The sequence below is a fragment of the Saccopteryx bilineata genome, chromosome 10 (assembly GCF_036850765.1).
Source record: "Saccopteryx bilineata isolate mSacBil1 chromosome 10, mSacBil1_pri_phased_curated, whole genome shotgun sequence".
Taxonomy (NCBI): Eukaryota; Metazoa; Chordata; class Mammalia; order Chiroptera; family Emballonuridae; genus Saccopteryx; species Saccopteryx bilineata.
In genome coordinates this window covers 63,116,445-63,360,811 of record NC_089499.1, presented here as the reverse complement: position 1 = coordinate 63,360,811, position 244,367 = coordinate 63,116,445, and the positions used below count along the sequence as shown (strand labels likewise).

The window sequence follows — 244,367 nt, the reverse complement described above, 5'->3', positions numbered from 1 at the left end:
TAGCGTAGTGTGTGTGCTCCCTGCGAGGCGCCAGTTGCAGAGGGCAGAACCCAGTCACCTGCTCTGTCCCTAAAGCTCACTTGGGGCGTGGGGGAGGGATTACAACTCGCGACGCCAGAATTCGTGGGGTATTGCTTCGTTTACTGAGCACCTACTGTGTGCTTGGTGTGAGAGAGATAAGAAGCATCAACCCATAGTTGCATCACTTTTAGTTCATTGATTGCTTCTCATTTGTGCCTTGTTGGGGGAGAGGGGAAGTCAGCCAGAGCCAGTGACTCTTGCTCAAGCCAGCAACCTTTGGACTCAAGCCAGTGACCATGGAGTCATGTCTATGATCCCACACTCAAGCTGGGGATCCTGTGCTCAAGCTGATGAGCCTGCGCTCAAGGCCATGACATCAGGGTTTTGAACTTAGGATTTCAGCATCACAGGGTGATGCTCTATCTACTGCACCACTCCTGGTCAGGCTGGTCACTCCTTTTAGGGTCAATTAAACCCCACTAGGCAAAAGAAAAAAGAAAAAAAGTAGGCAGGGGAGCATAAACTTAATCACCTCTTAAATTCAGTGATGTTTTCTGACTAACTTATCTGCTTCAAAGCCAGGTTTTTGTGCACCTGGCTTCTGTTTACCACTTTAGCCTCATTGCCTTGTACTCCAAGGATACCAAGGCTGAACTAGACCATCTAGGCTTTTGCCTAGGCTGTTCCTTTCACCAAGAACTCTATTCCTTTCCTGCCTATGTCTTCTTCTTTTCTATGCCTTACTTTAAATATTACTTCCTCCAGGAAGCCTTCCTTAAATCCCCTGTAGGCCCATACTGCAGTGGGGGCTTCTTCCATAAAAGTATTTATGCATTCACTTAACAAATATTTACTAAGCACTTACTGTGTTCTGAGTACTGTGTGTGTGTGTGTGTGTGTGTGTGGTGGGGTTCTTCCTGCTGTGCTGAGAGCTGAGTCTGTGGCTTGTTGTCTGCCTCTCACTCCAGACCTACATGGGACCGTTGCCCAGCAGGACTCTTTTAGCCATTTAAATCCACTACAAAGGCAGCTTCCCTGCCTGTACTCACTCACAAGCTCCAGGCTTGCAGAGGTTGGCCTGGTTGGGCAGGTCCTAGGTTTTAATAATTGGACATGGATAACCCCCGGTGATATGGCAAAAGGGCATCTCTGAGACCACTGGAAACCACCCTATAAAATGTGCCTCTGTCAGGGCTGTAGAATCCAGCCAGAGTTTGGGATAATCTCTCTGCCTTGGGCTGGAGCATCTTCCTCTAAGATGTTGGTCACCTCATCACTCAGACTTCAAAATCTGCCTTTGACTCACTTCATGGAATTGTTCTCTGAGGTTCAGGGAATTTAAATTTACTCATTAAAAGGCATGTCGCTCAGTTCCACCCCTAAGGCTTTATCTCTCCTCATTGCCAAGCTTGAACCTTGCCAAGCCAGCTGTCTTCCAACACCCCCAGAGGAGACCCAGAGAGGCAGCAAGTAACAAGACTGACTGACCAACCTTTTAATCCCATAAGCCACTTATTAGCAATCTTAGGCTCTGAGAGCATTCACCAAACAGGTGTTGAAGTGGGTGAATAAATATGAATAAAATGCATGAACAACTTTCCAGAAGCTGTCAATAAATTTTACCTGGTGTATTAGAAACTTGAAAACAATTTTTAATTTAAAAAAAATTCCTTTCCAAACTCTTAAAAAAGTGAAATTCATCTTTTTAAAAAACTTATATCCTGTGGCCTCAGGGGCCTCCTAGTGTCTGGAGTTTCTAAATCTAGAGTGTTTCCCTCCTGGTTTTATATTTAGATAGACTGAGTTGAGCCCAGGTGAGAGTCATTCTCTGTGGCTCTTCTCCACCTGGTGACTGACAGGAGAGAAGCCTAATTGGCCCCTATTTCATAGTGAAGCCAAGGAGGCAGTCCTTTCCTATTTCAGCAATGTCACCAAAGAATCCGGGGTGAGTGGAAGGCTAAGGAGTAGTCCCAGGGGCCACCCACAATGGCATCTTCAGTCATCTCAAATATTGGGTGACAGGTCTAACCCCAGCATTAGAAAAGAGTTCTGGAACCTCTCTTCTGCCAGCAGGCACAGCAGAGCACCCAGGCTTCACCCTGCTACATCTGTGAACACCTCTGGACTCAGCAACATACCAATCAGAGCCGAATAGCGCCTAGGGTCACCACTGTTTAAGGCACACTTATTACCTGATGGACACTGTACATCACCCTACTTCGTTTTCACAACTACCTGTGAGATATGCTCACCACTTTACAGATGGGAGCACTAAGGCCCATAGAGGTTAGCCAACTCAAGAATCCACAGCCAGTACATGTTGGGGCAAGCAGTCAAAGGAGTTTATTCATTCATTTAACATTTCTGAGAACCCATTACCTGCCAGGTACTCTTTGGATGAACAAAGACAGACTTGTTGCCATAAAAAGCTTAGTCTTTTAATAAAAAGAAAATATTAGAAACTATTCCATCAGGGATCATACACAAATTATGATGGAATCATGAATAACAACAAATTCATAGGACATGTCAGTACATGGAAATGTATGTAGGAGAAAAAGAAAAAACCCAAGGTACCATATGTACTCAGATGTTAGCTGGCAGCATCCCTGGGCCTATGAGCCATTTGCATGATTCGCTCTCCAAGCATTTACTGCATGGCAACTGTGAACCAACCACTGAACCCCCTGACCAATGTGCAATTCAAATTGCACCTTGCGGCAGCTTTCCCTGATTAGCTATGGAAAATTAATTGTTTCATCCTCCATACCTTGTAGCACATTGTACATGATGATTTATTTATTCATTTTGTTGACTCTTGACCTCACTTAGTTGTGAACTCCTTTTTCACCTCCATATCCCCAGGGACCAGCATGATGAGTGGCACAGAGCAGGCAAATATTAATTAGTTATTCTGTATTGAGATTTTCTTGTGTGCCTCACCTTGTGTCTAGTACTTTACATGCATTATCTTGTTGAATCCTTCCAACAACTCTATGAAGTTGGTATTATTATTAGTCCCATTTTACAGATGAGGAAATTGAGAATCAGAGAGCTTAAATAACCTACCCAAGGTCACATAATTAGTGATACTTTCAGAATCCAAGCCAAGTTGTGTATGTCTGAACACAAAGTCTATATTCTAGCCTGACCTGTGGTGGTGCAATGGATAGAACACCAACCTGTAATGCTGAGGTCGTCAGTCTGAAATCCTGGGCTTGCCTGGTTAAGGCACATATAATAAGTAAGCAATAAACTACTAAAGCGAGACAACTATGAGTTGATACTTCTCCCCATCCCCTGTAAAATCAATAAATAAAATCTTTTTTTAAAAAAGAAAATTCTATGTTCTAACCATGACTAAAATGCCAGCTGCCATAACCAGTAATGGAATTAAATATGAATGATGTGGCAAAGTCTGACATTAAAAAGAGCTTGTATCCAGAAATCTATGAGATATTTACATTTTTAGGCAGAAAAATCATCTTTTTTTCTAAACAACTCAAAACATGGCTTTTTTTTTTACAGGAAGTAGGATTCATTGATGGGTGGAAGGAGACAAATCTTTAATAAAAATAATAATAACGTTAAAAATATAAAACATTCTCATGTATTACAATCCATTTATTTCCTAACACTCATGTTCATGGTTGCGGGTGGCCGGAGCCAATCACAGATGTCCTCCGGGACAACACTAAATTTTTATTGGATAATGCGTAATGTACACGGGTTGTTGTATGGCTCTCATGGAATTACATTTTAAAATATGTGGTATTCATGGATCCCTCAGCCAAAAAGATTTCCGACCCCTGCCCCAGGGGTGACCTCAGCATCCAGGTTTTTGCTTTATCTACTGCATCACCACTGGTCAGGCAAAACATCTAACAATTCTTTTTTTTTTTTTTTTTTGGAGAGAGAGAGAGAAACAGGTGGGTAGAAAGATGAGAAACATCTACTCGTAGTTGTGTCACTTTAGTTGGTCATTAATTGCTTCTCATATATGCTTTGGCCAGGGTCACCAGCCAAGCCAGAGACTTTTAGGCTCAAGCCAGTGACCATGGGATCATATTGATGATCTTATGCTCAAGCCTACAAAACCGCCCTCAAGCCGGCAACCTCAGGGTTTCAAACCTGAAACCTCAATGTCCCAGGTCAACACTCTATCCACTGCACCACCACCAGTCAATTCCCAACAATTTAAATTAGTTCAGTTTATCAGATTAAGAGAAATTACTGCCCAGTTTACCAAAGGATATTTAGAAATGATCTCAGAAACATATTCAGTGTTCTTCAAGAAATCATGCCAGAAGTCTCTAATTAGAGTGAGGGTCCCATTTCAAATAAGAAGAAAGACTGATACATAAATCTAGAGACCAAGTGGTATCATGTTGATTTCTAGCAATGCTCTGCACAAGATTATTAAACTAGAAAAAAATATTACCAACAGCTTGTATGAGTTCACTGTGCATAATCATGCCAACGGAATGAGTTTTCATAGTGTATGGCCAGTAGTCACCGCTGTCATGGCCATTCACATGCAGGTTCACATTAGGTTTGGACAGATGGTAAAGAAACAGAGGAGCCAAAAAATGGTGGGCCATTCCTTTATTCAAGTCTCATACCGGCCGACAAACAACAACACACAAGGAAAACACTTCCATTTTTAACAATAAAAGTGAGCAAACTCAAAAAACACAAATTTTACAAACTCATTTGCCCAACACATAGTTACTAGCATAAGTAGATTTGGAGGCTGTTATACTAATCGCATGCAGAACTTTGACTGTAGTAGGCTTTGGACAAAACATTTTATTATCTGTTTATGGGCAAGAAGAAACAATCTAGACTGAATAACATTAGAGTTTAGTGGATTTATAGAAGGTTAAACAACAGCAGCCCAACTTTCTTTAATCTGACAATATTAGACTGGAAGCAATTTTCTAATGGAATGCTCTAGTTCACTGTCCTTGACATTAAAAATATAATTTAGATAAACCAAAATCCAGACTTCCCATCAAATCTTAAATCAAAGAAAGCTAAGAAGAAAATTTGGATTCAAAATTGTTTCAATAATTTGAGATATGGGAGTGACGTCACGGAAATGGCGCCGTGAGCAGCGCGTCCGACAGCTCTCCCCTAAATCACAACAAATTTATCAACTAGAAACAGAAAAATTTATCCTCGGAGCATTCCGGAGTTCCACACAAACTGATAGCGAAAGGAATGTTATCACTTGAATCTGAGAGATGAGGGTGTGGAGGAATCTACCGCAGCGACGTTCATTCAAGCCACAAGGAAGTGCGCCTGTGGTGAGTCAGCCCACATTTGGGAGCCACGAGCCGCCGCCGCGAGCCGCCGCGCGTGCCCAGTCGGGTTGGGCACCGCTAACGTTCCCAGCGGCCCGCACACAGCGAGTGAGAGTCGCCAGCCACCGGTGCCCGGAGCACCCCATTTGCGCGCGTGCCCTGGGCATTCCACGTGCCCAGGGCGCCCTACTGGCCCGCACACCCAGGTGCTACATTATCCTGTGCCTGGTGCGGTCCAGCCGCCAGCGGCAGGGCGAGTGGGAGAGGCTTGGGAGATTCTCTCCGTGGGCGGGCACCTCACCCAGCCATTCAAGCTAACAATCAATCGTTGGGGGAGGGGCGCGCGCAGGCAGCCTAAAATACCTTCGGAAGCACAGCTGCGACCCAATCACTGAAATTAGCTTAACCCATGAAATCTGCGCACCCTCGGTTATAATTGATAAGATCTCTCTCAGTTCAGCAATCCAAGACAAGAGGCGTGATATTTTTTAGTGCTTCTCGCTAAAGGGGCGGGGGCAACTTCTGATTGATAGAGCCTCCATATTCAGGGATAAACGCTAACAAGAAGGACTTGGCAGATAATAAGATCTATACTACACTAGTCGCAAGCAGAGACTAGTGCCTCTTCTTCCCTGCAAAAACAGGCTACAAAGTGTGGAAAGCCTGGGTTGAGAGGTCCAACTAAATGATAGGCGCTGAACAGTCACCTTGACAACAATTGACTTCCACCCCCGCCTGATTACACTGGAGGCCCTGACTGTCAGAGCCTTTCCCAAAGCCTTGCACTGAGTGGGGATAGAGTGGGGATTTCCCAGCTCTTTGAGCCTCTTACTCCCCAGGCAGAAGCAGTTGCAGCCTTATAGCTGGATCACCAGGCTGCTAATTCAGAAAGGCGGACTAGAAGAGAGAATCCAGGAAAGCAAACTCTCTCATCGTTGGACCCTGCAAACGCCAACAAGCCGTGACTACCAGCAAGACTAAAGCCAATTATATGACATTGCCATAGAATCCCATCAACTGCAATCCTACCTAAGTGTGACACAGGGGCAGAGCCTGGGGTACAGAGTCACCGACCAGGAAGAGGGAGAGAAAAGAAAAAGGAAGAAGTTAACCTCTCAAAATCAAGAAAAATCCACAGACTTCACAACTTGATCCACTAATTTTTTTGTTGTTGTTGTTTGTTTCTTCTGTCTTATTGCCTTTATTTCCTCCACATCGGTCCTTCTATTCTCTGCCCATCTTATGCTTCCCCTTTCTTGAACTACACTACCCATGAGTGTTGCATTTTATTTCTCTTCTTCATCCTCACCCTCCTTTAAGGTTATACTCCAAAACACTTAACTCTCACTCTCTCCTCTTTTGTTTTTTGTTTTTTTCTGTCTTGCTTTATTTTGTTTTTTTCTCTTCCTATTTTATTTCTTCCTTCGTTTTTCTCTTTTTCTTATTTTTTCCTTTCTATTCGTTTTTTCTTTTCTCATTTTACTTTCCTCCCATATAATCCTCAATCACGAACAAATTAGTTAATTTGGGACTCAAGGCTTTTTTTTTGGCTTTATTTCTCTTTTTTGCTTTTGTTTTTTTTTTTTCTTGTTTGTTTATTTTTGTGGTATTTTGGGTCCTCCCAACCAAAGGTCTCCATTGTATTTAATCTTCGCTCCACTTAATACAACAGATTTTTACTTATTATTTTTATTTTTTTCTTCTTTATTATTCTTTTTTGTTCCTTTTTTCTGGTTCCCTCTTAACCCTCTCATTATTTCTCTTAGTTGACCATCACTTACAAGCAAATCATCTTATGCTTGTCTAAGATTTTCTTCCTTTTTTTTTTTTCTTTTTTTTTTTGCATTTAGTAGGTCCCTACTCCCTTTTTTTGCCCCTTGAACACTTCACCCCAAATCAGGCCCTCCATTATAGGCACGATATTTCCCTGAGGAGGGAAGAGGAGGGAAAGAGAAGAAAGAAAAAAGGGGGAAATAATAAATTATTACTGTTTTTTTGGGGGGGTGTTTTACCTTTTTTTTATTTATTTTTATTTATTTTTTACTTTTTACTCATTATTAATTCTAATTAGTGCTATCAACAAGACCACCCTCAGATGCCGATAAGAAAGAGGAAATCGAATATTATGGATACAAAAAAAAGAGAGGTAACACAAATAGATGTAGAAAAATCTATGGAGAAAAGACTTAACATATTGGAAGCCTTGGAGCTAAATGACAGAGAATTTAAAATAGAAATCTTAAAAATACTCAGAGATATACAAGAAAACACAGAAAGGCAATATAGGGAGATCAGAAAACAACTCAATGAACACAAAGAATATATTACCAAGGAAATTGAAACTATAAAAACAAATCAAACAGAAATGAAAAACTCAATTCACGAGCTGAAAAACGAGGTAACAAGCTTAGCTAACAGAACAGCCCAGATTGAAGATAGGATTAGTGAAATAGAAGACAAACAACTTGAGGCACAACAGAGAGAAGAAGAAAGAGACTCAAAAATAATAAAAAACGAGAAAGCCCTACAGGAATTGTCTGACTCCATCAGAAAGAATAACATAAGAATAATAGGTATATCAGAGGGAGAAGAGAAAGAAAATGGAATGGAGAATATACTCAAACAAATAATAGACAAGAACTTCCCAAGCATGTGGAAAGAACTAAAGCCTCAAATTCAAGAAGCAAACAGAACACCGAGTTTTCTTAACCCCAACAAACCCACTCCAAGGCACATCATAATAAAGATGACACAAACCAATGACAAAGAAAAAATTCTCAAGGCAGCCAGGGAAAAGAAGAGTACAACATATAAAGGAAGGCCTATTAGATTATCATCAGATTTCTCAGCAGAAACTCTACAAGCTAGAAGAGAGTGGACCCCAATATTTAAAGCCCTGAAAGAGAGGAACTTTCAGCCAAGAATACTATACCCATCAAAGCTATCCTTCAAGTATGAAGGAGATATAAAAACATTCACAAATACAGAAAAGATGAGAGAATTTATCAACAGAAAGCCCCCACTCCAGGAAATATTAAAGGGGGTTTTCCAACCAGATTCAAAGAACAAAAGAAAACAACACCACAAGTAACAGCTCCACCAAGAACACAATAAAACCAAACTTAAACTGTGACAACAAAGGAAAAAAAGGGGGGAGAGGATGGAGATTAACAGTAGCAAAGGACGATGAAGTGCAGAAATACTTATAAGATAGGGTACTACAATGAATATGGTAGGTACCCTTTTCATTACTTAATGGTAACCACCCTTGAAATAACCACCACAAAAACACTTGACTTAAAAAAGGTAGCAACAGAAAGAAGTATGGAACACAAACAAACAAAAACAAATGATAGAAAAACAAAAGAGAAGAATCAAACTAGATACAAAACTAACAGAAAGCAATTTATAAAATGGCAGTAGGGAACCCACAAGTGTCAATAATTACACTAAGTGTAAATGGATTAAACTTACCAATAAAAAGACACAGAGTAGCAGAATGGATTAAAAAAGAAAATCCAACTATATGCTGCCTACAAGAAACACATCTAAGCAACAAGGATAAAAACAAATTCAAAGTGAAAGGCTGGAAAACAATACTCCAAGCAAACAACACCCAAAAAAAGGCAGGTGTAGCAATTCTCATACTAATAATGCTGACTACAAGACAGAAAAAGTACTCAGAGACAAAAATGGTCATTTCATAATGATTAAGGGGAAGTTGAATCAAGAAGACATAACAATCCTTAATATATATGCACCAAACCAAGGAGCACCAAAATATATAAGACAGCTACTTATTGACCTTAAAACAAAAACTAACAAAAATACAATCATACTTGGAGACCTCAATACACCGCTGACGGCTCTAGATCGGTCATACAAACAGAGAATCAATAAAGATATAGTGGCCTTAAACGAAATACTAGAACACCTGGATATGATAGACATCTACAGGACACTTCATCCCAAAGCGACAGAGTATACATTTTTCTCTAGTGTACATGGAACATTCTCAAGAATTGACCATATGTTGGGCCACAAAGACAATATCAGCAAATTTAGAAAAATTGAAATTGTACCAAGCATATTTTCTGATCATAAAGCCTTGAAACTAGAATTCAACTGCAAAAAAGAGGGGGAAAAACCCACAAAAATGTGGAAACTAAACAACATACTTCTAAAAAATGAATGGGTCAAAGAAGAAATAAGTGCAGAAATCAAAAGATTTATACAGACAAATGAAAATGAAAATACGACATATCAGAATCTCTGGGATGCAGCAAAAGCAGTAATAAGAGGAAAGTTCATATCACTTCAGGCTTATATGAACAAACAAGAGAGAGCCGAAGTAAACCACTTAACTTCACACCTTAAGGAACTAGAAAAAGAAGAACAAAGACAACCCAAAACCAGCCGAAGAAAGGAGATAATAAAAATCAGAGCAGAAATAAATGAAATAGAGAACAGAAAAACTATAGAAAAAATCAATAAAACAAGGAGCTGGTTCTTTGAAAAGATCAACAAAATTGACAAACCCTTGGCAAGACTCACCAAGGAAAAAAGACACAGGACTCAAATAAATAAAATCCAAAATGAAAGAGGAGAGATCACCACAGACATCATAGAAATACAAAGAATTATTGTAGAATACTATAAAAAATTATATGCCACCAAATACAACAACCTAGAAGAAATGGATAAATTCCTAGAACAATACAACCTTCCTAGACTGAGTCATGAAGAAGCAGAAAGCCTAAACAGACCAATCAGCAGGGAGGAAATAGAAAAAACTATTAAAAACCTCCCCAAAAATAAAAGTCCAGGCCCAGACGGTTATACTAGTGAATTCTATCAAACATTCAAAGAAGACTTGGTGCCTATTCTACTCAAAGTCTTCCAAAAAATTGAAGAAGAAGCAATACTTCCAAACACATTTTATGAGGCCAACATAACCCTCATACCAAAACCTGGCAAGGATGGCACAAAGAAAGAAAACTACAGACCAATATCTCTAATGAATACAGATGCTAAAATACTAAACAAAATACTGGCAAACCGAATACAACAACATATTAAAAAAATAATACATCATGATCAAGTGGGATTCATCCCAGAATCTCAAGGATGGTTCAACATACGCAAAACGGTTAACGTAATACACCATATCAACAAAACAAAGAACAAAAACCACATGATCTTATCAATAGATGCAGAAAAGGCTTTTGATAAAATACAACACAATTTTATGTTTAAGACTCTCAACAAAATGGGTATAGAAGGAAAATATCTCAACATGATAAAGGCCATATATGATAAACCATCAGCCAACATCCTATTAAACGGCATAAAACTGAGGACTTTCTACCTTAAATCAGGAACAAGACAGGGTTGTCCACTCTCTCCACTCTTATTCAACGTGGTGCTAGAAGTTCTGGCCAGAGCAATCAGACAAGACAAAGAAATAAAAGGCATCCATATCGGAAAAGAAGAAGTAAAGGTATCACTTTTTGCTGATGATATGATCCTATACATCGAAAACCCGAAGGACTCCACAAAAAGATTATTAGAAACAATAAACCAATACAGTAAGGTCGCAGGATACAAAATTAACATACAAAAGTCCATAGCCTTTCTATATGCCAACAATGAAATATTAGAAAACGAACTCAAAAAAATAATCCCCTTCACAATTGCAACAAAAAAAATAAAATACCTAGGAATAAACATAACAAAGAACGTAAAGGACCTATATAATGAAAATTACAAAGCATTGTTAAGGGAAATCGAAAAAGATACAATGAGATGGAAAAATATTCCTTGTTCTTGGATAGGAAGAATAAATATAATCAAAATGGCCATATTACCCAAAGCAATATACAAATTTAATGCAATTCCCATCAAAATCCCTATGAGATCTTTTAAAGAAATGGAACAAAAAATCATCAGATTTATATGGAACTATAAAAAACCCCGAATAGCCAAAACAATCCTAAGGAAAAAGAATGAAGCTGGGGGCATTACAATACCTGACTTTAAACTATATTATAGGGCCACGATAATCAAAACAGCATGGTATTGGCAGAAAAATAGACACTCAGACCAATGGAACAGAATAGAAAGCCCAGAAATAAAACCACATATATATGGTCAAATAATCTTTGATAAAGGGGCCAACAACACACAATGGAGAAAAGAAAGCCTCTTCAACAAATGGTGTTGGGAAAACTGGAAAGCCACATGCAAAAGAATGAAACTCGACTACAGCCTGTCCCCGTGTACTAAAATTAATTCAAAATGGATCAAAGACCTAAATATAAGACCTGAAACAATAAAGGGCATAGAAGAAGACATAGGTACTAAAATCATGGACCTGGGTTTTAAAGAACATTTTATGAACTTGACTCCAATGGCAAGAGAAGTGAAGGCAAAGATAAATGAATGGGACTACATCAGAATTAAAAGTTTTTGCTCAGCAAGAGAAACTGATATCAAAATAAACAGACAGCCAACTATATGGGAACTGATATTTTCAAACGACAGCTCAGATAAGGGCCTAATATCCAAAATTTACAAAGAACTCATAAAACTCAACAACAAACAAACAAACAATCCAATAAAAAAATGGGAAGTGGACATGAACAGACACTTCTCCCAGGAAGAGATACAAATGGCCAACAGATATATGAAAAGATGCTCAGCTTCATTAGTTATTAGAGAAATGCAAATCAAAACTACAATGAGATACCACCTCACTCCTGTTAGATTAGCTATTATCAACAAGACGGGTAATAGCAAATGTTGGAGAGGCTGTGGAGAAAAAGGAACCCTCATTCACTGTTGGTGGGACTGTAAAGTAGTACAACCATTATGGAGGAAAGTATGGTGGTTCCTCAAAAAACTGCAAATAGAACTACCTTATGACCCAGCAATCCCTCTACTGGGTATATACCCCAAAACCTCAGAAACATTGATATGTGAAGACACATGTAGCCCCATGTTCATTGCAGCACTGTTCACAGTGGCCAAGACATGGAAACAACCAAAAAGCCCTTCAATAGAAGACTGGATAAAGAAGATGTGGCACATATACACTATGGAATACTACTCAGCCATAAGAAATGATGACATCAGATCATTTACAGCAAAATGGTGGGATCTTGATAACATTATAAGGAGTGAAATAAGCAAATCAGAAAAAAACAAGAACTACATGATTCCATACATTGGTGGAACATAAAAATGAGACTAAGAGACATGGACAAGAGTGTGGTGGTTACCAAGGGTGGGGGGGAGGGAGGACATGGGAGGGAGGGAGGGAGAGAGTTAGGGGGAGGGGGAGGGGCACAGAGAACTAGATAGAGGGTGACGGAGGACAATCTGACTTTGGGTGAGGGGTTTGCAACATAATTTGATGACAAAATAACCTAGACATGTTTTCTTTGAATATATGTACCCTGATTTATTAATGTCATCCCATTACCATTAATAAAAATTTATTTAAAAAAAAAAAAAAAAAAACTAACAAAAATACAATCATACTTGGAGACCTCAATACACCGCTGATGGCTCTAGATCGGTCATCCAAACAGAGAATCAACAAAGACATAGTGGCCTTAAACAAAATACTAGAACACCAGGATATGATAGACATCTACAGGACACTTCATCCCAAAGCGACAGAGTATACATTTTTCTCTAGTGTACATGGAACATTCTCAAGAATTGACCATATGTTGGGCCACAAAGACAATATCAGCAAATTTAGAAAAATTGAAATTGTACCAAGCATATTTTCTGATCATAAAGCCTTGAAACTAGAATTCAACTGCAAAAAAGAGGGGAAAAACCCACAAAAATGTGGAAACTAAACAACATACTTCTAAAAAATGAATGGGTCAAAGAAGAAATAAGCGCAGAGATCAAAAGATATATACAGACAAATGAAAATGAAAATACGACATATCAGAATCTCTGGGATGCAGCAAAAGCAGTAATAAGAGGAAAGCTCATATCACTTCAGGCCTATATGAACAAACAAGAGAGAGCCAAAGTAAACCACTTAACTTCACACCTTAAGGAACTAGAAAAAGAAGAACAAAGACAACCCAAAACCAGCCGAAGAAAGGAGATAATAAAAATCAGAGCAGAAATAAATGAAATAGAGAACAGAAAAACTATAGAAAAAATCAATAAAACAAGAAGCTGGTTCTTTGAAAAGATCAACAAAATTGACAAACCCTTGGCAAGACTCACCAAGGAAAAAAGGCACAGGACTCAAATAAATAAAATCCAAAATGAAAGAGGAGAGATCACCACAGACATCATAGATATACAAAGAATTATTGTAGAATACTATGAAAAATTATATGCCACCAAATACAATAATCTAGAAGAAATGGATAAATTCCTAGAACAATACAACCTTCCTAGACTGAGTCATGAAGAGGCAGAAAGCCTAAACAGACCAATCAGCAGGGAGGAAATAGAAAAAACTATTAAAAATCTCCCCAAAAATAAAAGTCCAGGCCCAGACGGTTATACTAATGAATTCTATCAAACATTCAAAGAAGACTTGGTTCCTATTCTACTCAAAGTCTTCCAAAAAATTGAAGAAGAAGCAATACTTCCAAACACATTCTATGAGGCCAACATAACCCTCATATCAAAACCTGGCAAGGATGGCACAAAGAAAGAAAACTACAGACCAATATCTCTAATGAATACAGATGCTAAAATACTAAACAAAATACTGGCAAACCGAATACAACAACATATTAAAAAAATAATACATCATGATCAAGTGGGATTCATCCCAGAATCTCAAGGATGGTTCAACATACGCAAAACGGTTAACGTAATACACCATATCAACAAAACAAAGAACAAAAACCACATGATCTTATCAATAGATGCAGAAAAGGCTTTTGATAAAATACAACACAATTTTATGTTTAAGAGTCTCAACAAAATGGGTATAGAAGGAAAATATCTCAACATGATAAAGGCCATATATGATAAACCATCAGCCAACATCCTATTAAAGGGCATAAAACTGAGGACTTTCTACCTTAAATCAGGAACAAGACAGGGTTGTCCACTCTCTCCACTCTTATTTAACGTGGTGCTAGAAGTTCTGGCCAGAGCAATCAGACAAGACAAAGAAATAAAAGGCATCCATATCGGAAAAGAAGAAGTAAAGGTATCACTTTTTGCTGATGATATGATCCTATACATCGAAAACCCGAAGGACTCCACAAAAAGATTATTAGAAACAATAAACCAATACAGTAAGGTCGCAGGATACAAAATTAACATACAAAAGTCCATAGCCTTTCTATATGCCAACAATGAAATATTAGAAAACGAACTCAAAAAAATAATCCCCTTCACGATTGCAACAAAAAAAATAAAATACCTAGGAATAAACATAACAAAGAACGTATAGGACCTATATAATGAAAATTACAAAGCATTGTTAAGGGAAATCGAAAAAGATACAATGAGATGGAAAAATATTCCTTGTTCTTGGATAGGAAGAATAAATATAATCAAAATGGCCATATTACCCAAAGCACTATACAAATTTAATGCAATTCCCATCAAAATCCCTATGAGATTTTTTAAAGAAATGGAACAAAAAATCATCAGATTTATATGGAACTATAAAAAACCCTGAATAGCCAAAACAATCCTAAGGGAAAAGAATGAAGCTGGGGGCATTACAATACCTGACTTTAAACTATATTATAGGGCCACGATAATCAAAACAGTATGGTATTGGCAGAAAAATAGACACTCAGACCAATGGAACAGAATAGAAAGCCCAGAAATAAAACCACATATATATGGTCAAATAATCTTTGATAAAGGGGCCAACAACACACAATGGAGAAAAGAAAGCCTCTTCAACAAATGGTGTTGGGAAAACTGGAAAGCCACATGCAAAAGAATGAAACTCGACTACAGCCTGTCCCCGTGTACTAAAATTAATTCAAAATGGATCAAAGATCTAAATATAAGACCTGAAACAATAAAGTACATAGAAGAAGACATAGGTACTAAAATCATGGACCTGGGTTTTAAAGAACATTTTATGAACTTGACTCCAATGGCAAGAGAAGTGAAGGCAAAGATAAATGAATGGGACTACATCAGAATAAAAAGTTTTTGCTCAGCAAGAGAAACTGATATAAAAATAAACAGACAGCCAACTAAATGGGAAATGATATTTTCAAACAACAGCTCTGATAAGGGCCTAATATCCAAAATTTACAAAGAACTCATAAAACTCAACAACAAACAAACAAACAATCCAATTAAAAAATGGGAAGAGGACATGAACAGACACTTCTCCCAGGAAGAGATACAAATGGCCAACAGATATATGAAAAGATGCTCAGCTTCATTAGTTATTAGAGAAATGCAAATCAAAACTACAATGAGATACCACCTCACTCCTGTTAGATTAGCTATTATCAACAAGACGGGTAATAGCAAATGTTGGAGAGGCTGTGGAGAAAAGGGAACCCTCATTCACTGTTGGTGGGACTGTAAAGTAGTACAACCATTATGGAGGAAAGTATGGTGGTTCCTCAAAAAACTGCAAATAGAACTACCTTATGACCCAGCAATCCCTCTACTGGGTATATACCCCAAAACCTCAGAAACATTGATATGTGAAGACACATGTAGCCCCATATTCATTGCAGCACTGTTCACAATGGCCAAGACATGGAAACAACCAAAAAGCCCTTCAATAGAAGACTGGATAAAGAAGATGTGGCACATATACACTATGGAATACTACTCAGCCATAAGAAATGATGACATCAGATCATTTACAGCAAAATGGTGGGATCTTGATAATATTATAAGGAGTGAAATAAGTAAATCAGAAAAAAACAAGAACTACATGATTCCATACATTGGTGGAACATAAAAATGAGACTAAGAGACATGGACAAGAGTGTGGTGGTTATCAAGGGTGGGGGGAGGGAAGACATGGGAGGGAGGGAGGGAGAGAGTTAGGGGGAGGGGGAGAGGCACAGAGAACTAGATAGAGGGTGGCGGAGGACAATCTGACTTTGGGCGAGGGGTTTGCAACATAATTTAATGACAAAATAACCTAGACATGTTTTCTTTGAATATATGTACCCTGATTTATTAATGTCATCTCATTACCATTAATAAAAATTTATTAAAAAAAAAATAAAATAAATGAATGTTGGAAAGAAAAAAAAATAAAAAAAATAATTTGAGATATGCCAAAAACACAGTGAAATTTAACAGTCCCACTTATAGGCTTTCAAAACTCAAATTGCATCCCTTCAATCCACGGTAAACATTGATCAACAAGGATGCTTTCTGTTGAAAATGGTCATAATCCATTTAACTGGCATCAATAAAGATTAAAAAACAAAAACCAAAGAGGCCATATTTGAAGTATGTACAATAGTTAATGGCAGAATCCAAACAAACAAACCATGTACTATATCCATGGCCTGACCTGTGGTGGTGCAGTGAATAAAACATCAGTCTGAAATGCTGAGATCACTGGTTCAAAAACCCAGGCTTGCCTAGTCAAGGCACATACAAGAAGCAATTAATACAAATTGATGCTTCCCACCCCTCCCCCATTTCTTTCTCTATCCTCTCTCTAAAATCAATAAATAAAATCTAAAAATAAAAACCCGTGTATCAATGGATATAGGAAGCATAACATAGCTAAGTAAGATAAATAATACCAAGAAACACTGAGTGAGGCTGCAGAAAACTAGAAACAAAGAATTAAAAAAAAATTTTTTTTTTTATTTTAGCTAGAGAGAAAGGGAGGGAGAGAGGGAAACAAACAGGAATATCAATCTGTTCCTGTATGTGCCCTGAACAGTGATCGAATCGGGACAATGCTCTAAGCAACGGAGCTATCCAGCCAGGGCTAAAAACAAAGATCTTAACAGCAGATAGAACTTTTTCTTCTTCTTTTCCTAGTGAGAGGAGGGGAAGAGAGACAGATTCTCGCATGCAGCCCAACCAGGATCCACCCAGAAACCCCCTGCCACACTGCGATGGTCCTTACTGAAAAAGAGCAGATTGTTCCTGAACCAGAAGAGGAAGTTGCACAGAAGAAAAAGATATCCCAGAAGAAACTGAAGAAACCAATACTTATGATCCAAGAGTAAATTCAACATGAAATAACTAGTAATAAAACTAAAAGGTGAGGATTCGCTGCAGTGTTGCCTAGATGGGATAAGGTTGTAGGTTTGATCTCTGCAACCATGTGAGCCAGAGGATCTGCGGTGTCTCTCCACTTTCCTCTATCTGAAAACACAATAAAAAAAAGTAAAAGAAAAAAAAAGAGGTGATTGGGTTTAAAATATTCTAATGCCTTTGCATTTGTGTGGGAAGGGAATTAAGATATTAACTTTAGCCTTTGTTAAATATGTGTGGTAAAATGTCAATGGTATTCACTAATATAATACAAATAAGATATATAACTTTCAAACCAGTAAGGTGGGTATAACAGAAGCCATTAAAAAATAAAATTTTAAAATTAAAAAAAACACCAATCAACCCAAAAGAAGTATAAAAAAGTGAGACTCCTCTCCAGCAAGACAGTAAAAATGAGTCCAGATATAGTAATCCAGTGAATGTAAATTAACTAAACTCATCAGTTAAAAGTCAGAAATGATAAATTGGATGTTTAAAAGAGGCACTATATTAAGAAGTTATCCTAAAACAGGAATTTGAAAAGGTTCAAAGTAAAAGTGTAGAAAATGAAATACTTATCTAAAGGATAGCTAGCTGACTCTGCTGCTATTAGATAACATAATTAATGATGGAGAGTTTTGCTACATAATGGTAAAAAGTTCAATTCACCATCAAAATGTCAGTTCTAAACTGTAGAAACACGAGTCTTATAATTATTAAAGAAATTGATGAAATCTTTAGAAAGTAAAACATTAAGCCCAGATGGTCCTAGAAGCAAGTTTAACTTTCAAGGAATAGCTCATTCTACTCTCTCATAAGCCCTACTGGAAAACAGGAAAAGAGAGTACACCTTGCAACTCACTCTAATATGCCTGACTAAATTCAATATGAAAACAGATTGAGAGACCAAGAAGAGCCAGGGCCAGTGGGGACTGTACAGGGCGCGATGGTCCATGGGAGAGGGCGGTGCGCACACAGCAGGCATGGAGCCACCAAGGAGCCACTGTCCCTTGGGCTCTCACTCCCATCCTTCCTGCTTTGGCTCCTCCATCTTGGGAGGATGTGCCACCTTCTGGCCTGGGGAGAGGGCCTCTCTAAGTGCTCCCTGGTCTGGCTTCCTGGTTGGAGTGTGTGTGTGTGTGTGTGTGTGTGTGTGTGTGTGTCCTATCAATGCCGAACTACCAAGAAAAGTGGTTTCAGATTGCCTATTCCTCCAGAAGAACAAAAATGAAAAAGTGACTACATTATGGATGTACAAAGTATGAGTCAAAAGAGTTAAGTGCACCTGTGATGGAGAAACGCTCTGCAGCTGTTTGCTGTTCCGCGTGGAGCTTCTCCCAGTGGGCAGTGAAAATACTGAAAATATTTCCAGCTCTCTACCTCAGAGGTCATCCCAATCTCAAAATTTGATGAATTTGATCAGGGGTAGTCAAACTTTTTGTACCTACTGCCCACTTTTGTATCTCTGTTAGTAGTAAAATTTTCTAACTGCCCACCAGTTCTACAGTAATGGTGATTTATAAGTAGGGAAGTAACTTTATTTTATAAAATTTATAAAGCAGAGTTACAGCAAATTAAAGCATATAATAATAATTACTTACCAAGTACTTTATGTCGGATTTTTGCTAAGTTTGGCAGAATAAATCTTTATAAAACAACTTACTATAGTTAAATCTATCTTTTTATTTATACTTTGGTTGCTCCGCTACCACCCACCATGAAAGCTGGAATGCCCACTAGTGGACGGTAGGGACCAGGTTGACTACCACTGAATTAGATAAAGCTGGTACTATTCCTATAGCCGAACCACTGAGCAACCTGCAACTGACTGTGACATTGGTGAGGCCCTCGTGCCCATGATCCCATTGACCAGCCTGCTTGTTGGCCAGCATAAAGAAAATGTGTCATCTTCATATGGCAAAGAAAAAAACAAAATCAGAATTTGCATCAAAGTTTCTGGTGGTGATCCAAAATCTGCATTGAATACTTCAGATAATTTTTAAAAATGAGGGTTCTGATTATACAAAAACAGAAGAAATTTACTCTACATCTGTAACAAGTCCCAAAAACCCAGAAGATCCACCACCAGTGGTGGTGCAGTGGATAGAGTGCCCACCTGGAACACTGAGGTCTCCAAATAGAAACCCCAAAGTTCCCAATATGATCCCAAGGTCGCTAGCTTGAACCCAAAGTCACTGGCTTGAGCAAGGGGTCACTGGCTCACCTTGAATCCTCCCCCTGCTCCCCGCCATCAAGGCATGTAAGAGAAGCAATCAGTGAACAACTAAAGTAAAGCAACTACTCTTTCCTCTCCCTCTCTTTCCTGTCCTCTCTCTCTCTCAAATCAATAATAAAAAAAATTTTTTAAAACGAAAGTTGTGGAAGTAGAAAAAGAAAAACATTTGTTTGCAGGTCAGTCAATGCATGCGTGCATCTTCTAATGGAAATTTGCTCAGGGTTTCCTACGTAGCAGAGCAGCTCCCTCGCTGCGATCTATTGAAAGTCAGCCCTCGACACAAGGGTTTGTAAAAAAAAAAAAAAAAAAAAAAAAAAGGAAATTTGCATGCCACAAAAAGGTCCAGAAAAGTTGAAATAAGTACACTTCAGTAGAATGTGGTGCCAAAATTTTGGCAGCTAACCTAGAAGCCAAGAGCACATGTGTTATTTTTATAGAAAATATGGATTGTCATGTGTTGAATTCTTACAGCACTAAGACTTGGTTTATTACTGAACTTTGTGAACCAATTCAAGTAAAGTAGCTTGATAATTGCAAATTATGAATTATTTTCTTCTAGTCCTAAAGACTTTCTGGTTTCTATTAGTGACAGGTTTCCCACAAATAAGATTAAGCTGAGGACTTTCTATGGTAGAGATGAGAAGAACGTTTAGCATTTCCCTTTAGATGAACAGATATTATGCAAAATATAGTAAGTGAAGGTGGAGTTGGTACCCCATTTTGGATCAGAGCACTTTTTTCCATTAAGCCTTATAAGGATATTTGGCACTAGCATGGTAGAATATGAAGAGATTGCTGATTCCCGGTATCAGAATGGCAAGAACTATGTAATGAGAACCATGATTATCCATTGGGATTTATAATACTGGGGAAGATAAATCCTCAAAAAATTTTTCATGATTCTGCTACAAGTTTGTAACCACAGAAGAACATGGACATGACACAGAGCCATCATCACCAGATTCTCCAAAAGAGATCCCTATTGTACAACTAGTTCAAGAGGACGAAGAGGAAGCAAGTCCTTCTACAGTGACCTTTGGGTTCAAGCTGGTGAGCTTTGGAATTGTATGAACGATTTCCCCGCTCAAGACAGTGACCGTGTGCTGACAAACTTGCACTCAGAGCCGGTGACCTCAGGGTTTCGAACCAGAAACCCCAGCATTTGGGTCAATGCTTTATCCACTGTGCCACCACCAGTCAGGTCAGAATAGTTCAACATTAAGAAATGTATTCCTGACTGACCAGGTTGTGGCACGGTGGATAGAGCATTGGCCTGGGATGCTGAGAATCCACGTTCAAAGCCCCAAGGTTGCTGCTTGAGCGCAGACTCATCTGGCTTGAGCATGGGGTCGCTGGCTTGAGCACAGACTCACCAGCTTGAGCGTGGGGTCACCAGCTTGAGCATGGACTCATCAACGTGATCCCAAAGTCTCTGGCTTGAGCAAGGGATCACTTGCTTGGATTGAGCCCTCCAGTCAAGGCACATATGAGAAACAATCAATGAACAACTAAAGTGACACAACTATGAGTTGGTGCTTCTCGTTTCTCTTCCTTTCTTCCTCTCTCTCTCTCTTTCAAAAAAAAAAAAGTATAGTTATTAGGGCAGTATGTATTCATGTATGGATAGATAAAAACATTGATGAAACACAACAGAAACCACAGACACGTGCACACAGGGAAGGTTTGTCTATGTAAAGGTGACATTTCAGATCAGTGAGGAAAGGAGGGACAATTCAGTAAACAATGTTAGAACTTCCTGGCCAGGTAGCACAGTTGATTGGAGCGTCATCTCAATGTGCCAAAGTTGCAGGTTTGATCCCTGGTCAGGGCACATACAAGAGTCAACTAGTGAACACATAAATGGGTTGAGCAACAAATTGATGTTTCTCTCTCTCTTTCCCCTTTTCTTTCTTTCTCTCTCCTAGTAGCAATTTTAAAAAGTGCTGGAACAATAGCTTATTCATGTAGAAAATTAGGGAATTGAGCAATTGTCTCACTGCCCCCTCACATTCATTCAAGATAGATTAAAGACTATAATATAAAAGGCAAAACTTTAACCTTTTAGAAGACAGTATAGGAAAATATCTTCAGGATCTTGCCAATATTTGACACAATCAGACATTTTTTAAGCTAGTGGGTGTGAAATGTTATCTCTTGGTGATCTTAATGTCAATGACTAATGGGCTTGAGCAATTTTTCTAATGTTTATTTGTCATTCATATTTCTGTGTCTGTGAAATACCTGTTCATTTTTCTAATTGTCCATGCCCTAGTGGTTTGTGCTCATATGTTTTTCAAATATCTTTTCCCAGTTTGTGGCTTTTCACTTTCTCTAGTGTTTTTGGATAAACAGGCATTCATTTTAATTTAGTTAAATTATCCTCTATGTTTAGTGCTTTTCATGTCATGTTTACAAAGTCCTTTCCTACCTCACCTGAACCACATGGATTAAGATTTGGGAGACACAGCATGCTGAGGAAGTTGGGGGTGCAGGTACTGGATTGGGATGAATGGTGGCTGGGCTGGCAAACCCCACAGATGGCAGTACAGGCGAGGAAATACAAGCTCCAAGTGCCTGAGTCATTGAACACATCTCAGGCGGAGACAATGAGCTCTGTTTTCATGAAGTCCAGCTCTGCCACATGTTAGCTATTTGTCTATGTAATGCTGATTTTCTTCATGTGTAAATAGGGGACACTGATGAAGAACTGATGGTACCAACCATAAAGAGCTGCGGATGGGAGGGGGAGGGGCACAAAGAAAACTAGATAGAAGGTGACAGAGGATAATCTGACTTTGGGTGATGGGTATGCAACATAATTGAATGACAAGATAACCTGGACTTGTTTTCTTTGAATATATGTGTCCTAATTTATTGATGTCGCCCCATTAAAAAAAATAAAATTATTAAAAAAAAAAAAGAGCTGCAGAGAAGATTAAGCTGTTTCAAGGTTGACACTACACCCGGGACAGAGGACGTGTGAGAATATTAGCTATCAGCATCATCGCTCTTCACACACCAAGTGTTGACTGGGTTTGCGCGGTCCTTAGAGGGACCTGAAAACTCTTTGGATAATCAAAGATCAGCCATGGAAAATAGATTATGAAGACCCTAAATGTAGGGTAGGAATCAGTGGGTAAAGGTTATCAGCAGGGGTGTGTGTGTGTGTGTGTGTGTGTGAATGTAGAGCAGAATTCTTTTTACTCAGAAAACAGATATCTCCAGGGCTTCTTGTTAGTTGTCTCATAGGTGCATATCAGTATCCACATCACCCATGTCAGTGTACCAAGACCTCTTCCTCTTAGCTGTTCCTGGTGTCTCTCCTGGGGCCTTTAAGCACCCCACTATATACAGCTACTTGAACATGAACATTGTAATGAAATTTTTAAAGATATGCATCACATTGTGCTATCTAAATCATGATGCTACCTGATCTAATTTATCAAAAGGTAAAGCATCTTCATTGTTCCCATTTTCTCTCTTCTCTAACCTGCCAAGGTCCTGCAGGGACCCAGGGAACACTTCTCTATGGGTGGATTACAGTCTGTCTGGTCTCCCTCAGGAAGTAGTCCTGGTACCATGTTGGGGTTCTGGAACTGAGAGTACTGGTACCCAATGGGGCCAGGAACAGAAGAACAAAGTTTGGGTAGGAACAGGTGAAGAGTCCAAAGCAGGATGGACACTGGGACAGAGCAGAGAGGGATGGGGTAGGTGAAGCCAGTCATGAGGTACAAATTGTCTTCTGCTCCTTTGTGTTAGTTCCCAAGTGGATTATTCTTATTTCAAGCCATAGGGTAGGCAGTTGGCAATTAGTAGTCAGTGTACTTTTCTTCATTACTTGCTCTGTACTGGGCATTGTGCTCTTTCTACATCATCTTATTTATTTTCGTCTTCACAACAGCCACAGCATATGGCTGTTATTACTTCCACAGTTTAACAGATGAAGTTAGAGGTTAGGTAACTTGCCCAAAGTCACATAACCAGCAACTGTAGCAGTAGAGACCTGTTTCCTGAACCATGCTCTTAACCACTGTACCCCAAGGGGCTCTATCAGCACCGCTAGGGCTTGTGCAAGACTGACATTTTGCAGATTGTTATGGATACTCCAGTGAAGTCACAAATGATAGAATGGCATTGGGGGACATTCATGAAATTGCTACTGAGGGTCTTTTCTGTAAGAAATGTACCTCTTTCCCTTTGTTGTGGCTGCATGTGAACACAGCCTGGTTGGATATGATTGGTCTCCATGGAAACATGACTTCCGCTTCCAAAGGAGTCTGCTTTCAATCTCTGAAATTAATTTCAAGTATAGTTTTTGAGACTTCATCTCAACACATGTACACATGACCTCTGAGGCAGTACAAAATCATGGTTGGGAACCCAGGATTTGCTTTCTGGAAGCTGATGCTGACACTTGCCAAAGGTGCACTCTGACAAGTTGTTTACTCTCCCTGGGTTCCAATTTACACCTCTATAAAACAGGAGTATAGCAGTACTGATGTCGTAAACTTGTTCTAGGTAATACTAAAGTTGTAAACAAAATAAGTGTTGGCTATTAATAGTCCTCTCCCACCTACCTAGTCTCCTCCTGCTGCCCCTGTTTCCAACACTACGGTGACAAAGTCATCCAGATTTTCTCAGGATTAACCCTGTCTTTACATTGAAAGCACCCCCTCAGTCTCAGGCAAATGAGATGGTTGGTCACCCTCCTCAACTCTCCAGACTGAGAAGTCATCATAGTCTAAATAAAATAGTGACCAATGGGGCTCCAGATGTTTGGGTCCAAGATTTACATGGGTAATTCAAAATTATGACAGGTCTGTGGCCTGCAGATGTAGAATGATAGCTCAGGGCCCAGAAAACTCATGAATCCAAAGGTAGGGCCAATTAATTATTGAAATTTGAGTCCCCAAGGCCAGGAGCTGTCTTATCTTTGTACCTCCACACTTAGAGGATGAATTGTTAAATGAGTGAATAGTAAAAGGTGAAAGATTTATGCGATCTGAAGAGAAACCAGAGTTAAATGAGTGAATAGTAAGATTCCCTAAAACACCTACAGTGCAAAATGATCACCAGTCCTTGGCAAAAAGCTGCTTGTATCAACAGGTCTCCAGGGCTGATTTTTTTTTTTTAACAGAGACAGAGAGCAAGTCAGAGAGAGGAACAGATAGGGACAGACAGACAGGAAGGGAAAGAGATAAGAAGCATCAATTCTTTGTTGCAGCTCCTTAGTTGTTCAGTGATTGCTTTCTCATATGTGTCTTGACCGGTGCGTTCCAGCAGAGCAAATGATCCCTTGCTCAAGCCAGCGACCTTGGGCTCAAGCCAGCGACCATGGGGTCATGTCTGTGATCCCACACTCAAGCCAGCAACCCATTGCTCAAGCTGGTGAGCCCGTGCTCAAGCTGACGACCTCGGGGTTTCGAACTTGGGTCCTCTCCAGGGCTGATTTCTCAAGGCTGTGTGGTACAGATGTCACTGGGCTGTGCCTAAATCTGGCTCTGAGATGACTGTGAAGCAGGTTCTGCCTGTGGCCGGGTTTCTGCCTTGAGATTCATTCGTGAGTCACTGGTTAAGAATACATCTTCTGTTCATAGTGCTCTCCTCACCCTGTCCTTGGGATTGATGCAGTTTTCAATGGATTTGTAAATAATTGCCCAATGCATGATGACTCAGTAAGTTACTCCCAGAGATCATAACACAACCTACTGAGTGAGGTCTCCTACTCACAGCATGAGGTGTCTCCAAGCTCTCATGCTCCTCCTGTGTTGGGTTAGCAGGGGTTTTCAGAATATGGGGAGAAAACATTCCTATTTGCTGGGAGTATGGGGGGGTAGGAATGTGGATTATCTCAGAGTTCTGAGCCTTTGTCACTAGTAAGTGCCAGAGAAGACATGATATAGGAGACTGACCAGGTGTTTGGTGTCAAACAGCCCTGGCTCTGCCTCTTTCTAGCTATGAGACCTGAGGCAAAGGACAGACCCTCTCTGAGGCTCAGTTTCCTCATCTATGAGATGAGGATAATGGTAGTTCTCACATGTTAGTGAGATTTAAAGATATGTAATATGGGGCCTACCATAGTTCAACAACTGCAGTCACTATCACTGCTGTCTGATCATTGTAACCCAACGCTAGCATCCCACTCAACATTGTTCCAAGGGGAATACTCTCCAAACCAACAAATGCAGTCTCAAACAGCAAGCACTTAATAACTGTTAGCTATTGTGATTGAGAGCTTTCAAATCATAATCTGCTTCCTGGGTCTCAGAGCCACTCGGCTGCCCTGTGAACAACAGGAGAAGCTCATTTAGAAAATTCCGTGAGACACATAAGGGGTATTCCTGCCCCGAATCCATCTCCAGAATCTCATCATGAAGAGACCTCAGACAAACTCAGACTGATGGGGATGCAACAAAATAACTGGTCTCTACACATAAAAAATGTCAAGGATATGAAAAAGGAAGAAGAGCTTAGGAACTGCTCAGATTAGTGGAGACAAGGAGACAGGACTTCTAAGTGCAAGGCAAAATCTTGGACTGGATCCCGGACCAGAAAGAAAAAATGGCTGTAAAGGACATTATTAGTGTAACTGGTAACATTTGAATAAGTTCTGTAAATTAGGCAATAATATCTTATGATTGCTAAAACTTCTGTTTTTGCTATTGTCCTGTCCTTGAGAAACCATCCTGAAGTGTTTAGAGATAAAGGGTCAGACTGTCTCCAATTAACTCTTTAACAGTTTAGGGAAAAAAATCCTTATGTATAGAAAACTAATGAAAAAATAATGTGGCTACATATTTCTTGATGAACCTGGGTAAAGTATGTATAAGAGTTTGGGGGTTATATTAGCAACCTTTAGGCACATTTGAAATCATTGCAAAAAAATTTTAAACAAATAAAATAAAGTTGAGACACTACCAAACCCTTAAAAGAGAGTAAAGACGTAGGCAAGCAGCCAGCTCCCTGCTGGAAGCCCACCTGTCAGCAGCTGTGAAAAGCCTCCACCTCTTGGTCCCGTTTCCTCACTGCCCCTCTCATGGTCAGCCTGGAAAGGCCTCTATTATATTAACAGGCAGCTTTAGAATCTGCCAAAGAGGCAAGGACAAGTCCTTGGACTTATTTGCACATGTGATGAGGAGAGAAAGACAAAGGACCAAGCGTAGTGCAGTGGCCAGGGGAAGAAGAGGTCCTGCATCATCAATGGTATCATTTGACGTGCCTGCAACCTCCTAACCTAGATGTCTCATGAAGAGGTCAGGGTGAAAAGCATTGTGGTGCCCAAGGGTTTGTTCTAGAACTGAGATGCTTGCTGCCTTTCGGGCAAAGAGGTGAACCTGGCTCCCAGGAGAGGAATTGTGCTCACAATCAGCCAGAAGAGGGCACCACTTCCCCCATGTCATCCTTTGATCAACAGGCTTTTCACTTCCAGAGTGCTCAGATGGTTTCTCAGATCTGCAGATTCCAAGGGCAGGATTAGGGTAAGGTTAATGAGGCAAGGTCCTGAAAGTTCGGGGTTGGGTCCTGTCTTTATTTAAGATTTTGATACTTTGTTTATCATGGATGTTTCTGCATTAATTTTTATTATTCAAAATATCGCATTAAAATATTATTTACTTTGATTATTGAGTTGTTTGGCACCTCCTTAAATTTTGCACTGGAGGCCAGTGTGTCATTCACCTCACCCTAGTTCACCCTGGAAGACCTAAACCATTAATTGCAACAACATCAGTACAGAGGTTTAGATTGGTCAGATAAGGTCTGGAGTTAATGGGTCCTTTTGTACCTATGAAGAGAGAGCTGGCAAAGGAATCAATCCTGAGAACCCAAATTCCTGCCTTTGATACCACTTCACAGTCAGTGGCTGGGGCCTGACTTCTTTAAGTTTCGATTTCCTCCTCTGTAAAATGGGAATAGCAATACATTATGTACACGGTTTATTTCAAAGACAGAGTATCTCCCTGACTGAGTACCACTAAGGACCAGACTCTGTACCAAGCTTGCCCTTTAGTTATAAATTCAATAAATTATCACAACTCTGCCATGTGACAGTTATTATTATCCCCATTCTTAAAGGTGAGGAAATGGACACAGAGAGGTTGAATTACTTGTCCAAGGTTGATCAGCCAGCCAATAAGTGGACATGTATTGCTTTAAACTCCATGCCTAGCCCTGGCCAGTTGGCTCAGTGGTAGAGCGTCGGCCTGGCATGCAGGAGTCCCGGGTTCGATTACCAGCCAGGGCACACAGGAGAAGCGCCCATCTGCTTCTCCATCCCTCCCCCTCTCCTTCCTCTCTGTCTCTTTCTTCCCCTCCTGCAGCCAAGGCTCCACTGGAGCAAAGTTTGCCTGGGCACTGAGGATGGCTCTGTGGCCTCTGCCTCAGGTGCTAGAATGGCTCTGATTGCGGCAGAGCAATGCCTCAGATGGGCAGAGCGTCGCCCCATGGTGGGCGTGCTGGGTGGATCCCAGTCGGGCGCATGCGGGAGTCTGTCTGAATGCCTCCCCGTTTCTAGCTTCGGAAAAATACAAAAAACAAAACAAACAATAAAACAACAACTCCATGCCAGCATTTTCTATAAGGGAAGGGTCGGGAACCTATGGCTCAAGAGCCAGATGTGGCTCTTTTGATGGCTGTATCTGGCTCGCAGACAAATCTTTAATAAAAAAATAATAACGTTAAAAAGATAAAACATTCTCATGTATTACAATCCATTCATTTCCTACTGCTCATGTTCATGGTTGCCGGTGGCTAGAGCCAATCACAGTTGTCCTCTGGGACAATACCAAATTTTTATTGGATAATGCCTAACGTACACGGGTTGTTGTGAGGTCAGGAAGTAAACTTCCCTCCTTTTAATCAAGTAGTCAGCTAGCTAATTGCAGAAACCCTTTTGATGAAGAAAATGGCTAAAAGAAAAAAAGATGAGGAGTATCATACTTTTTAGCAGGAATGGACAGAAGAATTCGCCTTTATGGAGAGAGCAGGTTCTGCAGTGTGTCTAATATGCAATGATAAAATTGCATCAATGAAAAAGTCAAATATAAAGCGGCACTTGGACACATGCCATACTACATTTGCATCAAAATATCCAGCAGGGACAGCAGGAAGAAAGCATGTCAAGAGCTACTGTGCAGAGTGCAACCTAGTCAGCAGCAACTCCATGTTTGGACCCAACAAGGTGACTGAAATTCGGCTAGCTTTGCTGGTGCTTTAGCAATTGTGAGAAACGGAAAGCCATTCACAGATGGGGAGTATGCTAAAACATTCATGCTTGATGTTGCCAAAGAACTTTTTTTTGTGTGTGTATGTGTGTATTTTTCTGAAGCTGGAAACAGGGAGGCAGTCAGCCAGACTCCCGCATGCACCCAACCGGGATCCACCTGGCATGCCCACCAGGGGGCGATGCTCTACCCATCTGGGTTGTTGCTCTGTTGCGACCAGAGCCACTCTAGCGCCTGAGACAGAAGCCATGGAGCCATCCCCAGCGCCCGGGCCATCTTTGCTCCAATGGAGCCTTGGCTGTGGGAGGAGAAGAGAGAGACAGACAGAGAGGAAGGAGAGGAGGAGGGGTGGAGAAGCAGATGGGCGCTTCTCCTGTGTGCCCTGGCCGGGAATCGAACCCGGGACTCCCGCACGCCAGGCCGACGCTCTACCACTGAGCCAACCGGCCAGGGCCGCCTAAGAACTTTTTGACGACTTTTTGGATAAAGACAAGATAATCAAACGAATAAAAGACATGCCTCTGTCAGCAAGAACTGTTCACAATAGTACCATCATGATGACAAATCAAATTGAGGCAACACAAGTGAAGGACATAAATGCAGCACCATTCTTTTCTCTCGCTTTGGATGAGTCAACAGACATAAGCCATTTATCCCAGTTCAGCGTGATTGCAAGGTATGCTGTTGGTGACACAGTACGTGAGGAAAGTCTTGCTGTTTTGCCTATGAAAGAGACAACAAGAGGATTTATTCAAATCTTTCACTAAGTTCGCTAAAGAAAAAAAAATCTACCGATGGATAAACTTATTTCAATGTGTACTGATGGTGCTCCGTGCGTGGTGGGGAAAAACAGGATTCGCAGCGTTTCTTCGTGAACATGAAAAGAGACCCATCCTAAGTTTTCACTGCATCCTACATCAGGAAGCGCTTTGTGCTCAGATGTGTGGCGAGCAGCTTGGTGAGGTGATGTCGCTGGTCATTCAGGTGGTCAACTTTATTGTTGCCCGAGTTTTAAATGATCGCCAGTTTAAAACTGCTGGATGAAGTTGGGAATAATTATTCTGGTCTGCTTCTGCACAGCAATGTGCGTTGGTTGTCATGAGGGAAGGTGCTCAGCTGTTTCGCGGCTTGTCTGAGAGAAATCCGGACTTTTCTTGAAATGAAAAACATCGAGCATCCTGAGTTAGCTAACACTGAGTGGCTCCTGAAGTTCTACTATCTCTTGGACATGACTGAACATCTGAACCAGCTGAAAATGCAAGGCGTTGGAAATACAGTCTTATCCCTTCAACAAGCAGTGTTTGCATTTGAAAACAAGCTGGAACTCTTCATCACCGACATTGAAACAGGTCGTTTACTACACTTTGAAAAACTGGGAGAGTTTAAAGATGCATGCACAGCAAGTGACCCTGCTCAACATCTTGATCTCCAGCAGCTAGCGGGCTTCACATCTAATGTCCTGCAGTCATTCAAAGCACGTTTTGGAGACTTACGTGAGTGCACTCGTCTTTTTAAGTTCATCACCCATCCGCACAGTGTGCAATGGACCGCGCCGACCTGAGTTACATCCCTGGTGTCTCCGTCAGAGATTTTGAGCTACAAGCTGCTAACCTGAAGGCCTCAGACATGTGGTTGAATAAGTTAAAGTCACTGAATGAAGATTTGGAGAGACTTGCACGACATCAAGCAGAGCTGGCGAGCAAACATAAGTGGGGGAAATGAAAAAACTTCAACCCGCGGACCAGCTGATTGTCAAAACTTGGAATGTGCTTCCCGTCACATACCACACACTGCAGCGTGTGAGTGTTGCTATACTGACAATGTTTGGCTTTACGTATGCATGTGAGCAGTCTTTCTCACATCTAAAGAACATTAAGACCAACCTACGATCATGTTTAACGGGTGGAAGTCTCAACACCTGCATGAAGCTTAACCTCACCATGTATCAACCAGACTACAAAGCCATCAGCAAAACCATGCAGCACCAGAAGTTGCATTATTGGTAAGAAGTACTTTATTCAACATTGGTTAGCAACAGCATAACAAGGTTATTAAAAACAATTCAGAGACTTATTGTACTTTAAAAGTGTTGGTCTTAGCCTGACCAGACGGTGGCGCAGTGGATAGAGCATCTGACTGAAATGCGGCGGACCCAGGTTCGAGACCTGAGGTCGCCAGCTTGAGCGTGGGCTCTTCTGGTTTGAGCAAGGCTCACCTCAAGAAAGGGGTTACTCGGTCTGCTGAAGGCCCGTGGTCAAGGCACATATGAGAGAGCAATCAATGAACAACTAAGGTGTCACAACGAAAAACTGATGATTGATGCTTCTTATCTCTTTCCATTCCTGTCTGTCTGTCCCTATCTGTCTCTCTCTCTGTCACTGTAAAAATAAATTAATTAATTTAAAAAAATTCTAAAAAAAAAAAGTGTTAATCTTATATAAAATGCACACATTTACCTGTATTTAGTGTTAAACATATTGTATGGCTCTCACGGAATTACATTTTAAAATATGTGGCGTTTGGCCTGACCTGCGTTGGCGCAGTGGGTAAAAGCATCGACCTGGAACACTGATGTTGCCGGTTCAAAACCCCGGGCTTCCCTGGTCAAGGCACATATGGAAGTTGATGCTTTCTGCTCCTCCCTCCCTTTTCTCTCTGTCTCTCTGTCTCTGTCTCTGTCTCCTCTCTCTAAAATGAATAAATAAAATCTTTAAAAATTAAAAAAAGAAAAAGAATGAAAATATGTGGCGTTCATGGCTCTCTCAGCCAAAAAGGTTCCTGACCCCTGCTCTAGAAGGTTATATCTCTACCCCTGGAGATATTATTTGTCAATGTTTGGACACATTTTTGGGTGCCCCAACTGGAAGGTATTATGGCATCTAGTGGTTCAAAGCCAAGGATTGTGCTAAACACCATTGTAACAATGCACAGGACATCCCCCTACAACAGAATTATCTGGACCAAAATGTCAGTGCCAAGGTTGAGAAGACTGCTCTATGCTGTGCTCCTGTGTCAGAGAGCTCTCTGAGAACTTAGCATTCAGTGTTCCTCGAAAGGCAGATGTTATGCAGTGGTTGTTTTCCTTTTGTCTCAGTGGCCTGGGGTCATCCAGGGACCTGAACTCTGCTGGACCAGCGCTCTCACAGGGTGGTCGAGAAGCTGGGCTCTGGAGTCAGTCAGAGCATCACATCAGGAATTCAACAATGATTTATTGAGCACCTGCTACCTGTCATACCGATCCAAGCAGTGCACACACATGGTGTCCCTGCCCCACAGAGCTGTCTGGGAGGGAGACAGACATTAGACAACATGTAAGTTCATAGATAATAATACATTGCAATACTGCCACAAAACCGAGGAACTAGGCACAATGAAAGACAAGGGGAGGGAGGAGTTCTGAGGGGCTGTGAGGCTTCTGAGAGCAGCCCTTTAGCTGAAACCAGAGGTGGGAAGAAGCAGAGCACGGAAGGGGGAGAAACAGCTGTGCGAAGGGCCTAGGTGGGAACTGGTAGCTAGGCGGTGTGAGGGGCGCTGGGAGGCGAGGAAGAGGAGAGTAGAGCAATGTGACCTTGAAGAAATGACTAGGTGAGGCCACAGTAAGAATTTGGTCTTATTGTCAAATAAAGATCCTTTGAAAGGTTCTGATCAGAACAGTGACATACCAAGGTTTGCCCTTCAGAAAGTGACCCTCTTTGCTGTTTGAGGTCAAAATTCAAACAGCTTTATCAGCTGGAAACCATCATACAAGGGGAGTCTGTCTCAGTTATGTAAAGTTACATAAGGCCTCTCCCCACCCCAAACTCCAAGTGGTTATGAAACGTGATGACTGGAGCAATTTACATACATGACAGGCTTATCACTAGGGCTCACTCCTCGTGAGACAAAGGTAGCTCTGCTCACGGGAAACACCTGTTTGGGTCACGAGCTCACCCCTGCCAGTATTGGGGACTTTCCCACAGGCACATGGTTTCCTTTTTGCTGCTTTTGGGCAACTCAGCTCGTGGCACTTACACTCTTCTGGGAATCTCCATCTTGCCATCCTCAAATTTGAGGCGTCCTGAGTCCCAGTGGATTGGCCCTCACTGACCACAGTCTTACCAGGGCCCATGGTGAATGGCCATAGCCACCAGATATGTTCTGGGCCATGTGTCTGAACTCCTGCTCCACCTTTCCACCCATTCATATGACATGTATGGAACTCTTTGGTAAGGACTTAATGACAAGAGTTTTGAGTTTTTAGCTCTGAAGAGATCTGACTGTTCTTGCTCCATCAGGATGGTAATTTCCAAGGTGGACGTTGTTTAGGATATTACATGGAATTCTGTGAAGAAAAGGGTTCCAAGGACAACAAATTCAGGTCCCCCTGTGTCAACACAGTTGTAGCAGCTTTCTTTTTTGCAGCACTTCTCAGAACATTTAATGTGCTAATATGGGTTATTAGTCTCCAAAAAGGAGTGATAAATAGCTATCCTTTTTTTCTTTTTTTTTTTTTTTTCTTTTTTTTCCCATTTTTCTGAAGCTGGAAACAGGGAGAGACAGTCAGACAGACTCCCGCATGCGCCCGACCGGGATCCACCCGGCACGCCCACCAGGGGCGACTCTCTGCCCACCAGGGGGCGATGCTCTGCCCATCCTGGGCGTTGCCATGTTGCGACCAGAGCCACTCTAGCGCCTGGGGCAGAGGCCACAGAGCCATCCCCAGCGCCCGGGCCATCTTTGCTCCAATGGAGCCTTGGCTGCGGGAGGGGACGAGAGAGACAGAGAGGAAAGCGCGGCGGAGGGGTGGAGAAGCAAATGGGCGCTTCTCCTGTGTGCCCTGGCCGGGAATCGAACCCGGGTCCTCCGCACGCTAGGCCGACGCTCTACCGCTGAGCCAACCGGCCAGTGCTTATCCTTTTTTTCAGAAGCATCCCACAGGCTAGTGTTTGGGAATACATGCCTCAGGAAATGCCATCCAGAGCCACTAAAGGGCAGAAGAAGGGACACCTCAGAGTGTTCAGGGTGGTATCAGGCCAGTGGGGGGGATTGCAGGCTCCAGGCTCCCAGTGGGGACTGTCTCAAACTCTCAGTTCCCAACCCTCCAACCTAAGAGAAGGATGAGGGAGGGTTTCCGCTTTCCTGGGCTGGCCTGGATAGCCTTGTCACTCTGACCCGTCCATTATCAGTGCCCCCTAGAACAAACGGAATGCTGCCTGTGGCTCAGTTGCACACAGACATGTTTGCATGGACATTGTTTATCTTAAAAACTTTTTTTTTTACAAAGACTGAGAGAAAGAGAGACAGAGAGAGAAACAGATAGGGACAGACAGGAAGGGAGATAGATGAGAAGTGTCAATTCATTGTGGCACCTTAGTTGTTCATTGATCGCTTTCTTATATGTGCCTTGATAGGGGGGAGCGGGGGAGGGGCTACAGCAGAGCAAGTGACCCCATGCTCAAGCCAGTGACCTTGGGCTCAAACCAGTGACCATGGCATCATGTTTATGATCCTATGCTCAAGCCAGCGACCCCGCGCTCAAGCTGGTGAGGCTGTGCTCAAGCTGGCGACCTTGGGATTTTGAACTGGGGTCCTCTGAGACCCAGTCCAATGCTCTATCCACTGTGCCACCACCTGCTCAGGCTTACCTGCAAAAATATTTTTTTGAAAAAAGCTTTTAACTTTTTATCTTTCTTTTTAATTACTAAAGAAGTACATCTTTGTTTTTATTTTTAAATCCAATGCCAAAATGTGTACAGTAAAAAGTGGAGGTCCTCCCTTCAACTCCTCCCCGCCCCCTACCCGTAGCGTTCCTTATCAAGGCTTTGCCTGGCTTGGTGGGGAGGGCGCTGGTGTGGAGTCAGTGTGCCTGGGTTCGAACCCCAGCTCTGCCATGTGCGAGCTGTGCATCCTTGGGCACAGCTCTCAGTTTGCTTATCTGTATAATGGAGGCACCACAGTAAGGGTTTGGGAGAGTATCGAGTGAGATGAAATACTGAATCCCTCAGCCAAGCCCCTGCACTTAGTTGGCTTCAGTTAGAGTCGACTCTCAGGATTTTCCTTCCAGAATTCAGCCACTTTTTATTTTTAGTCCAATTCCATGCAATAAATGTGCTAATTACAGAATGAGGCCAATCTCTTCTGTTTGTTCACATGATTTTTTTAAGTACTCAAAGGCAGTTTTACATGTAGGAACCACTCTTCAGAAGTGTACTTTATTTTTCAAATTAATATTTAAATGATCAAAGTTAACAATTCAAAGACAGATTAATTTACTCTCTCATCTTATAGGTTACTTTATTTTCAATGCTGGGAACTAAAATAAAACCACCCCCAGGACCCTAACAAGGTGGCTATTATCTTAGAAAATGTCACATATTTAAGTTTAGCTTATGAAAGTTTTTACTCGTTTTATAAATCCAGCTAGAATTGACAGATAAAATATAGGGTGCCCAATTAAATTCAAATGATCTAAAGTTCAAATGTACCTATGCTCTGTATTTTTATTGGCTAAATCTGGCACTCCTACATCCAGCAAACTTATATAATTACTTTTAAGAGTTTATGGACCCATGATCAAAATTTTTAAATCTTTTTTAAAGTTTAAATTGTACCCTATTTCCTTGTAAAATTCTTTAATTGTCTGAAGTACAAAAAAGCCAACCATTTTAATACTAAATAATTCTAACTCTAATAAATTAAACTTATAAAATACTGTTAACCCAAAATTTTTATTAATGTTCCAAAACTGCACGTAAACTTAGTCAGGTTTCAAGGTAAAGGCACGAATCTAAGTCGATGCTCATCCCCCTGTCCCTCACCCCACTTGCACATTTTATGTTGGTGTCACAAGATTGGCAATTAAAAGGCCAGAATTTCTCGTATGCTACAACACTTATAAAATACCACATATGTATAAGTTCCTTCTTAAAACCCACAAAACATGTGTGCCTTGCTTAATTCTTCCTCTGGTTGGAAGATGCTGTTCGCCAAGGGAGCTGCAGACCAGACAGAGCTGCACAGCAGAGACCCTACCAGGCCCTAGGTCTGGGTGCAGACAGCGGGAGAGTCACCTCACCTTCCATGTACTATTTGGGGTTACTTCTGATGTATTTGGTCAGAGAATTTGGCCAGGTGGCTGGCTGGATGTATGTTGGCAATATACATATACTCGGTGGGGCTAATGCCACATGCCCATCACTTCAAGCAGAGATGGTCCAGAGGCCCTAATGCTAGTGACAAGTTATGCTCATTATCTATACCCGCTTCACAGAAGAATTTTCTTTGCCAAAGTCTGAAGATCTTACCTGGGTCTACAACTTGATTGAACTTTATATTTCTTTTGTGTTTCAGATCTTCATATCTTCCTGCCTAAATCTCTAAAAGTCATTTTACTTGGGTTGAAATCCTACACTTATTGCAAGATCTTTCTTTCCCAGGGCCACATAACTCTCACAAACATTAGCATGATATCAGGTTGAATCGTGAATCCTCCCAGGGCTTTAACTGGCTCTTTGTCCTTAAAGGCCAAGGACATTTTGCTGACCCTTCTAACTGACCAGCAATTGCTTTCTCTGGTATTACATTGCTAGCATTTGGCGTGTTCAGTTATACACAGAAAAACGACCTTAAAAATTATGTCATTCAAATAAGAATTGACCTTAATTAACCGCCCATCAGGGTAGTTAGCATGTCAGCCTGGGTGTGTCAGGGACAGCTGGCTGCCAAATCCTGGCAACAGCAGAACACACAGCAGACTGCCCCACCGCCTCACTGTCCCTACAGAAGGCTCTATCACCCCGGGTGCCCTCTGGGGTGGGCCGCTTCCGCCATCATTCATTTTCAGGAAAAAGGCACATGGCCTTTTGAGACCAGAGGAGAGAGGACCAGATGTCACAGCTGGCTCCAGGATGGGATAAGAGTGACTTTGCAGGGGATGGTGCCTAAATTAGGCAGACCAATTTCCTCACCAGAGTGACAAAAACAGGGGATCCTAAAAAACTAGTTCACTTCCTTCATTTCCTTGGGGGAAAATCATGATCTTCAGTTTCTCAAAGAAGTGAAAGTAGCAACAAGGAATCCAGTAATTCCTGTTGTCTGCAGGCTTTATAAGTCAGCCGAGCCTGAGGAAGTGGCTTGAGGAGCTGACTGGAGCCTGCTCCCCAAACACTGTGGTCCTCTCACAGAGCCCTGAGCCCGGGAGCAGCGCCAGGATGTCTCGGCTGCCGGCTGCCCTACTGCTGCTCCTCCTCTCCGTCAGTGGCACCCTGGCCCTCAGGATCTGCTCGTTCAACGTGAGGTCCTTCGGGGAAACCAAGAGGGAAAACCAGAAGGTCATGGATGTCATTGTGAAGGTGAGCCCCTTTCTTATCTGAAGATTGGCATACTTCTCATGCCCTCTCTACTGCTTTCAGACCTGAAGAGACTTGTGGGGAATTGAGCTAAAGTTAGTTCCTTGGGTGAAGGTAGCTGCTAGCTTGAAATTTTGTAACAATAACAGCAGCAGTAATTATAAAAACCATTTAAGCCATTAAACCTCTTCTCCCATAAATGTAAAGCTCCTAAATCAGTAACTGGTTCACAGTACTCTCAAGTGAGGGCTGGCTACTACTGTAATTCTTATTACCATTTATTGAATGCTATGTCAGGCACTATAAATACAGGATTTCATTTAATAACCCTTAGGAAGGACGATACTTATTTCCCTTGTAGAGGTGATGAATAATGAAAGGTGAAGTAACATCGTACAGCCTGTGGGTAGGTGGGTGGGGAGCTGGGATGCCAGCCCAGCCTTTTAACCATCAATGAGGAACAGACAGATTTTTACTTGTCTTTCTAATCCTTCCTTCTTTTCTACCTGCCTGTCTGCCTGTCTTCCTGCCTTCCCTCCTTTCTTCCTTTCTTCCTTTCTTTCTTTCCTTCTTTCTTTTCTTTTCTTCCTTTCTCTTTCTCTCTTCTTTCTTTCTTTCTTTCTTTCTTTCTTTCTTTCTTTCTCTCTCTCTTTCTCTCTCTCTCCCTCTCTCCCTTCTTTTTTCCTTTTTTTCTTCCTTCCTTCCTTCTTTCATTCCTTCCTTCCTTTCTTTGTTCTTTTTTTTTTTATTTCCCTTCACCTTCTTCCTCTCTTTCTCCTTCCCTCTCCCCACCCCATCAACTTTTCCCCCACTCCCCATTCTAATCATTTTCTCTGCTTAGATAAGACTTTCCTTGGATAAAATCATCAGTGCCTGAAAACTCTGCCCACACTTCTCTGGACTCAGTTGACTCTACCTTACAGCAGTGATTTTCAACCAGTGTGCAGCAAGAATTTTTTTTTTTTTTTTGTATTTTTCTGAAGCTGGAAACGGGGAGAGACAGTCAGACAGACTCCCGCATGTGCCCAGCACGCCCACCAGGGGCGATGCTCTGCCCACCAGGGGGCGATGCTCTGCCCCTCCGGGGCGTCACTCTGTTGCGACCAGAGCCACTCTAGCGCCTGGGGCAGAGGCCAAGGAGCCATCCCCAGTGCCCGGGCCAACTTTGCTCCAATGGAGCCTTGGCTGCGGCTGCGGGAGGGGAAGAGAGAGACAGAGAGGAAGGAGAGGAGGAGGGGTGGAGAAGCAGATGGGCGCTTCTCCTGTGTGCCCTGGCCGGGAATCGAACCCGGGTCCCCCGCACGCCAGGCCAACGCTCTACAGCTGAGCCAACCGGCCAGGGCCAGCAAGAATTTTTAAAGCTTGCAATATTTTGCCTGACCAGGCGGTGGCGCAGTGGATAGAGCGTCGGACTGGGACGCCAAGGACCCAGGTTCAAGACCCCAAGGCCTCCAGCTTGAGCGCAGGCTCATCTAGTTTGAGCAAAAACTCACCAGCTTGGACCCAAGGTCGCTGGTAGCAAGGGGTTACTCGGTCTGCTGAAGGCCTGTGGTCAAGGCACATATGAGGAAGCAATCAATGAACAACTAAGGTGTCGCAATGAAAAACTGATGATTGATGCTTCTCATCTCTCTCCATTCCTATCTGTCTGTCCCTGTCTCTGACTCTCTCTCTGTCCCTGTTAAAAAAAAAAAAAAAGCAATATTTTTGAGAGAGAGAGCCTCCAGTGGTGGTGCTGTGGATAGAGTGTGGACCTGGAACACTGAGACCAGTTTTGAAACCCTGAGGTTGCTGGCTTGAGCACGGGCTTGCCAACTTGAGCATGGGGTCACTGGCCTGAGTGCAGGATCAACATGATCACAAGGTCACTGGCTTGAAGCCCATGATTGCTGGCTTGAGCCCAAGGTTGTTGGCTTGAGCAAGGGGTCACTGACTTGGCTGGAGTCTTCTGGTCAAGGCACATGTGAAAAGTAATCAATGAACAACTAAAGTGAAGCAACTACTAGTTGATGCTTCTCACTCTCTTTCCTCTCTCTCTCTCTCTTTCTCAAAATCAATTAGAAAAGAGAGAGAGAGAAGCATCAACTTGTTCCACTTAGTGGTGCTATTGATTGCTTCTCATACCTGCTCTGAGCAGGGCTCAAACTGGCAACCTTGGGGTTGAGCTAGCGACATTGGAGTCAAGCCAGTGCCCTTGGGCTTGAACTGGCGATCGTGGGATTGAACTGGGTATCTCAGCACTCTTAGACAATGCTCTACCCATTGAGCCACCAGCCAGGGCAACAATGCCTGACTATTTAGTCAGGGGCACTGAGCTCTTTTCCCTTAGATAGTCAAATAAAAAATAACAACAGCCAAGGCAATAGTAGTCATCTGGGGTGAGTGAATCAAAATTATGAGTTTCTTTGTCAGATTGAGACAGGATAGTAAGAATCTAAAAAAATTTCTTGACAAATAGAATGGAGAAAAGGAGGCAAATACCTGAACAAACTGACGGAGCAATTTATGGCCAGATACTAAAGGTTGCTTCCCTAGAGATAACAGCTAGGACTTACTTGTATTTTAGCTCCAGAATCAGAAAAGCAGCTAAACCAGGTGGGTAATGTCAGAACCAGCTGCAACGACTAAGAACCAATCAGCAAGACCATGACCTTGAAACAACACACCTAGAAAAGCTGAGAAAAGTCTATTGAAATTCTTCCCTAAACTCCTAGTCTTAAAAAACCCTCAAAACAAAGGACCCAGCACACACTCTTCCTCCCGGGACGACACCTGCACCTTTCCTGTCCCCCTTCGCCTCTTCTCACCCCACAGGCGTGCCTCTCCTACGCTCAGGGGCCCCAGGAGACTTGCACCTGGGCAGCAGTGGGGAGTGGCAGCTTTTCCAGGGCTCACCCCTTGAACCTGTCTCCAAGGCCCCCTTTTCTCTGACTTCCCATTTCTTTCCATAAGGGTTCTAGAGACCCAAGGTAGCCCTGCCTAGGCTCTCTCATTACTTCTTCTATTCTAGGCCCTTCCTTGTTTCACTGTCCCCAACTTAAATAAACTAAGTTTCAAAATCATCTGAACTTGTGTTGTAAAATTTTTTCTGCACGAAGTCAAGAACCCACATACTACTGGCTGGCCCTAGGCAGACCCAAAAGGCTAGGTCCCTGTCCAGTAACAAGATTGGCAAAAAAATATGGCTTTTGGTGTGCCGCAGAATTTTAGTAATTAGTTTATGTGTGCCATGAAATAAAAAAGGTTGAAAATCGCTGCCCCACAGGTTAATTAATTAATTAACTAATTTTTAAAGACTTTACTTTTTTACCATGGCCAGTGGCACAGTGGATAGAGCATCCCCAGAGCGCTGAGGTTGCTGGTTTTGTCCTGGAGTTGCTGGCTCATTCTTGAGGTGCCAGCTTGTTCCCAAAGGTGCTGGTTTCACCCTGAGATCATTGGTTCAAGCCCCAGTCAGGGCATGTATGAGAAGCAATCAATGGGTGTTCAACTAAGTGGGATGAATTGATGTTCTTCTCTCTCTTTCCCCCTCTCTCTCTCCCTCTTTCTCAAAAAAAAAAGACTTCGTTGTTTTTCTTCCATTGATATTTGAGAGAGAGGAAGGAAGGAGGAGGGAGAGAGGAAAAGAAGCATCAACTCACTGTTCCATTTAGTTGTGCAGCCATTGATTGCTTCTCATATGTACTCTGACTGGGGCTCGAACCAGTGAGCTTGGCACTCCAAGACAATGCTTTATTCACTGTGCCACTGGCCAGGGCCAGGTTAATTTATTTTTACTGCTGGTTGCTGAAACCTTTCCCAGGGTTCTAACAGGGTGTTATTATCTTAGAAAGCCCGTCAGGCACCATTATATAGTGGGAATGCCAGGAGCCTGGGTTCAGATCCCATCTGGCAGCAGGGTGAGGGAGCTTGAGAAATTCCTTTTGTTTCCTGGGCCTCCAGGGACTTTCAGTAACATGGGCCTTACACAACTTGCAGCATAGGTTGGCTGAGCATAGTCAAGGTGAGTAGGATGACAAGAAAGGTTACCACAAACACAAGCTGCTGGTGCTGTTATTAGGCAAACTGGACTAGCGCAAGGACTGGTACACTCTGTTCTTCCTCTGACAGTCCCTTCTGACCTGGCCATCCCTGCCCTTTGCATGGTACCTGAGGCTTTCTGGATGTCCTTTTTAGCCAGGACAGTCATGCCAAGCCTGTGAGAACTGTGATTCTCTGGCTCAGTTGGAAACTCTGACATCTGCAGAAACTATTTTCTACACCTCCTCATACAAGTCTCCATAGAACCTGGGTAGCTACTGAATTCCTATCACCCTCCTCACTTAGTCCACCCAGGAACTGTCGCCACAGCCTTAAGTGGCTGACATTTTGTTCTTTGGTGATTTCATCATGTGGGGACCTATAATTGGCACCTTCCTTAAGCCGCTGTGTCCTAGAGGGCTGACTGATGGACAGCCCATCACAACAAACACCAAGCATGTCTGAAGTCTTTGTTAAGACTCCAGACCATTCCCATTATTGCAAAACCATCCTGTAAACAGAAGCCATTGGAAAACAGAGCTACCCACAGCACTTACAGTGAAACTTAAATCCCAGGCACTCAGGATAGTACTGTTCACAGGGCCCCTTGTCTGAGCACCTCCTATAAGCCAGGAACTATAGGCCAGGAAATATTCTTATTTGACACTATGACGTTGGTGGCATTGCCCTCACTTTATCACTGAGAAGACTGAGATCATAATGGAGAAGTGACTTATAGCTACAATAGTAAGCGGAAGAACCAGGTTCAAATCCAACCATATAACTCAACCGTGTAAGTGGAAATGCCTTTTCTACTGTTTCATCCTGGATTTATCACATCAGAGATGAGGCCAGCATCATGCTGTTGTCATGATCTTCGTTGGGGAGGTGGGAGAGCAAGGAAACCTGCCTTCTGCAGCTTGGGTTTGCTGGCCGGCACCGTGGGCAGTTCTCCAGATGCCAAATCCTGCCTGGGAAAGGCTCCTTCTGCCTGTGACTTCTTCGGTTTGTGTCCTTAACAAGTAAGAGCTTGTTCATCCTACAAATACTCATTGAAGGGAGGCCATGTGCCGGATGCTCCAAGGCATTGGGAGTGAGACGGTGGGTGTGGGGGGCACTGTCCCCCTCTTCACGGAGCTTACAGTGCACAATCATTTAATTTGGGAGTGCTGACCGTGTCCTGGGCCTTTAATTTGCTATATCCAAGTTCAGCCTGACAACCCCTCTGATTGGTATGCCCATTTTACAGATGAGGTGAAGTAAGTTGCCTAAAGTCATGGAGCAAGTACGGGAAAGAGCAAGGGCCAGAACTGAGGCTTGAATGACCCTCTCTGGGCTCTTCCACACCGTGCTGTGCTGCTCCCTGTTTAGAAGCATTAAAGAAGCTTTCATGGGCCACTCTATGAATTCTCCAAAATGCCCCTTCTCTTCTCCCCAGGTCCACTCATAACACCCGCTGTTGGGATTCCCTCACCACTAGTATGCACTACCGCTAATCCACTCCCCTCTGTGAAGTCAGGAAAAATCTCACTGAGTTTTGGGTCTGGGAGGGCCTCTGGGGACCCCCCTCCTTGGTGCCCCCTCCTGAGGAAATGCAGCCGGGGAAATACATTTTTCTGCCCCTCCAGTCTGAGTTGGGGCAGAAAAAAATGTGTCACAAAAACTGAATATTTAATGACTGTGGAGGAAACACTTACAACGTAATATTAGGTTAAGAAAAGACAAAAACTTGATGATAAATATTGCCATTGTTTGCTAAGCACTGTTCTGTGTTGTGAACTGGACTGAGAATTTTATATCCAGTATGTCATTTTATCCCCATGAGGGAAGAATTGTCCCAGTTTGCAGATAAAGAATCTGGCAATTAAGGGAGCTTAAGTGACTTGCTCAAGGTCACACAGTTGGTGAGCGATAGAGTCAAGACATGAACCCAAAGCCATTTGACTCAAAGTCCATACTTTGAACCAATGAACTGGTCATTTGATGCCAATTTTGTTAAGTATATTTACATATGGAAATCATATAGAAAAGGAATGTCTCTATTCTTCACCCACTGAGCTCCTGCTCACCTCTCAGGGCCGTCAAATGCCCTCTCCTTCTTAGAACTTTCCCCAATGTCTAGGAAGAAATAATTAATTATTCCTAAACTGTGACTTGCTTAACACAAATTTCATTTCTCTCTCATTGTAGCTAGTTGTTTCCATTTGTCTCTCTCCTGACTCTACCACCAATACTGGCTATCTGCCTTCTAGCTAGTCATTCAGCCACTCTGAGCTTGCTTTCCTTCTGTGCTTAATGGGCTAATAATCATAGTCATCTCTTAGGGTTAATGAGGCATAGTGCATGGCCCTGGCCAGTTGGCTCAGCGGCGGAGTGGCGGCCTGGTGTGCGGGGGACCCAGGTTCGGTTCCCGGCCAGGGCACATAGAAGAGGCACCCATCTGCTTCTCCACCCCCTCTCCTTCCTCTCTGTCTCTCTCTTCCCCTCCCGCAGCGAGGCTCCATTGGAGCAGGGATGGCCCAGGCTCTGGGGATGGCTCCTTGGCCTCTGCCCCAGGCGCTGGAGTGGCTCTGGTCTCAGCAGAGCAACGCCCAGGAGGGGCAGAGCATTGCCCCCTGGTGGGCAGAGCGTTGCCCCTGGTGGGCGTGCCGGGTGGATCCCGGTCAGGTGCATGCGGGAGTCTGTCTGACTGTCTCTCCCCGTTTCCAGCTTCAGAAAAATGCAAAAAAAAAAAAAAAAAACTTAAAAAAAATGAGGCTTAGTGTGGGTCACAATAAATGTCAGTTCTTATAATTATTATCATTATAATTATACCTCAGTTTCCAGCCTGGTACTTTTCATTTACTAAAGGCTTAATATATATATTAAGCCTTAATATATTATAATAATTATATAATATATTATATATAAATAATATATAATATAGATATAGATATATTATTATTATTATTATTGTAATTTCAAGCAAAGCCAAGAGATAAGAAGTTCCAGGTATGATTATGGGCTCTGGATTGAATTGCCTAGGTTCACATTCTGCCCTGGCCACTTGCTAGTTGAGTGGCTTCAGATACTTTACACACCTCTTTTGGAGCCTCAGGCTCCTTGTCTTTAAAATGAACATAGTAGCCTGACTGGTGGTGGCACAGTGGATAGAGCACCAATCTGAGATGCTGAGGTCCTAGGTTCGAAACCTTGAGGTCACCAGCATGAGCATAGGCTCACCAGCTTGAGTGCTGAGTTGCAGGCTTGAGCATGGGATCATTGACATGACCCCATAGTCACTAGCTTGAAACCAAAGGTCACTGGCTTGAGCCCAAGGTTGTTGGCTTGAGCAAGGGGTCACTAGCTTGGCTTGAGCCTCCCAGTTAAGGCACATATGAGAAGCAATCAATGAACAACTAAAGTGATGCAACTACCAGTTGATGCTTCTCATCTCTCTCTCTATCTCTCTACCTCCCTGTCTCTCTCTCTCTTTCCCTCCCTTTCTTTCTCTCTCTAAAATAAATAAATTAATTAATTAAAATAAATAAAAATAAAGCAAACATATTAGTAACACCTACCTAAAGGAGTCCTTCATTTATTTTAGGCAAGAAGTTAATTAATTTAAAAAAACACCCAATTTAATACTTACTATATAGTAAGTACCCCCAAAAAGGGTTTTATTACTTGTAGTAAATGGTCTCAAACACCTGGCAATTCTCTCTTTTCAGGTTATCAAACGTTGCGACATCATACTTCTAATGGAAATCAAGGACAGCTACAATGTGATCTGTCCCATGCTGATGGAGAGGCTGAATGGGTAAAGATGGGGACCCAGACGCTCTGTGGGTTCAAGGTCAAGTACAAGGGCACCTGAAAAGCCCCAGGGAACTGAACTTAGTGTGAGAGCAAGCGCTCATGCTGACTACCAGTGCATGTGGCCAGCACTGCCTGGGCCCTGAAAACTTTCAACCAGCTAGTTTTACTACGATAAAACAAAATAAGGGAAACAGATGAGGAGCCAGCACAAAGAGAAATTAAAGTAAAAGACAAGAGGGTGAGCTGAGAAGTACTGTTATAAAGAAAGATTGAGTGCCAGTAGGAAATTATGTTATATCCACAGGCTAGAATATTATGTGGCCATTATAAATCATGTTTACTACAAAATAGGTTAGACCTCAATAGTCCAGCATGGAAACATGGCTGCAATCGAAAAAACAAGTTCAGAATTATAGGTATAATAATCCATTTTAGTAATCACATCACACTACACAGGAATGAGAGTATGTTTGAGTTTGCATGGGCATATAAGAAAGACTGGAAAGATATGTTTCACACTGTTAATTGTGGTTACTTTTGGGGGCTGAGGTGCTGTGATTGGAGGACCATTATATAGGGGGTGAGTGAAGGAATGGAAACATTTACTTTTTATTTTATATACTTCTGCATTTTTTGACTATTTATAAAGTGTCTGAATTGATTTTACAAGTTAAAAATTAATGTCCTCGCCTAACCAGGCAGTGGCACAGTGGATAGAGCGTCAGACTGGAATGCGGAAGGACCCGGGTTCGAGACCCTAAGGTCGCCAGCTTGAATGCAGGCTCATCTGGTTCAAGCAAAAAGTTCACCAGCTTAGACCCAAGGTTGCTGGCTTGAGCAAGGGGTCACTCGGTCTGCTGTAGCCCTATGGTCAAGGCACATATGAAAAAGCAATCAATGAACAACTAAGGTGTCACACAAAAAACTGATGATTGATGTTTCTCATCTCTCTCCATTTCTGTCTGTCTGTCCCTACCTATCCCTCTCTCTGACTCTCTCTCTGTCTCTGAAAAAAAAATTAATGTCCTCAAGTAGTTTTATTTTATTTTATTTTATATTAGAGAGAGAGACAGAGATAGGAAGGGAGAGAGATGAGAAGCATCAACTTATAGTTGTGACACACTAGTTGTTCATTGATTGCTTCTCATACATACCTTGACTGGGGGCTCCAGCGGAGCCAGTGGAGCCCCTTGCTCAAGCCACCTTGGGCTCAAGACAGCGACCTTGGGCTTCACGCCAGCAACCCTGGGGCTCAAGCCCATGACAATGGGATCATGTCCATGATCTCATGCTTAAACCTGCAACCCCACGCTCAAGCTGGTGAGCCTTCACTCAAGCCTGGTGAACTCAGGTTTTCGAACCTGGGATCTCAGTGTCCCAGGTCGATGCTCTATCCATTGTGTCACCACTGGTCAGCTGATGCTTCCTGATTTTGTAAAACTTCTAATAAAATATTCCTTTAGTAGATACATGATAAGATTAAATAATAAACTAGAGTATGTAATATGTACCAACTAGTTCAATTATGTAAAAAAAATACTAAAATAAAACAAAAAATATATAAAAGATTCAAAAGCAATGAACTAAAATGTTGACAGTGGCTATCTCAGAGTACAAATTTATAAGGAATTTAAATATGATTTCTTTTATATATTTTCTGCATTTTCCAAAATTTTATACAATGAGAATGTTACACTCCCCTTATTTTTTCTTATGAAATACTTTTTAACAATACTTAAAACTCAGAGAAAATGGTAATAAACAGCCATGTATCCACCATCCAGATTGAGCAACAGTACATCTGGCCATTACTGTGTTTTTATAATTAGAAAAACTCACATTGTTGTTTTAGAAATGAATGATCAATCCTGAAGGAACAGCACTGCCACCCTCCTTCACAGGAACGGCCCCTGGGCTGGCCCACACCTCTCTGGGACTCAGTTTCTCATCTGAAAACACAGAGTTGGAGCTGAGCTTCCCCCCTTTTATACTTGGCGGGTTGTCTGGATCTGGATCTGCTCTTTGACAATGGAAGACAGTGTGCAGCACCGGGTTTAGGCATCTGTGCTCAGCTCAGACACTTGGGTTTGGATCCTGGCTCTGTCGTGACCTCAAGGCAGTTACCAACCTCATTTCCCTGTCTCTAAAATGGGGCTAATACTAAAACTCTTCTTCCTGGGATGTGGCGATAATTAAATCATGCATGTAAGAGGCTGAACTGTGTCTAGAACGTAGCAGTGTCTGTTAGTAAAAGAAAGAATTGTAATAGCAGATGATGGTCCGGGGGCCACATGCAACAGCTATCATTGATACCCTAACTGTGGGCCAAGCATCCTGTTGATTCATTTATAACCCTGTGGGGTAGATACCATGACTGTTTCCCTTATAGCTGAGGGAACTGAGGCACAGAGAAGAGGGACCAACCCAAGGTCATCCAGCCATTAATTGACTGAGCCTACTTTTGAGCCTGGGTCATGCCTGAATCCAAAGCCAGTGCTCTATTCTGAGACCCCTCAGTTGTCCTTGGAGTGGCTCTGTCAGTTTTCAGAAGTATGGGGGGCTGAGAGAACAGGGGTCTTTAGGCATCTCCCCCAGTCAGTTTGGATTGAGTCTTCTCACCTCCAGTGGTCTCAGTTTTCCCCAACCTCCTTAGACTGTCCTATGGACCCCAGAGACAGCCAAGACCATTTGTCCCCTTATCCTCCATAAGCCAGGAAGGAGCTTTGTCATTGCTTAGTTGAGTAATTGCTAACAGTTTGCCAACCCAGGACTTGACGGGCCAAAATCAGAAGAGGGCCAGCCCTCCCAAACTGGAAGCCCCGAGGAGCCCATTGTCCATGTGCCTGGCGCCAGTGGCTGATCTGACTTAGAATGTGCATCGACAGCCCCGGGATATCTGGACAGCCTAAGTTGGCACCTAAAGATCCTTTTTGCTTTGTTCCAACGAACCTGAGACTATGCCTTGGCTTAGACATGCCCTAGATTTCTCTGCAGGCAGATGGAGGGAAACCAGGTCAGGATCTGCCCAGGCTGGAGTTCTCAGCAGGTTTGGCAAACACAATGAGAGTCAAGTTTCTCTGGGACAGGAGAGGGTTAGAGTCAATGGGACTTCATGGCTGTACCTCGAGTCCCCAGAACATAAACTGCAGCTGATTTGAAATTTTAATTCTGAGCTTGTGAGAAAATGCCTGAGGGTTTTCAGAGCAGGAGAGAATGTTAATAGGAACCCTACAAGTGATAAATGCTCGAGGCTGGTGCATGGACAGAGCAACCTGGTAAGGATGCTCCACCAGGAAGTATGAGCTGCAGTCCCAGCCATGGGTCAAAGTGGGGTTTGGGGCTGATTCTGGCCTGAAACTTCTATGGTCTCAATGGTCTCCCACAGAAACAGGCCAAAACATGTGAATTTGGGGTAAGTCTGGGTTCAAATCCAAGTTTCATACTTGCAATCTATAGAAATGAAGTAACAATAGTACGCACATATAAGAACAAGAAATAATGGCTGTAAAGACCTTGGCAGGTATCACATTTCCAGTCAATGGTGACCCTTCTTATTAGATTCAAAGGTGATAAAAAATGGCAGACCTTCTATGTGATGCCATTGGAGATATGGAGGCAGATTGGAGAGATGGAAACCTATGTGATAGGGGAATGTCTTTCTTTTAAGATGCAATGTAAAATCGTTATGTTTTCTAGAAATTCAAGAGTCAAAATATACAACTATGTGATTAGTTCTCGGCTTGGAAGAAAGACCTATAAAGAACAGTATGCCTTTCTCTACAAGTAAGTATATTCTATACTTCCTAGAACATGTGTTTACCTATAAATAATGGCTATGAATTGAATCGAAATGCATATCCTTTCTTCAAAACAGATTTTGATCACTAACCAGTTCTCAACATCGATCAAAATAATTGCCATCAAAATTGAGACTGGTGCAAAGTTCCAACTCTTCAAACTAGAAAACATGAGCAGCTTCCTAAGATCTAATTTGTTGGCTGACCAGTGGCTGCCTGGTCAGGGGGTTCAGGATTTCTTTATCCTTCATAGTAGTCCTGGCCCAGGAATGGAAAACTGAGTTGCCTGGCACAGCTGATCCCAGAACTTCATATTCTCATCTTCTCCTACTAGTAATTTATTTTACATCTGAACACTAACTTTTGGGTGCCCCCATATAACTAATGCCACACAGATCTTCAGCTCCCAAAGGGCCCTGGACATTGAGAAGAATTGACTACACCTTGTTCTCAGGCAAAATGTCACTTCCGGCTCTTGAGTCTGCTTGAGAAGCTAATGAAGCCGTGGGAACCTACGTTATTGCTTCTTGACAGAAGTAAGATGACAGCTGACTCAGCTGGGCGGACTTCCTTTTTTCTCTTCTAGGGAAAAGCTAGTGTCTGTGAAGGAAAGCTACCTTTACCATGACTATCAGGCTGGAGACACAGATGTATTTTCCAGGGAGCCCTTTGTGGTCTGGTTCCAGTCACCCTACACCGGTGAGACTCACACGCCCCTCTTGCCCACAATCTCCCCAGTGGTCCTGTGACTGGGCAGGAGCCCTGAGTGTGAGCTGCAATCCCAGGGTTTATGCAGCATCTTTAGGGAGGGTTTAGGCTTGATATAAAAGACCATTAAGAATTCCTAGCCTGACGAGGCAGTGGCATAGTGGCTAGAGCATTGGGCTGGGACCTGGAAGACCCAGGTTTGAAACCTCGAGGTCACTGGCTTGAGTGTGGGCGCATCTGACTTGAGCACAGGCTCACCAACTTGAGCGCGGGGTCGCTAGCTTGAGTGTGGGATCATAGACATGACCCCATGGTCGCTGACTTGAGCCCAAAGGTCTCTGGCCTGAAACCCAAGGTTTCTGGCTTGAGCCCAAGGTCACTGCTTGAGCAAGGGTCACTTACTCTGCTATAGCCCCCCCCCCAGGTCAAGGCACATATGAGAAAGCAATCAATGGACAACTAAGGTGCCACAATGAAGAATTGTTGCTTCTCATCTCTCTCCTTTCCTGTCTGTCTGACCCTGCCTGTCCCTCTCTCTGTCCCTGTCACAAAAAATAATAATAATAATTAATTCCTGGATCTAGAAGATGCAGTACAGTTTGACAGCACTAGTCTGGCTTTTCAGAATACTATGACTCAACACCTCCCAGCCTGGAAGTGTTGATAACTGGAATCAATGATAACTCCACTGTCTTTGGAGCATTTAGGCTGATAGAAATTATTTACCAAAATTCCTCAGTCGCAGTCAATTACAACCATTTCTTCATTTAAAAATTCCCAGTGATGGCCAATAAAGATGAACCCTCAACCTAGGATCTCTCTCTCCCTCTAGTAACTACACAGAAGTCTCCCTTATAGGCTGGGGGTAGAGAGGAAATCCAGATGATTACACCTTGAACTCTAACAACAATAGTACTTATATTAACCACTAACAATTATTGATCACTGATTAGTGCCAGGCTTCTATACTCCTTGCAAAGACCCTATAATGTAGGAACTAAGATTATCTCCACTGTACATTTGAGGAAACAGGTTCAAAAAGGTGGAGTCCCTGGTCCAAATTTATTCAGCAGCTACTGAAGTGGACTGGGCCGCCAGGGCGACCGAAGCCACCCTCTAAGAGGCTCATGCTCTTAACCGCTATGCGACACTCCACGGGGAGTCAAGAATAAATTTGGTTTGCCATATGGAGCTATATAGAAGCAAATATTTTTTCAGTACTTACTATGTGCTAGGGTCTGTTCCAGGTACCGAGTAAGACAGACAAGGTTCCTTCTCTCATGAAGTTATGTTTTAGTAGGGGAGACAGATAATGACCAAAGAAATATATGCAGAGCTATAAGTGTGTACAGATTTAAGTTCAGCCCTGGGTTAATCACCTCAGAGGCAGAGTGCTGACAAACATAGAATGGGGAGGAAATTCCCGGTAAGGAAAGAGAAGTGGGGGTTTCAGAGAGCACGTGCAATAATCCTTTGTCACGTACACGATTCACATTCGGCTGACCAGGGCAGTGTTCAGAGCACCCCCACACTTCTTCTCTGAGAGAGTCATCAGCCTTTGTGAATTGCTGATGAACCTGTTTGTATTGAGCTTCCACACGTCAGTCACTCATCTCGAGCCCTCTCTGTCTCCCTTGGGACGGCACCTCGGCCATGTCCTGTTTAGTATTCTCTCTATTCGAGGAAAGCTCTGTATGTCCTCTCTATCTGGGATTAAAGATGAGGGAGTTAGCTATTCATATACCCTTATTTATTCATTCATTCAGTCAGTCAGTCAACAAACATTTTTAGCACCTTCATGTGACAGGCATTGTGCCAGATACTGGAATCAAGAGGGTGAATGGGACAGAGGAACCCCCCCTCACAGCACTGGGTTCCAGTGGGCCAAACAGAGCAGTAAAGCAATGACTAGCAGGGTGAGGGGCCACCTTAGATGAGGGGAAGGAGACCAGGGATGGCCCCTGGGAGGTGACATTAGGCTGTGACCTGAAGAAATTAAGTTGAAGAGGACTGGAGGAAGGGCATTCCAGAGGGAGGGCATAATAGCACTCAAGTTAAGAGGTTGGGGTGTGTATAGGACCAAAAGGAGGATGGGCAGCAGGTCTCAGTCCTGGCTCCCCACTGTGTGGCCCTCAACAGCTCCCAGCTGCTGCACAGGGGCGGGGACCCGGGCACAGGATGAGGGAAAGCCAAAGGCCGAGGCTTTCTGAGCACAGGGGCTGCCCTTGGCCCTCTCAATCCCTCCTGGTGGGGGAGGTTTTAAACACTCCACAAAAATCTGCTTTATTTTTTAAATAACTTGTTGGGGGCTTTTTTCCCTGATTACAAAAGCAGTATTAATTGACATGCTTCAATTTTTTCATTAGAAAAATTTTTTTCTAAGTACAAAACTCAAATAGGCTTATTATTATAAAAAAAACATAAAATACAGTTCGCCAAAAAATTAGAAAATAGAAACACCCACAATGCCAGCAAGGAACACTGCCTATCAGTTTTTCCTCAGCTGTGAAGGGCGACTGGGAGAAAAGAGGCTTCCGTGTACTGAAACTAGCTGCCTCATGACCCCTAAGATCATTCAAATTTCAACCACTGGCTGGACCTTCTGGAAATGGGGGGACTCAGAGGATACAGCCCATACTGTCTCGGAGGACAGCTTGTTCCCTTGAGCAGTGTTCCTGGAACCTTGCCAGAGAAAATGTGTGACCTCTGCCTCTTTCCTATTCCTCAGTTGTCAAGGACTTCGTGATTATTCCCCTGCACACCACCCCCGAGACATCCGTTAAAGAGATTGATGAGCTGGTCGATGTCTACACAGATGTGAAAAGCCACTGGAAGGCAGAGGTGATGACCCTCTGTGTCTGTTGAATTCCCACCTAGCAGGGGCAGAATCTAGTCCTTGAGAGGGATGAGTGACTCCCCAGGGGGAAGGAGGACAGAGCATGTGCAGAACACCACCACTTTTGAGCCTCATTTTAGTCTTTTCCTCAACCCTAAATATCCTTTTTGCTAATTCTGCCTGGGTACCATCCATGTGGGTCCTGGGAATTCACATCCTGCTCCACGAATAATGGTTGCCAACACTCACTGAGGCAGTAGCTGGTGCCAGGCACTGTGCTGAGGCTGGACATGGACAAGTTTACCAAATCAATCCTCCCTATCACCCCATGAGGTAGCTACTTTTATCACTATCACTTTGCAGTTGAGAACAGTGACACACAAAGAGGTAAGGGGTCTTTCAGATGCAAGTGACAGAAACTCAAACTGGCTCATGAAAAGGAGAAGCAATTTATTGGTCTTGTAACTGAAAGGTCCAGGTTCAAGCATAGCTGATCCAGGGCTCAAAGTCATCAGGGCTTGGCTTGTTTCTCCCCGCCCTTTGGCCCTTCTTTCCCTTGGGTAGGCTCCATTTTCAGGCTGGCTCTACCCTTGGAATGGCAAGATGGCCACCAGCATCACCAAATGACAAATTTTCTTTCCCACAATGCAACAAAAATACCCTAGGATGAGTCCTATTGGCTCTGATTGAGTCACATGTCTGCTCCTGAGCCAATCACTGTGATCAGGTGGTTAAGGTGCTCTGATTGGCTAAATCTGTGTCAGCTCCACCCCAATATCATGGACTAAGGGGAGGAGGGTAGTGGTTTCAAACAGAAGAGGACTACATTTATCCTCCTTTTGGCCTCAATTATTTCCACATCGGTAAAACAAAGATGTGACACCTGTGGCTGTGAGGGTCTGAGAAAGGGGTTGGCAATATGGAAGTTCACTAGGGTTCTTCCACATTCTTTTCTCTCAGGATGTGACTCCATTGAACCCCTGTCCTCCTTATTTCCAGTGCAGAAAGTACAAAATTAGTCAAATAAAGTGTGGACTCAGAGCTGGGGCATGGGGAACTCAGGGGGTGTATTTTATTGCTTATTTGTAAAGAGCATGTTAAGAGAAAGACTCATTCATTCATTCCTAAAATGATGAATTAATTCATTATTTCAACAAGAATTTATTGAGCATCTGTTAAGTGTTGGGTACTCGGGAGGCATCAATGGCACAAAAATGAACAAGAGGGGAAACTCATGCTGGGAAGCCTTCAGTGAGGCAGATTGGGGTTCAGTTCCTGACTTCACCACTTGAACCTCCCAGTTGAGTGGTGTAGAACAGACCCTCTATCCCATTTCCACAGAGGCTAAATCTACTTCTTAGTGTTTGTGAGACTGAAATGAAACTTTATACAACACTTAGTACTGGACTTGGCACACAGTGAATGCTCAGTAAATTGTGCCGATATTAATCAAAGTTAGCAGTCTCTAAAGTGAAGGATGACATTCTTCTGCTACTATACCCATCAATCTCAAGGAAAACCATGATCACTGAGGTCAAAATAAAATTGTTTTTTGAAGAAAACTCTAAAGTCAGCAATCACCCCAAACAATAGAACAAACATAGAAATCTGGCACTTCCTCTGGATAGAGGAATATTAAAATTCTGTTCTAAAAATGCTGCAGGGAGAAACACTTCCAAGATAGAATGGTTCTGCTGGGGATCCAAGGTTCATCCTACTTCCTCAACACACAGAATTTCCGCAGGAATAAATTCCCAACCTCAGGACAACAGGAGAGAGAAAGCTGTGCCAGAGTTGTCAAACACACCACCCAAGGTCACCTTTCCTGCTTGCAAACAAAAAGTGATGATTCGTTCATATGTTTGAGCCAGAATCAAAAGATGTGAAGGAATAAATTCGCTGGCTTCTTTTATCCCCCTAACTCTGCCTGCTGAATTACAGAGATATGGTGGATAAGAACAGGAGGGAGCGGCTACAGCAAACACCCTCCTTCCCATTAAGAACACCCTCCCTTGTACACACTCGTCTGTCAAATATTTGTCAAAACTGTGACTCAATTTTAAATCATGGACTTTTCTTTTAAAAAAAAAAAAGGAATTAAAAAAGACCCTATGTTAGTTTGCTAGGGTTGCCATAACAAAGTATAAAGATTGGGTTGCTTAAACAGCACTAATTCATTTCCTCACAGTTCTGGAGGCTAGATGTTCAAGATCAAGGTGTCAACAGGGCTGGCTTCTCCTGAGGCCTCTCCCCTTGGTCTTCCCTTTGTATCCTTCTGTGTCCTAATCTCCTCTTTTCATGAGAACACCAGTCATATTGGATTAGGCCCCACTTGCATAATCTGATTTTACTTTAATTATCTTTTTAAAGGCCCTCTTTCCAAATACAGTCACATTCTAAGGTACTGGGGTTAGGACTTCAAAATATGGATTTTTGGGGAACACAATTTAGCTTATCATTTACTGGGCATAGGAGATGGAGTCATTGTTAGCAGTTCTAAGCAAGAGTTTGGCAACAATGTCCATCAGGTGACTGGTGCTCCAAATCATGTTTTTTTTCAGAATTTCATTTTCATGGGCGACTTCAATGCCGACTGCAGCTATGTCCCCAAGAAGGCTTGGAAGAGCATCCGCCTGAGAACTGACCCTAGTTTCACTTGGCTGATCGGGGACCAAGAGGACACCACTGTCAAGATGAGCACCAGCTGTGCATATGACAGGTGGGAATCATCTGCTGGACCCTGCTAGCCCATACAGGGCTTAGTCTTCAATAGAAAAGGTGCCCCCACTGGTCAGATGAGGCAATAGGCTTGGAGAGTGGAGTCAGATTTCAGGCCTCCCCACCTGCTGCTTTGTGCAGTATACAAATTGCATGAACTGGGCACTATAGTTCAGCAGTGGCCAGGATGGACTTTGGTGTCAGACAGGCCTGGGTTCAAATCCTAGCTCTACTATACTTACTATGTCTATGACCGAGAGATATGTGCCTTTGTTTTCTCACCTATAAATGGAGATTATAGTAGTGCCTCACTCGTGGACATGAGATAAAAATGAAAAGAAATAAACATACTTAAATCTTATAACACAATGCCTGCCATATGGTAAGTACTCAGTACAGTCATTGCTGTTAATTGTTTCATCACAAAGATATGCCACAATTTACCTACTCAATCCACTATCACTGAGCATTAGGTTATTAAATTACCAAGGGTTAATTATTTAAGCATTTTTGATTCTATATATGCATTTTGTGCTTCTATTTATTATTTCCTTAAGGTTAAACTCTAAAACAACAACAACAATAAAAAAAACAAGACCAGTTAGAGCAAGTGTGTTTATACTTCTAAAGCTTTTGCTGCACTTTTCTAAATGCAAATACATACATTAAATATTTAATAATAGCGTGCTCTTATATTTGTAAAATCTCTCTAGGGATTGTCTATCAGCTCTCACCTTTGCTCCTTAAATCGAGAGGAAAGTGGGGAGAGTGCCTGAAGCCTGTGAATGCTGTGACCTGGCCAACCACAGCAGAGATTCCAGGCGGGGAATCCCTTAGGAGCCCTGACCCCACAGTTGGCTTCTGTTCCCAGGACTCAGCCTGCCACTGAGAATGCATGAGCTGGCCATCTGCAAGATGACAATTGTGCTTACTTTCTTAGTTTGGAGGTCTGGCTTTCATTGTCACCCCATGACCTCCTTTGTTCCTCTGGGAGCTTCAGGGCTGGTGTGTTCATAGCAGAAGTCATCACTAGCCCTTGCGAGTGGAAATAGCCCTGGCGTCAGCTAAAGCAGAGTCAATGTGGGAAGTTTCAGGAGACTGAGCTCCCTGCCACCTCGCTCCATTGTGAGGGGCTGTCAGAATAGTACGCGTCAATTGCGTGACTTAGAGCAGGTCAAGTCCCTTCTGTGGTCCCATTCTTCTCCCTTGGCAAACAAGAGGGAGATGATCGAAAATACTGAAGCAGAAGAACAGTGAATCACAGGGAAAGATGTTCACAATAGGTTAGGTAAGGTGGGGGAACAGATTTAAGAAGGTGTTTGCTAGAACCCCAGTGTTATATACATCATGCCAAAGGATGGCAGGATGACATGTGATTTTTCAAAGCTTAATTTGTTGTTTCTGCTATGATTTTCCTTTTTTTTCTTTCTCTGTTCTGAACTTTCTATGTTTTCTTTAACAACATGTATCTTTTGTGGTTTTGAAAAAGGCATATACATAATTAATAAAGGGAAAAAGATGAAATGGACTCAATGCCAATCTTTGTTCTGTGTTCAAATATCTCTTAAACACCTGTGCTAGATGGGTCCTGGGAAAGCTTAGCAAGATCAGCGGGCCCACCTGGGCACACACCTAGAAGTCAGAGCCTCAACTAAGTCGTTCTTGACTCTCTGGGCCCAAAAGGATGGCTGTAAGAATCTCCAACCTCACGTGAAGAGCTTACTTGTGGATTGAATTCAAAGTTAACCAGGTGATATTGCTAGCCAACACAGGAAACCAATCAGCCGCTCAGAATCGGGGATGGCTCAGTGGATGGTCACGGGCCAGCAGTTTGACTCATCTTGTAATTCTTCAGGCTGCTCAGTCAGTTCCAGATGTCAAACATGGACCTTGGCTTGATCTCAGAAATCAATAGGGTGGATTAACATGATTGTATTTTCCTCCTTTTCTGTAGGATTGTGCTGAGAGGACAAGAGATTGTCAGCTCTGTTGTTCCCAAATCAAACGGCACCTTTGACTTCCAGAAAGCTTATGGGTTAACTGAAGAGCAGGTATGGCTGCCATCTTGTCTTTCTGTGCCACCATCCTGGGAAGATGGGTTGGCATCACTCTTTGAGATCACCACTAAAGACACAACATTGGGCCACTGGATTTGAATCTCAATGCTTATGGTCTCTGATTTGAGGGCCTGCCTAAATTTCTAAGTGAGCTGTTCACCAGTATGCATTCTTTTGGGTAACTGTGGGCATTTCATCTTCTCCCCTGAAGCCTGAATTTGCTCATCACTAAAATGAGAATGTCTCCTAATTCTCAAATTTATTTCCCTTTTATCCATACAGGCCCTGGATGTCAGTGACCACTTTCCAGTTGAATTTAAACTACAATCTTCAAAGGTTTTCACCAATCGCAAAAAATCTGTCTCTTTGAAGAAGAGAAACAAGGCCAGGCGCTCCTAGATACAAAGGCACCATTTTACTAACCATTCCTTGCCTTTAAATAAAACAGCTCTAACACGTTTGAACTGTTCCCTGCACTCAGGAAACAAAACTGGTCCCACTGCTTTCATTTTCAACTTGAATTAAATCTGACTTGAGTCAAATTGGGAGGAGAGTCTTCTATTACCCCATGTGGGCTCATACTTCCTCTGAATTGCCCAAAAAGAAACTGGGGGTTTTGCAGTCCCAAAAGGAGGGTCTTCACATCCTGAGCTAGAGCCCTAGCTGTCATGGCCACTGTGCACCCATGCTGTGGAATTGATGCTTCTCATCTCTCTCCCTTCCTGTCTGTCTGACCTTATCTGTCCCTCTCTCTGACTCACTCTCTGTCTTTGTCAAAAAAATAAATTTAAAAAAGGGAGCCTGACCGGTGGTGGCACAGTGGATAGAGTGACAACTTGGGATGCTGAAGACCTAAGTTTGAAACCCCAAGGTCGCCAGCTTGAGTGCGGGCTCACCAGCTTGAGTAAAGTGTCGTCAGCTTGAGCGTGGGATCATCGACATCACCCCACCCCATGGTCGCTAGCTTGAGCCCAAAGGTCACAGGCTTGAAGCCCAAGATCTCTGGCTTGAGCAAAGGGTCACTCGCTTTGCTGTAGCTCCTGCTCAAGGCACATATGAGAAAGTAGTGAATAACTAAGGTGCTGCAACAAAGATTTGATGCTTCTCATCTCTCTCTTCTCTCTCTCTCAAAAAAAAAAATAAGTTAGAGAGTGATTTTTACTGGCATAAATTAAGGATTAAAAATTAACAGTGCCCTCTAGTGTATTACAGTTTCTCAAAGAATATTTGAAGGCTATAAAATGGGACGGCAATAGGACACAAGAACTAAAACCTTAAAATCTACCTGAAGGTAAGCTTTACTGTGGTTCCTTAAACTTTCCCTTCACCCACTTGTCTTAGCCTCTGTGCGCGCTGTTCCTTCTGCCTAAAGCACCTCTTCCCTCTTTGCCCCTCCTCCGTGCAAGTACACTGTCTCTCTCTCAGTAGGTCTAAAAAAGCTAAAGCTTTCATGTTCTTCTAAGCTCTGCAAATCTCTCCACCTCTAGGACAAATGCCACACACACACACACCTTCCCCAAAGGTCTGTCCAGCTGACACATGTTCCCCAGGTGGCCCAGGTCCCCGCGGATCAGAGCAAGCCCATTTTCCTACCTCATCCAAGTTTCCTGCGGCCAGGATATAATATGCTAGCCATGTGCAGAAACTCCCACTGACTGTTTCTTCCATAGGAAACTTTTATTTCCCTCATTAAATACCCTGGAAGTTTCATTTAATGTTTCCAACTTCTTTATTTTGAGATTCCTGCTTGTTTGAGATATTTTAATAGTTTCATAGAGGTTAAAGCTGAAAATATCTTTAAATATAATAATAATAATAATAATAATAATAATAATAACTGCCATTTACCAAGGCTTGCTCAGTGCCAGGCGGAGTTCTAAGAAGATATGGCACATGCTATCTTACTAAATTCCAACTGCAGCACTACAAAGTTGGTACCTGTTGTCATCTCTATTTTATAGCTGAGGAAACTGAGGCCCAGAGAAATTAAGCAATTTGCCCATGGTCACACAATTTGCCTTGAGTGGGACCCACAGGGATTCTTCTTTAAGGCATAGTAGGCACAGGGCCAAGGGCCCACGATAATTTTAGGACCACAAAATGTTTTAATTTATCTCAGAATGAGAAGGGGGGAATAAAATTTTAAGTTGAAGAATTTTTTTTTTTTTTTTAGTGAGAGAGACAGGAAGGGAGATGAGAAGCATCGAGTCGTTGTTGCATCACTTTAGTTGTGCATTGATTGCTTTTCATATCTGCCTTGACAGGGATGGGGGGGTCCCTGAGACAGTGACACTTTGTTCAAACCAGTGATGTTGAGCTCAAGCCAGCGACCTTGGGCTTCAATCCAGCAACCCTTGGACTCAAGCCATTGACCACACTCAAGCTGGTGACCTAGGGGTTTCGAACCTGGGACCTCAGCATCGCAGGCCAATGCTCTATCCACTACATCATCACAGGTCAAGCTGAAGAAAAATTTTAATGTATAGTATTAATATATCTTTCTTTATACCAATGTAGTTGTAAAAATATAACTTTTTTTAACATAAGAAGGGGCTCCATGGAAATGAAAGTGCCCAAGGCCGATAAAAATCATAATATGGCCTTGGTGGAGTCCGATATCAAATCAGGAAGTCTGCCTCCAAAATCAGTGTTTTCGCTAGTTTAGGATAACCTCATTTTATTTGGAAATTAAAGTCCAGGGCTGGCCTGACCTGTGGTGGTGCAGTGGATAAAGTGTCAACCTGGAAACGCTGAGGTTGCTGGTTCAAAACCCTGGGCTTGCCTGGTCAAGGCACACATGGGAGTTGATGCTTTCTGCTCCTCCCCCCTTCTCTCTCTCTCTCTCTCTCTCTCTCTCTCTCTCTCTCTCTCTCTCTCTCCCCTCTCTATAATGAATAAATAAAATCTTAAAAAAAAAAGTCCAGGGCTGTACAGCAAATGGATGACAGAGCCCAAAGGAACAGGCGGGTTCCATCAGTCCAACCACCATACCTTACAGTCTGATAGCGCCACCTGGTGGTACTTCAGGAAACTTCCCTTTAGTCAAAGGATGAACCTAGAGAGGTCACAGGTTCAAACACCCCCAGGAAGCATCTATGAGTCACTCTGCCCTTAGGCTCATACTCCGCAGTAGAGAAACCAAGGGTAGGAGCTAACTCTACACTCTCTGGTTAGGTTGTCATCAGAATTCACATATCACCCCTACACACACACACACACACACACACACACACACACTCCTCTCCCAGGGTAACAAAGTTATCCCTCAGAGTTAATATTTGCAATGTGCTTAGATCCAATAGGGGTATCATGTGAGCCAACTTATAATTTGAAGTTTTCTAATAGCCATATTAAATTATAAACAAATAAAATTATTTTAATAAAATGTTTTATTTAACTTAGGGTTTAACAAACTATAGTGTATGAGTCCAATCTAGCCCAAGACCTGTTTTTTTAAATAAAGTTTATTAAAACACAGCCATGCCCATTTATTTATGTTCTGCCCATGGCTGCTTTTACTGCAACAGGAGAGTTGACAGGTTTTGCAGTTGAGACCGGATAGCCCACAAAGCTAAAGATATGTACCATCTAGTCCAGGGGGAGTCAACCATTTTACACCTACCGCCCACTGTTGTATCTCTGTTAGTAGTAACATTTTCTAACCGCCCACCGGTTCCACAGTAATGGTGATTTATGAAGTAGGGAAGTAACTTTATTTTATAAAATTTATAAAGTAGAGTTACAGCAAGTTAAAGCATATAAGAATAATTACTTACCAAGTACTTTGTCAGATTTTCGCTAAGTTTGGCGGAATAAATCTTTATAAAACAACTTACTATAGTTAAATCTATCTTTTTTATTTATACTTTGGTTGCTCTGCTACCACCCACCATGAAAGCTGGAACGCCCACTAGTGGACGGTAGGGACCAGGTTGACTACCACTGGTCTAGTTCTTTTACAGAGAAAGTTTGTCAATCCTTGATTTAACCCAATATACACAAATTTGGTCATGTTAACATGTAATTTAATACAAAAAATATTAATGAGCTATTTTACATTTTTGTCATGTAAATCTGTGAAATCCAGTGAGTCTTTTATTCTTACCCCACATCTCAATTGCGACACTTTTCAAATGCTCAGTGGATACGTGAGGCTCGTGACTACTGAATCGGACAGTATAGGCTTAGAAAAGGGCCTCTCCATAGCATTTATCATAGAGGTGCTCACTAACTACATAAATAAACTCTTCAGAGGAATTAAGCCCTAACATCCTGGGACACCCACTTCTTGTCATGAGTCAGCCTGCCTCCAGGCTGATGCTAGCTATGTAGTACCGTCTTTGGGAGAATTGAGAAAATAGTCACCCAAGTAATTTTCAGTAAGGCTTCACTGATTCACAAAATCCCAGCCGAGAAAGGCTGCCCCGGTGGCAGTCGGTGCTCTCCCAGCAGCCTGCAGGCTTGCTGCCAATAGAGAGCATCACCAACGTCACATAAATCTCAACATAGAGCCAGGTGCTTGCTAGACATTTCCTGAACATTGTTTTACTAAATGACAGAAATAATGGCGACCTCACGCAGAAAGCCTCCCGTGCTGCTTCGGAGCCTCCGCTGTGCTCCAAAGGCGCCGCTTTCCCCATCCCAGCTCTCCTCACTTCAGGCTGAGAGCTCCCCGGTCTCTCCCTGTATGCCCCAGTCTCCCAGCGTAGACCTGGCCCCCTGGAGCTGCCACAGCAATTTTTGTTGCTATCAGTCAAATGACCCCAAAGAAACCCAGGGAGCTGTCTGATGCTTGGTTGAATTGAGCGGGTCTGAGTCAGGCATCTCTGTTTGGCAAGGCTGAGGTGTGAGCTCACATTGGCCTGGTTCGTGCTCTCCACCTCTTGCTCTCTCCCACTTAATTACTTTCCCAAAATTGATTAGGCAGACCCAGGCAAGGTAATTCACTCTGCAGTGTTAAGTGGCCTAGGTCTTCCGTGACATTTCAGTCCCAGAGGCAAACCAGGAGAGACCTAGGAAACTCCTCTGGAGGTGGCTCCCACTGGAGCAGTCAGTGTTCCTGTCTCCCTCTGGTCAGCCCGGGGGGTGGGGCGGAGAGGCAGACCAGGAGAGACCTAGGAAACTCCTCTGGAGGTGGCTCTCACTAGAGCAGTCAGTGTTCCTGTCTCCCTCTGGCCAGCCCGGGGGGTGGGGCGGAGGGGCAGACCAGGAGAGACCTAGGAAACTCCTCTGGAGGTGGCTCCCACTGGAGCAGTCAGTGTTCCTGTCTCCCTCTGGTCAGCCCGGGGGGTGGGGCAGAGAGGCAGACCAGGAGAGACCTAGGAAACTCCTCTGGAGGTGGCTCTCACTAGAGCAGTCAGTGTGCCCATCTCCCTCTGGCCAGCCCGGGGGGTGGGGCGGAGGGGCAGAGCAGGAGAGACCTAGGAAACTCCTCTGGAGGTGGCTCTCACTAGAGCAGTCAGTGTGCCCATCTCCCTCTGGCCAGCCCGGGGGGTGGGGCGGAGGGGCAGAGCAGGAGAGACCTAGAAAACTCCTCTGGAGGTGGCTCCCACTAGAGCAGTCAGTGTGCCCATCTCCCTCTGGTCAGCCCGGAGGGTGGGGCGGAGGGGCACCGTGGTGCCTGACTAAGTAAGATGTGCCCACGAGCATTTCGGCTTCACAGAAACCAGTGTGCAGGGTGACTCTCTGGGCCCCCTCCGTGCACGATGCCTTGGGAGCACCAAGGCGCTCTGTGCACCAGACTGGACTGGGATTCCGGGAAAGACCTCGGCCCAAGGCAGAGAGGAAGGCCTGTCATGACTATGACTATGTCTATGACTAAAGTCACCCGGTTTGTGGTACTTTGTTACTGCAGCCCTAGCAAACTACTACAGGAAGGGACTTTGGAATTTAGGGTGGTGGCTGAGCAAATCGACCCCCAGATCACAAGCCTCACCAGGCACTGTGGCAGAAACAGGCGAGGCGTCAGGAACCCTTTCTCCTCTTCTTCCTGGGCACCTGGCTACCGTGGAGCCTTCTCACACCTCAAGTCACGTAGCCAATAGACTGTGGTAGGCAGTGATGTTTGCCCGCCCCACGCCAGGGAGTTAAGAATGGGCACCCCTCTCTTTGTCTCGCTTCCCCAGCCCCCAGCTGAGGTAGAGGGCTCAGGGCAGGACTCTGAGGCCCTCGAAGACTGCAGAGCCACCAGGTGGGAGAAGTCTGGATCCCCAGGTCCGATGTGGCAGGTGGTCACGGAATATCAGATTGCACTGTGCTTTAAGAAATGTCTTTATTGGTTTAAGCAACTGGGAATCAGGAAACAATTTCTTCCCTAAACTGTGGAATACATTGGGACCAATCAATTTGGCTGTGGGTCCCTGCAACAGAATGTGAGTGAGTGAGGGCAGGGACATATTCTCCATCCTCTTAGCACCTAAAGGCTTGGTGAGGCCTCCCTGACCCAGGCCTGAAGCTGGAGCACGTGGAGGCTCCATTGTTTCCCCAGGAAAGCGGCACAGGCTGAGGTCACTGAGGGCATACAAGAGGCAGCGAGCGGGCCTCCCTGAATGCTGGCGGCACCACTCGTGCCCATCCGTGCTAGGCAGAGGCAGGGCTGCACAGACAGGGAGGACAGGTGGGGTTGGGAGCATCTCACCTCCGCGGAGTCCAGACAGACCAAGGGAAAGGAAGGAGCCATTCCTGAATCCTGCGCAAGTTCACATTAGCTGGTCTGTTCACCGTGGAAAATGGAAGACGTCACTTTTCACGTAAAAGCTTTGTGTGAAAGCCTGACCAGGCGGTGGCTCAGTGGATAGAGTGTCAGACTGGGATGCGGAAGACTCAGGTTCGAGACCCCGAGGTTGCCAGTTTGAGCACGGGCTCATCTGGCTTGAGCAAAAAGCTCGCCAGCTTGGATGCAAGGTCACTGGCTCGAGCAAGGGGTTATTCGGTCTGCTGAAGGCCCGCGGTCAAGGCACATATGAGAAAGCAATCAATGAACAACTAAGGTGTCGCAATGTGCAACGAAAAACTAATGATTGATGCTTCTCATCTCTCTGTTCCTGTCTCTCTGTCCCTGTCTATCCCTCTCTGTCTCTGGGACCTGGCATACACTGAAGGCCTGCTGTCCTTCGTGGCACCCCTGAAACACAGCAAAGTCCTGGTTGAGCTGCGGCCAGCACCCCTCCAGCCAGCTCTCACCCAACCCGAAGAGCTGAGGGTCGCCAGGCGGACGCTGCTATGACTGCTCCGGTTGTTAAATACAACCTCTGTTCAGTTGGGAATGGCCACTGCCTCTTTTCCCCTTGACCCCCCATAGGACCCCCCATAGGACCCCCACTCCTCCCTGGGACCCAGTAACTAATGGGTATGCGTGGCATAGCATGGGGACCTTAAGACCCTGCTTTGGATCAGGAGCCAGGATGTGCCCTGATGGGTGGCGTGCAGGCCATTTCAATTGTTAACTATACTAACTCCATCCATACCCCAAGCTCACTTACCCCTCATCACATTGCTCTTCCTGTCTAGTGATATCCACCCATCCCACTGCTCCAGGGTAAGCACCTCCAGGGTCCTGCCCAAGGCTGAACTAGCCCTCTCCCCCCAAATGCCCATAGGTTGCAAATCCTGTCTGTTGGAAAAATAATAATAGCAATAATAATACCAGTCACCATTTGTTGAGCACTTACTATGTGCCAGGCATTAAACTGGTGCTTTCTATGCATAAGAGGGCATTAGGGGCTAACCCAGCTGGGGCCCAGACAATGCCTTTAACCCTTCTTTCCCATGGCTCTTTGCACCCACTGGGATGACACAACTTCGGTCTGTAACCATGTTGGGGAGGTTGAAGAAGGGGTCAGCAGAAGTCTCTCATCTATTCCCCATCTGGCCCCTGAACTGGTTGGGTTAGGGGCATGAGGCCAGAAGCTTACAGAATGTTCCAGAGCAACTGTGAGTTTAAGAAGACCACTATGAAGGAAAACAGTCCCCTGTCTGTACCCAGCATTGACCCTGTCTGAACCCAGGAGGACATCCAAAATCAGCTTCCAACGTTCAGGTTACTAGATAAAATACAGGATGCCCAGTTCAGCTGAATTTCAGATAAACATAATTTTTCAGTGTAAGAACATTCCACTCTACCTGACCAGGTGGTGGCGCAGTGGATAGAACATCAGCCTGGGATGCTGAGGATCCAGGTTCAAAGCCCCAAGGTTGCCAGCTTGAGCACAGGCTTATCTGGCTTAAGCATGGGCTCATCTGACTTAAGCGTGGGGTCACTGGCTTGAACATGGGATCATAGACATGACCCATGGTCACTGGCTTGAGCCCAAAGGTCGCTGGCTTGAAGTCCAAGGTTGCTGGCTTGGCCCCAAGGTCACTGGTTTGAGCAAGGGGTCACTGGCTTGGCCATAGTCCCGGTCAACGCACATAGGAGAAAGTAATCAATGAACAACTAAGGAGCCGCAACAAAGAAATGATGCTTCTCATCTCCCTCCCTTCCTGTCTGTCTGTCCCTATCTTTCCCTCTCTCTATCTCTCTGTCACAAAAAAAGAAAAAAAAAAAGAAAGAAAAGAAAAGCAGTGCTCTGTAGCATGGGCATGACATCACACATCTGTTGTTGTCCACCCTCTGTGACGGACTGTGTCCATCTTGTTCTCTGTGGTACCAGGGACAAAAAGTGCCTGACATATATCAGGGGCTTAATAAACATTTGTTGAATGAATGAATAAATGAACAAACCAGAATTCAAACCCAGACCTCCTAATTTCAAATTGAGTCATTCTTCTGAGACTGCTCATTCAAAAACTCATTCGGGGCAGAGTTGGGATTCCAAATGGAAGGATCACATGCTGAATGAATGAATGTTTGTCCTACCCACCTCATGGGGCTTTAGTGGGGATAATTCCTGTTCAAGGTGCTTTGTCACCTGATTTCCCCAAAACTCTGTGACATAGGAAGGCAGATACTAATTTACTCCCATTTTTCAGATTTGGAAGCTAATGCACAGGGAAGTTAAGGTTTTTGCTTGAGCTCATACAACTTGGAAGTGGGGTAGCCAGGACTTGAACTTACACTCCCTGGTTTCAAATGGAGGCCTCATTCACTAGTCCATATTCATTCCTTTGCTCATTTATTCCATAGTGATTGAGTGCCAGCCCCAAGCTGGGAGCTGGGAGGACATTAATGAAATTAACTAAGAAGTCCTGAAACCCAAAGAGCTCACCAGGCCAGACTGATACTCAAGGAATGGTGACACAGTGGGCCGGGGGCTTTTGAGACTCAGAAAGCTGCGGAAGCACAAAGCTGAACTCAAATCTACCTGGAGGACACTCAGAAGACTTCCCCAAGGTGGTGACATGTGAAAGTTAGCCAGCAGAACAGGGGACAGGAGTAATATTCCAGGTACAGAAACCAGAATGTGGAAAGGCTTGAAAGTGTGAAGGTGCCTGGGCTGCTCAGAGAGCGGGAGGGGGGGGGGGGCTGCATCTGCTTGCAGAGGCCTGCAATGGCGTGACAGTGGTGGCCCTTACCCACGTGCCAGCCGTACTCCCAGGATGACAAGGTCAGGTACTGAAACTTCTCCTGTGGCTTCTGCCGACGCCTCTCCCGGAGGTACAAGGCCAGGCCTTGGCTGTCGTGGGAGATGCCTTGGAAGAGCAGCTGCAGGGTGCTCGGGGGCACCTGCCTCATTTCTAAGCCCCCTGGTTTGGTCTGGCCTACTGGCCCCTGAGTTGCTCCTTGGGCCTCTGAGACTTTATCTTCCCTGGTCGGGGGGCTCTGGACACCCAATTTCCTTCATAGCTGATCCTGGACCCTTTTGGTGTCTCGCAGTCCAATCCTTCTGTCAGGGAAGCTGGTGGCAGGCAAGGACTCCACTCCCAGGGCTGAGCTGAAGGGGACATTCTGGAAAAACTTCCTGGGCAGAGGCTCCTCCTTCAGGTATTTGTGGCCACAGTTGATCTTCCAGGTGATCGGGCAGCGGCCTCTTTCCAGATCTGCTCCTGCCAGTAGGCTTGGTGCTGGGAAGTGAACAGATCCCTCATGGCAGGGAGGGAAGTGGGGCGGTTAGAAACACTCTGCTCGCAGTTCTCTGGCCTGTGTTTGCACTGCTGGTGGAGGTTAGGAGCACTCTGCTCACAGTTCTCTGCCTGTGTTTGCACTGCTGGTGGAGGTTAGGAGCACTCTGCTCACAGTTCTCTGGCCTGTGTTTGCACTGCTGGTGGAGGTGTGGAGCACTCTGCTCACAGTTCTCTGGCCTGTGTTTGCACTGCTGGTGGAGGTTAGGAGCACTCTGCTCACAGTTCTCTGCCTGTGTTTGCACTGCTGGTGGAGGTTAGGAGCACTCTGCTCACAGTTCTCTGGCCTGTGTTTGCACTGCTGGTGGAGGTTAGGAGCACTCTGCTCACAGTTCTCTGCCTGTGTTTGCACTGCTGGTGGAGGTGTGGAGCACTCTGCTCACAGTTCTCTGGCCTGTGTTTGCACTGCTGGTGGAGGTTAGGAGCACTCTGCTCACAGTTCTCTGGCCTGTGTTTGCACTGCTGGTGGAGGTTAGGAGCACTCTGCTCACAGTTCTCTGCCTGTGTTTGCACTGCTGGCGTCTTGTGTCCAAGGGTACGGGCAGTCAGTGAGGGTTAGGTGGTCAATGCCTTGCTGGAGAGGAGGGGCTGGGGCCTCGGGACCTGGGGCCATTCATAGCCTGTAGGGGAGACCAGGCTAGAAAAGAGAGCAAAGCCACCACAACCCACCCAGGGTGCTTGGCAGGAGGCCATGTTCTGCCCAGAGGGACTCAGGGCCCCAGGCCTCATACCGAGAAGGTCCTGGGGGTGGTGTATGGTGTGCCATAGCCTCCATTCCATTTAGCAAAGCTCAGTGTACAACTACTATGTACCAGGTATCCCTGGGGGGTCCAAAGAGAGACCTAGTCTCCTCCCTCAGGAAGCTCTGGACACATGGCTGGGGGGCGGGGTTTGCCATGGTGACTCTGGATGCCAACTGCAGCCCTGCCACTCCACAGCTGCATGGCCTCATCAGCCCAAGGGCATGATAATGAGAATCACCCTTAGTATTGAGAGAATGACATTAGGCCACTGTATTACATTTTGGGGCAGTGCCTGGCACGGAGGAAGCCTTCCCTGAGTGTCAGCGGCTGTTTAACAAGCAGCTGCTTGTCCCCGCTGTGGAGTGATGCTCCATCTGCCTTTAATTACTCCCTCGATTACTGGGGCTCTTGTGGCCTCCTTTTCAGATGGGGAAATGGAGGGTTAGGGAAATGATGTGCCTGCTCCAAAGCACATGGCTAGTATGTGGTGGTACCACTGTCCCAGGCCCTGAGCTGGGGTTTTACTGAGGGATTTCACTTAATCTTCACAGCAATTTACCAGCAGGCTTCTTACCTCACTTTTCCAGATGAGACACTGAGCTCAGTAACATTAAATGGCCACTCTGGAATTGACTCCAAAACCCATGTCATGTATTACAAACACAAAACTGCCATGTAAGTGTGGCAAGCACTATGAGAGAGACACAGGCAGGGTGAGACAGAGGAGGACCCACTGGTACTCCAGCAGCACCCTCTGCCTCCCAGACCAGGATCCTCTAGGGTTGAGTACCAGTGAGAAGGAGGTTACCCACAATGCCTTGAAGCCACTCAACTTTTCACTTTCTGCTGGGTGTGTTCTCATTTATTCATTCAACAAACATTCATTTGCTTTTGACCCTGTAGAGCCAGGTACAAAAGGTAGATGAGGAGGGACAGAGTCCATGTGCTTCCTGCCCTCAGGGTTTCACAGTCCAGAAGTCAAGACAGACTCATACATAACTGGGTGGGTGGAAGGGAAGGCAGGGAGAGTGGTCAAGGAAGGCTTCCTAGAAGAGGTGCCCTTTGATTGAAACCCAAACTATAAACAGGAGTGAGTCAGGCAGAGTGGGGGAAGATTGTTTCAGGTTGGGACCCCCAGTCTGAAAGACAAGAAAGAACACAGCTGCAGAAACTGTCCTCTGTGCCTCAGTCTTCCCAACTGGAAAATGAGAGCCATAGGGAGTTTGGGAGATTTGGGAAGATTAAGAGCCAGCTGGTTAAGTGGGACAACCTGGGTCTGTACATCTCCTTAGAGAGCTCACAGTAATCACTGATTAATTGTGCAAACACCTTTTTAATCCTGGCTTTTCAAACCTGGCCGTCAGCACCATTCTTTCCATACCAAGGGCCTTCTATGTGCCAGGAGCTGCGAGTGAACAAAACCGACAGAACGCCCGGCCTTTGCGGAGCTTGCGCTTCTGTGCCCCGTCATGCTCAGCACCGCATCTGCATGTTCAGTGCGCCTCTGAGGCTACTGCTGGGCCTACAGGCGGTGCTCAGAAACAAGCTCATGATGAGTAGCAGCATTTCACTTTACCTCGGTTGCAGCTGGGTGGGGAAGGATGGAGGGAAGAAAGTCCATGGTCGCTGGGCGGAGGGGTGGCAGCACTCAGGAGCGGGGTTTGATCCCAGAACTCGTGAAAATCTCCCTGACCCAGACCGCCGCCATTCCAGGCTGGCAATACAGGTGCCGAGAGCTCGCGTGGGCAAAGGTGGGTGTCCCCCTCTTCCGGGCTTCGAAGACCCTGTGCCTTCCACCCTCAGGGGCTGCCCTCTGTGCCCCAGTTTACGTGTCCAAGGCGACCCCTGGCGGCCACCATGGCGATGGCAGCCTGCTGGCTGTCCCTCGAGGCGGACTACCGGACTGAGCAGGCGGCGCCAATCTGGGCTCCGCTGCAGGGTGGACAGGCACCCCCAGGAAGGGAAGTGAATGGGGGATGCAGAGAGGAGCCCCAAAGTGCCGCCTTCGCGGGCCCAAGGACAGCTCACGGCCCACAAGGAAAGCCGCCTTCGGATGCCGAGTGCCCGCCCTGTGCCAGACCCCTGTTCCTAAATTTAGGCTTCCCGGGTTTTATTACCGCCTTGGTGACCGTTAGGCAAGCTCCCTAAAAAAAAAAAAAAAAAAAAAGTAATCATAAGAAGTGACTAGGGCTAACAAGAGTTTTTTTTTGTTTGTTTTTTTGTTTTTTTGCATTTTTCTGAAGTTGGAAACGGGAGGCAGTCAGACTCCCGCATGCACCCAACCAGGATCCACCCAGCACACCCACCAGCGGGCAATGCTCTGCCCATCTGGGAAATCGCTCTGCTGCAATCAGAGCCATTCTAGCGCCTGAGGCAGAGGCCACAGAGCCATCCTCAGCGCCCCGGCAAACTTTTGCTCCAATGGAGCCTTGGCTGCGGGAGGGGAAGAGAGAGACAGAGAGGAAGGAGAGGGGGAGGGGTGGAGAAGCAGATGGGCGCTTCTCCTGTGTGCCCTGATCGGGAATCGAACCCGGGACTCCTGCACGCCAGGCTGACGCTCTGCCACTGAGCGAACCGGCCAGGGCCACTAACAAGTTTTTTAGGATGATAATATTTTTACTCTAGATGTATTAACCCGTTTAAAACCCACCCAATAACTTCTGGGAAGGTACGAGGTCAGCCCCCAGGCCTGTGTAAGGGAAAGGGGACGCCAAAGCTGAGGAGCTAGGGGCGGTCGGGTGTCAGCTGGGCCTTTCCAGAGTGCGCCTGCTCCTACCTTTCGGGCCACTCCCTCCGGCCAACAGCCCCACCTTGTTCTGCTTTCGGTTGTTGGCCCATCCCCGCCCACTGACGAGGCTCCACCCCAATCCAAAGCCTGGGGCTCGGCCCAGAAACTTTTAAAGGTCGTAGTCTTCACTGTCCTTGTAGCCCCTCCTGGCTTTAAACTGTCAGTGCAGAAAATCATCTTAGGCACCTTACACACATAGCAGTAATTTTGTGAACCCTGACCATGCACCAGGCACTGTGATATGCTCTTTACGTACGTTTGTCTGTTAATCTTCAGGATACTCTTATCAAGTAGATCTGTCTTTTTTTTTTTTTTACACAAATAACCTTGTTGTTGTTGTTGTTGTTTTGTATTTTTCTGAAGCTAGAAACCGGGAGAGACAGTCAGACAGACTCCCGCATGCGTCCGACCGGGATCCACCCGGCACGCCCACCAGGGGGCGATGCTCTGCCCCTCCCGGGCGTCGCTCTGCGGGGACCAGAGCCACTGTAGCGCCTGGGGCAGAGGCCAAGGAGCCATCCCCAGCGCCTGGGCCATCTTTGCTCCAATGGAGCCTCGGCTGCGAGAGGGGAAGAGAGAGACAGAGAGGAAGGAGAGGGAGGGGTGGAAAAGCAAATGGGCGCCTCTCCTGTGTGCCCTGTCTGGGAATCGAACCTGGGACTTCTACACGCCAGGCCGACGCTCTACCACTGAGCCAACCGGCCAGGGCAACAACCTTGTTTTATTTATTTTATTTTATTACAGAGACAGAGTCAGAGAGAGGGACAGACAGACAGGAACGAAGAGAGATGAGAAGCATCCATCATCAGTTTCTTGTTGCGGCACCTTAGTTGTTCATTGATTGCTTTCTCATATGTCCCTTGACCGCAGGCCTTCAGCAGACTGAGTAACCCCTTGCTCAAGCCAGCGACCTTGGGTCCAAGCTGGTGAGCTTTGCTCAAACCAGATGAGCCCGCACTCAAGCTGGCAACATCGGGATCTCAAATCTGGGTCCTCCACATCCCAGTCCAATGCTCTATCCATTACACCACCACCTGGTCAGGCTCAAGTAGATCTCATGACCCCAATTCATTGGAGAGAGGGTGGAGGCACTGCATTCCGAGAATAAATACCTGAGGCTGTGGTAGAGTGGGGATTTGAACTCACTGGCCCATGCTTGTGACCACCATATTAAATGGCTTCCCCATAAGCCCCCTCTACTCGTTGAGGTTCCCTTCCACACTGCCTTGGTGCGCCATCTTTCTCCCCAACACTCCGGCAGCCCCTCTCCCAGCAGCTCTGGGTGGAAAATGGTTTGCCCAACCAGTTAAGGAATGGATGTGTTTTGGGGTCTTTCTAGAGGTTAATCTTAGGCTATGAATTTCCCATTGTTTTCCTATTTTACAGATGAGGGGACAGAGCAGGTAATTGTCTGAGGTGTTCCAGCTGCCAACAGGGCTGAACTGGGATGCAGACTTGAACCTGCAACATCCGACCCACTGCTTTCTGAGCCTTTCTCGCACACCCGGTCATTCTGCTGCTACGCATGCACACTGGCTGCTTGTAGCTGAGCCCAAAGCTGCCGTTTCCACCTCAGTCATTTTCCTTCTCTGAGATTACCCACCAGCGTTCAGCATGAGCTTTGCCCTAACAATGTCCACACGGGGCAGGGAGAGGTGTCCCGGTGCCTTGGGAAGGCGGAGGTCACAGTAGAGGGAGTAATGTGGGCAGTAAAAGCCTGCAGATTCTTTCATTATTTGAGCTTTGTCCTGGGAAGATAAGCAAGTCCAAAATTCGAAACACCCTTGGATATGAGTCACAAGTCAGGCTTGTCCTGCCTGCGTGCTAGAACTCTTGAGGGAGACAGAGGAGTGTGGGGTGGGCCACCCTAAATTCCTTGCACATGAGCTGGTCCCCTGTGGGCTCAGGGATCCAGACAACAGCCTTATCACAAAGCAAAAAGGATCCCTTTGTTTAAAAAGATTTCTCCCACCATGTGTTTGGGCAGTATCCTTAGGACAAAGCCAGAAGAAAAAATAAATAAATCAAATTCAAGCTTGCCTTAAGCAATGTGACATTTTAACCTGCTCCTAGAGGCATGATTTGCTATTGTGAGGAGGGGAAAATGAGCTAAACAAGAAGCGTTCTTTCTGGGAGTTTTCATTAGTGGACTCCTCTGCTTACAAAGCCCCTTCCCCTCCAAGTTAATGGAGACTTGGACAGATTCCATTTCTTTTCCAGACCCTGCTTCCATCAGGCCCAGCACAAAGGCCAAAGGTCACTTATATTAACAATCTTGTTCCCTGTTTTAAAATACAAATTTGGGGGATTGACAAAGATGGAGGGCTCATTTTGCCATTAACCTTTATTCTGCTAATTTTTCAGGCTGCTCAATTTTCAAGGGAAATTAAATCCCCATGTGCCTGATTCATTTTACACCAAACTCATCAAAATGTGGCTTTCTAGGCCGCTTTGAAGTCTTAAGACTAGACATGTGGTCAAGGGTCCAAGTATTTATAAGCACATTGGAAACAGAGACATGTTAATTAAATGTTTCCTTTTGGGCAGCACTGCTGATGAGTCTTCCCTGGGTTTCAGAAGGAAATCTGATGAGGAAGAGGCAGCAATCTGGGCTCAAAGGGGGCAGGGCCTCCCCTGGGTGAGAGTCTCTTCAGGGCAGCTGGCACTGGCAGCTGGCGTTGAAATAATTTCCTTCAGCCACTAAAGAGTGATGGTCCAGCCTGCTCCTGGCAGGAAAGGGCAAAGTCAACCAGGGAAAGTTGGAAAGGGTCTGGTACATGACCTGTCCAGGGTTAAGTTTGTTTTTAAGGTGTTTGCACAAACACTAGCTGGTTCCCATAGCAACCAGTCCAGGTGCAGATAAGAGCTGCCCTTTGGCTCTAGCCATTGACCAGCAGTGGTACAGATTTCACCCTGAGATGTCTTTGAAGTAACTGACAGGGGACAGCCAGGCGCAGCTCCAGGTGGTAGCAAGCAGCCCTAGTGGAGGCAGTCACCTCTAGCAGAGAGCAGTGGCTGGGACTCCTAGCTCCCAGCGGGGTTTCATGGGCAACCACCGAAGGGTGGCACACCGAGAGGTGAAGCAATCTCCCCAAGGCCACAAAGCCAGTGAATGGCTGAGCCAATGTTTAAGCCCAAAGGTACCTGATGCCAAAGTCCATTCTGTTACTGACAAGTGCTGCCTCACCAGAAAACAGCCAGGCTTCAACAGGTAGAGAAAACAAAGGCTGTGTCCGTGTGCTCCTCTGGACAAACCCAGCCTACTGTGGCCTGTCCAGACCCCAGGGCTGAGCAAAGCCTGCACTCCTCAAAGGCCACAGCCCTGGTTGGGAGTCCAGGCCACAGATAAGTGTTCCTTCCAGAAGGAGCAGGAGAAAACCTTTCTTCCCCTCTGACCTTCCCCCAACCCTAAAGGTAAACAAATGCCACCCTGATCAACAAAGGGGTAAAGAAGAGACAGTCTTTCCCCTGCCTTTCTCTATACACCTCCACCTCAGTGGTGGTGGGGGGCAGCTAGGACTTCCCATCACTATGGCAACTGCCAGGGGCCTATCAGGGGCTCCTGCAGGATAACCAGGAGGTAGAGCTCCCTCTCTGGAAGACACATAGGTGGGGACCCAGGGTCCGCCCCAAGTGAGCTCTGAGACTACAAACATACCATTGTGCACCTGAGTTAGTGTTGTCACCATAAAATGGTGTCACAGAACTGCTGTAGGGTGAGGAGGCAAGGAACTGGGTGCGTCCTAAGTGTGCAGCAAGCAGCTCTCTGTCACAGGAAGGAGCAGCAGAGGAAGAGGAGAGAGGACGACTGTAACACCTAACACGAGCCCTGCTGTCCAAGGGCAGTGGGATGAGAGGGGACATAGCTTTTTGTTTGAATAAATTCCCTAAAATTAGGGTCTCTCATATAATTAGGAAAAAGGCTTTCTCTTTCTTAAACCCCACCCTTTACCTAGGTAGGTTTCATATGTGGGGCTCCCCCAAGGCAAGCCCAGCAAACCTCTGAGCGGCTGTGTGGGTGCTGGGGCCCAGGCGGCCCCTGGCCAGGGCCACGCGCCCTCAGACGGCCCTGTCTGGGTAAACGCCCAGAGGCTCACGGAGAAGCTGGACCTCTACTGCAAAGAGCCAGGCTGCTAATTTTGTCCTTTCAGCCAGGGCTTGGAAGAGACGGTCAGACTTAAACCATTTATTCAGAAGTGACACTCTCTAAGAACACCAGGGGAGCTTTAAGGAGCAAACATTTTATTTAATAAGTTATAAGATACAATTTACAGTCAGCATTTGATTCCAGTTTTGCTTCCATGCCCCAGTTTATGAGGCCCGTGGTCCTTTCACATGAGGCTTCAGGCTGCACTTTCTGATATTGGGCTTCTGCCAACTAGCCTGACCCCCTGTCCCACCCACAGAGGCACCTTCAACCACAGTGCCTCTGAGCAGCAAATCAGAAGTGTGTGCCTGCCTGGACCACACTCCACACCTGGGCCTTGCAGTCTGCCAGTGTCCCTGAACACAGGTCTGCAGGGAGGTGGGCACAATGCTTTACACTCCATTTTTGGAATCTTGTACCTGCATATTGCTTCCCAAACACTGTCTGGATGACATGTGGCCAGGGCCAAATACACAGCCACCGTCAGCTACATAGCTTTTAATATTTCTGCCAAACAGTCCTTCAAACCCCCTTAGTGATTCCCTGGCTCTCAAAAAATAGCAGTTGTGTTCTTTCCAATCTATAATTATTTTCCAGAAAGAGTGACCCTGGAGACAGACTGGGGTGAGTGTGGAGTGTTAAGTCCCATGCAGACATGTGAACACATGGACCCCCCCCCCCCCCCGGTGACTTTGAACGCACTGGTAAGGTTTATCAGCTTCACAAATGGCTACAGTGTGTGTTAAGCACAAGGGCTAGTGTTGGTTAAAGAAGGAATCTTTGGCAAGTGGCGGAGGGGATGGCACTGCTTTTCACCACAGAATTTCCTCAGACCCGGCGACTGAAATGGATTTTAAAAACAAGAACAAAAACCTGACTGCCAAGGTGGTCACACGCTGTGACTGCAGGGAAATAATCAGCAGAAGGAGGGGAGGGGCAGTGGGAGGCCATTCAGGCCAGCCTGTCATCACGTAAAAAGGCCACAGAGCAGGGTGGGTGGTAATGACTTGTTACAACAACGCTGCCCACCTAATAGCCCTTTCTTACATATATGGGCACTGGGAGAGATGAAGCTGGTTTTAAGCCATCTAACTTTGTAAATGACACCTCATCTAGCTCTCCTCTTTTCCCCTGCCCCTTCTCCCAGTCTGGTTTCAGAAAAAGTGGTACCCAATTTCATTTGTTAGCATCAGCCTTGCCTGTGTTCTTGGTGTGCAGGAGATGATCAGTGCCACCAGAGGTCAGATTTGCTCAGCCCACTGAACAATCTTGCATTTCTTAAGAGTCCCCAGTACGTCCCTAATGAGTCAAGTCTAGGATTTCTTTCCAAAGGCACTTTAGAATGGCAATGTTTTCAGGATGGGGTTTCAGACCCGCAAACAGGTAAGGACTTTGTATAAAATGAGTTACAAACAAGCAACAAAAACCACCAGAAACTCCTCCCAGGATTTGACGAGAGCTGTTTTAAGGCACCGTGACGTGGAACGGGCTGCCAGGGATGTGTTCCTCTCCCCACTTCACGGCCAGAACATAATCCCCCTTCTCCTTGACGACATAGGTGACATTGTATTGTTGGTTGCCCACATGCTTCATGGATACCTCTTCGCAGGGTGTGGTAGGCCCATGGACCCCAATTAGCAGCATGTTGGAACCTGGGAGGCAGAGGAAGGTGGTTACTCTGTGAGGACCCATCCCAGAAGGCAGAGGAAGAGGAGGAATATGGGAACCGAAGGAATGGTACCAGCCCTGCCTGTTCGGCTTCTACGATCATGCGGATCACCTGACAGGTGGGAGAGCGTGGTGATTATGAGCAGTACTCATAGAGCCTGACACTGTGGGTTAAATCCCTGCCCTCCACTTCCTAGCTGGGTGACCTTGGACATAAAACTTCATCTCTCCTTGTCTTAGCTTTCCAGTCTGTAAACAGGGGGTAACACCAGCACCTATCTCTGGGGCTTGTTGTGACGTTTAGGGGAGTATTACATGGGAAGCCCTTGGTATAGTAAGGGCTGTGTATGTAGGTGTTGATTGTTTTGATCTCAGTTATTTTCAAAAGAACTTTATGAAAGGTGCTGTTATCATTCCTATTTTAGAGAAGAGAAAACTAACTTTTAGAAAGAGATTTAATAATTTTCCCAAGGCCCTGGCCGGTTGGCTCAGTGGTAGAGCATTGGCCTGGTGTGCAGGAGTCCTGGGTTTGGTTCCTGGCCAGGGCACACAGGAGAGGTGCCCATCTGCTTCTCCACCCCTTCCCCTCTCCTTCCTCTCTGTCTCTCTCTTCCCCTCCCGCAGCCAAGGCTCCACTGGAGCAAAGTTGGCCCAGGCACTGAGGATGGCTCTGTGGCCTCTGCCTCAGGCGCTAGAATGGTTCTGATTGCGGCAGAGCGATGCCCCAGAGGGCATGCCGGGTGGATCCCGGTCGGGCGCATGCGGGAGTCTGTCTGACTGCCTCCCTGTTTCCAACCTCAGAAAAATACACACACACACAAAGAATAATAATAATAATAATTTTCCCAAGGTCACAGATGTGCTCAATGCCAGACCATTGACATGCAAACAAATACCCAAGTCCAAATTGCAATTAAATTTAAAGTAATTAGTAGCAGAGAAGATGCCAAGTTACTGATTCATTCAGTTGGCTCATCTGTAATGGGGATAATGACACCTTCCTATCTACTGTGAAAGGTCATTTGAAAAAAAAAATCAAGAGGCAAAAGAGAGGAAAATCATTTAAAAATACTAAATGTAAAAGAATAAGGTAATAAACACAGCAACTTGCAACTGATTGGATGACATGGAAGGGTGGCAGACTGGAGCTGGGAAGAGCAAAGCAGCTGGTGGCCCCAGCTCCCCCACTCCCACCCACGAGCAGGACCAGGCTGCTTACCGGCTTTGCTGCAGTCCACCAGGAAGGAGCTCTTCTGGCCCACGAAGGCCTTTGAGAGCCCTGCCCCCTTGGAGGTCACCTTGCTGGCATCTGAGGATGCCTTAGGGATAGCGCTATAGCAGGTCTCTGTTGACGACCTGGTCACCGACTCCACCAGGATAGACGAGGTCTCGTTGGCCAAGCCAGGGCTGACCAGACGCTGGCCTAGGACATGGAAGGGAGAAAGGAGAGTATGAATGGCCAGACCAAGTGGGTCTCTCAGCCAGAGGAAGCAAGTGCCCCTACACCCCAACACTGGGATCCAAAAGCCACCCCTTCCCCATCGCATACCCATAATATCTTCTAAACCCACGGGGTCTCGCCCATACCACTGGATTCTGGCTTTCCAGGCCAATGGACGTGTTTGGCCTTGGCTGATAAGGCCTAGAGATCCCTCCCACATAATCACATGCCACTCTGTAGAATCCACACGTCTCCACTGACTTGACATAAAGTACTCTAAGGGTGGGGCAAAAGTGGGTTTACAGTTGTGAGTACATAAAACACAGCATTTGTGTGTTATTATTCATAAATTATTATTTAAATTTTTTTGTATTTATTAATTTCAGAGAGTAAGAAAAAGTGTGTGGGGGGGAGAGAGAGAGAGAGAGAGAGAGATTGATTTGTTATTCCACTTATTTATGCATTCACTGGCTGATTCTTGCATGTGCCCTGACTGGGGATCAAACCTACAACTTTGGTGTACAGAGATAACACTCTAACCAATTGAGCTACCCAGCCAGGGCTACTAATTATTGTATATTTTCCATACAAACAACTGTAAACCGACTTTTGCCCCACCCTGTATGTATAAGCAGTGTAGAAGTCTGGAAGGACATATAACAAAATATCAAAAATGATTCTCTCTGTATGCAAGACGATGACTTTTCTATCTGAATTTTTAATTTTTCTGCTGTGAACTTACACTGCCTATATAACAGTAAACTAGTAGAGGGAGACGCCTGGAAGGAATTTACCACAATACTTACGGTGGTTACCTTGACTGGGGCTGTGAGGTGGTTTTACTGTTTGATATTTTTTCCAGTGTTCTGAAGGAGGCACATTTTTATAAATTTAATAAAAACTTTTGATTATTTTTAAAGTAAAGGGAAATGTGGGGATATTTTTCAGGTCCTGATCTAATATATAATCTACCACATAGGATTTCAAATATGTAAACATTCCTTTTTTCCTGTTACAAACAGAAAACCACCTAAAATGTTTTCTCAACTTCTACACTCTGGTTCTACCTACTAATTTTATAAGTTTCAAATATGTACTCCCCTTTACCTGTCCTACCATTTCTTTACAATCAGGATTCAAAGTAGATTCAACATATCTAAAATCACCCACAATTTTTACCATCAAACAGTTCTGTTGATATTCTGACAAAGGGGAGGGGGGGAATAATTTCAAAGGCATTTGATTACCTGTCACCTTGGCTTTGAAAGGACTGCCCACTATGTGGTTGGGTCCACCATATTTGACGCCAATCAGGTAGTTGCCAGGGGCCATGGGGGTATACATGACTTTGTACCCTTCTGGGGTTTCCTGGCAATCCATTTTAACCTTGGACGGGCCTTCAATGGTGACGGATAACGTCCCTGGTCCTGCTCGGGTGGTGTTGATGAAAAATTCAGACTGGATACCTGGGGGAAAGGAAGTGGGAGTAAACACACCACATTGATGGTTTGGAGGGATGGCAGGGGCAGAGTTTGAGGACCTCTCCCTGGGTTACTGAGGCAGTGGCAGGGGCACACACAGAATCCCCTAAAGAGGGGTCACTTGGTGGCATGGGAACCCACTGGTACTAGCTTTGAACTCCTGGCACAGAGAACCTCAGGCCCTGGGGATGGTTTGCTCCCTTTCCAAGGCCCAGGCAGGAGTGTGGCTGACATTTCACCCACCAGTATCAACCTCCTGGACACCCTGTTCTCTCCTCTGGGCATGAGCAGGAGCTGAAGGCAAGAAGCCGGAGAGTGACTGTGAGCTTGAAGTGCTGCTTCAGCTGACAGGTCCAGCTCCGCCTCCAGGGAGTGGGGAAGCGTGGGCCCCTCTGCCCTTTCTTTTCTCCTCTGGGTGGACTTGGAGAAGCCAAGCTATCTGAGCACCTCCTCCTTTACAGCCTTAGACCAGAGACTGGAGCGGCCACACTGGGATCTGTCACCACGACCCCTCCTTTCACATGGAGAATACCAGCAACAAGAACAGGACCAACACAGCAGCTGCTGCCAGGAGCACCACGGACAGCATTCAGGCTTCAGATCTTGTGCTAACAAAGGACACTGAGGCCCAGGGTGGCTCAGTCACTGCCTGTCAGAGCTACAAAGTGGTAGGGAGAGCTGGGATTTGAACAAGTCTGCATAGATCTGGAGCCCAGGCCCATCTCTTGGCTACTGGACAGGCCATGAGGCTGCCTCAGATGCCCCAGATGTAGCTCCAGGACACCCTATCTGTGTCCTGGCCCAAGAGGGTCTCTTGTAGATATCTCTGGGGCAAACCAATGTGTTTCGAGTGTGAAACAAGTGTGTTTAGTTTTGCTCGCTTGTTGCATTGGTGCCAAGCAGCACCATGTGCGTGTGGAAGGCTGCGGGTGCTCGCCCTCAGGGCGGCAAGTGGCAAACTGCAGAGTGCCTTCCTGCTTAAGAGAGGCCATTGTTTGCTGGAGAAGGGATTTTCCCCCCAGCCGGTTTTGGCTGGAAAGTCCAGGGAGAGAAAAAGAGAGAGCGTGCTGAGGGGCTTGGGAGCCCTGAAGTTTCAGCCCAGCCTGTTTGGCTGGGGAGTGCTGAGGCTGGTGGGGGGCCCATGAGTCTAGGACGGAGAAAGGGAAGTGGTCTTCCCTGCCTGTTTGCTTGTCGGCTGTTACGAGACTCTAATGAACGGAATGGCCCCCCATTTTCTGGCTCCACAGTTCTTTTACCATCTGCCCAAATCCAACGAGGACCTGCATCTGCATGGCCAGGGCGGTGGCCATAGCAGCCACTGTCCTCACATCTACACAGTGACAGAAGGAAAGCTGGGCCAGAACGCCACGGCAGCACTTCTGCCTGAGCCCAATACCCCGCAAAAGCCCCTCCCTCACGCCTCTCTCCAGTCCAGAGGGGAAGGAGCGGGCTTGTGAGGGCCACTTGGGGGCCCAGACACCACCTATATGCCTGCTATAGGCCCCTCTACGGGGCATCCCCTGGCATTGCAGCCCCATGCAGGGCTGTGCTTTTCCCAGAGACATGGACGCGCCCCAGCTGGGAATTATTTCAGTTTAATTATAGCTCTTAGGCCAGAGAAAAAAATTATTGTCTGGTTATCAATAAAACAAAGGAACTGCTATCATACTACTTCCAAACAACCCAGCTGTTTCTGGAAGCCCCGGAGGCTCTCGTCCCAGTATCCTCTGTCCTCCCCACCCCCATTTCAACCCTGAATGTAAACTGTGCAGCCTAGGAGCCCACTGGGCAGCAGCTGCTGCTGTGTGGGAAGGGTGGGTGGTGAAGAGCACGGGATCGATTCCCAGGAAGGAGCTGCAAGGCAACGTGGAAACCCACCCTTTTAACAAGCGCTCCATTTCTGATAAAACTCAGTTTCTCCAGACTGTGAGGGCCTGGAAGGCAGGGAAGATGTGGTGGGAAAAGGGAAGTAAGGAGCCTGACCAGGCGGTGGCGCAGTGGATAGAGCGTTGGACTGGGATGCAGAGGACCCAGGTTTGAGACCTCAAGGTCGCCAGCTTGAGTGCGGGCTCATCTGGTTTGAGCAAAGCTCACCAGCTTGGACCCAAGGTCACTGGCTAGAGCAAGGGGTCACTCAGTCTGCTGAAGGCCCACAGTCAAGGCACATATGAGAAAGCAATCAATGAACAACTAAGGTGTCACAACAAAAAACCCTGATGATTGATGCTTCTCATCTATCTATACACCCCTCTCTCTGGCTCTTTAAAAACAACAACAACAACAAAAAGAAGTAAGGAATTACAACAGCTACCTAGAACAACCTACCAGGTCAGCTCCCTCGTTATTCCCATTTTACAGGAAGGAAGTGAAGGCTCAGTGAGGTCGTATAACTTGCCGAGTCTCATAAATAGAGAATGGCAGAACGGAGATTTAACATGAAGTCTGTCCAACTCAGAGCTGACGCACTTGTCTGAGAGAAGACAAGAGAAAGTGCACACGCAGGAGTCTCCTCACCACTGCCTCCACTGGAACCACTGACACACCACACTACTCGGGCATCTTGTACGCACAACTGAGTGCCTGTGAGTGTAACTCACATGTAATGCAGCCCTGCTCCACCTTTAAGGTGGGCGAGGAGGGGAGGAGGCTCTTCTGTTCGTGCACATTGGGGTTACTAGAGCATTTCATCAGAACTGCTCTCCCAGCCCAGACAGTCTGGAACTCCCTTGTCTAACTCCAGACATCTCAACCCCTCTGCAGCAGAGTCCCATCCCAAACTCTCCACATGCCTCTGCTCCCAAACCTGCAGAATGGACCGTTTAAAACCTGAGCCAAGAGATACAGCAAGTCCACCCATAAAAACATGGGGAAGTTTGCTTTGTTCCAAAGGTCAGCATGCCAGCCCTCCGGCAGCCAAGCACAGACACCTTTTCATTCCGTGCACACTGCAGCTGTGTAATCTTGGGATGGATATTTGGGAGAAGGCTTGGGAGCAGGAGGGCTAGAAAAACAAGCTGCCTTCCCCTTGACAAGAGTAATATTTACACAGGGTTTGGAACAGACGTGCTCTGTGCCTCTCCCTCTCGGTTGGGAGTCTCCCTGCAAGACCAGCTCCTCTCAGTGGCATCCAGCGCTTGCAAAGCACAGCTTGAAACCCGAGCTCCTAAGAAGCCTGTGAACAGCCAAGAGGAAGCAGAGGCCCCTGACACAGCAGGTGTGACCCAGCAGGAGAGTGAGGTGGCTGCTGGCAGCTGCAGGGGACCTCAGTGGCTACTGTGGGGCCTGGAGCAGGGCCTGCTGTAGCTCCAAGTGCCAGGAGGACCCCACCTGGCCTCCAATGGTGGGTGGCTTGCCAGGGCCTGGGAAACATTCCAGGGCAGCTGGGAGGACAGGGGTCCTAGTTTATGACCCCCCACCACAAAGTAGGCCTGGGGTGCAGTCACTGCCCCTGGGTGAGACAGACATTTGGGGAGGCAGCAATACTCAAGGATTAAGGGCACAAGATCTGAGGCTGTGGACCCGGGCTGATTCTTAGTTCTGTCGTCTCCTAGCTAAGAAGCTTTGGGGAGCAACTCAACCTTTCTGAGTCTCACTTTTCTCATCTGTAAAATGGACATTGCCCAGGGTAAAGCCATACTACTATGCCTTTTACAAATTACAAGCTGCTGGACCAGAGTTCAGTGTGGAGCCAGACAAGCCTGGGGAATCCAGAAGCACTCACGCCACCCTGGTGGATGGTTTGTTGAGGCCACTGTTTGGCCAGAGTCCCAGATGACACATCAGTGGGTCAGTCATTCCTGCACCTGGGCAGGGCACCTCAGCTACTTACGACACTCACTCCCAGGTAAGCACGGCCATTCATCCCCCTGCCATGGAGAGGTGGGTCTGCTCTGTCCCACTGACACCTCGGGGTGGCTAAGAGCAGTGTGCATACACAAGGAACTGGAGAAACTGGGACCAGGTGGCCTTCCAGAGGCCCCAGAGTAACACCCACATGCGAACTGTGTCCCAGAACGCCCATGCCTGTAGACTCTCCCTGCAGAGAAGTGCAGCTGGACAATGCATTTCGCAAGGTGTGTAGCACTGTCCGTAATGGTGACACAATGGACACCACCCAGTGCCCACCTCCAGGTTCATGGTCTGAACACTAATGCAGCCATCACAGGGGGAGATCTGAATGTTCTGATGTGGAAAGTTCTTTAAGATATCAAGTGAAAAAAGCAAGCTGTATAACAATATGTGCATTAAGATTATTTCTGTAAAATATACTGCTCACAAAAATTAGGGGTCAGGGAACGTGCAGACACTTCAGTACTTCCAGCCTTTTGTACAGTGCATTTTCACCAATGAAATCAAAGTTGGTTTTGCATCTCATTTGCATAATTGAACAACTTTTTTTTACTTGTTTGCTTTTCTGATGTTCTTGTTTAATATAAAACAATCAAATACTTCTTTTATCGCTTCACATTCATTTTGAAATACCCCCTAACTTTTGTGAGCAATGTAAAAGCAAAACCACAGTATATGTCTACTATTCTGGTGCACCACTAGCTAAGCAACCAAGTGAACACAAGAATGGAGACTAACAAAGGGACAAGCCCAAGGGCTTCCCTGACCACTAGCTGTGGTTCCTGCTGGACGGGGTGGAAGAAGGATGGAGACACACATGGAATGAGTTTCACTTCATATACTTCCTTGCTACCTAAATTTTTCACAATCAAATGTGCCCCATCTGTAGCAAAGGTTAAAAATAAACTGTATTAAGTCCAAAAACTTCAGAATTCTACAACTGTTTCAGTTTTTTCTCCTCCTCCATTAGAATCAGAGTCTAAAAAGAGGAGCTAGACCGTGACAGGTCTTATTGCCAATTCAATGTGTTTCCAGGAGCCTAGGTACCAGTAAAGGCACTAACGGGTAGGGGGCCTCCCAGGAGGCCTGTTCATGCGTCATGAATTCTGTGCAGGCAAAGAAACCCTCAAAATGAATGATGCTATGACGTATTCCCTCACTATCAGCATCCTGGTCCTAAAATCAAGGAACTTGGCAAAGAAAGACAGCTGAAGTACAACAAACAGTAATGAGGTACAAGAGCTTCCAAAATGTGCCTTATCCCAGTGTCCCTGGGGACAGTGTAGGCAAGACTTGAAGACTGCCATTTGGCCCTGTCCCTGGAGCTGGCTCGATGAAGGATGAGAAGTACAGGTAGGTATGTTACCTGTGGTGCCTCCCTCAAGCCCCGTGCCATAGGCGGACACCAGGGCGGGATTCCCCGCCTGTCCCGGCTCCCCGACGCGGACTTTGAAGGGGCTTCCAACCACGTGGCTCCCGTTGAACTTGACATCGATTGTGTGGACACCATTCTCATGAGGGATGAAGCGAACAGCATACTTATCTAGGAGTGAGCAAAAGCACAGGGTAAAACCAAGCAAATGGACACCATTGAGTTAGGTGAGGACAAAGGACAGGAAATCAACCTGACGTGACCAATTTTAAATCTTTAAAAGATAACTGTTCTACTGGAAGCCTGGAGCCTGACAGTTTGGATTTCAAAATCAGACGGGCCTATTTGTGTGACCTTAGTCAGCTCTTTGGGAAATGCATCCAAATCTCGGGTTCCGTTTGATCCTCTGTGGCACAAAACACTTCCTTTATGAAAAGCTCACTTCTCACAAAGTTCCTCTACTTGGCTACTTGAAAGGGAAGAAAAGTGGTTCTACTGGGGTTAATGCTGCTTAGTTAAGCTCCAAGCTCGCAACTGCCCCCAGGGTGACAACCAGGTTTTTCCATTGTGGGTCTGGGTCACAGCATGTGGCAAGATCATATCTGAACTGAAATGGACACCTAGAATATCCATGTATCTGCACTGACTGACCACCCCTTCCGCCTCGAAGCACTCACCTCAGATGCAGGTAGCTGTTCTCCCTCTCGACTCACCCTTCACCCCTAAAGTTTTTTGTCCCCTAAAGATCCACCCACACCCTCTTCTCTTCTCCTCTGGTACTCTCCCTCTCTCCACAGGAAACTGCCCTCCGCTCACCCTGCAGACAGCACTGCACTCCCCAGTAGTCTCTTGCTGGGCAGCTGCCTCTCCTCCCTTAAAGTCACATCAGGTATGGTCTTTGATTGAATCAAGCTAATGTGTGTGGGGGAGCTCCTTCTTTCCCCAAGCCATCAATTACCAGATTTCCCAATGTATAAGACGTTCCATGTATAAGACGCACCTTATTTTGGGGGCCTGAAATTTGGGGGCAGGGGGAAGTATTACATAGTTATTGAACTCAAGTTTTATTCATCATAAAATTCATACAACTCCTTATCCGCGTGAAAAAGCAGGAAATGCAAGTAAAAAAATCTACAATCACTGTATAACAATCACCCAGTTTTTAGACCCCCAATCTTTTGAAAAATGGTGCATCTTATATTGAGAAAATATCATAACACATGGCATATAGCCACAGGAAGTGACTCAGGCGTGTTCAGTATTGTATGAGGTAGGAGGGATAGTTTGCTGGAGACCTCTGAAAAAGGACAAAGATTTTTGAGGAGAGAATGTTTCTCTTGATTGGTGTGGTATGAAGATGGGAAATCTGGTGTTGCTGCAGCCATCTTTTTTTTTTTTTTTAGAGAGACAAAGAGAGAGTCAGAGAGAGGGATAGATAGGGACAGACAGACAGGAACGAAGAGAAATGAGAAACATCAATCTTTAGTTTTTCGTTGCGACACCTTAGTTGTTCATTGATTGCTTTCTCATATGTGCCTTGACCGTGGGGCTACAGCAGACCGAGTGACCCCTTGCTCGAGCCAGCGACCTTAGGTCCAAGCTGGTGAGCTTTGCTCAAACCAGATGAGCCCGCACTCAAGCTGGCGACCTTGGGGTCTCGAACCTGGGTCCTCCGCATCCCAGTTCAACACTCTATCCACTGCACCACCGCCTGGTCAGGCGCCACAACCATCTTGTCACCAATAGGAAGGCCAGTCTCAGAAAGAGGCCCATACAGCAAAAAAGTGCGTAGAATATTTGGGACCTTGGAGAACATAGCTGAATGGCTGAATTTAAATTGTTGCTGAAGTTCCCCCTTATATCCTGAATTTTCCAGTTATGTGAATTAATAGACCCCTTTATTGTCTGAGTTGGTTTTGGCATCCTAAGTGTGGCATGTGGCAGTCTCAGATACCAAATTCCCTTGTTTGCTAAATCCTAATGGCTCTAGAGCTCTACATCCTTATTTGGATATCTGGGAGACACTTCAGAACTCCCCACAAGGCCTTATGCGGGCCTTGTAAAACCCTGACTAGTCCTCGTGTACCTGTAGCTTGGCTGTCCCTAGTTTGCTAACTGGAACATCATCTTTCTACCCAATTACCAAGCTACATGTAACTTTTCTGAATTTACCTGCATTCCCTATGGTCAATCAGTCACCAAACATTACAGTTCTCTGGCCTCACGTACCCCCTCTCCAGTTCCAAGGCTGCTGATTAATGTTACTTTCTCAAATGGACCTCTCTGGGAGCATCAGCCTGCCACTCCACCTGTCAGACATTTCAACACATTCTCTATGATGTGATCAGACTTAAACCAAGACTTCATCAGGGCACCTGCCTTCCACATTCGTGCATTCTGAGGCTCCTCATTGCTTGTTCCTTTATGCCCAGTGGGAGAAAGAGGTCTAAATGCTAACACAGGTCCTTGACCTCCATCCTCACTGTACAGGTAGCAGCACACACAGCAGATGCCTAAGGACAATGATCACAGAGCTCTTCCCCATGCAGCAGGCCCACTGTCAGCTCCCTTCCTCTGAGAAGCCCTCCTGACCTTGCCACGGCAGAAACTGCCCTTTCCTGCTCTGGCATCTTGACCATTTGGTTCTCCGTCCTCCTGTGGTACTGGTGATCACAGGGGGCCCTCCCCAGTGTACTGCAGGGTTGTGCTCAGGTCCTTACTTGACTCTGAGCTTCTCTTTGAGGGTAGGAATCATGTCTTGCTCAGCCTTACCTTCCTGCCAAATCTCTGACACCTCATAAATGTTCACTGGCAAAACGTCTCATTAAAGTGAATTGGCATCAGAGAATTCCACATCTCAAGGCAGCAGGCAAGAAAATCAATTGCCATGATACATCCTGGAGAACCAGGTTCTCTTTTAAATTTAAAGATGAACATCAGCTGACTTTCCCTTAAAGTGAGTCAGGTCAAAGTGTACTTATTTATGTTCTAAGTTCAAAATATAATAAAAATCTGTAAGATTTTCTTAAAATGACAGAAAATCACAATGACAGTGATGTGAAAGAAATCTGAACAGAAAATAAAGCAGTATTTGTGAAGAAGAAGGGGAGGAGGAGGAGGAGAAGGAGAAGGGAGAGGAGAGGGAGGAGAGGGAGGAGGGAGAGGAGGAGGGGGGAGGAGAAGGAGGAGGAGGAGAAAGAGGAGAAGCAGAAGAAGAAGGAGAAGGAGGAGGAGGAGGATGAGAAGGAGGAGGAGGATGAGAAGGAGGAGGAGGAGAAGAAGAAGAAGAAGGAGGAGGATGAGAAGGAGGAGGAGGAGGAGAAGAAGGAGAAGAAGAAGGAGGAGAAGGAGGAGAAGAAGAAGGAGGAGAAGGAGAAGGAGGAGGAGGAGGAGGAGGAGGAGGAGGAGAAGAAGGAAGAAGAAGAAGGAAGAAGAAGGAGAAGAAGAAGGAAGAAGGAGGAGAAAAAGAAGGAGGAGAAGAAGGAGAAGGAGGAGGAGGAGGAGGAGGAGAAGAAGAAGGAAGAAGGAGAAGAAGAAAGAAGAAGGAAGAAGAAGGAGGAGGAGGAGGAGGAGGAGGAGGAGGAGGAGGAAGAAGGAGGAGGAGGAGGAGGAGGAGGAGAGGAGGAGGAGGAGGAGGAGGAGGAAAAGAGTGGTTATTAAATCCCAAAGTGTCTCCCTATCTATCCCTTGCAGAAGCTAATGAGTCCTCCCCATCAGGGTGCACGGTGGCAGAAACATTTCTGGCAAGGTGCCGGTGCTGGGACCATACACCTTACCTCCTGCTTACCTGGTTCCAGCTCAGATACGTGGCATTCCTCCACGGCTCCAGAGGGGCTGTGCACCTTTGCATCAATCTTTCCTTTTGCCCCATTCAACCTTATAGCAAAGGAGGCTGGCTGGTTAACCTTTAATCCCGATTCCTGAGAATTTAATACATTAGACAAGGTTATGGCTTTCGGCGTTCCTGCCTAGTGGCACACACTGACCCAACCTGGGACTCTGGGGACAGTGCTCATGCAAACAGGCCCAGCATGTTCATCTAAATCTAATAAAAGATGAGCAGGTGAGTAATTCACATTTCTAGCAGGAAATATAAGAAAGCAGAGATATACATCTGCATGTTCTTGTGCCCAAACCATCTTTTTTTTCTTTTTTTAACAGAGACAGAGAGAGTCAGAGAGAGGGTTAGACAGGGACAGACAGACAGGAATGGAGAGATGAGAAGCATCAATCATTAGTTTTTTGTTGTGCATTGCGACACCTTAGTTGTTCATTGATTGCTTTCTCGTATGTGCCTTGACCGCGGGCCTTCAGCGGACCGAGTAACCCCTTGCTCGAGCCAGCAACCTTGGGTCCAAGCTGGTGAGCTTTTGCTCAAACCAGATGAGCTCGATCTCAAGCTGGCGACCTTGGGGTCTTGAACCTGGGTTCTCCATATCCTAGTCCGACGCTCTATCCACTGCGCCACCGCCTGGTCAGGCGTGCCCAAACCATCTTGATTCAAGCTGGAAGAGGTTACTGGGTTTGGAGACTTAAGACATCCTGATCAATAGGATGACTGTTTTAGTATCCCAAACAAGTCATCAACAAAACAAAACAAAACAAAAAAAGTGAAAAATAAGGGCCTCCTTTTTAGGAGGAGCCTGGCAGCTGACAAAACCATGCACTCAGTAATATAAACAAAGTTTAAAATCACTGCTATTTTTTTTTCTGGAGAGTAAGAACTTTTTTTTTTTTTTTTTTTTCATTTTTCTGAAGCTGGAAACAGGGAGAGACAGTCAGACAGACTCCCGCATGCGCCCGACCGGGATCCACCTGGCACGCCCACCAGGGGGCGACGCTCTGCCCATCCTGGGCGTCGCCATGTTGCAACCAGAGCCACTCTAGCGCCTGGGGCAGAGGCCACAGAGCCATCCCCAGAGCCCGGGCCATCTTTGCTCCAATGGAGCCTTGGCTGCGGGAGGGGAAGAGAGAGACAGAGAGGGAAAGCGCGGCGGAGGGGTGGAGAAGCAAATTGGCGCTTCTCCTGTGTGCCCTGGCCGGGAATCGAACCCGGGTCCTCCGCACGCTAGGCCGACGCTCTACCGCTGAGCCAACCGGCCAGGGCAAGAACTTTTAATAAACTTGTAAAGGGCTACATATACACTACCTGGCCTGTGGTGGTGCAGTGGGTAAAGCGCCGACCTGGAAATGCTGAGGTCGCCGGTTCAAAACCTTGGGCTTGCCTCGTCAAGGCACATGTGAGAAGCAACAACTATGAGTTGATGCTTCCCACTCCTCCCCTACCACTTTCTCTCTCTCTCCCTCTCTCTTTTTTTCAATTTTTACTAATTTTAATTTGTTGTGTTCTCTCTCTAAAATCAATAAATCTTTAAAAAATAAAGGGCTACACATGCGAGGGAAGTGGTCAGTTCTGCACAGCGGCTATGAATTAGCAGGACCTGGGTTGCTCCCTCTTCCTACCTATATAAATAAGTTGTTCAACCTCATTAGGCCTCAGTCTCCTCGTATATGAAATGGGCATAACATCTGAATCTATCTCAGAGAGCTGCTGGGAGGATGAAACGAAGTTATGCATTCAAAGCACTCAACACAGTGCTTCACCCATACATGCAAAGGCTCAAAAAGTGAACTTATTGTTAACTATTAAAATACATTTCAAAGTTGTCTATAACCCTAAAAGAGAGAGAAAGGGAATATAACTTTTGCTATTCACTGGATCAGATTCACTCTCTATGCTTTGTCTTAGAAACTATAGCCTCCCTGGGAGGAAGGGATTAGAAGTTCAGGTGCTTAAAATCAACTAATCCTGAAAGCAACATTTTACAATCCAGCAGTTTTGATGCAAACTTAGTTGGACAGCCAGTCCTCAGATAACTCTAAAGCAGCAGGGTTCACACTTACTGTGCAATCGAGGCACCCAGGGGTCTTGTTAAAATGCACATTCTGATTCAGCGGATCTGGGTTGGGGCCTGGGATTCAGGGTTCTAATAAATTCCCAGGCGATGCTAGGCTGCTGGTTCAAGGCCCATGTCAGGAGCAGGGCATTCAAGCTGTGCTGCCTACTTCAGTAGTCACCAAGTGCTCAACAGCCCCATGTGGCTAGTGGCTACCATATTGCACAGAGAAGATGTGGGCATTTCCACTGCTGCAGAACCTTCTATTAGACCGCACAGCCCTAGAGGTCACAGGCTGGGGTTACAGACCAAACTCAAAATTAAGGAGTCTTTGATCACCAGATAAACCCCATCCCACCACCCTCTCCTCCACAAAATGCCAGCCGACTCCAATTTTCTAAATGGCCTCAAAAGTGAGACAAAACAATACATGCCTCTCTCTCCTAACCAGCACCAGATGTTGCTGTGCGGGCCTCCAGTAAAATTCTGATAAATAATTTACATATCTCACGGCATCAAGTGACCGGGAAGAACAGGGAACAAGGCTGACACACCCTTCACTCCTGCTTGATGGATATACAGCCTGCTGCAAACCAATTTAAATATTTACGACCAAACTGTGATGACAGGACTCCACAGAAAAGTTTGCTGGAGAGGATTTCTGCAAACCAGCTCCCCATGGACAGAACCAGTTACGTTACCTGAGTCAGCTTGCTGCTAAACCCTCAAGAGGAAGATAAACACCTCGGAAGATCCAAAAGAATCTTCGAGACGCATGAAGGCAACTCTATGCCCTCAACAAATGCTGGGTTTATCTCCCTCCATAGGTTTTAGTGAAGTTGGCCACAAAAAGAAATTCTGTTAAGAAGCCTTTAAATGAAACACAAGAAAAACATCTGCACACAGTGACCAGTCAGCACCCTTGGTATTCTCCAGATGAGGCCTCTTCAATCTGTGGACTGTGATCCTGGCTTGGGTTCTGCTTGGGCTCTCATGTTTGGAACAACGAGCAGTAGTGATCCCCCTCAGGGAGAGATTAAAATCTCACATGTGAACCAAGTATAGGAACTAGATCCAGTGATATCACCCATCTGAGATACAAGACTGGGTTTCAATGAATCCAGGATTTTCAAGAATGGGGGAGGGGGGTGCAATTAAAGGCTATTTAGAAATCTGTTTAACGAGAAATCATATTTTGAGATTCTAGTATTATTCTACAACTGAATTGCTGCTACTCCTGATTCAGACACTGAATTATTTTTCAGTGTTTTGAGCAAAAACCCAGAGTCATTCTTAGTTTGGCTGAAGGCTCCAATGCAACTTTGAATTTAGTGACCTGTTTAAGACAGGAGGTAAATAAAGCTGCATTTCCTAGCATTGCAATAGGTTGGACTACACACTTACTGCCACAGTGTCAAGGTGGTGGATTAAGGAGGCCACGGTTAAAACCACATGTTCTGGAGCCACAAAGACCTCATTCTCCTCATATTAGCTGGTTTCTAGTATCTATAACCTCTTTGTACCTCAGAGTTTCCATCTTTAAAATGGGAACAATAGAAACCCACTCACCAGGCTGCTGCAAGGATTTAAATGAGGTAACACCGAGGAAGTTCTTAGCAAAGTGCCTTGCACACTCATTATAAATAAGTCAACATAAAACACAACTGACTTCCTTGAGGACAAAGAAGCCAACAACTGCAGGCTAAACATCACTGGACTGTTATGTTGTGTTTGTTCTGTTTTGAAAGCTCTCCTTATCCCTTAACAAATTATTAACAGGCCTCCTTTGTTTCTCTTGAATAAATATTTAAAAACAAACTTGTCCCCAAACATTGAGGTGTTTTATTGACTGTGGCTCTGTTTTGCTCTCCCAACTGTCTCCTGTCCCGAGTGGGGAGCTGACTCTGCCAAGGGAACGCTGCCCTACGATGGGCGACACGTGGTCAAAGCGGGCTAGGATTGGAGCGGCCTCAGGAGTCCGGGTCTCACTGGTCTGGCCTGTGGCTAAGGAGATGGATGCTTCCTTGCGTCTCACCTGAAGGCTCATAACAGTGAGGCGGCGGGCGTCGTCAGAGGGCGCGATGACCGGCACCAGGTAGGGACTTTCGGGGATGTGTTCGTCATTAAACTTGATAGACACCTCGTAGTTACCTGTGGGGACAAGAAAGTCCCATCATTCCAGAGATTCTAGGAAGGTGGCTCTAGTGAGGCCTTCTGCTGCTTTCCCTGGGCAAAATGCCTTCTGAGAGGTCTGCCCTCCTGCGGGGGCCTCAGCTGATTGGTTCAGGGCGTGCTGCCTGGCTCAGGCTGGGCCAATATGATTTGCATAGTTGGGCAAGGGCAGAGATTCTGAACTTGAGTTCACAAGATCTCCTGAAGGACCTTTGTACAGAACTCAGGAAATCCATAAAACTTGCATGGGGAAAAAAATTACATCTCTCCTTTCACCAAACCTCCAGCTGAAAATTTAGCATTTTCTTTCTTTAGGAATGTTGACAAGAAACCACGGCACGTTAAAAGTACTTGTGATTTTGTCACCAACAAAGTGCACAGATATTTTCATATCATTTGACAGTTTTATATATACCTTGACATATTCACTCATTGATATTTTTTTTTATTTTTTTATTTTTATTTTTATTTTTTTCCATTTTTCTGAAGCTGGAAACAGGGAGAGACAGTCAGACTCCCGCATGCGCCCGACCGGGATCCACCCGGCACGCCCACCAGGGGCGACGCTCTGCCCACCAGGGGGCGATGCTCTGCCCCTCCTGGGCGTCGCCATGTCGTGACCAGAGCTGCTCCAGTGCCCGGGGCAGAGGCCACAGAGCCATCCCCAGCGCCCGGGCCATCTTTGCTCCAATGGAGCCTTGGCTGCGGGAGGGGAAGAGAGAGACAGAGAGGGAAAGCGCGGCGGAGGGGTGGAGAAGCAAATGGGCGCCTCTCCTGTGTGCCCTGGCCGGGAATCGAACCCGGGTCCTCCGCACGCTAGGCCGACGCTCTACTGCTAAGCCAACCGGCCAGGGCCCTCATTGATATTTTGAAACTAAGGTAGTTAACAGGCTGACACCAAATTTTAGACTCAATGTATCAATGAAGATATGCATGCCATGGTATGTTATACATTTGTTCCTCAAAGGTTTTGATAACTATGTTTTAATTGATTTCCTTTTCTTTTTCATTTTCTAGAGAGAGATGAGAAGCATCAACTTATAATTACTTCACTTTAATTGTCATATGGGCCTTGAACAGGGAGCTCAAGCCAAGCCAGAGACTCCTTGCTCAAGCCAGCAACCCTGGGCTCAAGCTGGAGACCTCGGGGTTTTGAACATGGGACCGCAGCATCCCAGGTTGAAGTTCTACCCACTATGCCACCACCAGTCAGGCTTAATTGATTTCTTTTATAGTCCAATGTAATTTATATCATGTATTTCAAACCATTATCATGAGAACAGTCCCCACAGGCTTTAGATGCCAAAAGGGTCCACGGCACAAAAGCTTAAGAACCCTTGCTCGAGGGAGTGCAGATGCTAAATAAGTAAGGTCCCTCTGTGGGACAGCAACACCAGCCAGTGGCCAAGGTCGGGAACAGAGGCTGGTCAGTGGAATGAAAAAAGCAGGTGAATGAAGGCACAAAGTAGGCTGGCAGCAAAAGACCAGACACAATGGTAACAAGAGTTCCTGCCCCTTGGAGGCCTAGCTGCTTTCCTGCAATGGGATTTCTAGGAGGTGCTCCCATGTGCCCGTAAAGATACATTTCTCTTTCACTTGAGCTAGCTTGATGGGTTCTGTTCCTTACCACCCAACCATGCCCAAACAAACAAACAAACAAACAAACAAAAAATGTCTTCAGTTGGTTCTTGAATACATACCAGGCTCTTGGGCAATATAAGACACACCACATGACCCATTTTTGTGGTCATCGAATGTAATCTCAGCCTTACTGGGGCCCTCAACGGCGATGGAGAGGCCCCCCGCACCAGCTTCCCGGGTCCAGATGCTGAACTCGGCTGAGACAGAGAAATGCCTGGTTAATGACTGAGCCTGGTGGGGGTCCCTCTTCTTGCCCAAACCTGTAGTGCTTGGTGACTTTCATAGACAGGACTTTTCTCTTTCCCTGAGCCCATCAGAACCCAAGCAAGGGCACTGCTGACATTTCTTAGGTGCCTACCAACCATGACATACCACGTTCATGGGATACTGGATGTCTTGTGAACACACCCAAACCAATCCAGAAAAAGATAAGAATGTTTAGCATTGTCCCCACAGGTGTTCCCACCAGCATAACCATCAATTTAGGGACCTTCACAAGGAGTTTGTGGAAATCTAGCATGTGCCACACAACATGAGCCCTGCAGGACACTCGGATATTGCTTCATTGCTCTGCTCCCCTCTTCTCCAAGACTCATTACACAGAGTAACAAGGAGCTCCTCAGTAAGAAGCTTGTTAGACATTGGGTAAAGGAGCAATCCCAAATGAATTTTAAAGACTGCGCCTTAATACTACCCATCAGAATCCCACAAACAAGGCCTTCTCTTTAGAACAGGGCCAAGAGCCTGACTTCTGGTGGCGCAGTGGATAAAGTGTGGACCTAGAACAGGGCCAAGAGTGCAAGGTGCTCTCACCACCAGGCTCAGCTGTTACTCAAGTCACAGCCCGCCCAAACGCTCACCTGGAACTCCTGCTTCTCCTCTCTCCAGGCCGGGGCCTCCTGCCCGGACCTTGTGGGCACCGCCCTCACCCAGTGGCCCCACAGTGAACTGGAAGGGGCTGCCGGTCACGTGCTGGCCACGGTACTTGACACTGACTGTGTGCACGCCCATCTCCTGGGGCACAAACCGGACGCAGTGTGAGTTCTTCCCCATGGGCACAATCTCTGCCTCGGTCACGCGGCCAGAGGGGCTAGTGACGTGGGCCGACATGTCACTGCTGTTGATTTCTGAAAGGTAGCGAGACGTTGGGGAAAGGGGAGGAGGGTTAAAGTGAGGGCCCAAGGCAGAACAGGACGTGCAGGGCAGACAGCAGAGGGCAAGGTGGGTGCAGCCTAGAGGTGTGGGGGGCTCAGGCTGAACACCTGCCCCCTTGTCTCCCTCAAACCCTGGGCAGCTGTGGCCGGTACGAAGAGAGCCAGGCCCTTCCAGCCACCAATGCAGAGAACATTCTAGGGGGACTGACGCTTCTTGCCCCACTGAATACTCTTACAGCCTTGCTGGCTGGAGCTGAGTTAATTCCACACATCACTTTCAAACTGGAGCCTGAGCTGATAGTTAGAGCATGTAAACATAAAAACTACAATAGCTCAGCCTGACCTGTGGTGGCGCAGTGGATAAAGCGTCAACCTGGAAATGCTGAGGTTGCCAGTTCAAAACCCTGGGCCTGCCTGGTCAAGGCACATATGGGAATTGATGCTTCCTGCTCTTCCCCCCTCCTCTCTCTCTCTCTCCCCCCCTATAATGAATAAATAAAATCTTAAAAAAAAAAAAAAACTACAATAGCTCAGATGTGTCTCAGCCAAAGGTGCCTATAGTCATGTGTATAGGAGCTCTTTTCCATAGGCAGGTAAAGGCAGAAAACATAAGAGCTGTCATCCCTGTCAAGAAGCCTTGACATTTCTTTTAGGTAACAAGGCAAAATGCACTTAGAGGAAAAGGTGAACACATCAGTCCCAACAGCATAAGGGAATCCGTGCGTCAGCAAAGCTTCGAGCAAACTGAACACCAGAGGCCACACTTTCAGGAAGGCGGTGCTTTAGGTCACCCACGCTGGGAAGCAGACTGTGTCTGCTCCATCGAGGTGCTCATGCCATGCCAAGGACTGTGCCTGCAATGTGGTGGAGACAGGCATGCCACATGCTGGGTGACCAAGTAGTGCCATCACCTAGAGCCATATGAAACTGCACCCTCCAGCCCTACAGGATCTGGGCTGAGCAGCAGCTCATGACTTTTAAGTCCTAAGGACAGAGAAAGGAAGGGAGGTTGAAGACAGGGCCACTCCACATGGCCTGAATCCAAGGACATCTGGAAGCTGGTGAACCGTCCTCCATTCTAACCGATAAGAGAGAATCATTTAGGCAACAAGAGGAAAAGTGAGTCTCACCACACCATTTGGTACCAAGTAACTGAAAAGGGTAAAAGGAAGTCAAGACCCAGAAAAGAGGATAGGGAAAGAGTAACGGTCCACATCAGGCAAAAGGAACAGAACAGATTATTTGCAAAATGAGAAGTGCGAAGCAAATAAAAGAAGTTCCCTGTCACTAGTAACGAGAAATGAAGTTGAGGACTGGATACCATCCATACTTTTCCATCAGCTTGATCAAAGCGAGAGTGAAAAACTGCCCAGTGCTGGTGAAGACGCGGTGAAACGGCACCAGCTCACATTCTGAGGGCAGGCTGCCACAGCCCAGGCAGCAGCGTCTGAGACTCGTGGGCTCAGCAGCCCCCCGCAATGTGACATCAGCCGGGGCAAACAGTGGCCAAAGTGAAGGCCCGTGAACAGAGAAAACCCAGCAAAGGGTGGTGCATCTGGACATGAAATGCATCCTTGTGAAGCCCTTAAAAATAACCTTTTTATGGTCACAATCCATGCAGTTTTTTGTTTTTGTTTTTGTTTTTTTTTTGTATTTTTCTGAAGCTGGAAACGGGGAGAGACAGTCAGACAGACTCCCGCATGCGCCCGACCGGGATCCACCCAGCACGCCCACCAGGGGGCGACGCTCTGCCCCGCCGAGGCGTCGCTCTGTTGAGACCAGAGCCACTCTAGCGCCTGGAGCAGAGGCCAAGGAGCCATCCCCAGCGCCCGGGCCATCTTTGCTCCAATGGAGCCTCACTGTGGGAGGGGAAGAGAGAGACAGAGAGGAAGGAGAGGGGGAGGGGTGGAGAAGCAGATGGGTGCTTCTCCTGTGTGCCCTGGCCGGGAATCGAACTCAGGACTTCTTCATGCCAGGCCGATGCTCCACCACTGAGCCAACCGGCCAGGGCCCATGCAGCTCTTTTTTAAGTGATTCTGTCTGGATACCATAGTCATGAAGCTTTCACCACATTCACACATGACCAACACTGTCTTTGCAGGAAGAACCCATGAAATAGTGCTTGGCGGGCAGAGCAAGTATGTGACATGTTAGGAAAGTTAGGAAACACAGTGTGGGAAAAGAACCCCACTGCAGACCAGAATGTGAGCGTCTATGAATAGTAGATTTCCCATCTCCACGGAATCAGGGCAACGAACCTCACAGCATGTGCCAGCCTCTGGGCACGGAGCCTCAAACCTTCACCGTACAGCGGCCTTTCCTTTAGAGGACTTCCTACAGAAAAAACCTGGGCTACATTTCATAAAGACTTGGTGGTATACTGACGAATTTGGCCATATGGGGAACAATTTACAGCCCAAGGGCACAGCCTCATTCTGACTTTAGGAATGAAAAGAAGATGGGTGAAAATTAGAAGCTGCTGCTGGGCTGACATCTCTGACACTCCAGGTACCGGCCTCAGCGGGGTCAGTTTTCTCACTGAGATTATTCTACCCAACAAACAGGAAATAAACATCTAAAAGCTCCTCCATTTTCTCTGAAGCGATACAACAAAGCTATTTTCATTTGTAAGAAGAAAAAAGTATAAGGGAAACAGATTTATTTTTCCTGAATGGGCCTCTGTGAAAATAAGTATTAAAAATATCAATTCATGAATTGAAATTTAAAAAAATAAAATAAAATAAGCTGCCCACAGTGGGCCTGGATGGTATGTTCTGGGCCATGTGTGGACTTGGTTTCCAATGGCACCCACGGCCCTGACCCACGAGCCCCATGCTCACCTGGGATTTTCAGGTTCAGGTCGCAGATGCTCCCGACAGTGGCCACAGATGGGGCCCGACTGGTACGAGTGATGCTCTCCTTGACTCTCCCCTCTCCACTGATCTTCACAGTAAATGGGCTCCCTGCAAGAACCGAGAAGGCCCATATGAGCAGCCCAGAGCCCAAGGCAGACCACTTTCAGAAAAGCCAAGCACCAGACGGAGGGGCAGAGGGGACCATGCATACCGGGCACATGCTCGTCAGCAAATTTGGTGGAGACGATGTACACCCCAGGCACGGTGGGGAAATAGGAGACCTTGCAGGTGCCATCTTCCAGGTCCTCCGTCTGGATGTCTACTTTGCTGGGGCCTTCCACCGCCAGGGATATGCCACCATAACCTGCGACACAGTAACCGGGGGCTGCTTTGACAGCAACTCTCTTGGAAGGGGAAGCTCTATGCATGCAGAAAGGACAGCAGACCTGGGAAATGCACACTGCTTTTCAGAGAGCAAAAAGAAAGTAACTGTGGCCCCCGATGGAGAGAGCCCCAGGCAGAGGAGCAGGTCAGAGGCTCTGAGAAATCCTGTAGAGAAATGACCTGCTGAACAAGGCTTTGGTCACAGAACCCTCTTCTCGACAATATCTACTATTACCCTGCAGAGCGCCTGTCTTGCAGAAACCACTGGGGAAAACACTCTGCCCACATGCCTCCAATAATGGCATGAACTGCCTTGCAGGTTCACTGCCAGCCACAGGCCTGAAAACTTAAATTTTTGAGCTGCCTCACCTCCAATGTCTAGCAGTGAACCACTAAGACAGTAGATCTGAAGGTTTAAAATCAAGAGGGAGCATCAGCCCATCAGGACCAGAAATTCTCCAGCCCTTTCCCCTGGGACTATGTCTTTGTCTAAAAGTCACCAATACGGCCATCACTCAAGAAAGTGAAAGCGGAAAACTCTGGGTGTGGCACAGGCGGGTGAGGCCCAAACTGATTCAAACCATTTCCAAGAGGAAACAGGAAGAGATTCCTCATTTCTGCAAAAGCCCTGTGAGCAGAACATGACCTTGGCCACCTGGCCCAACAGCCTTAGCTTGGGATGAGTCCAAGAGACCCTGGGAAGCTGAGAACAGTGGTGGGAGTACAGATAACAAGAGAGATCTGTTGAGTTGTAGTGGCTCTGGGTTTAGGTGCCAGAAGCAGAGGGCTGTTGACCCTGTAAGTCTCAGGTTCTTCATCAGGAAAATAAGCGGTCATGGGGCTTTTAGGATAATGCAGGGGTATGGACAGGTAGCTGAAAGGATGCTCAGAAGGAAAAGGGGTTGGTAGGATGAAAACATGAAGTGGCTGGAACAAAAAGCAGCCCATTCCCACAAGGCCTCTTCCTGAGACCATCCCACACACCTGCATCCCTTGTGTCCACGATGAACTCAGACATCTCAAAAGTCCGCCCTTCAGACAGGCCTCGGCCATAGACTTTGGCTCTGCGGGCATCACCGATCTCAGACTGGACCACCATGATGGACACAGGACTGTTGGCCACGTGGTTTCCATTCTTCTTGATGCTGACCAGGTGTTCACCCACCTCCCGGGGGATGAAGGAGATGCCTGGACCAGGGCACATATTGGGGCTCGTAAGGGGCAGTGAGAGTGGGGGGAGGCGTGAAGGAGAGCAACTAGTAGACACATTTGTGGGGATAGAAATGAATCCCTGACTTTCCGGCAACCCCAGAGCGTCCCCAAGGGTCAATCTTACAACACAGAAATGTACTTGGACCACTATCATGTGTGTGACCCAGCAGGTTTACCATATCACACTCCAAGGTGTTACCTGTTTCCCAAGAAAGGACTAAAGGAATTCCCACCTCCCAGTTTAAATGTACCAGTTCCATCTAGGAAGGCCACCTGGGCTCACCAATGTGATTGTTAGGCAGCCTCTTCAGGAGACAGGGCTCATCCCGGCCGGATGGGGCCTTAATGCTGGCCGTCAAGGTGCTGAGATCGGTCTCGCTGATGTCAAGCAGGAAGTCGGCGGCAGAGCCCAACTTCACCTGAGAGCACCGTCTGCTGTCATCTGGGAACACCCCAAACACGGCTCCCATCACACACGGTCACCTAGCTCTCCAGAGCCTTCACCCCACATGCCGTTTACAGATGAACAGCCAGAATTAACTGCCCACACTTAAGTGAAAAAAACATGCCTTCTAGACCTAACCAACAATGAATGACTTCTACTTAGTTGTTGGCAGAAACTGAGCCTTGAGTCCTCAAGGACCACCATTAAAGGAAGCTTCACCATTTAAAGTGAAGGCATCTGCTACCTGCCTGCCATCCCCTGGGGCATTTCTTAGGTAAACACTTATCATAGTCTACAAAGGACTGCTGGCTGCTTCACAAACAGTTCTAGACAACTGAGGGGCAAGAACTTCATCTTGTGCATCTTCTTCATGACCCACTGAGAGCAGGATCCAAACACAGTGAGCACACAGAGGGTAGCAGCGGCGCTTTGAATCAGATAACCTCAAGAATCCTAGCATACCCACATGTAGACTTGGCTAAGCCACTCTCTCCAAGCCTCAGTTTCCTATCTGTAAAACAGGAGAGAAAAAGCTATCCAGCAGTGAGGCTGAAGGGCATCTCTGAGCTTACATACTCGTGCAATAAGTATTACTTGAATGCCTCTATCTGGGGGCCTGCTATTGGTGTGGTGGAGTCAGACTGGCACAAAATAACTGCCCTGCAAATGGAGTGAGTGTTTTTCCCTGGATTACCAGCTAAGGGAGGAATCAGCCTGTCCAAAGTTGAGCCTGCACCCCCGATTCCTCCCCCATCATGAGCCCGCTGCCCCCGCTCTAATGTGGAAACAGGCTGTCAGAGCACCTCCCACCTGGAAGCTCCCCGCAAGATAGGCAAACTCTACCTGTGATTTTGGCTGTGAAGGGGCTGCCAGGGATGTGCTTGTCATTGTACTTGACCAGAATGCTGTAGTCGCCTGGCAGGGTGGGCAAGTAGGTCACTGTGCACGTCCCATCCTTGTTGTCAATGCAGCTGATTTCAGCCTTTGAGGGCCCCTCAATAGCCAAGTCCAGACCTCCTGTGAATGGGAGCAGGAAGAGAGGACCATCAGGGAGTGTTTCCTTGTTTCCATGGGGACAACTCATCCAGAGCAGCCCTGAGGCTGGGAATGCCAGACTGACACAGGCCATCTGAGTTGCAGGCAAGGGGCACAGGTCTAAACTAAGCAATGTATGGCACAACACTCCACCATCTGGGTTCTTCACTACAAGTAACCCTGAAAGGCTCACTACTCTTCAGAATGAGTGGGACAAGAAAGACTGGAGCCCTGCATGTCCACCACACATATGAAAGAGTGTCACACGCTATCACTGCTGGTCAGGCACTGGAGGCTGTTGGGGAAATCCCATTAGAAACACAAATTTAAAAGTCTCTACACACACAAAGCTTTATCTAGAATAAGCCACTAATCACTCATGCAGTCCCATGGATACACACACATGTGCAAAAACAACAAAAACAACAATGGCATCAGCCAAAACACTTAAATTTCAGGCAAGTCACAGAAAACATTTTACAGCATGAATCGGATTTCAAAGAGAACCCAAGGAACTTTAAAAAATCCTGTTTTGGTTAGAAGACAGAGGAGCTGTACATAAGAGATTGACATGAAACAAAAAATAAGGCAAATACTACCATCTAATAGTCTTATTTTTAAAATATGCCCAGGAATCGTGTCCACTTAACTCTACAAATGAAAAGCATATACTCTGAACACATATAATCACATAAATGACACAATACCTTCTCCTGCATCCTCGGTGACGATGGTGAAGGTGGCAGTTTTGTTGGCCACTCCATACACCAGGCCTGGACCATAAGCAGAAACACTCCCACTGTTGGGGTAGTTCACGTAGAACTGGAGAGGGCTCTCTGGGTTTGCAAAGAACACAAACAAAATTGAGACTCAGCTGGGGTGGGGGTGCATACTTCAGATAGCCCAGCCAGTGTCTTTTTTCTTTTTAATTGATTGATCTTAGAGAGACAGAGAGAGGAAGGGGGGAGGGAGCGAGAGAAGCATTCATTTGTTCCACTTAGTTGTATACTCATTGGTAACTTCCTGTATGTACCCTGACAAGGATCAAACCTGCAACTTTGGGCCTGACCAGGCGGTGGCGCAGTGGATAGAGCGTCGGACTGGGATGCGGAAGACCCAGGTTCGAGACCCCGAGGTCACTAGCTTGAGTGTGGGCTCATCTGGTTTGAGCAAAAATTCACCAGCTTGGACCCAAGGTCGCTGGCTCCAGCAAGGAGTTACTTGGTCTGCTGAAGGCCCGCGGTCAAGGCACATATGGGAGGGCAATCAATGAACAACTAAGGTGTCGCAATGTGCAACGAAAAGACTAATGATTGATGCTTCTCATCTCTCTGTTCTTGTCTGTCTGTCCCTGTCTATCCCTCACTCTGACTCTCTCTCTGTCTCTGTAAAAAAATAAAATAAAGCCTGACCTGTGGTGGCGCAGTGGATAAAACGTCGACCTCAAAATGCTGAGGTCGCCGGTTCGAAACCCTGGGCTTGCCTGGTCAAGGCACATATGGGAGTTGATGCTTCCAGCTCCTCCCCCCTTCTCTCTCTCTCTCCCTCTCTCTGTCCTCTCTAAAAATGAATAAATAAATAAATTAAAAAATAAAAAATAAAATAAAATAAATTTAAAAAAAAGAAAAATGTTATTTAAAAAAAAAAAAAAACCGAGGAGAGACAAGATGGCGCTGGAGAAGGTGGATGCACCAGCATCTACCTCCCAGAACCAATGTGGATTACAAACTAATTTTATGAACTATCAGCTGGAAAAACCAACTTTGGACTAAACTAAAAGGACTCTTCAACCCAGGAACGCTGAAGAAGCCACCCAGAGACTGGTAGGAAAAGTGGAAACGCGGAAACGCGGAGAGGGCTACCCAGCTCCTCCCAGCGAACGGCAGCAGGGAGAGACTCGCGTGGCGGGAAGTGAGTTTAGCAGAGGGGAAAGGGTCCTCAGCCCCAGGAACAAAGCCCCAGCCTGCAGCCCCAGAGCACAGAAGAAGCGTAAGGACAGTATTTAGCTGGAAACAAGTCAGGATACTGTTTGTGAGAGTCTGATTTCTCAGACCCAGGATCCTTCTTAAAGGGACCACGCAGAACATCTCTCTCACAAACACTCACCCGGGGCTCCTGGGGACGGAGGGAGAGGGGAGAGAACCACAGTAACAGGAAGAGAGTGCAATCTAGGAGGCATAGGGAGAAACATTTTGGGAGATAGCCACCCTAACCCCTGGGACGAGGCACTCCCCAAAGCTGAAGTGAATATTTCCCCCGGAAACAGCAATACCAGCAAAGGGAAGCAGGAGAGCAGCCAAACAAGCTCCCCCGCAGCATTCAGAGCAGAGTCGCATAGAAGGAGGGAGCTTCCGGGTCTACGGTAGTGAGTCTTAGGGTCCGAGCTGCAACGCCCCCACCCACGCGGCTGAGGGCGCACCGGAGAGCGGAGAGCAGGCGGCAGCGGGAGACAAAAGCGCAGTTCTGCTGGCAGGGGCGGAAGCCGACTGGCCACCAGTGGGCTCAGGTGTGAGCTCAATCTTGCCCGGCTAGGGAGAAGGTGGCGTGCAAAAGCGGCCAAGCTCAGCTGCCGGCAGCCTGTAATCCAGCCTCCGGGAAAAGGGCGGGAAACCCAGAAAGAGTAGAAACCAGCCCCGGAGCAAGGGCAGAGGAGCACATCCCTGCCCCACCCGTGCAACCCAGGCTTGTGGTCTGACTTGGTAGCCAGCTCCTCCCGCGAGGGTGGAGCCAAAAGCCCAGAAGAGGCGGAGTTCCACTACGAAGCTAAGCTTGGGCACGCAGCCCTGCCTGGCGGTAGAGCCAAGGCTAGCAGCTGTTCCTTGAGTGGGATCATCCTGCAAAGGCAGGGCGAAAGCTCGGAAACAGGCTGAGACCCGCAGCTGAGCAAAGGTGCTCGCCAGTGCCCTCAGGACCGAGCATAACGTCACACATGGGGGCGGGGCAAAGGCCAAAGCCACCAACCCTTGTGCACCCAAGCACGTGATCACAGCCACTCTCGTGAAGAGAAAATGCGGAGGCAGAGAAATACAACACAAATAAACCAAGAGAAATCCCCAGAAAAGGACCTAAGTGAATCAGATATAACCAAATTACCAGATGCAGAGTTTAAAATAACGATTGTTAGGATGCTCAAAGATATTAGAACCACCATAGATGGCCATTACAAAAACCTAAATAAAGAGATAACAAATATAAAAAAGGACATTGAAATAATAAAAAAGAATCAGACAGAAATGACAAATACAATAACTGAAATAAAGAATACAATGGAAGAAATTAAAAGCAGGATGGATGAAGCAGAGAATCGAATCAGTGAGTTAGAGGACACAATAAATAAAGGCACGGAAGCAGAGCAGAAAAAAGAAAAGAGACTCAAAAAGTCTGAGGAAACTCTAAGAGAGCTCTGTGACAACATGAAGAGAAATAACATCCGCATCATAGGGGTTCCTGAAGAAGAAGAGAAAGAACAAGGGATAGAGACTTTGTTCAAACATATTATAGCGGAAAACTTCCCCCAATTAAGGCAGGAAAACATTTCACATGTTCAGGAAGCACAGAGAACTCCATTAAGGAGAAACCCAAAGAAACCAACACCAAGACACATCATAATTAAATTACCAAAGCTAAATGATAAAGAGAAAATATTAAAAGCTGCTAGAGAAAAAAAGACTATCACCTACAAAGGAGCCCCCATAAGGATGACTTCTGACTTCTCAACAGAAACACTTGAGGCCAGAAGGGAATGGCAAGAAATATTCAAAGTAATGCAGAACAAGAACCTACAACCAAGACTACTTTATCCAGCAAGGCTATCATTTAAAATTGAAGGAGAAATAAAAAGCTTTACAGACAAAAAAAAACTCAAGGATTTCACTGCAACCAAACCAAGGCTGCAAGAAATGCTAAGGGACCTGTTGTAAACAGATCAAAGGAAAAAAAGAATATAGCAAAAAAGAAAAACAGTTTTAAAGAAAAAAAATGGCAATAAACAATTACATATCAGTAATAACCTTAAATGTTAATGGATTAAATGATCCGATCAAGAGACATAGGGTAGCTGCATGGATAAGAAAACAGGACCCATACATATGCTGTCTACAAGAGACACACCTTAAATCAAAAGATGCACACAGACTGAAGATAAAAGGATGGAAAAAAATATTTCACGCAAATGGAAATGAAAAAAAAGCTGGGGTAGCAATACTTATATCAGACAAAATGGACTTTAGAACAAAGACCATAGAGATAAAGAAGGTCACTACATAATGATAAAGGGAGCAATACAAAAGGAAGATATAACCATTATAAATATCTACGCACCTAATATAGGAGCACCTAAATATATAAAGCAGACGTTGATAGACTTAAAGGGCGAGATCAACAGCAATACTATAATAGTAGGAGATTTCAATACCCCATTAACATCATTAGATAGATCCTCAAGAAAGAAAATTAACAAAGAAACAGCAGACTTAAAGGACATATTAGATGAACTTGATTTAATAGATATCTTCAGAACCTTTCACCCTAAAACAGCAGAATATACATTCTTTTCAAGCGCTCATGGTACATTCTCTAGAATAGACCACATGTTAGGGCACAAAAGCGGGCTCAACAAATTTAAGAAGACTGAAATCCTATGGAGCACTTTCTCTGATCACAATGGCATTAAACTAGAAATCAACCACAATAGAAAAATTGAAAAACATTCAAACACTTGGAAACTAAATAGCATGTTATTAAACAATGAATGGGTTAACATTGAGATCAAAGAAGAAATTAAAAAATTCCTAGAAACAAACGATAATGAGCATACATCAACTCAAAATTTATGGGACACAGCAAAAGCAGTCCTGAGAGGGAAGTTTATAGCATTACAAGCATACCTCAAGAAGCTAGAAAAAGCTCAAATAAACAACTTAACACTGCATCTAAAAGAACTAGAAAAAGAACAACAAGTTAAGCCCAGAGCTAGTAGAAGGAAGGAAATAATAAAGATCAGAGCAGAAATAAATGACATAGAGGCTAAAGAAACAATACAGAGGATCAATGAAACCAGGAGCTGGTTCTTTGAAAAGGTAAACAAGATCGATGAACCTTTAACAAGACTCACCAAGAAAAAAAGAGAGAGGACTCAAATAAATAAAATTAGAAACGAGAGTGGAGAAATAACAACTGACACAACAGAAATACAAAATATTGTAAGAAAATACTATGAAGAACTGTACGCCAAAAAACTAGACAACCTAGATGAAATGGACAAATTCCTTGAATCATATAATCTTCCAAAAATCAATCTGGAAGAATCAGAAAACCTAAACAGACCAATTACAACAAATGAGATTGAAACAGCTATCAAAAAACTTCCAAAAAAGAAAAGTCCTGGGCCTGATGGCTTCACAAGTGAATTCTACCAAATATTCAAAGAAGAACTAACTCCTATCCTTCTCAAGCTATTTCAAAAAATTCAAGAGGAAGGAAGACTTCCAAACTCCTTTTATGAGTTAATTCTGATTCCAAAACCAGGCAAAGACAACACAAAAAAAGAAAATTATAGGCCAATATCCCTGATGAACTTAGATGCAAAAATCCTCAATAAAATATTAGCAAACCGGATCCAGCAATATATGGAAAAAATCATACACCATGATCAAGTAGGATTTATTCTTGGGAGGCAAGGCTGGTACAATATTTGCAAATCAATTAATGTGATTCATCACATAAACAAAAGAAAGGAGAAAAACCACATGATAATTTCAATAGATGCAGAAAAAGCATTTGATAAAGTCCAGCACCCATTCATGATCAAAACTCTCAGCAAAGTGGGAATACAGGGAACATACCTAAACATGATAAAGGCCATCTATGACAAACCCACAGCCAACATCATACTCAATGGGCAAAAATTAAAAGCAATCCCCTTAAGATCAGGAACAAGGCAGGGGTGCCCCCTTTCACCACTCTTATTCAACATAGTTCTGGAAGTCCTCGCCACAGCAATCAGACAAGAAAAAGAAATAAAAGGCATCCAAATTGGAAAAGCAGAAGTAAAACTATCATTATTTGCAGATGACATGATATTGTATATAGAAAACCCTAAAGTCTCAGTCAAAAAACTACTAGACTTGATAAAAGAATTTGGTAAGGTGGCAGGATATAAAATCAATACTCAGAAATCAGAGGCATTTTTATACACTAATAATGAACTGTCAGAAAGAGAAATCAGGGAATCAATCCCCTTTACCATTGCAACCAAAAAAATAAAGTACCTAGGAATAAATCTAACCAAGGAGATTAAAGACTTGTACTCGGAAAATTATAAAACATTGATAAAAGAAATCAGGGAAGATACAAATAAGTGGAGGCATATACCGTGCTCATGGTTAGGAAGAATAAACATCATTAAAATGTCTATATTACCCAAAGCAATTTATAAATTCAATGCAATACCAATGAAAGTACCAATGACGTACTTCAAAGATATAGAACACATATTCCAAAAATTTATATGGAACCAAAAAAGAACACGAATAGCCTCAGCAATCCTGAAAAGGAAGAAAAAAGCGGGAGGTATCACACTTCCAGATATCAAGTTATATTATAAGGCCATTGTACTCAAAACAGCATGGTACTGGCATAAGAACAGGCACATAGATCAATGGAACAGAACAGAGAACTCAGAAATAAACCCACAGCTCTATGGACAACTGATATTTGACAAAGGAGGTAAGACAATACAATGGAGTAAAGACAGCCTCTTCAACAAATGGTGTTGGGAAAACTGGACAGCTACCTGCAAAAAAATGAAACTAGACCACCAACTTACACCACTGACAAAAATAAACTCAAAATGGATAAAAGACTTGAATGTAAGCCGTGAAACCATAAGCATCTTAGAAGAAAACATAGGCAGTAAGCTCTCTGACATCTCTCGCACCAACATATTTGCTGATTTGTCTCCACAGGCAAGTGAAATAAAAGACAGGATAAACAAATGGGACTTTATCAAACTAAAAAGCTTCTGCACAGCTAACGACAATAAGAACAGAATAAAAAGACAAACTACACAATGGGAGAATATATTTGACATAGCGTCTGATAAGGGGTTAATAACTAAAATTTATAAAGAACTTGTAAAACTTAATACCAGGAAGACAAACAATCCAATCCAAAAATGGGCAAAAGAAATGAATAGACACTTCTCCAAAGAGGACACACAGATGGCCAATAGGCATATGAAAAAATGTTCAACATCACTAATGATTAGAGAAATGCAAATTAAAACCACAATGAGATATCACCTCACACCAGTCAGAATGGCGCTCATCAATAAAACACAGAATAAGTGCTGGCGAGGATGTGAAGAAAAGGGAACCCTCCTGCACTGCTGGTGGGAATGCAGACTGGTGCAGCGCTCATCAATAAAACACAGAATAAGTGCTGGCGAGGATGTGAAGAAAAGGGAACCCTCCTGCACTGCTGGTGGGAATGCAGACTGGTGCAGCCACTGTGGAAAACAGTATGGAGATTCCTCAAGAAATTAAAAATCGAACTGCCTTTTGACCCAGCTATACCACTGTTAGGAATATACCCCAAGAACACCATAGCACTGTTTGAAAAGAAGAAATGCACCCCCATGTTTATGGCAGCATTGTTCACAATAGCAAAGATTTGGAAACAGCCCAAGTGTCCATCAAAGGACGAGTGGCTTAAAAAGCTTTGGTATATATATACTATGGAATACTACTCAGCCATAAGAAATGATGACATAGGATCTTTTACAACAACATGGATGGGCCTTGATAACATTATACTGAGTGAAAGAAGTAAATCAGAAAAAAACTAAGAACTATATGTTTCCATACATAGGTGGGACATAAAGATGAGACTCAGAGACATGAACAACAGTGTTGGGGTTACAGGGTGAGGGGAGGAGAGGGAGGGTGTTGGGGGAGGGGAGGGGCACAAAGATCATGGCTTTTCAGCATTTGCCATATTCCCCCCTTAATCTACAGACAGCAAATATTTACGTATGGTGTTCCCACTATAAAGACTGCTGTCTTAGGGACAAATGCTGATAAACTATTTCAGCAGTTCCTCCTTCTTCAAAGACTTATAAGTAAACATAGAGCTCCATGTTTCATAGGACATACTCAAGCTCACTCCATGCTCCCTGGAGCTTTAGCACAAGGGAATGCCCCCCCCTTTTTGTGTTTTTTGGGTTTTTTTAAAGTATTTTTTATTTTATTTATTTATTTATTTATTGTATATTTCTGAGGATGGGGATGGGGAGGCAGTCAGACAGACTCCTGCATGCTCCTGACTGGGATCCACCTGGCATGCCTACCGGGGGGAATGCTCTGCCCATCTGGGATGTTGCTCTGTTACAACCGGAGCCATTCTAGCAACTGGGGTGGAGGCCATGGGGCCATCCTTAGTGACCAGGGTGGATTTGCTCTGGTGGAGCCTTGGCTGCGGGCGGGAGGAGAGAGACCAAGAGGAAGGAGAGGGGGAGGAGTGGAGAGGTAGATGGGCACTTCTCCTGTGTGCTCTGGCCGGGAATCAAACCCAGGAATCCTGCACACCAGGCCAATGACTCTGACGGGTCTACCATATCATGCTTTTTACTTAAAAAAAAAAAAAAAATTTACATTTCTTTTGAATGCTGATGAACAGGAGACACCAAATCTTTTTTGCCTGCAAACTACTACCTTCTTTATTAGATCTAGCTAATAACACTGTTCTGTCTTTTTTCCAAATAGCTCCAGATATATGGAAAAGATTTATATAGGTGGATGGGGATCCTCAAACCCCTCAGCGAGATCTTCTGAGAATGGCTTTTAAGATACCTAGAGGCAGAAAAAGCCCAATAGAGATCAGGGGAACTACCAGCTTTTAGGATACACCCTTAAAGGCTCCAACACCCCAAAGGGGTCTCATAGGATGCCATCTGGGTCCTGCTTCAATAGTGGAAAGGAAGGTCATTGAGCTAAAGCCTGCCAGGCTTACACGCCTCTGCTGTGAGGAAAAAGGGACACTGGAAGGTGGGCTTCCCTCTCGCTCCTCTAAGGGAGGGTTCAGTCTCTTCCAGCCCTGCTCCAGCCACCTATGACCTAACCTTGCCCAGAAAGCTGGGGCTTGCCACTGAAGGCTGAAGGTGCCCAGGGCCGTCGGCCCCATCTACGACACTGTGGACGAGCCTAGGGTATTTCTTCCAAGAAGCAGGTAAACTGATCTCATTCGCACAAGGGCCACTTAACTGTTTTGCCTGAATAGTCAGGTTTTCTATTCTTCCCTCAAAGATCTCTGTTGTGGGTGTTGATAGTCCTATTTTCTGCTGCTTTGCTTAATATATAGTGTTTCCTTTATCCCTCCTACCTCAATGCCCCACTCATATTTCAGGCTGGGACCTACTCCTAATTTAGAGCTCTCTTTCCTCCTTTTGCCAACTTGTATTATGAATTTACCTTTGCCACCCAGCTTAGTGTATCCCAAGGTTCTCTTTACCAGGCCACAGTCACAGAGCTCCAGGGAAAAGCAACCTGGTCTCAACTCTCTAGGCAGAGGAGAACAGAAGCTCCATATCCACGCATGCTGCAAATGGCTTTTTCCAGTCTACCTGAATCATTCATTACCAGCTAGAAGCAGCGGTCAGTGGGACTTGGACATGAGCTGCTAAGTACAGAATGGTGAAAACAATTCCAGTGCCATGCGGACTTTTCCTGTGGGGAACTTTCCTGGACTCCTGCTCCCTGTGACAGTTCCTAACAGACTGAACTGTGGTTGGGTTGCATTTTTCAGGGATTTGGCATGGTGATGGGGTCAACTTGGACTTGGGGAACATGTTAAGGACACTACTCATTTATGGATTCTTGCTGTATTCGCCAAGAGTTTGCTTAAAGGCTCTTAATCACAGTAAAAAAAAATAGAGGACTGGATGAAGAAGATGGGGCACATATACACCATGGTATATTATTCAGCTAGGAGAAATGGTGACATCGGATCACTTATAGCGGAATGGTGGAGTCTTGGTAGCATTGTGCGGGGTGAAATAAGCGAATCAGAAAAAAACAGGAACTGCAGGATTCCATACATTGGTGGGACATAAAAGCGAGACTAAGAGGCATGAACAGGAGTGTGGTGGCTATGGGGGGTGGGGGGAGGGAAGGAGGGAGAGGGGGAGGGGGAGGGGTACAGAGAGAACTGGATGGAGGGTGGCAGAGGACGATCTCTCTTCGGGTGATGGGTATGCAACAGAACTAAATGACAAGATAACCTGGAAATGTTTTCTTTGAATGTATGTACCCTGATTTATTGATGTCACCCCATTAAAATAAAAATTTATTTATAAAAACAAAACAAAACAAAACAAAAAAACCTGCAACTTTGGTGTTTCAGGATGATCTCTAAATGACTAAGCCAGGGGTTGAGAACCTTTTTGGCTGAGAGAGCCATGAACACCACATATTTTAAAATGTAATTCTGTGAGAGCCATACCACAACCTGTGTACATTACGCATTATCCAATAAAAATTTGGTATAGTCCTGGAGAACAGCTGTGATTGGCTCCAGCCACCCGCAACCATAAACATGAGCGGTAGGAAATGAATGGATTGTAATACATGAGAATGTTTTATATATTTTTTGTTTGTTTATTTGTTTTTGTTTTTTTGTTTTTGTTTTTTAGAGACAGAGAGACAGAGACAGACAGACAGGAATGGAGAGATGAGAAGTATCAATCATTAGTTTTTTGTTGCGTGTTGCAACACCTTAGTTGTTCACTGATTGCTTTCTCATATGTGCCTTGACCGCAGGCATTCAGCAGACCAAGTAACCCCTTGCTCAAGCCAGCAACCTTGGGCTCAAGCCAGTGAGCTTTTGCTTAAACCAGATGAGCCCGTGCTTAAGCTGGCAACCTTGGGGTCTCGAACCTGGGTCTTCCGCATCCCAGTCCAATGCTCTATCCACTGCGCCACCGCCTGGTCAGGCTATTTTTAACGTTATTATTTTTTTTATTAAAGATTTGTCTGCGAGCCAGATGCAGCCATCAAAAGAGCCACATCTGGCTCGCAAGCCATAGGTTCCCGACCCCTGGACTAAGGTAACCAACTGGTGTCTTAATATTCTTCTAACAGCAGGCAGCTGTGGCTTCTCCTATGCAGGGGCAGCAGAGGCAGAACGCAAAATGAACCTCTGATAACGTCCTATGATACCCAAGGGGGTTTCTCACTCTTGTTCCTCCAATGTTACTCAAGAAAAACAATTCTGAGGCTACTCCAAAGAGCAGGGATCAGGCAGGGGAATCCAGCTCAACTTGACTAATTAGGAGGAAAGAGCCTACCATGTAAAGAAATGACCCCTTAAAAGAGGAAACACAGCTGGCAAGGTCTTTTGGGAAGGCCATTTGCCTGTGACCTTCAAAATGTAAGGCCCTATAAGCCTAGCCCACAGAGCGGGAACTGATGCCACTGTGGTCCTTGGTCCCCACTCCCAGCCCTATACAAGTACTTCCATTTTCACAGTGATCAGATGCAAGTTAGGAAAAGAACCCAGTGCCCAATAATAGGGGGTTGGTTAAATAAACAATGTTCTACTCTCAGGTCATTAAAAAGAATGAGGGAGTCTTCATGCACTAACTTGAGAGATTATCCATAATGTGTTGAATTAAAAAAAGAAAAGGGCAAGTTGCTATATAATATTAATACTACTATTTTATTCCTTTAAAAAACAAAACTAGAACAAGCTTGTATGCATGTTTGTAGGTACAAAGAGAAAAATGTAGAGAGGCCAGCAGGGAAAAGACAGTTTTTTCTTTCTCTACATCTGCATCTTTAGAATATTTAAATAGAATCAGATAATACATTTTTTGCTTTGAACAAATATTATGTACACACATACACATAAACTAAAGCAAACATCAAACTGGGAGAAACAACTCCTATCACAAAAGAATAATCTCTCCAGTATTTAAATTGCTCTCAGAAACTGATAAGACAAAGGCCAATAACCAAACAGAAAAACCAAGCTGTGGATACAAACATTCAGTTCACAGAAAAAGAAATACAAGTGACACTTAAACATATAGAAAGTTGCTCAGTTTCATTCACAAGAGAAACACAAATAAAGCAACACCGAGATACTGTTTCTTCAACGGATCAGTTTGACAAAAACCCAAACTAGCATAATCCTCTGGCCAATCTGCGGAGAGGCAGGTGTTGTACATTGCCGGTGAGTGTGTGAACTGGAAGAGCCCAATGAAAGGCATTTTGGCAAGTTCTAGTAAGATGACAGGTGCCTGTACCTATGCCCAGAAATTCCTCTCCGGGGAACATCTCACAGATACTACGCAGAATGTGAAAACCTATTAACTGAAGCAAAAGGTGGAGAAGAAGCTAAATGTTCTCCAACAGGACAAAATTAATTTGGATTTCCCAAGTATTTATGTGTTAAGTAGCAAGGATGTGATTAATGTGCAAAACAGAACTGAAAAGACCTACTGTCATGAAGTTTAAAGGCTGTATCTCCCTTCTCCAACCCCAAAAAAGTCTCAAACTCAGCATTTTCGTCTGTCTAGGATTTCAGTGTGCATACTTTGAACTAGTTCTTGCAAAATGAAAAAGAATAGTTTTTAAACAGCAAACTGTTTTTTAAACCGTTAAATGTTGACGGTTCACCCTGTGGTAGGAAACTCTGAAGAAGCTCTGTGATTCAGACATACAAAGCTGTCCTGCATATACTGTTAGACAAAAAGGACACAACAGAATCATGTGTAGAGTGTGCTACTAACAAATGAGGAGGGATTAGGAATCTATGTTCCTGCCAGACCAGGCAGTGGCACAGTGGATAGAGCGTAGGACTTGAATGTGGAGGACCCAGGTTCGAGACCCCGAGGTCGCCAGCTTGAGCGCGGGCTCATCTGGTTTGAGCAAGGCTCACCAGCTTGAGCCCAAGGCTGGCTTGAGCAAGGGGTCTCTTGGTCTGCTATAGCCCCCCAGTCAGGGAACATATGAGAGATCAATCAATGAACAACTAAGGAGACGTAATGAAGAATTGATGTTTCTCATCTCTCTCCCTTCCTATCTGTCCCTCTCTCTGACTCTGTCTCTGCAAAAAAAAATAAATAATAAATAAATAAAAAATCTACGTTCCCGTTTGCTTGTAGAGCCTTAAAAATATTCTGAAATCCAACACAAAAAATTAACAGTCAGGTTCAAGGGAGGGCAGATGGAGGTTATAAGTGGGAAGGAAACCTTTCTCCACACCATTTTTAAAACTATGTGTATATTGCCTACTCAAAATATTAAATTAAAAAGTAAAGAATTTAACCAATCTTTTTTTAAAAAGAAAAAAAAGAACAAGAATAACAGTGCTGGTGGTGGACAAGAAGCTTGAGCTGGCTTTCCTTGTCAAGGGCAGCATGACAACAGGGCAGTTTGTCCTCTCCTCACAATCTTTTCCCCACGCCACAGAGGGTCCTGCAGGCCAGGCTGGAAAGTCCCTCAACGCGCCTCACATTCTTCTCCCAGCTCAACCTTTGGCCACACTCAGCACAGTGACAAAGACAAACAACCATGAACCTAAGGGCCTGCATTGAGACCCAGGACACTTAGCTGCATCATCCCTTCTGCAAATCAGCTGGATCTGCTGGGGTCACAGGCTGTTTCATTTCATAGGGACGCCAACACTGCATTCCTCAACCTGCCACTGAGAACTGTTTCCCACACAGCAGTTGGCTGGACATCTGCAAACTTCCCAGAAGCTCAGGAATGAGATTGGAGTCCTGCAGGGCACGCGCTTAGCCCAACTCACCGGGGATGTGGCTGCCCATGTATTTGATGTGCATCTCATGGAGGCCGACCTCAGTGGGGGCGTATCTGACGGTGACTGTGCCATCCTTGTTGTCCACAATCTCAGGTGTGGCCGTCTTCCCAGAAGGCATGTGCACCTCTCCTATTGGGGCACAGGGAGACAGGGCAATGAGCCCACCGGCTACTTACCCTAGAGAATCTCAGCACAGAGGTGCTGGTGGCCTTCAAAATAAAAGTTTTCAGATCCAGGAATACTCACTTCTGCCTAAAATGTCCAAATTCCAGTAAAGGGAAATGCACACATTTGCCTTTATTTTTTCCCTTTTGCTCCCACAGAATGCAGCAGGCAACTCCTATGTAAAGGGCTTTCTACTTTGCAAAGACAAACTAGAACCTCAAGCAGGACTGGGGAAGACCATGAGGAGATGACTAGTAAAAACAGCATCAATTACTCAAGAGAAGAAGGCATTAAAAGCAGGTGGGCAGAGAAAGTAACTCCTGCACGATAGACCTCTGTCAGCGTACTACCTGGAAATGTGGGAGACGAAGAGAAGGTAGGAAAAATGGGGAGCAGGAGCCTGACAGTTGAGAGGTATCTAAACATAGTAGTTCTCATCCTGGAGAGAACCCCCAGGTCTCTCCACGGTGTGATGCAAGTTATAAACAAACCCCCTCCTCAGAGGCAGACACAGATACACAGAACATACTGCAAGCTCAGGGGCTCAGGGACTGACCCCAGCGTAAGAACCAAGATGCTGAGATTAGGAACGCAGGCCTGGGGGACAGGTGGACCACCACCCAAGCACCATTCTGGAAAGCGAGTGTGAGCGAGCATGAGTGAGACAGCCTTCAGGACCGTGCTTACCAGTGATTTCTCCTTTCCTCACCGCAAACGGAATGACTAAGTCGAAAGGTTTAAACCCCAGGCCGTTCATGTCATTCACTGGGACATAGGCCTCTTCAGTGACCTAAAAACAGGAAGCAGTGGTCACTGGGTAAAGTGGACAACAGCATGGGCCAGTGAAGCTAGAGGGAGCAGAGCAAGAGGGAATTCTGCAAGCCAGTGCAGCCAGGATTTGGGGAAGTGGCTGACATGTGGCAGTGGCTTTGTCTAACTGGCCCGGGGCCAGAGCTGAACCTGAGAGTTTGGAGAAGTCATGCTGACCAATTGCTAAAAATCACTAGGCAATTTGCTTGTAAAATTCCCAGCAGTGCCCACGGGAAAGTGGAGGAGAGACAGAAACGTCTGTGAGTCCCCAGAGGCTCCACCTGGAAAGGTTTAGTTGCTTGTGGCCTGGAAAAGAAGGTGTGTTTTAAGTGGCAGAAAGGAGCAGCAGGTGGCTTTCCCTCTGATAGAAACCAAATGTGTAGGTGGCGGCTTTCAGAGTCAGCAGGAAGGCTGAAGACAGCTGTCCATCTTTCTCTTTAAACAGAGACAAACTGCACCGAGCGTGATCACAGACATGATGGCTGGCAATTCATGGAGCAAGGACGATGACATGGCTGGGTCTCATTACAGAGAAAGCAGGATCATTGTGATGGACTGATCAGTGGGGGACACACCAATGACCAGGACACCCAGAGGGCTTAAGCCATCCCCAGAAGCAGGCTGTAGCTTTTCTGAAATGAAGGCTGAGTGAACACAGAAATGCAAAAGAAAACAAAAACAAAGTATACCCAGGGCCTGAATCCAGGGGAACATGCATTTACCGGTGCCTCCTCCACGGCCGTGACTTCCCCATCCGTGGCCTGGTTGGTGGCAAATGGAGATTAGTAGGGAATCACATTGGAGGGACATTGCTACTCAGTAGGTCCTACAACCTGAGGGCCGCTTCCTCCCCACCTGCTCTTGCACTTCAGGGAGCCACTCGCTCTAGCCAGAGCCACCTTCTTCCTACCTCTGTGGGGAGCAAGTTGGAATCCTCTCTTCAAAAATAAAACCCACATACCCTTAGAACGCATGACCCCGCTCCTAGGAAGCAGGTCTATATAAACGCTAGCAGGAAGGTCTAGGTAAGTGAGGTATGCAAGGGGTGTTACTGGAGCTGTCCATGGTCATAAGAATGCTAAGTAACCTAAATGCCCCACTGTGAGGGAGTCAGCTAAGCAAATATGGGGTCTGTACAGGGGAACGCTGCAGCCCTTCTGGAGGAGCAGTTAGTTGTGTCTGGTGAATCAACATGGAGGGGTCTCTACACAGTCAGGGAAGAGAGCAAGTGTAAGGCAATGGATGTGGTGTTATCCCAGGTGCAGAACTGTCGCTACCTCTAGGCACCTCTGCGGCATGAAACCGGGCACGTGGTCTCTTGTTACTTGGTGTCTCCAATAGTTAATGTTTTAAAGGTCTTTATAAATACACTTTGTAAAAATCACAGATTTCATGTTGCTGAGCCAACGGGCCTGAGAAGGGAGGGTCCCTCTCCTCCTGTAACGAACAAGACCTGGAAGGCCTCCCCTATGGAGGAAGGCCTACATGCCCAAGCTCACTCCTTTTCCAGTCTTTTGGCATCTGCAGAAAGGGGGCTTCAATTACAAAGGCAAGTTCTTGAGCTTTCACATCTGGAACAGCCTTATTGCCCCCCACCCCACTTCTAGGGCCCTTTCCATGCATGTCTTCTGTGTGGTATATTTAATTGAACCAGTCTGCCAGGTCTCCTTGAGACATTTGCTGCAAAGGAAGTTCTGGGTGTTCGTGTCCTTTTGGGCCCAAAACTCTAGAGGGAGGCAGAGAATCTACCTATAAGAAGCCAATGAACAGAAAGTCAGCCCATCTAGGTAAGACTGGAGAAAGCTCAGAATGGGAGAATAAAAACCTAAACCTGGTACTGCAGGTGATGCTCCCTTTCTGTAGTCGGTAGTGGTTAGGGGGCAGTGTGTCTCTACAAAGTATCCTTTGTTCATTCCAGGGTTAAGGGGACATTTATTCCTAATGAGTTTGGTGGCCCCCACTTCAGGTCCCTGACTCATCTGCCAAAATGATCCTTGACATTTTCACACCAATTTTCTCACTCAGACCCTCCTAACATGATCCGTTATTCCACGTTCACTGCACCAGCAGGGCTGTGGCCTTGGCCCAGAGCTGCTCTCCATCCTGCCCAATTCTAACCAACCAGATGAAACCCACTACGGGCAAGATCCTTAAATCTACAACTGGGACCCTGCTCTGTGGACAAAAACGTCAACTTTCTAGCTGCATTTCTTTCAGCCCTGAAGGAGAAAAACATTCCCAAATGAGCAGTGTCAAAAGCTGACAAGTGTTTACATCCTTGAGACAGAAGAGAGCCTCCAGGCCCCTGGCACATTTCCATATAAACACATGGCCTCCTCGGAGGCTGCAGAAAGGGAAAAGAGACACAACAGATTACTTGGGCTTCTGTTTGAAATGGAGTACTCGCCTCCTTCTCAGTTGCTGCATAACATGTGGTCCTTAGAAGGGGTTTGAAAGCTTTGCATGGGTCAGATCACCGAGGTCTATGAAGTGTATAGCCAAGTGTGCCTGCTGCCCATGGCATCAAAAGACACTGGGTGAGGGGACCACAGAACACTTGGTACCTGTCTAGATCAGGCACTCTGGGCTCAGTGGACCTGAGTCTGATCCCTCCTCCTATACCTCTTTTGTAAAAGGGCCAGCAATGATTACTTTGAGGATTAAATGAAGAAAAATTGCTAAGGTTTCTAAATCCCTCTCCTAGTTGAAGAACATTAATTAGAGAAAGATCTAAAAGTCACTGGGATTAAAAATTAAAGAGCTAAATCATTCTTTGGCCCAAAAGTATACATAATAGTTTCCCTTTTTCCAGATGTTTCTAGCTTTAAAAGACAAGCTATTTCTCTTCATATGCAAAGTTTATATCTTTTCAAAACACAACTGGAGGTACTCTGAATCATGAAATATTAGAATCCAGTCTCCAGACAAAGAGCATCAGAAATCTTCCTCCTCCATGGAGACCATGGAAACGGGGCAGAAAGGAGGAAGAAGAACAGAACAAAAAATTGTCCTGTTTTATTTACAAACATTTTTGGTCAAAGTGCATCTTTCTGAATTGTGCTTATGCCAGGATACTGCCTAAGACCCTCAACACGATGGATACGTTGGTAGCCAATGAGATTCCCTGAAAACTCTTAGAGCCAACAAGGGTCTCTGGGATTCCAGAGTGTCCTCTAAGACCCTAAAAGGTCATGTCCGCTTAAGAAAAAAATTTTTCAAGAAAAAAAAAAGTGGAAAGGGATGTCTTAGCAAGGATTTAACAAATGACAGCTGTCATTGTTTTACCAATAAAAGCACACCCTAGAGAAGGAACTTTCCTTACCATGACAGTGAAGGGGCTGTTGGGGATATCGATGCCACCAAAGCGCACGTAGATTACATAGGTGCCTGGCTTGGCGGCTGTGTAGAAAATGTCATAGGTGCCATCCTCATTTTCGATGACATCGGCCTCAGCCTCAGTACCATCTGGGGTCAGAACTGTGCAGGTCACTTTCCCCTTCCCAGCAGTCTTGGCATCAACCACAAAGCCCACCTCCTCGCCGGTTTTCACAGTGGAGGCAATTCCAGGACCTGGAGAAAAGTTCATGAGAAGAGAATAGAAGCTTCAGCTGTGGACGGTTACCTCAGACGGTTACAGGAGAACAAAGCACATACAGAGAACAAAGCACATACTTTCAGGTTGTCTGTCTCTATAAATGTTAGATACGCTGCCTTCAGCTACCACCACATACAGGGCTGTCCCAGAGACCACCTGGGGAAGGTACTGCTCAAGGGAGCATTTCATCCATTGTTTATTAAACAAGAAGTATTTTGGGCTCTGAATGTCAACCAAATGTTGATTGAATCTGGCCTGCCAGCATTTAAGGGTATGGGGATGGGAATCAACTCTCATCAGCAAACATTTATTGGGCATGTTCTTAAGTGCCAGGTACACACAAAGGTAAGCAAAATGCAGTCTCTGCTCTCAAGATGCTCAGAATCTCACAGAGCAGTGGATGCAGGTTGGGCCCCAAGAATGACAGCTCCACCTGCTGTGGAAATGCTGTGTGTGTGTGGGGGGGGGGGGGCTACAAAGTTATAGGAAAAGCATCAATTGTCCCGTAAGTGTCCCGTAAAAGTCCTAAGAATACATCCCAGGCTTGCCAAACTGACGGAGGACTTCCTGAGAAAAGAAATGGCTGAATTCTGAAGGACAGGTGCTTCTGGTTAGGGGAGATTTTCAACCTCTGTTCACAAACAATAACTGGCCCCTTCTCTCTTTGAGGATCCCTTTACACAGAATCCATACAGCATCAGAGAGTGCAGAGAAGTGTAAATTAAAAGCACACTGGCAAAAAAAGGGGGGGGGGGCGTGAGAAGCAACAGGGATAAGAGCATATTGTTCAGACATGAGTAGAAGAGAAGACTGGAGCCAGACTGCAGAAGCCCTTGACAGACCAGAGGTGTGGCCTAAAAGAGGCCCTAGGCTGAGCAGAGTATCTCTCAGGATTCTGCCTGGGCCAAAGAAGGAAAAGGGCCTGGAAAGAAGGAGGGAGTCACTTCCCAACATTTACAGTGCCCTCAGGTCAGCAAAGACAGGCTCTCTGTCTCTGGCACAGCACAGACCCAGCAGATGGCAGATGGGCCATTGTTTCAAAATTTCTCAAATTTTGTCACGAATGACACAAAAAGGGCGAAGGTGAGCAATTTATAAGTTTTTCCTGAAAGCCAAAAGATTTTTTTCCATTCAAAACCAGATGAAATATGAGAATATAAATATCCAGGGTGCACCTACATTAACTAATTTAAAAAGAAGCAGGTCTCGTTCATTTTAGAGATGGGGACTCATGTTTTGAAATTGACTTGAAGCACCATCAGAGTTGCAGGAGCCGTTTTTAGAAACTGAAGCCCTAAGGTACTCAGAGTTGTCTCAGAAATGGAAGGAACTGTGATGCTCAAATGTTCCTGGAGAATTCCTAAGAGATTAGATATAAGTCCCAAGTGTTAAGGGTAAAAATCTAGATCCTTGAAGGTGCTTCTCTCACAGTGGCCCGCAGTGATCTTGAATAATTAAACTACCTACAGATAAAAAGCATAAATTTGCCCTTTTCATGGGAGCAGCCATCACAGTTGATATCTCAGTAAATGCACCCACTTCAAAAGTACAATAATAACAGCTTCCATGTGCCTGGCACTGTACTAAGCATTTTTCATGCCTGACCTCATCTAATCCTTGCAATAACCTTGTGAAACAATCTCTGGTCCTTAGAAGAGGTTCTTGAATTTAAATGTTCTCAAAAAGATCTTCAATCTATGTCTGATTGAAGCTCAGAGTGGTTGAGCATCCTGCCCTGATCACACAGCTATTAGGTGGCAGGAAAGGTCTAGACTTTGGCTTTTGGACTCTAAAGCCACACCCCTGACCTTGACCTGGACTTACCTGTGGCCAGGCACTTGCTGGCATCGCCTGTCTGTGTGGCCCGGATGCGGTAAGGAGAGAAGGGGATGTCATCCCCTCCATAGGTGACCCCAATCATATAGCGTCCAGTCTTGTCAGGGATGTAGGTGACAGCATACGTGCCGTCTTTATTGTCCTGGACAATGGCTCTTTTGGGTTTTCCCTCTTGGTCCTGTGGATCACAGAGAAATGCTATTTAGAATGCTGTCATCGAGATATAAAAACAATTCATGGACAACTTTGACATATTTTGCTCATTAATTAGTACTTTAATGGGAGGAGACAGAACTACTGGCATAGGTAGGGAGATGAGAGGGTCACAGATCCTTTTAATAACATGATGAACACAATCAATTTTTAGTAATTTTTCTGTCAGGTGAACAAATAATGCTTTAGCCCTAAATCCATTGATACACAGGGAGGCAAGGGGCCGAGGCTCCTGCCTGCATGTCACCACATTCACTTTCCCGTCTCTCTCCAGGAGCAGGACCCTACTTCTCAGCTAGGTGCACGGCTCCCAGAATACAAGACTCCACTTCCCAGCATCCTTTGCCACTAGGTATGGCCATGTGACTCGTGACAAATTTCTAGCAAATGAGAAGGGAGTGGAAGTCTTGTAAAGAACTTATGACAGGGCCGTTGAAGAGAGCTCACTGAGTTGGAAGGCCCTGTTCTTCCTGTCTGCCTATCTTCCTCCTTCTGGCCCAGGGCACCAGCAGCCTCACGGCCCATGAGGAGACCGTAAGGACAGATGACACATGATAGGACAGAGGAGCAGAAGACGGAGCCTGCTTCACTGACAAGCCACACAGCACCCAGGTGCCTTGCCCCTGGCTTATTTAACAAGAGAAAATAATTCCATGTGTTTAAACCACTTTTATTTTGGGGCTTACTGTAATATGAAAGTAGAATTTAGTCCTTACTCATCCAATGAGTAATTTACAATATTTAAATATAAAAGCATAGAGATATAACAGAGAGCAAATACGTGAGATTCACCAAAACGTGGTCCTGGGGCCATCCCCTCAGACCTCTCAGGCAAGTGTGCATGTTTTCTTGCCTAATTACTGACTCTCTGGTCTGTGAAACATTGGCAACAGGTCAGAAGTTGGTTACTGAAATTCTGGTTCTCATCCCTGGCCAGGAAATTAGGCCTTATTAATGAAGTCTGACTACAGAAAATAACTCCAAGTTACCGTTATCTGGACAGCAAGCAAGCCTTCCCCAGCATCTCTGGCATCAATTGCAAACTCCACAGGCAGACTGGCGGGCACACCATAGGAACTGAGGCCGGGGCCACTGGCGGTCACTTTGCTGGCATCATATGTGGGAAGGACCTTGACCTTAAAGGGACTTGATAGACACACACATACCCCCAATCAGTAGGGATACACGTCAACCCTGCTACATCTGACCTCTCTTACACAAAGACGCTGGGATTACAAAGAGGATTCCAACAGCAGATAAACTGGCGACTTTGTCAATGCCTTAAGTCCAGCAGAAATGAGCAATGATGAGGTAGTAACCAGCTTTCCCTGAACTGCATTCGAGGGTATACAAACTAATTCAAAAATTAGTTTGGAAAATACAGGCTTAAACACGTTTAATCTACTTTTATTATGCTAAGCCAATGGTCACCAAAATAGAAAGAGAATATTGAAATTTCAGTTTTAATATTTTATCTCATCTTCTTATTTTCTGTTTTTGATATGCTTTAGATGGTATATCATTAGTAAAGTAATATGTAATTATTATTGATAAACCATTTTTCTATATACATATTTTTATGTAAAATATGAATACTGGGTAAAATTTCTTAATTTAAGTATGATTTTTAAAAATCTTTGAAGGCTGTTCTGAAAAGTGACAAATGTATGCATTTTTTTTTATTAATAAAATATGAATAAGAAACAAGGTTCTATCCAACCCTTTGTGGGAATGTTATTGTCATCCAAATCCTCAAGTAAAGTAAAAATCTCTCCCCTAATCAGAAAACAACCTGCAGGGTAAGCAGAAAGAAGACTTTGATAAACTAATGCATTTCCTTCCCCCCAAATTCCCAACTCCTTAATTTCAACTCCTCTTTAAGTTAATAATAGCTGAAAGGAACAGGGGGGAGGGGCAAGAGGGCAGGAGCCACAGTCATCAAGGATCGTCTGTTCTGACGTCTGCGCAGGCCGTCCTTGGTGATGCAGTACTCGCAGCTCAGACAGACGGATGGATGGATGAGCGGGCCACCGAAGCAATGCCGTGAGCCCTGCAGAGGGGTGGGAGAGTCTGGTTCGGACCCCTTCCCTCAGTGTCAGGAGCTTACCTGCGAGGGATCTCTTCGTCAGCATATTTAACGGAGACCATGTAAGGCCCTTCCTGCGATGGGGTGTAGGTCACTGTGTGTGTGCCGTCCCCATTGTCCACCACATTCACTGGCTCCACTAGGCCTGAAGGCAGAGATGAGAGGTCTGAGGAACTGCTTAGCCCCCCTACTAAGAATTCCCACCCTAGGCTAAATTCAGAAAGGATCACATTTATCCTGAAGAACTATTGGTTTCCACTGATGAGTAACATAAATGCAAGCAGGCTATAATCAGAGGCCTAAGAAATCACAGGAGACAGGCGCTCCAATTCATGGTTGCAGAAATGACGCCAAGAGACACCTTTAGTTTGTTATTGCCTGAAGAACACACAGTAGCCCTAGAGTGCAATTAAGGAGACTGCCTGCACTTGTTCCTGGAAGGCCTATGGTGAAGACGCATGTTGCAGACATGTTATAATATCCTTTCAAGCTGGTTACGCATGCTTGAGATGTTGCCAAACTTGACTCTATAGCTGAGAAAGGGCCAAAGTGTCCAGAACTAGAAACAGCAAAGAGTAACCAATGGGCTGGTCAGTGAAGATTTGTGGCAACCTTTGAATAAAGACCAAAGGTGCCAGCACACTGCCTGTAGGTGCAGAGCAGGTGAGGGTGCCCCTCGTGGGGTGAGAAAACCATCAATGTTATGCACTCAGGGGATGATTGGAGATTATATTATAACATAATCAAGGCATGCATTGGGCTGGTAGAGTCTAGATCCCAGTTCTAAACATAAGCCTCAAGGATGGGTCAACTGCAGGGTAGGTTAACCAAAGCATAGCACAGTCATTAAGCAAAGCAAAGGAGGCAGGGACAAGGCAGTTTCAGGGGTGCAGCTAGCAATAGGCATAAAGATTACATTAATTAGAGCAGCAGCCAATAGGAAAATGCAAACCTGTCTCCATAAAGTCACCCTTCGGGTCCCCTTTAAAGAACTCTGAAATGGCTTTCAAGGGGCTGCGCCATGACTGGGAATCTGTCTCATCAGCTAAAATTAAAAGTCTGTTACTTAAGGATCTTCCATAATAGAGGTACATATCTAAGCTTCTCTCTCTCTCTCTCTCTCTCTCTCTCTCTCTCTCTCTCACACACACACACACACACACACACACACGTCTTGAGGCTCAGTAACTCTGTACAAACAGACTAGCCACATGACCTCATTCCCCCAAACCACTTCTAACCTAACTGTTAAGGGGCATAACCTCCTACTGAATCAACTCCATCAAGGGAAAGTTCCTCTTCAAAAAAGGAGCCCCCTATGTGCCACTACTATGAAGCCAAGAACACATCCCAGGGGACAAAGCCAGGTAATTTATAAGAAATCAGGCAGAGACTGACACATTTTAAATGCTGAACGAGGAAATGCGGTTGCACCAAAAACAGTGAATTTTAATGCACTTAGGTGCTTTGCCCCCAAATGGCCTGCTTACCTTACCAAACCACAAAAGGGTGGACCAAATTGCCAGCAAAGCCCATCCCCTGAACAGACCCCCTTTCTGTAGGAATTTGGGGCAATGACAAAGCCATGTGCCAGCAGGCCGAGTATGTCAATTCCAGAAATTATGGGTATATGCCCCCAAGGTATCTCAAACAGAAGTATGATCTGCAAACCCACCAGCCACCCAGACAGACTAGCCCAGCCACCTCACCCATGCTGAAACACAAAATGTAGCAGCTGCACAATTATATGTGTGGGAGTCCAAACACTACCTGCTTCGGCTCTCTACTTTAAAAAAAAAAATTGAGAATAGAAAGACATTTAGAGCCCTATTATTAAACTGGGTGGCAATTGTTTCATTAAATAAACAGAAAAGAGACCGCTAGAGGAGCAGTGGGTCTGTCTACTGTTTGAACAGGAACCTCTATTTAGCTAGAACATGGAGCAATAAAGTAATTTTTTAAAATTTAACTTTAATTTCATGACCAAACTCAAAAGCAACGTGCCTGCTCTGAGTCATAGCTGCCTCTGCCCTGGGCAAGTTGAATGTCAGCAGGAAGTAGGATGCATACTCACCTCGTGGGCCCAAGACCCTGACTTCCAGTGGGGCCAGGCCAGCCTTGCTGCTGTCCACAGTAAAGGACTGTAGGATGCGGGCTCGGACACCCGAGCCCACCCCAGGGCCAGCAATCCTGACCTTGCTGGGGTCCACAACATCCTTCACAGGAACCCTGAAGGGGCTGCCTGGAAAAGAGGTCATGGGATTCAGAGCCTCCATTGGAAGCTGTCTGAACTTAGCATCAGAGCAGCCAAGAACCAACAAACTTTAAGTCCAAGACAGCAGATATCAAGCATTCTGTGCCATTCTCCTGTTCCAGACCCCAGGCAGACATCATCAATCAATCACAGCAGACCTTTTTCATGATGCACTCATCCCAGTTGATCCAGTGGTGTAAGCAGTCACCACAAACAGACCACCAGAGGAAACCAGTATGCCCTTGTGGGTAAGACAGGATACCTTGTTAAAAATAACCCCACTATGGGTTTGTACCAGGTCAGGAAACACTGGGCTAATGTTTAACCAACCAAAATTCCCATGAAAGCAAATTAGAAACTAGCAGGTTGCTGAATGTTTCACCGCAACACCTCACAAGTTACCTTAGCTATGAAACCTGACTCTTAAGACAGTCAGCCAACACTTTACTAAATGGCTGTGCCTTGGAACATTCTGGGGTCCAGGACAAGTTGGCATTTGGCTCTGGGAGGCAACAGAGAGCCTGAAACATAAAAAGTCACATTGAATGGGAAAACTGTAAACGGGCCTCTTTCTGTTGTTATGCTCAAAGATGGCCAAATGTCAAGCTCAGATGTTAGCCACAGAGGCCAAAACTCTCACCCTCTTCTGCAAGGGGAATTTCAGTGCTGATGGCACCCTCTAGGTTTCCTGATAAAGTCAAAATAGCTTCATTGCCTCCATAACCAGTAGATGTTCATCCCTACTGCCACCTGTCCGGTTAGAGCCACCAGGTCATCTCTGGCAACATTCTCTGGCTCTATTCTCCATTATCATGAATTGCAGAGCTATAAAACTCATAAAGCTCTGTGTTCTGTCACTAAGCCCTGCTGTTTTTTCAAAGCAGTTAAACCATGAATTTTAGTGCCAAAAATGCCAGACAAGCTTCCAGAGGGCAGGAGCTTTGACTGTTCTGGTTCATGGCTGAATCTCCCTTGAAAAGTGATTACTGGCCCTGGCCATTTTGTTCAGTGAATAAAGCACCATTTTGCTCAGTGAATCGGCCTGGCACATGGACATCCTGGGTCTGATTCCCAGTCAGGGCACACATGAGAAGCAACCATAGGCTTCTCTTCCCCTTTCGCAGCCAGTGGTTCGACTGGTTTGTGCATTGGCCCCAGGCACTGAGGGTAGCTCAGGTGGTCCAAGCGTCAGCCTCAGGCACTAAGGATAGTTCGGCTGATTTGAGGGTTGGCCCCAGATGGGGTCTGTTGGGTGGATCCTGGTCAGGAAGTATGCAAGAGTCTATTTCAACTCCTCTTACTTAAAAAAAAAGTGATCACAGGATTCCATTATAAAAATCTAAAATGAAAGAGCTGCAAGGACAAGTTTGAAGAGAAATAATGTTTTAAATGAGTAGAATTACTTGGAGAGGACTGTCAATGCTTTCTGACCAATGTGAGAAAAAGGAAGAGTTAAGTGTGTAACTGTGAATGCAGTTGCACATGATAAGGGGAGAGAGCAGACACAGTCAGGAAAGTATGTGTGGTCAGGGCACACTCCAGTTTTCTGGGAGCCTATCCAGAAACCTGAAAGTAGGACCATCCGCCTCCTCCCCATCTCACCCTGGCTTATGGCCTTCAGGGCAAGAACAACACTGACCCACCCAAGGCTCCTCCTGCTCTGGGGCTTTCAGGGTGGGACTCTGCCCTCTTTCTCACCTGAGATAAGGCATAAGCTGATTCAGGAGCAGCTCTAGAGTCCTTGGACTTGTGTCCACACCATACCACATGCTCACCTGCATTTCTGGATGTGTGTTGAGTGGCAAATGTTTCATTAAATAAACAGAATTAGAGCATATGGAAATTCCCCTCTGCTGGAATATGAAAGTTGGAAGGGCCTTCATTACTTAAGTCGTATATTTCTTTATTATTTCAATTGCTTATAGCAGTGGTTCTCAACTAGGGGTCATTTTGCTCCCCACTTGACATATGACAATATCTGGAGACATTTTTGGTTGGCACAAAATGGGACGCTAAATACCCTACAATGGACAGGACAGCTTCCACAACAAAGAATTATCAGCAGTTCTAAGGATGACAAGCCCTGTTTTTCAGTAAGTGTATATACTCCATCATTCCATAGAAAAAATATTAATAAAATAAGATTTGAATTTGTGTGTTTCTGTCAGCTATTAGGACTGTCAATTGAAAAATAAATTGATAGTATAAGATACATGTAGAAGATGATTAAGAACCAACTACAAAATAAAGTGGAAATTTTCAATTTTGTAAAGAAACAGCTTTTCTTTTTTCTTTTTTTAAATTCAGCGAGGAGGGGAGTCTCTACAGTCTCCTACTTGCACCCAAACCAGGATCCACCCAGCAAGCCCACTATGGGGCGATGCTTTGCCCATCTGGGGCATTGCTCCATTGCTCAGCAACCAAGCTCTTCTTAGTACCTGAGGCCATGGAGCCATCCTTAGTGCCTGGGGCCAACTCACTCCAATCCAGCCATGGCTGCAGGGGAGAGAGAGAAGTGAGACAGGAAGGGGAGGAGAAGCAGATGGGCACTTCTCCTGTGTGCCCTGACCAAGAAATCAAACCCTGGACATCCACACGCCAGGCTGACACTATCACTGAGCCAACTGGCCAAGGCTACAGTTTTTCTTTAAAACAAGAACTAGGTTCTCCAACACACGAAAAATCATTTTCAGTCAAAATTTCAAGTTAATACTTTTTGCCATATTACTTGTCCTATTGGGAGTTAGTATATTTTTGGAGATGCAGGCCTAAGGAAAATTCTCCCTTTGCAGTGACTGCAAATGTCAGGCAATTTTTCTTATTCAAGGAGATATGCGAATTAAACGTTTTCATGCAAAATCAACTATTCTTTGGGTTCCTTTCTGAGGAAGAGCTTACCAGGGATGTGATCTCCTCCATATGTAATATTAACATCATAATCCCCTGGAGCAAAGGGGATGTACTCAGCACTGCAGCTGCCATCTTTGTTGTCTCTGCAGTTTATCTTCGACTCTGATGGTCCCTCAACAGTTATGCCAAGCCCACCAATTCCTGCCCCTCTGGAAAGTGTGGAGAAGAAAGCAAAGTAGTACTAGTAGTTCATAAAATTAATTTAAAATCACTCTATAAACTTCCCGTTTAACCAACCCAACTCAATTACTGTGACACTTCTCACAGGGAATTTCCTAATGATCTAATATAAATAAAGACAGCTTTAACCTCTCCTTTCCAATGTTTATCCAATGTTTTTCTTATCTAGGAATATAAGTACAATTTAGGTCTATGCTTTGTGACTTATTTTAATAGGAATTCTAGTATTTCACTTAAGTGAGATTGGCTCTCTGTTTATGCATTATCATTCTCATTTGCTCAGCAGTTTACGACTATTATTATCAGTACTTTTTGGTACCTTTTTGGTATACTTAGTCTTTTTCTGTAACTTAAGTCTCTATAAAACAAAATGCCTCCTGTATCATGAAAAATAAAAACCCTCTCAGAAGCTGGGAGACTTTACACATATGTAGGAAACACCCATAAAATTTCTTTAAAGCAGTTAAACTACTTAGGGTTGCTCCTTTTAGAGCAGTGGTCCCCAACCATTTTTGGGCCACGGACTGGTTTAATGTCAGAAAATATTTTCACAGACCGGCCTTTAGGGTGGGACAGATAAATGTATCACGTGACTGAGACAAGCGTCAAGAGTGAGTCTTAGACGGATGTAACAGAGGGAATCTGGTCATTTAAAAAAAAATAAAACATCGTTCAGACTTAAATATAAATAAAACAGAAATAATATAAGTTATTTATTCTTTCTCTGCAGACCAGTACCAAATGGCTCACGGACCGGTACCAGTCCACAGCCCGGGGGTTGGGGACCACTGTTTTAGAGAATCAGCACACAAACCTCCGGGACTTGCTTACCTGGTAACCACAGTGAAGACATTGGGTTTGTTGGTAAAGGCCTCTATCAGTCCGGGTCCTTGGGCTTGAACCCGAGATGGCTGGCAGCCTTCGGTTACAGCCACTTTGAAGGGACTATTTGGGATGGGCACATCGTCATACATTACCTCCACTACATGGAGGCCTGTTAAAAACAACAAACCAGAACATATTGTACAGGAATCACCTATTTGTGAGAAATGACATTTAACTCCAAGGTTTTACCTACCATTCATGGCTATGTGCTTTACCATGTTATTTTAAAAAGGAAGGTTAAAGAAACAGTAATATTGATATAATCTGATTTTTAAAAAATACAAATTGTCTATTTATGCTTTTGGTTAACTTGGCATTCACTTAACCCAAACACCCCCCTACACACACACACAACCTCTCCTCCAAACAAATATCAGTGAGTCTCCATTGAAGTCAGTCATCTTAAACATGCTACCGTGTTTTAGGAAAACTCCATCTAATCATTAAACAAAAGACAAAGAAAAATACATATAATAGAAGATACATGTATCTATAAAAACAGATTCAAATATCTGTACCAGAATATTTACAGGGATCATATATCCAGGTTATAAGGATATATGGTACCTTTTTTCTTTATGCGTTTATCACTTACCAAAATGTTTTTCTAATTCTTAATGTCCAGGAAATAAATCAATGTGCTAAAAAAAACTACATGAATGATCAATATCCATGACATCACTCCATACCTGGCTCTGATGAGGCTTAGGCTAAACCCCGCCCAGCTGTCACCCAACAGGGCCGGGATGCCAGGCCCTGAGTGGGTGGCTCTGTTGGGGAAGAAGGTCTTCATACTGTATTTCCCTGTCACTTTGCAAGTGCCTCTGCTGAGATGATGGGCTGAGCTCACGGGGCAGAAATCAGCATCAGCCACCAGGAGGAAATGACCAAGCATAGTTTTTTAACAAGGTTCATGTCCAAGGAGAAGCTAACTCACCTTTCTCAAAGGGTGTATACTCCACCTGGTAGGTCCCATCAGCATTGTCTGTGACAAAGCACTCAGTGGAGGCCCCTGAGGGGTTGGCAATGTGGGCCTTGATGTGGTTGCCCCCCACCTTCGTCAGGGGCCGTGAGTCTACAGTGAAGTCAGTGGTGGCTTCACGAAACACGTCTGCAGAGCAAACACACAGATAAGAATGTCACCAATACCTGGGACCCAGGAGCACTTAAGACACAATTAAGTGACAGCAGACAACTGGTTTAACTCTCAAAATCGGAAAAGAGAAGCCCCTTTCAGGGCAGCCCCAGCCAGTGACAACATAACCATTGCATACATTTTGGGACAAAGGTAGGGAGTTGTAGCCTCTCTCCTTTTTTAAATGGAACCCACCTTTTCCTTCTATTCCTGGCCCAAAAACTTTGACCCTGCTGGTGTCCACAGCGGGTTCCACCTTGACACAGGCAGGGAAGTGGGGCACGAGCTCACCCCCATACTTCATAGTCAGCGTGTACATGCCGGCGGTCAGGGGCACGTAGGTCACTGCATAGGTGCCATCTTTGTTGTTCTCAATATGGACCTCAGCTTTGGCTCCTGAGTCTGAAACAGCTTCCAGGCCCAGGGCCCCGGGCCCTGCTTCTGAACAGTCCACGCTGAGCAGCCCAGCCTCGCCCACTTTCCCATGCTCCAGACCTGGTCCCGACGCCACGACTTTAGAGGGATCAAATGGCATTTCAATGTTGGCCTTGAAGGGAGAACCGGGTATGTGGACTTCCTCAAAGAGGATGTTGACGAAGTACTCCCCGGGCTTCGTGGGAAGGTAAGAGACAGAGCAGGTCCCATCGCCATTGTCAGAGCATTCGATTTTAGCCTCGCACGGACCTTCTACAGTCAGGCCCAAACCTCCGGTTCCAGCTCCTTTGGTGTCAATGGTGAACTCAGCAGGTTTGCCTACAAGGCCACCCTCCAGGCCAGGACCATGGGCCTTCACCTATTTGAGGAAAGAATAAAAGTCAAACTCTACCTGACAGTAGCATTTTGCTCAGCCAGTTCTCCTTTCCACACCCAAGCCTGTAACCAGCAGAAACTGCATCTCGGTTAAGTGGGCCTTTTCCCTAAGGCCAAACTTGAACATACTCACCCATGCTACTGAGTTACAGACACAATGCAGGCAATGCTGCAAACAGCTAAGGGAGCCATGCTGTGAGCTCAGTAACATTGAAAGCCATAGCAGGGAGGTGTGGCCTCTGATGCACAGAGCACAACATCCCTGCCTCCTGCCGCACCCAGCTCCTTGGACCCTGTGGGGTACAGCTGGAGACTAAACATCCAGTCCCACAAACACAGCAGGTTTCCTGGTTTGAGTGCTCCTGGAACAGCTTGCATGGACCTCACTGTGCCTTTGGCTGCTATAGCTCCCTCAACAAACTCTGCATACTAAAAAGAGGGAGGAGGGAGGAGGGAGGAGGGAGGAGGGAGGAGGGAGGAGGGAGGAGGGGGGAGGGGGAGGGGGAGGGGGAGGGAGGGAGAGGGAAACATTGATTTGTTGTTCCACCCATTTATGCATTCATTGGTTTAATCTTCTATGTGCTCTGCCCGAGGATCAAACCCACAGTTCTGGCATATCAGGATGACACTAACCAACTGAGCTACCTGGCCAGGGCTACAACTAGACTGTTTTTAAAAGAGGGAGAGGAGAGGGTGAAGCTTTCATTTCTGATTCAAAAAACAAGACAGTGTTACAGGATTCATGCTGTTCAGACCACTGGGAATACTCTAACACCCGGGATTCAGGACTACGAGGAGGAAATGGCAATGAGGATACTCTATTTTTATATTTAATTATAGTATTATAGCATGTGTGGGTGAGTTCACTCTGGGCACCAAACACAGGCCTGGGGCCTCCACACTCACACATCTCCCCTACCCTGACAGGCATGCTTTGAAGTGAGTCCCATTATCACACTAACAAAGGAAGGGACAGAATTCAGGGACAGGGAGCCCCTCACACCCAGACAACGAGGGGAGGAGGAGTGGGACCCTGCTGCATGCTGAACTGTAGGAAGAGAACTACTGCCAACCATTGAGAACTGACTTTTAGCACAACACCATTGTCTAAAGGTGTTTTCCAGGATCAAAGGACTGTGTACGGTGTTATATTACACAACAGGGAACACGTTCTGAATAAAAATCAAAGCTGACCTTGGTGGGATCCGGGGGTAGAGAGGCCTCCACGGCGTAGGGGCTCCCAGGCACAGGGTGGCCATCGTAGGTCACATCGACGGCGTAGAGCCCCTCCTCGCGAGGGATGAACTTGGCTGTGCTGCTCTCCCGGCCCACCACAGGCGCCACCAGACACGGCACGACCTTCCTCGAGGGACTGAGGATCGTCACGTCCAGCTTCCCTTGGCCTCCCGCCCCTCTGGTGTCAATGGCGAACTCCTGATCCTTCCCAACTTCCACTCCTGGACAAATAAGCCAATTAATTAATTATTCATTGACAATTGTTAATATTAATTATGATAGCCATCATTTACTGAATGTATTTTGTATGCCAGGACTCAGTAAAGCGTATAATCTACTTTCATTTTTACCTCAACCCTATAGGGCGTTGATTAGTCACCAACAGCTTTAACACAAGGGGAAACTGAGACTCAGAAAGGTTAAGTAACTTGTCCAAGGGTTCTCATCCAGCAGAACAAAAAGCTGGGACTAAAATTTACTTGACTCCACAATCTGCTTTGCTGACCAATAAATTATAATCTGACACTGTCTTCTCTGCTTCCCTTACTCCTGGTGTATCAAAACATTTCTGCCTGTCTGGTGGTGGCATAGTGGACAGAGCATTGACCTGGGATGCTGAGATCCCAGGTTCATGGCCCCAAGGTTGCCAGCTTGAGCATGGGCTCATCCAGCTTGAGCGCAAACTTACCAGATTGAGCGTAAAGTCGCAGCCTGAGCATGGGATCATAAACATGATCCCATGGTCACTGGCTTGAGCAAGGAGTCACTGGCTCGGCTTGAGTCCCCTGGTCAAGGCATGTATGAGAAGTAATCAGTAAACAACTAAAGTGACCACACTACAAGTAGATGTTTCTCATCTCTCTCCCTTCCTGTCTGTCTCTCTCTCTTACAAAAAAAAACATTTCCATAAGCCAGTGTTTTATTTACTAACTTTTGGCAGCAAATGTAACTTTACAACCAAAAACGTAAAAGTCACAGAGCTGATATTTGAAAGGTCTTTGCAAAGCAAGCCACAGAAAACCATGTGTTGTATTTGACATAAACAAGGAAAGGACTTAAGGACTTTGAACCAAAACAAAGGCCCTGGTAACACAGCTCCTCCCCCACCCAGGGAACTGCCTAGATGAACACTGGGGAGCCACAAGCAAGGTGGAGCTCCAAGTCCCAGAGGATTTTCCTGATTGACACTGTGATTTACCTGGTCTGGAGCTCAAACCCTGGCTGTCTTGGAGAAAGGAGTGAAGAGAGGACACTTGTAGGGTTAGACAGTGACCGTGACCTTTCATATGCTCAGAACTGGCTGCTCACCCCACCTCCCGGGGACAAAAGCCAGCATCGAGCTCTTGTTTCAAAGCCCAAGAGCTGGGAGCTAGGAGCTGGCCTCATTCACAACTCCTACATTTGGGTCACAGGTCTATGAAGGCGCTCACTGATGGTCTCCATGGAGACCCAGAGAAACTCTCATGGGTGGGACAAGAGGTTTTCCCTAGAAGTGTGCACTGAGCCCCCCATGTGCCTGAAAGCAGGTGGACATATGCCACCCAGGTGCAGCCAGGCTGTGGTCATGTGACAGCTAATGCCAACAGGGGATTAAGGTGTGAATGTTCTTCAAGAAGGAGGTAAAAGGCAGGGCAATGACAATGGGGATGGCAGGATAACTTTAATGCAAAATAAACACTGCCCAGTGTTTTCTGCTGGCAGATATACACATGCAGATGCAGAGAGAAGGTCTGGAAGGATAGAAAATGAACCAGTAACTTCAGTTAAGCCTGCAGAGGAAAGCGGTGATGTCTAAAGTGGAATCTACTCTTAATTGTGATATTTTTTAGATGAAAAATCAATTTGTGCACTTTTTGGGTAAAAATATAGTTTTATAATCAAATGCTGAACTTCTGAAGCTAAGTGATAAGTACATCAGCATTCATATTGTGCTATTTTCTTTAGTATGTTCGAAATTTTCCCTAATAAAATTTTCCTTAATTTAAAGGAAATGAAATGAGCATGTAGTAATAAGATGCCTAATAAGCTCAAGGAATATTGCGGTGGGAAGGGGTGCATTGTAGTTATGCTTTCTGAGTGCCAGGAAGCTGGCTTTTATGCTTGATTCCCCTCCTCCACGTGGACTCCATGGCCAAGGAGAGCTGGCCCCACAGCAGCTCGCCAGAGAGCAAGGTGCCCAGCTTCCCTGTGATGAAAACATTCCACTGTGATGCCAGCAGCTAGAGGGCTGGTCCTGAGTTACCGGGCCAGCCTCTGAGTTCATTGTTAGCTCATTTAATTTTTTCACTATTCCCATGAGGGTTATTGACCACCTCAACTCCCAACTACACCACACAAAGATGAAGCTTGAGGCTTGGTGACATTAAGTGGCAGGTAGGTTTCCACTGCATGGCCTTAATTCTGTCTTATTACAAGCCTGTCCTATTACACAGTCTCTTAAGTCAGAAATTGCTTCTCTGCTAACTGTCTTTGGAAGGGAATCTAACTGACAGACCCTGGTGGTGGTCTTCAATGACCCGTCTCCCCTCCATTCACACTTACTGTTTGCCAGTCCATTAATTTTTATCTTGCTCAGATCCAGCGGAGCAGCCACACCCACAGTAAAAGGGCTTTTAGGGATGGGATCGCCACCATAGGTCACCAGAACCTGCATGCTGCCCTGGAAGAATAGAAAATCGAGTATACCTTTGGGTACATCAACATAGTAACCTGGTGTGCACACCTGCCTTCTGGATCTCTCACCCTTCCCGGAGACATAGGGCATCTGACTCTAGTGGACAGAGAAAGCACCTCAGGCATTTCTCTATGCATCTGGCCCAATGGTAAGAATGTCAGAGACACCAGATAAAATAAGAGCAGCTAATAACAACAGGGACAACTGAATGAGCACACTGTGGCTGTGCTTTTAAGCATTTCCTGGATTCAGTCTCAAAAATAGTCCCAAGTTGTAGATCCCTCTGTCATTCTAACTTTTTCAGGAAAGAAAACTTGGGCTCAGAGAGGTAAAGTCACTTCCTTCAGGCCCTGGCTGGTTGGTTCAGTGGTAGAGCGTCAGCCTGGCGTGTGGATGTCCCGTGTTTGATTCCCTGTCAGGGCACACAGGAGAAGCACCCATCTGCTTCTCTACCCCTCCCCCACTTCCCTCTCTCTCTCTCTCTCTCTCTCTCTCAATCTCTCCTCCTCCCCTCCTGCAGCCATGGCTCCATTAGAGTGAGTTGGCCCCAGGCACTGAGGATGGCCTTCACCTCAATTGCTAAAAAATGGCCCCCTCTGCAACAGAGCAAGGGCCCAGATCCGGAGAGCATTGCCTTGTAGTGGGCTTGCTGATGGATCTCGGTCGGGGTGTGTGTGGGAATCTATCACCCCTCCTCTCACTAAACAACAAATAAATAAAAGTCACTTCCCCTAAATGTCACCTGCCCGATAAGTTAAGTGTGAGCTGGGCCTCACACCCACAACACCCAAACCTCAATCTCAGCAGCTCTGCCACCCCACCTCCACACCTATTACACACCCAACCTCAGCCATGGAGAAAGCAGCTGGGCCTAGGGGCCTTTACCTGAACAAAATCAGTTTTTTTCTGTGTCCTGGGAATCTATTTCTGGCCAACAAGCTGAGACAGAGATCTCCAGGAGTTCACCTGGAGCTCTTATAAGGCCACTGTGTAGTATATAAACTCCCACATCTACATCAAGGTAACAAAAGTTGCCAGGCTGGGCCTGTGGCTTCCCAGGGTCCCCCGCGAGCAGCCTTGTGGCTACAGCATGGCCTTATGCGCTGCTGCTGTTCCCCCTGGGCCGTCCTGGCCCACTCACTGCAGGCTGCCTCGCTCCACGCCCCCTCCCTCTTAACCAAGCCTCCAGGAAAGCCCACAGCTGTCTCCATCAGTTCAGATCCCCCTCACCTCAAAGGCCTGGGCACAGAAAGACAACAACATGAGAGGGAAAGGGGAAAGGACAGGGGAGGGAGACAAGATCCTCTTCAGGAAGCCAGCCCCTGCTGAAAGCTGTCACTGATCAGTGTTAGAAGGGTGTAGCTTGTGGCCTGTGTATAAGTTGGCCGTATCAATGAAGAAAGAAGGACTGATTTTCCAGGATTTATTTGTACTACACACAAAACCAACTGGCCATCCCGCCCCCAGAGTGTAACATTTCATGGTAAAACGTACACAGCGGGTCAGATCTGACAGAGCAGAGACTGACTTGTTACTTTGGCCCCCTCGGCATTCCAGACCTGTCAGCTTATCCCGAGCTTCATTTTGCCCCCAAGCCCCTAACTCCTGGAGAGCTTGGCCTCACAGCTAACCCAGGGGCCTTGAAAAACCTTCTTCAACACCCACTGTCTGTTTTTTGATCACCTCTTTGGAGTGGCAAAGGAGAGGGAAAACTTCTCTTCCAGTTAAGCTGCCCATCCCATAAAAGAAAATATGTTATTACCAGTCATAAAAAGAAACAATAAAACAAAAACTTAGATAGGAAGTTGACTCTACCTTAAATAACCCGAACAAGAGGGAAGAAGAAGGTTCGAGATTGACACCTGCGATAGTCGCGCATTTTAAGGCTGACTGGGAGGCTCCAGCCAGGGAATGGCCTATGCCTTTTCCCCAGGGGACTGTGAAGGGAGGAATGCTTGAGCAGTGCCCTAACAGAGACTTCTCCAACTGCAGGATTGTTTTACTCTCCCCCTATGCGCTTCTGAGACCTTCATCTTATTCTGCAAACCGCATGTACCCAAGACAGAAACCTGAGAGCTCAGGTGAAGACAGGACAGAGAGCTACCCACCACCACGTCTTCCAGAGGCCTCTGTGACACCCCAGCCACCAGCAATAATAATACTTCAACACTATGTCTTCCAGAGGCCTCTGTGACACCCCGGCCACCAGCAGTAATAATACTTCAAGGGAGGGACTATTATCCTGTGAGGCTCACTGAGCTCATGGGGTTTCCTAAAGATGCCACAGTCACATGTGGCGTTTTCAATGATCAGAGACTCCTGACTCAACATGTCAGGGAGCTGCCGCCACCAGCTTGTCTCACCACTCTGTTCAGGGAAGCTTGGAGTGAGAAATTGAAGTCATTGAAAGTCACAATCAAAAGCACAGAACGCAAAATCATCAGGGGAAACTGGCATGTATAATTTCCCTTCCATAACATTAAGTCTTTGTCTGACCTTTTACAGGTCCTCAAGCCCCAGCCCAACAAGTTTACCCCTTGAGGCAAAAGGAGCTCTGACCACTACCTTCTGGTAAGAGCTACAGGATCAACCAGCAACAACCGTCCCAGCACTGCAGGCAGGTGAGCGCCTGAGGCGGTGGCTCTGGGGCCCTGCAGGAGACAGCAGCAGCCTGCAGGGCTGGGGAGCAAGAAGCCAGCCATCAGGGGAGGCCGTGGCTCCTCCCACTGCAGTCTGCATTCTGAAGGCAAAGCACTCACCCCAGAGCCAGGACCCATCTCCATCTCTCTACTAACACCAAACAGCTGCAATTCTGGAAAGTTCCAGCCTGTTATTCCCTGAAACCACCACAAGGTGTGTCTGTGGGTGTCAGCCCACAAAGTATGCTCCCCGCCCTGGTGTCAGGCACAGCCTTCTGGGCTGACCTAGGCCTCTAATCTTAACTATATCCAAGAGAAGAGCTCAAAAGTACACTTATTTAATCCAGTCCTGAGCTGTTCGATGCTCTTTAGAAAAGATAGTTCAAAGGGGAATGAGGATGTGTAGGCAGCACTCTCCTGGAGATTACAAAGTTCTCAAATTGTCTCTGTGAGTTGAGGCTTTATTTATTTACTGATTTAGCCACAAGTCCACACAGAGCACCCACAGCATCAGGCCCTGTGCACAGGGATGGGGATGGAAAGATAGACTATACATATATATATATAACATTTTGTCCTTGGGGAACTCACAATCCAAAAAGAGATTTAATTTGTTTCTATGCCACACAGAAATATGCAGAATTGGAAGGTGCCCAAATAACAAAACACTAAACCTCACTCTAAACAACAAAGGACCAGAAAAGTACCGTGGGGCCTTTCACACTAGAGGTCATGACCACCATGACCTCACCATGCTCCTTGGATGTATGATGGGACCCATTTGCACAAACAGCCCCAAGTGGCCAGTGAGTGTGCAAATAGCCTTCAAACCTTCTGCTATCAGGGAACTGGATGAACTTGACCTTGAGGTGACTTTGGAGTAAGGACCCTCCCACTTTAGCTTCATATCAAATGTAACAAAACAAGACCTGGGCTCCTGACCTCCTCAACTGGCAGCTGGGGTCATCCAGGGCAATGGGTTCTAATGTCCTTTCTGGGGATGCAGGTCAAAACCTGAGCCTGTTCTGACACCTGCAACTGACTTTTTAGCAGTGTGGCTGACATACAAAGAGGAAAGTAAGTACAGGATAAAGCAAGCGTCTCAAAATGTTTTTAGAAGACTCTGTAATAGGACCTTGTGATCTGACCAGTGTGTATGCCCACACTTCATGGGACCTTCTCTTACAAGATGAGGTGTGTATTGGCAAGAACGACATCAAGCTCGTGCTCCCAGAGGTAAGGCTCCCATAAACCCTCAAAAGCATCAGCAGGAAGATAATTACCTACTTAGCACTGAGCAGTCTGGTGAAAAAAGGGTATTCCATCAAGAAAAGTACATTTGTTTTACCACTACTAATAATAAACACCTCACTGAAGTAAACAAACAAACAAACCACAGGAAGAAGCACACAAAGAGGTGAGAGGCCACACTCGTGATGGGCACACACCTGCCCCAGGGAAACCCGAGTGCCAGGGAGCGCTCACAGTGAATGTTCCGTCTTGAGGATATGGACGGGGCCCCTAGGGCCAGGGGACACCGACACCTTCCCTCATGATCACTGTCCCCTGCTCCTCCCCATACACTCTGGTCAGCTCCACACTGACACTTTTCTGCAGAAAGTATCGCCTTGCTTTCCCTACAGGTGGCATTTCTCACACAAGGGACTCTGTTCTTCAAGAAGGAAGGAGTCGCAAAGGTGTGGAGTGACTTTCTAGAACACTGCAGAAGCAGTAAAACCCAGGCTTTTCTGCAGGGATACCTGCTCCCTAGATCTTAGAGGTGTGGACATTAAGAGGAAAGAAAAAAAAACTTCAAACAAATAGCAGGAATTTGTACAGAGATGCCGTTTTTTTAGGCCCTTATTGCCTAAAATAATCAGGGCAAAAATCCCTGGATGATAAAATCCTGTCTGTATTCCTGCGTTTTCTAAATGGGGACAATCTGGAGGCCTAAACAGTATTTCGGGTCTGAGGGCCTAAAGACTGAAACAGGCTCTTTGAGGAAGACTGAGAAAGACCCCACTATAACAACTTGTAAAGACAGTAAACTAAACTAAAAGGGCCAGGGGAAACAAAAACAAAGGCGTGGCAACTCTTGCTCTCTGATTAAACAAAGATAAAAGACAACTAGTAAGGATGGGAAGAGTGTGTATAAGAGAGAGGTAGATATAAGTAGTGAATCTTAAGAGCATTTCTCTGCTAACACTCAAAATGGAGGTGGAACTTGGGGTGAGGAGAGACGGGCTAGCTTCCTGCTTGTCCCTGAGAATCCTTCAGGTCCTCCTGATAGAACCATCGGGCTTTGTCAGCACTCCAGAGAGCTTCAGAACAGAAGGCATGAAGAGCTGTCTCCCACAGGGGGCACAGATTATACCAGTGACATCCAAAGTGACCCAGGACAGCACTGTGGGGGAAGGGGCCTGACCAGGGCCAGCGGGCAAGGGGATGGGAAGGACCCTACCTGCTGAGTGGGTGTGTATTTAACAGTGTGGGAGTAGTCGTAATTATCGATGATGTCCAAATCCTTCACCGCGTCCCCAGGAAGGGGGCTGCTGAACTGAACGTTCAGTGGGGCTTTTCCAGCGCCTTTGGTGTAAACGGTGAAGTGGGTTGGTTTCCCATTTTCCACACCTGGAAAGACAAACCATGAGGTGAGGAGACAGGTCTGGCTGGAGTGGTTTCACTTTTAGAACCAGTTTGACAGGTTCATCATCACCTGCTCCAGCAAGGCAGCGGAGACGGCTGTGGCTTAGCCACTGCCAACAGCCCAGGCAGGAGCTCTGCCCTGCTAAACTGGAGCCCCGACAGAACACCTGCTCTGGGTGGAGATACGTCCCTCGAGACTCTGGACGAAACACGCCTGTCGCACCGGCCTGCAGAGCCTCCAGGATGGCCTCACACGCCTGCCATCTTACCTGCTTTGCTGAGGCCTGGGCCTTCTGCCTTCACCTTGCTAGCATCGTGGGAAGGGTCGACTTTGACTCTGAAAGGGCTAGCAGGGATTTCCTGTAACAGAAACACTATCTCAGTAGGAAAGCCCCTGAAGCAAGTGCCAGAGCTTAGCCTTCTGCATCCTCAGCACAACACTGACTTTAGCGGGTAGTGAGCAAACTTTTGTTTCCATAAGTCAAGTCTTCATACTTTAGCATCAGCTAAGGGGCACAATTGGTCACTTATGAATGTCTGGGTCCCCTACAATCACAGGCTTTCGTCCATTTTCTTCATGGCCAAAAGAAGGTTTCCCTCAAACAAATCTGGAAACGCTAAGGTTTAACACCAATTGTTGAATACTTAGGATGCAAAAAAAAAAAAAAAACCCACCAAGAATATACAGGATCCTCTAAGAATACCTGAGGGCCATATTTCTGCAAATGAGGTTTGCAGAAAGTGAGGAATTGATCAGAAATAGAATGGTTATAGCCTGACCAGGCGGTGGCGCAGTGGATAGAGCGTCGGACTAGGATGTGGAAGACCCAGGTTCAAGACTCTGAGGTCGCCAGCTTGAGTGCAGGCTCATCTGGTTTGAGCAAAAGCTCACCAGCTTTAGCCTAAGGTCGCTGGCTCGAGCAAGGGGTTGCTCGGTCTGCTGAAGGCCCACGGTCAAGGCACATATGAGAAAAGCAGTCAATGACCGACCAACTAAGGTGTCGCAATGCACAATGAAAAACTAATGATTGATGCTTCTCATCTCTCTCCATTCCTGTCTGTCTGTCCCTGCTTATCCCTCTCTCTGTCTCTGTAAAAAAAAAAAAAAAAAAAAAAGAATAACTTTAGAAACAGAACTTCCTCCTGATGTCCCTATTTTTATGTAAGGTTAACTTGAATCACCAGGACGCCATCATCCCGTTTTAGGTACTGCCTGCCCTATCTTCACGGTCGCTCACAAACAGGAACTCTGCCTGAAACTTCGAAACTCCTCTCTATAAAAGTTTAAAGGCTGAGGCCGAAGTCATTGCTTCCAAGAGGTCCAAATAGAACACATTTAGAAGTTAATTATATTTCAGTCAAAGAGTTGATGAAAGTTTATAACAAATCAATTTCTTTCCAAAGCCCTGGAAAACACACTGAACCATACCGAATACACTGTCTACTTTTTTTTAAAAAAGTGTAAAAAGTTTTTTAAAAAGTAGTAAAATTTTAGTTCTGGGTTTTGTTTTGTTTTTCCTTTTTGGTTTTAATCAACCAGAGAGAAAAACTATGGAGCAAAGTTCTGAAGACACCTTCCCTACTGCTAAAGAAACAAAAGGAAATATGCGGACAGGTGGCCTGCAGAGACTCAGACCCACACACCTGAGATGCAAAGAGAACTTTGATAGTGTATCGCCCGGCAGCAGGAGGCACATATTTGACTGTAAATGTGTCGTTGGCATTGTGAATAATATCAAAATCCACGTCTTCCTCATCCTCACTCAACACTCGGGCATCACATTTAATGCCAACGCTGACATCACCTGGAAGAGACCAGCTTATTAGCACCAGTTTACAAGAAAGAGCATGTCCCAAGCAATCACCTCCAGTTCAGGCGAACACCCCAAAATAATTAACTGGGAAGTTTCAGGTAAGAACACAAGAAAGGGATGGTGGTAAGCCAGGGTTTTAGAGAAAGAATAGAAGATTAGCAAAGATATCGCCAAGGAACCGGCACTGATGCTTATTAGATTACCTATTCAAGTGGACTATTTCCTGATTCACAGTTCACTGCCCTTGAAACGTTATAAAAAGAACTTAAATACTGAAGGAGCAGCAATCGCTGCGTTGGGTGAAGCCCGGCTCACCTTCCCCAGCCTCAGTACAGTCCACTGTGAAGTGAGTGGGCTCATTTGCCTTCAGTCCACTTCTCTCCACGCCTGGCCCAAACACTTTCACCTTCTGGGGATGGCTACCCTGCCCAATGTTGACCTACAGAGGACATGGAGAAAGCTGTAATCAAGTTTTCCTCCACTTGGACTCAGTAAAACACTGTTAGTTCACATTGTTAGAAACAGTACTTTTGGGCAATCTATAGCACTCTGCCCTTCAGGGTACTCCATCTCTCAAGGCTCTGCCCAGGAATCTGCGGTGGTCATCAGGCATGGGTGGAGTCCAGACCTGCCCCAAGAATGGGCTTCTTTATACCATGGCTAAGATCCCACTTTACAACCTACCCGGTAGGGGCTATTTGGGATGTTCACACCTCCCCAGACCACGGCAATCGTGTGCTTGATGGGTTTAACTGGGGTGTATGAGCAGGCGTACGTGCCATCCATCCGACTCTTCATCTGGATGTCAATGGGCTGGCCTTCTCCGTCCTGCAAAAGAACAGGAGCTAAGAACAGAACTGGCCCTCAACTATCTTCATCAAACAGGCCACCGTGGCCTCCCAAGACAGATATGTCCCCATACACTCATCCAACAAAACCACATTGAAAAACTAGGACATACCATATTCTCACAATTCAATGATCATGACCACAGGTAAGAAACTACTATGTGCACGTGCATTTATTTTTAATCATTATGAGCAAATGGCCCAAAAAGAAAACCATGACTACTCAATGCTTAATTTCAATGCCTACATTTAAATTCTTTGGCCAAATCCAATTAAATGAACATATACTGCTCACAAAAATTAGGGGATATTTCAAAATGAAGCTGAAGTGATAAAATATCCCCTAATTTTTGTGAGTAGTATAGTTAATAAATCCTTGTTTACATGAATCCTTGTCATCATGGCTTAAGTAGCTTTAGCCATACCAAGACATTTGAGGAGAAGTCTGAAACAATCAAGCCTTGTTTACACAGAATACAAAGCATAAACATAAGCACCCTGCTTTACATGTAAATGTAAATGAGTAAATGGAATCTCATTCACTCCTCACATAAACCATGAGATAAATATTCTTATTGTTCCCAATGTGTAGATAAGGAAACTGAACATCAGATGAACTGAGCCACTTGCCATTACACTGAAATCTTGTCACCTGACAATTATCTGCACAGGAGGCCCCTGAAACTTACCTGAGCAAATATCTTTAAGGGAGCTTTTCCTGCATCCTTAGGATCCACAGTGAACTCAGCCAAGTTGTTGACAATGCATCCAGATTTCTCCAAACCTGGCCCGTATGCTTGGACCTGGGGCAAAGGGCCAATAATGATTCTCTTTCCATTTAATGCCCCAACTAAATCCCTCTATGAAGACTGGCGACCAGGGCACAGGGAAGGACAAAACAATTGTGTCTAGTTTTACAACACTTATGTAACAGGATGGTTTGTGATGAAAAATGCTAAAGTAGGCTCTAGCTTAAAAAACAAAACAAAACAAACAAACAAAAAAAACCCCCAGTATCATTGATGTCTCACTAAAGAGAAAACTCTCTAAAACCAGGACCCAAACTAGGCTGGGCTCCCTGCCTTATTCTGAACTGACACAGAAAACTTCTAGTAGCCAGGGCAGGGACTTCCAGCCATACCCAATTTCAATGTTACTCTCTGAAGGGACTCAGAACATTGGCCACCAACAACAGTCTAAATATCTGCAGCCCCCAGAGGGCAGAGGGCCGGCAGACAGCCTAGGCACCGCTGCCCACGTGGGCTAACAGCAGCACACATAGGGTCTGGGGGCCTCCTCCTGTCAGCCAGGCTGGCTCAGACTTGATGCTTATCAGCCTGCAAAGGATTTGAGAGAAGCTCTTGGAAACATTGCTCCAATTTAAGAGAAAGGAGCTGAGGAGGAAAGAAAAACACCGTTATCCATGGAGCATCTTGAAATAATAACTACAGAAAGTGGCAAGACTGAAATATGACACTCCAGGTGGCAAGCAAACAGCTTCTCAGGGAGCCTCTTAATGGGCCAGCACTGGGCTGAGGGCTGTCTCTATGCATGTTAGTCACCTCCTTGAATCAGTCCAGAAACTCTAGGAAGCAGACACTGCTGTCATTCCTACTTTATAGTGGAAGAAATGAAAAGTCAGAGGTAAATTACTGCCCAACGTTAGAAAAGTACTCAGTGGTATTCCCAGGATTCCAGTTTAGGCCCATTTCCTTCCTAGGCTCTAAAGGCCCCTCTTTGCCATCTTTCAACATGCTGCTTACGGCAACTCTCCAGGCAACAGGGAGAGTACTAGGAACCAGAAAAGAGAAGCCAGAAACATAACAAGCTGACTCACCAGATCTGGGTTATAGTCTCCTGTGGCTGGGTGGATGAAAGCCATGTACGGACTGTCCTTGATATCCTCGTCATCACACATGATGTGAACGGCATATTCGCCAGGCTCCTTGGGCCAGTACTTGACGTCACATGATCCATCATTCTGGTCGTTATACTCAATCTTCGCCTGAGAAGGGCCTTCGATGGCAAACCCTGGGGGATGGGATGGGAAGGCCTCCTGGTTACATGGTGAAAAGTACCTACTCTATGTTACTACCAACTCACTCCCTCTGCCTGCCAAAAAGCCAAGTATTGACCAGAAGATTGAAATCTGTTTGTGTCCCTTTCCCACAAAACCAAGCCTACTGATTCTTCACTAGAGATGGAAGAACTGAATTTTATATCTTTTTTTAAGTGAGAGGAAGAGAGATAGTGAGACAGACTCCGCATGCACCCCGACTGGGATCCACCCAGCAACCCTCATCTGGGGCTGATGCTCGAATCAACTGAGCTATTTTTAGGCTAACTCGCTTGGACCAACCAAGCTATCCTCAGTGCCCGGGGCCAATGCTCAAACTATTCCAGACACTGGCTATGGGAGGGAAGAGGGAAAGAAGGGGAGAGCAAAGGGGAGGAGAGAAGCAGATGGTTGCTTCTCCTGTTGAGTCCTGACCAGGAATCGAACCTGGGATGTCTATATGCCAGGCTGATACTCTATTCACTGAGCAAACTGGCGAGGGTCTGTATATATCTATATCTATATCTATATATATATCTATATATATCTATATTTTTAAACATCATCTAACAATAAAGGTTAACCAGCAAACCTTTCTCTTTTTCTTTAAGGTTTTATTTATTTATTTATTTGTTTGTTCATTTTTTTATTAGAGACAGAGAGAGAGAGTCCAAGAGAGGGACAGACAGGGACAGACAGACAGGAATGGAGAGAGATGAGAAGCATCAATCATCAGTTTTTCTTTGCGACACCTTAGTTGTTCATTGATTGCTTTCTCATATGTGCCTTGACCGTGGGCCTTCAGCAGACCGAGTAACCCCTTGCTCAAGCCAGCGACCTTGGGTCCAAGCTGGTGAGCCTTACTCAAACCAGGTGAGCCCATACTCAAGCTGGAGAGCTTGGGGTCTCAAACCTGGGTCCTCCGCATCCCAGTCCGATGCTCTATCCACTGCGCCACCGCCTGGTCAGGCACCAACAAACCTTTCTGTTGGCAATATGACAACATGTACCAAAAGCCTTAAACCAGTATCTACCCTTCCCCCCACCAAATCCACTGTGAAGGAAATAACCAAGGATGTATATATAAACAGTTAGACACAAGCATATGTATTCAGCAGTGTTCTTATAGCAAAATCCTGGAAATAACTGGAGAGTTCAATAAAATATATCCATGCAATGGAATTCCATGGAAGCCAAGAAAAATCAAGACATGTTCTTTATTTCTCTTAGGCAGAAAGATATAAAGATTTCCCCCAGATATTTTTTGTGGCAGATAAATATCTATATATGTATGCAAGACAAAATCATGAAAAGATATGCCTAAAGATTTAGTGTTATCTCTAGTCTACAAAGATATACTAAAATATTATTTCTCTAGAAGGAAAAAAATTTTTTTGAGAGAAGGACAAATAGGGACAGACAGGAAGAGAGAGAGAGATGAGAAGCATCAATTCTTCATTGCAGCACCTTAGTTGTTCATTGATTGCTTTCTCATATGTGCCTTGATTGGAGGGCTACAGCAGAGTGAGTGACCCCTAGCTCAAGCCAGCAATCGTGGGTTCGTGTCTATGATCCCACACACAAGCCAGCAACTTCAGGGTTTCGATCCTGGGTCCTCTGTGTCCCAGTCCGACGCTCTATCTACTGCGCTACTGCTTGGTCAGGCTCTAGAAGGAAAAATTTAATGTGATTTTTTTTTTTTTTTTTTCTGAAGCTGGAAACAGGGAGAGACAGAGAGACTCCCGCATGCGCCCCACTGGGATCCACCTGGCACGCCCACCATGGGGCGACGCTCTGCCCACCAGGGGGCGATGCTCTGCCCATCCTGGGCATCGCCATGTTGGCGACCAGAGCCACTCCAGCGCCTGAAGCAGAGGCCACAGAGCCATCCCCAGCGCCCGAGCCATCTTTGCTCCAATGGAGCCTTGGCTGCGGGAGGGGAAGAGAGAGACAGAGAGGAAAGTGCGGCGGAGGGGTGGAGAGGCAAATGGGCGCTTCTCCTGTGTGCCCTGGCCGGGAATCGAACCCGGGTCCTCCGCACGCTAGGCCAACGCTAATGTGATTTCTTATTTTCTCCTTTTTGCTTATTTCTATTACCTAAAATTTTTTTTTTTTTTTAAAGAGACAGAGAGTGAGTCAGAGAGAGGGATAGACAGGGACAGACAGGAATGGAGAGAGATGAGAAGCATCAATCATTAGTTTTTCATTGCGTGTTGCAACACCTTAGTTGTTCATTGATTGCTTTCTCATATGTGCCTTGACCGCGGGCCTTCAGCAGACCGAGTAACCCCTTGCTGGAGCCAGCGACCCTGGGTTCAAGCTGGTGGGCTTTTCCTCAAACCAGATGAGCCCGCACTCAAGCTGGCGACCTCAAGGTCTCGAACCCCGGTCCTCTGCATTGCAGTCTGACGCACTATCCACTGCGCCACCGCCTGGTCAGGCTCTATTACCTAAAATTAAGGTCATTAAATTATGGCCAGTAGGCCATATCCATTCACTTCCTATTTCTGTAAATAAGGTTTCACTGAAAGACAGCCATACTCCTTCACTTACATATTTTCTACAATGGAAGCACTTAATAGTTGTAAGAGAATATGACCCACAATACAAAATATTTTCTCTCTGATTCTTTGAAGAGAGATCAGTGTTGACCACTGATCTAAAATAATTATATATACATCAGATGTATATTTAAAATGTATTCAGTTTTGCTCCAAAGAATATTTATCCCCAAATTTCTGATTTCAAAAAAAATTAATTCATATCTAAACTAAGGATCAGTCAACATCATCTGCTGTGTGCTCACTATGTTGGAGGAACAACACCCATAGAAAGCCTCCACTCTCAAGGTCTAGTGATGGAAAGAACGAAGCAGAGGGCAACCAGAGGACAGGAGGGAGATGGGGACTGTAATTCCACAGCCATGTGCAGAGGTGGGTGGCCTCAAGGTGGTGAGGAGACCAGGCAGTTAAGGGTAGTGAGGCTCAGGAGGCCCCAACTCTCGGCAATGCCAGACCCAAGCCCCCTGTAATCTCAGACCTCCAGAAGCTGCGGGTCAGCTGCTCCCACTTACCCAGAGACCCCACCTCAGAGCCAATGGACTCCACCACGAAGTCTGCCGACCGCCCAGCAATCCCACCATGGAGGCCAGGGCCCCATGCTCGGACTTTCTGCATGCCTGCTTCAGGGCCAACTTGAACTTCAAAGGGGCTTAATAAAAGGAACAGAAGAAGCATTAAAGAGCAAAGCAGGTGTGAAATACAGCCATAAGCTGCTTACACATATTCTTTCCACTTGCTGGATCCTTAAACCTGCAGGCCCATCTCCAGCCAAGCCCTTCCTTCAAGCAGGTCCCCCCACAGCCATTATTAGGTCAACAATATAGAGTAAAGTGCTGTCCAGGGCATGCAGGTGGCCACTGGCTTGGCACTCAAGCCACACTGCCTTGCAATAGCTCTCTGCTCAATTACTTTTGTGTGCAGGGCTCACGAGACTGTGAGCCCTGGAAGGCAAAAAGGTGCATACTTTTCCACACCCTGCTTATGCTGCAACAAGAAAACTAGGTTGAACTGGCATTAGCCCATGCATGAATGAATGTGCTTTAAGTTTCATGCAGGAAATGAAACAACAGTCTGCTTAGATTCTCAGAACCCTATAATATGCCCAGATATTTCTCAAGGTAAACTAAATTTATTCAGAGTTTAAAGTTGCCCCCAAGAGAGCTGGAAAACACAGAAACACAGGGCAGGCAAACTGCACCGCCCCCATGGCCAAGCTGCAGACGGGTCCCTTGGTTCCTGACTACACTCACGGAGAGGACTTTAATGTAAACCAGAGCAGATTTTACCCCCATGGCATTCCTGAACAGAGGCACACATTGAAAGAAAGAGAATCTCAGTTTATATAAGGGTGTACAGACACACAGCCCATTTGCTCTCTATTACTGCTCCTTCTGGCTTCCCCACCTCCCACCAGCCCCAAACCACCAGCATCTGATTTAAAGCAAGGCAGCCGAAACCACAGTGACTTTCTGCTGCTTTTGAGAACAAGCCAAATGTCTGTGAGCTATGCTAAAAAAAAAAAGAAAAGAAAATAAAAATAAAAATAATGTTTTCAACAAAGCGGATCTCTTTCCGTCCTGCAGCCCAGGAAGGAACTGCCATGAGCCGGGCCTGGGCTGAGCACACCTTCAGAGGGACCCAACTCCAGCTGGGGACTCACCTCTTTGGAATGTGGTGTCCCCCCCATGTGATGGTGACGCTGTATTTCCCTGGGTTACTGGGGTAATACTCAAATGCATAGACTCCATCCAGAAAGCCTTTCTGCTTCACCAGCTCCTCCAGACCCTCTGTGGGAAGGAAGCACACCATCTTTCCAATGCAATCCTAGGCTCAGAATGAGAACCCAAAAGACAAGAACAAAAAGACAGCAATATGCACAAAACATAAGCCACAGGGGAAAGCTAAGTAGGCCGCCTCAGAGGGAGGGACCCCTAAAACCCAAGAGATTCATTCAAAGTTAAAAATGGACCCATCTCTGCTTCAAATTATGGGAAAGGAGAAGATTTTCAGCTGACTTACTTTAGGAGGCTCTCTCAAGTAGGAGGGGGCTAGCAGGTCTTGAACCTCCTGGGTTTGTGCAGAGATAAATCTAGTCACATCTCAATTTTTCCTTAATATCCTACCCATCTTAGCTCCTCCCCTCCCCCAATAAAAAGTAGTGTCAAGAATGAATCTTTATGCATATTTGGCATGAGTTTCGGGTTAGTGTCCTGGCATATCTTTTTTAATGAAAGCTGGCAAAAGTGAGAAAGCCCTTGTGTGCTATCTACAAGAAGGCAGGTTTTAGATGCTATACCACAAACTCCAGAGCAAGCTATCAGGCAGGAACTTGTTTTATGTTGAGCCTTGAGGTTTGGCCAGGAAAGTCATTTATTCAAGTTAGAATCCAATGTTAGAGAAAAAAGAAATGCTTCCTTGGCTCCTGTAGCAATAAGCTCGGAGGGAGGATAGCCCCAGAGCACCCTGGGTCCAGGTCTGAGCAGTCTGGAACCTTGGCTGCCCTTGGGCTCAGCCTGCCCCAAAGCTTGGTACTCCGAGATAAAATATTAACTTTCTGGAGCTCAGAATACCCTGGTCCAGCCTGTTGGGAGCACAGAGGGTAAGAGCAGTCCTAGCATAGGAAGCTCAGGATTCTACAAGCCAAGGGCTACTATACCTGCAACTAGATATGCTGAGCTGCTTATCTGGTCCAGGGAAAAACTCGAGGATGTTGTCCTTGTATCTACTGTCTCCTTTCCCAAAAGAGGGAGCAAGAATGAGTTGCAGGGTACAACCCTCCACTCCACAATTGGTCTTTTTATTACAAAAAAACTTAACCTTAGGGAATTTGGTACCCTTTCTATAAGCACTGGTAATAGTAATTAGGTACCTGACATAATTTCATAGTCTATAAAACATAACCTGTCGTGGGAAATCAGTGGCTTTGGAGACTGCCTGGATTCAAGTTCAGATGCTTACAAGCTGTGGGACTTTGGGCAGGATCCTTTTTCTCTAAGCCTAGATTTACCCAAATAAAAAAACGGACCTCTTCAGGTTGTTGTTCCAAGGACAGCATTTCCCAAACCTATTAATTACATCACTGCTTTTTCTACTCCCATAAGCCTTAATATAATGTGAGTCTACCCAAACACCACTGTCCAGACCTGCAACCAGGGCAGACATTACTAATCAATCACTGCTTCCTTCCTTATGGAGCACAGATAGCCTCAAATCTTTGACACATCTCTGGGATACATGGGGTGAAATCCATATGCCACAGCTACAAACTTAGCTGAAATCATACCTGAGATGAGGGAACAAAGGAGCACTTACTAGGACCCTTCACGGTTATGCTGAGCTCCCCGCTTCCAGCAGCTTTGGTGTCAACCTTGAAGTCTGCAGTCTCCCGGATGCGGATGCCTTTGGGCTGCAGGCCTCGACCACTGGCCCGGCAGGCATTTGGATTGCAGGCTGCAAGCAGAGTTTCGACATCAATTCAACCTTTCATTCTTTAGTCAGAGTTGAGTGAGCCAAGGTAACTTGGAGCCACCCGCCAAGAAAATATTTGCTCTGCACAAAGAGTATGAGGCACTTGCTGAGACCAGGGGTCCCATTTAGGGAGCACACTAGGCTAGCTAATAAGGACACAACATAACTTTGTCCAGCAACACCGCAGAGCGAATGAGGAAAAGTTACTTTGGCAAAGAAAACCAGAGAGCGGTGTGGATTCCCTGGGCTCTGGGTACCAGCTGAATCCTGGCATTTATCCTCTCAGTGGTAAAGGGGAATTAAGACCTAGTGCTGGACATTGTTCAAACCTCATTGCTATACTCAAGGGCCCACTAATTGGGAAGACTGGATTTTTTCAAGTCAACCTGAAAAATATAGTGCTTGAAAACAACTGACCAGGTTCCAAACTTTGGGCCAGTCATTTCTAAAAGTCTAAACATTGTCGTCTTCCACATAAAGAGCCAGAGGATAGCTCAAAGGGAAGCCAGCCCCACTCTGGCCAAGGAGACAGACACTCAGTACCTTCTGTCACAAGGTCCTAGGAATGCGGGTGGCTACGAATGAAACTATTAGCAATGAACATCACTCTCAAGTTGATGTCTAGATCTGGTAAAAAAGCTAAAGTTGTAAGTCTAAAAACTAAGGACAAAGATAGCTTCTAACATTCCTTACATAGGTCCACAAAATTAGTGCTCTATTGAGTTCATCACAAAGTTGATAAAAGACATCCTTGTACCCCAGGAATTCATTGTCAACATGGGCATCCTTCTCATTAAGTATAGAAATGAGAGATTAATGGGTAAAATGTCAAGTTGTTTATTAAATGGCTTTTCCTTTCCAAATTTGACACTGTATATTTGATAGCTCTCTATATACTATGGGTCACAAACTCCAGAGAAAAAAACTCTTTAGTTTACTCCACAGAAGGAAGGTCATTCCTGCCCTCCACAATGTCCTCAGCTGGCAATCTGGCAAACAACTAGTTCCCAAAGAGACACACAGCCTTGGAGTTAGAGACGATTTTAGGTGGTTCATGGACGTATTTAAGTTTATGGTGGAACTTTGTGGCAAGTACCATTGGTTTTCATTGTGAAAATGATATACAGCTTCTTTTTTCTAAAAAATCATTTAATTGAAGGAAGGAGTAGTATATCAAAAGAAAAACTCTATTACTTACATGCTATAGAATACAAGTGACAGAGAGATAGGCCAGGAGTGAAAAGGGTAATCCATGACAGAGGACGTGGGAAAACACTACTGAACAAGGAAAGCCATTCAAATTCTTTCTAGTGTTATGTCAAAGAGTTTTGCTTATGAATATGTAGTGTTTTTTTTTTTTTAATTTGTCAAGGGGAGAAATGTTGGTTATATCAAGAATAAGTCACAATGAGATGACAGGACCTCCCTTGGAGGGTTTAAATGTGTCTTTAAAAAAATCAAATACTCATAAAAATTGTGAACATGAGCAATGATTTCCATATCAAAAGGGTAACCGGCCTGACCAGGCGGTGGCGCAGTGGATGGAGTGTTGGACTGGGATGCGGAGGGCCCAGGTTCGGGGCCCCGAGGTCGCCGGCTTGAGCGTGGGCTCATCTGGCTTGAGCAAAAAAAAAAAGCTCACCAGCTTGGAACCGGGGTCGCTGGCTCGAGCAGGGGTTGCTCGGTCTGCTGAGGGCCCGCGGTCGGGGCACGTGTGAGAGGGCGGTCAATGTACAACTAAGGTGTTGCAGTGAAAAACTGGTGATTGATGCTTCTCATCTCTCTCCATTCCTGTCTGTCTATCCCTCTCTCTGACTCTCTCTTTGTCTCTATTAAAAAAAAAAAAAAAAAAGGGTAACCGCTCAGTTCTTATAAACACTAAATAGAGCTAGAGTTTGAAGGAAACTACCAAATTCTCCACCATTTTGAAATGTTTCATCATAATAAGAGGTGGGCTTGTTGTCTGGCTGGACATGTTGTGATAACACCTACAGTGTCGTTTCCTGAGGCCACAAACAGCTTCGGCTCAGCCCACATTTGCAGGCAGCACAACAAACTGGCAAAGAAGCCCCACCCAAACAGCCCTTACCAATCAAGGTGCCTCAGGCCCAGTGCTCTCAACTAGGAAGCCAACAGCTTCAGGGTCCAGGCTAGCCCAGAGGCAGGATTCAGAAGAGGACACCAGGTCTGCAGGTGCAGATGCAGGACAGAACAGGAAAAGGCAAGTATTGATTAGAAAAGGCAGCAGAGTTGGGGGTCGGGGTAGGGAACAGGACGAGCAACACAGAAGAAGGCAAAAGTCTAATAGAAAAATACATGTTTCTGACTACAGAGGGAGTTTAGCAGTGTGGTTAAGGGGTCAAGAGACCTGCATTCTACTCCTACTGATGCCTAGCCTCTAATCAACATTATCTTATGTCATCTAAGCCTCGGTGTCTCCACTGCAAACTGGGAATAATAATAGCAGCTAGAACAGAGGCTGGTGTGATGATTAGATGCAGTGCCTGGGAGCCAGTAGAGGCCAAGCAGGGGGGGGGGGCCGGCGCGGGACAACAGCAGTGCTACTGCGGCTAACCTTGGCCACAGACGCCAACGCCTCAACGGCCTCAGTCCTACATTTCTCAGTGGGGATAACTGACCCTCCTGGACAAGTGTTTCGGGGAGGATTAAATGAGTTAATATTAAAGCTCTGAGGTCATTTCACAACTCACAGAGAGATATTAGAATGAATATCTTGAGGACATATGAAGCCACTTCCCACAGAAACGGGATAGGTGAGAGTTCAGTTCTGGTCCTTGACCATTCTCCTAGCCGTGAGAATGTGCACAGTGAGCCTGGATGCCAGAAGCACATGTGACATGTGGTCGGCCCCCCAGCACTCACCTTCCCCAACCTGTACAATGAAGGGACTCTTAGGAATGGTGTCCCCAGCAAAGGTGACCCTGACCACGTGAGGGCCGGGATGCATTGGTTTGTACACACATCGGTACACCTGGTTTCCTTTGTCTTCCACAAGCAGCTCCACGGTGTTCTTCCCCTGGGGGTCTTCCACCTCAACACCAATGTCACCCACGCCGGCACCTATGACAGAGAGCATTCCATGAGCCCCAGCACCTTCTCAGAAAGCTCCCTGCTGATCAGTATAAGAGCAAGTACAAACTGCAAAGGAAAGAGGCAGAGGCACTCAGAAGGGCCACACGATGATGTGCACAGCTGTTTTCTGCCAGCAGAGAGGGACAGGCACAGCTGAACTTTCCTCCCCTCCCATTCTCTACACCAGAAAGAAAGCGGACATTTCAAGAATTGTATCTTATTCACTCCTCCCCGCCCAACCCACACAGGACCTGGTACAGAATTTGGTCTAGTAGAAGATTCTTAATACTTAAGTTTCTTTGGAACATTTATTTAGTCAAATAAGAAATGTGTACAGAAATTGACTGATTCTTAATAAACAATGTCAAGCTCGTATGTAAGATTTTAGGAGGGGAAGCTAGTTTTGAAAAATCTAAAAATATAATCAACACATTTAAAACAGAGAACAGATTGATGGTTACCAGAGGGGAGGGGACTTGGGGACCTGGCTGAAAAGGTGAAGATATTGAGAAGTACAAATTGGTAGTTACAGAATAATCATAGGGATGCAAATAACAGCATAGGGAGTATAGTCATGTCAGGTAGGTATTTGAAATGTCAGGGTGACCACTTTATAAAAAGTTTATAATTGTCTAATTACTATGTTGTACACCTGAAACTAATACAGAATAATACTGCGTATAAACTGTAATTAAAATTTTTAAAGATAAATTTATCAAGATAGGGGGGAGAAATTGAAAAAACTATTTTTATTGTTGGCTGTTTGATTTAAAAGACAAAGGTCAGGCACCCCAAGCCTTCTCTGGTTTTACAAGAAAGCCCAGTTCGTGGAGGAAAGGCATGGTACCTGCTGTGTAGATGTCAAAGTAGGTCGGCTTATTGGCGATGTTTCCTGCAGCTTCCAAACCCGGGCCTTTTGCAGTGACTTTAGTAGCATCTCCCTGGGCCTTGTCAACATTCACTTCAAATGGGCTCTTGGAGATGTGCTGTCCTGCAAAAAGTACTGTGACCTACAAGTGACAGAGAGACGACATGTAATCACTTCTCCTTGCCCAGCAAGACTACCAGATCAAGCCACATGCTTTGTGATTTTTCTCTTCCAACCTCCTGATTATTCGCACAAAGGGGGCTGAAACCAGGAGCCCTGCTGCTGGCCTGAATGAGACTCACCCGGCTCCATCAGCCATGTGGTGGGGCCTGAGATATCTGGCCTTCAGCAAACTAAAAATGCTTCCATCAGATATATTTAGCCTCTCCAGTAGGATATGATCAAATATTTGTACTTGAATCTTTAGAAAGGCAGCCCTTTAAGGCAACTGCAGAAGGGACCACTCTTCCCCTAGAGTCAAAGTATTTCTCAAGGGATTAAGTTCATCATTCCCAGACACATGGATTCAAGAAAAAATACAGATTTCCACCTAAAACTTTTAAAGATTTTGTTTCTTTGTTTATTTAAAGAGAGAAGGGAGAGGAGCAGGAAGCATCAACTCCCATATGTGCCTTGACCAGGCAAGCCAGGGCTTTCAAATGTTGACCTCAGTGTTCCAGGTCAACATTTTATCCACTGCACCACCATAGGTCCGGTCCATCTAAAACTTAAACTAGAGTCCTCACCTTTTAAATTTTTCAGGGATATTAGGTTAGGCTTCATATGAATTGAATATATTAATTACATTATAAATGCTCTCCTCAAGATTTTTTCCCCTAACCTCATGATGTTCTAAGGGTGTAAATCTATGGCCATGGTTCCAGATGAATTCATTAAAGATTAAGATGGTGAGTATGGTCGATGTCTCAATCTTGTCATGGTTCACAGGGACTGGACTGTGTGTGCTGTTGAAGGTTTCACTCCACTTTTCTGCAAGACTCCCTTAGCCCCCACCCATAGGCCAAGTGAACATCAACTCAAATAGAACTCAGAATGTTGCTGAGACAAATAGCCTGGGGCTGGTTCCTCATCAATTCTCCATGTACATGAGTGGGCCACTGGCCTCCACTATAGTCACTGGGCCTTCTCCATGCTCAGGCTTCAATGCTGATAGATGCTCCAGAACACTTTGAAGGGGCTACTTAAGGCAGCATAAAGACAAAGCCCATGGCTTAGCATCTGTACTCCAGGTATGCAGTTAGATAGGCAGAGTTCAAAAATTACAAAAAAATGCCTGGCCAGGCGGTGGCACAGTGGACAGTATCAGACTGGGACGCAGAGGATGCAGGTTCAAAACCCCAAGGTCGCTCGGCTTGAGCATGGACTTACCAGCTTGAGTGAGTGAGGGGTTGCTGGCGTAAGTGCGGGATCATAGACATAACCCCATGGTCGCTGGCTTGAAGCCCAAGGTCTCTAGCTTGAGCAAGGGGTCATTCACTCTGCTGTAGCCCCCCAGTCAAGGCACATATGAGAAAGCAATCACTGGGCCCTGGCCGGTTGGGTCAGTGGTAGAGCGTCGGCCTGGTGTGCAGAGGTCCTGGGTTCGATTCCCGGCCAGGGCACACAGGAGAAGCGCCCATCTGCTTCTCCACCCCTCCCCCTCTCCTTCCTCTCTGTCTCTCTCTTCCCCTCCCGCTGCTGAGGCTCCATTGGAGCAAGGATGGCCCAGGCGCTGGGGATGGCTCCTTGGCCTCTGCCCCAGGCACTAGAGTGGCTCTGGTCGCGACAGAGCGTCACCCCCTGGTGGGCAGAGCGTCGCCCCCTGGTGGGCGTGCCGGGTGGATCCCGGTCAGGCGCATGCAGGAGTCTGTGTGACTGTCTCTCCCCGTTTCCAGCTTTAGAAAAATAAAAAAAAGAAAAAAGAAAAAAGAAAAGAAAGCAATCACTGAACAACCAAGGTGCTGCAATAAAGAATTGATGCTTCTCATCTCTCCCACTTCCTATCTATCTGTCCCTGTCTCTGTCACTCTCACACAAAAAATAAATAAATAAATAAATAATAAAAAACTTGCCTGACCAGGCGGTGGCGCAATGGATAGAGCATCGGACTAGGATTCAGAGGACCCAGGTTCGAGACCCCAAGGTTGCCAGCTTGAGCGCGGGTTCATCTGGTTTGAGCTAAAGCTCACCAGCTTGGACCCAAGGTCGCTGGCTTGAGCAAGGAGTTATTCGGTCTGCTGAAGGCCCACGGTCAAGGCACATATGAGAAAGCTATCAATGAACAACTAAAGTGCCACAACAAAAAACTGATGATTAATGCTTCTCATCTCTCTCTCCCTTCCTGTCTGTCTGTCCCTATCTATCCCTCTCTCTGACTCTCTCTCTGTCTCTGTAAAAAAAAAAAAAAGAGGCCCTGGCCGGTTGGCTCAGTGGTAGAGCGTCAGCCTGGCGTGTGGGGGAACCAGGTTCGATTCCCGGCCAGGGCACACAGGAGAAGCGCCCATTTGCTTCTCCACCCCCCCCCCCCTCCGTCCTTCCTCTCTGTCTCTCTCTTCCCCTCCCGCAGCCAAGGCTCCATTGGAGCAAAGATGGCCCGGGCGCTGGGGATGGCTCTGTGGCCTCTGCCCCAGGTGCTAGAGTGGCTCTGGTTGTGGCAGAGCGACGCCCTGGAGGGGCAGAGCGTCGCCCCCTGGTGGGCGTGCCGGGTGGATCCCGGTCGGGCGCATGCGGGAGTCTGTCTGTCTGACTGTCTCTCCCCGTTTCCAGCTTCAGAAAAATACAAAAAAATAAATAAAATAAAAAACTTAGTGGAATTCAACAAATCTAGATAGATTTGCTAATGTCTCAAGTCTGATTCATGGGGATCCCGAATTTTCTATAATGAGCATGGGTACTTTTATAATCAGAAAGGAAAATCAGAAGTTATCTTAAGAAAATTGCTCTTTTTCCTAAGATATCCTTCCTTCCACACATATTGAAGCAAGCTCCGAAGAGCATTCCAAGCAACAGCCATGACACTTCATCTTACTTTGTGCAGCCCGGTGACCTTAGGCAGATACTCCACAGAGTAAGTCTTGTTCTTGTCACTAGCAGGGGTCACTTGTGCCTAGGACAGAAGATGAGCAGCAGTTAGAGAAGGCACCAGGTATGAGTAAAAGCATTCTGATAGAGCCAATCTCTTGCAGAGAGCTGGCAGGTCAGGAACCTGTCCTGGCTATTTCCTGCCCCATCACTCCTACAGAACTGCCCAGGAAAAGAGTAGCTTGAAGTCACAGAAACAAATAATGTAACACAAAGGTATAACCAAGTCAGGACTCTCTGCTGTCATAGGGCTGAAACTCTCCAGATGAGAGAGATTATAAAGCAAGTAACTTAAATCTTTACTGGCCATATATGTTAGGTATTCATGAAATGCTGGGCCCAGTGTTAGGTACCCCCAAATAAAGAAAATCAGGTATAGAAAAAAAGAAAAGAAAAGAAGAAAATCAGGTAGAATCCCTGCTAGAGTGGAGGAAATTAACAATATGCCAGTGAACTTAGAATTTCAGATATTATGAAGCACTAGAAATAAAATATAGTCTTAAGAAGATACGTAGACAAAAGGAACAGTACTTGCAAAGTCCTTGAGGGAAAAACTAAAGGATGATCAGAGTAGGAAGAGAGGAACACCTCAGAACTGTATTGTTACCGTTATTCTGGCCATCAGTATCTAAAACCTCAACTAACTAGGCTTTTGCGAAAATCAAAGTATACTTTATTTTATTAAACATTGTGATCTTGGGTATCAATTTATAATTTTCAAGGCACAGCCTTTAGATAAGTAACTTCAACCATGGAAGCCTCAGGATCCTTTTGGTAAAAAACAATTTTTGTTGTGAGTTTTAATGAGAAAAATGGAGGCACAGCCCCAGCCCTGTGACAAATCCCATGGGATTCTTACAGAGGAGGCAGCATTTTCCACCATACCTCTTCTTTGTTCCCTTCTGGGTCCTCGACAAACACCATCAAGTCTCCTTGCCCGGCGCTGATAGTGTCCACAGTAAACTTGGCCGGCTGCTTCACCATGTTTCCAGTGGGCTCGATTCCTGCCACAGGTTTATACAAGCACATTACAAGCTGGGCCAGGCCCTGACACAAGCCATCAGCCCTTGTGTCTCCTTCAGGACACCCAGACATAGGACTCGGCCCTGCAGCCACCACATGGGAGACAGGGACAAACTGCCATGCCAAGAATAACACAACAACGAGTTCCAATCCCTAATTTTTTCCTTGTTATGTAAGCAACAATCAATTCTGAAATAATCAGAGCAATTCAGAAATCTATACAATTATGAAAAAAGAAGGGAGACTGACAGTGGAGCTGGCACTGAGGGAGGCAACTTTGAAAGAGGAGGAATGGCCCTGGCCGGTTGGCTCAGCGGTAGAGTGTCGGCCTGGCGTGCGGGGAACCCGGGTTCAATTCCCGGCCAGGGCACATAGGAGAAGCGCCCATTTGCTTCTCCACCCCTCCCCTCCTTCCTCTCTGTCTCTCTCTTCGCCTCCCGCAGCCAAGGCTCCATTGGAGCAAAGATGGCCCGGGCGCTGGGGATGGCTCCTTGGCCTCTGCCCCAGGTGCTAGAGTGGCTCTGGTCACGGCAGAGCATCACCCCCTGGTGGGCAGAGCTTCGCCCCTGGTGGGCGGCGTGCCGGGTGGATTCTGGTCGGGCACATGCGGGAGTCTGTCTGACTGTCTCTCCCCGTTTCCAGCTTCAGAAAAAGAAAAAAAAAAAGTATTTAAAAAAAAAAAAGAAAGAAAGAGGAGGAATGAAACAAGGGAGAATGGCTCATTTTTCATTAAAGACAATTTTGTAGTAAAATGTTTAAAAATTGCATTCAATTATTTTTTAATTAACCTTTTTATTTTGAGACAACTGCCCAATTTAATCTGAGACAGATTCACATGCAAGTATAAGAATTAATATACTTTTATTCAGTTCCTTGACAGTTACATTGTACAAAACTCCAGTGCAGTATCATAACAAGGTCGCTGATCTTGACACTGCCAAAATAAGAGTATTTCCACCTTCATTGGGATCCCTCATGTTGCTCTTTTCTAGTCACATCCTCTGACCTCCCACCTCATTCTCTTCTCATCTGCTATCCATCTCTAATTTTATCATATCCAGAATGTTACATAAATGGAATCATACATTATAATATTTTTTTAATTAAGTGAAGAGAGGTGGGGAGGCAGAGAGACCGACTCCCACATGCAACCGGCCTGGGATCCACCTGTCAGGCCTCCTACTGGTTTTCCCATCTGGGTCCACTTCTCTATTGTTCAGCAACGGAGCTATTTTGGTGCCTGAGGCAAGGCCATGGAGCCATCCTCAGCACCCAAGGCCAACTTGCTAGAACCATTTGAGCCATGGCTGTGGGGGGAGGGGGAGAGAGGGAGAGAGAAAGAGAAAGGGGGAGGGTGTATCTGGGTTGTTTTCAATTGTCTGTAACTGATAAAACTGCTATAAACATCACATATAGATTTGTGTAAGACCATGTTTTCATTTCCCCAGGATAAATGCCAAGGAGTGCAACTGTTGGGTCAAACAGTAGTTGCATTTTAATTCTTTTTAAAAACTGCCTACAACACTCTGTTCCAGAGTGGCTGGACCATTTTACATTCCTATCAGCAATGTGTGAGGGATCTGGCTGGATCCAGCTTCTCTGCATCCTGGCCAGCACTTACTGTTGTCACTGCTTTCTACTTTAGTCATTCTAATAGGTCTGCAGTGGTTTTAACTTGCATTTCTCTGTGGCTTCAATTTTCAACTGCTGTGCTGCAACAATTTTTAAAACATGCAATACCTGACTATTTAGTCTGGGGCACTGACCTCTTTTCCCTTAGATTGTCAAATAAAAAAATAACAGCAACACATTAAACATCTGGTGTGAATGAATCAAAATTACACCTATTTTTTTTGTCAGATCAGCAAAAAACACTCAATATATTTTAGTAATTTTAAAATTTTAGTAATTAGTTAATGTTGAATTAACTATAATGAAAAGGTTGCAAGTCGCTGCTCTATGCAATGGCACTGAATACCTTTTCCCGTGCTGCTGTGCTATCTGTACAGCCTAGTCGGTGAAATGACAGTTTCTATCTGTACAGCCTAGTCGGTGAAATGACCGTTTCTATCTGTTCAGCCTAGTCGGTGAAATGACCGTTTCTATCTGTACAGCCTAGTCGGTGAAATGACAGTTTCTATCTGTACAGCCTAGTCGGTGAAATGACCGTTTCTATCTGTACAGCCTAGTCGGTGAAATGACCGTTTCTATCTGTACAGTCTAGTCGGTGAAATGACCGTTTCTATCTGTACAGTCTAGTCGGTGAAATGACAGTTTCTATCTGTACAGTCTAGTCGGTGAAATGACAGTTTCTATCTGTACAGCCTAGTCGGTGAAATGACAGTTTCTATCTGTACAGCCTAGTCGGTGAAATGACAGTTTCTATCTGTACAGCCTAGTCGGTGAAATGACAGTTTCTATCTGTACAGCCTAGTCGGTGAAATGACAGTTTCTATCTGTACAGTCTAGTCGGTGAAATGACCGTTTCTATCCTTTGCCTATCTTCTAATTGGGTAGTTTTGATTATTTTGTTTTATTTTATTTTAACTATTGAGTTTATATTCTAGACACTAGTGCTTTGTTGAATATGTGGTTTCCAAATATTTTCTCCCAGTCGTTAGCTTATCTTTTCATCCCCTTAATTTGCAAGGTTTGAAAAAGTCTTCCCAGGCCCTTGGAGCAACATTTGAGTCCTATCTGAGAAGCTGTCCAGGTGGCCTGTAGCATGGTGCAGGCTAAGGGAGCTAGTCCCGCAGAAGAGTGGGGGACCCAGGAATGCACCCTTCAATGAGAAACTCCCTAACAGAACATACAGTCACCTCCTTGTGCACCTGCCTTAAGACAAACCATACTTTCCTACATTTTTTACAGTTTTTAACTTTGATATGAACTCCAACTTACCATTTTCTTTTTCTTTTATGGAACATGCTTTTAGTGTCAAGTCTAGAACTCTACATTGTCTTAGATTCCAAAGATTCCCTTCTGGTTTTAAGTTTTACAGTTACATAGTCTTACATTCAAGTCTATGGTCAATTGACTTAATTTTTATATAAAGTGTCAGAGTTAGACTGAGGTTCCTTTTTTTTCTTTCGGGCATCATGTGTTGAGAAGTGCTTCTGCACTTTTGTAAAGAATAAGTTGTGCATATTGAAATGGGAATCTTTCTGAGTTCTGTACTCCATTCTATTGACCTATATGCATCTATCCCTCCAACAGTATCACAGTCTTGATTATCGTAGCTTATTTTAAGTCTTGAAATCAGGTATAATGACTCTTCCTTTATTGTTCTTTTTTTTTTTCAAAATTAATTTCCCTACTATAGTTCCTTTGCTTTTTCATATACATTTTGAAATAATAATCTTTTTTATGTCCACCAAAAAAATCTTGCCAGGATTTTGATAGCAAATGTGTTAAACCTATATGACAATTTGGGGAGAACTGACATCTTTACTTTGACTTTTTTTAATTTATAAAAACAGTACCTCTGCCCATTTATTTAAAGATTTTTATTTATTCATTTTAGAGAGAAGAGAGAGAGAGAGAAGAGGGAGGAGCAGGAAGCATCAACTTGCATATGTGCCTTGACCAGGCAAGCCCAAGGTTTTGAACCAGTGACATCAGTGTTCCAGGTCGACACTTTATCCACTGTGCCACCACAGGTCAGACCCCCATTTATTTAGATCTTCTTTGATTTATTCATTAGTGGTTTTGTAGTTTTAAGCACGTAAATCCTATACATATTTTGTCACACTTACACTTATTTCTCAAGTTCTTGAGCGACTGTAAATGGTATGGCATTTTTAAGTTTGGTGTTTTTTTGTTATGTCTAGTAGACAAAAATATAATTGGTATTTGTATGTTGGTTTTAATATCCTGAGACTGTGTTTACCTTATTTAAAGAGAGCTTTTTGCTGTTTAAATATTTTCTCATGGACTATTATGTCATCTGCAAATAGGGACAGTTTTATATCTTACTTTCCAATAGGTGGCTTTTATTTCCTTCTCCTTGTACTGTGTCAGCTAAAACCTACATCATGACATTGAATAGCAGGGCTGAGTGGACATCTTGCCTTATTCCAATCTTAGGGAACACACTGTCTTTCACCATTATTTATACTGAGCTGTAACTATTTTGTGGCAGCTACTCTATATTGAATTGAGGAAGTTCTCTATTCCTTTTTTTCTGAGTTATAATCATGAATGGCTGTTGAGCTTTGTCAGATGCTTTTCCTGTATCAGTTGATATGATCACGTGATTTTTCTTCTTTAGCCTGTGAGAATAGCTTTTGCTAACTTTCTAATCACATGTCAGACTTGTACCCCACCCCTTGAATAAACTTCATTTGGCTTTGATGAATAATTATTTTTATGTACTACAAAATTCTATGGGGGGATACTGGTCTGTAGTTTTCTTTTTTGGCATTTCCTGTGTGTGGTTAGAGCAATACTGGGTTCATAAAATGAATCGGGAGGTATTTCCTCCTCATTTTCTGGAAGAAATTGTGTAGAATTGGTATTAATTCTTCCTCCAGTTAAATCATTTGAGCCTGGAGATTTGTTTTCCAAGAGCTTTTCAATTACAAATTTGATTCCTTTAATAGTTATAGGACCACTCAGGTTATTTACTTCATCTTGGTGAGCTTTGGTAGCTTATGGTTTTTTGAAGAAAGTCTCTTATGGCAATCCACATTTTTGCTTACCATGTTCATTCTTCCTGTTGTTCCAAGATTCTTTTTTCATTGCTTCCTTTCTGTCCAGAGAATTTCCTTTAGTCATCCTTTTAGGGTAGATGTGCTCATGACAAATTCTTTTAATTTTTCTTTATCTGAGAATGTCTCTTTTTGTTGTTATGTTTGTTTTATTGTTGTTGTTTTTTGTGTGGCAGAGACAGAGAGAGTCAGAGAGAGAAACAGATAAGGACAGACAGACAGGAAGGGAGAGAGATGAGAAACATCAATTCTTTGTTGCGGTTCCTTAGTTGTTCACTGATTGATTTCTCATATGTGCCTTGACCGGGGGGCTACAGCAGACCAAGTGACCCCTTGCTCGAGGCAGCGCCCTTGGGCTCAAGCTGGTGAACCTTGCTCAAACCAGATGAGCCCGTGCTCAAGTTGGCGACCTCGGGGTCTCGAACCTGGGTCCTCAGCATCCCAGTCCGATGCTCTATCCACTGCACCACCACCTGGTCAGGTGAGAATGTCGTAATTTCCTCTTCATTCTTAGAGGACATTCTCATCCCTGGATATAGGATACTGATAGTTCTTTTCTTCCAGCACATGAAGAATGTTGTGCCACTTTCTTTGATGAGAAATCTGCCATAGTTTCCCCCAACAGGTAAGGTGTCATTTCTCTTGTTGCTTTCAAGCTTTTACTGTCTAGTTTCTTGAAATTTGTCTAACATGTGGCTGGGTGAGAACATTTTTCTTGGTGTTTATCTTGTTTGGGTTTAGCTCAGCTTCCTGAATCTGTACCTTGCCAAATTTGGGGAATTTTCAGCCATTATTTCTTTGGGCATTTTTTAGCCCTGCCCCCTTTCTACTCTCCTTTTGGGTCTCCTATGATATGAATGCTAGATGTTTATTATCTGTTGTTCCACAGGTCCCCAAGGCTGTGTTCATTTTTTTCTACTGTCTCTGTCATTCAGATTGGGTCATGTTTGTTGCTCTATTTTCCAGTCTTCCCACTCTGCTATTAAACTCACCCATTCAGTTATTTTAGTTATTCCATTTTTCAGTTCTAAAACTTCCATTTGGACACTGGCAGGGTAGCTCAGTCGGTTAGAGTGTTGTCCAAATGTACAAAGGTTGTGGGTTGATCTCTGGTCAGGGCACATACAGGAACAGATAGATGTTTCTCTCCCTCTGGAATTTATAAATACATTTTTTTAAATTAAATAAATAGTTTGACCGGTGGTAGTGCAGTGGATAAAGCATGAGTCTGTAATGCTGAGGTCGCAGGTTCAAAACTCTGGGCTTACCTGGTCAAGGGACATATAAGAAGCAACTACTACAAGTTAGTGCTTCCTGCTCCTCTTCCCCCCTTTTTCTCTCCACTCTCTAGTCAATAAATAAAATTTTTTTAATTATTCTTAAAAATTTAAATAGATAGATAGACAGATAGATAGATAAAAACTTCCATTTGGTTCTTCTTTATATCTTCTACTTCTTTGCTGAAATTTTCAAAATTTTTTCATTTGTTTCAAGTGTACCTGTGATTGTTTGTTGGAGCCTTTTATATAATAGCTGCCTTAAAATCTTTCAAATAATTCTGTCCTGGCTGGATAGCTCAGTTGGTTAGAGCATTGTCCCACAGCACAGAGGTCGCTAGTTTGACCCCAGTCAGGACACATACAGGAACAGACCGATATTCCTGTCTCTCTCTCTCTCGCTCTCTCCCTGCCTCTCTCTAAAATCAATAAAATAAACATTTTTAAAAAATAAAATCTTTATCAAATAATTCTAACATCTCTATTTCCTCAGTGTTGGCATCAACTAATTGTCTTTTTTATTCAGTTTGAGATCTTCCTGGTTCTTGGTATAATGAGAGATTTTTGTTATTGAAACCTGGATATTCTGAGTGTTATGAGACTCTGAGGTTGCCTTTGTATAATAGCACTTCAGCAGGGGCTGGAGGGGTGCATACCCTGTTACTGCCAGTGGGGGAAGAAGTCCAGGCTCCCTATTCAACCTGCACTGCTTCTCAAAGTGAGGGGGCTCCTAATTACCGGTGTGTGCGACTGGGAATTCCAGCTTTTATCAGCCCTCCCCCACCAGCGGCTGAAAGGGGTAGGAGTGCCGCGCCACCACTCAGACGGCTCCCATTGCCATCACTGTGGTGAAGTCCAGGCCTGCACTTGGCTGTGCTGGTGTGAGCGGGGCTGGGGCCACAGCCACTGCAGCTGTGTTGGGCTGCGGCAAAGCAGTGAGCGTCTAAGAGAGGGCTGCCTTGCTAGGCTGCCCTTTCCTGGTCTTGTGGTAGAAAGAGCAGGCTACTGTTGGGACTTTTTGTGTCTGTGCTCACTGGCATTTCCAGGCTGTCAGCTTATTCAGTTCCAAGTCTGGGATTTGTGAGGCAGGAGTGAAAGCAAGGGACTCATTACTGTGTCAGTCCTTGGATCCCCAGGTCCCTAGTTAGTCTGCCTTACTTACTGTCTTCAGAGCCTTCTTCTGTTTGTTCTGTATAAAATGCCCAAGGATTTTAGGTGTACTTAGTGGGAGGAGGTAGAAAAAGTACTTCCACTCCATCTTCCCCGCAGCAAAATTTGCTCAAGAATAATTTCGTTTTCAGTTTTTCATTATAAAGAATTAAAACCTATACAGACACAGAAAACTGGAGACGAACCCCGTCACCTGGCCTCAGCAACAACTAACTCACACCTGTACCCCCACCACTTCCCTCTTCCTGATGCAAATCCTAGTCCTCACTCTCCTCTCATCAACATTCACTATATATCTCTAAAAGACATGTTTAGACTAGCTACATCAAAAAACTATCCCATCAAAAAAATTAACAATAATTTCCTAATAGCAAATATTCAGGATTCAAATTTCTAATTATCTTATAAGTATCATGAATTTCTTTTTAACGGTTAGTTGAAATAGGGTCCACGTAAGGTTCATCTATTACAACTGGTTGCCTGGTTACTAAGTCTCTTACGTCATGTTAAATCTCTCGGTTTCTACTACCTCTTCTTTCTCTCATCATCAGTCCATTAAAAACACTGGGTCACTTATTACTACATACCCTGGATTTGTATTCGTTTTTCCATAAATAATTTAGTTTAAGAAAAACTGGTGGTTCATTATTATAGAACAAGATAATATTCACACATTGTTAGGAAAGAAATGCAAATTGAAGGAAATACATAGCCGAACCTCATTGCCAACTATGTATAAATAGAACAAGACAGGAAAGTCTGGAAAGAAATACCTCGGAATGAAGCAAGGGATGGGACCAGCAGTAGGGAAGCATGCTTTCAGTTATTTTATACATTTTTCTTTTGTTTCAAATTCACAGAGTGATCACATCATTTAATAACTAGATTTAAACATGCACTTACTATATTCATAAAAACCCACTCCATCTGACTCCAACAGCCTGAGAGAAACTACTAACCCTGCAGCTCAGCCATGACTCTGGCCAGAAGGGCTGGTTAGGAGGCTGACCCACAGCTTGCACTCTAAACTCCCGGGAGCTTCGCTCACCATGCGGACAACCCTTCCCCACATCTACTCGGAATAAAAAGGGTTCAAGTCTTGCTGTGCAGTGAATGCTTCACACAACCATGGGTTTTGAAAAATGTCTCTGCTTAGCTCATAGATGCACACTTTCAACCTACCTAAACCTACAAGGAAGCCCACTACGAAGATCCATTTGTGGCCACAAGTTTACCTCAACCCAGCCTTCTCGCCTACAACCCACTGGAACTAAGCTCGTCAGGGCTCAGGGAGCAGATAACCAGCAAGGGTAACTGCCTGGTAACTGCAGTCTAATTTACACCCAGAGGGAAATAAAACAAACCTCTCAACCGTTTAGAAACCAGAAAATAAAACATTCTCTAGTCCCTGGTTTAGCAGGCAGGAATGAAGCAATGTGGCCACACAGGAAAGAGCAAACTATCCCTGCCCTTTGTCTCTCCACGGGACAAGTAACATCTTAAGGCCTACCCATGTGGTCTTATGTATGACCCTGTTGCTGAAAATGACTATTTTTGTCTTCCTACTTAAAAAGAAAGAAAATGTTAAACACAGAATTACCATATGATCTCGCAATTTCCACTTCTAAGTAGATACCCCAAAAAATGAAAAGAAGCAACTGAACATACTTGTATAGCCATGCTCACAGCACATTATACACAGCACTGAAAGGTGGAAACAACCCAAATGTCCACTGATAGAAGAGTAGAAAGATACAATGTAGTCTATATAAACAGTATTGTTCAGTTTTAAAAAGGAATGAAATTCTGATACATGCAACAACATAGATGAACCTTGAAAACACACTAATTAAGCCAAACACAAAAGGTCAAATACCATATAGTTCCACTTACATGAGGTACCTACAATAGGCAAATTCACAGAGACAGAAAATAGAATGGTAGTTGCCAGGGCTGAGGGGAGAAGGGAATGAGAATTCCTGTTTAATGGGTACAGAGCTTCAGTTTAGGAAGGAGATGAATAGTGGAGATGGTTGCACATCATCAATGTACTTAATGACACTGAACTGTGCACATGAAAATGGTTAAAGTGCCTGACCAGGCGGTAGCGCAGTGGATAGAGCGTCGGACTGGGATGCGGAGGACCCAGGTTCGAGACCCCAAGGTCGCCAGCTTGAGCGCGGGCTCATCTGGTTTGAGCAAGGCTCACCAGCTTGGACCAAAGGTCACTGGCTCGAGCAAGGGGTTACTCGGTCTGCTGAAGGCCCACGGTCAAGGCACATATGAGGAAGCAATCAATGAACAAGGTGATTGGGACACCTTCGTAAGGCGTCCCAAAGAAAAACTGATGATTGATGCTTCTCATCTCTCTCAATTCCTGTCTGTCTGTCTCTATCTATCCCTCTCTTTGACTCTCTCTCTCTCTGTTGAAAGAAGAAAGAAAGAAAGAAAGAAAGAAAGAAAGAAAGAAAGAAAGAAAGAAAGAAAGAAAGAGAAAATGGTTAAAGTAGTGAATGCTATGCATACTTAGCACAACAAAAAATATAAAGAATACATACATAATACATATATGTATTTGTACACACACATGCTTTTTAAAAAGTATTGATTCTCCGACTATATAACATTTACAAAGAGGCAGATGAAGGAAATGGCAATGACTTAGCACATTCCTGAACTATATAGCCAGTTGTCGTTTTTAAAAAAATAGCAATAAAAGGAAACCATTTCACATTAACAATGGGGAAACTGGACAATCAGAGATAAGGTTATTGCAAACAAGCATTTTATGCCTTGATTAGATTTAATCCATTTGAGAAATTTTATTGACAAGATATTTATTTGACTATTTGAGCTTTTTGCCTTTTAGGAAGCATAACCTTTAAAATCAGAGATTCCTTTAAAAAATGAAATAAATTTTAAGAAACAAAACCAGAGATCCCTTAATCCAGCTCCCATCTTTGGTGTGGCTTACAGAAAGCACTTTCAAAGCAAGCATGGACATGCTGACCCTGGAGTGATGGCAGGTTGGGGAGGCCATCAAACAAAGTCCCCAGTCTATATGTATCATAAAAGGTTACAGACACCCACCTCTTTGCCAAAGGGACCTCAAATGGCATGTGGGTTTGTTCCAGAACAATCAGATTGTCTTCTGGTCTGAATCATACTAGAAAGACAGGTGAGAAGGACCTGGCCATCAAAGTTAAGAACAGCACATGGTCACCACCGGCACCCTGACTGCAGGTCCTCTTAGACTGAGCTCACGCCAAATACAGCAATGCTATCTTCAAAGAGAATGAGTGTATGGGGCATCCCACAAGACAAGCGCTCTGCACTCTTCAGAGAGTTGATTCATTTTTTTAAAAAGTCAAGGAAAATTATTCTAGATTAAAAGAGTCATAGGACAATAAATTTGAAAACAAAACTGGATACTAGTTGATACAAAATTGTTGTTAATTTGCTTATGTGTGACAAGGAATATTGTGGTGATATAAGAGGATGTCCTATTCTTAGGACAAGTTTTGCTGACGTGAAATGTTACCATGTCTGAAATTTATCCGCAAATAATTCCAACAATCACACACATATATGTATGTAAACAAGCATGCAACACACTAAGGGTGAGAAAAAACTACTCATTAGAATGGTAAAAACTATAGATGCTATGAGAGGATATACAAGCTATTTTGTGTGTCTACATGTTTTTCAATTATATTATGAAAATTAAGATACCCAATGCACTCCTATAGAAAAGGGAATAAGCTGTATCTCACTGTGCTGACCCTTATTAACAATCACACTGGCTGAGATACCACTGTTGTCCTTACACACTAGTTAGTATTCTCAAAAACTATATATGGGGCCAGGTAGGTACTTGAAATATTCGGGGAAGCACATGATTGTCTTAACCACTCTGCTATCCACTAGAAAATAACACAGAATAATACTGAATGTAAACTGTGATTAAAAACAAGCAAACCAACACAAAAACTAGCACGCTTAAAGTCAAGTGCCAACCAGAGCACCAAGTACCTCAAAATTCCTTCACCCCAACATAATGTTCAGAGCAGAACATTCCTGGCAGCTGCATAAACAGGATGTCTTAGCAAGGAAGTGTCTGCCAGGGGTTATCAGTAGCTCCCACCCTGTCTGGAAACCTGAGGCAGTTTTAGCACAACCAAAGGAAAACTGAATCATCAAATCAGCCCGAAGACCCAGGCTTCCGTCTCCCACCCTCCCACTCTGTGGACTATGCCTCTGATTTCTCATCTGAAAAATGGGAACAGTCATTTATTCATCCCAAGGTTAGTGCACTAAAATCAGAAAGCAACAAACCCACTCATCTCCATCACATTAAATCAGCAGTGGTTCTTAAACCCTAGATTCATCAGGCAGAAAAAGATGGCCATAAATAAGTGGGCCTTTAGGTAAAACAAACACCGACAAAGGAGGCTTACAATGTCTTCTAGGATTTAGCCTGTACATTCTTGATTTTGAGAACCTTCCTCCTGAAGCCATACCATAATTACTAAAACCAGAAGACAAGCCTCAAACCTAACACAACCAGTGCTTACCTCTGCCATAGGCTCTGGCTTTCTTGGGGTTGAGTTTGGGTTTAAGAGGAGCCCCTGGCTTGAGCTTGGCCTTGGGGAACTGGGACAGGTAAGTCATTACCGAGTGCTCGTCCACATCTGGGTGAATGATTTCTTCAGGAGTGATGACCTAGAATAATGACATGGCAAGTGAATACCAGAACATATCACTTTGCAACTATTGGAGCTTTTGCAAATGTCTCTTAAACACTACAAATAATAAGAAAGTGAGTCAGCTTCTCAAGTAAATGAAATTACATTAAGGCGACACACCAAGATCAGTGTGTTTTTTAACCTTTTAGAAGTATCACCATTGCCTTTGGAAGCTGAGAACCCTCTCCAGACAATTCTGTATATCATTTTCAGAGACACATGCTTTCCCTGCACCCCAAAAAATAACCAGCTCACCCTCCTGGTCAAACTTTCAGTGGGATAAGCTACATCAAGTGAGGAGGATGAAGGAACAACTACATATGAAATTATAGCATATTACAAAAAAGTGCATAAACTGGCCTTTTTCCCTTGTTCATCAATTCATTGTGTACATCTCTGTTAACTCAGTTACTAATTTAAAAAAATTAAAATAAAAAAAGTGACAACACAGTGACATATCTAATATGTGGCCTTATATACTGAGTCTTTGTGCCCTCTCAAAATTCACGTGTTGAAGCTCTAACCTCTAATGCGATGGCATTAGATGGTGGAACCTTTGGGAGGTAAGCAGGTTTAGATGAGGTCATGAGTATGCAGCCCCCATGACAGGATCAGTGCCCTTATAAGAAGAATAAGAAAGACCAGAATGTGTACACACCCACCCACCCTCTTTTCCCCCACCCCTCTCAAGCCAGGAAGTGGGCCCTCACCAAAAATCGAACCTGCTGGCACCTTGATCTTCAACTCCCAGCATCCAGAACTAAGAAATAAATGCCTGTTGTTTAAGCCACCCAATCTATGGCATTTTGTTATAGCAGCCAGAGCTAAGACAGGTCTCTACATTAGGAGCCATTAAAAAAATGGGGAGGTGACAGATTTCTACAGACATTCATTTTAGGAGCAAGAATATTAGTCAAGTTATTTATAACCCATGCTGGACAGACAGCACAAAAAAATCCTCCTGCTGGTAACAAGAGGTAAGCCACACCTCTTAGACAGAAGACCGTGTCTCACGAGCCAGGTTAACCAAATGTAGATGAACAACATATGTACCCAGCTTCCCTGCAGCAACAAAACAGCTCTTTTTATAATATGAAGGATATCCAATGATTTGGCATTTCTCTAGGCAGCTCCTTCAACAACTTTACAGTGCCAACATCACATGAACGTCAAAAGGAGATGGTTTTAAGTTTAAGAGATGAAAAAATACCATACCACTTCCTGAGGATGGAAAAGCCAGGAAATGGGCCATGAAGCAGAGACAAGATGCCAAGACCAAACCAAAGAAATACAGGCAAGTTTTTCTACCTCCCAAGGGATCCTGTTGCAAAATACACTGAACTCAGCTCTGAATACCAACTTAGACCTTAATGGAGCCTGTGGTGAGGTCATCCATCCCATGGCATTGGCTACCCACAACTTTTCTTGACCAGGGCTTTGAACATGGGAGTCACTGTATTCAATTGTCAGGGGGAGGTTTTTTCAGACTCCTTGGAAGGACTTAGAAGACTAGACCTCAGTGTGGCTACTGTCAATGGTATCTAAGACATTATAATTTCTCAGCTCTCTTGCTATATTTCTGTGATTGGATTATGGGCAACACAAATTCTTCCACAATTTTCATTAATTGTAAGTTATCCTGGTTTAAATTGTTCAAGAAGTTCTAAATCCTATGACTTTTCCCCTAAGATATGAGATTTTTAAAAAATTTAAATAGGTAAAAAGTGGTTAAATATTGGCAATTCTTACAGTCCAACCTAATCATTAGGGTCCTCATTTGCCGTCTGGTGTCTGGAGATAGCCCTTTTGACAGTTTTGGAGCAGAAACACTAGAAAATTTGCCATATGTGACAAAGAGTAAAGATTTTTGGGTGATCTTTAAGCACAGTCAATAGACTGGTTATATTACAGGTAAACTGAGGAACATGGGAGTGTGCCACAAGCCAATACTCTTTGAAGGCTAATGCTGAGGAGGTCAGACCATCTGCTAGGCCCATGCACAACCAGGCAAGCTGGAGGGTGGAGACAGCCCTGAAGGACATGCACGCTGGTAGGAATACCTGGGGGACACCCAGCCAGTCGTCTGCCTGCTGCATGGCTTCTCGTGCATTGTCCACTGGCTTTCGTGGGTCCCAGGATTCCCAGTCTGGGCATAGACCTGTTAACACAAAAGATGTTGTTAGTGTTAGCAGACTCAATAGATTTTGGACTTTACAATGGTGCAAAAGCAGTCTATATTCAGTTTAAACCATACTCCTAATTTTGAATTTTGATCGTGTCCCAGGCTAGTGATACATAACATGATATTCTTGTGATGGCTGGGCAGTGACATCGAGATGATTTTGCCCAACCGTAGGCTAAGTGTTCTAAACACGTTTAACATAGGCTAGACTAATCTAGGTTTGGTAAGTTGGGTATGTTAAATATACTTTTAAATTATGGTTATTTTTCAACTTACAATGGGTTTATCGGGACATAACCCTATAATAAGTCATGGAGCATCTGTATATACTTTATGGGCAAAAAGCATAATGGATGTGAGCATGCAAGGGTGGGACTATTCTGTCTTAGCTGAGGCCTCTTCTTCAGGATGTTATCTTCTTGCATTAAGAGGGAGGTTAGCCACTCCTTAATTATGTGATATAAATAAACAAACAAACAAAACCAATTGGGCCTGGTGCCTTTTGCAGGAGAGACTTTCTTCTAACCTCCACACTCACATTTTTGTACCTTGATCACCAAATGTGTGGGGTTGACACCAGCTGAGTGTCCTACAATTGAGCTCAATTCTGACACTATCTACCTGGGAATAGCATCAGATCCCAAACATTATAAGCTCAGTCCCACAAGACTGCAACCCTCCCTCCACTTTAGACACCAATCTCAAGTCCAGGTTGTCATCTGGACTTCTGACTGACCAGCTACAATACACAACTCTTTCTTCAGGTTTAATTATTTACTGGAGCAGCTCACAGAGCTCAGGAAAACACTTTACTTACTAGATTACCAGGTTATTATAAAAGGATACAATTTAGGAACAGTAAAATGGAAGAGAGGCACAGGGCAAGGTACAAGAAGGGGTAAGGAGCTCCCATGTCCCCTCTGAGGGTGCTGTCCTCTCAGGACCTCCATGCATTCACCAACCTGGAAGCTCTTTACATTCCAGAGTTTGGGGATTTTTGTGGAAACTTCGTTACATAAACAGGATTGATTGAATAGCTGGCCATTAGTAGTTAACTCAACTCCCCTCACTCTTTTCTGGAGGTCAGAAGAGAGCTGAATGTTCCAACCCTCTAATTGGTGGGTTTCCTGACACCTAGTCCCCACCCTTATGGGCTTCCAAAAGTCGCCTCATTGACATAAACTCAGGTGTTGACAAAAGATTCCATTATCATGGCTCCTTTCACTTAAGGAATTCCAAAGATTTTACAAGCTATGCCAAGATAAAGGGACCAAAACCAAATATGTATTTCTTTTTTTCTTTTTCTTTCTTTTTTTTTTTTTTAAAGAGAGACAGAGACAGAGAGAGGGACAGATAGGGAAAGACAGGAAGGGAGATGAGAAGCATCAATTCTTCATTGCAGCCCTGGCCGGTTGGCTCAGCGGTAGAGCGTCGGCCAGGCGTGCGGGGGACCCGGGGTCGATTCCCAGCCAGGGCACATAGGAGAAGCGCCCATTTGCTTTTCCACCCTCCCCACTCCTTCCTCTCTGTCTCTCTCTTCCCCTCCCGCAGCCAAGGCTCCACTGGAGCCAAGATGGCCCGGGCGCTGGGGATGGCTCCTTGGCCTCTGCCCCAGGCGCTAGAGTGGCTCTGGTCGCAACAGAGCGACGCCCCAGAGGGGCAGAGCATCGCCCCCTGGTGGGCAGAGCGTCGCCCCTGGTGGGCGTGCCGGGTGAATCCCGGTCGGGCGCATGCGGGAGTCTGTCTGACTGTCTCTCCCCGTTTCCGGCTTCAGTTTAAAAAAAAAAAAAAAAAACTTCATTGCAGCTCCTTAGTTGTTCATGTGCCTTGACCAGGGGTGGGGGGAGATTGGGGGAGGGGGTGGCACAGCAGAGCAAATGACCCCTTGCTCAAGCCAGCGACCTTGGGCTTCTAGTCAGCGACCTTTGGGCTCAAGTCAGTGACCATGAGGTCATGTCTATAATCCCACGGTCAAACCAGTGACCTCGGGGTTTCGAACCTGAGTTCTCTGTGTCCCAGTCCAATGCTCTATCCACTGCGCCACCATCTGGCCAGGCTATATTTCTTTTTTTTTTTTCCTGAAGCTGGAAATGGGGAGGCAGTCAGACAGACTCCCGCATGTGCCCGACCAGAATCCACCCAGCACGCCCACCAGGGGGCGATGCTCTGCCCATCGGGGCATCACTCTGTTGGGACCAGAGCCACTCTAGCACCTGGGGCAGAGGCCATGGAGCCATCCCCAGCGCCCGGGCCAACTTTGCTCCAGTGGAGCCTCGGCTGTGGAAGGGTAAGAGAGAGACCCAGAGGAAGGAGAGGGGGAGGGGTGGAGAAGCAGATGGGCGCCTCTCCTGTGTGCCCTGGCTGGGAATCAAACCCGGGACTTCCGCACGCCAGGCCGACGCTCTACCACTAAGCCAACCGGCCAGGGCCGGCTATATTTCTTATTTTAAGTCACACTATCACAATCCCATTCCTGGATATATCTAAAAAGAATGAACTAGCATCCTATATAATTAAAAAATCCACTTGCAAATGCTGAGGTTGCCGGTTCAAAACCCTGGGCTTGCCCGGTCAAGGCACATATGGGAGTTGATGCTTCCAGCTCCTCCCCCCTTCTCTCTGTCTCTCCTCTCTCTCTCTCTCTCTGTCTCTCCCTCTCCTCTCTAAAATGAATAAATAAATAAAAATTAAAAAAAAAAAAAATCCACTTGCTCAAAGGCCAAACCTAGAATTATCTTAAAAACCATTGTCAGCACGAGAAGTATAGAACTAGAGTAAAAAATTTCCATGTTTAACTGGAAAGAGGTATTCTACAACCTGTCTCTGGATGCAAGCAAGGAGGGCACTGGGAAGTGAACTGCTGCTGAGCTCTGAGTTACTTTTGAATGACTCTGGCTCACAGGCTCTCCAGGAAGAATGAGGCCTAGACTCAGCGCTCCTTCCCTATCTGACACCAGACAGCTCTGCTTTGAGCATGTGGAGACCACCAACTTATTAAATATTCACGTGCCCAGCACATACATAGCCCTCAGTAAATGGAGATATGATTATTAGTTTTTTATTAAAGACAATTTTGAAAGGTACATATAAACACAGGCTCTGGTTTTTCTACTGAGTATGTACCAGCAAACTCTACCCATCGATCTAATCTGCCCACAAGGATAATTACTGCCTCGGGGCATGCTCAACCACTCAGAAGAGGGTGGAAAGACTCCAACTGGATCCTGACCAGCCCTGTTTCACAGCACCAGAGAGAAAAGAGTGGAGAAAGCCATATATATATATATATAATCAAGCCAGTGGTCAATAAAAATGGGTACTTTCCACTCAATGAAAGCTATTAGATTTTCAAGCCAAGCCACCTAACAGGGCCACATGTTTTTGCCAAAGGCTATGGAAAACTAGGCACCAACTTTGGAGTCTAGAAGCTACACCCAAGGCCTGCTCTGAGCATTAAAGCCTTGATTGGGAATCTGGATAAATAACTGAATTCACTGCTCAAACAAGTCAATAGATGTATAAGACCAGCCAATGGAAAAGTAAATGGAGCCACTTTGAATTCCTTTTGCTAACTTACAATGGACTAAAACCAGAAGGAATGCACCAATCACAGAAAGCCTAGCTTTCCCAATTGAAAACCAAGAGATTTAGGGCCCACATAACCCATCCCAAGGAGAAGGCCTATACAGCCATAGGCACTTACCTGGAGCACAGCTGTCTACCAGTGCACCCAGGGCTTTGCCATCTTGCCAGTTCTGGTTAAAGTTGGTGATGGGCAAATAGGGGATCTTGTTCTGAATCCATCCCAGCAGCCTCTGCTTTGGAGTCTGCTTCTTGGCATCATCATCCCCTTCATCCTCCCAGACAGGCATGGAGATGGAGTAGTGGAGGATCAGTGTCCATACCAGGCCCAGGATGAGCTTCAGGTTGCCATCCACAATGGCTTTGCTATCTGGGGAGAGAAGCACAGGCTTGGTCATTGCTCTGGGTTGCACAGGTGTGATTCATGCTCTTGGTAACTAAAGTCCTCATCTGTGAGAACCATACTGAACTATTTAAAAGTGAAAATGTGCAATGCTAAAATTTGCTTCAAAATGCTTGAAGACGGGAATAGATGAAGTAAGATTCCAAAATGCTGTAAACTGGCCACACTAGTACATGGAAATGCATTCTACTATTGTCTCTTCTTCTGTGTATGTCTTAAATTTTCCATAATAAGAAAGTGTTTAAGATTTAAAAGTGTTCTTTATTTCCTTTAAGGACATCCTTCACCCCATCCTCCTGCAGGACAACCCCTGGGTCATCATTCAACGGCCAGAGTTGACAGTGGGTGGCCCTTCACTCCCACCAGCATATGTGACTGTGCCAGAATCCTCTCAAGAGACAAGGACCATTCACTACTCAGCCACTATGTCTCACTACAGACTGTTGTAGGAAAATGACTGGGAATTAGACTGTTGTCCTGAGACAAGTCTTTGGTGTGGACTTTGGAACGTCAAGTCCTGTGGGGGCAGAACACGGCTCCAGCAAGCACTACTATGATTGTTTATAGGAAGCAGCTGATCCCTATAGCCATTATCCTACATGCCTAGGGGCATCAGTTGGTCATCTTTCTCTGCACCTGAATCCATTGTAGACTAATTTGACCTAGGCTCTGCTAATTTGCTTGATGAGCAAAAGACACGAATAAATACGATGAAGCTGCAGAGATCTGGGCTCTCAGTCCTAGAGGCTGGGAGTCCCCTGTACCCATCTTTTCTGTATGTTGTTGTGTCTTGTGTGTGTTTTTTCTTAAGTCCTGCAGCGCCTTCCTTTCGTGCACACCCATTGCTGAGTTGGTGGCGGCAACTGTGAGCACCTGCTAGGGAGAAACTGAGCCTTCCTCATCGTAGAGCTCTCCTCACCACTCCCACCCACTGTAAACCACCTTAATATTGGTTAAACATATGCCAAACTGAACTTAAAATGAAACCCAACTACAACCACATGAAAAATATACTCACTTGCTGTTAAGGAGTAAATAGTATGCCATTCAAAACTGAAAGGGTGGGGGCTTTTTTTTTTTTCAGTTAACTTGTTTATTGTTACATGATCTTACAAGAAAAGACCCTCTTAAAAGGCTACACCCAAAACCATGGAAACCAAAGGTAATTTTATGGTTGCAGATTCAGTCATAATAAAGCTGGATGAGTAAAGATTATCTTGAACTGGCTGGTAAGACCAACTAAATTCAAGCAATCCTCATTCAGAATTATGCTGTCCCATGATTTTCTATGTAATAAACTGTATAATCACTTTTAAGCAAATCTGTCTACATTGATTCACAGGCCCAGTGAAAAGTGAAAATGCGGGATTCCTTGTCCAAAAAGTATTAAAATTTCAAGATGGCAATAGCAGGGCATTAAAGCAAGCCCCGAGCCCTTCTGAGCACAGGTTGTGTGACCATGAAGCCAGCTCTGCTTCTGAGGTCCTGTGGTCCCTAAAGCAGCAATACTCTGAAAGAAACACAGGCTACCGCACAGAACTCAAGTACCCAAGGAATTCATGCCATCAGATGCCAGTAGGCAGTCCTCAACCATGACTGAATTTTTTTGATTAGACGAGGTTGTCTCTGAAGTGCTACCAACTGATTTTAAAGAAATTCCAGGTCACACAATTTTCCATGTTAGCTTTCCTTATTCAAGCTAAAGGGAGAAGAGTGTGTGGGGGGGGGGAGGTTATATGCTTATTTATAGTTAGGGTAACAGGGGTGCCCAGGTGGGGTCTGGTCTTGCACCAAGCAGGATCTAAACAGGCCCAAGTCTCATCTAGCCACAGGCATCAGTCTGCAAAGCTCAAACTTCCCTGAGTTGTGTGTTAAATGTTTTTTCAAATGCAAACTTGCAGATTCCTTTCCTAAATCAAAATACAAAACCAGTTTGCTCTATCTTTACTCAGCTTATACATGCTGATCTAAAAAATGAGACATGAATCTTTTCCAGAAAGATTTTGGGGGAAATATGACCCAGTAACAGTCTGAGTCACATTTATGAAAAATACAATGCCCAGAACTTCTGTTTTCAATAAATTCAAGGTGGGTGTCCAAATGGGAAAGCCCCCATTAAGGTCTCACTGGGATAAATGATACTTTCATTCTGCTATTCTAAGAAGTTGGAGAGATGGCAATCCTCATTCCAAAAGTGGTTTTGACAGGTGAAGGTTCAGATGCTTTACCAAACTCTTGCAACAATAAAAAGATGGCAACTTGCCCAAAAGGCCTTCCCCATCCCCACCCACATGAAATAGGAGACTCCCAATGCCTTGAAAATGAAATGCTACCCAGCATCACAGTACTGATGTCTGACCATCACAGCAGACCACAGAACTTCCAGACCCGAGTGTGCACTGCGTTGTTTATGTGGAGTGTAAACGCAGAGCAGGTCAGCCAAAAGCCTCTGCCAGCAGAAGAAAGTTAATGAGAGCCTCTTTCAGGAATACAATAAGCCAGCCTCACGCCCACCCCACCTCCTAGAATTTGCTTAGATTGACAGTGGGTTGGAATCTAGCCCCAAGTTTCTCCTCCGCAAATCACTACCAATCACAATCCCCACTTAACTGGTCCTAGCTCCGGACAACACTGACCCTCAAACCACATCCACCTTCTGGAAGCACTTAAAATTATCCAGCATTGCTTAGAAGTGAGGGCAGAGGCTTTCTTTTTTTCTGTTATAATAGCTAGAAAGTTAACTTGAGCTACTGCAAATTCTAGGATGGAATGTTTCCATGTCATTTCAACACATCAGTTCTCCAAGCCTTGTTAAGCAAAATTCTGGAATGGGCGTATTTACGGGAGTGGAAACCAGCTATTTTTAGGTCATCTTCAGAAGCATCTTAGACACAGCCTTTGCAGACAAGCTCCCCAGAGGTAAGGGGATGGTGATCTTTCATCTCTCTCTCTCTCTCTCTCTCTCTCTCTCCATATCAGGAGGTGTCGGATCCACACAATCAGCTGTGCACCTACTATATGCACTGTGCCGACCCCCTCTCCTAGCTCTATTTACCAGGGTGGCAGGGTTGGGGGCCTGAGAGGACAAGCCTGAGTAGGCTCCATTCCACAGTTTCACTCTCCTGGCTGAGGATAGCTGGTCATCCACTGGCCACAATGCAGCTGGCTATTGGGTCAGAAACAGCCACATGACTGTAAGAACCACAAGGAGGTAGGGGTTTCAGCAAACCTCCTTGTAGTGTATGTACCTGGGAACAATTCACCCACCATACTCTGCAGTACGGCTTGGCCACCTGGGGAACAGACTGCTCCAGGCTCTCTCCCTGCGCTCTCATCTCTGTTCTTCACTGAGGCAGTGTGGCAGGATGGTTAGCAAGTACAGATTCTGGAACCAGCAGCCCAACTAGATTTGTCATTTTGAACAATCCATCCACCCTCTCTGAGTCTTCTTTTTCCCCACCTACCAAGGGGAATGATCATAGTCAACACTTCACTGGGCTGCTGTAAGAGTTGGTGGGTCAGAGAATGCCATGAGGAGAAGACAATGCCAGACACACCGTAGGTACTTAATGTCACCTTTCCCCTTTCTTCATTTACCTAACTTCCAAGTATCTGCTATGCACCAAACACTCTTCCCTAGACCCAGAAGCTATAATGCCAATGTTGTGTGCAAGCAGAAATAAAAAGGAAAGAAAACACCTTGTGAATTAACAGAAGGCTGCTCTGTTCAGTATGTTACTTCTCTGAGCCAAGCAATTCATAGGTCATGAGACTTTGAGGTCTCTGCTCTCTGGTTTCAAGAGCAGGCTGAACCACAACACTACCGTGAACCCAGGACATCAAGGTAGGTGCACAAGCGACACATCTGGGCTGGACAGTTTAGGAGACCAACATGGCATGGGATCACCAAAGAGGAAACAAGAGTCATCCAGGAACGGAACTACTGATAATTTATCAGACCTTCCTGAAAGAGAATACGGTACAAAGAGCAGCCCACATGGGGCGCGTCTGGCTCCTCCTGGACTTCCTGGCTTCACGCTGCCCCAGGCTCACCCTCCATCCTTGGCTCCAGCCTGCCTTGCTTGAAACCATCTCCCCACCTCCAACTCTGCAAAGCTAGAACAGGTTGGTTCCCTGTTAAGCGCCCCCTCACTGCCATGTGCCCTCCTCTTTCAGTGTACCTACAATGGTGTTTAAATAAAATCTGTGTCATGTCTGCCTCCTCTGCTCAGTGCCAGCACCATGAAGGCTGGAATGAGTCATTTTGCTCCCTGCCAGTGCCACAGCCTGGACACTTGGCTGTCAGAGGAACCGGCCGCCACACAGCTCCTTTCCCGCTCACCTCCAGTGAGGCTGAGAGGCAGCACTGCCTGTTGTGAAGTGGATACAAAAAGTGCACAGAATTCTAAACTGCTCCAGACTTTGGCCACCTCTGAACTGTCAGCAGACAATACAGCATGTGGCACAGAGGGGAAGCCAAGGACAGGCCCGTAAGGATACAGACTCTGCAAGTGTAGGCTCAGTGCCACCATACCAGCTTTGGACCCTGGCCAAGCAACCAATCCCTATCTGCCCAGTTTCTTTATCTGTAAATTGGGTATAATGTTGGAACATGAGAGTAGGGCTACTCAGAAGGCTAAATGTGATAACGCATCTTCAGCACTTACTCTTCCACACAGTCGGGGGCTTTTAGATGCTAGTATTCTTACCACTACCAACTTCAGCATGCTCTTATCAAGCTTGAGACAAAAAGGACAAAGGCTGAAGGAAAGAGTGAAAGCTTAGCTGTTGCAGGTGGTGACCTACAAGTCTGCACTGGGGTTTCCCTATCAGCCTTGATTGCCGGGGTGAGCTGACAGCAGCGTGGCCTGTGAAAGGCTGCCCCAAGGTAACCCCACCTGCAGAGCTCGGTCGCCTGGGCCCGGAGCCCATTGGCAGACCCAGTGCTTACTGACATCCCAGACAGGCTTTGAAGTTTTTCTCCATCCTGCCTCCCATTTCAGCCTGAACAAACCATGGCTGAATTGTAGGCCTTGGCCGTCCCAACAAGAGGGCACCCTCAACTAAATGGAGGCAGTTTACCACTTGCATTAGTTTCATGGTCAAAACCTAGCCCAGATGTCACTCATTCCTGAGGCCATGTTGAGGAGGACCGTCTCAGTCAGCTGCCAAGAATGGGGGTCACATAGCTGGGGTTGCACTGTTCTCCCATCCACACAGCAGAGGATGGCCTGTGTATTTGGGCTCGGGCGCCCAGAGGTCTGGGGCAGGATGAAGGGGCCAGGCTGGCTTTCTGCCCCTGCTCAGGGCTTCTCTCCAGGGCCTTAAACCAACAAAGGATAAGACTTACAACCAGATGACTCACTCCTCTGATGACTAAGGACATCTGTGGCTAAGGCCACTAAAATCCTCCTCTCCTTCTCTCAGGCATGTGGCTTCCTACTAGATTACCCTTTCCAGCCTCCTTTGCGACTGGGTGGTGTGGTTGCCTCACCAATTAACAGTGAGTACAAGGAAGCATGCTGTCACCTTGGGGCCTTGGGCAGTAGGTGTGCCTTGTCCAAACACTCTATATTACTGCCAGCCAGAGCCCCTGACATCACAGTCACTTAGCTTTGATTTGCCCTAGGAGAGGCCAGGCAAGGTGAAGGAAGGAACCTGGGCCCAAAAACAGGATGTCCCACCAAATTCTTAATCTCTTTGTTACAGCAGTTTAACTGCAACAAGAGGATGTTCTGGGCCTTGAAGCCCTAGAGTCATGTGGGCCTGTTTCTATTGGTAAAGTAAAATACGGGCCACAATAAAGTAAGAGTGGATTGGGCACTGGGGTCAGCTGGACTTCCGATTCATTTTCCTGCTCATGAACTACTCAATAATAACAAAGAAAGTGTCTGAGTTAACAATTTTCACACATCACTGTGTCAGGGTTCAGTTAATAAAAAGTTCATTCAGAAGGCCTTTGTATGTGAGTAAAATTTTTCAAGCAAAATGGTGGCAAATGGTGTTGGCAGGTGAGTTGAAAACTCAGAGTTGAGAAAGACTCTGAGGCCCCATATGGATTAAACAAGAAAGACTGCCAGAATGTACACTCTGCCATGAATGCGTCATGGGAAACGGAGGCTGGGCAAGGAAGATGACCGTGCAGGTTAGCAATTTCCACCCCGGGAGTGGCATGGAGTGGTAGCTAGGATTTCCCTACAACTGAACTGAGTAAATATTCCAAACCACTCATTTGAGATTTCTACTATAGACCCTTTATAAATAACCTAAGACTTCAAATTTCCTACTTTGCCAACTCTTTCTTCTGTTCTCTCTCACTTGTTGGACAATGTTTCCCTGGAATAGTTGGAACAAATTATTTCCAAATACCTTTATTATATTTTGGTATAGAGTTTTCGGTGGACTTTCAGCTCATAGATACTATGGTGACACACTGCTTCAATATGCATCCCAAACACCCATTTTTCTGTTCAGAAGCATCCCTTATTTAAAATCTGCATTATCACCCAATGGGCTTTCTTTCTCAATGTCATTTAAAAAGGGGGGGGGGTTAATACTTTTGAGAACTACTTTCTATCCAGCAACAAAACCACACTGGACTAAATGAGATAGCACGTGAAAGGGTCTGGTACTTGTCTCTCTACTTAGTGTTCCTGGGAAAGCCTTGAAAGTTAGAATAAGGAACCTCGCCTAATTAGAAAGGTTGACAAAATAAGGAAAAATATCCCAAAACAATCCAAGCAGTGCATGCTACACTAGGTTTTTGACCTCGAAAACACAGTCCCTACACTCATTCTGTTGCTACCACACCTGTCCTGGGCGACAAGCAAGACAAGGGCCCCAGGGACTGAGCACAGGGCGGAGGAGCCCGGAGTCCGGCCACGGGAATGGAGTGTCTGTCGGAAGGCTCAGAGCTTCAGCCACCACTGCTCTAAGAACACACCCAGCTGAAATAGTAATGGCTGGCTGTGGATGGAGGTCTTCTGTCACCCTAGACTCTGGCTCATCTATCACATGGCAAGGCTAATTCGCCTGAAACACAGCTCACGGTCCATCCTGTGCGTGTGTGTGCAGCCCATGGGAGGCCCTGGAGGAAAGCAGCGAGGGCAGGAGGAACCATGCAGGGAAGACTCCCAAGCGCCTTCTCTCTTTACATCAACAGCAACCAAAACACGACAGCAGCTCTCTGTCGTCCAGACCTCCCCTCTGTGCCTGGCCCTGTGCCACGGGCCTTGCCTGGTTAATCCCATTTTACAGATGAGAAAACAGAGGCCCACAGAAGCACTTGCCAAAAGCGACATAAAGGAGGGCCTACAAGCGTCCCCAAACTACGGCCCCCTGAGGCCATTTATCCGGCCCCACCGCACTTCCAGAAGGGGCACCTCTTTCATTGGTGGTCAGTGAGAGGAGCACTGCATGTGGTGGCCCTCAACGGTCTGAGGGACAGTGAACTGGCCCCCTGTGTAAAAAGTTTGGGGACCCCTGGCTAGATTTTAGCCCGGTTCTCTGTTGCCAGAGCCCAGACTCACCCTCCCTAATTCTTTGAATGTATATTATGTGACACGGCCCTGTGACTCATTTCACAGACGAGAAGACCGAACACTGGGAAGGAACCCACCCCCAGCTCCATGGCCAGGAAGCAGCCAGGCTTGGGAGGGGAAGCCAGGCAGAACCTTTGGACTTCTAACTGCCCGGTCATTCCCACCATCCCTACACTGACAAGGTTTCGGGAGGACAGTGGTAGAGGAACAGCATGGAGAGTGACAGCCCAAACCCTGGGAGGTATACGCAAGGGTCAGAGCTGGGTCATGTGAGTAAACCCCTTATCTCACCATGACTCTTGGCTTCTACCACATCCGACGAACTGGGGGTTCCAACCCTGCCCCTGAATCTGGAAGACCCGCCATACAGTCCTCACTGTGGGCACAGCTCCGCCCACACCTACTAACCTGAGCTTCCCCTGGAAAATAAGAAACTAGGATCATTCCTAATACTAAAAGTTAAATTAAGAAAGCTCAATTTGTCCTATTTGTTCTTCTCACACCCCAAAAATAACTTCTTCACTGCCTACTGAGTGCCAGGCCTTGTGCTGAGTACAAATTATGCTTTAAAGTAAGAAAATAAGTTAAACTGGCTGTAAAACACTCCACAAAGAGAGGACAACATTATTGTACTGAAAATCACCGTCCCTCCACGCAGGGTAAGACACTGGAGATCCTGTAAGGGAAAAAAGAGAAAGAGGGGAAAAAAAATATTTGCCTTTGGTCTTTCTCTCATGTTAGGCCATGTTTCTGGAGAGGATTTTTTCTTTTATAATTAAGACTAAAATTTAAAAATAACAATGATGAATAGGATGGGCATTCACCCTTCCACTGCAACCTTAGAAAAGTTGAGCCTTGTTGCCTGACCTGTGGTGGTACAGTGAATAAAATGTCGACCTGGAACGCTGAGGTCACTGATTCGAAACCCTGGACTTGCCAGGTCAAGGCACATATGAGAAGCAACTACTACAAGTTGATGCTTCCCACCTCTACCCCCTTCTTTCACTCTCTCTCCCTTCTCTCTGAAAATCAATAAATAAAATCTTTTAAAGAACAAAAAACAGGCCCTGGCCAGTAGAGCGTCGGCCTGGCGTGCAGAAGTCCCGGGTTCGATTCCTGACCAGGGCACACAGGAGAAGCGCCCATCTACTTCTCTACCCCTCCCCCTCTCCTTCCTCTCTGTCTCTCTCTTCCCCTCCCGCAGGGAAGCTCCATTGGAGCAAAGATGGACCGGGGGCTGGGGATGGCTCCTTGGCCTCTGCCCCAGGTGCTAGAGAGGCTCTGGTCGCAACAGAGCATCGCCCCCTGGTGGGCAGAGCATCGCCCCCTGGTGGGCGTGCCGGGTGGATCCCGGTCGGGCGCATGCGGGAGTCTATCTGACTGTCTCTCCCTGTTTCCAGCTTCAGAAAAATACAAAAAAAAAAAAAAAAAAGGAGAAACAGTTGAGCCTTGTTACAAAATCAGATCAAGGTGACTTCCTTGGTTTGAAAGGGGAGAACCATTTCCCCCCGTACCTCACCTTATGTTATAGAAATGGCCACCTGCCCAAAGACTGTGAACTCATAAAAGGAGCAAAACTCTCAATTTAAAGTCTGGAAAGAGAACCAAGCTGGAGGAAATTCTAAATAATTTATAACTGCTAGCTCTCACTGTAATCGACAGAAAGTGATGAGAAATTCTCAGAGGAATTTCTCTAAGGACAGATATGGAGGCCTGTTCCCCACTTTACCTGTAGTGACACTTGTTGACAGTTCCTCCTTGCACCAGCTCAGCTGAAGGTTCAAGCTTATACCCCCATATTTGGACCTTCACCCACAATTAAGTGAGGAAACCTTCAGGTACATACGCACCCAAACATAACAGAGTTTTTGCAGCCCAGAATCCACGCTCCTCCCTGCGGGTAGAATTCCACACCAGCATCCACGTGTCGAGAACACAGGCATGGGAGCAACTGAACCCACTCAAACAAAGGGAAGCTCACTTGCTTAAATAATTGGTGGCCAAGTAATCCAGAGATCAGGGATACTGAGTTAGTAGTGATGGGGCAGTGAGAGTCTGGAGGCCCTGCCTAGTGGTCAGAAAAGCCAGCTTCCCTTCCCAGCACTGCCACTGTCTGGCCCCGGCCTGAAATGGGTACTTCTCTGCTCTGCTATCCATCTAATCTGTAAGATGAGAGTCATAACGGCACTCCTCTCACAGAACTGCTGTGAGATAATATAGCAAAGCAGGTAATAATCTGCCTGCTGATATTTCCCCGGTATCAGTGGGGACTACTACAACTGCTATTTTATTACTATAATGTTATATACACACACAAGTTTGGGGGCTAATGGTGCCCCCCTCAGCATTGTGAAAAATTCAATCAAGACTGCTCAGAGCCAGATACCCCAGAATTCAGCCTTCCAACACAGACAAGCATTCCATCTGCTAACAACCACAAGAACCAGCCCAGCCCAGTAGGGATCTGGGATTAAAGCTGATGGAATCAAGATGTTCTCTGCTCAGTGGGCTGCTGAATGAACTGGCAGTTTGCTAAAATCTGCAGGCCACCCCAACTCCTCCAGCAGATTCCTGAGCAGTCTGCAGGGGCCAAGCTGGCCACCACTGACAGAAAAGTAAATGCAAAGTCAATACATTCGGTCTGAAGCACAAAGTATTTAAAAAGTCCCCTGACACGAGATCTCTTTTTCTAATGGGGGAAGGGGAAAGTTTTGGTGATTTTTAACCATGAAAGCAGTTCATTACTAACTTAATGGTGTGGGGTTCATTACTAACTTAATGCTGAAAACAACCTAAATGCCTTCCTGTGAACAAATGGTTAAGTAAACTTTGCAGAATGTTCAGGGAAAAGTGTAACAGGCTGCTCTGAGAGGAATGAAAAAGATTTGTTTGTTCCAATAGGAACAGGCCTCCATGACATATTGAGGGAACAGGACAATGTGTAGGAAACTATAGATCATAAAGGCATAACTGCCTCTGAATGAAAGCTCCAAACTGCTCACTGGTTCTCTCTGGGAAGAAGGCTGGGGTGATGGCAAAGATGAGCTTTCTTTTTGTTATTACATGCTCTTGCATTGTCTAAAACTTTTTTAAAGATTTTATTTACTGCTTTTAGAGAATGGGGGGAGATTGAGGGGGGGGCGGGAAGCAGCAACTGACTGGTGGTTGCTTCTCGCATGTGCCTCGAGGGACAAGCCCAGGTTATAAACAGGCGACCTCAGCATTCCAGGTCAATGCTTTCCCCTGGGCAACCACAGGTCTGATTTTTTTTTTTTTTTAACTTAAGCTACATACATTACTTTTAGAATAAATTTTGACACCTCTCCCCAAAAGAGAGAAACACAGTAATGTGTACCTTAAGGAACCCTTCATTTGAAAAGCACTGCTCTCCAGGCTCTATAGGCCTGAAGTTGGAAAACTGACGTGCTGGATGAAACAATGAGAGCGACCTGTATGGTAAGTTTGGATTTGAGTAGAGTGGTGGTTGGGAGAATCACATAATTCGGTTCATACATGCACAGTCTCTCAAAAAGACAAGACCCTGGTCACTGACACTGAGCACTGACATGAGAGGGGGAGCTGGTCTCTCATCCTTTTACACCACATATGATTTTTACCAGGTGCTATGCTACCGATCAACAAACAAGTGCACGAAGGCTTTGCAGGTTCGTGGTTGTCCTAGAGATCATCTTTGCTCAGCTTTTACACAGTGGCCGTCCAAACGCCTTCTCATTCCTCAGCCAGATGCACCCCTGCTGAACAAGCAGTCTCCCTGCCCCCGGAGATGGCCTTTGTGATTTCAAACTGCTTGCCAGAAGAGTGGAAGATGTTGAAGATTACATAGCAAGAAGATGGGGTCATCTCATTGCTTTGGGCATGTTTTTCAAGCCAATCCATCAACCTACCAAACAAACAACCGCCCACCTTCCTGATCTCTTCACACCTGCAACTCAGTTACACCCAACAAAGTCTCACAGCTATCTTATGAGGTACCACTGTCAGCCCCCCATTTTCCAGATTACAAAACAGATAAGCAGATATAAGCTCAAAGGCACAGAGCTTCTAAGTGGTGAAGCTGGGATTTGAATTTCAGCCATCCAGCTCTAGAACCTGCTGTTGAGCATTCTGCCTGGAGACCAGGATGGGGCTGCAGAGAAGAGGCCCGTACATGGACAAAATGGTATTACAAAGGGTTCCAGAACTGGCCGAAGCCAAAGAGGAAATAAATGCTGAGGCTTACATCATCCTCCTAAAAGAGATTTATCGCCATGCCCTGAACTCGGTCCCATGATAAACGGCCGTGGCAGTAAGATAAACAGCTTTGGGAACCCGTTCTAACATTCCTGAGGCACACTGTCCAAGTGCAGGGCAAGCGACACAGGCTACATATCCTTCACCCCAACCACAGCTGCCGCCGTTGCTGCACACACAGAGCCCAGTCAAACATCTTTCTTGCCAGCTCTCCGCCTAAAGAGTCCTGAGCTGGAGTCAGAAGCTGCTCGCCAGCCCAGCAAGAACACCAGCTCCGCCTAAACTAGCTCTGAGGAGAACACTCTCAAACCTGGCCCTATCTCCTGCGAGTGGGGATACTTACTAGGGTTTTTTTCCTTAAATCAACTCACTTTTTCTTTTTTCCTAAGACTAATTTTTTTATAAACACAGATGGATGAGCATTCCACCTGCCAGCAACCACAAAAACCAGCCCATCAGGGACCCAGAATTAAAGCTAGAGAGCTGGAATTATATATACAAAAAAGCAACTAGTGCCTGACCTCCGGTGGCACAGTGGGTAAAAGCGTCAACCTGGAACACTGAGGCCGCTGGTTCGAAACCCTGGGCTTCCCTGGTCAAGGCACATATGGGAGTTGATGCTTCCTGCTCCTCCCCCCTTCTCTCTCTGTCTGTCTCTCTCTCTCTGTCTCCTCTCTCTAAAATGAATAAATAAAATCTTAAAAAAAATAGATAAAAAAGCAACTAGTGCATCAAATACACACACACACATACACACACACAACATGTGAAAATATATAACTGTTACAATGTTAAAATGTAGGTCATATAACACCTTGAGTAGCACATCTTAGAAAAGATGGTACTAGAGCATCTTTAGTGCTCTCAACCTTTCTAATGCTGTGACCCTGCAATACAGTTCATGTTGCGGTGACCCCAAACCAAAAAATAATTTCGGTGGCTACTTCATAACTGTAATTTTGCTACAGTTATGATTCAGAATGTAAATACCTGATATGCATTATGTATTCTCATTGCTACAAATCAAACATAATTTAAACATAGTCATTAATCACAAAAACAATATTTAATTATATTGTATATTGAGAAATATTTATTACTAATGAACCTCCTTACCTAGTGTATTGGGGCTACCATTCTGTAAATAACTGCTTAACTAATGGATCTGTTTTTTCCAGATTAGTGGCAAGTTTTCTATATAGAACAGTGTGAACTACGTCATAGGATACACTGCAGTTTCTGCACAGCATGGTATCTTTCAGGGCTCTTTCACACTATAAAGCAGCGGTTTCTGCGGTGGAATCCACATCTCATTTACTTCAATGGGAGACCCGTGGATTCCGCAGAAGAGAGATCCCCTGTAAGGCAGAAATGCAGTTCCGACACATTTCTTCCTCTCCTATTCAAGTCAATGGGAGGCCGCAGCAGATTCCGCTCAAATATAGAGCATGTTGCTTAATTTTTTCCATGCTAGAACTTTTCCTAGAGCAGAAAAATTCCAAAGGTGGAATCCGCCACCCCCAATAGACTTCTACAGGAGGCAGATCTTTTACACTACAGAATCCCCACAGCAGATTCCTCAGTGTGAGGCCTCTTTCAGTATATTGGGGGTGGCAGATTCCATCTTTGGAATTTTTCTGCTCTAGGAAAAGTTCTAGCATGGAAAAAATTAAGCAACATGCTCTATATTTGAGCGGAATCTGCTGCGGCCTCCCATTGACTTGAATAGGAGAGGAAGAAATGTGTCGGAAACTGTCATTTCTCCACCTCCTATTGAAATCAAAAGGAGGCTGCAGCGGATTGTGTGGTAACCCGAGATTCTTGGGAGCTCTCTTCCACAAAATCCACCGCACTCCCAATGAAATCAATAGGAGGCGGATTCAATGCCGGAAACCGCTGATTTCAGCAGTTTCCTCATTCAGATTATGGGAAAATAGTGGGAGATATGGGAGATAATCATACATTGGAGAACAGTGTGAACTACATCTTATAGTGGTCTCTTATAGTATAAGACCGATGTAGTTCACACTGTGTAAATGTATGGTGCTTTGTGTAAGTGTAAGCTGCTTTGTGTACTGTGTAATGATTACACACAAAGCACCTTACACTTACACAGTATTGTGTGTATGGTGTGTGTACTGTTTTTACATTATTAACCTTTTTTTTTTTTTTTTTCATTTTTCTGAAGCTGGAAACAGGGAGAGACAGTCAGACAGACTCCCGCATGCGCCGGACCAGGATCCACCCGGCACGCCCACCAGGGGCGACGCTCTGCCCACCAGGGGGCGATGCTCTGCCCATCCTCGGCGTCGCCATGTTGCGACCAGAGCCACTCTAGCGCCTGGGGCAGAGGCCACAGAGCCATCCCCAGCGCCCGGGCCATCTTTGCTCCAATGGAGCCTTGGCTGCGGGAGGGGAAGAGAGAGACAGAGAGGAAAGCGCGGCGGAGGGGTGGAGAAGCAAATGGGCGCTTCTCCTGTGTGCCCTGGCCGGGAATCGAACCCGGGTCCTCCGCACGCTAGGCCGACGCTCTACTGCTGAGCCAACCAGCCAGGGCCTATTAACCTTTTTTACACCAGCAGGCTGTCTTACAAGCTCTCTTGCCTCCTAGGCTTCTGTCCTCCAGCACTTGCTGCACCCGCCCACTGATGACGTCAGCAAGCACCTGACACACGTAATGCGCTGCTATGGCCTGTGGAGCATCCCCCCCTTCCCCCGCCCCTTAGGCCCCGGGTGGATGATGCAATCACGTCTGCGCATGACCGCAGGCATTCAGTTTGGAACGCAGTCCATAACGGCGTGCGTTCAAGCTGAATAGCGCTGCTGCAGACAGTAGCGCGGCTTCTCAGCGGCTAAAGCCATCGGAAACATGTATTTTCTGATGGCTTTAGGCGACCCCTGTGTTTTGGTCTTTCGACCCCCGCCAGGGTCGCAACCCACAGGTTGAGAACCGCTGTACTAGATGTTAGCTGGTTTCCCAAGACTATAGAGTTTCTGTGGTCCAGTAAGCTGGGGACATATGGAGTTGGACAATTTTAAACTGCTGCAGGACTTCTCAGACCCTTTAATGTGCAAGTGTACACTGACGATCTCCGAGAGCCCTAGGAAGCCACATAGCATTTCCCAATTTATTGTGGACTAAGGAACTTTTAAAAACTTTTTCTCAAAGGACATTAATATTCTCCAGAAGATACTTTGGATAATTCTACCTTCAAGTGCCCTTCTCCTTAACACTTCCATAGGCTAGAATTATATGTTTTAAAACAAACAGGTGTGGGGGTGAGGGAGACAAGCCAAAGGCACAAGAGGAAGATGGCAGATAATAAATTACTGAGGATTTCTCTCATCTACAACTGTTTCAGTGGCAATGATTAAGAAACTAAAACCTGCCTGACCTGTGGTGGCGCAGTAGATAAAGCATTTGACCTGGAACACTGAGGTTGCCGGTTCGAGACCATGGGCTTGCCTGGTCAAGGCATGTGTGGGAGTTGGTGCTTCCTGCTCCTTCCCCCTTCTCTCTCTCTCTCCACTCTAAAAGAAATGAATAAATAAAGTATTTTAAAAAATAAAGAAACTAAAACCTTGCTAATTGGAATCAACAAGTTTTACAGATAACAGACAATAAAAGCAGATTCTCAAAACTTCGTTCCTGATTAAGGATGCTAAAGGGAAACACACCCCTTCACCACATGCTTATGAAATTCTGGGGATAACCAACTCACTTAAAAACCACACTGAGAAACATCTTATTGTTCCAGTGCAAACTATAATTCTTAAACAGGCAATGATTTAGGAATCCAGGCCAAAACCAGTCTCCTCCCTCCTGGGTTTGCATAGAGCTTCCAATAACAATATCCTCATCCCCAGACAACTTACTGCCAAGGGGGAAGAGTGGAACTGGTAATCTGGATGACCACTTAAGATGGCAGAAAGAGAGGAAGTGGTCCCAATGTGGGTAATTGGAGTGAGCAGGGGAATGCTCTAACCTAAACCTCCACCCAACTGACACTTAGCTCTTAACTTCCTAATAGGGATTGGGGAGAACTTATTAAAAGTTAGTAAAAATGACTTCTATGATAACTGAAACACATCCAAGTAGCACTCCTACTGCTACTTAAGGATAAAATACTCATAAGCATAACACAACAGCAATGAACCACACCTCTTGAGGGCAAACTAAACCCAGTCTCTAAACTTGTTTAGTGCTGGATCCAAATCAAAGACTTAGTCACCTGTAATGTAAGTGTCCTAGGGACAGTGCACAAGGCTCTGTCTTCAGCATCACTGTGATCCCAGTACCTAGAAAGAAGGGAAAAGGGTAGGGGGAGTGGTGACTGCCATCTACTACCCAACCAACAAACACCCACCATCAATAAACCTACCAATCAACAGTCAACTTGCCAACCTAACCAGACAACCACTAATCAACAAACCTACCAAACATGCACCCACCACTCAACCAACTATCAAACCCAACTGGACTGATCCTGGACCACACTCCCCCAAAAATCTGCTTTCCCCTGCAGTCCTGGCTGGTCACCTCTAAACTGATCCCCAGCCCAGCAGTCATCAACTGATGTGAGTCCCCTTTACTGACCACTCCCTCTTAGCCCACATGTCCAAGCTCTTCCCACATCTTCCCACCAGCCCAGCAGGCTCCGTATCCCTCAGGCACAGCTCCTTCTCAGGAACCTCCCTAACAATTTGATAGTTGGTTAGGGGCAGATGGGGGGATTACTCCGAAACCATAAAAAACTGAAAGAAATTGAAGTGAATAAATGTTTTACTAAATGCCTAAATTTAAAATTTTATCTTTTCCACTAATTGCTAAATTTAGTATTTACAAAAACTGTATTACATTTGAAAATGAGTTACAGGTTAGTTTTCTCAAATCCCCAAAATTTCTAAATGGGCATTACAAGTACTGAAAAATCAGTCAATTGGAAAATAGTCATGGCCAAATGTGGGTCAAATAAGTTTGCAACTATGATGTATATGTTTGCTCGCTTACTGTCTGCATTGGGTGTGGGAGACAGGTTGTAAGCAGGCAGGGTCCTTAAAGCCTAAGGCAGGGGTAGTCAACTTTTTTATACCTACCACCCACTTTTGTATCTCTGTTAGTAGTAAAATTTTCTAACCGCCCACCAGTTCTACAGTAATGGTGATTTATAAAGTAGGGAAGTAACTTTATAAAAGTTATAAAGCAGAGTTATAGCAAGTTAAAGCATATAATAATAATTACTTACCAAGTACTTTATGTCGAATTTTCGCTAAGTTTGGCAGAATAAATCTTTATAAAACAACTTACTATAGTTAAATTTATCTTTTTATTTATACTTTGGTTGCTCCGCTACCGCCCACCATGAAAGCTGGAACGCCCACTCATGGGCGGTAGGGACCAGGTTGACTACCACTGGCCTAAGGCTTAGTTTTAAAACTAAGCCGTTCCTACCCTTTTAATACTAAAATCTTAACACTAAGCTTTTCCCCACACCCTTGACTGTTGCATGATGTGGGGTGGTGCACTCTTATGAGGAATCTCATTATGCCTCAGATAAGTGACTTGTATCAGAGACTTCCTTGTTTGTATATTGGCTTAAAGGTTTTGATTTCTACACTATAAAGTCGGGCAGACCAGAGGCTCACTCTCTTTCTTGGTTCCTGAAATTAGCATTACAGAGGAGAAGCAGCCAAGATGGCAGAGTGCTGAAGCAGAAGCCAGTTTGTGCAGAGAGAAGGACATGGGGAACAGAGGTGAATAAGGCTGGTGAGGTAGAAACCTTTGATTTTAGGAAACTCGGATGAGTCTGTGGCTTTGGGAGCCCTGAATGGAAAGGGAAGTGTTTTCACACTGTGTGTATTTCTTGCCTTCTGGGTGCAAGCTAGTTGATTAAAGCTAATGGCCCACCAGTTCTTGGCTCTGTTGTTTCATTACCATCTGTCCGAATCAAATGTGAACCTGCACGGGCCAGGCGGATATGACGGTGACTGTGACTACTGGCTTTACACCAAATAATAAAACAAAGGACAAATATAAATAAAAGCAAAACTAGCCTGACCAGGCGGTGGCACAGTAAAAAGTGTAGGACTGGGACGCAGAGGACTCAGGTTTGAAATTCTGAGGTCACCGGCTTGAGTGCGGGCTCATCAGGCTTGAGCGCAGGCTCAGCAGCTTGAGTGCAGGGTCACTGGCTTGAGCATGGAATCACAGACGTGATGCCATGGTCACTGGCTTGAGCCCAAAGGTAGCTGGCTTGAAGCCCAAGGTCACCACTTAAGCAAGGGGTAACCTGCTGTAGCCCCCCCACAAGACAGATATGAGAAAGCAATCAATGAATAATGAAGGTGCTGCAACAAAGAATTGATGCTTCTCATCTCTTTCCCTTCCTGTCTGCCTGTCCCTATCAGTCCTTCTGTCTCTGTCACACACACACACACACACACACACACACACACACATCAAAACTATTTTTAACAACTCAGATTATTTAACAGAAATACACACAAACATGCTTTATTATTATTATTTTTAATGTAAGAGGTAGGTGTGTTTTAGTGTGTTTAATATGGTGTGTTCAGGGCCTAAGGTCTTAAAACATCCCAGCATTCCAAAGTCCAAACTCAGCAGGGTCACAACACCCCTCACAGCCTATCTCTGCCCCTCTCCCCAGCTTACCCTCACCCAGTCATGCTCCAGCTGCTGGTAGAAACCCTGAGTGCATGAGCCTCTGGGTCTCTGCACAAGCTGACCTCTCTACTCGGAACTCCCTCCTGCCCGTCTTTCACTCTCCGGCTCTTTCTCATCCATTCTTCAAGATTCAGCCTCTTCTGACACATTCCCTTTCCCTTTGGCATCATGCTTTACAATAACTGTAGAGAATATGTCACAAAGTAGACAGAGTGGAACTTCCCACAAGATCACCTATGAACCTAAATGCCCAGAACATTTAGGAACACAGACCACCATCCTCAATTGCCCCACACCTTCCTATGATTGATGGTGATGGTCTAAGTCAGGGACTCTTGCAATGGAAGGTATGTGTGTGGGGCGGGGCGAGGAATCTATGAACTTGAAAATAACAAAGATAATTTTTTTTTTTAAGAAAACAAAAATAGGACATTTATTCATAACAAAAAACAAACAAACAAAACTCACTAAGCAATAGGGTAAGAGAGGAAATATAAACCATGAGTTCCACCTCAGTCCTATTTCTCCAAGGCTGCATGGGAATACCCATCAGTGAAGCCGCCAGTCTAGACTTCTGCTGGGTCTTCGGCCGCCTCTCCTTTCACCCTTGGGTGGACCCCAAACAACCACAGTGCATGCTGATTGGCTGTCCCATCAAGTCTGGCCAGTGCGTCCCTCCACAGCAGCCTGGGCCTTGAGCTCGTTCCACGCTGGACTAGAGTACACCCCTCTGGTATCTTGTTTGCCTGTCCAGGTTGAGGTGGATGTTTATTTCCTCAGATTCTGAAAATCTGTCATGGATGTCTCCTTTAGTGGTTTCCTCATGGACTCCAGTGACAAAGGGAATTAATTCAGCCTTCAGCAGTGTTGTGGTCCCTGCTAGGGCAAGCCACAGTCTCCTTTCATAGGGACCCTGGGAGGTCCCTGCAAATGGGTCTCCCCACCAATCTGATCCACCCACCAACACCATACAAGTTATCCATTCAGACCACTAATGCGATCATTTACGTTACTCCCAGCTTGAACACTTTTTTTTTTTTTTTAATTTATTGATTTCAGAGGGAGAGAGGGATGGTGGGGGGAGAGACAGGTTGTAGTTGCTTCACTTTGGTTGCCCATTGATTGCTTCTTGTATGTGCTTTAATTGGGCAACCTCAGTGTTCTAGGTAGATGCTCTATCCACTGCACCACCTCAGGTCAGGCTGAACCTGCTCCCTGTGGACTACAACAGGGTTTGGCAACATTTTTCTGTAAAGAGCCAAATAGTAAATATTTTGGGCTTTGCAAGCCTTATAGTCTCTGTAGCAACTGTTCAACTACACCATCATAGTGACAAAGTGGCCATAGGCACTATGCAAATGAATGGGCATAGCCTGTGTTCCAGTAAAACTTTATTTATGCAAATAGGGCTGGATTCGGCCCACAGGCCATAGTTTAGACTACAGCACCACTGTTCAAAAGAACTTTCTGCGGATGGTTGAAATGTTTTATACATACACTGTCCAATACAGTAGCCACAAGCCACACATGGCTATTGAGAGCTCCAAATGTGGTCAGTGACTGAGGTGCTAAATTATAAAATTTATTTAATTTTAATTAAACTTAACTAGCCACATGGGGCTAGTGGATAGCACAGTCAAATCAAAGCTCTTTGCCATCTCCCTTTTCAGGCTCTGCACAACCTAGCCGACGTCACAATGATCTAGGCCAGTCAGTGGGTAGTCCCAGGTGTTCCCACATCCCTGCACTCTCCACCCTGGGTCGTCTTTGCCCTCGCAGGTCTGCAGCCCAGAACACCCTTTGTTTCCTGAATCTGCCCCTTTAAACCACACTGCTCACCAGCCAGCCTCTGCCACAGCTTTCTCTGACCCCCAGATGGAATGTGCTGCCCCCGTGCCTCTCTGGGGGCCATCCTGGGAGCCTGGTCCTATAAAACATTCCGCAGTGACTTGTGTACACATTCTCTGTCTTTTTTTCTTCAGTCTAAGATATTTAAAGATAAGGCCATGTCCCTAGCACAGGGCCTTTCAAATTAATAAGAGTGCACTATATTTGTAAAATGAACACACTTGAATTACAGCTGAGTACCTAACACAAGCTGTTCAAAAAACACTTTCTAAAATTAATAGATTTATCTAAAACCAGTTTTTTGGTGTTGTTACTGTTTTTTAAGGGCTGGAGACTAGGTTAGAGTAGAGTCTGAAGCCCAGATGGATTTCAGATCTCCAGTGCAGAGGGATCAGCCCCTTGGGTCGACACCCCATTCCACGACCAGCAGATCTCACCTGCCCAAAGTTTTGGTTTTCCTCATTTGTAAAATGGGTCTACAATGTGTACACCTGGCTGAAATGGAAAGCACTTAACACAGTGCCAGAGATGTGAATGGCAGCTTCCCGGTGGATACAAATGCCCCTGTGAACACAGGGAGTGGAGGAGGCATACACACTAGTCTTGTCAGAGGCAGAAGTGCAGAAACACCAGGGTGACCGTGGATTCCAGTACCAGCCCTTTGTGCAGTCTAACTCAAGGCAGTGGGTCATGACCTTGACACAACAGCTGTGTTCCCTGTCCTCTGACAACCCTGCTCACACCAGCACTGAAGTCACTTGGTGTGGGGTCAGGGCACACGGAGAGCATCTGCCAGCCCGAGAGCCGTAAAGCTGTGTGCTGCTGCTCTGACTGCTCAGATGACAAAGTGCCGTCCCCATAACCGTCAAGGCCACTGCACACAAAACAGTCTGTAAACTGCAGTTTTTGCAGCTTCTGGGGATTCTCTGAAGAGATAAGAAAATCTGGCCCTTCATTATCCCGGTTTTTTGTGACCTAAGGCACTGTTTCCCCTCTTACTCAGCTGTCTTACTCACCAGGCTGGGTGCCAAGTGACTGGGCCATTGTTAACAATCAAATCTGCTCTCAGAGGGAGAGAGGGAGGGAGACCAGCCACTGCTGAGGGAATTCAAAAGAGTGGGCTGGGGCCATTTTAAACCGAGTTACAAAGAATGGCTTTGACCTGTGGCTGCCCTGTTGGAAGTTCTTAATTTGAAGGAATCCAAGTCACCTCATATGTTAGTACTGAAATATATGAAGTGTTTTTTCCTGATCATCATCAGTTTCCCTAGTAATAAAATACCCCATTACAATTTCAATTATATTCAAAGTGTGAGTAAAACTAAGTGAGTCTCTCCCCACGACCCTATCCATACAGGTCAGGGTTGCTTTGCTGGGTTAAAGCTGAGTGTGACCTCGGCCCATCTTGGGCTTCACTTACCCAACATTCTTCTCAAGCCTCAACACTTCCGTTGCTCACAGAAATCACTTGAGCTGCAAGCCTGGCTATACACTGGAACCATCTGGAAAGACTTAGAAAACCAACAAAACAAAAAGCACTGGCCCTTCCAAAAAGAAATCAAAATAAGCATTTCTTGGGGGTCAAGCCAGGGTATAAGTAATTTTTAAAGCTTTTCAATAGGTTCTAAGGTGCAGCCATGAGGCCAAGCTTCAGAACCACTGTTGGCAACCAGATCTCACATGAATCTGATCACACCAGAATGTTCACCCAAGAGGCCAACCCATTCTTCAACTGCAAATGGGCCTGAAGTAGACCCCAAGAAAGATGAATAAGGAAAGAGAAAGGAAAGCTGTTTGCCCAGAAACTCAGTTGTGCCCAAAGCTATTGGGTCAAGCCTCCTTTCTCAAAGATGTGATGGAACACTTTCCCCACAAGAATGAAACCACAGTCTAAGAAAAAGATGCGGCTGCTAGTCCCTCTGCATAAATACGCTGCGGTGGTGAGCAGAGGGCCAGGAGGGTCCTCCTGAGAACTGTGTTTCAATTTTTCTTTTTTAAAGAACACCAATAATGAAATCTTACACAGGGGGTGGATGTGCTGCACAAGTGAGGGGCAAGCCAGTGATTCACTCAGAGGCCTTCCTGTGGTTCCTGGGGCACCCCGTGGCACACCCACTTCACGGAGGGGTCAGAGAGCTCAACGGTCAAGAATATTCAAAAGCTACGGTGGGCTTCCTCTAAAATGGCCAGTATCCGCCACCCCCAGAGTAACAATTCATATATCTAAGCTCCCTGGCAGCAGTATTTCACAGGCAACAGGCACAAATAGTATCCCATTTTACGGAGGCCAAAATAGAGGTTTCAAGAGGCCAAGCTATTTGCCCAGTGCCACTGTACCCATAAGTGGTAAGGCCCCTGGGGATGATGTGGCCGGAAGGGGAGCTGGGGAAATCCTGTCTTAGTCTCCCCAGTAGGTGAGCCGACCTGGAGGCTCAGGGTCAATGCTTCCAAATTCTAACTTGACAAGAAAGCCAGGTAAGGTGGAATCAGATCTTCCTCTGCCGAGCTCTGAGCCTCTCACCTGCTCTACCCCTGGTAAAGTGTGCCGGCCATTAGCACCTCAGCCAGACAAAAGTACATTGGGTAATTGCTTAAGTCTGGGACCTCCAACAAGTCAGAGGAACTGAGCTACAAAACCCAGCCCAGGATCAGAACCCACCTTTTTCCAGAATGTTGAATGGGATATTTCAAATAAAATTAAATGGCTAGAGTTACCACATTCAATATTTGATTTAAGCCTGGTTCCCCTTCTAGTCTGACAGCCCATTCATGCACAACAAATTATCCTCTAAAAATAAAAAAAGTTTAACGCTCATTCTGTTTCTTCCAATTCACAAGGTAAAGAGAGCTTTGTAAGTGTTTAAATCCAGAGGATTTTTCCTCCCTCTGCACAAGGGGCCCTTCCACAGTAGAGGGAAAGATGAGAGAAATAGGGAGGGCCCAGCTGGTACCAGGTATGCATTTTCTAGAACTGCTCTGAGCAGCCTAATAAACAATTTCCACATCAGCCTCCCTTCCTCCCCAATTTAAGGGCCCTGCTCAGAGCTGCAAAACAGTCCTGACACCCCCTTTGCAGCTCCTAAGTGTTCACAGGGAGCAAGCCAATTTTTCCAGGGCGTCGAGCCAAAGGCGCGATCACACGCCGCATTAGAAGCTTCTGGTTGTTCATCAGAACACAGAAACCAGGCTGGGGCTGCGTACAGGCAGGAGGCTCCACCAGGCTTCCTGTTGTAATAAATTCCTCCACACCCACCTGTGAAGCTTCACTTCCATTTATTACCAAAACTGGAGCCCTGGCTTTCTAGCTTTTTCCTGAGGCCTGGAAGCTGGCTTTTCCAGCTGATGACATCACTGACAGGCTTCTGACAATGGCTCCGGAGAGGTTTAACCTCTCACTAATACCTAGCAAGAGCACATTCCATATGGGTGAGGTCATGTTTAGCTAATTACTAATCCCGCCCCTACCCCAGCACCAGCACCGTGATGAGATGCCACTACAATTCTCTGAGGACACAACCGAAGCTGCAAACACCACCCACAACAAACGTGGAAAACTGGGAATCTCTGAGGCAGCGGGACCTAGGGTTGCCAGATTTTGCCGATAAAATACAAAACATCCAGTTACGTGTGAATTTAGAGAAACAATGAATATTTAGTGTAAATATGTCCCATTCAATGACTTGTAACATGAGAGAATTGCTTGTTATATAAGGAATATAACTTATACTAAAAAGTGAAATTTGAATTTCAGATAAACAGCGAATAACTTTTTAGTGTAGTAAGTATGTTCAAATGGCTAACAGCATTTGAACCAGGAGATAGCACTTAGCATTACTACTAGCAAGACAAATTGGCATGACATACCTCCTGGTGTGATGTGGTTGGAAGCACTCCTGACCTTTGAAAGTGACCTTGTTAAAAATGGTTAACTTGAATCCAATCACAAGAAAACAGACAAATTTAGAACATGGAACATTCAATACCTTGCTACTCCAAGTGTAGTCTGCAGCTGTGCAGCACTGGTATTCTCTGGAAGCCTGTCAGATAATGCATTCTCAGTCTGACCTGTGGTGGTGCAGTGGATAAAGTGTTGACCTGGAATGCTGAGGTTGCTGGTTTGAAGCCCCAGGCTTGCCTGGTCAAAGCACATATGGGAGTTGATGCTTCCTGCTCCTCTCCCCTTCTATCTCTCTCTCTCTCTCTCTCTCTCTAAAAATGAATAAATAAAATCTAAATAAAAGATAAAAAAGAAATGCATTCTCAGGCCCCACAGGTCTTCTTGAATCAGAATATGCATTTTACCAAAACCATAACAAATGGAGGCTCTAGAAGAAGGTTATACAGGAGTGTCTACACAGTTCTTTCATACTGTCTGTAGGATTGAAAGTTTCCAGTGAATTTAAGAGGGAAAAATACATTATTGCTAAAATTAAAAAAAAAATTTTAATAAGTCAAGCATTAGAAAATAAATATAAGAAAAAATTCATTACAACTCTGGCTCTTGAGCTTTGTGTTAATTAACACGTGTTAACAAGAAAGAACACACTTTCTTAAAGTAATCAACTTTCCTCCCAGGTGTCAAAACATTTTTAAAAAGCAGCAACTACTTAGGTACAGGGATGCTGAAACAGACTGCCATTTCATCTCCACATGTAGAGACTGGCTTTCCAGGAAAAAGCTTACCAGGCAAAGGAAAGATAAATCTGAAAACTTCCGAGCTTTATTTTCAAATTCAAGCACTAGGCATTCCATCATTTGGCCAAAAAAAGGAAAGCAGTATGGATGCAACATGGATGAACCTTGAAAACATTCTGCTAAGTGAAAGAAGTCAGTCACGGCAGACCACATGTCTGATTCCACCACACGAGTGTCCAGAAACAGTAAATCCAGAGACAGAAATAAATCAGTGGTTGACGGGGCCTGGGGGGATGGGGGAGGGGAAGATGGGGAGTGACTGCGAATGAGTACAACAGGGTTTCTTTTGGGGGGATAAAAATGTTCTAAAATTATATAGTGGTGATAGTTGTACAACTCTGTGAACATACTAAAAGTATACAGTTTAAAGGGGTGGATTTTACAGTGTGTGAAGATCTCAGTAAAGCTGACTTTACAAAATCCAATACATTCCCCCAGGCCACCAGGTCTGCCTTATTCTTCCTAGCAGAAGGCAGTTAGTTACAGGCAGAACTACAAAAGCCTACTCTCCGAGACCTGGGACCCAGGAGGTCTGGGTCCCAGTCCAGCCACCACTACTCGCAGTGTGACCTTGGGCATATCCTGTCCCTCTCTCCCCTTTACCTTCCAGACTGCAAACTCAAGCTGGCCCAGAAAGCATTTCAAGTTTCTCCAAGACAGTCTATGTGAAACAACTCTAAGACTTTTACCACTATTTCAAACAGCATAGTACTGAACTTCCCTTAACTTAATAACAAAACTTCATTTGGTTCATCCAAGATCAAGATGCACATTCACAGAATTTTCTTACTTCCTTTAGCGATCTTGGAGTTTGATAACAAGGCATCTCTGCTCATACTCAGCATTTTGACTCAGTTCAGAAGATATAAAGTTGGAAAGAAGAGGACATTTTTAACTGAGCAAGGATTTTGGAGAATATTTTCCCCACACACTTTCAAGATTTCCTTTGAGCCCAGCAATATTATGTTCCCCCAATTCCAACCCCACGTGTTAATGTTGGGAGGAAAGCCCAGCCAATGACTTGTGGGTCTGGTGATTTGGGTTTCTCACACACAGTAAAGGTCGGGATGGCAAAAGGACACAGCCCTTTGCCCAGACTCATCTCTACAAACTTATTTCTCATCTTCTGGGCAGCAGGAGCCAGAGACTGCAGCCACAGTGGACAAAACTTTCTGCAGAGCCAAAGGCATCATGCTGGAAGTAATCAGTGCTGATTAGTGTTTGGGGAAATCCTTGGCCGAAACACATTCTTTGATTCAGTTTTTCCAGTTGAAGCCATCCCGAGTCAGGCTGACTTGGGCCTGCAAGGAGGAAATTCCCATTCATGCCTCTTGAGCAGTGCCGTCTCTTCCTCAGGAAGGAGCGGAGAGGAGAGCTCAAGAGGTCCCAAGGACCTAATCCTGGGCCTCGCTTCCAGGCAGGAAGCAAGCATCCACCTAGCTGGGCTGGCCTGACCTTTACCTAACATTTTCCTAGCTTGGGACAGAGGCCCTGGGTAATACTTATTATCAACAGCCTGAACTTAGAGAAGACTTCTCAACCAGATAAGGAAAAGCACCCATTTGTCCCTTCTGGACCATCAGCCTACATCACTTCTTCTGCAAGAACAAGCATCACCTCACAAATTTGTCTTAAAGGGCCCAACCTTAGCTTCCACAGCTGACTGGATTAGGGTGGAACCTCCAAAGGGAGCTGAATCACTTTCTCCCTTTGAGGTACCAGCATAAGGCTAGAGTGAGTGAACTGTAAAGGGCCAGGAGCCATGGGGCAGCTGTGTTATATATGGTGCTAACCAAGTCCATCTACAGAGAGGGGAACAAGACAGACACGAGGAAAACAGAAACCAAGGCCGTCTCCCTGGTTTTCTGCTTCCTGATCCCGTCTTCCTGAGGCCCCGATAGAGCTGCACTAGGTCTGTGAACCCATGGTAGTGCTCACTGGTTGGGTTCTTTGTGGAGATCATTGGTTGTTTCTGAAGCCCACCTGGTACAGTGCGGGAGGGGTGCAAGAGAGGCTCCATAAGCACAGCGGCTGGTTCAGAGCTAGGTACAGAATTCAAGGGGACCTAATCAGTGAATCCTGGACCTTGTACAGGAGCGACTAGAAAAGTTTTGTGCTTGCCACTCACTCAGTCTCTCTCTTCTGGCTGGGCTTGCTCTGGGAGGCCTAAAAGGCCAGAGAGGCAGCCGCCCTTCTGCTACCATGTGGAGCCCAAGAAGATACAGTAGAGATGAGGAGAAAGATCCTACCCTAATAACCCATTTGAGCCTCAGGACCCAGCTTTTGAGGGTAGTCTACTACAGGACTTCTCAATTGCTGGGCCAGTGGTCCCATCTTTTGTCTTTAAGTAGTTTCAAATGGGTTTCTACCACTTGCCACTTAAAAAAAAGAAAAACTTTGATAAAACTATCCTAACAATATTTTAAGTGAATTCCTCTGACTTGTACTTAAAACAACAGTGCCTAGTCAATTACCAAAATAATTTATTCATTCTACATAGCTCGAGTTTAAGACATATTATTCTCAAAATTACCCAACATTGCAAACAAAAGTCCATAAAATTACCCAATTCCCACTCAATTCCTGTGCCATCAGAAGAATTGAAGAGAGTCTAATGACCTTGGTCAACAGCAGGGCACAGTCCCATCCTCAGCCTCCTGAGATCAACTCCCTCAGAGCACCACGCTCCAGCCATAAATATTCCCAGCACACAATCGCCAACTGGGTAAGAATCTGAAAACCACTTTGTGGCCCAAGATGAAAGAGGATAAATCTATAGACACTGAAGCTCCTAAAAGGTGAATAAACAACAACAAAAACTAACCAAACAGAGTTAAGGCAAATCTGAGGTTTACCCAGTATGAATGAGGTGACCAAGTTCACTAAAGCTGGTTTCCATGCCAATTGGGAAAACCAGGCTGTTATGAATCAGGAATTGTTCAGGATTCTTGAAGACTTGTTCAACCTAGGTTGCAGAAAACCCACAAAAACCAAACACAGGTGGCTTTGCCAAGAATGTGAAATTGGCCTGTACCTAAGACAGTCCCTTGAAGGGCAAGGGAAAGTATGGGGTCAATCGGGAAACTGAAGAAATGAAATGGTTTGCCTAACTGGCCACAGAAAGAATCTCAAGAATTCTAAAATCTCTAACCTCTCTAAATGAATCTCAGAACTCTAAAAAGCAAGCAATGGGGGCACTCAGGGCAACCCAGCTGGGTGAGCTCCCTGGCAGGGAGGGGGCGGCTTGACTGCAAAGTTGTGTGCTGGGACCACCCATCCAGCCAGTTAAGATGGGCTTCAGACGCATCACAGGAGTCCATAAAGACAAGTTAAACAAGGATTTGTGAGGTAGGTTTGCAAAGCACAGCCCAGATGACCCCTGCACAATCACACAACTGCTTTAATCTCAGCTTGCTTAATCAAGGGTCTGTAGATCCCAGGGCTGTAGTTAAAGCTGTTTAGCTCAAGGCACATATTCAAGGCAGGTATGTCTGGTTTCCAGCAGCTAACTGCCTAAGATACCAAAGCAACGGGGGTGGATAAGTTATCTATTATTCAGAACTTAAGGAAGAGGTTGGCTAAGAGCTTATGGGCTTACCCCACTGAGTTGTGGCAGATGGTTGTTCAGGAAAAGCAAGGAGCCCTCCCAGCCCAGCCACAACCCCACTGAGACCTGCGGCATCCTAGCCTGACAACCTGACAACCTGACAAGGGTTCTTTGGCTCAGCGACTAACCTAGCAGCCCAGTGGGATGTAAACAGCCACCAGGTTGCTGTTTGGCTCAGCGACTAACCTAGCAGCCCAGTGGGATGTAAACAGCCACCAGGTTGCTGTTTGGCTCAGCGACTAACCTAGCAGCCCAGTGGGATGTAAACAGTCACCAGGTTGCTGGCCAGAGGCCAGCTCCAGAATGAAGCTGTGTCCTCACACTCCTCTGCAGTTCCAGGGACTGTCCCTCTGCCTGAGATGGATACACACACCTGACCACTCAACTGTGCAGATCCTGCTTACACGTCGTTCTGTTTTATAAATGAGGATAATCCTATGGCTTTTCTTCACTGTGCTATATGTGAAAGGATTCGAATTAAGTAAAATCCTTCTGTCGTCACCCAGAGCTCTAGTCTCCAGGTTCCTCCAGACCTGGTGCTTGCTTACTAGCTGGGTGACCTTAAATGAAGCCATGGTTTTCGCCATCTGTAAAATGGGTATAACACCATTCCTCAGACCTTGTGTGAGGTTCAACTGAGATGAGGCATAAAGAGCTGCCTAGTATGTGGGTAGGCACCCGAACATTATGGTTAGCACACAAATAATATTCTAACTAACTTCCTGTAACAATCAAACTTTAAAAAAATGTCAATTTTGTGATCTGAAAATAAATCCCCAAGATTTAGGGAAAGATTTAAAGAGAAAAAAAGATCAGATATGCTCAGTTCGCATATATAAATGGGATGGAGGGGAAAGCCATGTCCTCAGACCTAACTCCCTCTCCCCAGTCAGATCTGGCCTGGCATCTGCTAGGAGGCTGTCTGCCCACCTGAACAAGAAGGCCTGTGGCTTCATGAGAGTGGGCTGTAAACAGCCACCAGGTTGCTGGCCATAGGCCAGCTCCTGGGATAGAATGTAACTGTTGGCTCACACTCCCCTGTAGTTTCAGTGACTGTCCTATTTGCTTTTGCCCCCTGGGTCAGGGTGTACTATTATTCAACAAACACTAATCCCACGGGATTGCCGGGGTCACATACTCCTGCTCCTGCACAGCACTGGGGGACTTGCTGTCGCAGCACCCCCAGGATCTGACTTGCTTCTCTGTATTTCCTCACAATGTGAGACTTCAGCTCCTCACTAGGAGCAGGTACTGAGGCCAAATCCTGAAACTCCCCCACACACACCTCCACCACCACCAAAAAAACCCAGGGAAACATTCTAGGAAAAAAATAGAATAGGCGATAAAGTTACTAGCATCCTTCCAAGAGCAAATCAGAGTATTTCTGAATCTTTTGTAAGGAAAAGCACCCCAATAAGATTCCATCTTCAGAGCCCAAGAAGGCTAGTCCTGTTCAGTCTAGTCACTGTAGTTTTTTTGTGTGTTTTTTTTATTTTTTATTTTTTCTTTATTGGTCACTGTAGTTTTTGTCACTCAACAACTTGAATTACTGAAGTAGAACCGAAGTCTGGCTAGGAAATGTATTAGCTGAGAAAACATGGTGTGGGAGTGGTAACCTAGTTTGACCACAGTCAGACCAGCCTCAGGTCATTTGTTAACCTCTGGGCATCAGTTTGCCTATCTATGAAGTGGGACGTCCACATCATTGGGTCTCCCCGAGATGGCAAAGAACAAAGACCATGAGAATTTGCTCAGAGATGGAATCACTGTTCTATACAATTTTTTCATCTATCAAATTCTAATCCAGCAAAGCAAAGCAATGAGTCCTTCCCACCAGTAACCAACCAAAGCCACACGTGACTGATTTTCTATTCCATGGTTCTGATAATCCTTACGTCATTCTTATTTTCAGCAGTAAACAAAGGCACTTACATGAGATGCTGACATTACAGTATCAAATTGTTCAACATCTACAGAGATCTGAGCTTCTTCCAGGTGCTAGACTTCCTCTGAGAGCACAGCTTTTCCCAAAAAGGGGGAAGACAGACAAAGCAGGTGACTGAGGTGATACCTGATGGATTTGGGGTGGTTCACAAAGCATCAGATTGCGATTCTAAGTAGGTCTCAAACTCAGTCTTCAACAATAGCCTCAGTAATTTATTATCACTGTTTTTATTGATTTCCTTTTTATAGTTACTTTTTTTTGGGGGGGGGGAGAAGAAGGAAGGCAGAGACAGACTCCCACGTGCACCCCATTCAAGATCCACCCGGCAAGTCCACAAGGAGGCGATGCTCTGCCCATCTGGGGCCCTTGTTCCGTTGCAACCAGAGCCATTCTTTAGCACCTGAGTCAGAGGACATGGAGCCATCCTCTGCGCCTGGGGCCAACTCGCTCTAATTAAGCCACGGCTATAGGAGGGGAGGAGAGAGAGAGAGAGAAGCCAGAGGGTGAGGGGTAGAAAAGCAGATGGGTGCTTCTCCTGAGTGCCCTAACCAGGAATCGAACCCAGGACATCTATACATTAGGCTGATACCCTACCACTGAGTCCACTGGCCAGGGCTATGGTTACCTATTCTTTATTGGCAAGTGACAGTGTTTTTCTATTGATGATCCTGTTGTACTACTTTCTTTTGAAGTGAAGAAATATAAAAATTAGTAGATGTAGCCCTAGTTGGGTTGCTCAGAGAATAAAGTGTCATCCTGGTATGCCAAGATTGCAAATTTGAGCCCCAGTCAGGGTACATATGAGAAGCAATCAATGAGTGCACAACTAAACAGAACTAAGTAGAACAACAAGTTGATGTTTCTCTCTCTCTTTCTCATTCTCTTCCACCCTCTCTTTCTCTTCCTCTCTCTCTAATGAATGGAAAAAAAATTTTTTTTTCTGTATTTTTCTGAAGCTGGAAACGGGGAGAGACAGTCAGACAGACTCCCGCATGCGCCCGACTGGGATCCACCCGGCACGCCCACCAGGGGCAACGCTCTGCCCACCAGGGGGTGATGCTCTGCCCCTCCAGGGCGTCGCTCTGTTGCGACCAGAGCCATTCTCGCGCCTGGGGCAGAGGCCAAGGAGCCATCCCCAGCGCCCAGGCCATCCTTGCTCCAATGGAGCCTCGCTGTGGGAGGGGAAGAGAGAGACAGAAAGGAGAGGGGGAGGGGTGGAGAAGCAGATGGGCGCTTCTCCTGTGTGCCCTGGCTGGGAATCAAACCCGGGACCTCTGCACACCAGGCCGACGCTCTACCACTGAGCCAACTGGCCAGGGCCTGAATGGAAAAATTTTTTAAATTAGTAGATATAGGCCCTGGCCAGTTGGCTAAATGGTAGAGTGTCGACCCTGGCCTGTGAATGTCCTGAGTTCAATTACCGGTTAGAGCAAACAGGAGAAGTGCCCATCTGCTTCTCCACCCCTCTTGCTTCTCTCTACCTTTCTCTCTCTCTGTCTTTCTCTCCTGTAGGCATGGCTCAATTGGAGCGAGCTGGCCCCAGGCACTGAGGATGGTACCATGGCCTCCACCTCCAGCACTAAGTAGAACACCCCAGGTGGGCAGAGCATTGCCTCCTAGTGGGCTTGCCGGGTGGATCTCAGATGGGGCGCATGCAGGAGTCTATCTCTGGCTCCCCTCCTCTCGCTGAATAAAAAAGAAAAAAAATTAGTATATGTAAAGAAAAAATATTCAGAAAATAATACTAGCACTTTCAGGAGGCAGGAATCATGATAGTGGCATAAGAAAGCCTAAAGGCTTAGAGGCTACTCTGAGAGGCTATGGTCATAAACAGCATCACGGCCATGGTATGAACATTATTTGTGTGTACAGTGCTGTGAAACACAAGAGAAGAAATTACTAATTCTTTGGGGGGGGGGTGTTAAAGAGGGTTTTTCCAAGAAAAGAGGCATCTGCATTGATTCCTGGACTCTGGGGGAAATGAGTGATCAAGCAGAGGGAGGAGCAAGGCCAAAACATGGGGGTGTGATGGAGAGAGCATGGTCAGCAGCTAGGGGCTCAGAGGCTGCTGTGAACGCTGAAGCCCACTCCAGCAGCCCACGGGACATAATGTGCCTTGCAGGCTCTTTGCAGGGTAAAAAATCTGACCAGTGGTGGCACAGTGGATAGAGCATTAACCTGGGACGCTGAGGTCCCAAGTTTGAAACCTTGAGGTCGCCAGCTTGAGCATGAGATAATCAACAAGATCCCATGGTCGCTAAAGGTCACTGGCTTGAAGCCCAAGGTACTGGCTTGAGCAAAGGGTCACTTGCTCAACTGAGTCCCACATATGAGAAGCAATCAATGAACAACTAAAGTGACACAACTATGAGTTGATGCTTCTCATCTCTCTCTGTTCCTGTGTCTGTCTCTCTCTTGCTTTAAAAAAGAAAAACCCAACCATTATAAATAATAGTTTCATCAAGACCTTAAATGGATTTCATCTCAAGGACCTAAGCTTCACCATGTTTAAAGGAAAATAACATCAGTCATGATGAGAAAAGAGGACAGCCCCAGAGCCAGCTATCTGCTGACTCTGATTCTGGATCAAGGCTCAAAGTTTACAGATGAGGAAACTTGAGGCCCAAAGACAGAGATGATGATGGGGACAGTCAGAATAAGAATTAGGTGTGCCTTCTCCATGTTCTTCCCATTAAGTGCTCCAGGGTTCCCCTTTCATCTGAGCCAGGAACATGTTTAAGGCTACAGATTCAGGGGTTTTTTGTTTTTTGTTTTTTTGGTGACAGAGACAGAGAGAGAGATAGAGAGGGACAGATAGGAACAGGCAGGAAGGGAGAGATGAGAAGCATTAATTCTTCATTGTGGCTCTTTGTTGCAGGTCCTTAGTTGTTCATTGATTCCTTTCTCATGTGCCCTGATGGGGGCACTATAGCAGAGCGAGTGATCCCTTGCTCAAGCCAGCGACCTTGGGCTCAAGCTAGCAACCACGGAGTCATGTCTATAATCCCACATTCAAGCCAGGGACCCCTTGCTCAAGCCAGTGAGCCCACGCTCAAGCCAGTGAGCCCACGCTCAAGCCAGTGACCTCGGGGTTTCAAACCTGGATCCTCTGCATCCCAGTCTGACGCCCCATCCACTGCACCATTGCCTGGTCAGGCCAGATTCAGTATTTTTAAAAAATCACATATGCTCTAAGTCTCAAGTCTATTAAAGCGCTTAAATTTATGGATCTAAAACAATTAATCTCTGTGGAATAAAGGCTCTGGTGAGATCACCAGGGAGAAAGGGAGGGTCTCGTCTGAAAGTACATCACTGTACAAAGTTAATCCCAATAAAAACCTTTCCTATGTTGTTGCCCCAAGCTGAGTATGTCTTGCTGGACCAGACTTCACACGTGGTCAGCTCATCTGTGAATAGGGAGGGCTCCTCCCACTGGGGCTATGATGAGGAGCTACTCTGAGTGTCCAACAAGGAAATTCTCAAAGCTTCCATTTTCCTCTCCTAACAGAATCTTCCAATCTGGAATAACACTCAAAACGACTGAGGCTGCTGGTTTGTCAGAAGTCCAAGCCCCACAACCGCGACCTTTTTTTTTTTAGTTTTTAATTGGGGATAGTCACTGTGGCTGAGCTACACTTTCCTCTCCTTCAACACTGATCCTGGAAGGTAATCAAATCCCCTATTTCTCATATATTCATTCTTTCTTCCAATTCTTTCTCATAAAAGGGGGGGGGGTGTAACTGCTGTTTTCATGAAACTGCCATTTTGCACCCTCTTTAGATGGAACTCTAACAGGTTAGAAAGACCAAGGACCACAAATTAAGTTAGCTGGCATTTAAAAGGCATGGATGCCACTTTAAATTTTGAAGTCAGATTTTATTTTATATCTAAGTCTAACTAACACCTTTTAATTATATAGAGAGCTTAAATGAAACCTCAAGCATGCTACAATTTACATTTTTTTCCTCTTTGATCTGCCTGTGAGGTGAAGAGGTAATCTTGCTTCAAGCAGGAGACAGAGGTGATTACCCTAAGTCACAGGACATATAATACCACAACCAGTGACACCAGAGTTTCATAAAATAAAAGGGATTTCTAAAGAACAAATAGCAGCCTAGTAGAGCAGTAATCCAATGGGAGAACACTCCCTGAGATCCATTCTCTCATCCCCTGTATTCCCAGAATTTGGGGGTGAGAGGTAAGACCTGGGATCTAGGTTAAGCCTTTGCCAACAAACACCCTGGCCAGTGACTGGTTGAAGAGAAGGCAGATGACCCAGTCTGGTCCAATCACAATGAGCCTCAGGGCTTTCCTGAGACTGCTGGGACCAGAATCTGTTAACAGTGAAAATGAAAACCTTTGTGGTAAAGGACAGAGAAATTAAAAAGTGACTAAAGCCACAGCTGCTTTTACCAACCAAATTTAAAAATACTGCTTTTTAAGAAAAAACATTCCTTGTGGCTAGGATGTATAAGAACTGGAGCTCTCATACACTGTTGGTGGAAATGGAAAATGAAAAAACTGGAAAACAGTTTGGCAATTTCTTGAAAAGTTAAACACACACCTACCATAATGGTCCAACCATTTGTTCAGAATAAAAAGGAAATATATGTCCATACTCAGACTTCTACAACAATATTCACAATGGCTTTATTTGAAAACATCTCAAATGTCATCAAAACAAGAATGTATAAACAAATTATGGTCTGACCTGTGGTGGACACAGTGGATAAAGTGTCAACCTGGAATGCTGAGGTCACCAGTTTGCAACCCGAGCTTGCCTGGTCAAGGCACATACAAGAAGCAACTACTACTAGTTGATGCTTCCTAACCCCTCCCTTTCTCCGCCCTCTCTCCTCTCTCTAAAATCAATTTTTTTTAAAAAAGTCATACTACTTGTGGCAGTGTAGTGGATGGAGAATCAACTTGGGATGTTGAAGTCCCAGGTTCAAAACCCTGAGGTCACTGGCTTGGCTTGAGCAAGGGGTCACTGGCTTGGCTTGAGCCCCCCAGTCAAGACATGTACGAGAAGCAATCATTGAACATCTAAAGCAGCGGTTCTCATCCTGTGGGTCGCGACCCCGGCAGGGGTTGAACGACCAAAACACAGGGGTTGCGACCCACAGGTTGAGAATGCTGATCTAAAGTGATGCAACTAAGAGTTGATGCTTCTCATTCTCTCCTTTCCTGTCAGTCTCTTTCTCTCTCTCACACACACACAAAAATTTTTTTGAAATAAAAGCAGCCCTGACCAGATAGCTCAGTTGGTTAGCACACTGTCCCGAAGCACAGAGGTTGCTGGTTTGATCCCAAGTTAGGGCACATATAGGAACAGATTGATGTCCCTGTCTCTCTCTCATTCTCTCCCTTCCTTTCTCTTTCTCTCTCACTTCCTCTCTCTCTCTCTCTCTCTCTCTCAGATTTTATTTATTCATTTTTTGTTTGTTTTTTTACAGAGACAGAGAGAGAGTCAGAGAGAGGGATAGATAGGGACAGACAGACAGGAACGGAGAGAGATGAGAAGCATCAATCATCAGTTTTTCGTTGCAACACCTTAAGTTGTTCATTGATTGCTTTCTCACATGTGCCTTGACCGTGGGCCTTCAGCAGACCAAGTAACCCAGTGGTAGTCAACCTGGTCCCTACCACCCACTAGTAGGTGTTCCAGCTTTCATTGTGGGTGGTAGCAGAGCAACCAAAGTATAAATAAAAAGATAGATTTAACTATAGTAAGTTGTTTTATAAAGATTTATTCTGCCAAACTTAGCGAAAATCTGACATAAATTACTTGGTAAGTAATTATTATTATATGCTTTAACTTGCTGTAACTCTGCTTTATAAGTTTTATAAAGTAAAGTTACTTCCCGGCCCTGGCCGGTTGGCTCAGTGGTAGAGCGTCGGCCTGGCGTGCAGGGGTCCCGGGTTCAATTCCCGGCCAGGGCACACAGGAGAAGCGCCCATCTGCTTCTCCACCCCCCCCTTCCTCTCTGTCTCTCTCTTCCCCTCCTGCAGCCGAGGCTCCATTGGAGCAAAGATGGCCCGGGCGCTGGGGATGGCTCCTTGGCCTCTGCCTCAGGCGCTCGAGTGGCTCTGGTCGCGACAGAGCTACGCCCCAGAGGGGCAAAGCATCGCCCCCTGGTGGGCGTGCCGGGTGGATCCTGGTTGGGCGCATGCGGGAGTCTGTCTGACTTTCCCCATTTCCAGCTTCAGAAAAATACATACATACATACATACATACATACATACATAAATAAATAAATAAAAGTAAAGTTACTTCCCTACTTTATAAATCACCATTACTGTGGAACCAGTAGGTGGTTAGAAAATTTTACTACTAACAGAGATACAAAAGTGGGCAGTAGGTATAAAAAGGTTGACTACCCCTGGAGTAACCCCTTGCTCAAGCCAGCGACCTTGGTTCCAAGATGGTGAGCTTTGCTCAAACCAGATAAGCCTGCGCTCAAGCTGGCGACCTCAGGGTATTGAACCTGGGTCCTCCGCATCCCAGTACAACGCTCTATCCACTGCGCCACCACCTGGTCAGGCTATTTATTCGTTTTAAGGAGGGGAGAAAGAGGGGGAGAGAGAGAGAGAAGGCGGGATGAGCAGGAAGCGTCAACTCTCATATGTGCCTTGAGCAGGCAAGCCCAGCACTTCAAACTGACAACCTCAGTGTTCCAGGTTGATGCTTTATCCACTGCGTTACCACAAGTCAGGCCCTTCCTCTCTCTAAAATCAATAACAAGGCCTGACCAGTGGTGGCGCAGTGGATAAAGTGTAGACCTGGAACACTGAGGGTGCCAGTTTGAAACCCTGGGCTTGCCTGATCAAGGCACATATGGGAGTTGATGCTTCCTGCTCCTCCCCCCTCATCTCTCTCTCTCTCTCTCTCTCTCTCTTCCCTCTAAAATAAAATTTTAAAATATCTAGAAAAAAAATTTAAAAGTAAAATAAAATCAATAACAAAATAAACATTAAAAAAATTATGGTAAATCCATACAATGAAATATTGCTCAACACTAAAAAGGAATGAAATGTGATACATGCAGTAAGAAGAGTGACTCAGATTATGCTGAGTAAAAGGAGACCAAAAAAGGGTATATACTATAGATTCCATTTACATAAAATTCTAAAAAAATGCAAACTGACCGACAGTGACATAAAGCAGATCAGTGACTGGGGAAGGGAATGCACAGGGAGGGATAAGAGGGAGAAATCAGATGCACAAAGAAAGCTTTAGGGGCTGGGTAGAGATGTTCACTATCTTGGTAAAGGTAATGCTTTCCCAATGTTGGCATGTATGAATGTATATATGTTCATATGTATATTACAAAAACCTATCAAACTGTACAGCACGTGACTGGTGTTTAGAACTTTACATTTGCCCTCACTTCAGTGGATACAATCACTTCTATCCCCTTTTTTTATATTTGTATATATTGCAAAATGATCCCCACAATAAGTGTAGTTAACATCTGTCATCATACATAAATGAAAATTTTTTTTCTAGTCATAGTTTTTAAGATACAATACAGCATTCTCTTAGAAACTTTCAAATATACAATTAACTATAGTCACAATGCTTTATATTATATCCCTGTGATCTATTTATTTTATAACTGGGAGTTTGTGCCTTTTGATCCTCTCTATCCATTTTGCTTCACCTCTTGCCTCTGGCAACCACCAATTGCATTCATCCACTGATGAACACTTAAGGTTGTTTTTAGGTCCGGGTTACTGTAAATAATACTGCAATGAACGTAAGGGTAGAGATATCTACTTTGAGTTAGTATTTTTGTTTTATTTGGGTAAATACCAAAAAGTGGAACTGCTGGATGATATGGCAGTTCTATTTTTAATTTTTTGAGGAATCTCAATATTGTTTTCCACAGTGGCTGCAGCAATTTACACATTTACATTCCCAGCAACAGTGTACAATGGTTTCCTTTTTCCTACATTCTTACCAACACTTGTTATTTCTTTTCTTTTTTCTTTTTTTTTTTTCATTTTTCTGAAGCTGGAAACAGGGAGAGACAGTTAGACAGACTCCCGCATGCGCCCGACCGGGATCCACCCGGCACGCCCACCATGGGGCGACGCTCTGCCCACCAGGGGGTGATGCTCTGCCCATCCTGGGCCTCGCCATGTTGCGACCAGAGCCACTCTAGCGCCTGAGGCAGAGGCCACAGAGCCATCCCCAGCGCCCGGGCCATCTCTGCTCCAATGGAGCCTCGGCTGCGGGAGGGGAAGAGAGAGATAGAGAGGAAAGCGAGGTGGAGGGGTGGAGAAGCAAATGGGCGCTTCTCCTGTGTGCCCTGGCCGGGAATTTCTTTTCTTTTTGATAACAGACATTCTAACAAGTGTAAGGTGGTATCTCATTGTGGTTTTGATTTGCATTTTCTTGATGATTAGTGATGCCAGCATGTTTCCATGTTCCTGTTGGCCATTTGTATGTCTTTGGGAAAATGTCTATTCAGGTCCACTACCCATTTTTTAATCAGACTGTTTGGGGTTTTTGTTTGTTTGTTTGTTTGTTTTGCTATTGAGTTGTAAGAGTTCTTTATATTTTTTGGATAATAACCCCTTATCAGACTTTCGGCTTGCAAATATTTTCTCTCGTTTGATAGGTTGCTTTTTGGGGCTTGTTTTTGTTTTTGTTTTTTGAAAGAGAGGAGAAGGGGGAAAGATGAGAAGCATCAACTCGTAGTTGCAACTTTAGTTGTTACTTGATTGGTTCTCATACATGCCTTGATGGGGCGGGTGTCAAGCTGAGCCAGCGACCCTTTGCTCAAACCAGAAGAGCCCGCACTCAAACCAGTGACCTCAGGGTGGGGTTCAAACCTGGGTCCTCAGCGTCCAGGTCAATGTTCTATCTACTGAGCCACCACCAGTCAGTCTATAATGGTTACCTCTTCATTTTGTTCATGGTTTCCTTTGCTGCACAGAAAACTTTTAGTTTGAAGTCATCCCACTCATTTATTTTTACTATTATTGCCTTCAAACTGTACATTTTTAATGTGTCATTTGTTGTATGTCAATTATACCTCAATAGTTTGTTTGTTTTAATTAAACACTTCTGAGCTCATATGTTTAGGTGTCTGGGACCACCAAACCACAACATGGACAGACTTGATTTCGGCCCTAGTGCAAAAAGGTGTTCTTGGATTACAACTCTTTTATAACATTCATTCCTCGGTTGAAACATCCCTTACTATGGATTGTGACTACTTTTAAGGGCTATGTAATAGTTCAGCAGTCTCTGGAGATATTTCCTTGAAAAATAACTCTTTCACTTGGACAAAAAGCAACTGACTGGAACCTCCCAAAGGCAAATGTTTAAAGCTCTGTGCCTTTGAGAAACTCAAGCCTGCCATGTTCACAAGCTACCCAATGGGAAGGGCCTTACATTCTAAGGTTATTAGCTCAGGAGTTTCAACACATGCTTAAGGAGTAGGAGGGAGAACTCCTGCTAAGTGTGAATGTCTTTTGTCTTAATATCATGCTGACATCTTGAGGATGATCTGTTTTCTTTCTTATAAACTGGGCCCAAGCTTGTCTTTAAAACAAATAAAATAATAACAGTAGGGTAATTTTTTCCTTCCCTTGGTTAAGCTTAGTAATGCATTGTAACAGCATGAAAATTTTAGATATACTTTTTATAAGAGAAATATTTCCAACAAACAAACACACATACACACAAAAGGGGGGCAGAACAAATAATATAATCACCATGCAACTGAAGAACTAAAACGGTACAAAAAGTAGTAAGCTCCTGCTATATACCATCCTCCCCCTTCCTGGGCAACTACTATCGAAGTCTGGTCCTCATTCTCATGAACAAATCTGTATTTCTATGACACTTGTAAGACTTTATATAACAATATCATAGTGTATGTAGCTTCCTGCAATTTGCTTCTGCCTAACATTGTTTGTAAAACTAATCCAAGGTGATACATTGGAAATGCTGCTGGTGCCTGTGTCCAGCCCCTTGGCCCACATCTGATTACAGTGAGTGGTTCTGTGCCAGCTCAGATCACTTCTCTAGACAACCTACCAACAGCAAAATACTTTTCCTTTTTGCCCCAGCAGAGTTGACATGCATGGGTGCTCAGCCTGGAAGTTTGAAAGAATTCAAGCCTCCATCACTGGGGAACAGGAGCTGGTGGGTCTCCAGTTTCCTGACCTTCTCCAGGTGGACAATTACATAGGCAGTCTGCAAATTTCTCAGAAGGTTCCAAGAGAACTGAGCTCCTGCTGCCCACAGCAGCAACTTTAATAATTCACCCTAACACTGCATCTCCTCCTTCCCTGTCCCACTCGCTGTGTTTCCATCCTGCTTCCTGGAATCATCTCCCCCAAAAATAGCACTGCCACTTGGGTGCAGGTCCTAGTTACCAGCCCACTCTCAGGGAAACCCTAACTAAGCAGCGTTCTAGTTTATCCATTTTTATTGCTCTGCATTCCCCTTTCATTGACATAATTTACTTTTTTGTTTTGTTTTGTTTTTTGTATTTTTCTGAAGCTGGAAACGGGGAAGAGACAGTCAGACAGACTCCCGCATGCGCCCGACCGGGATCCACCCGGCACGCCCACCAGGGGCGACGCTCTGACCACCAGGGGGCGATGCTCTGCCCCTCTGGGGCATCGCTCTGCCGCGACCAGAGCCACTCTAGCGCCTGGGGGGGCCATCTCTGCTCCAATGGAGCCTCGGCTGCTGCGGGAGGGGAAGAGAGAGACAGAGAGGAAGGAGGGGAGTAAATGGGCGTTTCTCCTATGTGCCCTGGCCGGGAATTGAACCCGGGTTCCCCGCATGCCAGGCCGACGCTCTACTGCTGAGCCAACCGGCCAGGGTCTAATTTACTATTTTTATTTATTGATTTTAGTGAGAGAGGAAGGGAGAGAGAGAGAGACAGAAACATGGATCTGTTCCTGTATGTACCCCAACCAGAAATCGAACCAGCAAAACCTTTGTGCTCTGAGACAATACTTCAACCAACAGAACCATCTGGGCTGATGTAATTTACTTTTAAAGGGTATGATTTTTTTTTTTTATGATTGAATGTTGTAAGAAATCAAGTTGTTTTTTTCTTGCCTGACCAGGAGGTGGTGCAGAGCATAGAGCGTTGGACTGGGATGCGGAAGACCCAGGTTAGAAACCCCGAGGTCGCCAACTTAAGTGCGGGCTTTTCTGGTTTGAGCAAAGCTCATCAGCTTGGACCCAAGGTCACTGGCTCGAGCAAGGAGTTATTCGGTCTGCTGAAGGCCCACGGTCAAGGCACATATGAGAAAGCAATCAATGAACAACTAAGGTGTCCCAACAAAAAACTGATAATTGATGCTTCTCATCTCTCTCCATTCCTGTCTGTCTGTCCCTATCTATCCCTCTCTCTCTGACTCTGTGTCTCTGTAAAAAAAAAAAAAAAAAAAAAAAATCAAGTTTTTAAGTAATATTTGATAATAGAAAAATTATCATTAAATGATGGAATATAGCTTGACCAGGTGGTGGCGCAGTGGATGGAGCATCGAACTGGGATGCGGAAGGCCCAGGTTCGAGACTCCAAGGTCGCCAGCTTGAGCGCAGGCTTATCTAGTTTGAGCAAAGCTCACCAGGCTTGAGCCCAAAGTCACTGACTCGAGCAAGAAGTCACTTGGTCTGCTGTAGCCCCCAGGTCAAGGCACATATGAGAAAGCAATCAATGAACAACTAAGGTGCCACAATGAAGAATTGATGCTTCTCATCTCCCTTCCTGTCTGTCTGTCCCTATCTATCCCTCTGTCTGTCACAATAATGAATTAAATAAATAAAAAATGATGGAATATAAAACTACTTACAGTCTAGGTATATGTATATAGAAAAAGGAAAATAATGTTATCTCTGGAGAGTGAAACTATAAGCAGATTTCCCACTTTTACTATTTTTATGCAATTTGTCTATTTCTAGCAAAAACATGCACTGTTGACCCTGGAACAATGCTGGAGGTAGGAGTTTTTTTGTTTGTTTTTTCTTTTTTTGTTTTGTTTTTTTTTACTGAGACAGAGCAAGAGTCAGAGAGAGGGACAGACAGACAGAAACAGAGAGAGATGAGAAGCATCAATCATCAGTTTTTTGTTGTGGCACTTTAGTTGTTCATTGATTGCTTTCTCATATGTGCCTTGACCAGGGGGCTACAGCAGACCAAGTGACCCCTTGCTCAAGCCAGTGACCTTGGGTCCAAGATGGTGAGCTTTGCACAAACCAGATGAGCCCGCACTCAAGCTGGCAACCTCAGGGTTTCTAACCTGGGTCCTCTGCATCCCAGTCTGACACTCTATCCACTGCGCCACCGCATGGTCAGGCTGGAGGTAGGGGTTCTGACCTCCAGTATATAACTCCACATATAACTTTTAACTTCTCTAAAACTTAAGGTATCCCTCAGTATCCACAGAGAACTGGTTCCAGGACCCCCAGAAGATACTAAAATCCATCGATGCTCAAGTTCCATACATAAAATGGCGCAAATCAAAGGATTTGGTTAGCCTTCCACATCTGTAGACTCCAATCACAGATAGAAAACAGCACACAAAGTTATTGAAAATACCTACAAGTTAAACTGACAACTTGGAAAAAAATAATAAATGCTATACAAATACACAATTGACATCAGTAGTATTCCTACAATATATCAGCATGGAGGAGGTCATGTGGAAGGCGGGGGAAGGGGCGGGAGAGCCACAGGGCTCAGGGACAAGCAGATGATGTGGGCATGGCCCCTGGATATGGAACAGAGGTAGAGAGATGGAGGAAGAACCTTTGGAATAATGCACACATCTCCTCATCATACTCCTCCTGCTTCCCAAGGATGTCTATCTCCTTTTCTTTTTTTCCTTTTTTTTATTATTATTTTTATTTTTGTTTATTTATTTATTTATTTATTTATTACAGGGACAGACTCAGAGAGAGGAATAGATAGGGACAGACAGACAGGAACGGAGAGAGATGAGAAGCATCAATCATCAGTTTTTCATTGTGACACCTTAGTTGTTCATTGATTGCTTTCTCATATGTGCCTTGACCGTGGGCCTTCAGCAGACCAAGTAACCCCTTGCTTGAACCGGCGACCTTGGGCTCAAGCTGGTGAGCTTTTTGCTCAAGCCAGATGAGTCTGCGCTCAAGCTGGCGACCTCGGGGTCTTGAACCTGGATCTTCCGCATCCCAGTCCGACGCTCTATCCATTGCGCCACCGCCTGGTCAGGCCTATCCCTTTTTCTGATACCACCCTGACAACAGGCCCACCCAGGATCCTTCCTCGCAGAGTCCGGGGCAGAGTCTGGATCTACTTTCCCAACAGGACCTGTGGGCCCACAGTGAAGTGACTCTACTCCCAGCCCTGGGAAAAGCCTCTCAGTTCTGAGGGTAATCCATCCTCCTTGCCAGGTACTGGTTCAAAATGCCATGTGATCCAATTTGGGCCAATGAGACATAATAAGGAGGGGGTCTGTTGCGAGGTTCTGGGAAAGTTGTTCTAGGCTCATAAGGAATTCCGAAGAACAATCTTTCAACCTTGCAAGAACTCTCTGCTGTGGGAAACCAAGGGGGAATCAACCTTCAGACTAATGAAACCAAGAAAGCAGAGACCCAGAGAAGCAAGGTCCTTGATGACATTACTGAGCCACTGGGTCTACGAGCCCATTAATTTCCTTGTAGGGGAGCCAGGTTTGGGTTCCACTCCTTGCAGCTGAGAGGGTTCTAACTGCCAGCCCCCAGCACTCACTCCTCTTGCCATCCATTCTACCCTAATTTGGCCCATACCAATATCTCAGGGTCACAGCACCATTTGTCCCAAACCGTATATTCTAAATGTCCTGATACCAATCAGCATAATCCAACCAAACCCCAAATCTGACATCCCCTTCAGCTTCATTCACTACCAGCCTGCAGTAGTAAAACCTGACGCTTTCAATCACCGGAGTATGGAATTACCTGTTAGCACTTCCTGAATACTTCTCATGTGGCAAGAACTTTGTACCATTCAGCTCATTAATCTTCACACCTACTCTTTCAAGTAGAAACTATGATTATCACCAGTTCACAGGAGAGCACTGAGGCTCCACAGAATCATGTAACTCAATCCTAGGTCACATAGTAAATCCCAGATTCAAACCCACAGTTGCCTGACTCCCAAGGCCTCTCACTCTTAACCACAACTTCCCACCTCCCAGAAACCCAAGAGAAGCAGGTGGTGCCCTCCACTAGCAGATGAACAGAAAAGTCAAACTCAGCTTCATACCTCACCACCTCAAAGAATACCATTCATTCCTGGAGAACAGCCTGAGGTATTTCAGAGCTCCAATCTTGGGATTTATCTTGTTTTGCAGAAACTACAAGACATGCTAACCAGGAAAAAAAAAAGAGTGTTGTAAAGAGTCTATCATATCTATTTACAATTGACATAGACTCCAAGAGAACTCAAAACTCAAGTCAAGCTTTAGTGAAATAAGGTTGGTTACCATGACATAAAGGGTTATTAAGATAGATCATTATCTTAACACCATAAGAACAACAATGATACAACTTTAATACATTGAGTATCTCTAAAATCATTCTGGACTATTGTTCATTTAAAAAAATCTCAAATTAAAATAAAATAATTTTCTGAACAACCCCTACACACAAGACAGAACTTAGTCCTGTGGTGTTCTTACTGAAACCTCTGTGGCCTGCCCTGTTCTTCATTTAACATTCAATATATTCTTAGGACTCCCATTAGGCCATGGGTTCCCCGAGGTCAGTGACCAAGTCCCAACCCCTCTATCCTCCTAATAACTACCACAGCTCCGGGTACAGTTCCTGGCACTGGATAAAGGCTCCACAAGTACTTGTTGACAGAGCATCTATGTATTACTACTTTGAGCTATTGGTGACCTATCAGTCCCTTTGCATCACAGAGAGAACACTATCCCCTTTCCAAGTCTTTCTCAATCCTTCTGAGTAGGTCTGGGAGAAAGGCTCAGTGTGATGCTAGGTTACTCTGAACACCTCTCTATCTCTGGTTAATTTTCGTTTTGAACCAAAAGAGTAGACCTCTCACTGAGAACAGGCAACAGTGCTAGCTGGGATTTAATAACACTGTTTTGGGTTCATTTATGGTTACCTTCGATTTACCTAGTGACACAGCTTTTCTGTTATGATAGTGACACAAAGTCTCCTTTTCAAATACATTTCTTTTAAAAGTGAGTCAACTGCAGGGGGAAAATGTTAAGCAAAAATGAAGTAGAGACAGCCATGAGATTATGGCAAAAATATTTACAGCGGTTCCTTTACAGAGGACTAAACCTTGGGAAACACAGACCCAGGTCAGTTCTCCCATTTAACAGATGGGGAAGCAGGCTGAGAGGGAGATAGGGCCTCTCCAAGGCTCCATTGATGGCAGGAGCAGGCCCGTGACTCAGATCCAGTGTCTGGGTCTTGCCATCTCCCTGGGACCCGCAATCCTGCCAAATCCAGCTTCTTCTGGGTCATTCCCAGGACCAGGAACCGGTCTCTGGAAGCAGAGCCAGTTAACACCTGCTGATTGTATCGATTATACCTGACTGACGGTCAACTTTAATAGCTGGTGAAACAAAAGCTATTGTGCAAGTGTATAAATCTTTGCCCTGTCACATGGAAACAGCACCCAGGCTGACTAATTTCCCATCGTTAAAACATGAATATATGCATTAGTCACTTACTCAAGGAAAACTCTTACAAATTCTACCTTTGAGAAAGGGGCTGTGTGATCCCTGCCCCTGCAAGAGACAACCTCATAATGACACTCCCCTAAAAGGCTGCAATATGTAAAATATGACACTCCCCCAAAAGGCCCAGCAAGCAGCTTGTCTTCAAGAGGCAACTCAGGAAAGGAGATAGTTACACAGACACAGCCAGATCCCTCCAGACTAGCAGGGCTAGGATCAGCATCCCTGGAAAGAACTGAGAAGGATGCAGCCCCAACTTCCTGCCTCCATTCTGACCTCGGGAGCTCCAGTGTTTGCTGTTGCCAGCCTCCTCCAGTCAGCCAGCCTAGCCACCCTGATGCTATTTGCACAGGGTGTGATCTCAGGAGTCCAGTTTCCAAACACGACTGTAAAAATATTATCACCAGCTCTGTGACAGGAGGTTGGACAGCCCTGGGTTTAAGACCACACCCAGGGCAGCAAAAGTCCTGGCAGGTGTTACAGGCAGCCCCACCAGGATGATCCCAAATGTCAAAAGGCCAGGACTAGAAGGCAGAGAAAGCGCTGCCCTGGGCCAAGGCAGGAACAAGCCAGTGTCAAGGAGACAGAGAGAGACAGAGAGTGTGTGTGTGTGTGTGTGTGTGTGTGTGTGTGTGAGTGTGTGTGTGTGGCGGGGGTGGTGGGAACAGCTAGTATACTCCCCTTTGTTCCAGACTGAAAGTACACAGCATGGCTGCTCCCTTTTTGGCCTCCTTGATTAAGCCCTGAAAAAGGTAAACGGGAAGTGTGGGCCTTCATAGTAACAATGCTCATGGAGCCCTGGCCGGTTGGCTCAGTGGTAGAGCGTCGGCCTGGCGTGCAGAAGTCCCGGGTTCGATTCCCGGCCAGGGCACACAGGAGAAGTGCCCATCTGCTTCTCCACCCCTCCCCCTCTCCTTCCTCTCTGTCTCTCTCTTCCCCTCCCGCAGCCAAGGCTCCATTGGAGCCAAGATGGCCCGGGCGCTGGGGATGGCTCCTTGGCCTCTGCCCCAGGCGCTAGAGTGGCTCTGGTCGCAACAGAGCAACGCCCTGGAGGGCAGAGCATCGCCCCCTGGTGGGCAGAGCATCGCCCCCTGGTGGGCATGCCGGGTGGATCCCGGTCGGGCGCATGCGGGAATCTGTCTGTCTCTCCCCATTTCCAGCTTCAGAAAAATACCAAAAAAAAAAACAATGCTCATGCTAACACTACAATAGCAGCAGCTGTCATTTACTGAGTATTTCCTATGTCCAGGTGAGGTGCTAAGGGCTTTAGATGCACAGCCTCTTTGTAGAACTCAGTAAAGCAGAGCATATTATTATTACATTTTGCATACGGAGCACAGGCTCTTGGAGGTGAAACAGCTGGCTGCGGTCAGCCAGCTCTCAAGGGGCAGAGCCAAGACTCAGACCAGCAAACAAGCACATCACCTGGATGGCGGTACCGCCACTTCCATGACAGCAAAACCAGCCAGAAAAGAAATGGGAGCGCCTGACCTGCGGTGGCGCAGTGGATAAAGCGTCGACCTGGAAATGCTGAGGTCGCCGGTTCGAAACCCTGGGCTTGCCTGGTCAAGGCACATATGGGAGTTGATGCTTCCAGCTCCTCCCCCCCTTCTCTCTCTCTGTCTCTCCTCTCTGTCTCTTTCTCTCCTCTCTAAAATGAATAAATAAATAAATAATTTTAAAAAAAGAAAGAAATGGGAGCAAAGACCATGCTTAGAGACAAAAAGAGAGTATTAAAGAAAGAAAGGAGGAGGAAAGGAGCTAGTTTTAATAAATATACCCATTAGTCACAAATAACAAAAGGGAAGTGGGGGAAGACTAAGAATTGCTAGCATCTGTTTTCTATCCTAAAGGAAGCATGGCTGGAAGACCAAGAAAGGTTGCTGGCCCATGGTTCCTACCCGACAGCTACTCAAAACCCAGGTCACTTCTTCTAAAAACACTCATTAGGTATAAGATATCCTTGACCAATTTCTGGATTTATTTCCACCCACCCCTTCCTTTCCAAGGTAAATCAGGTCACTTCTTCTTCCAGTCAGATGGGGCCACCACAGGTCCAGGAATTAGGAGGAGGGGCTGTGAGGAAAGAAAATGACAACCAGCATTCATGGGGCACTTACTGGCTACCAAGGACGTGCCCCATGCTTTAGCAGTGGCGGTCAACCTGGTCCCTACCGCCCACTAGTGGGCATTCCAGCTTTCATGGTGGGTGGTAGCAGAGCAACCAAAGTATAAATAAAAAGATAGATTTAACTATAGTAAGTTGTTTTATAAAGATTTATTCTGCCAAACTTAGCGAAAATCCGACATAAAGTACTTGGTAAGTAATTATTATTATATGCTTTAATTTGCTGTAACTCTGCTTTATAAATTTTATAAAGTAAAGTTACTTCCCTACTTTATAAATCACCATTACTGTGGAACCGTTGGGCGGCTAGAACATTTTACCACTAACAGAGATACAAAAGTGGGCGGTAGGTATAAAAAGGTTGACTACCCCTGCTTTAGAGGGATTGTAACACTTAATCTTCATGACATCAAGAGTGGGGTACTATCAGAGCCTGGGACACTGCACCTCAGAGACATCAAATAACTTGCCCCATGTCTCCCCGCTAGTAAGCAACAGGGTCTAACTAACCCATACTGTTTTTTTTTTTTAATTTATTTATTTATTTATTTTTTACAGAGACAGAGAGTGAGTCAGAGAGAGGGATAGACAGACAGTAACAGAGAGAGATGAGAAGCATCAATCATTAGTTTTTCATTGCGCGTTGCAACACCTTAGTTGTTCATTGATTGCTTTCTCACATGTGCCTTGACCGCGGGCCTTCAGCAGGCTGAGCAACCCCTTGCGGGAGCCAGCGACCTTGGGTCCAAGCTGGTGAGCCTCGTTCAAACCAGATGAGCCCGCACTCAAGCTGGCGACCTCGGGGTCTCAAACCTGGGTCCTTCCACATCCCAGTCCGATGCTCTATCCACTGCGCCACCACCAGGTCAGGCTAACCCATACTCTTAAACACACTCAGGAAATGGCTCAATCTGTATCCAGAAGTGGTTTCCATTTCATCCTCCTTTGCCTCAAAGTCAAAGCAAGATGATTCCATGGGTCTGGTGTCCTGAAGGCTGTTGAGAAAATGATGTGTCCAAAAACACTAGTACCGTGAAGACCTTAGGGCTGCACATAATTTTCAGATCTCCAAAAGTTCCCATGCAATAAGGGTGAACTAAGCTGCCCAACTACATTACACTACGGACTTATTTGAGACATATTTAAATTGCTAATGGAGCTGAGAAACTAAAGGGTAAATTAATTTCTATGCTGGGCTAACCATGAGACAAGGTCACAATAGTTACCTAACATAATGACTATTACTAAGAGACACTGGCAATCCCAATAAAAGTTGGTCCAGAAAACTTTAAAGACAGAAAGTGACTGGAATACTCCCACTCCGTGGTTCACCAAAACATATTTCTAGACCAAGGGAGACTTGCAAACCATAATGAGCCTCAACTAAGACCTCCAATTTTCATCTTGGCCACAGCTCAGTAATAACTCAAGGATGAATCTTGTTATAACCGTTAGTATGACCAAAATGATATCACAAAACATTTCCAATCCACAATCCTTTTCCTGAGAAAATGCATCTCCCACTTTCAAATCTGATCAAAAGACAGCTGTGTGTAAAACTCCCTTAAAAATCGAAAGAGATCTGTTAAGAGTCTTCACAGGTGATGTGTTTTTAATTTGTATTTCTTTATGTTCTTGCAATTATTTTTACAAGAAACTACAAATGGAACTTTTTAATGTCAAAAAACCCACAAAACCTTAGAAGTGAACTTCAAAGACATGCAGAACTGATGGCTTCCCTTTGGGGATTAAAATCTCAGACAAGCCCTGGCTGGGCAGCTCAGTTGGTTAGAGCATTGTCCCAATACACAGAGGTTGCTGGTTCAATACCCCGTCAGGGCACATATGGAAACAGATTGATGTTTCAGTCTCTCTCTCTCTCTCTCTCTCCTTTCCTCTCTCTCTGAAATCAATCAATAAAACTTTTTTTTTTTTTAATCTCAGAAAAGAGTGTAACAGTCTGCCACACACTCACTGGCTGATCTGGGGGTGCCTCAGTTTCCTTGTCTGTATAAGGGGGATCAAAACAATAACTACATCACAGGGTTACAATGAGATTTCATTTAGATATGGTTGAAAAGTATTTATCACAATATCTGGTACTGGTAGGTGCTCAATATATATTCACTATTATTAACAAAACTGTTACTATGATTATAGTGAGTCTCAATGGCTTCCTTTTATATATTCACTTTCTGAGCCTCACATGGCAACTTGGAAAAGGACTTGTCCTCTAAAAGTTGAAGCAAATTATAGATGTCCAGAGAATAGTATTAAAGTACTGAGTTCTTCACGTTCAGCATCACTGGTCCAAAAACAAGGTTTTTACTGGGATCCCAGACCCAGTTGTTCACCACACTTAATTCCCACTTCACTACAGGCTACAAGGGACTACCTACTATTTTGCATTTTCTGAAAGCAAATATAGCATAAGCAAATCAATGTACCAGATTTATCATTCAACCCACCTAATAGATTGTTTATTACAGTCTTACTAAGAGCCACAGACATGAACACAGTTACAGAAGACAAAGTTGGCAAGTGAGGGGACCAATGCAGCTCAGAGAACTGTGAAGTGGCTTGGGGGGAAGCGGGGTGACTGTGGGTGTCCGGGAAAAGGCCTCCCGCCTTCCAACCTCAGGTACGACTCCCCATGGATCTCAAACAAGAGTGCCAAGGGGACAGGAGAGGCAACTATGGAGAGACCCAAGCCCTGCAGGAAGTATAACCCGACACCTGGATCGCTTCCTGTAAAGGACTCCCAACCAGAGAGGCATTCCCCTGGGGCAGCCAGCCTGCCTCCTTTGGTGGAGAGAAGGAATGTGAGAAACCACTGCCCAGGACCCTGCAAGCCAAGATCCACCAAGGCTCCTCCTCTCAGACTCTTTCTGGGTTCTGCCCCTGGGAGGCTGGAAGCTCCGCTGAGGGGCCCCCATCCCACCAGCAGCACAATCATGCTCTCCGAACCTCTGCCTCTTCTGACCAGGAGTTTTCTAGGCAGAACCCAGAACTCTGTTCAATTAACAGAACCGCCCAGTCGCAGAGGCCTTTTGGGGGCTGAGTCCAAGGTCTCCTCAGCACCTGAGGTCCCCTGGGGAGCAGGGCCTGCCCTGACCTCTGGGAAAAATCACTTTGTTCTTGAGCAAGAAACACCTGGCCCAGTGGAGCTCTCAACAGACTGTAGAGTGCCAAACAATTCTTGTTTCCCTGGAATGTCTGATAAGTCACTTCGGGGGGACCCATGGAACTCGGGGTAATTCACACCAGCAGTGCGGTACCAGCATGGTAAGAACTAGATTATTTTCTTGGAGGAGCAGGGGATACAGAGGAATCTGATTTTGGCCACAGAAAATCTTCTCATACCCCAGCTCCCTGGGAGGCCCACCTCTGCCTGGGTCACAAGCAGCATGTGGCCGAAAGTAACACTATTCTGATTTGTCAGAAGGAAAGCTGACTGCTGCTTGCCTTTTAAAATCTTAAAATCTGAATTTATGGGCCGCAGCAAATTTACATAGTCCCTGCTACAAAGACCCACCCATTTCCCTATAGCTCAAAAGCCAAAATTCCACACTGTGTTCCAACCTCTTTGGTTGCCTTTATATCTGAACGGAAATTCCAGAAAAGTTGTCTGGCGTGGCAGAAGCTGACCAGTCTTATGAAAATACCCAGAAAGGTGACCCATTTAGTCAAAAGAGCTTTCAGATCTCCATGAGAAAAGGAATTCATGCCAGCATAAAGGGCCTTCAGAGAGGGAGAACAGGAGTGTTGTGTTAACGCCCAGACCTTTCAACAAGCCAGCCCAGCGATTTCTGGGGAGCTGAGCACTGAGTGGGCCGGCCGGCCAGCCAGCCAGACCAGCTTTCTCTCTCAGGACTGCTGCAAGAGAAGCCCTTGGGGACACCAGTTCAGCTGCGGAGCACACAGCTCCAGGCTGTGGTGCGCAGCAAGGGCCTGCCCACAAGGCTCCCTGAAGATGAGCAGAGTGGCTCACTGCCTTCCTTGCACTGAAAGTGGGTGGCTTCTTGTGCCAGGGCTGCTAGACTGATGAGGACCCACTGCCAGCCAGGAAAGTGAAGTTCTGCTCACCAGCAAACACCACCCAACAGAGGCTCCACCGGTTAATGTTGAAAGCCCTGGCTAGGTAGCTCATTTGGTTGGAGTGTTGTCACGATACGCCAAGGGTGTGGGTTCGATCACTGGTCAGGGCACATACAAGAGTCAACCAATGAATGCATAAATAAGTGGAACAACAAATCAATGTTTCTCTCTCTCTCTCTATCAAATCAATAAATTTTTTAAAAAATTTAAGGTAGCAAAGGAAAGAATGTGAGGGAAGGTCATTTCTGCCAGAGCAGTTGTCACCAAGGATCTCCTGGCATAGCTAGATCTCAACCAACTCCTCCAAGTGGCATGCTCTGTGAAGCCCACAGGGCTGCAGCCAGAAGGAACCCAAGGCACTGCCTCCTCACCTCAGCTCCTAGGCCTCACAGAGAAACCCTGCCTGCCTCCCCAAAGCAACCTTCAGCTGGTCCCTGACCAGACCTGCAGTGAAATCACTGCCCGAGGAACCTAACAAAGCCAGGGAAAGAACCAGAGAGACCTCTCCAGAACTGGACAGAAGGCGCCATTTAAGCTCTATGGTGCTGGAAAAGGTAAGGCAAATAGGCCAAAAAAGTTTTGTTTTATATTAGAAAATTTCACATTAATCTAATTCAAATGCGTAAAGTTTCAAGCAAAATAAAATGAATAGAACTAAACCTGTATAATGTCTCTTACTACAGCATATCTATTTTACAAGTGTGGAACCCAACTTTGACATTAATGCTTTACAGCTTGAAGAACTGTGCCTGGCATATGACGTGAGGCAGATCTGAGCCTATTTTCATCTGTAAAATGGGAATAGATATAAAGCCACTCACTTTGCAAGGTTCACAGTGAGGATTAGAACTAATAAAGGGAAGGCACTCAGGCAATGCTTGGCAGACAGTAGGCATGGGGAAATACTGGCTGTTATGTTAAAGGGTGGGGGTGCACTCCTCGATATTCAGTACACAAATGGCATCATCAGTGAAGTTTGGTACCAAGAACAGCCAAGGAATATGCAGGAGAAAGACAGTGTCCTCCTTGCCAAGCTCTCTACCTGAGCCAGGTTTTGATGAGGGAAGGGAGGAAGTCAGATGCACTGTCAAAACAATTCAGTCTTTTTTTTTTTTCTTTTTTTTTTTACAGAGACAGAGTCAGAGAGAGGGATAGACAGGGACAGACAGTCAGGAATGGAGAGATGAGAAGCATCAATCATTAGTTTTTCGTTGCGTGTTGCAACACCTTAGCTGCTAATTGGTTGCTTTCTCATACATGCCTTGACCACGGGCCTTCAGCAGACCGAGCAACCCCTTGCTCGAGCCAGCAACCTTGAGCTCAAGCCAGTGAGCTTTTGCTCCAACCAGATGAGCCTGCGTTCAAGCTGGAGACCTCAGGGTCTCAAACCTGGGTCTTCCGCATCCCAGTCCAATGCTCTATCCACTGCGCCACCGCATGGTCAGGCAAAACAATTCAGTCTTATGGCCAGTCTGGACTAAGTGAAAAACTAAACTGCTTCTTTGCTTACAGTTAGTACAAGAAAATCTTGACCAAGGACAGTCTTCTGCCCAGGGACTGGTCAAAAGGGATCAGGGAAGGCAAATGTTCTTTGCTAAGTTTTGTAATCTGACAATGAGCATTAGTAAAATTTCATCAAATTGTTTTCATAACTGAATGGTTTGTGAGAGGAGACAACCATCTATCTATAACTTATCAAGTAAACATATTTAAGCAAGTACTGTAAGCCTCTTAGAAGGAAGGCAGCAACTTTATATATAGCTCAGTATTTTTCTTGCAAAAAAAAAATTCATGATACTAATTTGGCATGTTTAAAATACTCAATAGTCCCATACTTCAAAAATGTAGACTTACACTCACCTACTGTTTTATCACTTTAGTCATAAAGAGAACCATTTGGTTTTCTAATCATATTTCCCAAAGAAGCTCTCTCCCTAAACATGCACTCAATTTCCCAAAAAAAGTAAACTAGGCACCTTAAAAATACAGGCCACTTCCCAAGCCCCAAAAGAAGTAAGTGCTATTGTTTATTATATAATAAGCTGAGCCATAGTTATTGAACATGTTTAATGAATAACTAAATTTACAACAATGATGTAAGATGGCTTCTAATAGAATGAAAGGCAACTGTAATCACTAGAAGAGCCAGAGATAGCTTGCACACATTTAGACTGAAACAGCTTGTTCCAATGGATTTATAGATTTGGTGCAACTTATTGTTGGAGAAGGGGTTATAATTCTAGATCCAGCTCCTTAACTGTAATTAAAGATGAAAACTAAATGCAAAATAACAATATGGGGAGGAAGAAAAAGGAGATGGAGAAACACAGGCCCTCAGGGGGCCTCCAAATAGGGTTCAGGCAGCCCAAGGGCACACAAAATAACCCGTTGGAGCACAGGAAAAACCAACTCTTCTGTCTGGATTTTTTCTGGTTGAATAAAAAAAGTAAGCTTTACTAATATTCAATATACAAACTGACAGTGGTATAGATATGTAGCTTAAAAATATACCTATATGAAAAAGGGGCACATTCACAAATTTTTACTGAAAGAAATGACTGAAGCAACAGCTGATCTGTTTCAGCTGGGCCCATCCACCTTCCCCCAAGCCCGCTTGGGAAGATGCTCTGACGGCCACCTTCACAGCCTTCGAAGCCCTCTGTGAGCCAGCCCTCCCACTACCCCTCCACCACCCCTCTTACCTCCACCTGACACACTCTTCTACTCCTGTGCTCACCTGGCTAATTGTTCACCTGCCTAATTCTGGTCAGGCTTTAGGTCTCAGCTTAGCTGGCCCTTCCTCCAAAGAGCCCCCAGACTGAAGGATGGATGATGCTCCTCTCCTCATCCTGACTCTCACTTCTCACAGCATGATCCCCAAACAGCAGCAACTACAAGTTGGAAGTGCAGAATCTCAGCCTTCACCTGTGACCTACTGAATCAGACATAGATTTTTAACAAAGTCTCCGGGTGATTTGTGTATGCCTAAAAAGTTTGAGAAGGGCACTCCCTGGTTATGTGTCTTTGCTCCACACTGAGCAGGCTACATTGAGCAGGTTGTGACACAAGCCAGGAGCATGACTCTCATTATTCCCGGGGCCCTAGCAGTCAGTCTTTCATATATTTGTTGAATGAGGAAAGGAAGAAAGAGAGGATCTTGGGAGGCATCTTCATCACACAGCAGACGACAGCACCGTGGTATGTATGAATATGTATGAATGGCAGAGAATAGATGCAAGACAAGACAAAGTCCAAGACAATAATATTATTAATAATAATGCCAACATCATGCTATAAGTTAACATAATCAAATACACTGTTCACAAAAATTAGAGGATCAGGGAACGTGCAGATACTCCAGTACTTCCAGCCTTTTGTACATTGCATTTTTACCAATGAAATCAAAGTTGGTTTTGCATCTCATTTACATAATCAAACAACTTTCTTTGACTTGTTTCCTCTTCTGATATTCTCGTTTAATAATAAAAAAATCAAATGCTTCCTTTTTTTGTCAGTTCATATTCATTTTGAAATATCCCCTAATTTTTGTGAGCAGTATATAATCCTCTCACCAACTATAAGATAGGAACTACTATTCTCCTCCATTTTATAGATGGGGAAACAGGCTCAGAAAGGTTAAGGTGGTGGACCAGAGTTGCACAGCAGTTAGGGGGCAGAGAGGGGATAAGAATCCTGGCAGTCTAGTTCCAGACCCATACCCTGAATATGGCTGTATCTAGTATAGCCTAGTCCAGGGGTCCCCAAACTACGGGCCACATGCGGCCCCCTGAGGCCATTTATCCGGCCCCCACTGCACTTCCGGCCCCCACTGCACTTCCGGAAGGGCACCTCTTTCATTGGTGATCAATGAGAGGAGCACATTGACCATCTCATTAGCCAAAAGCAAACCCATAGTTCCCATTGAAATACTGGTCAGTTTGTTGATTTAAATTTACTTGTTCTTTATTTTAAATATTGTATTTGTTCCCATTTTCTTTTTTACTTTAAAATAAGATATGTGCAGTGTGCATAGGGATTTGTTCATAGTTTTTTTTATAGTCCGGCCCTCCAACAGTCTGAGGGACAGTGAACTGGCCCCCTGTGTAAAAAGTTTGGGGACTCCTGGCCTAGTCTGTGCTGACCTGGAGGCCATTTATAGAGAAAGCAAGGTGATATGATACCCCTGACCGTGGAGCCACTGTGGGCAGGGCCCAAAGGCTAAGAGCCTGAGCATCTGTTGCCCAAAGAGCAAGGTAGCCATCCTCTACTAACTAACTGACACTCGCCTCCAGCACAGAACCAGGACCCGGGGCGGGTGGGCGGGGAGGAGTGCCGTGAGACAAAATTTGGCACCAAATCAAAGCCCTCCTTCAGCAAAGACTCTCCAAGAATGAAGGCGGCTGCTGACTGGCACGCGGGCTCCACCATCGCTGGAGGAGCTCCGCAGAGGCCTGGCTGCCATCTGGAAGTGATTTGGCCCAGAGATTCCTAAACGGGGTGGGAGGTTGGAATGACCAGCTACCCAGAGCTCCCGTCCAGCTCTCGGAAACAAAGCTGGTGTGAATAGGCCCAGAGGCAGTCATAACATAACCAGGGGTCATCCTGTTCCAAGTAGGGGGAATCTTCTGGGCAGTTGATAACCCTATGAATAGCAAACACAATTAATATTAGCCAACCAAGCTGGTCTCCCTTGTGTGGCACAGATTTGAAATTTCCTTTCATGTGTATATCCTCCAGCGTGACTTTTAAGATTATTATTGGACAGCGCCTGATTTATTTAACAAACACTCACATAGCACTTACCATGTGCCACAAATTGTTCCAAGCACTTTTTTAAATGTTAACTTGTTTGATTTTTATGAGAGGTAGGTACTGTCCTGTTTTAGCGATAAGAATACCAAGACTCAACAGTGTCTTAATAGCTACTTAGTAGCAAGTGGGATTTGAACAAAAAATCATTGCTCTTAACTACTACAAGAGCCACTGGGGACACTAATGTGTTACTTTGTTGCAAATGGTGTCAAATGTGTTAATTCTGACAAAGCGTGCTATTGTACTTACTTTTTAAGCATTTTCTGGGTCTGAATTACATTGCCCAAAAGACACAATGGCATTTACTAGGTAATGCAGAAAAGAGTAGAATTTAGGATTACTTGTACATTACTGTGGTGGGATGGGACAAAAGGATGGAAAAAAGGCTGAGTGGCACAGTGACCCCCCCACTCTGGAAACTGCCCAGTGACCCACGGTCTTGGGAACATGCACTCTGCCTGCTCTGGGGCACTGGCCTGGCACAGGCACTTTAAGTAAACATTAGGGTCAGACCGCATCCTCTGAAAAAGAAAAATTCCTTTTTTCCAAAGGATCAAACAAGAACACACCACCCAAACTTCTAGGCAGCCTTGCCTGTCATTCCTGGGCTGAGAGACCCCTTTCTCTCCAACTTGGTTGGGCTGCTCAATGTCAGAAAGGTTTTTGGAAAAACAAGTAAATAAAACTGCCAGCCCTGACAGACAAATAGAATTAAATATGCTGAGTCCTCACGATAAACTGCCCAGGATATAACAAGAAACTGAAGAAAATCTTCCACTTCTGGCTGGAGCCTAGGATCAGTCACCTTACAATGAATCACTAATGTGAATCCACAGCCAGGGCTGTCTTTCAGTGAATTCTGAGCAGAAAAGTCACAGTCCTCTGGTGGTTTCTGACCTTCCCTTATCTCAGAGCTGGGTGCCTGTACACAATTCCAATGCTTACCACAGTGTATACAGTGCACTTACCCAAAGAATGCAAACCCCTGTATTCATTCAAAGAAACCTTCCCAGATTATGGAGTAAAGCACCATCCACTGGGTAGCAGATAAGCTCCCATTTGCTGCCCCTCGCCCCCCCCCCCAAAAAAAACAGTGACAACAGGACAGCCATTCCATAAACAAATTCACCTCAATGCAAGATGGAAGATGCAAACTGATTCTGCTACCTCCAGACAATGACAGTCATCTCATGAATCCCTCATCATAGTTTAGACGTCCAGCCACTAGCCCAACATCCCAAACTTTAAAAACAGTGTTACAGGGGCTCTCTAGTGAGGATAGAAGGGCTGTGTTTTACTCATTTCTGACACTGGCAGGTAAGTCAGTGAAGGCTCAATTTCAACAACTGAGCAAACCTGGGTTCTAATCACCATTTACTAGCAGGGTGATCTCAGCAAGTTACTTCACTTCTGTTTCCTCATCTTTAAATAGAGATGATAACACTAACATAATCATAATTATGACAGCAACCATTTCCTAAGCATTTGGTCAGGACTGAGACAAGTCCCTAAGCCTCCCATGACTTGCTGAAGCAGATCATTATATAGACAAAGAAACCACTCAAGAATTCAAGGTGGTGATCAATGGAATACACTCAACATACCCCCATATTGGAGCTAATGTCACTGTCAGCACAATAGCAACAGTATAAGCAGTAAATACTTGAGCTGTAAGGACATTTTTCTTAAGGGCTATTACCCAAAACAGCCCAGGAACAAAAGGAAGAGGCCTCGGGCACTCCCCCCACAGCACTCCTCACACTTGGCACTTCTCAGTCCCCAGAGGCTGGAAAACCTGTTTGATTCTAGATTTTTCTAGGAGAGCAACTAGGCAGCCAGGGACAGGAATCATAAATCTGGTCACACTCTTTGACCCAGGAATGTCACTTTGGGGAATGTGATCCAAAAAATAATTTAAAAAGAGAAAATAAAATAAAACAATGCAACTTGTGGTGGGAAGAGGTCCACAGCAAGAAGCTGCCCACCACCCGGTCCCACAGCCAGGGAGGGAGGTTGACCCTGAAACATCAGGACAAGGGAAAACACCACGGCTGGGTGGTTCACAATGAAAATCATGAGGGTCAAGCACAAACTCAACCAGACAAAGTCTAGAACAAGACCCCCGAGTTTGGGGTATTGATGGGGAGCCATGCTGTAAGCAGCAGCACCTCTGTAAACATTTGGTAATTTAGGCAGTCCAGGATTTTCTGGTGCTATGGTTTGGGTTTTTCATTTGTTTTTGTTTTGTTTTGTTCTGTTTTTTAAAGAGATTTCATGTCATGTTTGGATACTCCTGGTTTACTTTAAGTTTCTTTGTTCAGTTAATTAAATAAATACACATTTTTAAAACAAAAAGGAAGGAATCCAAGTTGAGGCAGACAGCCATTGAGATTCCTCAGAGGAGAAGCTGGTTTCTGAAAGGAAAGAATTCAGGAGAATTCTGAGGTTCCCTCCCCCAGTTATAGAAGATGGGCCCCCAAAGGAAAACGAGAGCATGCCACGCAGCTTCCCTCTGCAGAGAAGCCACCCTCACTGGGGAGGCTGACTGTGCAGTGGCAGCTGCCTGGGCCCAGGAAGCAGCCCTACCTGACAGGACAGGTGTGGGGGAGGGAAAGGGAGAGTGGGGAGGAGACTCAGCCTACAAGCCTATAGGGAATCCCCTTTACGTTGGAAAAGTCCTAGCAGCCTCACCCACTACTCTTTCTTCCTGTCATGGGGGTCTTAATAAGGCCTGGTATCCTCAGGAAGAGACCCCAGACCCAGGCTTGGGCCTGGGACAGCTCTTCTGGGGAAAGACACTAGGCAGAACGAATACACACAATATAGGTGGGCCATACATTCTCTGCACACCCATGTTGTGTGCACACATCCACTCCTCATCTTGGCACACATAGTTCCCTATGCACACATGCTGTGTATGACAGCCCACACCCTCAGCAGCCAGCCTTGTGACCCTCCTGGTAGTCCTCCATTAGCCCAGGTCCTAGTGGGGGCCTCACCCTCATTCTTCCTCTCCAGCTCTGGGGGGAGAGGAACCCGGCACCAACTCCCTCCCTCCCTCCTCCCAGGAAAATCCCGGAGTGGGAAGGGTGGGGAGAAGAAAGCAGTCTCCTTTCATTGTCACCACTTCCTTCAATTCTCAGCTGGACCCTCCATACTTTCATGGCTTGGCCAAGTCATTTAATCCTCTGGACCCCCTTGTCTGTAAAATGGGTCTAAGGAAGCCCCAACTTGCGGGATGTGTAAAGGTTGAGATAACCAGAAAGCTGTTAGCACACAGCGCTCACTAGTTTGGGGTCCCTCCCTCCAAGGCAGGAGTTCCATTACCATCACCATCTCTAAATGGTAATTTCAGCGGCGAGAGCGGGCTCACCCTGTGGCGCCAGGCCAGAGCCGAGCTGGGAGCGAAGCGGCACACCCCCAAGGATCCCCTTCCCACCTCGAGGCCCACACCCATTCCGGAGACAGCGGGGGAGGGTACCAGGTCCCAGTCTCCAACTGGGCGGGGAGGCTCCAGGCGCAGAGAAAGGTCACTCCCCAGGTCTCCTCCCCTGGCCTTTGAGCCAACGCCCGTTCGCGCGGCCGAGGGCACCAGCCTGGGCGCAGCGGGGCGAGCGCTCCGCGGAGCAGCGGACTAGCGCCCTACTCCCGGGGGCAGAAGTTTCCAGTCCCCAGGTCCACGGGGGCATCCCAGATACAAAGACAAGGCACAGCCCCACCGCTCCCGGTGCGGCTCCAAACCAAGTCCTTAACCCCCTGCTCTCCGGAGACAGTGCCAGAACGCACCGCGGGAGCACTGCAGAGAGCTATCACACGAGGTCGCAGCCCAGGAGGTGGCACCATGGGGGAGCCCTAGGTCCCCAGTGTCCCCAGGAGCCCGGGACGACGCCCCCGGCCGCGACGCGCAAACCCAGCGGGCAGCTGCTGGGAGTAGTGGGGGCGCGAGACAGCGAGCTCCAGGCTTCGGCGGAGCGCACGCGCAGGGAAGGGATGGTACACCAGCCGGCGCACGGCCGAGCCGCGGCACTCACCGATGGACACGAGCTTGATGCTCTCACGGTCCAGGAACTCGAGCGCCACGGACACGTTCTCGAGCTGCATCTGGCGGAAGGTGGGCCGCTGGTGGTACTTGCGATACATGCGCTTCTGGCTGAGCACCTCGAGCAGCGCGATGAGCCGCAGCCCGTCGCTCAGGTCGGTCTGCAGATTCCCGATGCGTTTGTTCACGCATTTCAGATGCTCATTGCACCAACGCGTGAACGTGTTCTGTTGGATCTTTTTCCACGGCGCGTCCTCCGCCAGGTCCTTCTCGGTTACCGGCATCCTGGCGGCGAGGAAAGCTCAATGTTCAGCGAGCTGCCGGGGACTAGCGTGAGAAGGCCCAAGGGCCGAGGCAGCGAGAACTAAAGCGGAGGGGGAGTGGGACTCGAACTCGCTGCTACCTGAGCCGCGGCACGGTTGCTCTGCGGCCGCTTGCCCTTGGCCGCGCGAGGCGTCTGGCCCCGCGCCTGCGCACTAAGCCGACCCGCCCCCGAAGTCCCGCCCCGTCCCAACCCTCTGGCGGGAGTTCCAGGACTACGGTCGCCCCCTGCCGCCCGAAGCGGGCACTGCGCCCCACGGCCTCTAAGGAGTCTTGAAATTCAGCACTCTGTGCTCACCGCCTCCGGGAAAGGAAGGAAGCTAGGAGGGAGACATCCGGCTACTCAAGGAGGAGGTCACCGGGTCGGTCCCGGGTAAGGGGACGTGCAGAAGTAGGGAGCTGGAGAGAATGGGCGGGTTCAGAGGAGTGGGTCATGGAGAGGGGTCTGCGGGGAGAGTACTTTGTACACCTATAGGTTTTTTTGAGCTCCTCCTGGCTGTGTGCCATGCTCTTTGTCAATAAGGTAGCCCAGTCGTCCTCCTTTAGGGAGGACAGTCTTCCTTTTGTAAGTTCTGTCCTCCCTGGAAAAGTAGCCTCCTACATGTCCTCCTTTTTGATGTTGGAAGACTAATCTGTAAATGTCCGTATTCGGTCGATGCAGAGTCGATCCATTGCGTGTGATGTGACATATTTGTATCTAAATTAGTACTTTTTTTCTTACAATTATTATTAAAAATTAATAGACATCTAAGCATAATTACAATATAAAATATTACAAATGTTTTATTATACATTTATCATATTATAGTGGATTATTGTTGCAATGAATAAAATGTTTCTTTTATTTATGATACTGTTTTCAATTTATTTTTGTTCTCCTTTTCATTATAAAAAATTTGGTCACCTTAGTGTTAGGCACTGTAGAACACGGTGAAGGAAACATTTTACTCATATGAATGATCATTCACAACATTTTTTGAGTGCCTGCTGTGAGCGCTTGTGAACCGATGGTAAATAAGACAAACACTCCTTAACTTGAGAAGTTCATAGGCTAATGGAGGGTTTAATAGTAGTAATAGAAATGAACAGTAATTTGCCATTTACTATATGTTTCCTAATGCCACTGTAACAAGTTATCAAAACTTTGTCTTAAAGAAATCACAAATGGCCCTGACTGGATAGTTCGGTTAGTTAGAGTATCAGACCCATAAGCAAAGGTTGTGAGTTTGATTCCCGATCAGGGCACATACAGGAACAGATCATTATTTCTCTCTCTCTCAAATCAATAAACAAAAAAGTTTCAAAACATAAGTGCCTTATCTTGCAGTTCTGTACCTTGTATGTCCCTCACAGGTCTCACTGAGCTAAAATCAAAGTTTTAACAGGATGCATTCTTTTCTGGAGGCTCTAGGAAAGAATCTATTTCCTTGCCTTGCACTGCTTCTAGAAGCTTCCTGTATCCTTTGGTTGTGGCCTCTTCCTCCATTCTTCAAAGCCCAGCAACATTGGGCTGAGTCTTTCTCATGCTATCATCTGCTTCTCCAGAGTCACATATTCTCTCTTTTAAGGACCCTTGTGATTACATTGGGCCCAGTTGGTTAATCCAGAATATTTTTTAAGTCAGTAACTAGCAATCCTAATCCTATCTGCAACATAATTCCCCTTTGCCATGTAAGAAAATAGTTATAGATTCTGGGATATAGGATGTGAACATCTTTGGGGACCATTATTCTGCCTACAAACACCATGTATTGAGCACCTGCTCTGTGCTCATCCATGTTCTGTGCTAGATGCTGGGATACAGAGGAGACCCAGGCCAGAGCTCTGCTGTCAAGAGCTGAAGAATTATAAGAGTAGCAGCTCGCATTTCTTGAGTACCTGCTGTGCCCCTGTGCCAAGCTGAGAGCTGTGCTAAGCAGTTTCTTTGCTATTGGCCCCATTTGACAAGTTAACTGAGGTAAAGTGAATATCTCAGGGCACACAGCACAAACAGGGCTGGAATTTAGGTCTGTAAGAGAAGCGCAGGGTGCTCCAGCCTCAATAGGTGATACCCAACCCAGAATTGGGGGAGGGGAGTCAGGGCAGGCAGGCTTCCTGGGGGAAGAGCGGTTGGGCAGGATGGAGAGTCAAGGGCTTCCACCCCAGCAGTTTCCCAGGAGAAGCCAACAAATTTATGGTGATACCATTCCGTAACAGGGCATTTGCATACAATGCTGAAGTGCTTTGTTCAGACAAATTGTCTCACTCACTGGAAATGCTCAGAACAGCAGGGGGAAGAGTGTATTACCTGACATTAGCCCTGGACCAGCCTGTTGTGGGAACACAATAATTATTTGCAGGCTCATTCCCCTTCTTAGTGATTAAGAGATTTGCTGGAGGTCAACTGGTAGGGACTAGACAAAGCTGGATTTGAACTTGAGTGTAACCAAAGTCTGCACCATGCCATTGGTGTTGCCAGCGTTTGTCTTTACAATCTGAGCAGCAGATTCACTAGAGATAGTGAAGAAACTTTCACCTCCTCGATGTCCAAGGCTGCTGGTATCTCATGCTTTCCTCCACCCAAATTCAACCTTTAAAACTTCCAGGGCCAATGTCTCACTCCCATAGGGACCTCCTCCCTACTAGGTAAGACTGGAGCTAATGCAATCAACTCAGCTCAATTATCAGCTGCTAATGTGCTAGTGTTCCCCTTTCTTACAAAATATTTTTGCTTTCGCCTGACCAGGTGGTGACGCAGTGGATAGAGCGTCGGACTGGGATGCGGAAGACCCAGGTTCGAGACCCCAAGCTTGCGCGGGCTCTTCTGGCTTAAGCAAAGCTCACCAGCTTGAGCCCAAGGTCGCTAGCTCAAGCAAGGGGTTCCTCAGCCTGCTGAAGGCCCGCAGTCAAGGCACATATGAGAAAGCAATCAATGAACAACTAAGGTGTCGCAACGAAAACCTGATGATTGATGCTTCTCATCTCTCTCTGTTTCTGTCTGTCTATCCCTCTCTCTGACTCTCTCTCTCTGTCTCTGTAAAAAACAAAACAAAATATTTTTGCTTTCATCAGGTCTCAACACAAACCTAAATAAGTTCTGCATATAAATATTCAGTCCACTTTACCCTGAGCTGAGACATCCCTGTCTTAGGATGAGTCCTATGATTCTCTCCATTCAGTCAGAAGAAGTGTAAGAGTTCTTTTATGGGGATGAAGGAGACTCAACGACCATGGTGGAAGATGGTGATCAGTGGCTCCAAAGACGAGGAGAGGAAGCAGACAAGGTCTTCAGATGGCTCTTTATTTATTTATTTATTTTTCTGAAGCTGGAAACGGGGAGAGACAGTCAGACAGACTCCCGCATGCGCCTGACTGGGATCCACCCGGCACGCCCACCAGGGGCGATGCTCTGCCCACCAGGGGGCGATGCTCTGACCCTCTGGGGCGTCGCTCTGCCGCGACTAGAGCCACTCTAGCGCCTGGGGCAGAGGCCAAGGAGCCATCCCCAGCGCCCGGGCCATCCCTGCTCCAATGGAGCCTTGGCTGCGGGAGGGGAAGAGAGAGACAGAGAGGAAGGAGGGGGGTGGGGGTGGAGAAGCAAATGGGTGCTTCTCCTATGTGCCCTGGCTGGGAATCGAACCCGGGTCCCCCGCACGCCAGGCCGACGCTCTACCGCTGAGCCAACCGGCCAGGGCCCAGATGGCTCTTTATTAATATTTGATAACAGGTGAGGGCTGACCAACTAACGGTAGGTATTCCTGTAGGGAGCATTTTAGCCAGTGCATTCCACAGTTTTGCCTGACAAGGCCTTCATTTTAACAAATACCCACCAAATTTTGTCTTCGGCATCTCTGAGCTCTCGGTGGAACCACCCAGAGTGGAAACATAAAAAAGTGAAAAGCAGGCCCTGGCCGGTTGGCTCAGCGGTAGAGCGTCGGCCTGGCGTGCGGAGGACCCGGGTTCGATTCCCGGCCAGGGCACATAGGAGAAGCACCCATTTGCACCCCCCCCTCCTTCCTCTCTGTCTCTCTCTTCCCCTCCCGCAGCCAAGGCTCCATTGGCCCGGGCGCTGGGGATGGCTCCTTGGCCTCTGCCCCAGGCGCTAGAGTGGCTCTGGTCGCAACAGAGCAATGCCCTGGAGGGCAGAGCATCGCCCCCTGGTGGGCAGAGCATCCCCCTGGTGGGCGTGCCGGGTGGATCCCGGTCGGGCGCATGCGGGAGTCTGTCTGACTTTCTCTCCCCGTTTCCAGCTTCAGAAAAAAATACAAAAGAAAAAAAAAAGTGAAAAGCAGAGCCTTTGGGTGCGAATTCTTGTTCCAGCTTTGTAA

General features: G+C 45.4%; 2 protein-coding genes across 10 annotated transcripts; one reads left to right on the top strand and one right to left on the bottom strand.

The window, feature by feature from the left end:
* Positions 1-36,868: 36,868 nt before the first annotated feature.
* DNASE1L3 (deoxyribonuclease 1L3) lies at positions 36,869-57,797 on the top strand. The gene is made up of 8 exons (XM_066245623.1): positions 36,869-37,324; positions 45,052-45,140; positions 48,836-48,922; positions 49,523-49,635; positions 52,373-52,485; positions 55,042-55,199; positions 57,153-57,249; positions 57,538-57,797. Exons 1-8 carry the CDS (start codon positions 37,184-37,186, stop codon positions 57,652-57,654), a joined length of 915 nt encoding a protein of 304 aa, XP_066101720.1. The 5' UTR covers positions 36,869-37,183; the 3' UTR covers positions 57,655-57,797.
* Positions 57,798-75,066: 17,269 nt separating this feature from the next.
* Positions 75,067-240,817, bottom strand: FLNB (filamin B). Of its 9 annotated transcripts, none has more exons than XM_066245747.1 (48): positions 239,732-240,817; positions 178,092-178,340; positions 174,267-174,364; positions 172,036-172,183; positions 160,168-160,286; positions 159,230-159,307; positions 156,181-156,343; positions 155,124-155,321; positions 152,085-152,222; positions 150,433-150,559; positions 149,285-149,421; positions 145,993-146,186; positions 144,845-144,958; positions 143,992-144,135; positions 143,623-143,746; positions 143,138-143,298; positions 141,763-141,853; positions 141,309-141,478; positions 136,076-136,193; positions 133,493-133,755; positions 131,684-132,281; positions 131,291-131,464; positions 130,300-130,462; positions 129,277-129,437; positions 126,199-126,366; positions 125,077-125,169; positions 124,146-124,269; positions 123,028-123,184; positions 121,814-122,003; positions 119,717-119,964; positions 117,117-117,155; positions 116,272-116,374; positions 115,408-115,548; positions 102,306-102,434; positions 101,407-101,580; positions 100,402-100,560; positions 99,891-100,094; positions 98,734-98,886; positions 98,508-98,630; positions 95,374-95,640; positions 94,573-94,710; positions 92,736-92,851; positions 88,591-88,723; positions 84,798-84,974; positions 79,349-79,567; positions 78,908-78,967; positions 77,880-78,083; positions 75,067-76,644 (listed from the first exon to the last, which is right to left on the bottom strand). In XM_066245747.1, exons 1-48 carry the CDS (start codon positions 240,021-240,023, stop codon positions 76,457-76,459), a joined length of 7,929 nt encoding a protein of 2,642 aa, XP_066101844.1. In that variant the 5' UTR covers positions 240,024-240,817; the 3' UTR covers positions 75,067-76,456. The 9 variants fall into 9 exon arrangements, with proteins under 9 accessions (XP_066101844.1, XP_066101842.1, XP_066101843.1 ...); XM_066245745.1 differs by having other exon boundaries at positions 117,084-117,155; positions 239,732-240,816; XM_066245746.1 differs by having other exon boundaries at positions 78,917-78,967; positions 117,084-117,155; positions 239,732-240,816.
* Between the last annotated feature and the right edge of the window lie 3,550 nt (positions 240,818-244,367).

Excerpts from the sequence above, each read along its gene's own strand:
- DNASE1L3 (XM_066245623.1), top strand. The coding sequence starts at position 37,184 with ATGTCTCGGCTGCCGGCTGCCCTACTGCTGCTCCTCCTCTCCGTCAGT. Across the intron at positions 37,325-45,051 it reads TCATGGATGTCATTGTGAAG|GTTATCAAACGTTGCGACAT; the intron begins GTGAGCCCCTTT and ends CTCTCTTTTCAG. Across the intron at positions 57,250-57,537 it reads ATGGGTTAACTGAAGAGCAG|GCCCTGGATGTCAGTGACCA; the intron begins GTATGGCTGCCA and ends TTATCCATACAG.
- FLNB (XM_066245745.1), bottom strand. The coding sequence starts at position 240,023 with ATGCCGGTAACCGAGAAGGACCTGGCGGAGGACGCGCCGTGGAAAAAG. Across the intron at positions 156,344-159,229 it reads AGGTCACCGGGCTGCACAAA|GTCACAGTACTTTTTGCAGG; the intron begins GTAAGATGAAGT and ends TGTCACTTGTAG. Across the intron at positions 94,711-95,373 it reads AGGAGAAGCAGGAGTTCCAG|CCGAGTTCAGCATCTGGACC; the intron begins GTGAGCGTTTGG and ends TCTCTGTCTCAG.